This window comes from Temnothorax longispinosus, chromosome 10 (genome assembly GCF_030848805.1).
Source record: "Temnothorax longispinosus isolate EJ_2023e chromosome 10, Tlon_JGU_v1, whole genome shotgun sequence".
Lineage (NCBI taxonomy): Eukaryota > Metazoa > Arthropoda > Insecta > Hymenoptera > Formicidae > Temnothorax > Temnothorax longispinosus.
The window spans coordinates 1188101-1413626 of record NC_092367.1 but is presented as its reverse complement, the minus strand read 5'-3'; the positions used below and the strand labels follow the sequence as shown (position 1 = coordinate 1413626).

The following is a 225526-nucleotide window of genomic DNA, read 5'->3' as shown; positions in this document are numbered from 1 at the left end:
CTGCCATTTCCTGATTAGCGCTTCCGGTTTTTTGAAACATTTGACAGGTTGTTGTCATATTAATTAATAATATATAAAGTATTCAGCAATTATAAAATATTCTAACTTGAAATAAATACTACTGATATGTTTTAAATCTTAATAATACTATTTAAAATAAAGTGCAAGTACTGAAAATCTGTAGTTTACGTAACTAACCTACACTATAGATTTTCGGTATTGACATTGACAGTGAATATCGGAACGCAGCCTTATGCTAGGTCTACAATGCGAGTCGCAAAGTCGTGAGTCGCAAGAATTGACCAATCACAATCGAATTTGAGGAGAATAATCGACTGTGATTGGTCAATTCTTGCGACTCACGACTTTGCGACTCCCATTGTAGACCCAGCATTAGTATACAAACTGAAGTTTCAGCAATTTGAAAATTCCACGTATCAAGTTGGTCACGTGGTTTGATCGGAAAATGGCGTCTTCGAAACTTCCGGCCGATATTGGCTTAACTCTACCAGGTTTCTCTCTGACTCTACCTGACCAACCTGACCAACTCTATGCCAGTCTAGGCCGTACAGTAGCGCCACACATCCACTTTCAGGAATTGGAACTACTGAGTCACATCCACTTTTCAACTGTCAATCAATTTGGTTCATGTCCGTGCTATATATATCCATGCCATTGAACTATAATAATTTACTATAACCAGAGAGAAACCTGAGAGAGGCCATCCCGGCGTTTTTCGTCAATTTTTGTGTGCTTGATTTTCCGACGCGCCGCCTGAGAAAGTGCGCATCAACTATATCCAGCATCCCTTTAATGCTGTAGTCACACTAATGTCTCTGCAAAAACAAAACAAACGATTCTTATTAATTCGCATACATATATGATATTTATGATTACAACTAGAATATTTATACGGAAGAAAATAATTTACTTAGGTTTGGCTCTTTCCCAATTTCTTAATATATGATTAAGTACTAAGTTATCTCTTGCGTGTTTCGCAACATTGTAATGAAAAAATTTAATATTATCAATGCAATTTTCTCTTATAGTTCTAAAATAATATTCTTCATAATCTTCTGATTTCATGATGATGGAATTTATGTAAAAATGTTTAGAACAAGCCATGCAGGAGTTCTAAATTTTTTCGTTCGTTTCGGAATAGTATAGTTTCAATCATATACATTCGATGCACTTTTATTAAAACAGTTTTATCTGCTATCGATAAACTATTACAATATGCTATCGATAAACCATTTTTTCCACCCCGACGAGAATTGATGAAGTCTAGAGAGACAAGTTATAAAATTTAATTTAGAATCTTACACGTATATATTTTAAATATTTTTATAAAATACTCTATCAAGCATTGTAAGTAATATTAATGCATGGTTAATAAAGAACATTTAAGCGTAAATTACATGTCTGTGAAGTGCTGTCGTAGTTTATTCAAGGCTATTGTCTTGCAGCTAGAATCATTGAGAACGCATGCCCATTTTACAGCTTCTTGTCTTAAACATTCCATTAAATAACTGTCATTTCGATCTTCGTTATATTTTATTGTTTGAAGAAGCGGTTTCAATTGTCCGAGTATAATCGTCTAAATATTGTAAAATTATAAATATTTTTAATTAAGTTGTTAATTATGTCTGAAAAAGTCATGGAGCGTGCGAATATATACGCGTACTTAAGAATACTTTTTCAAAAAAATAGATGCAACATAATTAGAAAACTTTTAGATTTTTTTTTATTATTATATAGAGGATTTGTGCCCAAAACGACGTACTGTTTTTAAGACATTGTAATTTTATTTTGTAATACATAAAAATTATACGCATATAACGCGTTTAGATACACTTTAGGATAAAAATAGTTTGGTATTGTAATATTTAAAAACTTTTATAGCTTTGCATTAGTTTGGTAATAACATATAAACAATAAAAACTTGGCGCTTTTTTTCACTTTTTTTAAAAGGTAGTTTTATGGTGATAATACCGACAATATGAGGGTCTTTTACGTTTAAATTTTTGTTGAACAAAATTGTGAAAAAACGTAACAGAATTATAGCTGCATATATATCTAGCTAGGACTCTACATGTATCATCTCAGATAGCTAAACCTGCGCAGATACATTCTGAGCAGAGCCGAAATCATAGAAAATATAGATAGCTGTGGTATTGGTGTGGGATTCTAATCTTTGCTGCTGCATGCTGTATTTTGCTTACTGGGATATTTTATCGAATCAATTATGTCACAATTGTTATTTCATTACAAAGTATGTAATGTTTAGATGTAACAACTTTTTTGAGCAACATCTTTTACCTTGACATATTTACTTTCATCTGGAAATTGGAAGATGTGAGATATGCGTTCAAGAACTTTGATCATGGGATACCATACAACATATTTCGTCTCTCGCGATAAGTATCTTGTGAGTTCCCAAAATATAGAGGCATCAAGCTGTTTCGTCATGGTAAAATAAAACGCATCGTCGATGATTTGAGCACGATTAACAACATGAATATTCTTATAGTTTTCCGAATTGAGGTAACATGCAATTCTTCGCCAATTCTCAGCATCGTAGTTGACACGATAATATCCTGTTAGAAAATAAATTTATGTTATTGATTATTAAATCTTTTCCGGAAAAAAAGATAGAAGAAAAGTGCCATGTATGTACATAAAAATTGACCCCGTGTGACAAACGTGTTCGAAAAAAGAGGCCGTGTGACAACCGAGAGTTAATAACCTTGACATTGATATACTTGATTTGAGTTAAATTTTTTTCTTTATTGTTTTACTACATTTTGTTTATACGAAATAAATGCGAAGATACAAGAAAATAATCGTTTAATACTTACTAATTTGTTGCAAGTTCAATATTATCCAGTCATCTTTAGAAAGCATAGGCATAGGAATTTTATTTTTAAGAGTAACTATAACAGGTAAAGTGTAATAAAAATTGATGTACGACCGCATAGTAAATGTCAAGGGTATCCGCCATGTTTCGGATACATTTTTCATCCTTATGATAAAATAGCTTTCATTGTTATAATTACATGTTACATTTAGAACAGGATAATGATTTTGACTTATCCAAGGATACATTATCTCTGTTATGTTAATTTTTGGTACTATAAATCTTGATGCTTCATCATAAGCAGCCCAGAAATCACTCGGAGTAGCTAATCTAACAAAAATTTCGCAAAATTTAATCACGTTAATACAGTATATGTAATGCAATACATATTACATTAAAAAGTAAAATTTATTGCTAAATTTATTTCTGTATATGTTAGCAGCTTATGTCAGTATATATAATTTTAAGAAAGATAAGATAAGAAGTTACAGGAAAAAAGATAGAAAGAATTTATATGATACAATCTAATATAACTTGTTGAAGAATGAATTCTAAAAAAATATATACTTACTTAAAGATGTAAAGAGTAAAAAAATACGTGAGTCATTAATATATTGCATTAATATATTGAAATCATGATTAGATATTAATTAAAGAGAGAAAACTTATCAGAATATTTTGAAATAAGTTGAACATTGAAAAAAATAATAAAACTAAGAATTGATAAAGAGAAATAACAGCAAAAATAAAATGATAAAGAAATTAAGAGAAAATCATGAAATGTAAGTTAGTAAAAAACGTAAAAAAAGTAAAAAATAAGGGAAAAGAAATAAAAGCAAAAAAATCTTAAAATTATTATTAAGTAAAAATAGGAAATAGTATAATAGGAAGAACTAATCAAACAAATCATCAAAAATCATTAATATAAAACCAAGAAAGAAAATAAAAATTAGCTTGGGGTTGTGGACATGTCGAAAGAAAATAGAAAAAGAGATAAGTAAATCACATTTGAAGAGAAAAAAAATATATTAATACAAGTATGGGAGAAACTTGAAGACAATATATGGAGATAGAGCAAAAAGAACAGAAATATATACTCACTGTTTTTTTAAATATATTTCGATACCATTCCAAAACACTTGATCTGTGACTATATGTTGCAACATGCGCAATATAACAGGTGCTATGACAAATGACATTATAAAATAATTAGATATAGTTAACTAAAGGAGGAGGGTCCCTAAGGCCTGTTTTCGGCACCCCTTCAAAATTGGGCCAAAATGGCTGGAATCACTTCCTTATACCCTTGGAAGTAATATTTAGTCAATTCCAGCCTAAACGGAAGTATTTAGAGTGTATACTTCAAGTATACATGGTGCATCAGCGCGTCCGTATCAAGCATTTTTTTGGAAAACTAAGCGTTTTTGAGAAAAATGTTTCAGATAAAAGTTGTATGGTTTCAAGGGGAACATAAGATGGTGTCATTGGTTTGACCTTGGATAGTCATTTGAAGGTCACGTGAATGTTGATTTCAATATTTTATATAGAACCCCCTATTTTTACATATCTTTAATTGTAGCTTATTTCGAGAGCTTTCCAAAACACTCATAACTAAGTCATTTTTTATTAAGTACTTTGCGAGTTATGAGGCTTCTTACAGATAGATTTGTAGAAACGTTACTTAAGGAGATCCGAGATTGAAATCATATTATTCATTCTTGTTGATTCTCCACACGTGAACAGTAAAATGTAAACGTAATCTTCCTTTAAGAAGCCACGTAGAGTGGGGTGTTGGATTTACGTGAGTCCCCTTGCCTGTCACTTTTTGGGGTGCTAGATTAAAAAAGTGAGTCACCTTGCCTCTCACCTTTTGGGGTGCTTGATTAAGGTGAGTCCCCTTGCCTCTCACCTTTTGAGTGCTTGGTTAAGGTGAGTCTGATGAAATGACTATCCAAGGTCAAACCAATGACACCATCTTATGTCCTCCTTGAAACCATACAATTTTTATCTGAAACATTTTTCTCAATAACGCTTAGTTTTCCAAAAAATGCTTGATACGGGCGCGCTGATGCACCATGTATACTTGAAGTATACACTCTAAATACTTCCGTTTAGGCTGGAATTGACTAAATATTACTTCCAAGGGTATAAGGAAGTGATTCCAGCCATTTTGGCCCAATTTTGAAGGGGTGCCGAAAACAGGCCTTAGGGACCCTCCTCCTTTATATATACAGGATGTATCAGACCACCCGTCGCATCCGTCGCACCCAATTTTTTTGTAAACGATGAGAGGAAACTGGGGAGAAATACTATAGGCCCTATATCCTATTCGAAGAACGAATGAGGATACTTTCGTTTTAGTGGCTACTGCGCTCAACTTTAAAATTTTGAATGGAAATATATGTCGTGTAGAGTATCGTTGGATAGATCTTGAAAAAAAGAAACATCTTTTATTGGGACATAATCGCGATATCTCTAACCGTTGTGGAGAAACGACTGGAAAACTGAATGATGATGGTGTTGCAATAATAACGAAGTTTCATATCCCAATTAAAAAATATTACTTATATTAAACCTCACAAATGTGCTTTCCATCTTGATTTAAATAAAAACAGATTCTGTTTCTGATGTTATCTATAGCTTGAAGGACTTTTGCATCACGTTTAGCGATGGGCATGCTTCTCGAACAATCAAAGACAGAATCCGTTTTTGTTTAAATTAAGATGGAAGACATATTGAACATTTGTAAGGCTTAATAAAAGTAATATTTCTTGTTTTGGATATGAAACTTTATTATTATTCGATACCATCACCATATTCAGTTTTCCAGTTGTTTCTTCTCAATGGTTGGAGATGTCGTGATTATGTTCCAATAAAAGATGTTTTTTTTTAAGATCTATCCAACGATACACTACACGCCATATGTTTCCATTAAAAATCTAAATACAATAGAGTTGACCGTAGTAGTCACTACTCCCGATCAGTTCCGGAAAACGAAAATACCATTATTCGATTCCTCGGATAGAATATGAGGCTTAACATTTACGAGAAAATTGGGTGGGAACGGTGGTCTGGTACACCCTGTATAAATTTTTACCTCTTTAAATAATTTTGAGTTACAGGACCGATTAGGAGAAACAGTGAGTTCTAACAGTGATTCAATCTTCATGTTCCTTACAAATTCCGGTATCTAAAACATACACAGATTATTTTACTATTCAATATATCTATAAAATAATACTAATCTCATATAGAATATACACTTGCTGCTGCAGGTTTTTTAAGTTATTTTTACAAACTTATTTTGTCACGATAAATAGATTGTGCTGAGAATACACAAAAATATGTAAGCCTAATAAAATCAAAAGATAACATGTAAGTTGCAATAATGTAGATATTACCTTATCAAGTTGTTCCTTAGAATATATATGGTTTATAATATCAATTAATGCTATAGTTGTACTAATTTCTCTGTAAAAGTAAAACAAATGATTCTTAATTTGTATACATATACGATATGCTTTCATGATTACAACCAGAATATATTTATACGGAAGAAAATAATTTACGTGGGTTTTGCTCTCTCCCAATTTTCTAATATATGATCAAGTACTGAGTTATCTCTTGCATGTTTCGCAACATTGTAATGAAAAAATTTAATATTATCAATGCCATTTTCTTTTATAGTTTTGAAAATAGTTTCATTATAATCTTCTGATTTCATAATGAAATTTATGTAAAAATGTTTAGAACAAGCCAGGAATTCTAAACTTTTTCGTTCTCTTTGGAATAGAGTTTCATACATATACATCTGACACACACTTGTCAAAACAGCTTTATTCGCTATCGATAAACCATTACAATATGTCCATTTTTTCCACCCCGGCGAGATTCGAAATCTGAAAAGACAAGTTATAAAATTTAGTTTAGAGAATCTTACATGTTTATTTCAAATATTTTTATAAAATACTCTATCAAGCATTGTAAGTAATATAAATGCATGGTTAATAAAGAACATTTAAGCGTAAATTACACGAGATCTGTTAACTGCCGTTGCAGTTTATTCAAGGCCGTTGTCTTGCAGCTCGAATCATTGAGAACGCATGCCCATTTTACAGCTTCTTGCCTTAAACATTCCATTAAATAATCATCGTTTGATTCATCTGAGTATTCTATTGTTCCAAGGAGCGATTTTAATTGTTCGAGTATCATTGTCTAAACATTGTAAAATTATAAAAATTGTTTATTGAATTATTGATTTTCTCTGAGAACGTTATGTAACATGCGAATATATACGTGTTCTTAACCCTATAATACCACACTGTGTTAATTACATCTACCAATTGGGTGTAGCCATACGTCTACTAAACGGTAGCATGGGGAATCATAGAAAGAGAACAAAAGTTTATTTACTTTCTCAGTGATAAATGACCCATCGAATCGATAGACGTCGATGGGTCATTTATTGCTAGGTTTGTAGGAACATCGGACATTTTTAAAACAAACATGGTGTGCTACCCAGTGTGGTGTTCTAGGACAAAGAATACAATAAAAAAGATAGATTTAACATAATTAGAAAATTGTTTGATTTTTTATCATACAAAGTTTATCAAAAGTATGGAAATCCCTAAATAACTTTTGTAAAAATAAAAATATTGAAAAACGGTAAAATACGTGTTCAATACTTCAAAGAAGCTATCTTTTAGCATGAACGTCAATCATTTCTCGTCCCCGGGTGCGTGGGTGTGCTAGATGGGAGTTAAAAATTTTAAAGGCACTTAGGGCCAAGTGAGGGCATATTTGAAAGGTCTTTTAAAGACAAAATCCCACCAGTTTTAGTCGCTACGATACTCTCATTCAAAATGGCGGCCGTTTAAAGGCCGAAATTTTATGTAATTGGCGTTACCCAGGATCAACTGCATCAATATGATCCCATGTACTATTATCTTAGTCAAACGTTTAATTTTCATTTAGAGTGAAGAATAGAGCGAGGAAAGCCGTAACAGGATGTTCGTGTTAAATTATTATTTTTAACAGACAATTATTCTAATCATAGTAAACTGTGCGCCGACAAATCGTTAAACTTGAAACACAGTTTTTAGATGCTTAGCATCATAAATTAAATCGTAACGGGGAGAGGGTGAGAGGGGATTTTACTACTCCAACAAAAATTGTGTTTCAAGTCTGATGATTTGTCGGCGCGCAGTTTACTATGGTTGGAATAATTGTCTATTAAAAATAATAATTTAACACAAACATCCTGTTACGGCTTTCCTTGCCCTGTTCTTTACTCTGAATTTTAATCCATGGAGCAATTTGAAAATTGTTTAATTTTTAATTTATTAATTTGTGAACTGAAAAAATAAAACTTCTCGGCAGAGGCAGAGAGCGCACTACTCCGCCACTCCGAACGTTGTCACACTACCCACGTGTGCTCGTGTGCGAGAAAAGTACCGAACACCTCTGATATCTATCAAGCTAGCAAGACCTATCGGATTACTTGTTGATTATATAAAATTATTAATAGTGGTACAAATTAGTTTCCATTTTGTATTAATTTGTACCATTAATAATAGTTTTGTATATACTCCTTGCAATTTTCCATAAGGTTTGTGCAGGGTCCTATGCTACCAATCTGCATGCATGTTGCTAACATTTTATTTACTGGGATATTTCATTAAATCTTACGTCACAATTGTTATTTCATTACAAAGCATATAATGTTTAGATATAACAATTTTTTTGAGCAACATCTTTTACCTTGAAATATTCACTTTCATTTGGAAAAGGGAGGATGTAAGATATGCGTTCAAGAACTTTGATCATAGGATACCATGCCGCATATTCTGTCTCTTGCCCTAGGTAACTCGTAAGTTCCCAAAATATAGAGACATTGAGCTGGCTTGTCATGGTAAAATAAAACGCATCATCAATGATTTGAGCCCGGTTAAGAACATGAATATTTTTATAGTTTTTAGAATTTAGGTAACATGCAATTCTTCGCCAAATCTCAGTATCGTAGTTGACACGATAGTATCCTGTAATAATATAAATTAATATTATTGAACATTAAACCTTCTCCCGAAAAAAACAGGTAAAAGAAAGGTACCATTATCATCATGTACATAAGTTCAATAAAGTGTACATATTAGTTGAATTGTATATTACTTATAAAAAGTTGAAGGATAATAAGAAACATGATATGACTATTAAAATGTTCTAAGTTTAAAAATAGTGTAATTAGATACTTTAAAAGTATTATAAAAGCGTTTTGCTATGTAAAAATAGAATTAACATCATAAGAAAACACATCATAATTTTGAGTAAATATATTTAACGTGACAAAAATATTATAAACCTATCGTTTAAATCTATTTTTCCTAAAAAAGTACTAATCTAATTGCGGCAGCTGAAATAAAATTTATGTTTAATTACTATATGTTGACATTAAAATATTCTATTCAATAAAATATAATATATTCGTTCTGTGACATAAATATAAAGCCTAGAATCTTAAGAAACATATAAGCCAAATAATAAAAATCAAAGAAAATGATTGGTTACACGAAAAAAATATGTTATTAAAATAAAAAAATAATTAACACAAAGAACTTGAAACCTATAAATATATTTAAACAATAACAAATATTTATTTGATCTAATCTATACTTTAATTAATCATTATTCTGCTTTCGAAGTCACAATGTATTTATATTACATGCATTTCAAATTTAAATTTATATATTATAATATAACATATTTTTCATAAACTGGGTTTAAATTCAATAAGAAAGAATGGCATGTATAAACATATTTAATATATTGATAATATAATATTATCAATGCTACTATAGCAAATTGACTAGCTTTTGTTGCTAGATGTACCAAATTCTTACATTAACTTGCTATATCTAGCAAGTCAAGAAGTAAATGCAAAGATACAAGAAAATAATTATTTAATACTTACCACTTTGTTGCAAGTTTAATATTATCCAGTCATCTTTTAAAGGCACAGGTATATTAAGCTTATCTTTGAATGTAACTATAGAAGCAGGAGAAGTATCAAAATTGATTTTCGATTGCCTAGTATATGTCAAAGGTATTCTCCATGTCTCGGATGGATTTTTCAACCTTATGATAAAAGAGTTTTCATTCTTATCGCATGTTACATTTAGAATAGGATAATGACTTTGTGTTCTCCAAGGATATATTATCTGTGTTATGTTAATTTTTGATGATATAAGTGCTGATGTTTCATTATAAGCAGTTTGCACGGCAGCCCAGAAATCTTTCGAAGTAGCTGATCTAATAGAAATTTCGCAAAATTTAATCACACGTTGACACAGTATATTACAACACATATAGTTATTACAAACATATTACATAAAAAGTAAAATTTTTTGTTTATTTATTTCTGTATGTTGGCAGCTGATGACAATTTATATAATTCTAACTTGCAAAAAAATAAAAAGTTATAGAGAAAAAGATAGAACTAATTTACATGACACATACAATCTAATATAACTTGTTTAAGAATGAATTTTAAAAAAAATTTGCACTTACAAAGTAAAGGAAGTTTACTTGAGTTATTAACATATATTACATTAATATTGAAATCATGATTAGATATTAAGTAACGAAAAGAAAATTAACAGAATATTTTTGAAATAAGTTAAACATAAAAAAAAACAAAAAAATACATTAAGATAAATAATAGCAAATATTATATAATAATAAAAAAATTAGGAGAAAATATTGAAATGTAAGTTAGTAAAAAAACGTAAAAGAAGTAAAAAATAAGAGAGGGAACAAAATAAAAACAAAAAATTCTTAAATCTATTATTGAATAAAAATAGTAGGAAGTAGTATAATAGGAAGATTTAATCAAACAAATAATCAAAAATTGTCAACATAAAACCAAAACATGAACAAAAATAAAAATTAGCTCAGAGTTATGGACATGTGGAAAGAAAATAGAAAAAGAGATAATAACTCAGGTAGCAGAGTAATAACGTTCCTAACGTCAATAAAACGTCATTAGGATGTCTTTACAGTTCATCCTGATATCTGGGAAGTGAATCACATTCGACGAGAAATAAAAGTAATATATATTGAATGCAAAAAAGATACGTTTTTTGTTAATGGTACAGAAATAAATATAAATAAATACAAGTTTGAGGAAAACTTGAAGACAATATAGATATAGAGCAATAAGAACAGAAATATATACTCACTGTTTTTATAAATATTTTTCGATACCATTCCAAAACACTTGTTCGCCCACTATATGTAGCACCATGCGCAATATAGCAGGTGCTATAACAAATAACATTATAAAATAATTAGATGTAGTTAACTAAATTTATTAACAGCAATGAAAAATTTGTAAAAACCATTTATTTAAAAAAAAGTTAATTATGCAGTTTATTTGTACATTATACATCTTTTCCATTTTACTTTAAGAAATTAACACTTCCATATCTAATATAAGTAAATTGAAGATGGATTTGGTTACTATTTGGTTATAGTTTAAGAATTTTCTAAATTTTATTTAATTATATCATGTACTTTTTTATATTACCTTTAATATAATAGGAGAAAGAGAAAATTGAATTAATATCAGATATGTTGCCTGTGCGTTTCCACGGTGTAAGAGGTTTCATAATTCCTTGGCCGTCTAAATAGAGAGATTCTTGCAGAATTTGGACAACGAAGAAATCCGACATGCGAGAATTTGGAATAATCTAGAAACAAAAGCTTACATGACGATGAGAGTAATCATGGAATATTTAATTTGAGAGAATGCTTTAACTAGTAATATGCACCACTTGTACACTGTTACTGCAGTATTTTGATATTTTTCATTAAGCTTAAAAGTATGCTCAAACATTTTTAAAGTAAGTATTTTACAATTTTGTAGATAGCATTGAAAACACTTAGAACAAGGATTCTTGAAATCTCTCCCAGTATTATTTTAGGAGAGATTTCAGGAATCCTAGTTCTAAGTGTACACTCTATTTTTTAGTAAAATAGTATAAGAGATGTATGAGCAATTAACCTTATCAATGATTTTTGATGTAAAAAGAACTCCAGCAATACCCTCATTTAACCAGAAGTGGTTCCACCACGATGGACTTGTCTCAGAATTTAACAATTGTCGTGCTATTTTACGTCCGATTAAACACGCTATGTCCATTTTGCGGGCAATATTATCTTTTTCTTTATCATAAATAATATCTTCGTCTCTGAAAATTATTTGTAATTATCATATTATCTTGTTGCCTTATATATAATATTGCTTTTTTAATTTTATTACATCATAATTACTTTTATTCTGATATTATATAATCAGATTTAATGTAATTAAGAATGAATTGCTAAATAGGCGGTTATTTTATTTTAAGAGATATGAGGAAAAGTTGTGCTATATTTTTATTTAAAAATACAAATTTATTATTTACACAATTTATCAAAAAAATAGTCATTAGTCTGAATATGTAACTTTATAAAAAAATGTATTTAAAATCTTACATACAACTTTCCTTTGTTTATACTTTAAATAGTATGATTATGTTTGAGCCTACCACAATTCCTAGCGAAATGTTCGCAAGAAATATCAAATATTTTTAAAAATTTATTTACAACTTTTATCAAATATCTGTCATTGCTGTAAGATAATAGCATATATACGAAATTGTTAAAATAAATTGGCCAATTATTATACAAAAATAATCCTAACTATTAAAAATGTTTATTAAAAATCTTGTATTGTCACATATTTTTTTAAATAACCACAAACCATTTATCTATTGTGGCATGTATGTCATCGATGAATATCGACAGTACCTTCAACATTAAAAGTCTCGATATTTCACTGAGTCTTAGAATCAGCAGTCAGTCTTTTCTTTAAAATGTATACATAAGTGAATATAAAAGGACATTTTTAATAGACATGACTCCTTTTATATTCTAATTAATCAACTAAATAAAACAAATGTATATTTTGTACTAAAATTATGTTAGTAAATTTTTTTATCATTTTGGTTATAAAATAAATTTGATTTTTTTACACTAAAAGCCCTATTTTGTTGAATCAATTATATAACAATTTAGTTAATATAACAAAAAAGTTTGTTTTTGTAACATTAAACTTATTTCAAACAAACTTTTTGTTGTTGTATTAACTAAATTGTTACATAACTTAATTTTTTGTGGTGTTAATTAAATTTTGTGTTATATTAACTAAAAAATTTGTTTGCTCATATCCAAACAAGCGGTTTAGTTGATTCAACAAAATGGGGCTCTCAGTGTAGAAACAAAATTTATATGTTATGTGTCACTATATACATTATATATGTATAAATGTATTAATAACCAGTTTAACACAATAAAAATATACAAATTTTTAAATTATTTAGTTGTAAGGAGTAAAAATAATATTATATGTTATGGATGTTTAATTGTTGGTGAAAAATATCTAATCATATATTTACCTGTAAAATGTAAGTTCCCACTTTGTCGTCATGCCGTCATCTATCAAACCTGGAACCGCGACATGTTCTTGCATTGGAAACACCCTCCATTGTCTCCATTCGTCTTGGAAATAGCGCGTAATATTTGCAATGACGTGACGTGCGAATATTAAATCATTATGTATAAATAGTGGTCTGCTTCTCAAGATCGCATTCATTTCAAATCGTTGCCAGTCTCTCAAGTTCTCAAATATATTTGTATAAGGAAAATTGCACAACACTATAGCTACGAGATAAATGGGTATTGCAGGAGTTTCTTCAAAATATGTTTGTACAATGCCATCATTAACATCGACTTCTCTCGTATAACCAAGCGTATTAGATAAAGCCGTGTAATTTATATGGTGCTGTACAATAATTTTAAATCTAGCCTTTATTCTTGGCTCATCCCAACATGGAAACGTTCGTCTTATTCCAGTAGCCGAATTATGTGTTGTGACGAACCATCTATGAGTTTTAACAATGTTTTCAAAATAATAATAAATTATTAATATGTGTTATTAGTATATTAATATATGGCATAGGAGCAACGAAATACGATTATATGTTACAATAAAAAAATAATATTTTTTAATAATATTATTGTATGCATTTTTTATTATTAATTTATATCGATATATTATTCTATTAAAGAGTGTACTATACTATAATATATATCTAACAATGTTTTTATAGTATGTAATTTAATATAAAAAGATGACCTCACACTATAAACATCATGAAAATGGGCCTCGGCAAAAATGGCTGAATTTGAAATATGTAGTACTTTTTAGGTCACTGAATAAATATTTCCTCAGGCAAAATGTAAAAAAAATGGACAGTTTCGTCATTTCAATTCTTCAAATATATAAAATTGTAATTAATCCTTAACCAGCAAAAATATCACTTTTGGATCAATGCGGTTATCATTATATGGTTTGACCTCAGGCTTTTAAGGATTAATTACAATTTTATATATTTGAAGGATTGAGATAACGAAACTGTCCATTTTTTTCCATTTTGCCTTAGGAAATATTTATTCATTGACCCAAAAAGTACAACATATTTCAAATTTAGCCGTTTTTGTCGGAGTCTCATTTTCATGATGTTTAGTGCAGAGGCCTTTACGCATAAAATATATGTACGTAATACAAAATTTACGATTGCTTTTGAAATATTGAAGTTGTATATAAATATAATGATTAGCACATCTTACAACATCTGATATTTCTACGGTTTAAATTTGAAACTTGCTTACTTGTATCATCTAAATTCTAAATTAAAAATATGAACAAATATAAGCACTTGGATTAAGATAAAGGAAACTTTGTTGTTACCTATAATACATTAAATATGTGTACTCATTTGTTTATTTGTACCGTAAAAGCAAGTGTTACAAAAACTATACCTACTAAACAATATACTGTTAAAAACATGAAGGAATAAAGTCTGTACAATAATAATATAATTATGGATGGCAAGTCAATGAAAATGTCATAAGAAAAGTCAAATGCAAGATGTAATTTTCTGCAAAATGTCTAAATAATTCCGATTACATTTTTGCTCTATCTTTAACTGAAGTCATTAGAATTCTATAAATCTCTAAAATATTTCAAAGTGTTTTTCTCATGCATTCTTTATATCTAATAGCATATTTGTGAAATTTCTTATAATCGGTTAAAATAGTTAACATTTAGATATAAATAATTTAATTATTAATTTTTGTTTAATAATAAACATGTATGTTAACATGAACATGTTTATGTTATAGTTTTAAATCTACTCACTTTCTATCTCTTATTTCATTTATAAACGGAATCTTGAAGAAACCACCCATATCGGAGCCACTCATATCGGATATGATACCCATGTATTCCATATTCAGAGTATAATTACCAGGTGTTAGATCATAGTCAAAATAAATCACTATAACTTCCATTTCCTTCCAATATGAAATATTATTTGATACGATTTGATGATTTGAACGTGCGATATGCTTGGTCCTTTCACGCATATCAATATTTTCAATTGTTGTTGTCTTTGTAGTTATATTCAAACATATTGAGTGCAAATGTATCGTACGAGTTTGTTCGTAAATAATGATGCTGACGTTAGATTTGCCATGGAAGATATTCTTTTCAACGTCCACTTTTAACTTAATCTCATAATGCTTCGGTATTGTATTATTCGGCAAGCGGTAATAAATATCGGCGCAAACTTCAGTAATAAACATTTTTTTAGAAACAAAAGCCATAATAAACATTATATTAAATAGCAATTTTAATAATTCCATGACGATTTTCTAAACAAGTTCAGTGGTGTTTGTAGAAATGAGCCTAGGTTAGAAGAAAAAGAAACATGAAATTTAGTAAATATTTGTAAAGAGAGGAAAACATTATAACAATTTTGTATGTATGTTCCGTTACGTGTACGATTAAGTTTATGACGAGGTGTTTTTGAGATTTGTGCGGTTTAATGCTCATGCTTACTGTACTTTGTAATTATGTACTGTAATTTGTATTTTGATTAAGCGCGATAAATAACATCATGTACGTCAGTTTATTCTATATACATCGCTTTTTTCTGCCCCTCAGTTTAGTTCAAACGTTACACCTTTTAGACCCAGTTTCACCAACGTCGATTAATTGTAACCTTCGATTAAACTCACGTTTCGTCTCTTTCCAACTGTCCCCTTTAGAAAGAGACAAAGAGTGAGTTTAATCGTAGGTTTATACAGTTAATCGACGTTGATGAAACTGGGCCTTATTGTACAGATCTCGTAATATAATAAACTATCGTGATAAAATAAAGACTTATTCTGTGATTGTACAATTGAGATTGATTATTTTGTTTCCGCGACCCTCTCTTCGTTTTAACTCCAATAAGTGTGTATTACATTACAAGTATTTAATCTAGTTGAAAAAATAGATAATTTTTTTATCACGTATTTTGTGGTATACCTTAAGTACAATTCGTAATTTTTTAAATCGTGTTTGCTTTGTTGCTATCATTCGAGTAATCTTTAGAAAAAATCACAAGGTTTTCTAAATCTCAAAAATTTAGTACAAGAAGAAACAACATATTCATTTAATATACATATAACATCTCGCAAAATACCACGTTAATTATGATATGTTATTTTTTTTATTATTTTGCACAAATTTGTTATTAAGTTTGCTCGAATTACATGTAAGACAGTTCGTATATAACAGACTTTTATACCACTAATTGTAAGCCCGAGATTAAACTTTCTAATTTTGAAATGTGTTGTCCAATATATTAAATAGCAAACTAACTATAATCACTGAAATGCAACAAATTTGGCATCTTTGAATGGAATAAGTAAAATGTAATAAAGAAGAAGTAAATGTGACTCGTTTATGGAAAGACTGTAAAATTTAATTAAAATTCAATACAAATCTAACAATAAGATTAACACGTAAAATTTAAGCAAGGTCAGATAACATGATAAATATAATAATTTATTTTCAAGACCATTATTTTAAAATACTTAGGTATAGTTAGTAATTTATTACATAAGTATATTTTTATATTTTTTGTATTATAAGTATGATTGTACAAGTTTACCCTTTGATATATATATATATATATAATTCTAGAAAGATTTTAAAATGATTTGATACACACATACTCCAGAATTCACAAAGATATAGATAAAATTTGAAAATAACTGTGAGAAATACTTACCAGTTACAAATTGCCAGAAGTCTATCTACAGAATTGCGACCTTTCCGTCTCGAGAGATCACTAAGAACTGAGGATGATGTCAATAAACGTTATAATAAATACGTAGTCTCACAAGTCCTTCTAACGTCGTTAAAGTCATGTTATTATCCGATAAATTTGAATATCGTTATATTGTTACTAAGATTTATGTCTTCTACTTATATTTCTCTACAATTTAATATGCAATCTTGCAATGAAGTACTTTATATATTATCGACTCCTTATTTACATAAGATTACATTATCCTTACTTACAACATGGTTATTGAATATAAAATAAGTACTGTTTTAATCAAATTAATTTTTTAATTTCCTTATTATTGGTGAAGTTAATGGCAACTTGAAACTAAACTTTCGTGTGTTTATCGGAAATATAAAACTGTTTACAGTTGTGGAATGATTAAATTAATTTGAAATAAACCGTTTCTAAAAGAATAGAATATGAAATAATATGTATTTAAACATAGTATTTTTTTAAATAATTTGTATTAAACATTAATATTGTTTTTATTGGAAATACATTTATAAATGTGTATTAGTATGTACACACATACAAATATAATAATATTGAAATTATTTTAAAAAGAAAGCGCTAAGTATTTAAAACCAATTGTAATGTCATTAGAATCAAATAATTAACATTTTTTTTATTTTAACATCTTTATTTATATTTAACAATCTATTCACAATGTTATGAAATAATTTATACACACATGGATATAGTATATGGATATATTATAAATTTTATAAATTAAGCATATGTATAAATTACATTTAAATAGATATGTCGATTGTATCAGACATATCTGTATCAACGTTGTACGTCGTTTCAATCAGTAGCTTCGAAAAAGTGCATTAAAAACGCATCAAAAATGGAAAAGGACCGCGTATAGTTCCTTTTATTAGTTTTATAAAATTTTAATTATCTGAACTCTATATCATTGTCATCGATGAATCCGATGATAATGAAAAAACTATTACAATAAGAAAGATCTTTATTTATATTCAATTTTATTTATATTTTTATTTATATTCAAATTTAAGCAAGATCGGATAACAAGATAAATTTTTCAAGTCAATTTTTTCAAAATGTTTATAGGTATTGTCAGTTTTATTATAAATTGGTAATGGTTTAATAAGAAACTTTTATATTTTGCTTATTCAGCGTATTATAAGTACGGTTGTATGAGATTAATTCAAAATATATATAATCTTAGAAAGATTTTAAAATAATTTGATACACTCGGAACTTACTGGAAATAATGATACATCGCGGAAATAATGATACAGGTGAAATTTGAAATTAACTGTGATTAATGCTTACCAGTTACGAATTACCAGAAGTCTATCTACAATCTACAGAATCGCGATCTTTCCGTTTCGAGAGATTATTAAGAACTGAGAACGATGGTAATAAACGTTATAATAAATATGTAGTGTCACAAGTTCTAAAGTTGTTAAAGTCGTGTTATTATCCGATAAATATAAATATCGTTATATTAATTATTATTAAAGCTTACCACATATACAATTATATTTTTTAATAAATTAGTATACATATGTGTATAATAATATATATATTTAAATTATTTCATATAATACAGTGAATAGATTGTTTTATATAAATAAAGATGTTAAAATAAAAAATTCAAATTATTTGATTCTAAAATAGCATTTACAATTGGTTTCAAGTGGTACTTTGCGTTTAGATTCTACTTTTATACTCTATTACTTTTTTATTTTTGTAATAATCTTTTTATTATTATCTAATTCATCTTTTCTTTTTTATTAAAATTTTTTATTAGTTTATTTCTATAAAAGTCAAGGAGTGTATGAATACATGAATACGTGTACCTCAGAATATTTTTTCAAGAAAATAGACGCAACTTAAATTAGAAAATTTTTCGACTTTACTTTTGATTATTGTATATAGCTTATTTGACATATTGTATATGTATATATCTTATGCTTTTTTTATTTAAAAAAATTACTTTTAAAAAAAGATTATTATAAACGCCTGTTAAAGTAAAGTAAAATAAAATAAAATAAATTTATTAAAAAAATAACTAGAGTTTTTATCAAATTCCAACGTCTGAAAGGGTTTAGTAATAATAAAAGAGATTATTGTTGAATTTATAAAATTTACTATTTTATAATGATTGATATATTAATTGGACATAATTTAATGTAATATTATAAATTTATAAATTACGTATGGAACACATTTCGAATCGTATTTTTTCTTCAAGATTTTTTTATTGTATATATGTTATAGATACATATTTTACATGCTCTATATGAAGACAAAACTTAAATAAATTCTTTTTATTTGTATGCGCAATGCACATACAGATTACTTATTCATTTATGAAGTAAAAATAAAGTAAAATGAGTTATAAAGAAATTTCTCATACACCCAATACACAATAAATGATATTATATGAGATAAAAAATAGAAATCTTGCTTCATATATGACAAATAACTTATCTTTTTAAATATATTATTTGCCGAAGAAAATAAAATGAGTTAATAAAGCTATAAGTTGATAAAACCAAGCTCTTATTGCTAGTATTTAAAGAAATATAAACAATGATGTGTCAAACAAATCGACCTGTAATAAGGTCATCTTCGGTACGCTGACAATAAACGAACAGTATATAGTTTCGACAATAAGTCGTTATTCGAGTTATACATCGTTATACGAACGTAAGTCGGAATTTGTTGTGACATTGAATTATTCTTGTAGAAGCATTGTCAGCCGTTTTTCGGATAAATCGTTTGGTAAGTCTCGTGATGTGACACTTGGAATTGTGCCGTTAATCCCCAAGATTGCCGTGTTAAATTTAATTAATACCAAAAACTAAACGTCAGACATTCATGTAATTCCAAACAGAAGGAAGAAATTCATTTGTCTACGGATGTTCAAAGAGAGACTCATTTTCCTAATGTTTGCACTTGATTTTGCAACTTGCGTGGTATTACCTATAGAATAATTTTAAGGTTTAACTTTAATCTAAAAAGAATATTTTTATGTCTAACTATATTATTCTTTTGTATTACGTGTATAAGCTAGCGCTTCTATCATTAATCTATTTTCTCAATTATTCGAATTGATTTTTATATACGCATTAATAGAAAATCAATATTATACTTAAAAGCATTAATAAAGGTGTTTGCCTCAGCGTTCCTTAAATTTATAAAAAACAAAAGGTATGTATGTTTTACTTACTTAAAACATTCCATCAAATGAAAATTTCCTCGTCCTCAGAAAAATCGGCCAATATAAAACTTGCTGGCATATTTCTACAAATAACTTTTAATATCTGATTAGTTGTTATAATTAAAAAGATAACAAATCAAGTGTGGTCAAAAATATCGCAAATTAAAAATTATATTTATCTATGGACATTAATTTAATACAAAATATGCCGATCTTTTTGTTGATAGCTTTAAATCCTTTTAGAGTTGTAATTTATATAAAATAATAGCAAAATTTATTCAATGTTGTTATATGCAAGAAATATATTTCGATGTATAAAAAAGAAAAAGAAAAGACGTTATATGATTTTTTGAAATATTACTCTTTAAATCATATTTCAAGATAATAAAAAAAGCACATCTCGAAATGTATAATAAGAATAATTCTAATATCATTTACAATTACTTGTAAATAACAATGATAAGCTTAGTAGTACCGCGTCGTGATAATACGAGCTCGTTTAATAGTGAATATAGTCTGCACATATTTTATATTTGGCATTGCGGTACCGCTACTATACCGCTTGATATTCTTATTCAATATTTTTTAATTAATATTTTGTAATTCAGAAACTTCTCGGAAAAATAGTATAGTACAATTAATTCTTGCAAAAATATTTTTTCTTCTATAGATTCTTCGATTTCTTTTGTAAAAGGTCAATTTTGCTTCAGTTAGAATATTTTTCAGTATCGTTGTTGTACAGATATAACAAAATGCATCGTTATAGTCTTTTTATTTGAATTTCTTTCATATTTAGAAATAATATTTCCAGATCCATGGCTGCGGTGATCGACATGTCGACTAATAAATGTGTGGAAAAGCGATATAATAATATAAAAAAAAGAAGAAATGATAGTTGTCTGTACAGGGGCTTATTACTCACCAATAAGATGAAAGTTCTTTTAATAAGTACACCAACAGCTGATATGAGTGCTGCAATAATGGACGTTAATATGGGTAAACATATTATTTATACGAATACTTCATGTTTTCAGCAGATTTTATAAGAACTATCTTATACAATCACATTCTGTAATTATATTATAAATTAGAAAAATTAAGAAATATATAGAAAAATATAAGTGACTTTTATTTAGTCTATTTATTATATTTAATATCTTTTAGTTTAGTATATTAACTCTTATCTTTGTGACTTTTGGTTAATAACGTTGTATTTTTGCTATATAGTCTATAGTCTATATGAATTGAATGTTTTATGTAATTCTATATCTTCTTTTCTGAGTTGCTCTATACTGTAAATGTTAATATTATTTAATTTTTTTTTATACATTTGGTCATATTCTGTAATAACGCAAATAATCAAGAATTAATATATGTATCTATTAATGTATATCATCAAATACATTCCAAAGATTATATTCTCAACTGGCTTTTATCGATAAAAGCGCGCTTTTATTTCTGAAATGTTACAGTATAATGTAATGTAAACTATAATATCTCAGAAATAAAAGCGCACTTTTATCGATGAGAGACAGTTAAAATATGGGGGTTTATGTTATTAGAGATGAGCTGTATGTTACAGGCTGTATGTGCGATCCAGAAGATTTACCTGGATTAGCGCACCTTTGCGAGCATCTGTTATTCTTGGGAACGGAAAAATATTCTCATCAGGATGATTACTCTATGTATGTGATGGAAAAAGGCGGTACGTACACAGGAATAACACGCCCCGATCACACCATCTATTACTTTCATGTAATTCCCGAGAAATTGGAAGGCGCTTTAGATCGCCTTTCGCAGTTTTTCATAGCACCACTCTTTACTAAGATCAAGCGGGGAATAAATGATGTAAATAAAGAATACGTAAACCTTGCAATAAATGACAGCTGGCGACTTATTCAATTTGAGAAATCATCTGCGAGACCAGATCATCCGTATTCAAAATTCAACGCAGGCGATAAAGAGACATTAAACATAATACCGAAAGAAGAGGGCATTAACCTTAGAGATAGACTAAAAGAGTTTCATAAAAAGTACTATTCTGCAAATATTATGACGCTGTGTATTTATGGCAAAGGTATGGCAATAATTTACAAAGACTTGTTTATAATTAGAACATCTAATTTTTTTTATATTGTTATATCGGAAAGAATTTGAATTTTGGGATATAAACTGAATAATGATTAATGAAGTATTAGTAAATTAATAAATTAAAGTATAAAATACTTTAATTTATTAACTTACCTTTTATACTGTTAAATTTTTACGCATTTTTTTATTTTCAAAGAAGTCTTATTAATAATAGAAACCGGGGCTCATTGGCACAAGGGGCAAGTTGCCAATGTGTTCCGTTTATGTACTTACGGCGAATGAAACAATATTATCAAAAAGTTATCAAAATATTGGTCCTTATAAATTACTATCTAAAATTTTAATACTTTTTCAGATTCTCTTTAACCAGTATGTAATTATAATTATCAATATTTTTAAAAAAATCTGAGAAAAATGTTAAATATCTAATTGCAATTAAAGAAAAATATTCTATATATTTCTTGTGTTTTTGAACATTATATCTTTTGCTATAAACAGACATAATTTTTGTTGCATATTTATAATGTTTACTATAATATCAAAGTTATATCAACAAATAAATTTTTTGTTTAGAGAGTTTAGATGAACTCGAAAACATGGTAGTAAAATATTTTTGTGATATACAAAACAATGAAGTTGAAGTTCCTATATATCCTGAACATCCATTTGGAGATGAACATTTTGGCACTATATGGTACATTGTTCCCCTACAGCATATTAGAGAATTAGTCATTTCGTTTCCTTATCCTGACATTCAGCATTATTATCGGGCTTCGGTAATAAATATACTTTTCTCTTGATTTTGATACCTTATACGAATTTTACATCTTATTGTTAGTTTCATTTAAATATGATTATATATGTACATATATATATAATTATATTTAAAAAAAATTAACAATAAAATGTAAAACTCGTATAAAGTATATATATTATATGTATGTATATATTGTTATACACTCCGTGCTCCGTCCATTCTAAGAATCGCGCGCACTCGCAAACGCGTTCCGCGTATTTAAGAATAACCACTCATTTTTGTATAACGGAATATAACATTTATTCCGAACTCTCTCTACAATTCGAAAACACGTTCGCACGTCAAGAAAGCTGGGAGAGAAGAGAACTTTATCTGTCAACTAGTTGCCAAGCAACCCCGTTGCTACAGACGCCGCACGTCTTCTGCTAATCGCAGCTCGATTCAGAGCCAAAGCGACGAGGGCGTAACAATATATATATATATATATATATATATATATATATATATATACATAAAATTGTAATTATTATAACATATATAATTATGTCATATTTTATTTGACGCTCATATTTATTGCTTATTTGTTAACACAGACTGAGTATTACTTTTCTTATTTACTTGAATGTAAAGGAAAAGGGTCATTATGGTCGGCTTTATATGCCAGGAATTGGTGTACTCTCTTGAAAGCTCAAAAAACTTTACGTGGAAAATTCTGTGAGAATTTTAAAGTCATTTTCTATCTAACCGAAGAAGGTATTCGGCATACAGAAGATATTATTCAACTACTGTTTCAATATATTAATATGCTGAAGCTGAAAGGCCCAATTGAATGGATTTACGATGTAATTTTGATGAAATAAAATATAATCTTACGTGCCGGCGAATTGTAGGATCGCAATTTACCGAGCACTGTGTACTTTAATACTGTGTATTACATATGAAGTTACATGATTTTACACTTACAGGAATACAGAGATATTACAAATATGAATTTCCATTATAAGGAAGAGTCTTTGCTTAATAATTATGTGGCTTCTGCGGCCAGAGCGTTGCAGGAATATCCCATGGATGAAGTTTTGTGTGCGGAAATTGTTTGCACTGACCAGATTTGGCGACCAGATTTGATCGAGCAGGTAGTGGAATATTTGAAGCCGCAAAATATCAAAATTTACGTAATTGCAATAGAGTGCGAAATAATAGCGAATGAAAGAGAATATTGGTGCGGCGTTGAATATAAAAAGGTAAAGGTACCCAAAGAAACAATGAACATGTGGAATCACGCTGGCTATAGCCCGGATCTGACGTTGCCTTCTAAGAATGAATTTATAGCAACCACGCTTGATATTAAGCCACAAACTAATGTAATTAAAATTATTATTTTTTTCAATATTAATCCTTGACAATCACTTGATAATATTAAGCAAAATATTCCTAAAGTATAAACTTAACGTGTAATAGAATCTGTAAGTGTTAATGTAGCTTAAAACAAATTCTGTCTTCTTTACATATTTTTTATGTAATGTAATGGTTTATGTTTATGTAGTTTAATGTAATGGTCATGCAGTGTTTTTTGAATATATGTATATTTTTGCACTAACTTGAAAAGAATATACGTTAATCTTTTAGGACTAATATATACCTACATGAAACAAAGCCAAGAAACTGTGTTAAAAGTAGAAAGATGTGGTGCAAACATTTTTTGTTATAAGCGCTTGTTTTTACATATTGTCCAAATTGTCTTTTACTCATTATACATACTACCAATTTTAATCTTATTCTGTATTTGCATGTTATAATATAGGTAAATGTATATTAATAGATAAAATTTTATAGGTAGAAAGGTTTCCTATTCTTTTGGAGAATAGACCGTTTATAAAACTTTGGTATAAAAAGGACGATGAATTTCTTGTACCAAAAGCAATAATGTTATTTAAATTTTACAGGTATGGGATAAGCGTGATTGCAAAAGATAAAAGACTTCGTTGTTTTATACAATGCTGAAATATTTTTAAATAAAATTTTTAAAGTATTCTGGTAATTCATACAAATTAGACAATGAAATAATTTAATTTAATTTGTAACATACAATATGTGATTAGTACAATATATATATATATATATATATATATATATATATATATATATATAATTATATATATATAAAATAAATAATTAATTAATTATTTTTAAAACCACACATTATCATTAAAAAAATTAAACTATTTAAAATAAAATTTGTCATTATATACCTCTACGTATAAATATTGTTATTTAAAAACATCTTTAAAGATAATGATTCAACGTAGTGCTATAATCTTTTCTTTTGTAACAAAAGGAAAACATATTTTTTCATAAGTATATACAATATTTTTTGTCTTTGATTTATAGTCCGCTTACATGCATGGATCCCCTCAGTTTTAATTTGACTTATATATATGTTGAGCTACTTCTTAATTCTTATAATACATATACAGATGCTGCTAAATTGGCTGGTTTAGAATGGAAAATTACTAGTTATGATAGTGGTATAATAGTAAGTACATATATAATAACAGTAATATATTTTATATTATTTAAATTAGTTTGATTATTCGAATAAATCATTATTCATATTTATTTAAAGTTGGGAAAAATATATGTATGTACACAAAAAATATTATTAGACTACTAAGATCCAAGTTCGGACTGTAAATGGCTTATTTAATATGAATTGATTAAAATTATTATTCAATTTATTGTTATTAATATTAGTAACGCGTATGTAAACAATTGCTATTTTATATACATAAATGTTGGTTATACAAAAATTAGATGTTATTTTTTGTGTATAATTATCGTTATTTGTGCTCAATTTTGTTTCTATAAAATAATGTTTAAACAATGTTTAAATAATGTTTATCAAATATGAACACTTATTTCATGTTTCATGTTTTGTATAATGTCTTATAAAAATATTTTATAAAAAGGTAGTTATAAATTAAAAGATATAATTTCTCTTTTAGCTTTCTATACAAGGTTACAATGACAAACAATATGTGCTGTTAGAAAAAATTATTGACCAAATGTTAAATTGTAAGGTTGATCCGATAATGTTTAAAATTCTAAAGGACAATGTATGTATAATAAATGCATCAGTTTCATAAATTTAGTTAAATAGGATATTTATATATCATAGAACGGCTTACAGTATATCAGGTACTTGGCAAATTGGACTACTGGACGACCTTATTACGATACATTACATAATCTTAAGATCTTGTTGTCAGACAAAGCTTGGTATAAGGATACATTATTGGAATATACTGCTTGTAAGTGTAAACGAGAATTGATATTTCTTGTCAAAAATTATCTTCTTTTTTTTCTCAAAAATTGTTTTTAATCCTTTGCAGTATTAAAGCATATATTAATGACATATAATTAAAATTTCTGTAATAACATATAGATCTAAGTGTCGGTAGATTTCAACAGTTTGTAGCACAACTATTTAGTAAAGTGCACGTAGAGTGCTTAATACACGGCAACGTAACTGCAACAGAAGCTAAAAAAGCAGTGAACTTAATTGAGTCAAAGTTGAAAACTGCGGTGCCTAACATAGTACCTGTGTTCGAATGGCCCGTGCAGCGTGAAATTAAACTAGAAGATGGTAAGCGCATGACATAATCAAATTGTGCTTATAAAATTTGTAAAAATTAATATGTTTGCAGAATTTTTTTCAATTTATATTACAAAATTTATATTAAAATTGTAATATAAAGAATTTTATTGTTCCTTTTAATGGTCTTGTGTAGATATTATAATATCCTTAAGAAAGTAAAAATAAAAATATAAAAAGCGTAATTTATTGTAATTTATATGAGGAAAACAAATATATGTATTTGAAAATGTATGTATTAGAAAATTATTTGTTATTAATGTCATTTTATCTGCAATAACATTTGTTTCAGAAACTACTATTTAATTACTTTTTAATGAATCAATGTTGTTTATATGACGTAGTATGTAACAGTACTATACAATAATATATAATTACTCTAGGTTGTCACTTTCTATTTGAGGTAGAAAATAAGTTGAATAATATTTCTTGTACCACGGTGTACTACGCAACTGGTCTACAGTCAACGGAGTCAAATATGCTCTTAGAACTCTTGGCACAAATTATTGCAGAGCCTTGCTGCAATACATTTAAAACTCATACGTATATGTATAGAAACAAGAAAAAAGGAGATGGCCATATAGCATATAGCGGTATACATAAATTGCACTGGACGCAAGGTTTATATGTCATTGTACAAAATGACAAACATCCGCAATATGTCGAGAAACAAATTGATTCATTCGTGGATTCTATGTTGGTAAGATAATAAGAACTTATAATATATAATGTATGTTACTTGGATTAATAGATAAATATAATTAGAACTTATATATCTATTTCTAAAAAAGTCAAAGTTTATTGTTGTCGTTTTTTATTAGAACTTACATAATATAATATATGTTAACTGAATTAATAGATTAATTCAACTACATATTTTTTATTTAATTATGTCACACAATATTCTAGAATATTATATGATTAAATAAATATAACAATCCATTTATATAATGTAATAACATGAAGGTATTTATTAAAGTACCATTACTATCACTATAATTATATTTCAGGAATACATATCTACCATGTCAGCAGAAGAATTTGAGAAACACAAGAAAACTCTAGCTAAATTACGTTTGGAGAAACCTAAAACGTTAATTGCACGGAACGCTTTATATTGGAATGAGATAATGAGCCAACAATATAACTTCAATCGAGTAAATATTGAAGTAGCTTACTTAGAGACAATAACACAGCAGGAATTACTTAGTTTTTATAAGGTGACTGTTTTACTTTTAAATACAGAATATATATATATGTATATTTAGGGTGTCACAATTTAAAACAGGTTGAAAAACTCATAAAGGAGGAGGTTGATGAAAAATTGTGTCAGATGAAGGTTGTTGGATTTGAAGGGAACCAATAGATTAACTTATTAGATTATCCAGGACCCGTGTTGGGCCCAGTCAAATGTTTTAAATGGAAACTTCTATTTTTTATTATATTATTGTTTTGTACTAATTAATTTTATCAACTTTTGTCTGAAACATTTTTTTATTTGTCTAATAATTTTTGAGATACATAAGAAAAATTTGTTTATTTTTTTAATATTTACAATATTTATTTGTTAGTTTACAATATCTCGATAATTGTTTGTTGAAGGAAATGTAGTACAAAACTTTTTAACTTTATTTGGTCTCAAGAATCTGTTGCAATAGTTTCTCATTTTTTAGACACTTTTGTATCTCTTTAGAGTTTTTATGTAGTATAATAGAAGTATTTAAAGAAGTTGGGGTACTATTGCAACAGCATATTCTTGAGATGGCAAGGTACTGTAAGTTAAAATTTGAATAATTTCTTAAATCAAGTACCCGAATAAATGAGATGCATGTCTGCACATTCTACAAATAAGAATGGCATTGCCTCGAAATCTCAAGACTGAAAACTTGTGTACTATACTTTGAAGTCAAAAGAACACTGCTTAGAATGTGTTAAAAAAACTGATACAAAAAATAAATTTTGTTATGTTTACCAAGAATGCGGCGCGTAAATCGTTGTGCTTAATTGACTTGAAAAATTATTTAAACATCAACTTACAATATCTCGCTTAATATTAAACATATCCAAAAACTGTAGAGGACTTTTTGACTGAGTTTCTTACTTAGAATATGCAATTTTTCTCGATGATATACGTTAATCAAACACACTCTGTATACATACCTATATACAATACACATATGTAAATATTTAAATTCACTTAAGCTTAAATAAAAAGATTTTATCACGATAAAACAAATTGTTACTATGGAATATCGTTTTTTTATGACACTTAATTTTTTAGAAGAATGACTTTGATGGTTAAACAAATTTCATAATATATTTAATATGTAATATCTTCTAGGAAAATGTATACAACAAAACTCGAAGTAAAGTGTCAATACATATGGTATCCACGGCAATATCAACGAAAAAGAGTTCGCTTCATACTAGTGGAGTTAGTGCCAATTCGTCGACCAATAAAGACGTCAAGAAAATCAACGATATTGTGTTATTTAAAAAAAGTCAAAGTTTGTATTGTCAACTATTAAAACCGTTTTAAGAATGTTTTCCTCGAATGGACATCCGCTTTTTTAACAAGGGAAGGCTTAGGGGATCAATCATGTATCTTCTCCCCTAGGACGGAAACGTGAAAAGTGAAAAGTTTATCTCTTTTTATTCAATACCAATAGAAAGAGATAGTTACATGAAACTTTTTACTTTTCACGTTTCCGCTCTAGGGAAAAAGTTACATGATCGCTACCCAGAACTGAAGTTTCATATGTGCTTTGGCCCTTACAGACAAAACTACCGTCATATATAGCTGTACGCTATATTATGTGCTTTGGTCCTTACTCTGAATATTGATACTCCTATTTGGACGCAGACGGTCAATTGTTTTCGAAATATTTTATTAATAATTTAATGGCGTTTTTAGAGTAAAGTTTATTACGACACTCATATTTTAATATGTGTAATGTGGCTATGGTAACTGCCTTATAATTTATATAGGCTGGAGTTTAAATTCCACAATTAAATTATTTGTTTTTATACAATAATGTTTTATGATAAAAATAAATATTGTCAGTATAAAAAATTAATTATTTTAATATAAAAATTTATATTATATATAAATTATAATGTAAATAGTCATGATATAAAATGTCGTATAAATAAAATAATGAGACAGTTACCATATCCATACTACGCCACAAATACTGGTGAGTGTGTAATTGTTCTAATAAACTCTAAAGACTAAAGACTACTAAATTTATTATTAAAATATCTCGGTCATCTCGGAAACGGTTGACCGTCTGCACTCAAATAGGGGTATCATTACATTTGGGCGAATTTTCTGTCTAATCCTAATGTCTAATCTGTTTCATCAGAATCGGCGGAGTTCAGTTCTGAACTTTCCCTTTATAAGATATTAAAAAATTATAAGATACTAGTGAATTGAATAAACGCATTTGTTTATTTGCATAATTTGAGAAGAAACTTGACACATTTCTTTATTAATTTCTTTATAGAAATTAATAAATTACTTATTGGCGTAATTTATATTTGCAAAATTTGCAAATATTAGCAAAATAACCATTGAATTTATAGATCATGACGTTTGTACAATTTATTACAGAAAAAGAGTCTTATATTACTCAATTTTAATTATTATGCCATTAAAGTTTTATAAATATAGTATTCGCATAATTGACATATAAAAACTTTTTTCATGACATATGCACTTACGCATATACCTATGTATATATACACACGTGCGCGCATGTATATGCACAAATATTTTGTAAACAGTTCTGTACATTTTCCAAGTGTATCAATGTTTATGTCTTATGTATTTATTATTTTACACGATTATTTTAAATTATTTTAAATGTCTTTTAAGAAACAAAAGTAAGATAAATTAATTAAAAATAACTGTAGATTTTCGACCAAATTCCAACAACTGAAAGTTTAGCATTTATTATTGAAAATTATTTTTAGATATACACATAAGATTCGCTGATACATGATATACATGTAGACATAAATTGATCATATTTTAACGTAATACTGAAATTTATAAATAAATATATAACACGCATTTCTCAAATCGTATTTTTTCTTTCAAGATCCTTTTTCTCTAAATCTGAATCAGTGAATAGTACTGTGAATCAGTAAATAGTCACTGATATCAGTGTAAAGTATGCCACTGATTCAGGAAAAGCATACGTTACACTGATATCAGTGACTATTCACTGATTCAGATTTAGAAAGTTTATATTCTTTTTTAATAGGCAAATATTACATACTAAACATGTATATGTCGGTATATCTCGCATATATCTTCTTGCTTTTTTATTGCTATACAACAAATTTCTATATAGATAATTTATTTATCTGTATAAAGAAATAATAACGTATAAAGTATGTGAGATAACCACAATGATAAGTATAATAAACCTTTTACATTTAAGTCTCTCATTATCTTTGTTACAAATAGTATGTTTATTATATAATACTTATAGAAAAAGTCGGCATAAAATAAGTAAAAGTTAATTTTATTTAATATATATATATTGTGGTTTATAAAATTATTCTTATAACATGTCTCATTGTTTGAAAACTTGTGAAATAGCTTTCTTGTATTCTCACCGTTTCATCCCTATAATTAAATCTGGATTCCTTAAGTATGATGTAAAAACAGGCGACTGCTTTACTCTCAACGGTCGCCATCTCTTCGGCTTCAAAGAGAAGAGATGTTGCGATAACTCGGTCTATGAGATAAAATTGCATAGAAAAAAGGAAGTGTTAAATCAAGACTTATATTCTTGTATATAAGCAAGAATTTTGAAATGAGATATAAATTGTGTTAAACGAAGAAAACTTGTTTGAATGAAGATATTTATGTAGTTTAATCAAGAAAAAAAGTTGAAATTCTTATAAAAAGAATTATAGATTCTTGCTTAATACAAGAATACCTATATAAGTCTTAATTTAACACTTCTTCTCTTGTGTGTGTAATGAAATAAATTTAGCTCAAAATAAAATTCTATAACTTGTAAAAACTTACTTAAGGCTTTTGGAGGCATATTTCATATTTCTTTATTAGTTTCATTATACGAAAATTATAAAAGTATATGTAAATCTTTAAAGAATTTGCGCCGTGTGTGTCTTGTTCAATATCTTTTCTGAATTATATAATAGTTTTAAATATTCGACCTTTTCGAAAGTGGATAGTCCTCTATGAGCGAATACGGAGAAATCTTTGATAAGGACATTTTTAATTAAGTCAGGATCTCTTAAAATAAGAACAGGTGTCGTTCTAGCGAATATCCCAATTAATGGTTCGTCTTCGTACTCGTTATATATTTTCGTCAAATAATTGTCTGCGGATATCTTCGAAAATATAACATTTTTTGAAATTTCCAAATAATGGTATAGATTGTGGACCGCGGACGCCGCGTGATTTCCAAAAGTCGAAGTTCGACGTAAGGTAATAATAAAGAGTGAGCCCCGACGATCTTGATGTTTCTTCAAATACTGCGGACTGCGGAGTAGAAAAACGAAAGAAACAAGAGATTGTTTTTATTTTTTAAATATAAGCACGTGAAAGATCATCGACCTCGAGCAATGCACCTCATCGCTTACTAACAAGTAGTAAAGTAAGAATAAAAGCGAACACAGACACGTTAATGTTGTTTTAACGATTATCTAAGTGTACAATGCAGAAAAAAATAATTTAATGTACGTATACATAACATACCAACAACGCAGTGTAAAACTAAGCCGGTGTTCAGAAATTGAAAGGCTCGCTGTTAAAGAAGCGCACAATGCAGTAATTGTTCGGACGCTCGACTTGTAACGCGCACAATGTAGTACTTTGAGAGATATAAAATGAATAATAATTTTTCATTAGTGTAATTGGTGTCGATATTGTTTTACTCGTCATTCCAATGTTTCGGGGAAGAGAAAATACCGCGCCGGAGAGTCGAGAGATCGATTTCTCCATTTTACTTACTTTTCCATTCGAAACGACTCCAATTTCCGGCTTCTTCGTTTGACGATGATGTGCGGATGTGTAACATAGCGACTTCTTTCTACATACATGCGAGAATGAAATTTAAGAATTTGTTATTTTTCTTCTTTCTTTCTGAAATTGTCGATTCGATTGTTGGAACAAGTGATAAACGTGACGTACGTATTATACTGTCGTACTTGAATACACAGGGTGTCGCGGTCTTGAATGCAAATTGCATTCGCGATAATGCCACGTATCAGCTCGTAAATGTGTTTGCACTAGCGTTCGCAACAATGTGACCGTTAATACTAACCTGTCGCCATCCAAGTCGTGCCAAATTATAAGCGGAGAGAACGTGGACGAATGTAATAATTCGAAAACGTATACGTTATAGAACGTATTTTCCGTTTTTTCCGCACAAGAGCCTATCTTGCACGGCGCGCTATCGGAAAAACATTCCATACTTCATGGCTCTAGTGGACTCGAACCTGGTCCCACAGATTACGAGTCTGGAGCTCTACCACTAGACCACACTGCCGCCCTAGATTATATACCTAATATATTACAATTAAATTTAAACGACTTAATTGCTGTCTGACTGATGTCGCGATGAGAAATTACTATACGATGTCAGTAAGATAAGTACTATACATACATGTGTTGTAGTGGAAAAAGTGACTCTTATTATTACATCTCTTGACAAAGATTTTCTTAACCATTTTTTATATACGTATGTTTTATAAGAGAAAATGAGAGAGAGAGAGAGAGAAAGAAAGAGAGACAGAGAGAGAGAGAGAGAGAGAAAGAGAGACAGAGAGAGAGAGAGAGAGAGAGAGAAAGAAAGAGCTAGTTAAATTAATCTCGATTGATTTTAATTATTGTTAAGTAAACTCCATTTTTCGGTGTTATTATAAAATTGTCACGCAAGACTAAAGGTATTTCCGTTTTCTTACAAGGCTCGACTTTGTAGTTTCGTAATATCTTTATGAGTCCAAGTTTAGTCTGATAAACAGCGAAACGGGAACCTGAAATAAAAATTGATCATCGTGTAAACCAGATCACAATTAAAAATCTTTTCCGGTTGAAAATGGCGCAAAGAGAAATGAAGGGTGACATTTAAATTAATTTTACTGCACCAATGCAATTTCTTTGTCCGTCACCGAAAGGTAGATAAACCATCGGATGCCTGCTTCTCACAGCTTCCTCATTAAATCTTTCTGGATCGAAGACATCCGGTTCTGGATAAATGTTTGAATCTCGATGCATAGCGTATATAGGAATCCATATTATTTGGCCTTTCGGTATACTAACTTTGGTACCATTGAAAGTATAACTCGACATCGTTTTTCTCGCATAGAGAAACGCAGGTGGATACTTTCGTAAGACTTCTATATTGAAAATAGTTCAAACTATCTGTTTAAATGCATTTGTACGCAATAAAAAACTACAATTTATATAGTTTTATCAGCAATGAAATTATTATTATAATGCCGCTGCAAAGATCGATGTTGTCACGCGGTCCTTCATTTATTTAAATTTTCTTTTTGATACCTTTGAATACTTTATCCAAGTAATTCATTTCCTTGATGTTTGTATATGTTAAATTGCCAGCAAGTTTTATATATTCCTGATCAATTTCGTCACGCAACCTGTCCTGTATTTTCTGATTTAAAGCCAGCTCGTAAAACGCGTTAGCCATCGCTGTCGATGAGGTTTCAAAACCAGCAGCGAAAAACGCATATGCTTGAGAAACCATCAAACTGTCGGTCAAATCTAAAAGAATGTCTTTAGAAATATCTTTCAATTTCCTACTTTAAATGTTAAGAATTGCGACTAATTTAATTATTAGTAACTGAGATATAACCAATTGGACGTTGCTCCAATACGAAATTTTACACTTTGTCTCGCTATAATTACAGAATTATATTTTGGATGCAACTCTCGTATAGCTCTCCGTCTAACAAAATTTTCAAACAATAAACAGCAAAAAAAAAGCAAATAATATTTACCGATATCGCCCATTTTATCCGAATGTTTCTTCAATTCGCGTAGCGTGTCAATGAAATCTTTTCTAACAATATTATTCTTTTGTCTGTAGTCCATAGTCTCCAGGACAATGCGCATGAAGAATCTGGTGATCTCCGATTGCGGCAGGATGTAGCCATAGAGAACATCGAAGAGCCACGGCAAGTAGTCCTTGATGATGATTCGTACGCGATCGCAGAAGGGCTTATGGAACACATTTCTCCCTATCCTGCGAAATTCGCTGTCCTCGTTCGACATTGCGTCCATCTCGATGCCGAAGACGCACCTACCGATGACGTCGGTCGTGTATTTGGCCGTCATCTCGACACATTCTATAAACTCATTTTTGTTCACTAATTTTTCCACGTATTGGACGAGATGGTCAGAGCACTCTGATATTAACACGAACATCTCCTTTAGTTTACGGGATGTAAAAGCAGGCGTCAGCTTCGCTCTTAATGGTCGCCATCTTTTTGAATCCAGTTCGAAAAGATTTTGCGATAGCGGATCGCCCTGCATAACAAAAAGAAAAATGCAATTGAGTAAATTTAGCTCAAAATTAAATTCCACCGCATTACAAAAACTCGCTTAACCCTCAACATCCCAACGTCGAGACTCGATTTCGTTTCAACAGCTCCATGCTTACGGAAAAATTATACTACAAAACAACTACTGTAGTTACGAAAGAAGTACATGAAACAATAGCTTTTTCATAGCTTTTTCCATAAAGGCAGCGTCAAGTCAGATTTGTCATAAAGTTCTTATATACTTTACTCTGTATTTTTTAAATTAAAAGTATTTCATATGTGTGTGCTTATTATGATTTAATATTTATATTATATAAATATTTATTTTTGTCTCGTCATCGTTAAATATTTAACAAATTCGCATTTTTGGCATCCATGTGAAAGAAAATTGTTTCTTTTCCTGTAAAGGAAAACTTGGACTTCATCCAAGCGAAAGTTTCAAACAATATCATGCATTATTAAAATTTAAAATAAAATGTAATAAATTATTTTTTAACTATATTAATATTTATAATATATATGCAATATATTCTCTATCTCCTGTATATACATATATAAAAATTAAATTTAATAAAAAAGTATTTAAAATTTTTATTGCAGAATTCTTTGATTTTCTGGTACAAGTGGAGCAAAATGTTTTTGTCACGCAAGGGGTTAAGGGTAAGACTTCTTGAAGCAAATCTCACGATTTTCATCATTCAAAATGTATAAAGATGTATCAAAATTTTCACAAAAAGCACTTTGTTTAGATTTCTAATCAAACAACTTAAAGTATACGCACCCTGTCGTGAGAGACGAACCCTCTTTCGGAGAATATGGAGAAATCTTTGATAAGAATATCCTTGATTAAATCTGGATGTTTCACGATAAGTATGGGCGTCCTGCCATTGAATATCCCAACCAACGGTTCATCTTTGTAGTCGTTGTACAGTTTTTTCAAATAATCGTTGAAGGATATCTTTCCAAGTACAACGTTTTTGAAAGTGCCGAATCCTGGTATCGGTCGTGGACCAGGAACGCCGCGTGATTTCCAAAAGTCGAAAGTCGACGTGAAAAAATAATAAAGAGCGAAAATTACGGCGGCGATGCCGCACAAAATTTCGAAGGGTTCCATTGTCCTGCAAATGTCAATCAATTATCATGAATAATCTTTATTGAAGAAATAGAGAAATCAACCTATTAAATAAATAAATTACCATTTTAAAATGTTATAAAAGTTGATAAAATTCAAATAAAATGTATGCTTAACAACGTATAATGATGTTATATTAAATGTTTCAAACGTAAGGCTTATGAAGAATACACGTGAGATTCGATTAATGAAGATATGAGGCGGGATTCTGTAACTCCTTAACAGTTTCGATATCGTTGCGCAGCTCTTTTTACCATATAATACCTGCAACTATATCGAACCTGTCGCGAAGGAGTTACAGATCCGCTAATGATTTCATCGCTAAACAATAAAGGAAATAAAGTAATAAAAAAGTTTATCGAAGTTTAGCCTGTAATTTATATTATCTTTATCGGTTTTAAAGATTTATAAATTACTTAAGGAAAGTGAGAAATAACTGTCCAAATATTAATACACATTATACTCTCTCGATTGTTTTTATATTTTCACTTTAAGAAATAAATAATTTTCGTATCTAAAAAAACCAGTTATAAGTGTCACTTTTATTTTATCAACGAAAGAACTGTTCAAAATTCGCTATGCTATTGCCTTTTGTAACTTACGCTAATATATGTGCACAAATAGCTGAATAAAATTTAAAAAAATTAGATAACAATATGCTGAATAAATGAATTTTAATATTACATGTTGTGTAAGAATAGCAAACCACAAGCAAAACATATGACAAAGCAAATAATGTTTATGCGCAGAAGTACATAAAACAAAAGAGAAAATTAAATTAAAACTCATAATTTCATAGGAGTGCAAATTAAATAAAAATTGCAAGTAAAACAATATGTCTCATTCTTCGAAAATGTGTAAAATATCTTTCTTGCAGTATTCTCACCTTTTCGCGAATGGAAAGTCCTCCATCAACAAACATGGATAAGTCTTTGATAAGGACATCTCTAATTAAATTTGGATTTTTTACTAAAAGAAGCGATGTCTTCTTGTCGAATATTCCATATAACAGTTCGTCTTTGTCGTCATCGTATATATTCAATTCAATTTCAATTTTTATTTCTCTCCCCTTCCGGGATTGGAAAGGCGTTTTTTTCAGGAAAACGTTTCCAAAAACCTTTACAATTGTACATACAGTCATTAATCTCATACATTTTTACGTGGCGTTTTTCAGGGACGTACCCAACCCTTTACACATATACCCGTATATAACCCATTATTCACATACATTTATATGACGTTTTACAGAGACGTACTCAACCCTTTACATATTTTAATTATATTCAAAACCTGGCTTTTGGGCGATCTTACAACACTACTATTACCCTCCCTACCCCTTCCAGTGCCTTCCTTTCGGTCCCTCCCTCTAGTCTGCTTCGTCCTTGTCCGTGTCCATTATAAGTTTTTCCTCCATCTTCTCTTCAATCTCCGACCCTTTTTTCCTTTCCTTTCCTCTTGCGATATCTGTAAATAAAATTTATTAAATCATTTATTCTTTCTGTTTAGCCATCATTGTGTTCGCTTGCATTCTTCTCCTCTTTAAGTCCGCCATCCATTTCTCTTCTTCACCCTTGCTGCCCAGTATTCTTTTAATTCTTTCGCTGATTCTTTCCAATTCTTCTTCTTCCTCTCTTCTTGATGTGCACCATTCTAAAACATGCTCCCATGACTTTTCCTCCGCGCCACATATTCTGCAGCATGTTTTTTCCATTGGCTCCCAGTATCATCCACTTCTCATCTCATTTCCTAATCTGAATCTTGCTATCCTAATCATATACTTTTCTTTCCCTTTTCTCTCATCCAGGTATTCCGGCCTCCTGTTTTCTGCTACTACCTTGTACCATTTGTTGTACTTTGACTCTCTTATCCTTTCGTTTCTCTCTTGAATCTAAATGTCTTTGTCCCTTTTTGTTAAATCTTCAATGCTACTCCATCCCTCCCCTCTCTTCCTTTTTTATCTCCTCGACTGCATGTCCTCTTCTCTCATAGAAACTTCTTCTTTCCTCTTCCCATTTTGATTTTTCCTTCCTGACCTTCTTTCTTATTTCCTTCCAGCACTCTCTTGCAATCTCGTTTCTTTCTCCACTCTCCAATTTTTCTTCGTACTTCATCGCTTTTTTACCAGCATTTATTCTCATCGTGTTTCTCTTCCTCTTTCAGCATATATCCGGGCGTGCTCCAGGCCCAATGCCCACCTTATACATCTTTCATGCATTTTTTCTATTTTCTCTCTCTTTTTCCATCCCCATATCTCTGCTCCATACAACGCTATGCTTGCTACCAATGAATCGAATAGCTTTATCCTTCTTACCCAATCCCCTCCGAAATTCTTTTTCCTGTCCTCCAGACCTGTCTCATTGCCACCGCGGCTTTCCTTACTCTTTCGTTTATATACGCCTCCTGCCCTCCGTTTTTTTGGAATGTGTACCTAGGTAGCAGAATTTCTTCACCTCTTCTATTTCTTTTTCCTTCCATCTCCACTCTACTTTTCTCATTTTACCTCCTCCCTTCCTAAATCTCATTACCTTTGTTTTCTCTACGTTCACTTTTAGCTTCTTTCTGTCAAAGTATTTTTCCAATCTTTTCAGTATTCTCTTCATCTTCTCTTCATCCTCTGCTATAGCTACTATGTCATCCGCGTATGCTAATGTCCAGAATTTTATTTTCCCTACTACTACCCCTCCGTCTTGTCCCTTCCTCATTGTCTCCTCTATATCCGCCAGCAGAAGTATGAAGAGCATAGCGCTCAGTGGGCATTTTTGCCTAACTCCTTTGACCGTCCAGAAGCATGGTCCTTTTTCTCCCTTTACCCTCACTACGCATCTTGTCTCTTCGTATAGGCCTTCTATCCTTGTCCTCAGCTGTTCACTGATTCCTTCTCTTTTCATTACTTCCCATATTTTTTCTCTATCCACGGAGTCGAGTGCTGCTTTCAGGTCTATAAATGCTGCTACCAGCTTCCCTTTTTTCTTGCTCATAGCTCTTCCAATCACGTAGTTCAGTGCATATATATTTTCCATTGTTCCTTTCCTTTTTCTAAATCCTGTCTGTGTTTCTGGTAGTATCCCCTTTTCCTCTACCTGTTTCTCTAGCCTCTTAGCCAATATTGCTGCATATATTTTATAACTTGTGTTCATTAATGTTACCCCTCTGTAATCCTGTGCTTCTTTCCCTTCTTCTTTTTTTTTTACTATCGGTATTATTCCCTTTTTCCAATCTCCAGCTATTTCTCCTGTCCTCCATGCTGTATCGCATATCTCCTATATTTTTTCCTTCAATCTCTCGCCTCCATAAATCCATACCTCATTTAGCAGTCCATCTGTGCCTGCAGTTTTCTTCTCTTTCATTTCCTTGATTACTTCTTCCACTTACTCTCTTCTTATTCCCTCCTGCCCCTCTTTGCTCTCTACTCCTTTCTCTCCCTTCCTGTCTTTTTCACGCGGTTTTACCGTAACTCTCTCTAGTAACTCCATGAAGTGTTTGTTCCACTGCATCTCCGTTATTTCTTCGCATACTTCTTTTCTGCTTTTTCTTTCTCTATTTATAAATCTTCATACTTCTTTCTCATTGGTTCCTTCTCTCGCTTCTTTCATTATTCTCTCCTTTTTGGACTCTTTCTTTTCTTTTATTTTTTCCTTATATTTCTTTTTTTTTACTGTGTACTTCTTTTTATCTACCTCTCCTTTTCTCCATTTCACCAGATTCTCACGCGCTTCTCTCCTTAGCTTTGCACATTCCCTATCCTATCATCTGTTTTTATTCTTTGCTCTCTGGTCTTCTCTTATTTCTTTCCATTCTGCGGCCCGCTCTACCGCCTTCTTCATTCCTTCCATTATTTCCTTTATGTTCGTACCTTCTATCTTCTCCTATTCTTTTTTTGTAACTTTCTTTTCCTTTCTTTGACCAATTCATTATTTTTCTGACTCTTTTCTCTTTTTTTCCTCTCTCAATTGTTCCCTTTACCCTTATTGTTATAGGCTGATGATCCGAGTATATAGCCTCTCCAATATTTATTTCCTCTGCTTTCTCCCAAATTTCTTGGTTTCCAATTACATAGTCTATTACCGACTCGCCTCTCCCTCCTGTAAATGTAAACTCTCCGTCAGTGTTCAGTATTCCTAATCCCTCTTCCTCTATAAACTCCAGCAGCTTCCTTCCTTCCGCGTTCCTTCTTCTTCTCCAGTTCTTGCATTAAAATCGCTTCCTATTATTATTTGCTCCCCTAATCCTCCATCATTTGTATAATCCTTTATATACTTTATCTTCTTTTCAATATTGTTATTCACATATACCGTTACTTATTGGCGTAATAGCAAAATAAGCATTGAATTTATAGATTATGACGTTTGTACAATTTATTACAGAAAGAGAGTTTTATATTACTCAATTTTAATTATTATGCTATTAAAGTTTTGTAAATATAATATTCGGCATAATTGACATATAAAAACTTTTTTTATGACATACGCACTCACATATACCTATGTATATATACACACGTGCGCGCATGTATGTGCACAAATATTTTTAAAACAGTTCTGTACATTTTCCAAGTGTATCAATGTTTATGTCTTATGTATTTTTTATTTTACACGATTATTTTAAATGTCTTTTAAGTAACAAAAGTAAGATACATTAATTAAAAATAACTGTAGATTTTTTACCAAATTCCAACTGAAAGTTTAGCATTTATTATTGAAAATTATTTTTAGATATACACATGAGATTCGTTGATACATGATATACATGTAGACATAAATTGATCATATTTTAACGTAATACTGATAAATAAATATATAACACGCATTTCTCAAATTGTATTTTTTTTTTCAGAATCCTTTTATATATTTTTTTTAATAGGCAAATATTACATACTGTACATGTATATGTCGGTATATCTCGCATATATCTTCTTGCTTTTTTATTTCTATACAACAAATTTCTATATAGATAATTTATTTTTCTGTATAAAGAAATAATAACGTATAAATGGTAAGTATGCGAGATAACCACAGTGATAAGTATAATAAACCTTTCACATTTAAGTCTCACATTATCTTTGTTACAAATAGTATGTTTATTATATAATAGTTATAGAAAAAGTCGGCGTAAAATAAGTAAATATTAATTTTATTTGATATATATATTGTGGTTTATAAAATTATTCTTATAACATGTCTCATCGTTTGAAAACTTGTGAAATAGCTTTCTTGTATTCTCACCGTTTCACCCCTATAATTAAATCTGGATTCTTTTAAGTATGATGTAAAAACAGGGGACTGTTTTATTCTAAACGATCGCCATCTCTTCGGCTTCAAAGAAAAGAGGTGTTGCGACAACTCAATCTATGAGATAAAATTGCATAGAAAAAAGGAAGTGTTAAATCAAGACTTATATTCTTGTATATAAGCAAGAATTTTGAAATGAGATATAAATTGTGTTAAACGAAGAAAACTTGTTTAAATGAAGGTATTTATGTAGTTTAATCAAGAAAAAAAGTTGAAATTCTTATAAAAAGAATTATAGATTCTTGCTTAATACACGAATATCTATAAGTCTTAATTTAACACTTTTTCTCTTCTGTGTGTAATGAAATAAATTTTGCTCAAAATAAAATTCTATAACTTGTAAAAACTTGCTTAAGGCTTTTGGAGGCATATTTCATATTTCTTTATTAGTTTCGTTATACAAAAATTAGAAAAGTATATGTAAATCTTTAAAGAATTTGCGCCGTGTGTGTCTTGTTCAATATCTTTTCTGAAGTATATAATAGTTTTAAATATTCGATCTTTTCGAAAGTGGATAGTCCTCTATGAGCGAATACGGAGAAATCTTTGATAAGAACATTTTTAATTAAGTCAGAATCTCTTAAAATAAGAACAGGTGTCGTTCTAGCAAAATATCTCAATCAATGATTCGTCTTCGTACTCGTTATATATTTTCGTCAAATAATTGTCCGCGGATATCTTTGAAAATATAACATCTTTAAAAGGGTACCCCACGGTAAGATAGGCAAAATGCCACTGTCAATGAAACGGCAAAATGACTTTGGATCTGCATAAGTACACTAAAAAAAGAATTTTCTACGATTTTTCCGACTATCATCCCCCCTCCTTTTTCTAGTGGCACCAAAAAACCGCTTTTTTCAAAAATTATTTTTTTCTCTGGTTCCTTCATGTTAAAAATTTTGAAAAAATTTGAGAATATAGCTTATAAAAAGTACTTAGCACACAATTTTTTTGAGCTTTAGGCGCGTTAAATATCTAACCTAAAAAAATTAAATAAATATTTGAATCAATTTTTTTCTAATTTTTTTGATAGTTGCAGGTCTAATTACTCTAGAAAATTGTATATTTTAGTGTTCTACATGTATTAGAATTTTTTCAGATTTTTCGGAATGGTGGGCCGTACTCAAAAATACGAAAAACCCTATTTTTAGCCATTTTTGGGCCTTTTATGGTCCTCAAATGATTGATAGTGCCTTAACTGACTCTAAAATAAACATAATATATTACTTTTGGATATATGTTGTCAATATTTGATACATTCCGATACGTCTCATATGTTTTTGAGCATGAAATCAGTCATAACTCAACGAGAAAACCCTAATTTTTGTATAAAATATATATTTTAAGTGTGCCAGTACGCCGTCATTTTGAACAATTATGACTAATAAAAATATTTTTTTTATAGTTATATATGTGTACAATAAAGGGGTTTATGTTTTTTTAAATAAAGCTATTCATTTGCCCACAAAAAATTCCCAAACTTAGATATAACTTTAGGGTCTCAGGGGTGGCGTTACCCCTTAAGTAGCAAAGTAAGAATAAAAGCGAACACAGACACGTTAATGTTGTTTTGACGATTATCGAAGTGTACAATGCAGAAAAAAATAATTTTATGTACATATACTATACATAACACACAAACAACGCAATGTAAAACTGAGCCGCTGTTCGGAAATCGAGAGGCTCGCTGTTAAAGAAGCGCACAATGCAGTAATTTTTCGGAGGCTCGACTTGTAACACGCACAATGTAGTACTTGAGAGATATAAAGTGAATAATAATTTTTCATTAATGTAATCGGTGTCGATATTGTTTTACTTGTCATTCCGATTCGGGGAGGAGAAAATACTGCGCCGGAAAGTTGAGAGTTAATACTATAACTATATAACCTGTCGCCATCTAGGTCGTGCTAAATTATAAGCGGAGAGAACGTGGACGAATGTAATAATTCGAAAACGTGTAGAACGTATACATTTATACGTATAAAAATAAAGACAAATACGTAGTAGAAATTTTATAACAATCAGATGAAATAATAATTTTGATAATAAAATAAAAATTATTTACGAGGGCAAAATACTTTTTAATCAATCCAACGTCTTATAACAAATGTCCAAAAGAATGCTACATCTGAACTGTAAACTACTACATGAAAGTTTTGAAGTGCAGAAGAATAGTAAAAAAAATATTTGACATGCGAAAACACTTTTTATACTTACTTTGCATATTTCATTTTTGATATGTAATAGAATACTTACATAGAAAATACGGAAAAGATGAGTTTAAAGAGATTATATAATATATTACAATTAAATTTTTAAAGTTATTAATAGAGCCAAGTTCTTATACGATAAGAATGATGTTGAAAAAAGATGTAATAATAGTAAGTCTCTTTGGAATTTTGTTCAAGAGAAATTAAACAAGGGGAAATCTAAATCGAGTAGTATATGTAATCAAATTAAAACCGAGAGGAAAGTTATTGATGATCCTCTAGAACTTGCAAATACTTTCAACGATATTTTTTGTACTATAGGCACTAATCTAGCTGAAAACATATACATTCTAACATTCCTAACCGTCTCGACCTAAAAAAGGTTCCAATAATCAATTTTTCTTTATCCTACACTACAGCTGAAGAAATAACTAATGTCATAAACGGTCTAAAAAATAAAGCTGGTGGGGCTGATGGGGTTAGTGCTAAGGTTATTAAGTCGATTGTATGCGAAATTGCAGATCCACTACGGTATATATTTTAAATGTATGTATGAAAAATGGTGAATGGCCAGATAACTTAAAGTATGCCGTTGTTGTACCTATTTATAAAGCTGGGGAAAGGTGCAATGTGACTAAAGAATGTACAAGTTTTTCACTGACTCAAATATTCTCTCTGAGAAACAATTTGGGTTCATGAAAGGTAAAGGTACTAAAAATGCTCTTGCACTAATCTCAAATTATATATACAAAAAATTGAACGATGGTACATGCACAATTGCGACTTTCCTTGACTTGACAAAGGCTTTTGATACCGTGAATCACCAAATACTACTAGACAAACTGTACGACTACGGAATAAGAAGAAATTGTTACTCATTGTTGAAAAATTATTTAAATAATAGAAAACAAGCTGTAAAAATAAATGGAGTTTGCAGTGAAGATAGGTTAATAACTATTGGAGTTCCGCAAGGAACAATACTGGGGCTACTTCACTTCTCTTTATTACATTTCTACATATCGATTTGCTATCTTTATTACCAGGTAAATCAATTACTTCGTACGCGGACGATACGGTCGTTGTAACAACGGGTGAGTCCTGGAAAATGGCTAGGGGACGGATGTGTGAATATCTGGATATTGTCTTCCAATGGCTTTGCGTGAATCAGCTCTCTCTGAACATCAGCAAGACAGTGTTTATCACTTTTGGAATATATGCAGATAGTGTACCAAATGAGATTTCCATTAAAATTAATAATTAAAGAGTTAAGAGAGTTGTGTCTACCAGATACCTTGGAATCATAATAGATCAAGCTATGAAATGGGAATTGCACTTAAATTATATCACAAAGAAGACTAGATATTTACTGTTTGTCTTTGCAAAGTTATCCAGGCTGCTGTCCCAGGAGTCGCTGTTAATTATTTATCATGCACTCTTTAATAGTATTGCAACGTATGGGTGACCCCTCATTTTATCTCAGCCCGAAACATCTCAGCAAAAATATCTCGTCTATAATATCTCAGTCCAAAATGTCTCAGTCCAAAAATATCTCAGTCCAAAATGTCTCAGTCCAAAAATATCTCAGGCAATAATGTATCGAACAAAAATATCTCAATTAAAATAATATTGGTGGGATGAAACGTCTGCTGGATTTATTAACGTTCTAAATCGTCGATTTAAATGATGCGGGTACATGTTTCTAGTGTTGGCTTAATTGTTTGTGATTTATTAGTCACAAACCTACTGCCTCCACGCATACACTTTCCACGCGAAACGAGTTGCCACATGGGTTTACAACTTTCCACGCGTGGAAAGTCCATGCATGTACTTTGAAGGCACACTATGTGTTTAGTTTAATAAGAGTGGAGCCCCCCGCAGGGGGGCGGAACTTACTGCCTCCACGCATATACACTTTCCACGCGAGACGAGTTGTCACATGAGTTTACAACTGTCCTAATACTAATTAAATGTAATATTAATTTTTTATAATGATATTTTGTAATAAAAATTTGTAAGATGTAATTGATTATAATGATATTGTGTAATATTAATTGTATGATGTACCTTCGAAGTTAATTATTGTCAGAGATATTTTTGGACTGAGACATTTTGGACTGAGACATTTTTGGACTGAGATATTTTTGGACTGAGACATTTTGAACTGAGATATTTTTGGACTGAGACATTTTGAACTGAGATATTTTTTCCAAGACTTTTTTGTATGAGATCATTTAGGAGAGACATTTTGACTGGGAACCCAACGTATGGCATAATAGCGTGGGGAGGGGCGTATAATAACGTAATTAATAAATTAATGTCCCTGCAGAACCAAATTATAAAAATTGTAATGAAATCCAATACGAATAAAATGCCGCGAAACGTTAAATGTTCGTTCGCTGTCGAAGCCCTATGCCATTATTATAATTATCCCTATTCGCTTCAACCCCTTTTTCCGCTTTTTAATCCTCGCATCATAACTCACGAACGAAATGACGAAACGTTCGTGAGATGATGCGAGGATTAGAAACTCGTGGGGACACGAAAGGGCTGGTTGGAGCGAATAGGGTTATCATCAGCAAAATTTCGAATCCTCCGCTAGCAAAACTAGGGAAAAAGAATTGATGCTACCTAATGATCTATAAAACTACTAATTTTAAAAGCAGTTTTATAACTTTGTTGAAATTATTTAACCTATTGCCGATTGAACTAAAAAAAAAGCCTTAAGACTACGAAAGGTAATGTAAAGGTAAAACATAACTTATCTAATTGGATCAATGGTAACATCAATGCAGTTGCAAAAAACGCGAGCGAAAAAACACAATAGTGTGAATTTAATGTTATATTCTACTTTCTTTAATTTTGTTTTATTTTTGTTTTTTGTTTTGTTTTTCTTTTTTTTTGTTATGTTTCTTTAATTTTAATTATTAATTTATAAGAACCAGTCCTATGTACAGGCAATTTATTTGCCTCTTTAGGTGTTATTTGCGTATATAAAGTATTGTAAATAATATTTGCTGGTCAATAAATAAATAAATAAATAAATAAATTTGAACGATTTAATTACTGTCTGACTAATGTCGTGATGAGAAATTACTATACGATATCAGTAAAATAAGTACTATACATACATGTGTTGTAGTGGAAAAAGTGACTTTTATTATTACATTTCTTGACGGAGATTTTCTTAATCATTTTTTATATACGTATACTTTATAAGGGAGAAAGAGAGAGATAGAGAGAGAGAGAGAGAGAGAGAGAGAGAGAGAGAGAGAGAGAGAAAGAGCTTAAATTAATCTCGATTAATTTTAAGTATTCTCAAATATATTCCATCCTTTGGAGCTAATAAAAAATCTTTGTCATTGACCACATAAGGTACTTGCGTTTTCTCACAAGGCTCGACTTTGTAGTTTCGTAATATCTTTATGAGCCCAAGTTTAGTCTGATAAACAGCGAAACGGGAACCTGAAATAAAAATTGATCGTCGTGTAAACCAGATCACAATTAAAAATCTTTTCCGGTTGAAAATGGCGCAAAGAGAAATGAAGAGTGACATTTAAATTAATTTCACTGCACCAATGCAATTTCTTTGTCCGTCACCGAAGGGTAGATAAACCATCGGATGCCTGCTTTTCACAGCTTCCTCATTAAATCTTTCTGGATCGAAGACATCCGGTTCTGGATAAATGTTTGAATCTCGATGCATAGCGTGTATAGGAATCCATATTAATTGGCCTTTCGGTATACTAACTTTGGTACCATTGAAAGTATAACTCGACATCGTTATTCTCGGAAAGAAAAGCCCAGGTGGATACTTTCTCAAGACTTCTATATTAAAAATAGTTCAAACTATCTGTTTAAATTTGTACGCACTAAAGATGAACTGCAATTAGTTTCATCAGCGATGAAATTATTATTATAATGCCGCTGCAAAGATCGATGTTGTCACGCGGTCCGTCATTTATTTAAATTTTCTATTTGAACATACCTTTGAATATTTTATCCAAGTAATTCATTTCCTTGATGTTTGTATATGTTAAATTGCCAGCATGTTTTATATATTCCTGATCAATTTCGTCACGCAACCTGTCCTGTATTTTCTGATTTAAAGCCAGCTCGTAAAACGCGTTAGCCATCGCTGTCGATGAGGTTTCAAAACCAGCAGCAAAAAACGTGAATGCTTGAGAAACTATCAAACTGTCAGTCAAATCTAAAAAAATGTCTCTAGAAATATCTTTTAATTTCCTACCTCAAATGTTAAGAATTGCGACTAATTTAACTATTTAATAATTGAGATATAACCAATCGGACGTTGCTCCAATACAAACTTTAACACTTTGTTTCGCTATAATTACAGAATTATATTTTGGATGCAACTCTCGTATAACTCTCCGTCTAACAAAATTTTAAAACAATAAGCAGCAAATAATAATATTTACCGATATCGTCCATTTTGTCCGAATGTTTCTTCAATTCGCGCAGCGTATCAATAAAATCATTTCTAGTAATATTATTCGTTTCTCTGTAGTCCATAGTCTCCAGGACAATGCGCATGAAGAATTTGGTGACCTCCGATCGCGGCAGGATGTAGCCATAGAGGACGTCGAAGAGCCATGGCAAGTAGTTCTTCATGGCGAATCGTAGACGTTTCCAGAAGGACGCATGGAACACACTTCTTCCTATCCTGCGAAATTCGCTGTCCTCGTCCGACATTGCGTTCATCTCAATGCCGAAGACGCAGCTACCGATGACGTCGGTCGTGTATTTGGCCGTCATCTCGGCACATTCTATAGGCTCATTTTTGTTCACTAATTTTTCCACGTATTGGACAAGATGTTCAGAGCACTCTGATATTAACACAAACATCTCCTTTAGTTTACGGGATGTAAAAACAGGCGTCAGCTTCGCCCTTAATGGTCGCCATCTTTTCGAATCCAGTTCGAAAAGATTTTGCGACAGCGGTTCGGACTGTATAACAAAAAGAAAAATGCATTTGAGTAAATTTAGCTCAAAATTAAATTCCGCCAGATTACAGAAAGTCGCTTAACTCTCAAGACCTCAGCGTCGAGACTCGATATAATATTTCGTTTCAACAGCTCCATGCTTACGGAAAAATTATACTACAAAAGAACTACTGCAGTTACGAAAGAAGTACATGAAACAATAGTTTTTCCATAGCTTTTTCCATAAAGGCAGCGTCAAGCCAGATTCGTCATAAAGTTCTTATATACTTTAATCTGTATTTTTTAAATTAAAATTATTTTATATGTGTGTGCTTATTATGATTTAATATTTACATCATATAAATATTTATTTTTGTCTCGTTATCGTTAAATATATTTAACAAATTCGCATTTTTGGCATCCATGCGAAAGAAAATTGTTTCCTTTTTTGTAAAGGAAAACTTGGACTTTTCATCCAAGCAAATGTTTTAAACGATATCATTATACATTATTAAAATTTAAAATAAAATGTAATAAATTATTTTTTAATTATATTAATATTTATAATATATATGCAATATATTCTTTATCTCCTGTATATATAAAAAAAATTAAATTTAATAAAAAAAGTATTTAAAATCTTTAATGCAGAATTCTTTGATTTCCTGATACTGGTGGAGCAAAATGTTTTTGTCACGCAAAGGGTTAAGGGTAAGACTTCTTGAAGCAAATCTCACGATTTTCATCATTCAAAGTGTATAAAGATGTATCAAAATTTTCACAAAAAGCACTTTGTTTAGATTTCTAATAAAACAACTTAAAGTATTATGCGCACCTTGTCACGAGGGCGGTACCGTCTGTCGGGGAATATGGAGAAATCTTTGATAAGAATATTCTTAATTAAATCTGGATGTTTCACGATAAGTATGGGCCTCCTGCCAGCGAATATTCCAACTAACGGTTCGTCTTTGTAGTCGTTGTACAGTTTTTTTCATAAACCGCTAAAAAAGACAGCTCCCCGTTCCACAAGTTTGTACAAAGATTTATCGTGAGGACGCTGACCGAGTCATGATAGGGTCGCGAGCCACATATGGACACAGCCGGTATGTTGATTTCCCGGATACCCCCTCCATCGTTTTCCATATTATTTCGTTCACGCCCCGCCGAGTTGACATATCCACCGGCCAGACTTCATGAATATAACTCTTGACCCGTTTTCGGCGAACTTTTACTTACCTTTGGCGTGTTCAGATTATCCTCGAGTTTCCTTCTCCCAGCTACCCTATTTTCTCCCTTTTTCTCCCATTTTCATCCATTCGATATGACATTGCATCCCACTCGTTCCTTCGTCCTTCCCGAGCAACGTGTTCACCAATCAGACTTTATCACGCACTCCCGCTCACTTTTCTCTCCTTATGTGACCCAGAACCTCACGAGACCCTTAATTCACTTTCCTATCCCCTAATATAATTATACCCATCCATGCTTCCTATTCCCTGACGCCTGAATAGTCCCAGTGTGGCAGATCAAGGTTTGTTGTGATTAAGGGTCATAATTTTATTTTAACTTGCCTCCTTTCCTTTTATTTAGTACTATCCTGTAGCTAACCTGTCGCTTATCATTGCCGTATGTCTTCTTATCACCTACATTACCTCTGGTCTTCACAAATAATTTCTGACTAAGGATTTTCTTTTTTTTGAAATTTTAAGAATTTCTTTATAGTTTTTTTTTAAACAAATTCGTTTGATTTTAGAGATATTGTCGCACAGGTAATTTTTACCTGTTTACATATTGGAATATTGAGGCGAGGTAGTTATCTTCATAGTTATTTCGCAATGATGACTGCGTACAAGATTTTCGCATGTAACCGCTGTGACGTTCAGCTATTTTTGATCTAATCTACATATCATACCCGCGATACACCAGACGTGCAACACTTCCTTGGTCGTTATGTCAATGATCCGCGATGAAAGACAGTACTCGATACTTCGATGTACACATCCCGCTAGTGGAGAACCCATCCTATATTTATATTAAACAGGAAATCAGAGCTTCCAGATATAAGACACTTTCTGACCGACTTGGCTTGCCGACTTCTTTCTGGGTGCGCAAAACGATAGTGTCTAACGAAAATTTAAGGTTTCGTGTGTCCTCTGTTCCTCCCGGCGCCAACGTTTACTCTTTGGGTGAAAGTATAATTTTCGTACGCCTGGCCGGCTTTGAAAAACGGGACAGTCTTATATCGAGATCGCCGTTTTGGGTTTAGCGAGAGGTTAAGCGAGGTTTGGAGTAATTGGGTGGAACCAATTCATTTTGGGCGCTAAATTTTAGCATCGAGAGCGTTGGTGGTTTGTATTCTCCAGTCCGCCACCCGCTGTCCAGGACCCCCAAACATCTGGTGTCACGCCACGGATTCCCCGCGCACCCGATGGCGCCCCCATCCGGGCCTTTTTTCTTTCTTCCCCGCTTTACCCATCACCCTCATCGGTATTTTATTCACACTGCTTTTCGATTCCCCCCCCTTTCCCCGATTTTTTCGCCCCCTTCCCCCCCCCCAAACCTAACTGCCGCCTTAAATCTCTCTCTATTTTCCCGTCCCATCCCCTTCTTCTACTTCTTCTCTTCTTAATACTCCCTTCCCCCCTTTCCCTTTCGCATCCATCTCTCCTTTCCTCTTGTATCTCCCTTTTCCCCTCATGTACTGTGTGTGTACCCCTCCCTCTTACTCCCCCTTCCTTTTTTCACATGAAGACCCCCCCCTCAATAATTATCCTCTATTTCTTCCCGTGTATTCTCTGGACCCCCAAACCAAAAGTTATATGTGTGTTATCCTTTTTTATTTTTTTATAATCTACTCCAAACTGTCATCGAAACCTTGCTTCAACCAAGTCGCTATGCCGCATTGTCCCCCCTTTTCTGGAACTTACCGCTACTTTTAGTGGCACTCAACTAGCAGCTCAGTTTTTTCCCCCATTCGAAAATTTGAATAAACCAACTATGTTTCTAAAAGCCGTTGCTACCTCCTTTTTTTCCCTTTCCTTTTTCTTTTGGTAAAAAACTGTTCTCTCCCTTTAACATTTGCCCTGAATAAATGAATTTTCATATTAATGCTTGTGTAAAAACATATCCCAACCACCAGATATTTTTTTCCATTCCCCAGGGGACTTTTAATCACCACTATGACTAAAGCACCCAATTCCCCCCATGTTTTTCCCCATGCGCCAGAGGTAAACTCAAACAACAATTTATTACGACGCCCAAACCACGCCGCACCACCTATTCAGCTAACCACCAACGATTTTCCCACTACTTCTACTTCACTTTAGGTAGTGATTCAGCGTGACACTTTTTTCATATTCCTGTACATCTGTTTTTTTTTCCAACCTCTGCCTCCAGAACCTCTTTAACCTTAAAGTTACTAACCCTCAATGGTAACGACTAACCCAACACCCCCATATTTCTGTCTCATTCTTTGAAAAACATGTCCCCCCAAATAGTTTAGTCAGTATTATACATTCTTTCGCGACATACGAAAGTACCTCTATCAACCAAACATTTGCCGACTTGTCTTTGATAACCGGAATCCCTAATTAAACCTTTGGACTTTGTACATAACACCACAGAAGCGGGTCTTCTTGTCTTGTACCAATTTGTCCCAATTAACAAGTTTCTTTGGTTTCCGTCCTCGTATACTTTCTGTCCACGTAACTCACTCCGCAAGCATATTCTGCATCATACATTAACCTATTTTCAAATTCCCATACATACATTTAATCACTACCGAATCCTCGGTATTCACGCCTCACATGGCTGAGCAACGCCGCGTTTTACTCTTTTAAAGTTCAACGGTTGACGTCGATGACCAAATAACCTAACCACAGCGACGTTTACACTTTGTACGATTCTTACTTCGTTCCGACGGACTGCCCATAGCTCCTGGTAAGTCCATTTTTTCTGCCCGAAAGCTCCAAATCGCCATTACTCACCGACTATGCTTTCTTTCATTACTTAAACGAGTGAACGGCCCATACAACCCCATGCTTCTGTTGTACTAATCCATCTACTTAAGAAATCTCGGTACTTAATAATCTTATTTGATAAAATGAATTAGAAAATGGGTCTAGCTCGTAATGAAACGTGAAATAACCTTGTATTCTTAGTTTACATCAATTTTTTCTATGGCCCTTTTCATTTACCCCTCATCACTTTTTTGATCAGCACATCCTTGGTCTCGTCCCGCCCGCTTTGGACACTAATTACCTTCAACAAATGATTATTTAACCAACCATCTCGTGTGACAACAACACATATAACGTTATCTAATATAAATTCACCATTGGAATTTTTTGTTCAATAGGACCAATCCCACGACCTCCGGCGCTCTTCCTCACGCGTTGTTGCTAGTTGGCTAACAGACAAAGGCTACTACTTCCGCTGTTAACTTCATTACTTACAGTTTAATACCTGATTTATTACCCCTTACACCTTCCTTACCAACTTTTTATCCTGTGCTACTACCCTATATCTATACTATTCCTATTTCGATTCACATCGTACTGATATATACAAGTCTGCATAATCTTTTGTAAAATTTAATACATTAAATCGTTGTAGATCAATATTTTTGAACACCGACCCGGGCATATAAATGACTGTATCTCACGTACACCAACTCATTGCGAAAAATAAATATTCACGCTTTTTATCAAGATTACTTCTACAGGATGACTAAACTCAAAAAGTCTCGCCAAATATATCAGAGTAATATTAAAGACTTGTAAGTTTTAAATTTTTAAATTTTACAGACCAAGGAAGTCAACTGGTTCTTCGCCCGGAATAAAATATTACAAGGTAGATAATATTTGATCATGGACACTTCAAGTCAAAGTTCTTTATGTTAGCCCAGTCAGTGTGGTTATAATTATCTACCTTGTATTATTCCCACTGCGCGTAAGCAAAGTTTAATTCTTTATCTTTAAAATTAAATTTTAACCTTATTTAAATACTTAAATATACTCTGATATTATTGTGCAGACCTGCTTAGTTTGTCATATGCACTTAGATATATAATAGAATATTTATCAAACCGATTACGAGCACCACCCACCTCCACCACTGACTTCCGATCGTTGTGCGATCTTCTTTTATTCTACCCACATACCTTTTTTGACATTTTTTGGTATCATTGTACTTTTTTTATCTTTGGCCTCTTACAATTATACACAATAACTATACTCACTATCATATATTAATTTTACCTGCAACTATGTTCATAGGTAGGTCCGGACCACTGTTCATGTTGGCCGGCGTACCTTTATTTTCTGTTCCCATCACGGTATATTCCCAGACATTGTGTCGCAGTTTCCAGGAGATGTCTGGAAAAAACATCACTGTCTATCCGGACACGTTTTAGGGACCCAATTTTTGAACCTCTGAATCCACATATGTATAGCGCTTTCAATTCCCGGACGGCTACATTTCATAAAAACCGTAAACAGTCCTCGGAACATAACTCTAGACCATCCATAATATATATATATATATCACTCCTACCCACTATATCTATATACCCCTAGAAACAAGCTTGACAACATTTTTTCCAGCCTATAGAAATAATTAAATTACCTTATTGGCGAATTAGCCACACCACCAACAAGCATGACTTTATAGATTATGACTGTTTGTGTACAAGTTCTGTACAGAAAGAGCGTGTTAGATTACTCAATGTTATCTATTGCTATTAAGTCTTCGCTAAATATAGCACTTAACGCATAATGGACATATAAGGAACCCTTTTTTCATGACATAACGCCGCATTTCACATATATCCCCCCTATGTAATATACATACACGTGCGCGGCAGCGTATGTGCACCAAGTATTGTTAATACAGTTCCTGTATAGTTTCCAAGGGTATTAATGTTTATGTCTTATGTATTTCTTATTTTACACGATTATTTTAAAGAATATAATTATTTTAAATGTCTTTTAATTAACAAAAGTCAGAAACTCAATTACATTAAAAATAACTGAGATTTTCGAACCAAATGCCAACACCTGATCTTCTTTGCGAGTTTTTCAGTCCATTTATCTCTAGTATTGAAAACTTATTTTTAAGACTATATCACATACGTTGATACACTAGATAATGAGTTTTCTGTGACCTCAATGTCATAGCAGCATGTTCGACTGGGCCATATCCTGCACTAGTTTGTGTCGTATCAAGTCGGTCAACGCACTTCATCATCGCCTTGTATCCTTCGTTTGCTGCACGTTTTCTATGTCATACTCTGCCATTCGATATCACACATTTGCTTTACAATGTCTATTTAGTGTACATTTGATTTCTATACAACAAATTTTAGGACGCTATCACCAACTCGGTTAATTATGCTGCGTATGACATGAACTATATGCCATTTTCGCTAACCGGGCAATACTCCTGACCGTCACTGGTAGCAAATGTCAACCACGTTACACAGTCTTCGTCATTTGTCGTCAAGTTCGTATATTTTTATCAACAAATTTTTAGATATAGATATCTTTTCTATATTTTTCATCTTATCTCTGCTATAAAGAAATAATAATGTATAAATGGTAAGTATGCGAGATAACCACAGTGATAAGTATAACAAACTTTTTACATTTAAGTCTCTCATTATCTTTGTTACAAATAGTATGTTTATTATATACTAGTTAAATATAAATAATATTAATTATGTTAGATACACATTAAACGATGCGTAAAAGTAAAGTAAATAAAATATTGTACAAGGATATTTCACTATTGGTACCCCATTATGGAAGATTTTTATTAATTCTCGCGATGCAAAGTTCTCAGATATTAAACATATTTAATAAAACTTTTTTTATAATTAAATATATTTTAATTTCTTGTTTTTTTTTTTATTTGTAATTGCAAAGAATAAATTATAAATTATAATAAATCAAAAATAAATTTGTTTACATTTCTTGACAGAGATTTTCTTAATCATTTTTTATATACGTATATTTTATAAGAGAGAAAGAGAGAGAGAGAGAAAGAGAGAGAGAGAGAGAGAGAGAGAGAGAGAGAGAGCTTAAATTAATCTTGATTAACTTTAAGTATTCTCAAATATATTCCATCCTTTGGCGCTAATAACAAATCTTTGTCATTGACCGCATAAGGTATTTGCGTTTTCTCACAAGGCTCGACTTTGTAGTTTCGTAATATCTTTATGAGCCCAAGTTTAGTCTGATAAACAGCGAAACGGGAACCTGAAATAAAAATTGATCGTCGTGTAAACCAGATCACAATTAAAAATCTTTTGGAGTTGAAAATGGCGCAAAGAGAAATGAAGAGTGACATTTAAATTAATTTCACTGCACCAATGCAATTTCTTTGTCCGTCACCGAAGGGTAGATAAACCATCGGATGCCTGCTTCTCACAGCTTCCTCATTAAATCTTTCTGGATCGAAGACATCCGGTTCTGGATAAATGTTCGAATCTCGATGCATAGCGTGTATAGGAATCCATATTAATTGGCCTTTCGGTATACTAACATTGGTATCATTGAAAGTATAACTCGACATCGTTATTCTCGAAAAGATAAGCCCAGGTGGATACTTTCTTAAGACTTCTATATTAAAAATAGTTCAAACTATCTGTTTAAATTTGTACGCACTAAAGATGAACTGCAATTAGTTTCATCAGCGTAGAAAATTATTATTATAATGCCGCTGCAAAGATCGATTGTCACGCGCCCTTATAGAAATTTAATACTGTAAGTGATTTTTTGGCTAGTAATTAATCACTTAAAAGCACTATTAAAAGCACTGTTAATAGTGCTTTTAATAGTGCTTTTAAGTGATTAATCACTAGCCAAAAAATCACTTACAGTATTAAATTTCTATAAGGGCGGTCCTTCATTTATTTAAATTTTCTATTTAAACGACATACCTTTGAATATTTTATCCAAGTAATTCATTTCCTTGATGTTTGTATATGTTAAATTGCCAGCATGTTTTATATATTCCTGATCAATTTCGTCACGCAACCTGTCCTGTATTTTCTGATTTAAAGCCAGCTCGTAAAACGCGTTAGCCATCGCTGTCGATGAGGTTTCAAAACCAGCAGCGAAAAACGTGAATGCTTGAGAAACTATCAAACTGTCAGTCAAATCTAAAAAAATGTCTCTAGAAATATCTTTTAATTTCTTACTTTAAATGTTAAGAATTGCGACTAATTTAATTATTAGTAACTGAGATATAACCAATTGGACGTTGCTCCAATACGAAATTTTACACTTTGTCTCGCTATAATTACAGAATTATATTTTGGATACAACTCTCGTATAACTCTCCGTCTAACAAAATTTTCAAACAATAAACAGCAAATAATAATATTTACCGATATCGCCCATTTTATCCGAATGTTTCTTCAATTCGCGCAGCGTATCAATAAAATCATTTCTAGTAATATTATTCGTTTCTCTGTAGTCCATAGTCTCCAGGACAATGCGCATGAAGAATTTGGTGACCTCCGATCGCGGCAGGATGTAGCCATAGAGGACGTCGAAGAGCCATGGCAAGTAGTTCTTCATGGCGAATCGTAGGCGTTTCCAGAAGGACGCATGGAACACACTTCTTCCTATCCTGCGAAATTCACTGTCCTCGTTTGACATTGCGTTCATCTCAATGCCGAAGACGCAGCTACCGATGACGTCGGTCGTGTATTTGGCCGTCATTTCGACACATTCTATAGGCTCATTTTTGTTCACTAATTTTTCCACGTATTGGACAAGTTGGTCAGAGCACTCTGATATTAACACAAACATCTCTTTTAGTTTACGGGATGTAAAAACAGGCGTCAGCTTTGCCCTTAATGGTCGCCATCTTTTCGAATCCAGTTCGAAAAGATTTTGCGACAGCGGTTCGGACTGTATAACAAAAAGAAAAACGCATTTGAGTAAATTTAGCTCAAAATTAAATTCCACCAGATTACAAAAACTCGCTTAACCCTCAAGACCCCAACGTCGAGACTCGATATAATATTTCGTTTCAACAGCTCCATGCTTACGGAAAAATTATACTACAAAAGAACTACTGTGTAGGTGCGAAAGAAGTACATGAAACTATAGCTTTTCCATAGCTTTTTCCATAAAGGCAGCGTCAAGCCAGATTCGTCATAAAGTTCTTATATACTTTAATCTGTATTTTTTAAATTAAAAGTATTTCATATGTGTGTGCTTATTACGATTTAATATTTACATCATATAAATATTAATTTTTGTCTCGTTAGCGTTAAATATTTAATAAATTCGCATTTTTGGCATCCATGCGAAAGAAACTTGATACCTTTCCTGTAAAGGAAAACTTCGACTTTTCATCCAAGCAAATGTTTCAAACAATATCATACATTATTAAAATTTAAAATAAAATGTAATAAATTATTTTTTAACTATATTAATATTTATAATATATATGCAATATATTCTTTATCTCCTGTATATATAAAAAAAATTAAATTTAATAAAAAAGTATTTAAAATCTTTATTGCAGAATTCTTTGATTTTCTGGTACTGGTGGAGCAAAATGTTTTTGTCACGCTAAAGGTTAAGGGTAAGACTTCTTGAAGCAAATCTCATGATTTTCATCATTTAAAGTGTATAAAAATGTATCAAAATTTTCACAAAATGCACTTTGATAGATTTCTAATAAAACAACTTAAAGTTTGCGCACCCTGTCACGAGAGCAGTACCGTCTGTCGGGGAATATGGAGAAATCTTTGATAAGAACATCCTTAATTAAATCTGGATGTTTCACGATAAGTATGGGCGTCCTGCCAGCGAATATTCCAACCAACGGTTTATCTTTGTAGTCGTTGTACAGTTTTTTCATATAACCGCTCAAGGACACTTTTCCAAGTACAACGTTTTTGAAAGTGCCGAATCCTGGTATCGGTCGTGGATTAGGAACGCCGCGTGATTTCCAAAAGTCGAAAGTCGACGTGAAAAAATAATAAAGAGGGAAAATTACGGCGGCAATGCCGCACAAAATTTCAAAGAATTCCATCGCCCCGCAAATGTCAATCGATGATCATGAATAATCTTTATTGAAGAAATAGAGAAATCAACCTATTAAATAAATAAATTTCCATCTTGAAAAGTTATAAAGTTTGATAAGATTTAAATAAAATGTATGCTTAATAACGTATAATAATGTTATATTAAATGTTTCAAACGTAAGGCTTATGAAGAATACGCGAGATTCGATTAATGAAGATATGAGGCGGGATTCTGTAACTCCTTGACAGTTTCGATATCGTTACGCAGCTTTTTTTCCATATATAATACCTGCAACAATATTGAATTTGTCGCGAAGGAGTTACAGAATTCCGCTAATGATGTCATCGCTAAACAATAAAGGAAATAAAGTAATAAAAAAGTTTTTCGAAGTTTAGTCTGTAATTTATATTATATTTATCGCTTTTAAAGATTTATAACTTACTTAAGGAAAATGAAAAATAATGTCCAAATATCAATACACATTATACTCTCTCGATTGTTTTTATATTTTCACATTAAAAAAAAATAATTTTTGTATCTGAAAAACCAGTTATAAGTGACACTTTTATTTTATCAACGAAAGAACTGTTCAAAATTCGCTATGCTATTGACTTTTGTAACTTACACTATGTGCACAAACAGCTAGATAAAATTTAAAAAAATTAGATAACACTCGTACTTTGCATAAAAATAAATAAATTTTAATATTACATGTTGTGTAAAAATAGCAAACCACAAGCAAAACATATGACAAAGCAAATAATGTTTATGCGCATAAGTAAATAAAAACAAAAGAGAAAATTAAATTAAAACTTATAATTTCATAGGAGTGCCAAGCGGAATAATAAATTCAATGTCAAATTAAATAAAAATTGGAAGAAAAACAATATGTCTCATTCTTTGAAAACATGTAAAATAGCTTTCTTGCAGTATTCTCACTTTTTCGCGAATAGAAAGTCCTCTATCAACAAACATGGATAAGTCTTTGATAAGGACATCCCTAATTAAATTTGGATTTTTTACTAAAAGAAGCGGTGTCTTCTTGTCGAATATCCCAATTAACAGTTCGTCTTTGTCGTCATCGTATATTTCTGTCAAGTAATCACTCGCGGATATCTTCCTCAACATAATATTTTTAACATTACCGAATCTCGGTATTAGTCACAGGTCGCAAACGCCGCGTATCTTTTAAAAGTCAACGGTTGACGTGAGAAAAGAATAAACAGCGAGAATTACGACACATTCGTGATACTGCATAGTATTTGATAAGTTCCATTTTCTTGCGAACGTCAACCGATTATCACGAATGATCTTTATTAAAAGAGGAAGAAAACAATGTTCTGTTGTATAAATCTACTTAAGAAATTGTAATATATATTTGATAAAATTGAAAGAAAATGTGTATCTTTGATGAAATGTGAAATTAACTTTTACTTATTTTACGTCAATTTTTTCTATGGCTATATATATTTTTTGATAATAGCTGCCGTTTGGACATAATATACCTTTAAAAATAATTACTCTTGTTAAAAATAACTTAATTACATATAAATTCAATTGGCATTTTTTTAATATCACAATCACAGACGTGCGCTACGCGCGTGCTATTTGGCTAAAGCCAAATGTATATTATTAAAATATTATACAGTTGCTATTATACCATTAACCCCTTACATTTTTCCTTTATACATATATATATATATATATATATATATATATATATACACTGTTGAAAACAGAGGTCCTGTGTGTTAAAAAAAGTCCTTGTTAAAATTTTTGTGTAAAATAATCAACACGTACGTGTGTAGATTTAACATATGCCTGCTATGTTAATTGAATTTTACAAATTAAAAATGTAAAATAATTAATATAACTTAAAAAATATGTTAAAGTAACACAATTTGAACGTATCTATTAAATGTGTTAAAATTTACAGAAAAAGAATGTTGATTTTACTCTATAAAAGAAGTAGGAATAAAAATTTACAGAAATAGAGTGTTGATTTTATCTTACAATCTCAACTTCAACATAAAAGTTATGTTAATTGTACACATAATTAACTTCAAATTACGATCAGAATTACATTTTTTTTCTGTTGAAATATTTTAACATAATATCAGTGTTACCACTTAACACATCCATATTATGTTAAATTAACACAAAAATTTGAGTGGACCATTTTGGACATGTGATTTATGTTATATTTAACACAAATTTTCCAACAGTGTATATATAAATATAAATTAAAATTTAAAATTTAAAAGGTATTTTAAAGGTAGATAATATTCGACACTGACTTCAAGTCAAAAGTTTTTATTGCCAGTCAGTGTTGAATATTATCTACTTTGTTATTTATTTACTGGCAAAGAAAAGTTTACTTTCTTGTCTTTAAAATTTAAAATTTAAAACTTAAAATCTTTAAATATCCTCTGATATATGTGCAGACTTGTTTTTATCTGATTAGATATCTAATAGAAACAGATCAACCTATACAGGCCCACCACCACCTCCACCGATTCCGATCGACGATCTTCTTTTATTTACAATACTTTTTTTTTACATTTTTATTATTTATTTTATTTTTCTTACAATATATACAATATATATATATTATATACATTTATTTTACAATATATACAACATTATAAAAGAGTTACATTATAAAATAGAAAATATAATATACAATATTTCTTTTTGATATATAGTTACATATGCAACATTCGGTATGCGTACAATAACATAAAATTTTTACAATGTAAAGCATGTGATTATTATGTAACATTTCTTATTATTAATTATTGAATAATAATAATTTTAAAAAGTTGAGGTACTATTGCAACAGCATATTCTTGAGACCAAATATTGACGAGATATTGCAATTTGATGTTTAAATAATTTCTCAAATCAAGTACCTATAAATAATATAGGTACCTATAAAACGGCATTGCCTTGAAATCTCAAGACTGAAAACTTGTGTGCAACTTCAAAGCCAAAAGAACTACACTGTTTAAATTGTGTTAAAAAACTTTAATATAAAGAATAAATTTTGTTATATTTATATTATTTTGCTTATTGATGCAAACTTTACACAAATGCGTAGGGATGGAGCAAGTAAGGGAATCTGCTGTCTCGCTCTTAATCGAATTTATCAATCGCTCAGCGCGTAAACCATAGCGCTTAATTTGAGAAATTATTCAAACTTCAACTTACAATATCTTGCTTAATATTAAACATATCCAAAAACTGTAAAGGACTCTTCGACTGAGTTTTTTACATAGAATATATACGATTTTTTAATGACATATATCATTCAAATTCAAATTTAAATGAAAGGATTTTATCGTGATAAAACAAATGTTTAATATAAAATATCATTCTTTTATGACGCTTGATTTCTTAGAAGAATGACTTTGATGGTTAAAAAATTCATAATATATTTAATATGTAATATCTCATAGGAAAATGTATATAACAAAACTCGACGTAAAGTGTCAGTATATATGATATCCTCGGCAACATCAACGAAAAAGAGTTCTCTTCATACTAGTGGAGTAAGTGCCAATTTATCGACCAATAAAGACGTCAAGAAAATCGACGATATCATATCATTTAGAAGAAGTCAAAGTTTATATCCTCAATAATTAAACCGTTTTAAAAATATTTTCTTCGAATAGACATGCGCTTCTTTAACACGGGAAGACTCAGAACTGAACTTTATTGAACTCCGCCGATTTTGATGAAACTCTTGATAGGATTACAGAGAAAGGTTCCCCCGAATGTAATGGTACCCCTACTTGGGCGCAGACAGGCAATCGTTTTCGAGATATTTTATTACTAATTTAATGTTGACTTCAGAGTAGAGTTTATTAGAACACCTACATTTGAATATGTGTGACTATGGATATAATTTATAGACTGGAGTTTAAATCCCACAATTAATTACTTTTTTTATATAATAATGTTTTATGATAAAAATAAATATTATTGATATAAAAAAAAGGACAAAATGATGCTCGCGAGCGTTGTGAGCGGTAAGTGGAACGCAGCCTAAAGGGACTGAACGTTTAGTTCTAGATATGGCCGAGAGAGGTCTATCAGGTTAGAATATCTCTTGTAAGTAAAATTCGGTCTCTTGTGTATATAAGGAGTGTTATGACTTCAATTCGATACTCTGGTTTCCCTTCAATACACGAATAAATCTTTCGCCTTTTACTAAAGATTTCCGTGGAGGGGAACAATTGATGAGTCTATAATAATTTTTTTGGTACCCAGTGAAAACTGGGTCATAAATTAATTCAAAATTAAATTACCTAGAAAGATATATAGCTAATTCTATTATTATATACAAGCTATCTTAACCGTAAAGATTTAATAGAAGTTAAAAGAGTTAAGTAGTTAAAAGATATTAATAACAATGTAATAAAAATCTTTTGGACATTTTTATCCAAATTGGCATGACAAAAATGTGTTTTACTTGTAATATAAAATTATCACGTAACTCAAAATTTTTCAGTGGACCTAATGCACGATTTATTTAAAGGGATACGCAGATACGATTTGGCTAAAATTTTGAATAATTTTATTAATACAGAGAACTTTTTTACTTTAGATGTTTTAAACGAAAAAATTAAGTGTTTTAATCACGTTTCCGACTCTAATGTTCCTCACCTTTACAATCAGAATCAATTAAACACTTGAGTCAACTTTATATCACGCAAAGCATGTATGGATATGGAAAGACATATCGGCATAAATATGTAAAATTGTGCAAATTAGAAATTTGCACTTGGCTTCCTCATAGAGGAAGTGATGTCTTAAGATGCTAATACGGCCTTCTGATTGGCTGATGACCGAGAGTGTATCTCTTGTCACGAGTACCCCTCTATATTTGAGGTCCAATCCCTCAGATTGGGGGTTGGGGGCTAGGGCTAACAACCTGCCCGGTAAAAAAAAAAAATTAGAAACCAGAAGGGAGGCCTCGGATTTGATGAAGGTCGAACTTCAAGAGGCCATAGCTCAATCTTGAGCTGTAGAGCCATTGAAGAAAAAGAGAAATTCGATTAATTTCTCGAACCTATATACGGTTTGACCGTGATCATTTTAAACGTCTTTTAAGTAACAAAAGTAAGATAAATTAATTAAAAATAACTGTAGATTTTCGACCAAATTCCAACATCTAAAAGTTAAGCATTTATTATTGAAAATTATTTTTAGATATATAATACATAATATATATAATACATATATAAGATTCGCTGCTACATGATATACATAAGCATAATATACATAAGCATATTTTAACTTAGTATGAAATTTATAAATAAATATATAATACGCATTTCTCAAATCGTATTTTTTCTTTAGAATCTTTTCATATTTTTTTCTAGCAAATATTACATACTAGACATGTATGTAGATATATCACATATATCCTTGTTTTTTATTTCTATTCAACAAACAAACAGATTTATTTATCTATATAAAGAAATAATTAATCCTCTTCTAAAAAGGGCATGTCATCGATACTCGAATCTATCGAAATATCGTTGTCGCTTTACCGCAACGCGGATTGGTTTTCTTGTTGCGCTTAATTTATGACCGGCTGTCATGGCATATTTTGACAGTTAACAGTAACAGTGAAATATTAAAGTTAAATAGCGCGCGCTTGTAATATCTAGTATATATTAAAATATACACATATATTGGAAATACGTATATAAAATTATAGATAAAACTCTTTTACATTAGTACAATTATTATATTTTTTAAATATAGATAAATCGCTCAAAAATATCTGCTCCGATTAAACAGCCACCGTCGCCTCGATACCCCTCAATTACTGATTGTAGGAGTTAATTATTCGCCAGGCTAATGATCACTAATTGTTCACGATATACAACACTTGCGTTTCGAGATACAGCTACGCGACGTCGACCAGATACCACCGAGACAGAACGTAGAATACAGCCAGTTAAACCTGTGAAAGTGTTAGTGAAAGTTAATGAAAGCTATGACATACCTACATTGATCTCTTATCGTTCGTTGAAAGTTTTCGGTATTTTTGAACCGGCCGCGGCCGCGCGCGTCGTGCCCAGTGCCGCGTAGGAGGGGTAGGCCGTGACGTCACCGCGCGGGGCGCACCGGGCCAGAGGACGTTCCGTCCCTCGCATTCCTTTTTCGCAATTAAACGATGCCACGGCCGCACTATCGAGGTCCTCGATGCTATGCATAAATGCTAAATATGCTACGCAACGTCGTTTTTGTTTTCTGGAGCAGGTATTTTACTTGAGATATACGAAAAACGGCCCGCGAATCGCCGTACGTCTTTCTCTCGCGATCGCTGCTCCTTTATAACGACTTGAATTGAGAAAGGAAGAGCCGCGGAGGTGTCGATTGCTCGTCAACGCGTGTACTTTCCGTGTGGATTTACGCGTGTTTATTCGAGATACATTGCGCGAGTTTTCCCGGAGAAGATATTTCGCTCGAGATTACAAGAAACGGCCCGCAGATCGCCGCGCCGGCCGTATTTCTCTCACGATCGCCGCTTCTACGACGACGTGAACAAAAAAGAACTGTGAAAGTGTCGATTGCTTGTTAAAGTGTACGTGTAGTTTCCGTGTGGACTTATGCGATTTATTCAATCGAGATACATCTCATACGTCGCGCGAGTGATATCGAAGTTCAAATCGCGTCGGTGCTCTAACTTGCGTAGTACCGCGCACTCGCGCAGTACTGAATAACGGCGCCATGATTGTTCATTGGCGGAACGTCGCGGGCACGCAGTGAGAATGGGCAAAACGGTTCATCTCAGTGAGCGGTTCGGAGTCAGTTCACTCCCTAAAATGAGTCGGTTCTTTCGTACGGTTCATTTTACGGTTCTTTTTTCTTTATAAAAATCTTGGGTTTATTTATACATACATCATTTTATTTCGATTTTTTTATACAGGAAAAACTTATATTATTAATATTTGTCCAACCGTCGCACGTTAAGCAGATGGCTTGCGAATCAGCTAATCGACTAGTTATTTTAATTATAATTTCGTTGTGTATGGAAGACAATAGAGAATTGGACAATGTTTTGCGACTAGGCAAACTATAACTAGGGCACAAAAGGTTGACAAACTTCTTAAATTCTTTGTTTCTACTATTGAAAATGGCTGATACTCCTTGCACACCGTTCTTAATAATTGAATGTCAATTAATCTGCTTTTATTTAACGATACGGGTTTAATAATATCAACATATCTACTTATTGAACACTGTTGATTGACTAAGTTTGGAGTGTTTGGGCGTGAGGAAGTAGCAGGGCTAATCGGGGATGAAAATTCAGATCCATCTAATCTTGATTGTGAAGGTTCCTGAATGGGACTGTTACGATCAGATAACTTTAATTGAGAAATAGTCCGTACCTCAGAATCCTCAGACTCGATTTCAAGTGGATCATCAGGATTATCTCCAGATCTAATTAAAACTGAGGGAGATCGCGATCGACCGTCTGCTGAAGGTGAATCTTCCGCAAAAGTGGCACAGTTGAATGTTTACTTCTTAAATGCCTTTTGAGGTTCCCAGTGGATGATCCTCCAGGCATTTATATATCCTGATTGCAATACCGACATCGTCCTTTTTTATCTTTCTTATCTTTGGTAAAATGATACCAAATGTTGCTCGTACCTCGGGGCCAAGACATTTTAATCTAAAAATAATAATTACTAAATAATAAAAAACGTCATCGATCAACACATATTAGAAATCTGCCTAGAAACTTTCTGGGCAGAAAGAAGAAGAAGAACGAGCGACTGCTCACGATTGCTAGGCTAGCGGAGTATCGGCTAAACGCAGCCAATGATTGTCAAATTCTGATAACGTACGACGTTCGATTCTTCGATTGTTCGATATCTCTAGAATTTCTAGTTAGTAACATTTATCCTCCATGACCATAATGCTATATAATGGAGGGAGTTGGGAACTAGGAAATGAACCATGGTTCTTTTTTTACGAACCGTTTCTGAAACGTTCCTTGATGTGAACCGGTTCAATTGAACGGTTCACGAACCGCCTGCCCATCTCTTGCCGCAGCGGATCGAGCTCGCGCCACGCCGGCGCTCGTCACGACGATGTTTCACCGTCGATACCGTCAGGTTTGACAATCGTGTGGTGTAGACTTATGTGGCACTCGTGCGTCAGCGGCTCGCCGAAAAGTGAAATGCATATTTTGCGAGGAAATATAGCCGGCCGGTATCTGTCGCGCGTGGCACGACGCCGCGACGCCGTACTTTCGAGCGCCGCGGTGCCGCGGTTGTCTAACTCGAATCTTAATTCGTACGTATCTCCTCGTACGTGTAGTTATATTCGAGTTTTCGTGTGTGATATACAGTGAAAGAATGTTCGGATGAGATCGTCTCTCCCGTGACGCCCCGCGTCAATCCTTTTTCTCGGGAGACGAAACGGGTGGCGCGCGAAGTTGGCGCCGCGATTCTCCGAGACTTTCCCGCCTCCCGCCGTAACGTTCGTACCACTGTGTAACGTTGTCGACGTCGAGCGGATCGTGTCTCTCTTCCCGCGCGATCGTACGTGTCTCTCTCGCTCCGTTGTGATATGTATAGTAAAGCCCGCGTCGATTAACTCTGGGAGTACGTAAAGTGTCGCGCGTTATACTTCGGTAATTAGTAATTAGCCCGCGCGATCGTAATTAGCCTCTCTTTCGCGAGTGTTGCGTCGAACGTACGGTTGTGCTAGTGAGAAATAAGGGACCTGAGAGGAGGCGGCGGCCTGGGAGGCATCGGGCGACGGCGGAGCAACCCTGTATGGTGAATATTATTTATAATTTATATATTGCTCGTTAACTTCACTTCAGAATTATGTGTTTAATTTTCTTTTTTTGTTTATTTGTAAATCACCTGGTTGAACGATTCGTGCAAGTGCACCTGAATAATTTGTATAAATAATAAAAAGGGAAACTTTTGTTTGTGACTTTGTACGAAAGTTTACGGAAAAGATTTCTCCGCAAAAGTAATACTTAATCTTTTATTCCTGGTACTTACCTTTAAAAGATAAATAGCATATTCGTATATAATTCATGTAAAATTATTAAGTTTTTTTTTATATTAATTGTGTGTCAGTCGAGCGCTAATTTGGATTTTGTATTTGTGTGTTGCAATAGTAATGTAAAAAAATATGAAATTGAATAACGAATAAGATGTTCGATGCGCGTAACAATTATTTAATCGATTCGATTATTTATATGTTACAGAAAATATTCCACGCGAGAAGAAGTATCTTCGCATCGAGGGAACAGTAGCTGACATCTCGAGCAGCCTGAGAGGAGGTGGAGGCCTAGGAGAGGCATCAGGTGCCGGCGGAGCAACATGCGGTAAATATAATTTATTTATACATATACATATATTATATCTTATACGGATAGGTCATTTACTTTTCAACCGGATAGTTATTCAGAAAATAAAAGTTAGAGAAAAAGAGTTTTATTTTAGAAATTCTATAGAGGCTTATGTTCAATGGATAGAGTATTCTTAAGAAATTACAAGATTATTTCATTAAATTTGCTTAATAAACAATAATATAAAATTTAGTATTTAGTAATCATTTTTTGAAATATTGACTGCCTCTCTCTTTTGTTACCCTGCTTTAATTCGGATTTTACATTTGTTTGTTACAGAATAATCGTAGCGACATTGCAGAATAACTCCGCTATTGCCCATCGGTCGGTGAGTAATGATTAAAATTTTATGATTAATGTAACGAATTTATGACAATTACGTCAAATATATACCAGAGACGCTATGTCAAGTTATCACAATAAATTATTACATATATTACGTTTCATAGATTCGTTACCTTAAAATGGAGTGACTGGGTCAGATTAGGATTTAACATTATTTAATCCTGGATAAATCACATAAATTGATTTATCGTACATTTTGTCATTGTAAATTCCATCCCAAATATCTTTCAGGATTAAGTGTTACATAAATTGGTGCAAGAATGCAATATATACGCTTAGAGATGCTTTTAGTCTGCATATATCACGATTGAAGATAAAAAGTACCTTGCATTATTTTAATCATTTATTGTTATGTATATACAATCTATTTAATATATTTTTTATGTAATCTATTTAACAAAATTGTGTGTGTTCACGATCATTATTTAAAATTATTTGTTCCTATAACGCACCAATTTTAGCCTAAGCTTTCACAGTCTATTCATATGTATTGATGACTGGTTTTTATATTATACTATGCTAGTGCTAGTACTAGTTTTCATCATTATATGTAACTAGTAATCTATAAATAGTACACGAGATGATCACCAGTAATAAGTATAATTAAACCTTTTATATTTAAATCTCTCGTATCTTTATTACAAATAGTATGTTTGTTATGTACAAGTTAAATATAAATATTAATTATATTCGATATTATTTCGATTACATATTAAACGATGTATGTGTATAAAAGTAAAATAATGGATCGAATATATAATATAATACAAGAATATTCCACTATAAATATTAGTATCAAATTAAGGAAGATTGTTATTAATTTTCGCAATGCAAAGTATTATCTCATATTAAACATATTTAATAAAACTTTTTTCATTAGTAATTTTAAAGAATAAATTATTATAAATTATAATAAATTAAATAAATTTAATTCGTTTCTTTATCACAAATATCCAATTCTAGAAACTGAAAGAATATTATTTGCAATTGTATCAGATTGATGAAAATACACGCGCGCCTTCCTTTTTTCTTATTAATATAATTACTTTCTATTAAGAAAAGAAATAAAACATAAAATAAATTTTTGATTAGTTATTTAATTCTTGGATAAATGATTTTAAATAGGAAAATAATAATTACTTTACTTTATAGTATTTATATATTAGTTAATATTTTGTAATAATTATATAATAATAATTTATTTATCTAAACTTTCTCTTTGCTTGCGCTTCTTGTGATTTAAAACTTTCTACATTTTTTAATATGCTTTGTTTGTTTGTCGGTTGTTTATTTTTATTGCTGCAGAAGAAATAAGAGTTTAATATATTTAATTCCATTTTGGTTTGCATACCGACGAGATGTCGGTGGTTTGCATAAGCCCTACTTCCGCGCTCGCCACGTTAGATGTCGCCATCGTTACCAACGTCACCTGGATTTCAAACTTGTTCGCCGCGCGCCCGTCCGCCGCGACCGCCGCTAGAATCTTAAATGCAAATGATGCAATTTGCGCCATTCGCGGGCGGTTGTCTGAGTTGACAGTTCGCGTGTCCGTTTACGTTTGCCGTGTTACGCACCGCGATTCTTTCCGCGCCGTATCCTCGCACGATTTCTGCATCCTCGCGCAGATTCGATGAGAAGTCTCGAGTTTAAGGTATCCCCGTCCTTTCATCAGCTATGTCCAGGCGTAGATAGCTAATCCTAATTTCTAGAGAGGGTTATTAAGCGATACGCGCCGACGATAATGATCTCGATATATTGGAGCGTTAGGCTGCGTTCGCTTTAGACGCTTTCGTGCTGAAAGGATCACTCTATCTTTTTTCAACATGTAATGAGCAATAAACATAGACTGACGCTTTCAGCACGAAGCACCCAAAGCGAACGCAGCTTTAATAATGCATTTATTCACTAAACATTATTGTTCGCTGTTTTAGTTCCTCTTCCATCTACGATTGCTTCCATCTCCCATACTCTTCCATCTACGATTCCATGAACGATTCAACGATTTATACAAGGTGTCTTCCTGCGGTCGGTGAGTGCCCTCTCCTTCCCCTTCGTCTATTTGTTTATGTAGCACTTATAGCCGCTATTATGCATAAACATCATCATGCAGGATTATATAGAGTGCGATCCACTATACGCTTCAAATGTTTCAGAGCATTATTTTGTCCTTGTTTAACATTTGATAAACAACAAGGATGAAATGTTTCCAAGAAGCGTTTGGAGCACCAAGTGGATCGCACTCATAGTGATCATACACAGTCGTGCATATGCAAAAGCGAAATTTCGGCTCTTTTGTGCAATGTTGGATTTTCAAAAACTCCACGATAAATAATTAATTCGCATCTCATTAGATGATTGATACATTTGATACTGTATTCCTTAGATCCATGCGCGAATTTATATTAACCATAACTCCCATAATTCTCTCCATAACTTCCTCGTGAGAAATAAAGACCGATTTACGCGCGGATACTTACAATTTGTGTATTACAAAATTGTGAATCAAATTAAATATATTTCTAATTTAAAAACTGTGATATAAAATTATAAATTATTTTAATATATTTTTCTTTAACATACATTTATATATAGTATTATATGTATATTTAAATTTGTAGATATATGTAATATATGTATAATACATGATATAATATATATAAGCAAATGTAATATAAATAAAAGTGTAGAAATACACTTGCGCGCGCGCGAAGCGTACGATGGAGAAACGCTTCTCCGATTTGGACTGAAGAATGTCACGTTGAGGCAGACACGCAGTCCTCCCGCGATTTTTAATTCCTTACGTCGAAAAAGTCTAAGCGGTTTCTGCGATCCCTTTCGAACAATAAAAAACGCGTGTTATCCTTTCATCCTCGGGCGATATTTCGCTTGACTTTTCGTTAAATGCGAGATGGAAGATTCCATCTAAAGAGATTTACGAGTAAGAGTGATATTCATAAATAGATTTCATAAATAGGTTTTAGAAAGCTTAATTGCAAAAACCTCGAGGTATTTATATATTAGTTTAACATAAGATATGTTTTTATATTGTAGACTGTAGAGACATTAAATTATAGGAGACCATTTTTTGAGAATTGAGACTATTTTTTGAGATTGGAAGAGGGAGAATGAGATAAGAAGTGGAAATCGTACAGTATTATATTTTATATTCTCTAGATTATATTATAGTCACGTAGTAAAGAAAAGCGGCGGTATTCGCAGACAATCGCATAGTCCAAGCACGCATTTACGTTTCGACGCACACAATTGGTCTACCGTACTGAGTTCTTTGTGATTTTGCTGTTTTATTAATAACATAAAAAATACAAAGTTACAAACGCGCGGTTCGCAGCGCATGGATAGGCCACCCACGTGTGTTACATCACCTGCGTGAAGGTGTAAGAACAGAGCGCCCAATCTCTCTCTTTCTCTCTCTCTCTCTCTCTCTTTCTCTCTCTCTCTCTCTCTCTCTCTCTTTCTATATCGATTAAATATTAAATTAACGAACGTGGGGGAGGGGGGCGTACATCAATGCTCGATTAAATACAATAGAGATATTCTGTAATCGTGTAACATACAAATTGGGGCTACATTAACGATCTGTTTCGAGTCTGCGCGATCGCTCGTGTCCGTTAGAGTTCCTCTAGTAAGAGTTAGGACACCCCGGTCTGACTCCTGATTGGTTCTGCCATTAATGGGGAAGACGTTAGTGGGAGTGAGACAAAGCTATAAGTGGGAGTGAGACAAAGACCCATGAAAAGTACGAGTGGGGAGGCTGTCTCTGTCTCGATCGTTCGCATAATTCCCCATTAATGGCGGACGGTGTCCTAACTCTTACTAGAGGAACTCTAGTGTCCGTGTTTCGCGTGCTTTGGTATTTCTTATTCATTCATCATAATAAGCATATTAGTCATATAATTACGTTGCGTATAGTTTAATTGAAGAAATGAAAACTATGGAGAGGGGAGGGGGTGCAACCATCGGGGAATTCAGCTCGCCAAATTCGATCATCCACGCGTGATCCAACGAACCGAAAGCTCTCTCGCGCAGAACGGAAACAGGATCTCAGACTAGGCTCACGTCCGAGGTCTTCTTCTCAGCGTAAAATCTATGACACCCGAGGTATCGGTTATCGTATAAAATTATCATTAATTAACTTAGAGTTATCGCACCCTCTCATGTCAGATCTACGTGCACAATTTCGGTGGCTCGCCGCGCGATTTTATTCGGCGAGTTTCTTTTGCCGTCGAGATTCTTGCTCAATAGACAGTCACTCTTTTCTCCACGAAGATTATTATTAGAAGCACTTTATCTCGTCACTGATAATTTTCTAATGCAATCGTTAATTTATATATATCGTTCTATCCTATAGAGAAATCGTTTCAGTTAACATAAAATCTTATCTTCTTATCTTAACGACTCGAAATCTTACGATTGAATATCAACTTACTTATTCTCTCTCTCGCGATGGAGAGAACCGCTGCTGAACATCGAGCGCTATAAAATTATACCTCATCAATTAAACATCGAAATACTATATTACTGTCCCCGCGAGACGATCACCGGTACCGAAAAATCGACGACCGTTATCACTTCGTATCCTCGCCGATCGCGGCAAGAAAAAGAAAGGAAGCGACGACGATACATACGCGTGCCTAAATAACGACGTACATTTTTATACATATAACATACGCGTACATGTACATATAGCGAGTCTCTCTTTCTGACGAAGACATTTAAAAGAACATAGAAGAAAATGGCACCGTCGGTTTCTCGTGCGCTTCGTCGCGTGCTCTTCGTCTTCATTGGCACTAGAATCGCATTTTATCGCGATTGTCATTCTCGTTCATCTTCGCTATCCGTTGCCGTCTGCCGCGGCCCGTTTAGCTTCTGAATCGATGATTCAGATTCGTACGGTAGTTTGTCATCGCGTCGAAAGTGTCCCTCTTCCGCGGACACTTGCCTTGCCACTTCATGTACTCGCCGAACTCGCAGTTAGGCATTGCGCACTCGTTGTTCTGAATGCATCTGTAAGCCAAAAAAATTAGATATGACAGAGATTGGAGCTGGTCGGTCGAAACGTTCCTTTACATTTTTAAATAATCGTTCTACGAATATCGGAGTACTCTTATTCATGTGCAGAATTACATTATTAGTTTTTAGCTGAAAAATCAGTTTTTATTCGAGCGAAATTTTTGGAACAACGAGATTACTAAAGCAAACGTATTCGTTACAATGTGTAAATGTTTGACAAAGTACAGTTGAAGCTAAATTGGACTTGAAAGTCCCGCAAAGCGATTATACTGAAATTCTGCGGTACCTACGTAGGTATACAAACGGAGTTCGCATTATTTTGTCTTGCAAATGCCGCGGTGATTAGTATGTAGGTGCCACGATATTTTACCGTCGCACTTTTAAGCTCATGCACGCGTACTGAAATATTTTTCGGCATACGAAGTATGCAAAGTATCGCAAAATTGCAGGTAGACATATACTCACATTCTGTCCGCAAGGGAGAAGAATACCTTCCCACGTTTGGTCTTTATACAATTTTCGTTGTTCTCGTAGCAGTTACACTGGCAAATTCCTTCCGGGGTGATCCTCGGCGTGAATTCCGATGGGCAACGGCATCTGAAGTAAATTTCTTAAATAATTATTGGATTAACGAGTTCAATTTTCAGCAACAATTATAGGATAATGAGAAATTTTCTGAACCGTTTCTCTGTTTAAATGCTAAGCTATTACGTTAAAATACGAGTACAATATAAATGAATGGGTTTAAATAAAATAGTTTCGATATTTTATGTTCTATCGACAATAGTTGCGTATTGTTAAAGATGTTCTTTCGCGAACTTACGGTTTTCTCGTCGGCGGTTTTTTCATGTTTTGAGGGGGCGATGAAGACTGATAGTGCCGATAGACTCTCTGGTCCGCGGGTTTCTCGTTCGTCGTGTCGTACTCGGACCTCTCCTTGCATTCACATTCCGTGTGATTGTAGAACGATAGCTTCTCCACTACGCTGCCACCACCCACGCTCGTGGTCTGCAATAAAATCAGGAATAAACATTTATACGAGAATGTTAGAATGCGTGCGCGATACGCATAGCCAATGTCGATACATTATGCGCGAGAAAGTCGAAAAGCACGTTCGACAAGCTCGTCGGTAGATATTCTTCTATATACCGTTCTTCTACACCGTCATTTATTTATTCGTTAAATATTTACTTACGCCGCAGTGCGGTAAATGGTTACGCGGTGGCTTCGCGATGTAGCCATATATAATATTGTCGATTTAAATTCGCGCATGATACGCGTAAGCAACTTTGTAAATAATGTTACACGGTATACACAAGAAGCTAATCCAGCTTCCTCCTTTCCTTATAGCTATACACGGTATCGCGGAACTGTCGTCCTTCCTTTAGAGCTCTTTAAGCCATTTAAGGCTCTCCAGAAAACAACAACTATAGTTATGCGATATTCTACATCGCATTTTTCACAAACTTTTTAATGATATTTACGTGTCGAACAATCAACACGGATTGTAAATATGCAAGTGAACCTTTGGACATAACAGGCGAACATTCTAGTCACATTGCAACGCGACGGCGGGACTAATGAGAGCAACGAGGCTACAGACTGCATAACATTATGTTTAAAAACCCAGACTATCGACTCGTACACGCCCGACCCGGTTCTAATTGGGTTCAATTAACCCGGCTCACTTTTGTGTGCCCTCCGCCGTACAACAAACTAGCCGTTTTACCGACTGACACGCTGCCGGCGCAGAAGCTATCGTCGGGCCGCATTTAGCCAGCCTTTAATCGGCTCTAATTGCTCTGCATCACTGCTCGCACGTACCGATTTCCGCTCGCATCTGACGCGATTCGATCGGTCGTCGTCCCAATAATTGACATGGAATTGACGTTCGATATAAATAGGCGAACGCTCGGTATTACGTCGAACATCCGGCCAACAGTTCCACAGCATATATGTCAGTCTTCTTGACGACTAATTCCTTAGTCTCATTTAAAAATTTTATTCCTATCCTAAAATATTATATAGCCACGCTTTCTGGGACATCTTATAAATAAGAATTTAATAGACTTAATTTCACCATTGGACGTTCTTGACGGACATCTATTATCGTTTTTCTCACTACTTATATCTTCCATGGAAAAATAGATGAGATTGGTGATCGATTTTCTCCCCTCTCGTTAAAATGTGAGGCGAATTCGATCGAATCGTCGCGCCAGGAATAAGAATTCGGTTAATTGAAAGAGGTTAATTGAAAGTTAGAAAATCATCACCTGCGAGAGAAATTCTCTGCGACACGCGTCACATCGCAAATGAAGCACGTCGCGCTCGTAATTACACCACCATTTCCGTGCCAAACATTTGGCAACGGGTTGATTGATGCGCATCATGTGCAATAGAAAGCTTGCAATCCACCATGTATTACTCGAAGAAAAAACGATCGACTATGTACATTATATTACGCGTTTAAAAAAATCGCAATTCCTGTTTGCTGCGACACGCTGCAGAACGCAGAAGCGCGAGGGTGCATTAAAAATCCAACTTTTGCATTCGTATAGTGCCGCGCGTCGTTTCGTATTATGCGTATTACGCGACGTGCGAAGAATGCACGGTGTTTCTGCATCGGAGATAGCAGAGAGTCGCAAAACTGCAGGGAAAGTACCAACGATTTCGTTTCGTAGCTCAGAAGTACTTACGTTACCATGAAGGCAGTTCCTCGAACTTTTTATCTCGTATAGAGATACCTTCCGAGACGATCTCTCTTCTTGCGAATCACATGTGAGACTTAAAGTGAAACTAATAAAAAAATTTAATCTTGTTACGCGAGACTTCTTTATATAGGGCGTGCATTAACGGGCTAGCACAAAAATATTCCCGTTAAATGGGTCGCGGTACTCGATGGTAGGGTACTCAATCACCGAGATCGATGACAATGAGCGAAGCGGAACGACACGCTACGATTGTGTGTCCGGTTGACGGTGTCGGGCAATCAGTCACGGTTAAGATTCTATTTATTCGATTCCGCAGTCGCGCGTAATCACGACGTTGCGCGCCGCTCAATTAATGCCCTTTCGCTACGTGGGGTATAGCACGAGGGTATATACGATTGCGACAATCGTTTCTCGCGATGTCATTAAGAAGGCAGGATTGCGACAGCCGTTTCTCGCGGTGTCTTTCAAGGCGGCGCGGCGGAACAGGCCGGAGGCGATATAATCCTACTTATCAGCCACACATCGACGATTAATTATTACTTTTGTCGCACATCTTGAGTTCCATAAAAAAAATTCTATCACAAACAAAAGTCGAATTAGTCCGATTGAAAAGATCGACGCGCTTTCGATCGAGAGCAGTCTAAATAATGTATCATAAAGTCCTATGAAACGGGATGCGAATCTGTATTCGGCGACAAATTGCGCCGAAGAATCGCGTGGGACTCTTTTTTTCCTGTCTTGATAAAGTGTGCGGATCTCGCTGACCCTCTGTAATACGAGCTGCATCCACGGGGCGTTCTCCGTCTCTCTCCGAGACGAGCTCCGTCAAGTCGGTACACGAGGATTGAGATTCGCGATCGTCTCTGACGAATTGCCTGGCCGAGGGATCGTGGTCATAAATTTCATGTCCCACAGTGCCGTGGGACGTCCTGCGGGGAATGCACTCGCTCTTTCGGAATTGCTTGATATTATATTCTTACTGTTTGCTGCAATTGCACGAAAAACATTCTAGATTATTTCGTCAATATAGTTATCTTAAATAATATGAATTTGCTTCACGATTTCTCCTTAAATTTGCTCCTTCAAATATCGTGTTTTGATAACTGTGATATTATCAGAAAATTATTAACATTTATATTGCTATTTGTTCCTTAATCGGATCAAACGTTCATTGCGTGTTTCATGCTTCTCTCTTTGCGTGCACTCAACATCAATACTCGGACAGAATGCATCTCCTAAAGGGATGCATCTAGTCAGTAGAAAGGTAGTAGCGTGGCACGAGGTTCTCCATCGGTCTCGTGTTACAGAATTTTTGTCGGGAAGTGCGACGGCGTGGAATATAGCGTAGGTATGTTTATGGGGTGTGCAGCTAGTGCGCTTATACGACTCCACGCCCATAGTATAAAGTCAGCTTAAGGAGTTGTCGCCGATGGCGATTGTGCGCGTTTCGCGCAGCGTGAATAGTATTCGATCATTCCTCGCTTATGTTCGTTAAGCTCTGGAAGTGACACGGAGTAATTTGCAGCAACGAATCGCGACAAGATCGATGAAAATTACACGATATGTTGACAATATGATATTTATTATCGGCCGAGAATTATAAGACAACTTACAGGATGTTGCTGCGAAACATATTTTACTTTGCGTTTCTTAATACCATAGTCTTTCGCGCATACAGTTATGACGATCGCGCCATATAATTGTAGCATCGAGCGTAGGAAGCGGAACGTTCCGAGAGGCGGACGATTTCCATAATGCGCCACAGAGATGGGCAAGAGGGTGTTCTTCGAAGGCTCTCGCCGTGAGTCAGTACCGTGGATACACGGGAATTCCGGAATTTAATTTCCACGAGGATTATCCCTCTCGCGGGATCGGAGCAGCTGACCGGAGTCGCCTCATTAACATTCGCCGTATCTCGCTCCGGGCGTTCGTTCGTGAATGAAACACAGGAACCCGGCACGAAATCACGTGCACGCCGGTCTCGAGAGAGATCGGTGAACCGTGTCGAAGGCACGTCGTCTCTCAGACGAATATTCCGTATTCCATGCTCCGTTTTTTTTTACGTGTATCCAGCCATCGACGACCGCATTCGCAAAATTCTTCATCGATCCGTTTCGTTATTTAAGAAAAATAGTCCTGATTATTCCATGCATTATAAAATTTTATTTTATTTTATTTTTATTGTGACATGTACGTCATAATACTTTTTAAGTAATACTTTTATGTGGCAATCTCGAGATTAAATAATAAATCAAAAATTCTAATATAAAAATTTTAAAATGTCAATAGTTTTTGAATACAGAATTTGTGCGGACACACACACGTATCAATTTATTATTTATTTATTTGTTTGTTTTTATTAATTCACTATTAATTTTCAAACAATATTGATTTTTACTACTTATAGCAAATTTTGCTTTCTTTGATTTGTAGGTAATCAATTAATAAGCTATAACTTTTAAAGATTACATGCACATTATTTAATCCTTTTTTTTAAGTATTTATGTAAAAGTAGAATTCGTGAGAATTCCAATAATAAATAATAAATCCATTTGAAAAGAATTAATAAAATCTGACATTAAAGAGTTAGCAAATATAAATTTGAAGACCACAGTTTATTTTTATGATCGGAAAATGACAATTATATATTGCAAGTCATTGTTATTATTAATTTCGTTCAAATGTTTATGTCTTGAGAAGAATAAAATTGTACAATTTTAATGAATCAGGAAAAAACAAGTCCTCTACATATCTTATGCGCTGCGACAACTAAATTTTATTTTCTTGATTTATTAGAAAAGAATTAAGTTATAAAGAAAAGTTCTTACTTTCATAAACTTATAAAAGTTAGCCAGTTAGCGGAACCTTTTTTTTTTTTGACAACTTTTTAGCAACAAATGAGTAACAAAAAAATATTAATTAGAATTGGTTTTGCTCATTTTGTTCCGCTAACTTATAAGACGTCTTTTATAAAATCCCATAATCACATGTCTTTACGGATGTAAAAGTTCGTCACAAAATAGTAATAATATATTATTTTACATAATAATTTTTTCGATTGGAAGAAGATGAATTTCATTTTTTAACGAATAAACGTTAACTTTAGTAAGTTAGCTCATTATGATAGCCCATTTGTCAAAATTGACTTTAAATCCTAAGAACAACGCATATTCAGTTTAAAATACAGTTATAAAGCGTTATATATTCAAAATCGGTTGACACGTGGCCTTGGTGTTTACTTTTTACGACGTACGGCAAGGCATAGCTACGCGCTTTGTGTACGAAAGATCGCCGCACTATCGTAAAGCGTCGTCTACAATAGTAGCAGGAGTATGCAGTAAGACGTAACCAGTAAGCTACTGACCAACCACAGTCGATTATTCTTGAATTGTAAAAATCCCATTAGTCAATAACTTACTGCTTATGTCTTACTGTAGACTCCTGCTGCCATTGTAGACGACGCATAACAATGCTCGAGCAAGCAGGTAGTGGCGCGAGGCGCTCCGTATCGTTATCTTTCAAAACGCGATTATTCCCTGATGCGAATAATCAGTTCAGTCTGACTAATCACCTCCATAATTAATAATGAAGCATATCAAGGTGTATTGAAATAGATTATCTCGCGCGATTTATTCGTGATTTATTGAAAATATTATACCGAAGCGATAAGGACTTAGAGATTATGAATTCAATTGCGGTTTATGGGTAATAGTTATATGCCTTTGACAATTTGATTTGAATCATCTCGCGCCGTGCTTTGGAATTTTCGCTAGTTTTAAACCGTAATTTTCAAACCGAGGACATACAATATAAAAGACAATCGGGGGGCATAAAATACATGAATCTATATCAGTTCGAACAATTTAAATAACAGAAATCCGTAGTATATCGGGCGTTTATACGCGAATGTATTGCGAGATTTATTCGAATTTTCGAAATGCGTGTTACCAAATGTAATACTGAATCTAGATTGGGTATTTTGGAACAATCGATCGCGCGATCCATTAATTACATCGCATCACATATAGCATCAAAATAAAATTCAGCAATTGTATGTCGGTAATTTTGTCTATCGTTGTTCAAAATTTATTAGTTGCACTAATTTGCTAAACTTTGCAGATATTGTAGCTCGTATCAATTTTTTTTGCGTTTGCGTATTTTTCTCTATTGTCACGATAATACAGTGCGTAATAAAGTGTGTACGATGCGCAGTTAACGTGTGCAAAGTATCGCACAATCGTGATTTCATGAGTGTTGTGTATGTGTGTGTCAAAAACGAAGGAAACTGATAACGAGAGGAAGCGATGCTGGGAGGCATCGGGCAACGGCGGAGCAACCATGGGGTGAGTGAATTAATTTATTATCCTATTTGTTACTTGCATAATTAAATTATAATTATTTTATGCGCGTCTTAGTTATTTGTTGAAACATTAGGTGTTATAATTTAGATATATTTGTGTTTTACAGTTCAACGCAGGGTTTAGCGTAGTCCAACTTATTGTTAGTTCACCTCCGTCGTTGCGCATCGTTTCGGTGAGTGATGAATTACATATTTAACTAGGAGTAATGGATCTATGAAAATTGTATTGCATATATACATAAGAAATGCGTAAATGTATGTCTGAAGTTAACGTAAAATATAGAACAGAACGTAGAGTTCCATAAATTTATTACAATGGATAATGGGCGAGGAAAAAAAAAGATTAAAGTTATATTTAGTCCCAAAATATATATAATTATATGTCGATTATTATACATACAAAAATGCACATACGTACAAAGTTCATGAAATAGAGAGCTTATTATGTATCAATATACTAGCATATTTTAACGAGTACTCTACATACAGACAAGCTTTTCCGAAAACTCAATTAGAAACCATGAGAAGAGATAATATATTAATAATGTGATTTGAGCAATATTTTAATAAATGCATATTATAATTGATTGAGTTTCCAAATTTCATTACTTATTATTAGATAAATAGAGAAAAGAAGAAAAAATAGGGAGAGAGAGAGAGAGAGAAATAAAATAAAAATGTAATAAGTAAAATTCTGCTGTTTTTTTAATTATATAAAACTTTCTAAATTTCTTTCTGATGTTCGTATCTTATGGACGATGAAAATGTTTATTTATATTTTGTATATATTTATGTGAAGTAAAAATATTTTTACTTCACATAAAATCTATATTTTTTGATAGAGATTGGCGTAAGAGGTATTTGTTTATCTCTTTTCCACCTATTCCATCGATTAAAATCTCAATCACACGCATAGGCACGCGCGTTAAGATACGGGAAGACGCCTTCACAGGTATAATCTTCTTAGACCTTTCTAGACCTCGCTTTACTCGAGAGCGACCTTTTCGCGAATCGACGGTTTCATCAAATGTTAGGAGAGCCCGGCGCGCGAAAATTAGCGGGATAATCGCATCACGAGAGCAAAATAAACCGTGAACGTTATGCTTACATGCTACTTATGCCACTTTCCATACTATTTCGCAACGGATAATATTTTTCACGACTACTGCCTACAACGATATTACTTCATACGCTGTAAATCTTGCCGGGGAGAACGTTGACTCGAATCCCGTTAAGCACCGTTTGCTAGTCGAAGACTTGTGTCATTGTAATAGAAGTGTCTATCGAGCAGACGCCACATATCGTATGACTGTCCCATACACAAAGTTATCAGATGTCTCGAGTATCGCAATGGATTGTTACATTTTAAAAAGTGCAGACTAAACAACGTCGACAGACTTCTTCGCTTTAGTGCCCTGATATAGTATGTTATAAATGATATTAACTGGACATATTAATGTACACACGAAAACTTTTTTATACATACATTTAAGTAAAAAGATATATTTCAACGTTTTTTAAGTGAGCGTTTTACGATGACGATTTTTACGGATTTATTTTCGAATAATATTTAATGTTCGACATTACGGATGTGATTAATACACCGGTAGGTCGTGCAACGGTTTCGTACAAAACATCTGGCGGTTAAAATAAAATCCCCCTCCCCCCGAAAAACGTAATGAATCCTCGATTAATCGACTCGTTCGGGTAGGCAAACTGATTCGGCTGCCCCCCGGCAACAATAATTAATTCCCAGCAATCCCAGCGTCCGACGGTAATTAAAAGACGGGTCGCTTCGTCATCGCACCCACACGGTCGGCGTTGGGAAAAAGACGCGCGTGAGTACCCGGTATTACAATGTGGCTTTGTGCTGCTCACGCTTGCGCGTAATTAACATACAATATTCTCGGAGCAGGGAGGTCCGTTTCTCAGAGAGAGAGAGAATCAAGACGTTCACAGTTCTTAAAGATGGTTCGGGAACATTAATCCGTTAAAGTGCCATTACCGCACGTAAGTTTGTTCAAGAAAATACGAGCCGTTAGAGGAAATTGTTGCATAAGTCATATTATCCTTTTTAATTAGTAGATATCTGAAAAAACATTTGTGTCTGTTTCTCGAACGACGTATAAAAAAATCAAGCTAAACTCGAGTTAATTTGTGTAGTTTGTCCGCGGATGTGCTTCGTTAGCATAATTTTTATTAACGTACAGGAACTCAGAATGCAAATCGGTTTTCGCCCGCTAGTATAGGATTGCTGTTTCATGGGGCAGATGGGAGACGAAAGATACGGTGTATCCAATGTCCGTCAACCAGTCTCGATCTTTGATACATGGTGTCTCTGAGCGATATCATCTTACGTTGAGTCTCGTTCGCATTTATCAGCACTTTCTTCATCTCCGCCTTCTCTTTCGGAGCTCAAAGTTAGAAACTTCCTACAGATTTATATATCTCCCGATCTCGCATCGTTATTTTATTTGAAAAACTTTCCGATGCCTCCGCTTCAGCGGTGAAACGATGTTTATATTTTTTTTGTTTTATAATTTTTTTAATTTATAAAACGATATAAATTTTCTTTTGATATTGATTTCTATTTCTGCATTTGTCATAAAAAAATACACGTGTTCGAGTGCTTTGCGTATGCTGGATTTTCACGGGCACGCGCTCGGTAAGTGCTAGACCGATTTGCATGTGATTATTGGTGGGCGTTCCTACATCGACGATCGAGATCTTTATCGTGTTACTGTAACGCTGAGGTCCCCCTTCAGCGAGGAGATTACACGGAAATTAGCTATGGCGGCTATCGGAATAAGACCGCGCGTCGATTTCTAATTGCCACGTGGATGGAAAATCGAGTTTATACGCGATCGAGCATCGGGATAAGCTTCGACGTTCCCGTCTCCGATGCTAATGTCTATCGATAGAGATCGATATCTTACCCAATTACTTAAGTAAATCAAGCTCGCTCTGTAAATACGCATAATTTCGTCCGAGAGACGGCAAAAAAGCTCGACGTAATTAATTGCAATTGCGCTACGTGAAGGCACGGGGTATTTTTTTTTCAGAAATTTATCGCATCCCCGAACGTCTTCATTGACTTAAGCCGCACAGCGACGTGGGTCGTACGTAACTCCGGTAATTTCGGTGGTTCCGCGATAAGACCGTCGTAAATCAACAGGTGCGTCTGGGTCAGCGCGGTTCGCGTTCAACCTGTTCTGAACCAGATTTGCAGAGCCGCCGGCGAAACTGCGGAGATGCGGTGGCAGCTAAATGGCTCTCTGTCAATGAGAGCGGGTCCTCCCCGCGCCGTTAAGTACAGGTTTCTATCAAGTTCCGCGATGCCTATTCGTTTGATAAATGTCGTGCCGTGTTATCAGGGTGTCGGTAGATGTTATTGACCTTGTCGATCTTGCATTCCAAGCGTTGCGATTACAAGAATCAAATGCAATTTTCCTCTCAGAAGTATCGTGTCATTAAAATAATCTGCTTTTAATTGATATGTAATACGAATTGATGCGACAAATGTACGGTGTGCAACGTCACCGCGCTTGTGGTCATTCAAAGGATAGATTAAATGCTCTAAAATGCACGGCGATATCTGTCTCCACGTGAATATTTTTAACAAATATAGCATTCTTCGTTATCGCTAACGTTTACGTTACACGCTAACATCGTCGACCGCTTGGGTAACTTTTTTCCGATGATACGTTCGTTTGTGTGTTCGAAACAACAGTTCAGTCCCAATGGAAGTTCCTGGAATATTGATTAACGATACCAACTTCCCGCGTCTCGCGCCGGATAACGATCGGTCCGAGTCATGCCGGTTCTGTAGTTCTGCGGCGCGTATTAATTAACGTTATAAGGCCGACCGGTTTGCTCCTCCGTTGCCGGTGGCGTACGTGCTGTCGACACGTTAAGCAGGCGTGTGTGCTTTAGCAGCTTTTGAAAAATTTTTTATTTTATTTGGAAGAAAAAATAAAACGAAGGTATATATAAGAATCTATTAAGCTCCTTTAAATGCAATCTGAAGCATAAATGCGTAAGAGAGGCGAGAATATTTGTAGCGCGTTGGAATAAAATGACAAGAAATTGCATTTGGCACTCTGGATCCTGTTATACAGAATCCATCAATGCAGTTAAGATTTGTCTTCAAAAAGAGTCGTACATTTTCGAGAAGACTAATTTTCCATGTCGCTGCATCTGGAGCCGTAACGTTAAACGCATTCTTACGATCGCATAGGATAGGTAATCAGGCGTGAGCAATAATATGAAATCAGGTTGGCCGCTCGCTTGATTACCATAGCGCATTATAATGCAGCCGGTTAAATTCATCTCGGCGGCATGGCACGAGCGGCCGTGGAATGTCGTAAAGTTTCTCCGCCGTTGATCAGGATGCGTGCAACGCACGGCGAGAGGAAGCTAAGCGCGGGAGCATTTCACCCTTTTTGCTCTCGTGCCCGGCGCGGAATGTGCGGCCGGACGCGCATGATGCAGCGGCGATGCGATGCGATACACAACCGTGCGCACGTGTAACGTCAGCCGGCCGTCCGATAAAAAACGTGGAAATTAACGACGACCCCGCGCGCGTTCGCGTTTTACTCCGCGAGAGGGGTAGAGAGATTCCGGGGAGACGAGTCGCTCGATCTCTCGACCCCGATCGTCTATCGACGCTTCGCGACTTCAAAGTCGATCGGCGTGCTCGCCGCGTGAGGAACTGGTTGAAGAATCACGAGGGTCCGGTGAGAGGAAGTGAAAGAAGTAGATTAGATTCAATAAAAATCCAACACGTATAATATATTATAGTAGCATCCAGTTATTAATCTTGTGTTTCGCGGTTCACTCTGTACCACGGTTTAGAGCATGATATTAATTAAGTGAAATGATACGATATTTGGCCTGCAAGGCATTTCATGGAATGACTTAAGTATAGACACCATCGCACAGCTTCAGGTTAAAAAGGAACGCAAACGAGAAGATGGGAAGAAACGCAAGCATGTAACAGATAGCTCTGGGGAATTACCTTGCGATTACGTTTCGCAATTCCGTTCGATCGACCAACTTGTCTCCGAAATCGATAATGCCGACACGTGGAGTTGCGGATTTAAAAGTCAATCGACGTGTGTCGGCAGCGGAACCAGTTCTTGCGTTCGGCCGCAGATAAGATTCACAAAGATTGAAGGCGGAGAAACGGGGAGACGAAAGAGAGAACGGAACCGGCGAAGAAACAGCCTCCGATCGATGGTCCTCTTAGTGAATGGATCGGAATAAATCGGTGTTGCGCGTGTAGAGAGTGTGGCCGGCGATCGTTCGGCCGAGGGTCAACGAGATGAGAGATTAAGACCCGAAGAAGGAAGTTGTTTGAGTGTCGTTCCCTAACTGTTCCCTAACAGAGTCGCATAACTTATTCATCGGTAGCTTCGCTGTAATTTATGAGCGATTTAGCTTGTTCGGTCAGGGGTATACTACGATGTTTCGAATGTCATACAAATATCACGTAGAATTACTTTCGATGTCGAAAAGTGTCGGGGAATCTCTTCCGTGTGTCTCATCTGTGAGTCAAAGCGCCGGGAAAATTAAATACTGATGTAAATTCGACGCAGAGTGCATCGCCATGAGTGTCGTTCGACTTTACACATTAAAGCGTGGTCTATGGGCTGTTTGACAGCTAACTAATCTTGGCTTAGGTTTCCAATTTATGTCGCAAGGATTACTAACTTCCCTATTACGTTCATTTGCCTCGTTGTCTCTAGGATCTCGCTCGCTTGGCTTTGAAAACTAGTCTCGTATATTTAAATAATAATTATAATTTTTTATGTCTCCATTTACCGATGGTTAGCTCTTCAGGTTTATTTCACTTCCTCATTCTCTACAAGATTTTTTCCCCGGTCGCCGATCCGATATTCCATCGACGTAATGTTCCATCGGTATCATCTTTCACGATGGTATTGAAGTAGGCGTGCGTACACGGAGGCCGCGCATTAACTTTCGGCGGATTAGTAGCTATACGAGCGGGTTTTAAAGTAGCTGAATCGGGTGCCGCGCCGCGTACCGTCGATAAATCTACTTTAATACCAACGGACGGCGGATGAAGTCAGCTTAATATCATGGATCCACCTCCGAGATTACGATGAAAAGTTTACGAGCGTTTATCGTGCCTGAGGGTTACAGGTGATGGTTTACAGGTGAAACTCGGCGGGCCTGGGATCCCTTGCACGGGATCGATTTGGACGAGATTGATCACGGTTTCCGCGAATTTGCGCGGAACGATAAATCCGTTTTATATATGTATACATGAACGCCCACGATGCACCACGGCTGTTACTTTCTCACGAGTGTTTTTCACGTTTCGACTTAACCGATAGCATGCCGTCGGCACCGGCACGTTTGCACGGGAAAACGGTTTCGAGCTCTCTATTATCCGCGCGGCGGGACTTTTGCGTGTATTTATGCGACTGGGCCGCGATGCCCGGCAGGAATATACATTCGCACGAACGCGAGATAATTGGATCTCCCCCCTCCGATACGGTTCATTTATACGCCCGTCTAATTGCAAATGGTTCTATTAAGCGTGAGCATTTTAGAGCCATCGAGCAATGGGTACGTCTATGCATGGTGTAATCAATCTCAATTCCAGGCTAATAATCGATTATTAATTGCGCAATTTATTAATTTCATCATCCATTCATTTCAAGCAACCGAATACAACGTAAATCAATATGCTATTGCTCACGTTAATGCACACCGCGTATTGTAATTTTTTTATATGTTATATAGGTATAAATTTGTTATATATGTATAACATATAAATTTGTTATATGTTATAAAGTTAGACAAAATGTATGATTTGAATATAAAAATTGTTGACACGAGAACGATATTGTATTAAGACATAAATAAATTTAACTGTCTTTTTTAAGCAATTTTTTATGTAAGTGTACATTTTTCTCTATGTATTTACGCTGGTGGACGTAAAACATTTTGCGGATTTAAAGTAGAAACAAAATCAATTCGACTCATGGATTTAATTAGAGTCCTTGTTAAACTATATTTTCTCTCGTAAATCGTGTAACGACGTTGTAATTGGTAACCGAAAAGCCTAGAAAGAATAAGTTATGTGGTTTCACCGTGAAAGGTTCTTTCGGAAGTTCACGAAACGGACAAGATTCGCATGTCCAGAAATTATCGCTGAGTAGTCGCCGCTAAGTATCGAAAATAATCGCCGCGGGAAAGGAGAGGCTTAATTATCATGGTCCATACGAAAGTAAAAGATCGTGACGAGATGCACGAAGACCGTAAACAAGGATTAAGCGGAAAAAAATGGAGCTGAATTGCTCTTACAATTAGTGAAAGGTTAAAGCAACATTAATTGATCGGATATATGGCGATCGATAATCCGCTATAACGGAAACGACCCCCCGATCGTCTTTCGCTCGTAGATTTTTTCCCGACGTGGCGTCTTCTCCTCGGCGAAGACGAGCCTGTCGGGTCGAAGACTGTCCGTGCGAGATGGCCGCGCATCGTATCAAGGGGGATCTAATTACAGGGCCCTGCTTCCTGCAGTAATTAATCGGTACGACCCGGAAGATTTATGTTGAACTGCCGCGCTCGCCTCCGCGTTCGCTCGCCCGCTCAGCGAGGGCATGCTCGTCTTTCGTGTCTTGATTGCAGCATCTTTTAGAAAACGTAGTCCTTCTTGTACCTATGTTGTTTCCTCATGAACTATTTATTAATACCATAATCTCATTAAAATTCTCAAAATTTTAATTTCTATTATGAGCGAGTGGTGAACCTCTCGCGTTGTGAATCACGAGAAGAGCGGCGAACAATTTCGAGAGGTTGTAAGAATTTCAGAAAGAACCACTTACAAGTTTGGTTATAAATACCCTCTTCCAAGGACCTCTCTCGCGAACGCGGCAGACACGCGTGCATCCTCAAGAGTAGGTACTTCACTTAGAAAGTAGCCGACTCGATCTTCTTCGGTCGGCTAGTAACACGGTGTTAATATTAGCGGCGTCGGAATCCCGCCAGACGGGCCCGATCGTTTGAAATATGAGACGGGAACAATGAGTTTCCGGTCAACTTCGTACCTTGGACGAGCGACAATGGCCTCATTGTCTTGTATGGACTGCATAAAGATGCGCTCCTGCGTCAACCAACCCTTCGCATAATCTTGCACCGTTGTCGTGTTCGCGACAGGAATACTGTATTTATGGCTTACTTTATGGTTGTATCTAATTATTCCGTTCTCTAAAAGGAAGCTTACGATAAATTTATTCCCGCTGAATTAGTTAATTTGCTGAGAAATTTGCAACCGCGGCTTTAAAAGATGATATACCTATACATAAGTAAGTTTTTGTCAGATCCATAATCTTTAAAATTTATTTTTATTTTTAATAAAAATGTAACTATAATAGGAACAGACTAATAACACTTATAATTAAAAAAGAATTTCGCTAAATTGAATATCTATAGTGTTGATCTACAAATAATTTCTGTATAAGAATTATCAGGGATTGATTACACTCGATTATGCAATTGTAATGATATTGTAAATAATAGGAGTGCAATCGATGTTCTCGCGCGAGTATTCAGTATATTGTTAACCGATCGTCACGATCAATTGAACAAAGCGCTGTTAACACAGATACCCGTCACCTGCGAGTAAAAAGTGCACGTCCGCTCGTGGATAAACACGTCGCGCTATCAGTTCGTGTCATCGATCATTGCGTAACCGTCCGCGCGCATCACGATATTCATCCGCATTGTTAAACGTGGTGATCTATCACGCGTGCATCGTCCGGTTGCTGTGACCGACCGGCCGGATCGGCGAGCGGATCGTCTCTCTCGGCGTCGCCGCGCTCGTTAATCTTCGCGGTCCTGTCGCGAGGTGAGAAGTCGTATGGCCTTATATAGGAGGAGAGAGAAAGATCATGAGGATCACGATCGCGTGGCATGTTAAACGCGCCTGGACGATGAACGCATCGCGCGCGAATTTAACCGTGCCGCGTTTGTAACGCCACGAGTGCACGGCGATCGTAAAATGCGCTCGTAATCCGATCTAGCGCGTCTTGATCTGAATGTTAACGATTTAATATCTTTTGTGCGCTTTTACGCGGACGTGAGATATATCATCGCGACGCTTCGCTACGATATCCTCGAGACAACGTGGCATAAATTGCCAAATTTCCAAGTAATCTCGTAAACGCGTGTAGATGGACTATTTTAACGTTCCAGCATTGCCGTTAGGGTAAAAAAATAGACATAAACGAATCGTTTCCTGTTGCTTTGCTTCGTCTGCTTCGCTTCTGGAACGTCGCAAATAAAATCAAAAGAGGAACTTCATTTGCGTAAGGACGCGCTGTGGGAATTTAACCGACGTCTCGCGCCGTTACTTCGCGCCTGCATTTACGATGATGACACTCTCGTTAACCCTTCTCATGTAAGAGAATGAAGCGTGCAGCAGCGGGCTTCGTCCGCGATAATCAAAACATTCCGTAATAAACCGCGATAACGATCGGATATCCTAGAGATCCTCAGCTATAACTGCATTTCCAGCGCGCGTGCTGCATATTGCTCCATTCTTCAGTCGTCACTTCGCGGTCTTCTCGGCCGGCGCGGCGTCTTCGTCCGCCTCCAATTTCCGCAGCCGCGTGTTCCGCGGGCGGCGTAAAAAGACGCAGCCGCACGGGAGAGCGGAGATTAAACGTCCGATAACGTCGAGTTATTTCATGCTTAAGCCAGTCCTCAGGTACCGTTCACATGGAGGTTCGATGCTCGTCCTCGCAACCCTTACCTCTTACGAACGTCAATTAACGTTTGCTATAATTGAGGAGCAGTGCAACTCGCTCTTCTCTCTTTTTTATTTTAATTTTGAAAATTAGCAAAGCGTCGGCTTTGAAGATTTAAACTATGGTTAAAGTTAATGAAACCGTCACGATGTGAACGATACTTCAGACCGAGTTCTCGATCACCGCCATTTCGAGTTTCTCGAGGCTCAAGGGCTGAAGCGGAAGGGTTAAGCGTGGAAACTGGCGCGGTTGCAAAATATAGTTACACTATGCGCCCGTTACCGCATTTTTCATCGGTGGATCCTCGCGCTTGACGTCCCGTGGCGCGAAGATGTTTAACGTTGCCCTCGGGGCACGTCAGCTTTCAGGACCGCGCCGGATTGTCTATAGCTAGAGTATTCTAAAGGATGAGCGCGTGAAGCTTAGAATGCGACGTAACGTTAGACTGACTTCGCTTCCGATTCAGCGAACCGTCATCATATTGAGCGGTTGTATCTGCAGCACGAATTTCTATTTCCTGTATTACTTTACTCGAAGTAGTTTAAATGTATCAGAGATTTTCCTGATTCAATTTTTACGAGATGTGAGAATTTGCTTTGATTTTTATTTTGAAGTGATTTATGTTTTAATATCTAGTTTAAAGAATGTTTTACTACATATGCGTCAGAAAGTACGGATTAGCGAAATTGTCTTCATCGTTCCGCTCAGTAGCTTATATGATGATAAAACAAATCTAGGAGCACTATCTCATGCACGGAGCATGAAACAGACCGCTTACTAATTGCTCGATAACGAGTCCAGTTAACTTACTTCGAAATCCTATTCACGCTAATCGATGAGTCGTTCCGCAAATTCCAGTGATATCAGTGAATTGCTTTTAACGATCCGGGTCTCCATCGTGCTTAGAAAGTAAATCTAATTAATTTCACGTTGCCAGCACTTAATGGCCCCCTCCCCTTTTGCTTAATCGAGTCGAAGAATTTATGACATTGTTAAGCTCGGTACATCGGTGCGCTCGAAATTACCGCCGTGCTTTTGTCATGGAATTATCGAATCTCCATGCGACGAGACACGATAAAATGTAAAGGTAAGATAGCAACAAAAGGATACACGGATGATAAATCACATGCGATCGTGTATGCGCGCGAAACCGAGTGGCTTAATAAACGAGACAGGTGAGTGTGGTGACGCGCGCGCGAGTTAAGTGGCATAAGTGAAATTGAATGGACGTGAGAGGCGAAGAAAAGATGATTCAAGAAACCGAGGAGGTATATAATAATGATCGGCGATCAAGCCACATAATGAAAATAACATTTATTTCCTGCGAAGTTGTTAGGAGTGCGACAACGCGAGTCAGTTGATACTGATTTTGAAAATTGATGTAACATTGATAAATAGGCTAAATTGTATTGCTAAATAATTATATATAGCACGCTTGACGATTATTATATAGGGAATAGGTAAAAAGGTAAACAGTAATATATTATAAATATGGAGGGGTAAAAGCCATAGTGATGTCAAAATTTTTAAAATATTGACTCGTGTACATAGATGCAATTTATATATTGTATAGATTGCATCTATGCACATAAGTCAATATCTTAAAAAATTTGACTTACACCACTATGGCTTTTACCCCTCCATATATTATTTTGTTTGTCATTTAATTTATTTCAATGACAGCTCGTCACAAGTGGCTAAATGACGGATAATAAATCTCTACACGTTCGATTTTACTTTCTAATCATGATGTCGCCAAGTGTGTGCGCGCAGGAAAAATCTCACGTCGTAATTTCTCACGTGCCCTCGCAAGACAAACGATCCTGATCATTGTGAAATGTCGCGACCGACGTTACCTATCGGCTAGTCGTATTCCTGGTTCGCCAATGTGCAAGCGGCTGACCTCATTTCAGACCTCCATTTTTTCTTCGCAACAATGGATTGTGCGGGAAAAAAGTGCTGCCCTTCGTGGCTCATGAGTGAGCGGCGAGGAGGAGGCTCGGAGGTCGAATGGGCACGGCCCAATGTGCACGCGAAGGGAGATTATGGCAAAAGGGACTTGAAGGGGGCGTCGACATTTCTTCGCGGCGTTATTATTGCCCACGTGCGCTAACTGTACGCGCAATTGAATCTCTCTTTCGTCCTGGGTCCCGCTCGCTCGGTGACGACAGTGCTGAGCTCGCCCACAATCCGGATTGTCCCTCAGCACGGAACGATACATCAGGCTTGTTCGTTATTCGGCAGATAAATTGCCGAAGCTGAGTTATTGATGATGTTCGATAAGATACGTGCGATCCCTTGAAAATCGAAGAAGCGTTTTCCAACTCATCTCGGATTTAAGGCAGCATTCAGATCGTAAAAAAACATTTGAAATAATTATTTTAAATCTTTCATATATTTTAAAAAGTTAAAGTGCCAATTCATGTGACGCTGAAAATGAGCGTCAACAAGGTGAATGTGGTGGTTTCGCTTTTTAAAAGCCGTGCCGTATCCGTACCGTGCACGAAACAGAACATCAGACAAGGATACCTATTGTCTCCATCCTTGTCTAATGTTGTCTCCATCCTTGTCTGATGTTTCTGTTTCGTGCACGGTACGGATACGGCACGGCTGTGTCTGAATCAACCCTAATCGTCCCAATACAATCAAACATAAGACTTCGAAATACGTAAAATATTAATTATTTTCAAGTAATATCTTCAAGTAATAATATTTTATGGATACAATATATAAATAAAAGATATTATTTTTAAATATTTTGACTTGCTGAAAATGAGCGTCGAGCGTTAACGTGAAAAGGCACTTTTAGGGAATTTATTATGAAATAATTCACATATCTTCTTTACTTTATGGAAATTTTTTTGTAAAGGAAGAAATTTACTGGCTTTTTGCTAACATTTACGTTATCAAGTAGTGGTCAATACAAAGCGTGAGTTAAGCGTCAGTTTTCTATCTTATCAAGATAGGGACTAAGAACGTGAGCTATAATTTAAACTGGAATGTCCGGAAGCGCAACAGAGACCATCGCGATGATCGTGCTACCGATGATTCCATAATTCCGTTATCCTCGAACCCTCGTGACTCGTTCTTTCCCATTGGCAAAAGTTAACCGTGCACCGTGTGGAGGCTGCAGGAAAAAAATATAAATTCCGGGAAACCCGGATGCGCGCGCTTCAGAGAGACTCACGCACTTCTTGTCTTGTCACACACTGAAGTCCCGTCATACCTGTTTACATAGAAATTATGTACATCCTTTGATGGTAATCGAGATGACACTCATCATCGGCAAAAGTATATACGCATGTCAATCTAACATTTTCAAAAGATGATAAACTAAGAGTTTAAAATCGCAAACTGACGATAATCTTTTTTCTTCTCTTTGAAAAATACCCCGCTACCGCGGTATGCATGATTATTCTTGACATTTGCCGAAGTTAAACAAGACTATTCTCTTTTCCCGAGTCCGCGTAGTTCGAGAACCAAGTTTGAGCGCAGTAAAATGCAAAGCAGGCTGCACGTATGTGCGTACGTGTGTCTCGAGAGGATACTGTAAGTGTGGGGCAAAAGTGTGGGCGTTTCCAGCCATTATGTATCTGGCACCACGACAAGCTCGCGCGAGTTCCGAGGAATCGGTAGTGGAAAAAGGAAGAAGAGCCCCGTTGGATAAAGTCGGCGTAGGCGTTGGCCGGACCGACCAGTCGGCCGGATCACAGGTCATTGATTGCAAAATTTAGAACAATGTGGCCGTCGACAACCCCTCCATATTCCTTTGCCACACGACCTTCTCCGTTTTATGTTGCTTATTGTGACGTCGCTGAGGCGAGAGTATTCTTATACTATCGAATCTAATCGCTGTGACGTAACTAGAAAATGATGCCTTGTAATACGTTGCCACACCGATGTCCATGTAACGCTGATACTCCTGTTGACCCACCAATTAAATTGCGAAATTCGAGTTTTTCCATCATCGTAAACCATTTGCATAATTGCTGGGTGCTACGTACATACCGTTATGTTTACGTTATTGACACTTGACTGCGTGATTCACCATTTGCTTTACGCACCAAGTAACAATGACAACCTCTGCGGGTAGGGGGGATAAAGTACTATTAATTGACTGTAACAAGTCGTCACTGCCGTCTGGCAAGGTGTGAATCGCATTTCGCCTTCCTACGTGCCCATGTTAACGACCCTGAGAAAGATCTATCGAGGCGATCGGTTCCAATCGGTGATTCCATTGATCATCGTTTGATCGGAATAGGTTCGAGGTTAATTGAGCGAGCTTTCTATCAATCAGGTATGAGGACGATGATCCGGTGTAACGAACTACATTGTGTTTGTGAGTTAGATAACGTTGACAGTGCTTTTGTACGTTAGACACATATAGAAATTTCAAACTCGACGATAGCCGCGGCTGTTATCAGACGATACGCCAAAATGCAAACAATCGTGGACAATCGAAACGATCGAGCCCTGAATGATTCGTGACTCTCGTTTTGCATTCGAACTATTCGAAGTCCGGCGTTCGCGTCAACACGTATTATTCCTGATAGTATTTTGTTTAGTGTCACGACGCGCGGCTATTGTCCCTGTTCAGCAGCGTCACTCTTTTAAATTGCGCCACGCAGCTGGTAAACTTTCGCTGCTGATTTTAAACATTGTTCAACGTCGAGATAAGATAACCCGAATCCGATATTCCACCTCTTCATGCACAGTCGCATCTTCAGGGTCAATGAATCGTCCTCGAAAGTTAAAATGACATTCTGTCGCTATGCGTCTGTCGGCGATCTTATTTGCTATATAAAATATAAATTAAGACGTAAAATTTTTTTTGATAACGCTGTCTCCAAATCGACTCTCATATTGGCAAGCATTTTTTTTTATTATTTATGACAAAATTTTTTGTATAATTAAGTATAGTTAAGTAAATGAAATGAAATAAATTTAATTGGATTCAATTAAAAGGACTGTTCGCTCTTACTCGCTATTTCTCAAACGCAAACAATATCACCCATTTCCACAAATTGCGTGGGTGAAATAGCACAAGTATGCAAATATATTGGCGCCATATTCCATTCGTGGAACATCTATCATTTCAAAGTGGACTACATTCTTCGCTGGTATCTATGAGCATTAACCTGTCAAGCCGAACGTTACGCGAACGCGAGTGCTCCTTGATCCACTTTCTTGACGAACAAATTATCGCGAGCGATATCCTTCGTGACGAGTGTGATTAATCATTTGAAGCCAATTTTTAGCAACTCGAGATGATGCGCGTGTAATTAAGCCGCATTACATTATATCCTCTAATTAATTAACGTGGACATTAATTAGAGAAATAATTATGCAATGTCGATGCATAATTCAATGCACACATGTTTTTGTGAAATATTTTTTAGCACGGAAAACATTCATTATCATTGTCCAAATTTATGGAAAATTTTGAAGTCGTAATTTAAATTATTTTGACACAAATATTTTTTCAGCAGCTTACGTAATCGTTACGTCCCTCGTGTGTACAATTTCTTTTCGCATATGATCGATACACATAGAGACTTATATGAAAGAAAAGTTTCCGGATTCACGTCTCGATTCGCTCGAGAAATCGCCGCCAATAGAAATAAAAACAAAAAAATCCAAGAGGCGTGCACAGCAAGCAGATGCAGACATTATTATACGGTGACAACAAGTGAGTAATTTTATGGTAAACGTCGCTATAAATTAACTGATCTCTGCGCGTCGCTCATTTGCATAACGTTGTGTCTTGCGTGAGGCAAAGAATGACAACCGGTCATGTGCACAATGACATTTTGTTTTTTTATTTTTTTCCCGGAATTCTAATCCCTTTACGACAAAAAAACATTTCCCCACAAATTGGGAAAAATTATCTTAACGATGTTCTATCGTCGGAATCGATCTGACGTTCTCGTCAACGTGTTTCGCTCGATGACGATTATGTATTTTGCAATGCTACTGCAGATTTTTATCAGCCCGGTCGGTTGCGGCGACAGGTTCCCTTGAGACGAGCAATTTGTGGAAAAGGCCGGCTAATCGCGGAAGGGGCAATCATCATGCATTCGCGTAAAAGTTTGAGTAATGAACGGCGTTTCATCCTCAAAGAGCGAGCCCGATTTCGAAGAAGAACGAGAATGCAGGCGCGATATTTAAGGCGCAAGTATCATTACCACAATTGCGCTGTTGCAGTGCAGCTCGCTTACTTGTAATTTATATTTTTTCTGAAGAGCTCCTCGGGCAATCGATATTCATTGTTAAAAATTTCTTGTTGATGTCGTTACGGTTACCCATTGATTTATCGACCACTTTTCTTACAAAAACTCAGCATCATAATCGCAAATCAGCGGTCAATTTACTAATAGGAAATCCTTAACAGGAACATTAATTTGTCGGGCGGATCGACGTCGCGACGAAAAAAAATCAGGTCGGACAAAGGCGTACTAATGGCGAACGGAGGAGTAACGGTATAGTGACGATAGAAATTCATGAGGCGGACGTCGAACAAGAGCGAAATTAATATTGCGAGGGGATAAAAAGATAAACGAGATTTTTTAATTGGGCGGTGTTGAAAGAAGCTGCAGAGGGAGGGAAGAAAATACGAGAGAAGGTGTGCGTTTCGAGCGAGCGAACGCGAGAAAGGATTGCGAGCACGTGCACCGGGTTGGCCCGGCCCGGTCGGTCGGTTTCGCGTTAACACGACAGCAAAAGACCAATAAAGAAACGAGGAAGGCGGGCGCGGCCGTCCGAAACCCCGACTTCCGCGAGTCCATTAACATTCGGATCGTTCCCGATTAAAGAACGCCGATCGGCAGCGGTTCCAAGGGGCCGGCGTGCAATTAGCTGGAAACGAGAGTCTAATTGAAGAGCCCCGATATAAACTGCCCGACAACGATCTAATTAGCGTACCAACGCGGTGGTCGGTATCGCTCGATCGCACGGTCGAATTAGAGCTAATCCATCGAGGATTAGATTGAGCGGTCGTTGCGGCTTGTCAAGCACCTGCCGCAAGCCGTCGTCGCTATCGAATAATTGCCGGGTCAACGATTCAATCATCGCAATTTAATGCATATACGCGCGCGTCCTGCCTCTCGCGCGTGACACGGTAAATAATATACGGCTTGCTGCATTAGAAAAAAACTCGACAGCAGCGGGTTAAATACCCGAGAGTAGGACAGCGATCGTACATCGGTCGTCTTGAGTTGTGACACAGAAAAGTGAGGAAAGAGAAATAGAAGAGTTCCTCGTAGCGTAGTTTAAACATATAAATTTCCATCGATGAAATTATCCCGGGAATTTTATAAAAGGGAGATAGAGAAAGAAACTGTCAACGTGCCGGAAGTTTCGACAGTTTTTTACTTTTTCTATAGGACGGTAGTTGAGCCGGATAGATACAGTCATGTGGTAATACGACAGATAAATATGCAGACGTCGAAGCGAAGCGGAAGTACTCTTTCCAGGGAACATTGACGGGGTGTTTAGAATGCGAAAACCGCGTCGCGACCGCCTTTGCGAAAGTTCGCCAATGAAGAATGACGTAAGATAAAGAAACGTATATCGGTCTGGGTGACGCGGCGAAACGAAGCTACGACTTCCTCTTTCGCTCGAGGACGCGTTCGGTATGTTCGTAATGTTCGTATGCACACGGCGGCGCGCCGATGCACTTGCACGGAGCTTAAGATAGCGGTGCACGCGACATTACGTGAGTCGTCGGCACGAAAGTTTTGCCATTTGCAGTTTTCATCCGCGGCCTCGCGTCTGGTAAAACGACCTGTTGTCGCCGAGCTCCCGCGAGCTCAGATAAGTCTACATATAATCCGCGTTATATTGCGAGACATCTCTCAAACTGCTTTATCATCCAGTTACGTCGTTAAACGTAATCCATATCTTTTTGTGCGAATAAGTATTTCCGTTTATGTGTTTTCTTTTTCAAAGTACATAAAATATATCTGAAGATCTTTGGGAAATTATGACTTCTCAGATAGTTTGCCAATGTAACAAAGCAACTAACTATGTAATTACATTGTTAAATACACTGAGAAAAATTAATTTAAGTATTTTAATTAAATATGACATATTAAATCTAACATGGAAAATGATAATCAGTTGAATGCATTTAGTCAAGTTAACTTTTTTCTCAATTAAAGAATAGTTATTTGTGTAACAAGTGCTGTAAGATGAAAATTCCCGGGTGCGGTGACCGCAGTCGCCTTCGGCTCGTGCGTCAACTCCGCACCCGTGAATTTTCATCTTTATGCACGGCTTGCACACCCTATTTTATGTTGCAAGTGCGTGGAAAGTGGTCTATCACGCACGCGTAGCGTGCGTAATGGGCCACTTTCCATGCACGTGTTACATAATGATATTTAAACCAATACTTTGAGTTAAATAACATTTTGTTATTTTTAACTACCATGTGTGTCGAAATTTATTATTTTAACACAAAACTGGTTTAGTTAAATTAACATTGTTTTAGTTAAATTAACGATATATTGAATATAGGAGCAGTGACGACGTGGCGACCTATAGAAATGGTTTAAAAAATGGCTCAAATTAAGCATAATCTGACACTACGAATTTAATAGTGTATAATTAAGATTTTCTAGATTATCGAGAAATATGTTATTATAAAATTTCTCCACGAGTATTTTTTGCATTTTGATGCGCTTTGCGGCTCAATTTCATCATTATATATTATTATCGCTGTTGTACTTTGTTACCGCTTAATACATGCGCGTGCCGAGCTGAATATTGTGTTGCCGACATGAAGGAAAGAGACGTAAGGTCTCGGTGGTACACAGACCGGTAATGTAACCGTTCCAGTGGCAACTTAACTCGAGGAATAATCAAGCTTTAAAGAATGTACGCGGCGAGTTTAACGTAAGCGGAGGTTATCCAAGGTTAGTTCCCTTTATTGACCAGCGGTTAGTACGTTTGGCCAGCACGATGTTACGTGTAAGCGTAACTCGGTATACGTGAGCCTCGAGCTTGAGGGCCATTCCCCGACGCAAGGAAGCATCCAATATGTCTTGACATATCTGGTGTCCGTTTTATTGATTAATCTTGACGCGTTTTTCGTTTAATAGATCAAGGCTAATTTTAAATGACCGTTAACCAATAAATAGACTCGCTCGATTTGATGAATCAAGTATAAACTGACCTCATATACATACGATGTTGATAGGAAGAGAAAATTTACTTCGCTGAGCCGAGGATAATTTTAAACAATGTTGGTATGTATAACCGGTCCTAAAGCGATTGCAGCCGCGCGTTAGAGATCCCAATTTAACTCGCCCCGAGGAGCTTGTCCCGCTTCTAAATAGCTGATTTGTGGAACGGAGGTTCGCTGTCTTCGGTTCCCGTAAGATATGACACTCGAATTACAACGTGAATATTCTCCCTGAATTATGAATGCACACCGCACGAAGCTGCCGGGCGTGCCGCCTCTCTTGTTTCGAGCGTCGAAACGACGGCGCGAAATGAACGACGTGTACGTTTTAAAACGCGAAATTTATCGTTCTCCTATATTACTGATGCTTTCGCGTATTCTCTAGCGAGAGATGACGCCGCAAGAATACACGCGCGAATATTCGTTCCCCTTCATTGTATGCAGATCTGCGTCTAGAACTTTTTGCTAGATTGACCACGTGCCTTCTTTATGCGGATTCGCGACGCTTCAGAAAATTTCATGTGAATAGGTCTCGCAATAATCGAGATATTTTCGGTGGGCGTGAAGTAAAATGTTCTTCCCACGTCGTAACACAGTAAAAGTTCAACCTCCTGCATAATGTAGCGTGCTTAGTAATGGGATGCACGCCGAAGCGCCAAAGCGCAAAGTATAAGCGCGATCATGGATGGTACGTATATAAGTGAAATATTGTACGCAGGTTTAAACATATTTTCCGTCGCGATCATAATGCGGTCGTAATGCGACTTTAATGGGCTCTTAGAGTCAAGTTACATTTCTCATTGAACGGCATACGCAAGATTGCCAAGCGGCTCTGAAATTATATGAGGAAGATCGTATATGCCTCCTCCGCTTCGAGATATATATTCTGCAAGTACAAAAGGGGGGGGGGGTGCCGAGCCATCGTTCAAGTTCGAAGAACTTACTCGCGAGAGACAGAAAGGTTCTCGGTAGGAGTGGCCCGATCGATGAGGAACGATCAGTCGATCATTTGGAATTTTAAAACGTTTTTCAATGATCGTCGGCAAGATTTACTTCATCGGTACACCGTAACTCATGCAAATAATGTGTACTGGGCAGAGGTTACGCTGAAATGACCATTTAGCGCATTCTAGGATACTCGTATGACCGACTACTCGTAGGGCTCCATTCATTATGGTTTATTCATAAAACACTTCACGTGCACGCGCGCCTTTGAGAGAGCGACCATTACGACGATTTTACAGGCGCGTCTACCTTAGGAATCTCTTTGCAAGAGCCGTGCCATTTGCCATTTTACGTAACTTAATATATTCTCCTCTCTGTCTGAGCGAACGTATGAACGTTTCTTATTATATAAACGCGATTTTGTATATCGTTATACGTTCTGGAATGACTTATTTTTGATTCTGTAAAATATTTTACGCTCGCACGACATCACGAACGTTAAGTACACGACTGCTACACTCTCGGCTCGTGCCATTAACAATCGAATCGTAAAATGCAAATCGTAAACCGCACGTGCGTGATCCAGACGTGCGTGCTGAGAACCACTGTAAGGTAGGAATCTGACGGTAAATTACGAGCTACACGAGTACCTACGCAGGATGTCCAATCTGCGCAGGTGGTCGCCCGACGACGGTCGGACGTCCGCGAAAGGGATGTACGCGAGGGAATTACATGAGACAATCAGTCAATTTTTCTCTCGTTTCGATAACGAATCCTGAAGGGGCCGAGTAAAAAGCAGCCGATCTGTGTGTCAGTTGAGCTCGAACGTCTTTGCGCGAACTATTTAGTCACGATTTTGGCGATGTATAATAAAAGATCCACGACGCGGCGTACAGTTCAAATCTCTCTGTATACAATTAAACTAACAATTCACGCAAGATGCACCGATATGTAATATTTAATATAGTTGCTACTAAATTTTTGTCATGAGACGTTAAGATTCCAAGGAGTTTCTACTCTTGAGGAATCATCCGCAAATAAAAGTAACTGTAATATTTGTTTTGCTATCTTACAATTAGTTTTGTGTATTGTACTGTGAATCTGCGCGATCGAGCCGCGCAATTTCCCGCAAAAGCGCCTTGAAAAAGCGATAGACGCGCGGCGCCTCTGTAGTCATTAGGGTTAATTGATGGGTCGTTACCCAGCGATGTGATTTCCAATTGAGATTCTTCATCAACTGAGTTCTGGACATTGCGGTTGAATGACGTGTCTATAAAACGTATATTTTAAATTTTCTGTATTTATGTGAGGACATATTGAGTTGGGTACTCGGTTGGGTATATAGGAATGTTGAGCACAGACGATAAAAATAAATAATCTTCAATTTAAAGTAGTTATATAAAGATTATCAAAATCGTAAAGATGGTTAAAAATATTTCCATAATTATCTTACGTTGTACTATACACACGTTGATTTCTTTATAATTGTTATATTTTACAATATTTATGCAAGTCAAAGAAATTTATTTTTTTATTAGAATATTCTTTTATTATCTTTTTTTATACAAGAAGTATGTCTTTGGAATCTCGTGACATATTAAATTTTAAAATTGTGTACATTGTATCGAGTGCTTTTTAGCAGTTTTAGACTTTATCTGATAGAATGTAATTTATCTCGCTGCGTTCACTGAAGCTAATGTTTCTTCTCGGAAGAAATCTCATATCGTGATAAAGTGTAGATACCTACATCCTATATAACCTAAAGTATAGGTCTTGCAGGCTATATTCGTAATATTATTTAATTTTGAGCAAATAGGAAGCAAAGAGAATTAAAAAATGAATTTTTATCACAAATTTATTAATCAATAAAAAAATTTAATATAACATATTTGCAAAAGAGCTTTGGTTTGTGCGAAGACAAAAATAGACCATCACATGGATTTAAGTGACAACCTCGAGTTAATTTCTTGAGACTCACATTCCGAGCATTTTAACATCGATATAAACTTGTCAGTCAATGCCAATTACGGAGTACAATCTTGACCCTCGAACGGATGTTGAATATTGCCTGAAGGTTGCACGACGGTGATGATCGTCGTATGACGTCGTATAGTCAGCCACTATATTATCTACTCAAGTCAGAGGCGAGGAAGACGACTAGCGAGACGGTGATAGTCTTGCGTGAAACCTCTGCTATTTTATCACTTTCGCCATCAAAATAGTATTCTATAAATACTCATATCACATCTAAGTTAGGCATGAAAAGTACTTTTGAATGGTTAAATATATCATGATGTTTTGTACGCATCAGTTTACTGAGTTAACACGTGCTAAGTTAGTCTCTATCGCCACGGTTATCTCACTCCCGGCGGTACAACTATAGAGAGCGATCGTTTAGTTTTCATTGACTGGCGAATATCTGATGGGACCAGCGCCATCGCGTTCGTTCGCAATCTAAAAGACGGATCGGACGTTTCCTGCGGAGGAGAATGTACGTGTGGTGCACGCACGCACACGCGTGTGCGACGGCGACGTGCGCACGCACGTTCTCTAGGTACGTCTCGGTGCAAAAATAGAAATAACACGGTGCTTAGCATGAGAGAGCATGTCTGGCATGTACGAGGCGGGACTATCGATATCTGACAGCTGACCCTGCGGGGTCAGCGCGAGTAGGCGAGGCCGTACGGCCCCAACGGAAAAGGAAGTCGTGACTCGATTTCTTCTTTCTGCCATCTATCTTTTGCTCGCTTTCCGTCACACAACCTCCATCGAGATCGATCTTGTAAGTCTCTCACCTGACACGCACTATTTCAGAGCGGTTTAATAATAATCGCGGTAGACACGGATATTAAGAGATGACAGTAGTTTAAAAATTTGTTTTTAAGATAAAAAAATATTTAGTCGTATTTACATATTAGCTTATATTTATTATTAAAATTACGTATTAGGTACTAGGCTCACATGATTAAAACAGGTTTACATTAGTGAATAATATAACATGAGCAATTACAACGCCGGTGCTCAATCAAAGTCGCGATTATAGTTGTTACCGCGTGAAAGTATCTCAATAGTTCAATGCCATTGCGGATATCTTGGAAGGTTTTAATTATAATCATTATTCGGCAAATTGCGGTAAAAGGTTTCCGTGGAGCACTTTAATGGTCGCCGTTTTATTTTTCTGCTTCATACGAGACAGTTTTGTTCGAGATTGCGTTAATTGCGCAAACACTTAAATAGTTTTTCAAGTAATTTCACTGAGAGGCTTAGCGCGATAAGAGCGCGTATCCCGTCGGTGGACTGATATTTTCGCCGACACCTGTCAGAGCGAGACAGGCCACTCAGTCAAGTGTAATTCCGAGACAGGACCCACGTCGACGTGATGGTCCCATTAAAATGATGGGCATGTACGGACGGCTGACGCAACGTCCCATTCACCTTGCGCGGACCGGGTGCATCGTTAATCTTGCGTGGGGTCTCCTTCCCGGCTACTCAGAAATGTAACGAGGGTGGCCGGATAATTCTGGTGGCGACTCGAGAAAACCATTAAAAATGATAACCGCGTCTCTCCGCCGCTCCAGATTGGGATCTACCACATTCCGTGAGAATGTAACATCCGTCTTCTTCTTGTCTCTCTTCCCATCGCGACGCCTTACTGCCACGAATCTGCCCCGCGTCGTCTCCCGCGCTTCGGATCTCCAAATGAAAACGTCTTTTCACCGTGACAGAAAAAATGAAAAACATAATGGAACTTGCAATTATTTTCCACAGCTTTTTACGAGTTGAATTTTTCAATTTGTGAAATCCGATTGCGCATTTTCAATCTCGTGCCACAGCGTTCGATAATATCGTTCTCCAAGTCCCTTGTCTCACAGCTCACAGCTTGCGTGAAAATTAGATGTTCTCGCATATCTACAACGTACGCTTTAATTCTATGACAGTTAGGCGCGGTTCACGCCTCGGTGATGTATGCAACATATGATATGCATGACTCAAGTGTGTCAGTCACGATAGTTTCTTTGCGATGCTAAACACGGTGTCGCGGGCTCGCTTTCTCGATCTATCTGGAAAACGCACAGGTGACGATTCTCAGAATCTTGCTACAACGTGTCGTACAGTCATTTTATTACTACTTCTGTTTGTTTATTTCATTATTCGCGCGCGTCGCGCGGGCGCGTTCGATCAATCAGTCTCGGCTCGGTTTCGCGCTGTTGCGCGTGCATTTTCGACGACGCGACGCCACGCCATCCAGCAGCCGCCGGGAACGTGTAAGCACATTTATGAATACAAGAAGGATAAAACAATGGCGAAAGAGGCGTTTGTTCTCCTCTTGTTGCTCGCTCCGACAAGCGAGCGCGTTGCCATCGGCCAGCGGTATATAATTCTTGGCAAAGATTCGGCGCAGCCTTTTCCGTTGCAGCTGCCACCCTCGTCAAATTCCACCCGATATTATCTGTCCCTTTGTGCGGCGCTCGTAAGCACTCGTGGAAACCGTGAAACCTCTGTTTGCGCTTGTTACCGATGATAGTTTAACTGTCCTCATTGACATATGCATTAAAGCCCGAAAGTTCTAACGTTTGTGTTTGCACAGTTGAATATCAGGCTCGGAAATACGCTCTCCTGTGGTAATCCGGGATTACTAAAGATAGCTTCGGCCCGCTTTGCCTCTTTCTTTGATGCAGCAACATTTCAGAACACTCCGAGGAAAGGTCTCTATGAAAAGGCATCTATGCAGCACTTTGAGCCCTTTTGCGATAACTAATGGCACGGATGCATAAATAGGACCGGTGTCAGAAGATTCAGGTCATCTCAAATCCCTAAAAGCGCCTTTTAAGATGCATCCACTATTTCGTTTTGAATTATCCTACAATTCGTTAAGCAGGCGAACGTCATTACAGAACATAAATGAAATAAAAAAATAAAAATATATATTCTTTAATTTTCTTCAATTAGTATCCAAAACTGAAATCGTGTCAATTAAATTCTTTCCGATTTGTCAAGTTTATGAAAGAAACGACGTTGCTGTAATTGAATGAATATTCTAATAATGATAAAGAAGCAAACACCTTTCCTGAAATGCGATATTTCGTGTTGCGATCGTTTATGCATAAGTGACGTTAATTTACGCAAATCGCGGAAAACGAGGTAATCCTTCTAAAAACGTAATCGCCGAGGCAATATCCGCTAGATCCGGCCGATGTGCAATGAACTGCCGTGTTAAGTTCTATCTATGGATGTCTAATGCAGAATTCACACCTTTCACCGCGTTGAACCGCTTACGACGAGCTAGGATGAAGAGACGTCTTATCTGGTAGTACGTTATAATGAGAATCCAAAAATACCATTCCGTTCATCCGGTTCCGTATTTCCTTCGTATTTCGACATGATCTGTTTTTCTTTCTAATAGATCATTAAAGGAGAATCGTTACACGCTGCACGGTATGTAATTTTCTAGTAATTTATAACTTTACTAACCTGATTGCGCCACTCGTTCCCCGACCTCGTTTTTTTTTTTATATTTCTGCTCCTTTAGTGTTTGTCATACTCATATACCGCACGCAGGTGGAATTCGATGAAACGCCACGTTATATTCATGTATAATGTATCACCAGATACTTAATTTACTATTCGCGTTCGCATTTCTTCTGAAGCAGCGAGCAAAACGCTTGCAACCACGACACGACGATCGTTATACGCTCTGTCCCTTTTTCTGCCGAGCCGTTTTGCCGCAGCACGAGCGATTCCAGGAAAGCAGGCGTATTAGCGTGGGATTATCCTGACGGAAAGTGTATCCGGTTGCCCGAACTTTGGGGAAGCGCTTTTATCCTTGTGCAACGTTATTCGACCAGTCGCGAATTGCAAAGATTGTGCGAGCGCCGGTCGAGTGCTGGCGTTATTAAACGTCGTGAAATGCGAGGGGCCTTAGTTGCGCCGGGTTGCTTCTTTAATTTCGTGTGCGCCGACCATCACGTAGGTGCCCATTAACGACCATTCCGAAATTTTTTTTTCTTTACCAAAGGTAGAACGGAAGGAGGGTTCGGCGGAAGGGCAAGATTTCAATTCGAATAAAAGCCGGCCGACGTTTACGTTGCTGACGTTATAACTAGGACGTTTTCGTGAGACATGTAAATTTAACGCACTGAGAAATATATGAGTTTTATTAGCTTCTCGTTACGTTTACGATATCGTCATGCGCGACGAGAATGGAGACCATTAACGATTAGCTACTCTGCTTTCGGCATACTGGCCTCTCGCTCATAAAGACGGTCCTGTTGACGAGCCCATCATTCATCAAACGGATCTCCCTAAAGTACTTTAACGATCGACGGGCGTTAACCCAGTTGCCCAGAGCATGAGTGCGCGTACGCGCGACTTGATGATCCAGCGGGACTCCATAAATCAGAGGTATTTCGGTATCGCGGAAGTCACGGTATTTATATAACGTAGGTTCGCGTACACCTACGGCGTCGCACTTTGTGTCCGGGTGTCGGTGGATCAAGCGTGCACATGCCCGTCGCGATGCTAGCGACTGCACGTCGACTGCAGCGTCTGCGACGAATTTGATACCCGGCCAAGTGTGGCTCGGCTGGGAACTGACTCACTCGACGTGTCGAGTAGACCAAGTTAGAAGTACCTACCAGTATCGGACTGTCTAGAATCAAGCTCATCCGTCCAGAAGAGAGACTCGTACCACGGGGTACAAAGAGATGAAAAGTGCGCGAGGACGGGCGCAATTTAATCTCGCATCGACAGCTGGCTATTAAGAGAAGTTGCGCGATATAATAATAGAGGATAACTGGAGCGCGGCGTCGCGACGGCTGTTCTTTGAGTGACGTAAAGCGAGGGAGGGTGCCACGTCGTCACTCTCGTCAGTGGGACAAGAAACGGCCTCTTGTGAAATGTCTTGTCTCTAAACTTACGGTGTTTGATGCTGTTTAGTGGCATCACGGGGCTCGCAAGAAGTAAATAGGGTTGCCTCTCTAGCTCGAGAAAGGTTTCATATTACAAATTATAAGTTGATACACTGTTAAATATTAAAAGTGAAATTTAAACCGGTACCTTGAGTTAAATAGCAATAGCATTTTGTGATTTTTAACAATCATGTGTGTCGAAATTTATTATTTTAACACAAAACAGTATTATTTTAACTCCATTAGTTTAGTTAAGATGTTAAATTAACGATATATTGAGGAGGACCTATAGGAATGGTTAAAAATGACAAACTAAGTATAATTTGACACCACGAATTTAACGGTGTATCATAAACTTTATTAATATTTATTTAATATCTTAGCTGTACGTCACAAATATTCGATAAAATAAAATATTCCCTAATATCCGAAAACAACGTAGAAAAAAAAGTTCAAATCCGTATTTTATTCGTTATATTCTCCATAGATATCGGGTGTGTGTCGCGTTTTATAAACGCCAACACGTATTAATAAATATTAATGTTAGCGATGCTTCATACTATTAAACTGATCAAACCATTTAATTATTGGATCGCGTTACGGCATAAATATCAGCACGCTTTCTTATAACGTTCGCTTATACGTCTTAGAGAGATCGTTTATCGTACTCGATAAGTTATGGAAGATAACGACGAAGTTTGCAGTTTGTACGTGCTGTCAGGAGGCGTTCGGTATGTCTCGGATATTAATTCCTCTGATAACATTGGCAGAGACATACGCCCGAGAATTTATGGTGGACATATTGCCCTCTCGATGTCGCAACGGAATTGCGCGCATTCTATAATGCTTTATCGGTTCGCGGATAAAAGAAGGCGACATATCCCATTAAATTTATCTCATTCTCAGTTGTGACCCCTGGTTCCCGAACCTGTACATTTATCACAATCAATGCTCTCGATTGGCCGGTCGGCCGTCGAGTGTGGGTGCGTGGGACAACGTCGAGCGATCTGTAGCGAGATAAAGGATACGGAGGAAAGTACACGCGTCTACCGCTTAGTCGCATAATTAAACGTTTTCCCGTCTCTTGTAATATTCCAGACTAGATTGCTTGCGTTACTTGCCATACAAACGTGTGTCATTAGATATGATATCACTAAACATAATTGGTTTCAATTGTTCGCGTATGTACTCGTTCCTTTACTTTATAGGCATTAGCACAAATTATCGTAGCCAGTAGTATATACATGTTTCTTGAAAGAATGTGCGAATTGTACACGATCATGTAGTCACAAGCTGGTTACATAGTTTTATGACTCCATCAATTCTTCTCACGCGGCTTTGCCCGAGTAAGGACTAAAGTCCGTTGGTTTTTGCTCGATTAAGGACAAGGTGTTTGGCGTGCTTTTCTTCCTCCTTGTTCTTTCCTTCGAGACGACGTAAGCGCGACAGTCCTCTCTCGGCGTTCGCTCTTAATCCATTCCCGTTCGTGAGAGCGGATATATTCGTGCTTGTCGATTTCGCAACGTCCCACCCATAAATTTATCCCGTCGCCTCTTGTCACTCGTCGCGGCGCTCCTGCGTCCCTTGCAATTGCGACTTTTTTGCACACTCCGCCGCGAGGTCTGCGACCCTCGAGAGCAACAGACTGCCGCAGTTCCAGACATGCATCTTTACGAATGATGCGACGCGACTCCACTGAAAGTGTCGATTGATCGGCAGCGTAGATTGTTTGTGTTTTCCGAGAGACATGAGATATGCGAATATGATACAGAGACCAGAAGTTAGTCAGTAGAAAAGTACGATTGAATTAGATGCATTGAATTAGAAGCAGTTTTAACTCTTACTTATCTCTCTTCAGTTGAATTTTTTATTCAGCTAAATCACAGAGAAGCCCCTATCAATTTGATACTCCCAAAAAACACGTGATATGATTGCATCCTAATAAATGTTTCCTCGTTCTTAAACCGCTATCGTTTTTCACAACGATCGGCAAGAACTTATGCTAATGTTACGTGGCAAAACTGGTAACTGCGGCGAAATGCAAATTATACCCGCGGCGTTATTGCACCTCGGTATCGGCAATTACGTGCTCATTGGAATTTATATCGCACCGATTTTTGTTCTCAAACGAGAGTATCGTTACAAAAATTAGGCTCATCTTTAATAAAAGATATCCGATATTTCTGTAAAACAAGATTTGTCTGTTTTATTAATGCCGTTACGTTGGAGATATTTTCGGGATTTTGCAAAGTTCGACTCGGAACATATCGATTTATACTATTTTTATTTTTAATTGCAAAATCTAAAATCTTCAATGAAAATTGATAAGCCAAGATTTGTACAGCCAGACTAGTTTTTTCAGTTTCAGTTTTCTGCATTTATTTAAATTCATGAATTAAAATTCACGAAATCATGCGGCCAACTTTCGCTTTAACCGACCAACCCATGTAATTTCTCACGATCGTTTCACAGCTTAATTTTTACGAGGAGGAAATTAGTATGGGCTGTGGCGACTTAAAGACTTTAAACGTCTTCGAAGCAATGGTCGATGGCAATTGACCACAACCCCTCGTCGCCGTCCTCTCAGAACGTTATACGTGGCTATTGTTGCTTGACGGGTACGGGAGGTAACTAAAAGACGAGACTAATTGTCGACCGTAAAATGACGGTTGCACATCATTGCGTACGGAATTGATGAGCGAATAAAACTGTTGAGAATTTTTTCTTTAATCAACCGATAATAATTGCAACAGAAAATCTGTTTCTCCGAAGTAATTACATTAATCTTATTGATATATGCTTTTATATCATATTGTCGAAATAATTCAATATATATAGACAGATATGTTCAAGAATATCTACTACGTTCAAAGTGGAAAACTATCAAACTACTATGGAGTATTATCAAACGCGTTCGTATAAAGTTATATCTCTGCCCGATAAGATATAATCAAGAATTGATTTTTCTTCGTTCTGCTTTGTCCACAAATCTTTCTAGAATACAATCGTCCGCTGTCTTCCACTAGACACATGTCTCTTTTTTACGTGTCAAATATTTCTCGCACACAGATAAGAAACGATTAATATCCCACGGTGTGCTGCACTTGCTGTCGTTCGCTCTGCGGCCGATATAAATGGGACGCATTTATCACCCGGATTAATTGATTCATTAAGTTCAGTAGCAGAGGATTTGAATTCCATGCGGGGGTCATTGAAACGTTGATGCGTGGGATGAAGATTCGTAGTCGCGTGATTCCTATAATCGTCGTAAGACCGCCGATAATAATCGATAGAAACATGGTATTACGGAACGGATTCGTGCGTGGACCGTGAATTAGTCTCTTGTAACAACTTAATGCGGGAATAATGAGTGTGCGATATTAACATACTCACAAATCACCAGGTTCTAGAGAAAGTCAGAGGAATGGGGAAATCTCCTGCTCGCAATTAATCGAAAAGAGAGATCAAGGGTCAATATTCTCCCGTGCGCCGGAGTCTCTTATTCACTTTCGATTTTCTTTTACGTATATAAAAAAAAGACATTGGTCACCGATACGTATTTTATCGAGGTGTAGTACATTGACTTTAAGGGACGCTTTATACTCCGCGATGTTTTATCGTTCTTATCGCGCGGTAGTCAGGCGCGTGGGTTTTCATCGGAAGACATTCGGTTATTTCGTTAATTTTTAATGAAAACGTCATAAACCGTTAATTGCCTGCCTCCACCCCTCCTTCGATTCGTTCGACTTGGCAATCTCGAGGTGACTTATGGGACACTCAATACGCGCGCGGTTATGACATTATGTATTCATTACGCAGAGATAATAATACACCAATGGTGGGCTTCGAGCCGGCCAACTCTGCGACGAAAGCTTCGGCGAGTAATTAATCCGGCTTGGCTGGCGTCGCGGGCGTATAATGAGGGAGGAGCGGATTCGTTGTATTTGCTTTTAATTGCATATTTATGACCCGAATGCCTTACGGTCACTGTACCGCGAAATAGCGCTTGCGTATATGCGTTTTAAGAATAAATTCGCGGAAAAGTGATAAATTTGTTACACAATGTGAGGTGTAATCATCCAAAGATGATCGAACTTGTTAAACGGCATTTATGTTTCGGCGGCGTTTCTAATTGAAAAGGTGATGATTACTGATAATTACGCTTGCGTTTCACAAGGTATAAAGGTATACTTGAAAATCAATCGGTCTGCGTGCATCGCGAAATTTCTGCAACCCGGTGCAACCTGGAATTGGGTTAGGTCAAGCCGGCCGCGAAAATAATGGTGTGCATGCGGCGAGGTGAAAACCGATCGTGGGGGTCCTCCATAATCGCGCGCGATGAAACGGCGCTGCGCAAAGTATCGGGTTGCGAGACAAGCAGCGTGTTTAAATTCAACCTGTAAACGCGATCAGTTGCATAATCACGACTACCGTGGTTCGCCAAATGAAGGTCTAAAGCTGAGAATATCCTCGTCGCGGGCGGTGAAAAAAAAATTACGGAGAAATTCTGTTCTGCCAAATCATATTAATTCCCAATGGAAATCCGATCCCACGTAAGTAAAGACGATTCTCGCTACAAATCTCATTTGTTCATCACGAGATCGTTCATCCATCATCGGCGCAAGATCGTGCGATTGTGAGCGAACATTAAGCTTGGTGTATCGACGCTGATAATCACATACAGCATCACGACTGGAGACCTAATAATTTTCCGAGATATCGTTGCCGTGCATATAAACGCGCGCGTATAAGTATAGCTGTCCCGTTAAACTGACGGCGATGGACCACCAACCACGATGGCGCGTGTCATCCGTCAAATTACGATTGACTTAAGCGGCGTTCTTAAGCTGACGGCGCTCGAAAGTCGACGTATATTGACAACCCACGACCAGACACGCTACATTCGTATTCATTCGTTTCTTTGCGGTCTTAATTATGCCGTGACGGCACGTATAGTACCTATAAGAAATGTCGAAGGGGAAGAAACATGTTGCAATTCCCGCGTTATTATTAAGACGAGGTTTGCTTTTTTATAAGTGATTTAAATACTTTATAAGTTATAGTTTTAATATTTTACCGCTTTTATATGCGTAACGTTGCCGGCAGGAATCTTGAAAAAAATCTCGCTGTGATACGCGAATTATCATTGTTGTATAAATTATAGTTTTAACATTTTTATAAGTGATATAGACATTTTATTTATATATAGATAAGTTGTGGTTTTAATATTTCATTGCTTTTACGTTTATGTATGTAACGTTGCCGAAGCAAAGAGCTTTAAAAAAATCTCGCCGTATGATACGCGAATTATTATCTATCGTTATCGAGCGTCGAATTCGCGATCGTTTATTACGTCGCGGTTTACAGTTCAACTACGGTGTCTGATTGCGTATGTAGTAGCCAGATAAAGGCAAAAATAATTCAATTAGTCAACATACGTCGGGTCGCCCTGTAATGCCACTTGTTTTCCGTGACACTAATGCGTCCACTTAAAACCGGACCAATTACCACGATTATTTCTATGTAAAAGAACCATTTCGCGCAGGCATCCAATTCCAGACCAGCTATAACGCGTCTGCAGCCGCGTGCATAGTGGAGAAAGAAAAAAAGTAAACGATCGTTGTCGTTTATCGCGATGGAGCGTTTCGCGGGTTTCGCGCTTATAAAAGCTGTGTATAAAATATTGCCATGACCAAAGCTGAGAGGTAATTTACACGGATTTGCACGGTTCGATATCACGGTAACGATCCGTAAATCGTGTCCCGTATATTGTTGGCTCTTCTCTCGGTAGACATATCCCGATAATAAATTGTCCGCAATTCAGTTTACACGATTAATGGTACTTTCTCCCGCCGGATAACGTCTTCCTCCTTACGTCGATGCATCCATCTCGTTGCCCCGACGCGGCGAGGCACCGACGCGCCTCTTTCTACCGGCGATTTATCCGGCATGCGGCGGGAGCCCACATTTACGAGATCGTTTATCGTTCAATCGATTCGGTCCGCGCAGCTAACGGCCGCGCCGTTAATTCGCTTAATATGTTATCTTGGCAAATTATGCGTCGCGGTAGTTAATAATTATTGCGGCCTTGCATACCTGATACCTCCGACGCGTCCCGCGAAATTCCCCTGCATTGAGCGTGAAAGATACGCGGGGAATTTGTCATGCATCGACGAACAAGCTTGTATCAGCTCTTTGATGATATTTTCGTAGGAATTAGTTTTGATTATTTTTTTTTCTTAATTAAAAACTGATGATTTTTTATGAACTATTTTTATTACTTATTTAACTATTCGCGAGTTAAAATTTACATTTTATTTTGTCGAATCTAGATACGAAAATGAATATATTACAGCGAGAAAAAAGAAAAGCTGAAAAAAATGAATATTTTCATAAAAGAAATTACGTAACGGACTTACGTAGAAGGAAAGCTCGACGCGGTGAGAGTGCTTCGGCACACAAGTGAGCGCTTCCGATCTGCAGCATCCGGTGTCGTCCGAGCACCTGTGCAATATGGCGCAGTGTGGAATGTAGGTGGTCGATGGGCTCGGATAAACGTCACGAACCGGAATGACTCTCGCGCGTGGCCATTGGCAGCTGCCTTCCTTGTTGACTTTAATTGCGTGCTGAAGAGCCTCTCGGATTTCAGCACCTAGGGCAAACATTCGCCGGTAAAGTACAATATCCCGTGGGATCGTGGTAATCATGAGAATGACAGGCGTAACTAACCCGCTTTCGCAAATCCAATAAAAAAAAATGAGGTTTACGCTATAATCCTCATTCCCGGCGCGTAACAATTGTGTTTATCTCTTAGAAAGCCGGTAGCTACACCTACTCGCGCGGCAGTGATATTTGATTTGCGACATGTTTCCTCACGATTCTTTCGATCTTGCGACTTTCCGGGTCGTAAATCTTCGAATTTTGAAACTTTCAAACCTTTCCATTCTCATGACTTTAAGTTATTAACTTTCGTAAAAAGACTTAGAGATTGCGTTGAAGCGGCATTCTCTATGTTGTAACGAGCCACAAGTAATAACGTCTCTCTCCATATAACTCATTAATTACTGTCTCGATAAAACGGAAGGCGTGAGTGGATAAGTCATAGATTAGAGAAAAGCTCGTCTGATCGAAACGGATCTTCCGTTAAACGGATCTTACAACGGATCTTACAATCAGATTGACGAATCTGTTGCGCTCGCTCTCCGATAATATGTAAGTACGTGGAGAAGAGAAGCGAGAATTCGTGATCGAGATCAAGATGTCAGACGGCCAGTTCGATCCGCGAGCGCGGAGATGCATCTCCTGCATCAAGTGACATAAGTTATGAGAGCTTTCTATTGATTCAGCACAGAGATAGCTAATCGCTTTCTACGCGCGTTTCACGTGCTGTCGATAATTACGGCGACACCGACACTCCGCATAATTCGCTTGAGCGCTCCACGGAGAAACTACATTGTGGCAGGAAATCGGTAAATTCTAGCGCAAATAATAAAAGCGGAGAAATGTCAATAGTACGGAAAGAAATTCAGAGACCATATGTTGTCGCCACTTAAGGAAGCGAATGGCGATTCGCGCCGCTCTCCACATTCGCGAGATCGCAGGTCACGAGATCGATCACTAAGTGATCGCCGGGGAAAGAAAGTAGTTAGTGTCCACTCCGTTGCGTTTAACGTCGTCCGTGTCTGCAATTATTTTATTTCTAGGATTATTGCGGAATTAAGAAGCGGGATGACGAAGTGCGAGGTATATTTAGATAGAGCGAGATATAGTAACTCTGAATTACTGGACCGTCTGCGACGAAACGATTGTGCGTTGTGCGCGAACGACGGTGTTAATCGGATCAAGTTCGCCGGTCGGTCGCATGTTTTACGACTACCGCGGACGAGCCGAGGCGCCATGTCGTTGCTAATAAAAAATTATTGCGAATACCGACTGTTTATGCTCGGCGCCGACTTATTCCCCCATTAAAATGTCGGATGGCGGATTAATTTGTCGGTCGTTGCGGAATTGACCACGTGGAAGGTTGCGATATATATTGATACGCCAGCTCGCAATCACTTTGGAAAACTACAAAATCGTCGACGTTTCATAGCAGACAATGGAGAAGATACAAAAGGAAAGGGTGTGAATTGTTTTAGCAAGGAGATACCGATTCAGATATTACATATGTATATTAGATATTAGAAAGATATTTTTTTAGAGAAAATATACAAGCTAAATGACTGATTTGCTGGCTTGAACTACTTTCTCGAAGCGACGGCGACGTTCGTTTCGCGGCGCGCATGAGAAACCAGGCTAGATATGATTTCGGTGAAGATTTCGGAAGTGTACTTTCGCGGAATTTTTCGCCCGCCTAATCTCGAGGGGCGATCGCGATATGCTAATTTCCGACTGGAGGCGTTACTCTCGGCACGAGATCACATCGGCAGTGCTCACAATGGAGGCACGGCCATCAGGAATTCTGAAGTATGTGCTCTCACCTCGCGTACATCCCATATTCAAACGTATTCCGGAATGTATTATGAGAGAAAGGGATTAGCTTCGATCGTCTATTATTCTCTAATTTCTCGAGTTAAGCCGGGGAACGTCGCGTCGCGTCGCGATGATACACAATACCATGCATATTTATTATTGACGCAGGTAGAAAACTGCGGGATTCAAGCTTATCGATGATTTACTCTTCCTTTCTGTGGCCGATTCAGCTAGTTTTGTACGTTAAATTTATACTCTGACTCAACATGAAAGTATTTGATCAACTGGTGCCACGAAAGGCACAGTAGCATGTTTAACGAGTATATATCATGTCGTAAATATGCAGGATTATGCGAGTTAGCGGAATGTGATGTCATCAATGTGATATCATGACGCTACGCTTTCCACGAAAGCTTCACGCATTCTATGCATTTATTTTAACGTTCACATATGTACATCGTTCATAATTAATAATTCTTCATAATTAAAATTGTAAAATAATTAATAGCTTAACAAAATATGTGCCTCGACCGTTATTAACAACATAGTGACAGTTTACAACATGTCTTATTATAAGGAACATTTATACCATTTATATCGCTACTTTTACCTACCATTTTTGCGTGCTTCTGTAATTTTTAATTGCCGTTTTATTTGAAACTATACTGAAGATAGTCTGAATACGGACCGCGAAACGTGAACTTTAATTCATATTAAATACAGTGACATGAACACCTAATTGTGACTCTAAGCTCTTTAATTTTATTTTATTAATAGCTTAATATTAAAAATGAAAGAAATTTTATTTAGTATACATATAATAAAATTCCACAGATATCCGGATGGAAGACGGGAGAAGGTAAAGATCGTGCAAAAGAGATAAAGGATTTTGTCGAGCGAGTGGAGGCGGGATCGCTGTCGTTCGGTGAGTGATAATAAATCGATTTCAATCTACGGGGGCTAATGTATCAAGGCCCGACAATCCCGCGGCACGCACGCGCGCGCATTGATGCGTTACACGCGCGACGCGACGCGGGAGTTCACGCGGCTGCAAATTGCCGCAACCGCTACGGGCACGCGGTCGGGACACAATCGTCGTTATTAATTTACATATTAATAACCTGCGAACTCCATCGCACGTTTCTCGTAGAAATCCGTTCTCCACGACCGAGCGTTGTTGAGCGTCGGGATTCGATTCGAAAGGCGATCGCGCAATCGGATGTAATTAACGGCAAAAAGCAGTCGATAAATAAGGACTTGAGGAGACTGTATAGCCTCGCGATGTAATAGATTTATGAAGCGCGCGTAATGATAAGAAAACAGAATTAGGAGAAAAAAAAGAATTAGCATAGAAAATATATAGGAAATATTACAGCAGTGTACATTTGTCTTATTTTCTTCGACGTATGAAAATATTTATAGTGGCTGTTTTTATGATACATGTCGTCCGCTCGTTAATAAGAGAAGCCGATGAGAAGGAAGAGTCATCATATCCATCGGCTCTCTCTTTCTCTTGTCCTCTCGGATGTAGATGTGAATGGCACTTGTGCAATCGCATCGACGGAGAAGGTGCAATGCCTCGGGGCACAAATAGAGGCGTGCGCCTGGGAGTCGTATCGCAATATAATATAGCACGGGGCGCACGGGGCGAATTTATCTATTGCGTGTTGCGACGGGTAATTATAAAAACCATCGTTACACCAACTGGACGCTCGGCAGCGCGATATATTACGTTCCTATTACAATGTAACATTGTCAATCTTGAAATATACGCGCTGATACGTGCTCCCCTTCGCAAGTCGCGGATATATATATTGTCCCGATCACGATCGCGGTTACCAATTGATTTATGCCCGCCGCTTCGGTTTCATAATTGCGGCAGATCGCTGTTACATCGTGTATACGCCTGATTGCCGCGAACACGAACGTCCGCGTGCACATCCGTTCGCGATCCTGGTGGTAGCGCATTAGGTAGGTGGATAAGCGCGCTGCGGTTTTGCACAAACATTTGCGTATGACGCACGCATGCGCGATGAAAGATACATCGATAATTACCGCGGCATCTCCGACGTTACGAGAAATATTACTGTGTTATTAACGTTGATCGAACACCGCCACCAGGAAGGGACCACCCAGCGTGGTTTCAATAACGATTAATAACTATTTCGGGACGCGCGCGCGCGCATCTCTGACGGGCTAAAATTAAATTGAGTCAGGTCAGCGGGCGAAAATGCAGAACGACGTTACGCGCGCGCATTTGCATAAACCGATTACGAAGAATCGCGATCGCGATCGCTTACAAACTGCTCTTATACGCTTCACCGCCCGCACACATTTTTTTCGATAATAAAGATGTCGTAGGAAGAAAAACTTCGTGAGAGTCGTCGAGACGCACTCGACGGTATGAAGTGTACTCACTTTTTCCGTTTTTGTTAAACTGTTGGATGTTACTCCTGGTCTCTTTGACGCCCTCGCGAGTGCCGAGCGACTGCCACTTGTGCACGCTGTGAGCAGACATCGGCGGATAATCGTTTTTCGCTTGGTATCCGTTGTACTGAGCCGCGGTACCGCTGTCGTAGGCCCTCGGGTCCTTGTAATCGTAGTGCTGGTTGTTGAGTGACGTCTTCGGCCTCATCGTCGTCGTGGTCGTCGTAGTTGTGGTAGTAGTCGACGACGTGGTGAAGGTATCGACCTCGTCCTCCTCGCCATTGTCGTCATCGGTGTAATCCTGCGCACGTAATAATACATCGTGATTTAGAGAGACCTAAGTAGTATAAATTAATAATATTACATATAAATATATCATAATTATAGACATATAAGAAGCAAATTATAGATGAATATAATAAAGATAAAACAGAATACTTAATCGACGGTTGAAGGAATTCTTAGAAACGTAGAAAGCAAGTAACGTTAAACTTTGCATGTTCTTTTAGCCTTATTTTTTAAATTTATTTTTATTTTCTAAGTAACAAAATTGCTCTTTTCTTTTATGTTTTATACCCTGGTCAGTATAGGAGTGTAAATGATTCTAGCTGTTTTATAGGTATCTGAAACGCAAAAACGAAAAATTTTTCTTATTAAAAAAAAATGTGGCTATCGTCTGAACTAGAATAAACGTTATATTAGTGGTTATTTTTTTGTAAAATGCTAACAAAATTTTGAGGAACAACGATAATATTTTTAATAAAAATGCCGCCATTTTGTCCAGAATGGAAATATTGGTTTGGTTCTAGTTTAGACAATAGCTATACACTTCTTCTAAATAAGAACATTTATTTTCACATACCTAGAACAGCTAGATTCATTTACACTGTCCATATGCGTTTTTTCTTGCAAGTTTTTGTACTGACTAGAATATAACATAAGAAAGAAGAACGTTTTTGTTGCTTAAAAAAGAAAAATATATATTCTTAAAATAAGGCTAAAAGAACATGCAAAGTTTAGTGTTATTCTTTTTTTTTTCGTTTTTATATAAAAAATTCCTGAAAAATACCTTTTTTACGACCTTTCAATCAAACCAGAACATCGCCTTAACACATGGGTTTAAATTTTTTCCATTATTTCTTGTCGTTTACGGCGGATTGAAAGAGAAAGCGAGACGTCGTGAGATTGATATGAATCTAACGAGAAAAAAATGTTTTTTTTTATTTGGAGTAAGAGGGAGGCATCAACAATATATAAAAATTTACCCGCGAAATGATCTCCCTTTTGCTTATGGGTAGTCAACACGCCTTCGTGAATTTTCGGCAGATTTTCTCTCGGCTATAAGTTTAATAGTGCAACGTGCACTTAATAGTGTTTAGCGTGCACCTTCTCCTGCCTCATCTTGGCCGATCCGCGAGCTCAAAGAAAGCGGAGACCTACTTAATCGCCGTCTGCAACATCTGGAGATTCTGGAGTCTTTGATGTCGCGCCGCGTAGCAGAAACAATCCTCGCGAATGCGTGCGCTGAATCTAGGGAGTATTTTGTTCGGCGGGCTCCCGATTTCACGCACACGCCTTCCATTTTATCGGCGGATAATCGCCGTTCCAGAAATCTGAACGTGAACTACATCACGTTGATGAAATTAAAATTAAAAACTTAGAAAATAGAAGCAGAATCATATTTGCTGCTACGTAGGCTATGTGAAACTTGAAAAGTAATAAATTTTTCAATATTTATAATATATTTTTGTTTTCAACTTAACTATCTTAAATTTATCATTATTTTTTGAAGAGAGATAACTGAAGAAATGTTTCTTCACGTTATCAGATACCATTTATAAACGCTAAAGATTTAAATCTATTAATTTAATGTTGAAAAAAAAAGATAGAATGCTATTTTATCCAGTATTCCGCGATCGATCGACCATTTTAAATATTTTTGGATAGTGAGAAAATATACGAAGCGAGATGAGATCTCAACGTAAATGAATTAAGCTGTCTCTTGAAATGAATAGCTCGTACAAAACCCATTACTCGGTAACTGATGAATCGAATGTTACGCAAACGTTTACCGTGTTTATCGTGTTTCAATCGCGATCCGGCCGCTCCTATCGCTATCGATTGAGATGTCGACTTCTATAAAGGGATTTATTTCGCTAATAAAGAATCATTTCTGCGATCGTCGAAGGCGCCTTGCACCATGCTTGAGTTACTGAACCAACGGACAGTAGTTCAGGATTTTACAGACGCTCCTTTGTTCCTGGCAACCTTCGTGGGTTGTGCAACATGTGGCTCTAACGATGAAAGATTAACCGTTTCAAAATTTTCCGCAGGAATGACCGCACAGTCATTTGAGTTTAGCAAACCCACGTATCCACGGACCCGAACTCGATATACTCGTAGATATTTGTATACATTTACACAGGTTACACATATTATTGTGAACGATATAGCAAAAACATTTAGGAAAAAATGAAAAGAAGATATATAGTCTAGTTTAAGAAGAATAAGAAATAGAAACTAGGCCCATATATAATATTTGATAGATAGGATAGAGTAGCAAAAACTAAAAATTTTTTTTACTTACATCTCTTTGTTAAACATTGAATTCTGCAAAGTTGCACACGGCTTTCGATAGCTCTTACCCATAGCTACCTCTAGGCGCAAGATAGTTTTTCTGCGATGAAAACAATTATGGGCAGGCCGGTGGCCCGGTTGACAAATTTTGCCCCATATACATTTGTAGCACAATCATATGTACCGCATGTACGTGGGGGATATCAGTATTAATTAATTTTTAAAAACTCTTCAAGATGTAGTCATGAAAAATTAGTTACTACGTATTCCAGTTGAATGTCTTTATTATTTTAAATGAAGGTGGAATATGAAATCGTAATAATGGAAAAATTTATTCTTTTCATTGTCAGTTATTCAAAGCAGCCAGGTGATGGCGGGTTGTTTCAACTTGTGCCTTTTACGAGATGTCAGAATAAGAACTGCGTGGGGACTCGACGATTTACTATAAAAGATCTGCCATACGCTTTGATCTCGGCTCGCAGAAAGCGGATTAGACCGTCAATAAATTTAAGTAATATCAGGTATATATCGCGATGTGTGTGCCGCGCTATCGTTAACGATCCCGAAGGAATCAGGGTCGGCGAAAGGTCAGCCGGGTCTCCGGTTTAAAAATGGGCTCGCGGTTCCTCTGAATCTGGCTTCTAGATATGACTGGTGCCGCCTGCGAAAATCAGGTCTCTAATTTCTAAATCTCTCGTCAGAATATTTACCGTTCTCCACTTTGAAGGGATTTTTTGGTTTACATTTATAGTGTCTTTAGTCGTATCTATATGTTGAAATGTCCATTCATTTAATAGTTACTTAATACGAGTTTTATGCGTCTGAAATCATGCGTGATCATGCAGATGTACCTGAAAGCATTAATTTCCACGAGTGGAGAATCACTCAATTGCGATTATTCGTTACGACCGTTAAAGCACGCGAATCGTATTCACGGAGCGATAAAGATAACCTTGGCAGGATTTTAGAGGGATACACTTGTTACACGGTACGGAACATGCACGATCGCCCTCGATGATTCTCGGAATCGAGTGTCCGGGCTTTACGAGCGAGACGGGTCAAGGGTCGCCGCCGCATCTCTGATCGCCGCCGAGAGAATTCGTCTGTCCGCGTAAGCGTCCGCGAGTAACGAGGTTGTGAAAATTCCGTGATAAAAGCCCCTGGGGTCGTCGACATCGTTATTTATTCTATTTTCAGGCGTGCACTCAAGGATCTCACTCGTAACACGCTCGTGAACCGATAACCGATGGCTTAACTATTGTAAACTAGACCATCTGCGATAGCGGTAGGGAAATTTTTCCCATTTCACTACGCCGGCAAGTAATCGTTCCATTTACACGACGGATAATTGAATTACGCACATTCTTATCTGTCTCATATTCATGTTGTCATTCTACGAATTATTTGATAATGACGCATAATGACGCAATCTTTTCAGATTCGAGTGTTTATTAACCTTTTGTTCTCCAGTGCTATCTTGAATAATCTCACCAGTTTTCGAGTTCCATTACGTTATATGTATGTGTTTGCATATAATAAGTAAAATACAATTCTTTATAATTAATATTTCTTTACGTCGCAGCTACGCAAAGCTTGTTACAGACATTATCGTACGTTGTCGCTCTTATTGCAGTAAAAACGCAATAAGATTCGACGTGAATCACTGTTTACGCGGACGGGGCGATATTCCGGACTGAAAAAGCTTCGTCGCGTGTGTTCTAATAACGTTCTGAAAAGATGGAATTGAGTCTTCGACATATGTATGTTTGGGAGATTCTTACACTAACGATGTTTTCGACACCCTACTTTACGAGGCTACTCGTAAAGCATTGGATATGTATATAAGCTGGTATGTAAGAATTTTCACGCGGTCGTATTTTATGCATTCCGGTTTATGTATATAAACGAGAAAAATATAGCGGCATGAATCATTGGAAATTTATTGGAATTCAAATGAAACGTCCATCAGTTCACCATTCCTTCTATGTTTCACGCAAATAATACAGGAAAGTGGAGAGAGAGATATCTGTTAAAAGCGGTTAAAAGTGTGTTTGCAGCGTAGAAAAAATCTCAAATTGAGATTTAATTGCAAATAGCTAAATGTGTCAGGAGGAGCGCAGGTGTGACTCGTCTTGCGTATGTACCACGAAGTACTCGTAAACCCACGCAACTCGCACTTTGTTTTACGGCACTGTCCATTACGTTATTACATGTTAATTATTCGAATGCTGTGCATACGGCACACGATGGTGATCCAGGTAGCACGAAGTGCCTGCCACAATGTTTGCGTGACCGCGGGCTGGAGAGCGGGTTTACAAACATAAGTTGGCGGGTAAACGCTGGTGATAAAAAACCGATCGTACGGAGTGCGCGCTAGTAATTTCCAGCCAGTCCGTACGACGAATGCAGTTACAAATTAGATCGGGCAAGAAATGGCTGGAGGTGTAAAAGCCGAGGTTACCAACGGGGGACGGACGCAGTGAGAGAAGGCGGTTTCGGTCGCCCCTGAAAAATGCAGCTTGCGGCAACGTGCCGAGCATTAAGAAGTATCAGTGCAAATTCGGTGCACCTCCTGTTATTAAATATTGGGCTCGCCCCGTGCGGCTACGTGGGACCACCCAAAATTTCCATGGTGGTCCAACAGGGCTGGTTCGTTCCCTATAGTAATAACTTTCTTTATGGAAATGCGATTTAGAGAGGATTGCTTCGTTTCGTATTTCGGGTTTGCATAATTTATCCTCCGCTATTCAGCTAAAATCGATATGCATCATTTCTGCAAGAAAAATTTGCAAGCGGGAGATAGTTTTAACCGTAATATATTTATACAAATTTCTATAAATATATTTATATAACTATTATATATAATAATAATATATTTATATAAATATATTATTTCGACAAATTTCAGTCTTATATCAACGATAATGTAACATCGAATAATGTCATTATCGAATAATTACATTATGTTATGAATATAAATTTTGTGCGTGTAGCTTCTTAAAAACACAATTTGTGTTTATGTAAAAAAAATTTTATGGTTTTTTAAATATTATATAGGTATTACTTATATATAATACAGTCGCTTGTCCTAGTTTTTTTTTTTACAATTTTGTGTCTTACGATAATTAGGATAATGTTTCGTAGCCTCGAAGTAGGTTCGAATGCTCGTGTTTTTTTTCTTTCTGTAACACTTCTCTCCAAGAGTGTAACGTGCCTAGGGCGTTGTATCCGATTGAATTAATATTCGTGCATCAGATAGAACGCGCCGGAAGACAATGGAGCAAGACCCAAGGCAAATCGATCATGTTTCCGATAGTTGATCTCCGCGCTAAATAAATAAATGAACAAAACACGTTGGTACGGGCCACCCATCGAGCTAAAAGCGGTTACATAGATATATTGAATACGATTTTAAAGCCGGGAGATATTTTGTTTCGTCCGTATTGATAAAGTGTCCAATCTCGTCAGTTATTAGAGTCATAATTCAGAAACGGGACTGCGACAGATTATATTCGTTTATCAATATTTATACAGGATGTCCCGAAATTAAATGTTAAAACTTTGGAAGAATGTAGAGGATCGATAAACTAAGAAAATAAATCTTTTAGAGATTTGCTCGTTTTTGCTGCGTTTTGGAAAAAATCGCAAAAAAAACAGTTTTTATTTGTTCACTTATTTATTACTTATTCATGTTTATTCATGCTTTCACCTCTTTAATGAAAGTATTGTTCAAAATGTTGGCCTCTCGCAGCAATGCGAGCATTGCATTTAGCACTGACAGCTCGTACTGCAGCTACACTGTTCTTTGGTTTTTAATACCTATTTTATTTGGTTTTTTAATACTTATCTTAATACTTCTTTTAATACTTATGTAACTGGAACATTTCGATGTTAGAGAGAGAAAGAGGGAAAGAGGGAAAGAGAGAGAGAGAGAGAGAGAGAGAGAGAGAGAGAGAGAGACATGAAAATAGAAATTATAGATATTTTATATCCCGAATCTATTAACTATTACAAGATTAATCATTTTTTACATTTCTGTGCAACTATTCTTAAACGCGTCATGACGCGTTCGACGCGACGGAAATGCAGAACGAAGTGCGAGGATACGTTGACGTTGTGTGTTTGCCATACGAAATGCAGCCACGTCGTTCCGAGAAAGGAATCGAGTCGCTGCCAGGCTGTCTACTACCATGAATCGGTGACATTAGACGTGGAAGGCCATAGACGAATCATGATTCCCATTGCAATGGGTTAACGCTATTTCCAAGAACGACTGTACATCCACCGATTCAATTGACTTGAATGCCGATTACTTGAAATAGTAAGAGCGCTGATGTATCGTATTTTTTTTTATTATTATCAATATTTATAGAATTACATTATTAAAGACGATATTTTTTTAACCAATATTGCATGCGTTAATAAACTTTCGAGCTGCAAAATCGTAATCTCGATAATAGATTAGTTAAATAGATTTGTTATTTAACACAGTAATCAGTTTATAATTTATATCTTTTATAATTTAAAAGATTACGACTTTATACGTTTATTTACTCGTATTTGATAAAAAGAGAAATGAAAAAACAAACTAAGCTGATAATATCTGCTTCCGTAATTAATATTTAGCCTTTCACGTATGACATATTAATTGCCTATACATTTCTTGCTATCGGTATTGGTTTAAAAGTTCGTTCGAGCAATAATTTCTTGGCCTTTCCAAGCCGAACGATTTATTAGCGTTCTGACCGCTTTCCCTATCACACACGATATTTACGCCGTTTACATTGAAATGTGGCTTTATTTTTATTGGATATAAATTCAATTAAATAGCATTTGTGATCGATGATTAAACGATCAGAGCCAAAGTTCTAACTCGGCCGCAATATCATCGTTGTTGTCTCAACCCGGAGACTTTAAGAATATTTTTATTAAAGTACCAAAAATAAAGCTCTCTTTCTATCCCAGAAATTGGCAACGGCCCAAAGGGGACTCTCGAGATGAAAGTACTCGTCGAAAGAGTGCCTGTCCGTCTCGTAAGAGACGTGTTTCGTGGTCGAAACATTGTGAAATGAAGTTCCGGCTGAAGCGTTTTATAAATAACGTCATAGATATGTCGTAAAGCTCAGGCTAAAAATTTCTCGTGTCCAGATTGATCGCCTTTTCACGACAAAATATTGCTGTTACCTATCCGATATGCTTTTGTATACTTGATACGATATAACAAGTTAATTTTCAAAATTCAACTTTCTAATTCTACTGAAAAATATCACTATTAAACTGATATAACGCAGTGTGCTAGTATAACCGCGCTTGAAATAAACTCCAGGCTGAAATCGTTCAAGCGTCGATGGTGGCAGAAAATAATTCACTTTTTAGATACTCGCACAGCTTGACATCTTTGACCGTTGACTCCGTCGAAGCATCCATTACTCGTCCGACCGCCGTCGCATGTGTTGAAACATAAGTCTACGAGCTCGCTGGCTACTTATGTCAGGCTCCAATTCGTACGACATATGTAGACCCGATCATCATCCAAAGACAGTCTATCCCTGCAATGATGTGTGTAACCTTGAAGACGGAAACTTAGGCTCTGGTGAATAGCGAAAGAACTTCCCGCGCTGACGCATTAATAATATGCTCGCGTGTTTCTTGTTGAATTGATCGTCCGTCCAGTCGAGCGACGACAGGTTCACTTCATCCGTGAGATCTGGAGGATTACAGGAAGTCCACCAGATTTATAACAAGCTTCCCGTTAACGCCGCGCGATAACGTTATCAACCATTCCACGAACTGTTTACACCCCCATGACGTGATCTTGAAATTTGGGATAATGCGTGGCCTATGTAGAATCATAATGCGGTGGCTCTTGCGCCTGGCAGTTCACATAAATCGTATAGAGCTGACGGAAGAAGTTAACGTTGGATTCTATTCACATTCCGCTTAACCCGACAAAAATCATATATTTGATATTAAAACCCATATTAAATAAAAAATCCAAGAATATCGTGTGGAGAACGAGAGTGTATATATTGAGCCGAAGTAAAAGGGCTAAAGGGCGAAATGTGATACCCCAAAGAGAGCAGTCGGATGCGCTTGTCACTCAGATCTCTTTTACATTTCGAACAACATGTCACTGACTGCAAGCACATGCGACGCGCCCGTCACATGCCGACTTCGGCCGGCTATCGGAAAAAGGCGTGCTCCATTACCGATTTTATGAGGCGTTCACTGATTATTTAGGTCTGCCTTTTTCAGAACAGCGGGGCGTTTTGTTGAGAGAATTTGCAGACGCTCGTATCGTCGTTTGTGAGTCTGTAATACGTATACGCGATCGATTACAGCATCGTTGTTCGTTCGTGTATATACAGCACCGGGCATTTTTAGGACCGATGAATCAACGTGACCAGATTCTTTCCCGAGAGTGATCCCGGACTGCGCTCGCCCTTTCATGGGTGGTCCATGTCAGACCGCAGAATAACTTACCAGTACGTGACCAGTGAAACCGAGCACTTTCGATGATTCATTCAATGATCCTCGACGCCCGGCTGTCTCCGGCGACGCTTCAGCGGTTAATCGATTTACGACGACATAGAATGGTTTCAGTGTCAACGGAGTTAACGAGGACGTAACTCGCGGGCTACACGAACGGTATACTGCACCATAGATTCGGCGACTTGACTCGGCCCACAATTGAAGCGTTGGAAATAATTCAAAAGCTCGGTCGCGACTTTTAGAAACCTTTTGAGAAACGACGGTCCCTCGAGTTATTCGAAACTCGTGCGACAGGTCTTAAGGTCGTACACCCGGAGGAGGCATTTTTGTATGCGTCGTTGTCTCCGGCCAACATTCCCCGACCGACCAAGTGCGCTCATAGATCTTCTGCCCGATCCGAAATTCCGAGCGATTTTCATTTGCTTTTATTCGAATGCATAATAGTCTTTCATCCATGTTGTTTTTTTACCGCCATTTGTAGTGGTATATGAATGTGTTAATTCCTTAGCCTTGCATCTACAAAATATTTCCTTCGTGTTTTCTGCGTACGTAAATCCTAACGTATTTGAGATAATGGTTTAAATTATAACCGAGCGAGCACTATCGCGGGGACAGAGTTCCGCGTTTTATCCGTGCCGGCGCTGGATTAACGTGAATCAAGTAGCGTGGCCTTTGGCACCGCGCGTTCGCGCCAGTATCCAATGAGATCATCCAGAAGTTCCTCAACGCGTGTCGAGTTGTTGGCCGCTAAATAGGGAGAAGGTGCAACGCTTGTGTATGACATCATCTCGTATTCACGCCTAGGAGAGAACGCGGTACCGTGCACAGCGTTAGACACTCCTTAGAAAGTCTTTAAGGTAAACAAACACACTGTGAAATTTATTTATTCGCATTCGCTCAGACCACCGATAGAAACGATAAATCTCTCGTACCCTCGTTGCCAGCATCGGAATAATGATATCCGGGGAGAGACCGCGAAAGATTAACAATCTAGTTAAGCAAATTCAAAAATAATATTTCTATCTCGTGGAATAGCTTATAAAGTCATTCATCAAACGGAGATCATTCGTTTATTATTTCTCTTAGACTTTATTTTTACTTCTGGGAAACGCGCGCATCGACGCTGTAAGATACCCAACATTTCATAGGCGTAATCAGCTAGCGCATTGTTAGATATTATGTAAATTGCTTTGAAATATGATCTTAAAGGTATTGGAATATTATTTGCTATTCGTGCAATCTCTTGCACAAAAGCATAATAAAGCATAGCTAGCTTGGATATATAGCGTAAGATGCATAAGCTAGTATATTAGTCTTCCGCGTGTAAGTGCAATAATTTCTGTCATATTATGTATGATAACAATTGAAATGAACCGGTAACTACTTTATCAAACGGATTTAAATCGCTACCGTGCAACAAGTGAACCGTGCAAGCATATCGATAGCTTGACACTGCCTGTCGTCGTGTCGTAAGCGGTAACAATGGCGTCGATCGGCTATTCGTTCGTGTAGACGCTTAATTAATCGCTCGTTCGCATTCATGGGCGTGCACACGGTTCACAGCATTTGCCCACCGTAAAGATTTTTCTTTTTTTTTTTTTACGAAAGTCGCCGCTCGCTTCGAAAGCCGCGAAAGAATGGGAGAGGTCTTGCGAAATTTCTCGTAAGACAAATAGACGTCTTGGATGCTCGTTCGCATATTACGAAACAAATTCGCGACGTATTGTACTTTGTTGACATTACAGGGTGAATAAACTTAATTCTCGCGGATCTGTTATTCATGAATATTATTGTGGGTGTATACGTAATGCTGGAATGGCGTTGCCGAGGAACTGCATTCGGCTTTAGGCGTGGTACATCCCACACACGAGGGTATCAAACGCGTATACCGCTAACGACTCGCCTTGGGCACGGTAATTTCATCTTCCAGGTAAAATCCACCCTCTTGGTGGACCATTACCTACCACGCTAATTGGCTGATATAGGTTGAACGGGGTAATTGATACTACCTGGAACAACGGGTCAACCGAATGTTATTAGTATAACGACCTAACGGTTGTCCTCGCGGATATTGCATCGATCGCGCAGAGATAGCGCCGCGAGAAATTAATGACCGAAAGAATCGCGTGTGTTAAACGTGCCCCGTGCGTCAAAGCTTCAAAATTTACGGCGGGCGGTACATTTCGCGTCGGAGAACAATGAGACGAGGCGGGCTAGCCGATTTAATCGTTCTACTTCAAGCCTCGAAATATGCGGGGCCCGATCTCGCGTGCAGAAGCAAAAGCCAATCGTGCGCCCGGAGTGAGGAGGAGAAAGGGAGAGACGTCGAATGGACAACGGCCGGGTAATGTCGCGGTGGGATAAAAATAGTTGACCCGCATGAAAATGAGCACCGAGTGTCTTCATTTAACACACGCCGTGCATGTCGCAGACGGCGTCGCGACGGTAATCAGATCTGTTGTAACATTTTGGCGCGCAATTGTCGATGCGCGTGCTCCACACGTCATCCCGCGGATGAATATTAACATTGGACTCGGTCGTGTCGGGTGGAGCGGATCGCCTTGTATCGCGCGCGCGCGCGTTTCTCAATTAAGCCAAGAGCGGGCGAGTTATGCAAACTTACGTGCGACTCAATTTGCAGAATCTGAAGGATATGCAGACAATCGCGAATAGAAATTGCAGCATAAAATAGTAGATCTCGGAAAAACTTGCGATAGAAATCGGTATTATTCATATAAATACATGAATAATCATCTCGATTCAAAAATATATCGGCTCATTAAGAGATCAGCGAATAACGATGGCATTGCTTAGAACCGCCACTACTCTTGTCACGTTACGTGACGCACTTTATTGAATATTTATGTGGAGGATTCATGATTATACGCGAAACGCATCTGTGTCGCGAGTTAAAAAGCTCCGAATAGCCAGTGTATAATTGCACGATGCACGATGCTGCAAACGAAAAACATGGCGAACATCTTTCGGTACTGTCATGTAATATCGTTGTGATTAGTAATTCGAGCTACTGGATAGGTTATTTACGAACATCCTATCACGGAGGAGCAAGCAATTAGCGAGGTTTAATCGCGGTGTGCATCATCGCGATGTGCTATCACTTGACCTCGCGAACTCCCGACCTACAATAATCCGAGTTCTTTGCCACTCCTTTCTTCTTCTGAACCTTACATTGCAGTGGTTAACGGAGCCGAGTGCTCGAAATGAATACTAGAAATGAGTATGATAGAAATGATACGAAAGCGTAGTCAATGAGTAGACGTAGGTGTGCGGTAACTCATACGTCATAATTTATCGTGATACGTCATGCTTATTCAGATTATTTCTTCATTCAGATGAGAGAAAGGGCGAGAGCGGGAGAGAGAGGGACTTAACTCATATATCTAACATGAATTAGTCTCTCTTTGAAATACATTTTTTGCTACATCACTAAGTAATTTACATTTCTAAAGTCTTGTGTTCACGGTGCTAGAAATCGCCCCGAGATCTCGGACGGAGAAAAAATTGACCAATCACATTTAAACAATTCGGCCAATTGACCAATGCGATTGGTTAATTCTTCCTCCGTCCGAGATCTCGGGGCAATTTCTAACATCGTGGACACAAAACTTTAGAAATGTAAATTACTCAATAATGTAGCAAAAAAATGTATTCCATGGACACAAGGCTTAAGCATAGTTGTTAAGAGAACTAAAAATAAATGACGTACAAAATAAAATTGCATAATCATCAAATCTTAATTTTTTAATGATTTTATTAATTATCATTTGTTTTCCAAAGCGGGCTTATATAGAATTTCGCTTTGTTGACTGTTTTGGAGGGTCATGGGTAGTCTAAAACCAGATTTTCGGGATTCTAACCCTGGAGCGTTAGCCGCCATTTTGATTAGAAGGTTGATTTTGTAAATATCTCGCTTATTTTCAACTTTAGAGTGAAAGTAGTAATAACCAAACTTGTAGAAAATTTAATACTCTACAATTTTGGTCTTTATCTTTTTTCACCTAGGATCGATATTTTGGGTCTTAGACTCGAAAGTGGGGGGTGAAATTTTATTATTTTTTGAATTTACTTGGTATAATGAAAAACATCTTTTCCACATCACCACGGGGGTAGAGTTTATGGCGCGTTTATTCAAAAATTAAAAAAAAAATATAAAATTTCACCCCCTACTTTCGAGTCTAAGACCCAAAATATCGATCCTAGGTGAAAAATGATAAGGACCAAAATTGTAGAGTATTAAATTTTCTACAAGTTTGGTTATTACCAATTTCACTCTAAAGTTGAAAATAAGCGAGATATTTACAAAATCAACCTTCTAATCAAAATGGCGGCTAACGCTCCAGGGTTAGAATCCCGAAAATCCGGTTTTAGACTACCCATGACCCTCCAAAACAGTCAAAGAAAAAAAATCGCTTCCCGGAATTAATTCCATTTCAGCGGCTTTTTCGGGCTCTATTGACTGGGCTATTTGTACACTGTTAAATTCGTAGTGTCAAATATACTTAATTTGAATAATTTTTAACCATTCCTATAGGTCCACATCTCCTATTCAATATGTCGTTGATTTAACTAAACCAATAAAGTTAAAATAATATTGTTTTGTGTTAAAATAATAAATTTTGATATAAATACATGGTAGTTAAAAATAACAAAATGTTAATCAATGCAAGGTATTGGTTTAAATTTATTTAATATTTAACAGTGTACGATACTTTTTGTTTCAAACGCGTCCCGGTTGTACGCGCGTAAGAAAACGCGTTTCATCAAAAACCCCGTTAGACGCACGAGTCAAATATGCATCAGGCCCTCGACGTCATGGTGTACCTACAAGAGACGTGCCGCGTGTGGTTCCATTGTTAATAGATGACAGCATGTTACATTTTTTGCGTGTCGTTGTAAGACAATGTCAAGCGATGCATAGATAACACGCGGCACCGTTATCCACGCGATGTCCTCTTCGGTTGCCTTCCGCGCGCGCCTTTTACACTTGTGGACCAGTTTCCAGTCGGCGATACGTAAGTCATTAGCAAGCCACGTAAGAGCGCATTTAGACAGCTGAAATGTACTTTTGAGTTCCTTCGAATGTATTCGGGCTTTATTAGGGAAAATCCAATGCGCACTGCGATAAGAATACATTCTCAAATGATAACATCGCAAAACGTATTACTTAATCATGGCACCGCAGGAAGAAATGGATCAATATTTAAAAATTAAGTTTTCAGGGCACGCCAAAGATTTGTTATCTAAAGATAGTAAATTTTCAAGACATGCTTCCGTTTGATGCTACATTATTGGCTATGCGACCTCCTTGACGTTGATATCCGACGGTTGTCATTAGGTTATTACATTATTAGCCGTTGCGCGTTCTACGCGTTTTACATTTTATGTCACTAAACCAGTTTCGAATTAGCGGTTAAACCGGTGCTCGTTGCCCGGTGCTGGAAGATGTAATTTATTGACATTTATGTCATCCGTCGACGATTCAGGCGCACATAGGCAGACGCAAATCCCGGTAACCGTATGTAATCGATCACGGCCGATTTATCGATAAACAGCACCTTAATGCGTTAATGGCATTTATAGTCTTACTCGCACGACACTTACGTTATCGCGATCGCAGTGCCCTAGGAATGTGCCGATAGACCATTCGCTCCGCTTAATTGACTATTCAGGTGAGGATAACGCGATTTAACGTATTTGAATTTTTAATTGCTCGCATCGGTCACGTCTCGTATGCAATTCGCAGTTCTACGCGGCGCGGCGTTGCACACTTATCGCGTACACGAGTTTCGAGGTTATTTACGTTCCCTTTTGAAAATGTTTTCAAGTCCGAAGGATAACAGGGATCGGATACACCCGCACGCACGTGCGGTAAATTATTCATCCACAGTCGCGTAAATTATTCATCACGCTCGTTCACGTTGAACGCGCTTTCAGTGAAAGAGAGAAAAGCGCATTATTAACGGCCCGTTTGACTCAAACTTCTTATTAATATCCGACAAATGTGGAATTTATGCGTAACTTCTTCACGAAATGTTATATTGCTAGAGATATTAACTTTCTTTTCTATCTTTATAATCGCCTGTCGTCATTAAACGCGTAAAGAGAAGTGTCAATAAGGTCTCTGAAGTCTGCATCGCGACGGGAAGCGCGCAAGAACGGCAAATTAAGATAATTAGTCGACGGTAAGTCGCATTGTTACCGCGAAACCCGTACGCACGTTGCACGCGCACCTTTTCTGACGCGTGCTTTACAACGCTCGCGCGAAAGGCGAGAGCGCGCGCGCATAATTGCCGCTTTCTTCAATCATCGGCGACACTTACGAGCGCATTACGGACCACTTACGAGGCTTACGAGTAATGTCGCTGAGATATCCCCGCGGAAACAATCCCTCGAAATGTCAGGGGCGTTACGTCGCGCGTCGCCGCGTCGAGGCCAATTTGTTTCGCGCAATTTTACTTCTCTCCGCCTTTCTTACCGTTGGGTATAAAAATACCGAATATATAAATATATAAAACATTGAAAGAGAAGAGGCAAAGATTGATTTGTAGCCGTTTGCACACATCACGCGCTCGGCGTTCGCCGAGTCTTAAACTTCGCGACAATGGGTGGTCAGGTATTTTCAATTAACCGCGAGTCGCAAAGTTTCCACAGAATCGAGGGCGCAAAAGTTAGAGGAACGTTGCGCCACGGCGAGGTAAATCATCCATAACGATTCGGCGGTGTTTACGATATTACTAATGAGACTTTGCGTTGGGTACGCACGCAGGTTTCTTTCTTTCAGTTTTCTTTTTTTCTATTGCGTTAGAGAGTTTAACGTTATGAAATACTTCGGACATTAAGCTTTCTCGGAGAAAGCGCGGTCCATCGGTTTTCTTCATGGGGGAACCGGCAAAAACCAATCATCTTCGACCTTTACGCACTTCATGTCTCACGCTGTTCTTTATTTAATCGTCGTATTTAAATACGATAATTATTACGGACCCTTGTTCAAAGTGTAAGGAACAAGTTTTAGTTCTCACAGTTTCTATATCCAATACATCGTGCTTGACAGCACTTGGGGCTGATTTCCCGTGCCACGTTATACTCGGAGATCCGAAGATACTCTATACTGCCCACGAGCTTTCCGGTTATATTCAGAGGGGCACTTGACCACCGCTTTTGTGTAAACACCGTGACCGCTACCATCGCGCAAGACCTCGTTGAGCCACGGCCTTAACCCGATCCCGCCGACACAAACGGCCGATTTTCAACGGCGCGATTTCCCGTGACTAATCGCGAGCGTGAAACCGTGACGCAACAAAAGAGACGCTTTTAGAGACGTCGCTCGTTAAAACGTCACGATGACAAAACGCTCAGTCAAGGTCTCCTCCGATTGCATCTCCATCCAGACGACCGACAGACAGCGGCCTAATTAGTCCTTCGTCACTAATCGAGAGATGATGGCTTGAGAACGCGATAGGTCGTTCTGCGGTTGCGTCTCGATGGATCGACGAATAAAAGCGTGAAACTTAAGTGACGGAGTATCTTCGTTTTAGACCATGGGATTTTTAGATCGTGAAATAATTCCAACGTTGTTCACAGTATGTCGATGGGCATCGTCGTATAATTGTAAACATATGTAGGCGTCGCTATCTAAAGTGATATGAGAGGACAATGACGGACATGTCTTCTTTCAATACGCGGGAAAGGCTATTGAAGGCCCCAATCGTACAAGACGGCACGATGCACTCAACCTTCATTCGCGGACAGATTGGAAAGTGATTAGAGCGGCTCACGTGGCCACCTCGGAGGAGAAGTATTACAGTGGAGGAGGACAGTGGAGCCAGACGCAATTAGTCCTTTACCGCTAATGGAAACGCGTTTCCCGAAGCGTTTCCCATTCGGTGTGTCATCTTCGATGCACCGTTATCGGGGCGGCGCGAGAGACGCATCTCGATCATCTTCCCGACAAGAGCTGCTTCTTGCGAGAGACGATTGTGATGACAGTGCGCTGCGCCTACTCACGAGAGATCTCGCCGGCCGCCGGCCGCCGCCGCCGCCGGTCTCAGCCGAGCAAATAAACACAGGATACCTTCTTCGCCTGTGCGTGCGTGCGCGGATGTATAAGCGTCTCAAGGACCGGTTTCTAAAATGGGATACAACCCTTTCGCCGATCGGATATCATCTCACGGGCGGGGCGCGACTAATTCTCCATATATTTCTCCGATTTATCTCTAACTCCGCAATCGGAGAATCTACGAGGCGCGAAGTTCCACAGCTTGCCGCCGGCGAAACTCTGATTAACTTCGCTACGAGGGCCCGTTCTTCAGCAAACCGACAAATCGCCACGATTGCTTTAATGTCAACGAACTTCACCAGTCACCACCCACGCATAACGCTCTCTTTCTTTCTCTCTCTCTTCCACGTAGGCTCTGAAAGCTTTCTCGTCAAGAATTCGCATTCGTATATCACTAGATCGTTCGACATTATACCACGTGCCCCCCGGGCGCAACTATGCGGCTTATATACCACGAGAGAGGACGCGTAGCGACGACGCGACGCCGAAATAGCAGCGACTGAAGATGGACGGCTCTCGCACCGCGCCGGTGTCTAGCCGGCGAATGTTAGCAAACCGCGTTAGAGTCTGTGCGGTGAGCGGGTCGTTGCTCTTCTCTGGACAGGCGGAACAGAACTTATACCCGCAATTCTGTTTTAGAATGACCCGCCTGTGATAACTAAGACGTCCGTCGTGGTCACACGACGCGATCGTTGACGTCGTATTCGTTTATACGAAGCTTTATAGCTTCCAGCCGATGTTTCGACAATGTGGGATGACTTTGGTAGCTTGTTTTCACAGTAACTACAGTAACTCGCCTAAAGTAATGTAGATGTAGACAGTGGATGTAAAGATAACGGCAAAAGCGGAAGATCGCGGTCGCTGAATTTTCTATTTTAATTTTATTGCATGGTGTTCGTCCATAAATGCCAATCATAAATAACCGAGTCGATATTCGGAGTAGCATACCCGGTAGCGCGTATGCGAAAACACGAATTTTCATTCATGCAAATTAGGCATAGTCGAAAGTTTTATCTTAATGTACGCGATTAAGATTAGAGCGGTGTGTGCGGAACGAAGTTAAGTGCTATTTGGCATCAGTGCCAATTTGCAGATACGATGATAGATCACTTTATGTATATTTTTTACCGTCGTAATATAAATCACGATCATAATGGCGAATAGCGATTGAATCGTTCGCGCATATATGACTCGGCGAAATTCTATCAATGCTCTGTCGATTTTGAAATCAATTAAGAGAAGTACACAAATTCGCATTAACGCTCCGTTAATATTCACGCGGCAGTGCTCATTGCTGAGAGATACACGTCTGATAAATCGTTGTGAAATTATCACCGCGTATGAATGCTGACGCTGCCAATGAGAGACCTCGGTGTCGAAGTTATTATGTCATTTATAAATGTGGGAAAACCGACTCGGTAATGTTCACAGTTCACGACACAGCGAGATAAAATGTTGGTGATACACGGCGCTCTCTCGACGAGGGTACCATTTCGTTTAATTTACGCATTTCGATTGTGGTATTTCTAATGCAATTTTATTCCGTTTAATTTTACAGTACAACAAATCTCGCGATTGTTATCTCTTAGACCAACGGACCAAATCGCGACGAAAGAAATTTTGTTTTCGCTCGATAAAGTTATTAAAATGTCAAAGTTATAGCCGGTTAAAATGTCAAACTTAAAGAGCGATATTCGTAAAAAATTCCCTGACGCTCGCAAGAAGTTGCTGTGGGATTGGGTGCGGTAGCCTTTCGCCGAGAGCGAAGGAAAAAAAACAGCCGGGAAGCAAAACGGAACGATCGAGATTAGCGGGTCCATATTTCTCCGGCGGCGGGAGGCCGAGGCGTAATAATTAGTGGACACATCCTGGCCGTGGCACCGCGATAATTCCCATGCGCATTTGGCGACGGCTATAAATTGGACCGCATAGTTTCCTACTTTCTATACACGCAGTTTCACGCACGTGCAATCGACGGCCGCGCGCGGCCGTCGAGTATGCCGTCCTTTTTTCGATAGTACCGGTATATCGCTCCTTATATCGTTGATATCCCTGCCATTATTTAAATACTATATTATTACCGTCGTACGATTATAGCACTTCATTATGATAAGTACGAGTTTAACTATGCTGAAAAGATCGTGATCGCAAACCTTTTATCCAGCAAATGTTTTCATGGTGCTCGGAATCTCGGAAATATATTTTGACAACGTTTCAGCGATAGTCTTCGTTAACAGAATATTCCGTAATAACGCCGGTATCCCGAGATTACGAATTTATCCCGGCAATCGTACATTCGTTACGTCGTAGCTAATAGTCGTGCCGAAGGAAGGGTAAAAATGTAAATGCACTTGGATGATACGGATCATTTTGCGCCGTGCTAGACGCAATCGAATGGTAAGGTTCTTCCGAGAAGCGCGTAACGTTATATAGCAATGCACGCGCCACGGAGAGGTGCATTAAACGCACGTACGCACGTACGCGTGCACGCGTCTATGATAAACTCGGCTCAGTTCGGATCGTTTTCGCACGTGAAGCTTTTGCCAAGCTCCCGTTCGGGTCCGTTGACTTTTCCGCGAAAATCAGTGCACGTTTCCCAACAGTCACATTGCTCGCAGTGCAAATCCTGCTTAGACATTTTATCCAACGATAATATCCGAGTGTTTTGTACATTAATAGGTTATTTAATTAATAATTATGTTATTATTATATGGAGGAGTAAAAGCCATAGTGGTGTAAGTCAAATTTTTTAAGATATTGTCTCATGTGCATAGATGCAATTTATATATTGTATAGATTGCATCTATGCACACGAGTCAATATTTTAAGAAATTTGACTTATACCATTATGGTTTTTACCGCTCCATATTATTGTCGAATTGGTGCGACACTCTACACGGATTGAGGGAGGTTCCAGGTATTATTTTTTGCAATAAATTCTTTACAGAGATGTTAAATAAGAGAGGGAAGATGCTTATATATATAAGCATCAAAATTACATTAATTTAAAAGGACCAAAACTCATGGTTGTGACAATTATAATGAAAGCGAGTTGGGTCGATTAAAAAGTCTGTATACGTCGTTAATTATTTACTGCGGCACAGTAAATGTTACTTATTCGGTTATATTACTCGTCTGTTGTATTAAGTAATGAGAAATCCGATATACGTTATGCAAAAATTTGCGTTGTAACTAATAAATCGATGGTGCATGGTGATTAAAATATCAATTTATGATATGTTAATTATTGCGCTGAATCATTGCGTCAAGCGTATCAATTATCAATCTTTTAATCTTCGGGCAAATTTCAATTTTAATGACTTCAAATATACATAATTGAGGATAACATTATGAGAACGTAGATAATACTTGTTCAATTTTTCATACGATTCATCAAGTATTATTATGTCGTTATAAATATCCTCCGGTGACGTGTTAACATCATTTAAATTCAGAAGGAGATCAATCTTTTTAATTAACGTATCTCCGATCTTTACCATAATATATGTACCATAATATGACCGTACCGGATATTCTGCGACGTTTACGGTGTTCATGTCGATAAGGCTCTTCATTCATAAGCAAACAACGTATGATAATTATACAACGGATCGATAATGATCGTGGACGTAATTATTCTTAGCTAACATGATGCCGATGATTTTCGAGATGTTCAACGCATGTTTTAAACGACAGGTGAAATTAATTCTTTGCAAACGAGAATATATTGCAGGATATTGCGCATACACGATTTATCGTTACTGCGCGTACCTTAATCCGCAAATCTCCACCATGCAAAATCCCATTGACTCCTCTCGTTTTCTTATCACGTTCACAGAAGAATTATGATTATTGATTGAGTATAATCGTTATTTCGCCAAGTTAATATTATATTTACGACGGCATGGCAATGACTTCCTTGTATTACACATGATTGGACCTCAATCACTTTACCACACGATTATGTAACGAACCCAAAAATATTATCACGATGTAATTAACGTAGTGTTGTCCAACCAACAATCTGTTTCATGATGATTTAACAATTATAACGCTTATGATAAGATAATGCGCGAAATTGATGTTGTCACACAGAAAGAGGCAATGATTTAGAGAGCACTTATTATTCAGTCAGACATTTATAATTGCTACTGAAATTATAGATTGCAAGAATGTCGCGAAGGAATAACGGTTGGGAAACACTGTGCTCAGACATCGTGCGCGATGCTCGATCTATCATACACGCGGCGTGCTTGAATGTAACTGCGGTAAATCCGAGGTGACACGCGAACGCCTAGAAAACCAGCGTAGAATTATTACGACGATTATTATTTGCATAAGGCGGTCTCTGTAAACTCCGCGAGTCGGAGACAACTCGGGAATGTCGCGAATTATGCGTCATAAATTTGAGTGATCGTATTCTTGTTGTGCAACGGAACGCTTGAACAAATTGCGACGGAGCTACTTTGCTACTTGATATCAGTTGCTATCTTCATACCCAGGATACAGATGGATCATAAATGAATAATAAGAAACTAATTTTGGTAACTTATGAACTGTTACTCTTCGAAATCTATAATCAATTATAAAATTATTGAATTTTCTTCGCATTGAAATATCTTAATGATTAACTCGTAACGGGTTTCGTTATATCGTACGTGGCTAATATGTGAGTAATTATTGAAAATAATGCTTGCAATGTCGCTACAACAACGATAATAAGAAATGTAAAAAGCGGATACAGGCAGTTTTATGAATAAAAATGCGAAATATGCGGGGCAATATCGCGAGAATTGTTGCAAGATACTAGAAATATCAAGCGGTCCATTAGCAATCGACTTTTTGTCCGCTGTCGCTAATAATAATACTGCCACGAAGTGGTTCGCGAACGGAGCGAAATCTAACTATGTAAGTCGAGAAAATTAATTTCACGCCGCATTACGCCGCGCCGTAGAGGGCAGCGGGGAGGGGGGGCAGGAAAATATTGAATTTTGCTTGGCAGCTGTCGCATGATAAATATCGTGGAATACTATGCATTTCGCGTTTCTTGAAATAGCGCAGGGATAGTTTGTCAACGTTTCGCACCCTTCTGGAGAGAAAGGACAGAGCGATAGCCGCTCTATACAGCGACACTCGCAGCCGAGAATTAATTTCCATAGGGCGGGTCTACACAGAGTCTATTCCGTGAGACCGAGAGCATATTTATGGACGTAACGAGCGCGTGGGAAGAACAAGATGTCTCCGAAGATGAGCGTGCGCGGCTGATTGTCACGTAACGAGCAAATTTAAATCTTTACGAACTGCAGCGCGCGCTTAGGTGTATCGAGTTTCATGATTCTTCGCCTGCATTTTAATTGAGCGCAACAATGGCTCGGGACGAGTCTCGCGCGCGATCGTCTGCATCATTATTTCTTCGTGAGTCACAAACAGAAAGATCCACGAGGGCATCACGGATGATTCCGTGAGCCCTACGCACGAGATAACTGCATATTAAATGTTACTAACGTTCGCATCTTTACGGAGCATCTCTTTCGATTTCTTTTGACTGTCGGATGGATAAACGTCTTTTAGGAATAAGAAAAAGTGATATTATTTTAATGTAAAAAATTTATTAATATCGAAAATAGAAATTTAGTATATAAAATTAAATTGAAAAGTGATACTTTCTCTTTGGTAAATCGATTGTGTTAAAACACGAGCGTTTTAGACCCTTCATAAATTTTACATGTACATACATTTAATGTAATTAGTGTCGGACGAAGAAATCGATATTACATTTGTCAGACGGTAAAGTCAGACTAGAAAGTCATTAATTGCGATCAACAATGTTACTCGGAGAATGATTACGAGAGGGCGAATTAGCATTCTTAATCGCATTTGTCAGGCTAGTCTAAATAAAGTTGTTCTGCTTTTTTTGCACTTACGTCAGCCGTTGAATGCAAATCGTCTCGTGCAAAAAAAACATGCAAATCTCCGCACGTTGCTTTTCTGAGCAACATTTATAGCCAACTAATCTTCTCGTTACATTTTCCTCTTGGCGTCTCCCTAAGCCTTTACGTTACCGCGCGGGAATTCAATTCTTTTCGTTGCGAAAGCTCTGGAGGAGATTCGCGGCAACCTTCGATCGGCGCCGCCGCCGCCGCGAGTCTCCATATCGTATTTTACACGATCGTCGTGACCGGTCGATCGATCGGTCTCTCTCTCCTCGACGCGCGTTCAATTATCCTGGCGGAATGAAGCAGGACACAACGCGCGATCTACCGGTCTATTACGATCGTCGGAGTGACGCTGCGGAATTCCTCTAAATCGCGAACGATGCGAGGATTGTAGACCTGAGAAGCATTACAACGTGAATTGTGCGTAAAAACGGATAATTTAAATCAATTGTGAGAATTAAATGAAGCGTGCGAGTTGTTTCTTCTCATAATTCTTCTCATAAATTATCCATGCATCGATACTGATCGATGCTCGATCCCGGAAATCAAATTGATTGTTAAGTGCGAATTCTGTGTTGTTGCTGCAATGTGGGAGGATTTACATAAATTATCATAAAGAGTCCTCATTATGAGATCCTGAGATACGATGCGTGTCGTTCGTAGCAGAGAAATACAATTACCGTAGTGCGTATCAGGCGCCGATTGACGCCTACACGTAGCACGTCTTCCAGACAAATAGACAAATAGATACGCTTTTTGCATATAATATACCTTGCCGTTATTGTGTCTATCCTGTATTGCCTCATTGTGCTTGTATACTTAGCATTAAATTATTTCAATATCACCTGTCATGTATAATTTGATAAAACCGACAGTATTAAAGAATGTACAGAAATAAGTATAAACACAGAAATTATATTGTACTTAGTTCATCAACAATAATGACTGTGAAAGGCTGCATATAATTGTCCCGTATACAGGGACATTGCTACGAGCAAGATGCACGGATACTATTAATGGGGCGACTCATTACCTGTATAACAATTCCGCTCGATTTCTTGGTAACGGATAATTAGTTGATAGAACGAAAGAAACGAGCGTGACGAACCGTGGAGGCAAATAAGCCGTTGATTGTTGCAGAGTTATTAGGCCACTACTCTTTTCTCTCTCCACGGTGTAACGTGGAGAATCACGCGGTGGAGGTGCATAGTCGAGCGCTGTAAATATTGGTTGTACGTGAGAGCATATAGCGTACAAGTATCATAAAGTAGAGACGAGGGATACGTCGGGTAAACACACGCCGGAACATCTATGCAAACATGTCAGGGGGCCTACCGAGTAAAAGAAGCACGTGTTTTCTGGAACACCGTGCGCGCGAGTTGGAAAGTATCCGTGACGGCCGGGGACTTTATGCACTTGGCACGGCTCAGCCATTCGCATCCTGGCACTCGTGCCGACGACTTGCATCATGGTTTGCATCAGAGAAAGAGAAAAAGAAAACGAGAAAGAAAACCTAACGCGCGGACGCATATTCGAAATCATACGTTTCCCCAGCTGTGATTGTAGTCAAGAATGCAGTATATTTTTTTTGCACCAAAGTATTATACGAGAACGATCGTGTGTTCGTAGATCACTATCGCTCGTGCATTGCGCGTTACGAATACTTTTCGTATGCACTTTTAAGACACGAAGGAATTCGCGGATAGTCTTTGTACAGCAATAAATCGCCGCTGACGGCGTTATGATAAGTAGAACGTGTAAAAACGATTCGTGATATGTGGCCAGGTTGATTAAATGTTAATTAAGTCCACCGCGTGGCTCGGGCGTGACGTTAAAAAGCGAAGCGACGGCGACCTAACAAAAATTCCAACGCTCTTTGATGCGTTCGTGTGCATTAATTATTTATGTATCGTCGAGGCGTTTCGATAGTGATACGTTAATCAGGAGTTCCGATAAATCGCGCGATCAATCAATCCAACAGTCTTGCCGTTAACATTCACTTTGCGATGTAATGTTTGCAACGCGGCACGATAATTATCGATCATTTGCATCGGTTTTTAAGCTCGACTAATAGAATATTCAACAATTTTCTACTCGCGCTTAAGAATATAGTATAAGTAGTGTTAACATATGTTGATACCTAATGAGCTGTAAAGTAAATTAATCGAGTTATCAACGAATACCGCGTGACAACACATTGTACGTGTAAGACGTGGACGAATATACGTTGGATTTATGCCCGCGGGATATTTGCGTTACTGCTTATTTGACCATGCAAATTCCCTCCGCGGGACATATTAATTACTAGCCGCTGGAACGAAGCGTAGGCTTGTCGTGCAATCAACGGCTCGCGCTCGCACATTAAGTACGTATGTTAATTGATCGTGGATTCTCGTGAGCGCGCGCGGCGCGGCTGAAATAAATTTTTAAGGAAAATCCCGTTTCGCTCTCGCGTTAGAGAAAATTAGAGACAGTTGATTTACGCTATCAAAAGGGATCTCGAATTACACGCGAAATTATTTATTACCGATACATCATTCTCAATCGAGCGCTACGCTCGCAGCTACGCTCTCTAATCGGTAACGTTCATCGATACCGATCGACTGAGAATCGACGTGATTATTACAGATTGGTTGCATTAACGACAACAGGCATGGCTAATCAGGCGGGCGCGAGTCACAAATGCGAATTGCGGCGAAACGCGCCACTTCGTTTCGCCAGTCGCGCTAGATAAATTGGCTTATATATCGCGCTATCTGGGATAATTACCGGCGACGAGTCTGATGGTGAGCGAGCGGAATAAATCATACTTTATGACGCGGCGGCGCGTGTACACGTTTTCGCGCGGTGCGTATTATTAAACGCGCGGCGGGCATAAAACGTTCCTTTTTTTTCGCAACGGGCAACGCGCTGTAAATTAGGCGCTGGCAACGACTCTTTCACGCTGCGAACGACGTCGGCGATATTACCGTGGATTCCTCGCTGGTTGTAAGTATTGCACGGAAGCTACGAACGCGAAACCATGTTCCGTGCCGCTTCGACTCCGCGTTTTCGTATATTAGCTGCGTCACAATGGAATGGGTTTCTGCTTATCGATCGTATCTTTCCATCGAAATTTAAGATAAATGCCTTAGGCGATGATTTGCTGCTCTCGCTTGTACGGAATGAGCTTTTCGTCATTACGCAAGGAGAGATATTACACTGTTAAATATTAAAGGATGAAATTTACCCCTAGCTCGCCACATTCCGGTCCAATGGACCGCTGAACGTTATTCGGTTTTCTAGTTTTTACATAACATAATTTTCTAGTTTCCGGCTTATAATAAGTTCAGTTTAAACTCAAATCAATTTCTTGACCTGATTATCATAAATATCTTATTCAGGCTTTGTATTTCCAATTTCTACATTGCAAGCTTAAAAATATTAATTAGAATAAAAATGACAATGCAACAAAGTCGAGCGATCTCACGGACCGGAGTGTGGCGAATTAAGGATTCGAAAATAAGTGTGGCTAGCCAGGATTAAATCAATAAAAATAATAGTATTAGTTTAACTTCATTAGTTTAGTTAAATTAACAACATATTGAGTAGGAGCAGTGGCGACCTGTAGATTAAAAATAACTCAAATTGAGTATAACTTGACACTACGAATTTAACAGGATAAGCAAAAGTATTCGTAACTTAATATTATATTCCAGGATGGCACAATCGCCGTGTGAAAAAAAATCAACTAGATAATTGCAATGAGAGACGGATAATATTTCTGCAGCGTCGCGTCGGCATATAATTCCTTGATAGCGGTGCGCTGCGCGTCGAAACGATCTGAAAGCGACGTTGAAACCCGGTGACCATTAAAATATCGATAAGCGACGATAATTTAAATGCGTCTAGTCTTAACCGGCTTCTCTAAGTGGGTCCGCGCGCAGTAACGAGGGCCAATGAAAATGACTGTAGGTCCGTAAATTTTGGAAGGCACCCACGCGGGTGGATCAACTGGGAACGTTTTTCTGGGGTCATAACATCGCGAGATCAAAAGTGATCCGAGCAAATTGTGTGGACAGATCTTGGCAACGCTTGAAACGTTTCACTCTCACGGTTCTCCCAACTCGAACTTCGTCAATTCATGACAAAGCGGCGGGAGCATCAACCGCGGCGATTCGCTCGATGAGCTGTTCCCTACTTTTTTTGCGGTTGAATTATTAGTTCTAGGCATGTATAAAGTGACGCATTAATCAGTTCAGCTGCGCAGGATGCCTCGAGAGCGAATAACGATATTTCAGCTAAACATAACACGTCTCCGTAACAAGATCAAAGAAGGCCTCGATGGACCAACTCCGCCATACGAAGTGCATGTCGTTGACGTATGATATATAGACGAAATTGTAGAATTTAACGAACCTCGCGGGTCATAACCGTGCGCGAATAGTCGGTCTGCCTTATCGGGATAAATTAGACGGGCGATTTGAGCGATTAATTTTATGGTAACGGCCGAAACGAGCGTCTCTCACGGTCGTGCCGCGAACATAGAGCTTCTTTTATGACCCGGTGTATGCGGGAAGAGCTTTCGTGCCTCGAGTGCGTCTTTCTGGGCCACCCAAGATCGCTGTCGACTCGAGGATAAATCGGCCGCAGGATGCACAAAGACTCGCTCTGGCACTGATTAATAATATTTAATTCTATCAGCGCAGCGATTGAATTGGCATGTGTGGGGTAGGGAATTCATAGCGACGGCGCGTTGTATCAATGCGTTGGAGAATTAGTTTCGAGATCATTAGCTGCGCTTTGACACGATCATCATGTTACGTAACATTAATCGGTCAAGAGTGTGTAGGATTAATTTGTTTTATTGGCGCAACTATTATATCAGAGAGATACATGATGGGATGAAGATGGAGGCGTGTCACGTGTCACGATCGTTAACGTGCTTTAACTGAACATAGTAATTTCACACGCGATTGTTTTTACACGATCGGCATAAATTATGTAAGAAATCGCGGTTAATCGATTGCGTTTTATATAAGTGCAGCGCGGTATCGCAGGAATGTATTCTAATTGTATGCCTTAATGTAATGCGAGGCTCTTGATCCCCCTAGTTCAACAAATCGCGGTTATATGCGCGCCTCATTCATTCGGAGAATCTCGAGAATCGCGTGAAAACTTAATCGCTTGTAATTTCGCGCGACTATTATCGCAAGCTTTGTATTCCCGCCGCAGCAGGTATTCATATCGTATGGCGTCGAGACTGCACGTTATCTCGATCTTCGGTTACATTGTTCGATACGTCAACGTTGAGGAATCCTTCGCCAACGAGGAAAGTTAATTCTCCGTTCGCCGCCATATAAAAAGAAGATAAAACGGCGGAATGTATAGTGAAATATACTCGTGGCATAAGTAAATACACTCGAATGGCCGTAAAAACGAATCAGAAGTGAGTTTTACGACGTTTTACGACGTTTTACGTCGGGACGGGGCGTCTGGGGAAACTTAGCGGCGGCTTAATGAGTAATTATCGTCGCTCGTTCGCCGGACGGTGTTCATTAAGGGGCCGCGGCGATGTCCTTCTCCTCCTATCGCGAGAATCCTGCCGATTAACGATCGTCGCGCACACTCGCATCGCGACGTGACACCGATTACGCATATCGCGGATCTTGGCGCCAGAATTCTGCTCGTCAAACGCGCCGCGAGATACGCGATTTCGTAATCAACACCGTTGATTGTGTAACGAGCTACATTGTCATCTTTATGAATGACGATTAGGGATGAGCGCCGCCGCCGCAGCCTCGTTAGCATTCACTCACTAATTCGGCAATCAATTTCAATCAACGCTTCGTCAGACACGACGGTAGCATTGCACTTTTAACGTGCGGTATTTTTTCTTTTCCTCCAAATATATACTAATTTCCAGCGAGTTGAATTAATAAAAATTTGCAAATTATTAATGAGACGATCCGATCACGAAGCTATAGAAATAGATCATGTCGCGGATCAATAATTCGCCAAGTCACAACGACATTGTCGTATGAATATTGCATGGCACTCAGTTGATTAAATCTCCAATTCGGCAGGCGTTCCGTTAATAGAATGTACCAGCCGCGGGAGGGCCACGACAGAATTTCGTGAGTATTTGCCTTTTACGGTCGGGTGTTTTGTGAACGTTAACACACGCTATCCGCAGAACGTGTGCCGCCTCACGTGGCTCGCCCATTAAAACGTGAGCGCCATAAGAAATCGAGGCGCAGAAATTCGACGTACCTTTCGTTATTGCGAGCAGCGGGAATCGATCGTTTACGGCAGATTTCGATCCGAAATGGAAATTCGTACTCCCATTTGTATACCTAATCCGCGTAAGAAGCGGCGGGGCACGCCGAGCTCTCTCTCTCTCTCTCTCTCTCTCTCTGTGAGAGACGCGATCCCATCGCTTTATGCGTGAACAAACGTGTTCTTTCTTTCTTAGAAATCGTACTACCTGCTCTCTTTCCTCTTTTTCGTTTTCCGTACGAGCGCACCATCGATCGCGCTTTGTATTTTGATGCTGCGTCCGATGCGAAATCGTGTGGATGCACTATAGAACCGGCCGTTCCTCGTTTTCTTATTACCAAACTGGAAAGTCGTTAAAACGATTTATATTGACTACCACAACCTGACACGGAGTCTGAAAAGCGACGTTACATAACGCGACTTTGCGTTAATCTCCAATGATAATAAGATTTCCGAGAATCGATTGCGAGAATAATGTGATTCTACGATCGATTAATCGATAGCGAAAACGTTATTGTAGATTGCCATAAAAAACCGGGATAGTATCAAATACAAAAAAATGCAATAGAGCACCGCGTACGCGTTCATCGGAACTTAATGGGGTAGCGTAATGTCGATAACGCAAGCTTTATTAAAGCCCGAGAGGCACACGCGTCCGATTACTGGTAAGACAAACAGGATCCTCCGTTTTTCCCATCGGCGCGCGCTCGGATCCCGTATCAGGACTTTTTTATAATGGCTTCATCCCCGTGTGTGAGCATTAACTTAAATCGAAGGTGGTAACATGTTATTTGACCGATCGACGCCTTTCGAGCGACGACGGGCGAAATTGCCTTTCCTCTTCCCGTTTCTCTGAAGGGCCTAATGGAAATCGAGGTGTGGCACGGTGCGATTCGTGGGTACGTCCCCCTGCCCCCATCGACAGTGTAAACAGAATTAATACTCTGATGAGTATATTCTGATCGTTGGTCTCAGGAAAAATCTCTCACAGGTCTCACGCCCCATGACGCCCGAAATTGCGGTCGAAATTATTGATTACATTGTATATCGCGGCACTGCAATTGATAGACCTCACATCACGAGACACTCGATAATATTTATTAGGTCATTCTGTCAATTAATTTTCTCAGTAAAAAGCAATTTTATTGGCGCGATATGGGACGATGAAGGAATAGCGAGAACGATTCTTCTGTCACTCTTCGTTCGATAACGATAGTCGACGGAGATGTACGTCCGCGAGAAGTCACGGCTACTTAAATGCGTTAATTCCGACGGCTTTAAATTCCCCTTGGATGCAAACGACAGTGTCTCGTCTAGTTACGACGCCGGGGAAATATTTTTGGATTGCGATGCGACTCGCGTTCGTGGGGATGCGTAGCGTTTGGAAGTTCTCCAAAAGTGACGCGGGTTTGACCTAAAACTCAGCTTGAAAATTCGAGCGATATCTCTCGCTCGCCGCGTCTCGCATCCGGAATCGATAGTATCGTCCTGCGCGATGAATAACGATCGATATATCTCCAGGAACGAGCGAGGGGTGTAATTCGATCGAGACCGGTCGGTGACCTGGACGATTGCCAAAATATATCCGGCGAATTGCACCTGGTTGCAGAAGAACGAAACCTACCGCGTTCGGCACATTTGGAAAATCGCCAGGAGTTGTCTTTCGATAAAAATGTCGAAACAGATTTAGGATGAGGATGAGGATAAATATTTCTGACAATAACAATCGGGGACGTTTATGTCCCTCGGCGAGATAGGTATTAAGTTAAGTAGCAGAGATTAACTTTCTAATTAGTAGCTGGCGGGGTGAAAGTTACCGTGTGCGTTTTTCCCTAATTGTTGACCCTGAATTAACTCGAGAGACCTTTTGTTATTTCATTAAATAAGGTAACATTAAATAACATAACTTGTAATTACCGGCTGTCAGTCCTCAAAAGACACCATAAGATATTCTGGAAGGGCCTGTAGACGTTCTTGAATCTAAACCTTGAGATAATATGCCGAAAATAAACCCCACGCTTAAGTATTAAGGGCTTAAATGAACATCTCAGATTTTATTAACTGCGCTTGATCCTGGAGGGCGGCCAGAGATCGCCAGTGACGTAAATCCAGAACGGGTGCGTGTAACTTCAAATACGTCAGCGAGACAATTCTCATTGCGGATGTGGTTCCAGGAATTAATTAGTACGTATCCCGCAGAGTCGGTACGCGGACGAGTGTTCTGCGAGCCGAAATGAAGTGACTTGCCGAAACTCGTGAGTCACCGATCTTCATGTCTAATTCAGATTAATGCGCGCATGAAGCGCGAAGTGATATCGCGCGATTTTCACTGCTCCTCTGGCGATTTATCATATGTCATATGTGAACAAAGTTATATTTTTATAACATCCGTCTTGATTTGACTAATAATGACCATAAAGTAGGATAGAAACCGCGCGAGTATTAATATCGTCTCTAGCAATAGAAATATCGCACTGTAGAAAATTCTGCGAATTTTTCCGAAAACGCGTGTCGAGCCAAAATAATTGCTATTAATAACAACAATTTCGAATAATTAGCAATTTTTACCGAGTCTAAATGACGCCGGAGTGCGCGATACAAAATTCAGCGAGGATAATGCAACTTGTCAATTGCAGAAAAAAAGAAAAAGGAAACGCAAAAGGTCACATACTTTAATAAAATTTTCTAAAGTATTCGGGAATAAAAGCGCCTGGATCCGAGCCCGTTGTTTAGCAACAAAATACACGTCTATTCTTACGTCAGCAAAACGATTCGGGTTTGATAAATCACGACAACTAGACACAACAGCCGGAGTTTTCTGGCATTTCGATATGACAGATGTCGTCTTATATCAGGTCGTGTTCGCGTTAAATAAAGTCACGCTCTGATTTCGGCTTTTCCGTGTTTATTTCGTGTTCCAAACAAGAGAGAGAGAGACCCAGATCGCGAGACTTCATTGCGAAGATAGTTTTTATCAGCAACGGACTCTTCTTCATTTCACGCTTGATTATTCTTCTTGGGCGTTCTCCGAGCTTTGTATTGTGATTCCGCGACTTTCGTTGATAGATCGCTTTACAAGTGCTCAATGAAAGAGACTAATGACATGCCTCTACGCCGCGAATTGATGCAACGCGAGAGTGCCAGGCTTAAAATACGTCTCCGTACAAGTTCGGTCTTGAATAATCCTTCATGAATCGTATGCATTAACTGTTTCAGTCTTGAATCACTGCGTCGCGACGACGACAAATTATCGTCATCTTGGCGGGTCACCGGTTCGTGATTAATTTTAGAAACAAGTTTTAATAATAGTTACACCCTTTACGTTGCTTATTTTACTTTAATTATTCGTCGTCCAGCAACTCATGTTTTGCTCATTATCAAATTAGGGAAAGAAACATAGCATGATCAATTAAATGAGAGCTAATATAAGCTTACGGTGATTTATGTAAAACAAGTTGCCGCCGCAGGCAACATAGCAGTAACTTTCGTGTTTTTACTGTCAGAATAATGACGTCAGATGAGTAATTTAGTCGAGCTCGTATGACGAAATACTTAAATCTCGTCGCTATGAATAATTAATAAAACTATGTTTAACTTGTTTCTGTACCGCGGAGAAAGCCCAGCAGAAAGTAGACTCGACTATTAATGTCGTCAGAATTTTCCTTATACGCGGCGATTCGTCCCTCAAGTAGATGCATTTCTGCATAGATCAGCCTCGAAAGCAGTTCCGCGACATCGATGACGAATCATTATCTTGGCAGGTCAGTGGTTCGACGATCTTTGACGCCTGTTCACCGATGTCGGTCAACTTTTCGATGCTTGTTGTCGTTTATCGTCATCCGATGACTATGTTGTATTTTTAGAAATAATGAGTAACGTGCGCGATTAATGAGCGATGCGCAAGTACCGTGTCGCTGAGAAAGGCAAGTTGGTCTTAATTGCGCGCAAATTACTCATAAAAGATCACACGATTGATAACGCGAAGAATGCGAAATATCCAAGATGAAATCACGCAGGTTGCGTTAACTAAATGTTCAACTAAATCGCGGAAGATAAGAAACTGATCTCACCATCTCAACGGGGCATTCAACGAAACGCATTTAATGATTCATATGAAATTAAATGTATGATGTCGATTTACTGCACATTGTGATAATTCTTCGCTCATGTAACCAACATCGTGCCATCAGCGTATTTTACCCACCCACGAAAATAGCCCGGCATTTTACGATCGCCGAAAATGGAAGGCGGTTTTTGCGGCGCGGGAAGGGAGGGCTCATCCAGATGCTTTATAATTCATGCCTCGTTGCGTTACGTGTCGCCCGTAAATCCACACTCGTGTGGATTCCCTCTCGCCGGATCCTTCCTTCGCGGTGCGGATGCGATCTTTCGCGATGCGCCGCGCCGGCCGCATTTTATGCGTCGCGGTAACGAGCTTCCGCGGTGAGCTTTACGGCGGATTTATGAGCGCTCCTCGGCGCGGTCAGGTGGTAAAGTCGTTTCTTAATGCGCACACACCATCGGGCGAGGGTACGTTTCGGCGATGCGTACCTACTCGGGAGAGAGGAAAGAGAGAGAGCGCGCGCATTGCAGGCACGCGGCTGCGTGAAATCGAGACGAAGGAGGAGCTCTCTTCGCGGATGGAGCCGGTCTGAAAGCGCGCAGGGAACGGATGGATCGAAAAAAGGGAACACCGAAAGAGCTTCGCGTAAACAGCGCTTCCGCGAAGTCCATCGACTGTTTACCGAGGCGAGGCAGGAAGGTTGTTGAAACGTATCGCATCTCTCCCCCGAGATTGAGAGGCTGCTATGCATCTATAGAGCGCTCTCCGGATGTAACATGCGCCCCGGGGGTGAAATACGAGGATGACTCGCTTAGAAAAACTAACGGGGAATATGCCAATATTTAGTCTGTAATCATTGAGAATGTGATTATCTCTTTTTTATTGGTGTGTATACGAGGCGTTAATGGAGATTTTACGATGTATGTCGATTGAAATCTGAAAATATTTTCGAAACAGCCGTGTATTGAAACGATCTCAAATTCAAAGAATTATTTCTTTACTTTTGAATGTTTTATCGTAGTAGACAGCATCTATTTCGCGAGAAATGCATGAAAGATAAAACGTAAACGTAGAAGATTTGTTTGATAATGCACAGATAAATTGGACTCTCGATTCGAAGAATGGCATATTTGTGATATATTCTCGCGAACTTTAACTTCTAGCGCTCATCCATAAGTAGCACATGACAATAATCATAAAATTCCACACGACGATGGATTTTTCCGGTTTTGATAACGCTCGAACGTCATTTTTCCGAAGCTTCAACCAGAATCCTAAGAAGCGAACAAGATAGGGTTAACATGCATTTACTAGCATATTAGCGTCTAGGATAAGACCGATACTTTTGCGTTGCACAAGATGTTTTTCACTAAGAGGTAGGTCAATTGCGGATTAACCTAGTGTCGTTAGATAGACGTGCGAAACGATAAAGAAAACGCTGGATTAAGGCCTGAACGACGCATTCGCGTGCTATTAATAAGAAAGAACAATGGTAACAATGTCCATTACTTTTGCTTCCTATATTTGAAACAAACGTTATCTTCATTCCAATATATTACGACATTCCTTGGCGTTTGAAGGTGCATATTGCGAATAAGTATTGCTCCGAACTATTTATCTTCCGAAGATCTAACGTAATTAAATTTAACGCTAGTCGGTTCCGCACAAATCGCGAGCTGTGCGCCTTTTGAAGATGCTCAGTAAACCGGAACATGGGTAAAAAGATATACGAGAAAATTGAAGGTTTCTTTCAAGTCGCCGCCGTGCGAAGCATCGAATTATTCGCGTTTAATTTAATTTTACCGTGTACGCGAGCGTTAATTCAATGTTCTCCCGTCGTATATGGGTCATTGGGATTAATCATCGACTAAATATGCAAAGTCTAATTGTCGTCCGTCCCCACGTACGTCTCCCTTCCATATTGCATAGGGCAATAAAATTTGCGGTCGCTTAAACCGAAAACCTTCGGTAGCCCGATCGGCCGGTGGCGGTGGCGGTGGCGGTGGAGGATTCTCTTTGATCGTTCGGCATCGGTGCACCGTGAATTTACGACGGAAAACCACGGATGGACAACGTGCACGCGGTGGAATTGCTCAATTACCCCCGGCCGCGGTAATTCCGCTCCGGCCGGCATGCAGAAGTCGATGGAACGTGGCGAGTTTACCTTTGTAAATTGGCGCAAAAAAAGGTAAAGCACGATCGCGACGACAGCCACCGTGGACGTGCATCGTCGTTTTGCTCGTCGGGGCCGCCCGTCGCTGCGAGCTACCGCGAAATTAAGGTGCACGCATCGCGTTTCTCGTTTGACGCCGGAGCACATAAGGCATCAGAGCGATGAGGCTCGTTGCAGCCTCGTTGTCGAAACGTTCTTCTAAAGTAACGAATTAATCTCTTCCCGCTTATATTAATTACATGTGCTGTGGTATTATTGGTATTATAGATTTTTTTTCTTGGAATATACCGTGACGTATTCGTGAAATTGCTTGTACGATATTTCTGGGTTCGTATCGATACAACGATGCGAGCACTTTGCAAAATTATTTTGGATCTCTTTCCCCATGGAATTTCGCGTTCGGTAAACAAAATCTTCGAACTGTTATTGCATCGGTCTTCTGTTGACGATCAAGCTGTCAAGTGAAGTCTGGCAGACGATTGGCGCCTAGTGGGCGGCGATTTCCGAGGTCAGGTCTGCGAACGTTAATTTGAGAAGTTTTGACGCGAATGAAGCGAGAAGTTTTGCCGGACTGCTGATGCTGGTTCGCATTGCCAAGGTCAATCTAATCTTGGCTCTGTGTAGATGAAGGGAATCACCGACGTCGCGATTTACGCAGATACGCCGGTCATTAATAACGTTAAGCGTTCATAATAGAACGCATCTGAAGTTGTTCTCAGAAGCAGAGCACTTAAACAATCTTGAGGAGCCGCGAAATGAGTTTGGCAATGTGCACCGATGAGAAAATAATTAACATTGTAGCCCAGGGATTTGTAATTCACGGAATGTCTCATTAATTTGTTCTTAAATGAGAAATTTACATAAATTAAATCTCAATGTGTGATTAATTTAATAATTTAATTTAATTAATTTAATAACTAAATGTAAAAATAATTATTTAATACAGATTGTTGGATATTATTTATTACAAAACGTAATTTATTAAATATATCACTGACAAATTGTACTTTTATAAATGTAATATGAAATGACAAATTATAACGAGTAATGATAGATGTTCGTATAGGATATAGGACATTTACATATTAAACTAGACGTCGTCGCTCGCGAAGCAAAATGATTTTTGACGGGCGTGACAGTGCTACAGCTATAGCGGACAGGTGTCCGTTTTGTGCAATATGACGGTTGTCAAGATTCGAAATGATGTTCCAAGGCAAGCCGGCGCTGTCTTCGGCGCCGATGCTCCTCGTGAAAGTTAATCTCGAGTTCGGCAGCGCGGAACGAGCAATCTCGGATGATCTGGCCCACGTCCCGCGTGAATTACGTGAATGACGAGCAATTCTAATGCGCTATCCCGTCGATCTTATTATACGCTACGATGACAGACAGAGCGATCGATTCGTGATCTTCGGCTTACGCTCGCCGGGCACGCTGGCATTTTGCGTAATCCTAGCGTTGACAAAATTAGTTTTAATAGTAAACACGAACGAGCCAATATATAAATATGTCAGAAATAAATCTTTTCGCTGCCTTCGTCATCATATAGTAAATCATTGTCATAGCCCGTTATTTTCAGTATGACACTCTTCAGAGACGCGCTCGGTTTATCGAAACAAATTGCTGGCAAAAGGCACAGGACGTGTTGTATCCTATAATTCTACGGCTGTCCACCTTCGACCGACCATAATGAGAAAACAAATCGCGATTGTAAGCGAACTCTCGCAAATGATAGCACGGTAAATTAGCGGCGATTCACCAAGTATCTGATCTTGCGTTCGACGAGAATTACGATCGGGATCACCGTACGTATCCGGAAAGATGCGGAAGACGATCGTCGATTGCCCGAGATCGTCGATAGATCTGCAAGAGGGTTCTCCTCGGGTACAGTTATTACAGGACGGTCTCTCGCGCCACGTGCTCTTTCCTTGGGTGTTTCATGCGAATGTAGCAGCGCATTCGCGATCGAGGAAAAGCATCGAATAGATCGGGCTCACCGTGTGCGACCGTACGTGGCTCGCCAAGTCGAACCCTTGACTCGATCTTAATCTCCACCGTGGTAACGTCGATCCGGGGAGAACTCGACGGTAACTGACTTTACGGCTTCGAGCTCTCGCGACGGCATCGGATGCATACGAAAGCGCTCTTTCATTCGTTCCGCGATTTCTTGGAAACCGAATTGCATCCGCGCTTCGAAGTTGGTCTGTCTCCGATATCGTGACGCAATGACACTCGGTCGATTTATAACAATTCTCTGTACGCCGTTAAATAACACGGTTTTTTAACCCTCCGTCTGTATACGTTTTTTTTTGCACCTCGGAGTGGTCTGTCACGTTTGACACAATAATTTTTCCTTATCATAAAGTATTTTTAAAAAATCTAAAAAAATTACAAAATATCTGTCTACATTGTAATTAATAGACGATTTTGCAGTCATTAATAAGCATATCTTTTATTTAATATTTTCTAGCAGGCTTGCAAGTTTTACAGTTATAAGCAGATATTATTTTGACTCAGATGACGTAGACCTATATGTATACAGACGAAGGGTTGACATAATTCTTGTCGAGCAAGAATAATTTAATTTAATTTAATTTATAATTTAACTTATTGATAATAATCAATGAATGCAATTAATTACTGTAATTTTATGTTAAGTTGAACATTGTAGTAACGGATATATTTATGTATTAAAATTAAACATGAATTACGTGTGCCGGTGTTGCATGTCTGCGCGTGCCGGCGATTGTTAAATAATATCCTGTTATTGTCACGGTTGTGCAATCTCTTCGTTACGCCGTGATTAGCAACATAAGGAATTACGATAGTTTCTTCTGCTGTTTTACTCGCTTCAGTTGTCGAGAGAGACTTAAGAAATCAATTTTCTTCACACAATGACTGTTACTCACCGTATTGGTGACATCTGCCTGCATGGCCGAGTCGTCCTCGTTTCCAGCTTTGAGATCGTCTTCCTTTTCATTATCCGGGCTGTTCAGGTACTCGTCGTAATCCTGCTCAAGGCTTTTAGTCTTAGCCTGGGTATCGACGATCTTTCCCTCCTGCCGATCGTGGTCCTTGACCACCGAATCACCGACCGTGTTTTTCGAGGGCTTATGTCCAGTGGATTTGACGGTCGAGTTCTCCGCAGTTCGTTTATTTGCGAAATAATTGGACGTGGTACTAGCGGCATGAGGCGCGCCCGTGAAGAGATCCATCGGCCTAGAGACGTTTCTCGATTCGTGCTTGACATTCTTGTAGCCATCGCGCTTTACATGCTTATTCGTTTCGATATTCCGATAATCTCTCTTGACAGTAGTTTTCGGATCGTCGGACGTGAGCCTTCGGATGATATCGTCATAGGTTTTCAAGGGTGGCTTTGTCTCGCCTTTGTAAAAATCGTTATCGAATTCTTCCTCCTCGTTGTCCTCATTCCTTTCGTCCGCGATATCTTTCCAAATATCTTCTTCGTCCTCGTCTTTATCGTCCTCCTCGAGCCCACCGTGATCCTCGTAATCTTCGTCCTCCTCCGTCTTTCGGTCGTCCTTCGCGAAATGGTATTTCGAGTCCGAAGAGTTCGATCTTCTTTTCCAGTCGTCCGTCCATCTCGTCACGTCGACACGATCGACGACGTCCTCGTGATCTTCCAAGCGATGTCTTCTCGCGCCGTGATGACCGTTCATTCTGTTCCTCGAGTCTCTCCTGGAGGGCGGGTATCGCCTAGAATTCCTCCACCGTTCGTGGTGCTTATCTGCTTCGCCGTTTCCGTACCTGTGCGGCCTCTCGTAATCATAATCTTCCTCCGACGTGTCGTCGTCGAAGTCCGACGCGTCGCGATTGCGCGAATATGTGGGCCTGTGGTAGGTCCTGCCGGGTCTGTATCGGTGATTCTTCGTATTGTACCGCGATGAGATCCTGCGCTTGCCGTTGTTCTCGTCGTACCAGTCGCTTCCAGCGTGATACCCGCCGTTGTGATACCTAGACGGATAGCGCGGCTCGAACCGACTATGATAACTTTTCTGCGCGGATCGATGATGCGATCTGGGATGATCGTAATACGATCGCGCCTCGTAATCGTCCTCGTCGATCGGATCCTCGGAGTCCCCGTCGTACTCGTAGTCCACCTCCTGCCAGGATCTTCTGTCGAGCTCGTGGTGGCCCCTTCGATTCGAGGACTCATGCCTGTGCCTGTGTCGGTGTCTCGCCTCCGTCGTCGTCGCGTCCTCGCGCTGATGGTACCTGCATTCGACCACGAAGAGGCCGTAAGCCATCAGCAGGCCCAGCAACAGCAGCAGCCTCCTGTCGCGCGTCATTTCGTCTCTCTCTTTCTTTCTCTCTCTCTCTCTCCGCAGCGCCGTTTCTCTCAGATCACCTTACATCATCCCGGGCCACGTGACTGCAGCTTTCGCGCGGTCGCACCTGTCGATCACCTTTCGATATCTCGCCGGTCGCGTGTCCCTCAGCGGCGCATCAAGCCGGCTCGATTGCTGAGCAGCAGCAACAGCACTCGTGACGATCGGTATTACGTCGGGCATTCCATCGATCGGAATTGAAACGGGGGCGCCGCGCCCCGTCGAATTCTCGACGCTGATCAGTCGACAATTCAATTCCGGGAATCCCGTCAATTTTCCCTGACCACGGACTCGTTTCTATCTCTCTCTAAATTTAACCGCACGTCGCGGCGATGTCGCGGCCAGGTTGCACTGACCACGTGGTGACCGCGGAACTTGAAACGGCGGGGCAATCCCGAGCGTGACTCCTTTTGGCGCGGCTCCAGTGCAATCGGCGATCGCTGCGAAACGGTGCCCGTCACTGATTACTTATATCACCTGAACGTCACAGAAAATACCGGGATTCGTTCGCGAAGACGATTCGTGACAATGTCATCTCGCGCCGCTCCGCGTTCCACAAATTGCCAGTGGTCTCAAATAAAAATCCACCCTCTTAATCTTTTAAAAATTATTAAGTGTCCGTGTTTGAGTCCCGAGAGTCCACGATTCACCGGCTAATTCGATTCATTCACCACGCTTCAGACAATTCAACAACGTTTATTCTTCATTCATCAGATTATTATTTCAGGATATTTTTTTTTACAAGAGGATATCCCCTAAACGATATCCTTCGTACGTAATCATCCGATTCCGATGATTTCGGAAGTGCGATATCACGAGTCTCTTCCGTTCACCACCGGTTCCTTCGAGGGGGGTAGTTTGCTAGACCGGGGCACGGGCGTTTCGGTGGGACCCGGAGGAGGATACGACACGTTCACGCCGAATCGTATCGCGGACAGAATGTCGCGGACGACTGAGGCCAGTCGGAGCAGCCGCCGGCCTGCCTGAGAGATCGCGGAACGCACCGCGCATGCGTGCGAGCGATATTCGCCCCCACTGCCCCCTTCGTGCCGCATCGGCCGTGGTACCCCGTCGCCGTTGCCTCTTTCGCCCCTTCGTCCTTCGCCTTTACCTCCGCAAGAAACCTCCGTGCACGTTGTTTCACGGACTTCGCGATGATGCACCGTGAAACAATAGGCATCGGTATGGAAAGGGGCGAGAGGGGGCGAGACAAGTCCGCGGACGCGATGGGCCGCATCTCCGCCGGATGTGCTACAAAGGGGTACGAAAGAGATAAACCCTTTAAAAAGCCGTCGACTTCCGATTACTCAAAGGAACTGTTTTTTCTTGATAGAGGGGTGTAGGCGATTCAAGAATAAATCTCTTCGAAAATAGATTTTTTTTATTAACTGTGAGCAAACAGATACACTGAGATTTATTTGGTTATCCTATTTATTGTAAGACAGAATTATTATAAAGTACGACAGCTAAGAGGGCAACGATGCTCAGCCTTGTCACGCTTTGCCGAGCGAGGTTGGAGAACTGTGAACACAGGTGTGGTTCACGCATCAGAATGTAAATGGCATGTACAAATGGCGTAAGCGTAAGAGTTAACTGATATTTCGATCAAAGTGTATTTTTCGAATGTAGAGATCATTGTGTTTTGGTAGCGATACTTTATATGTCGCGTTGTTCGGAAAGCCTAGAAAAAATTGAAGGTGCAGATCAATGTGGCGAGACCTCGTGGTCCTTGGTGTCACGCGTTTGTCGAAACCGGTTTACAATTTATTTCGAATAGACACGACATTATCCGCATTAGACTCTTGTGGAGATTGCTTCATGTCCGCGATAAAAGGCATTAAATTGATTTAATATCGAATGAAGCCCGTGGTACACGTGTCGTTCTACTTGAATGTATCTTAATCGTGAGCGATTATGAAGCGGATTTATATAGAAATGATATTTATCCTCTAGTAGTAGACACTTTATTTAGGAAATACAAGCACTAATTGATTTTTAGTTCTTCATTAAACTACAGTAATGTTGAGATACGCACATCATCATATAGCTGCTATACAGCAAATTAAAACTTTTTTATGTTTACTTTGAATAATTTATTAACGCATAAAAGTTACAACATTAAATTAGAGAAAATAATAATATTTCCTCTAGTTACGTAAATCTAAGAATTGAAATAAATGTTTCGAGGAAGAAATAACAAGTTTAAATGACAAGAAGCAGAGATGTATCTTCCAGGAGGACATATGGTAAGGGTTTAAAGTTAATGGATGATCGAGGTTAAAAACGCGTTATCAGACCGCCATCCATCTTGCGCTTTTGCGCAAAAGTCATTTTTTTTTGCGGGCGATTATCCAACGGTCGCCAATGCTTTTAAGCCGAAGGGGGTATCAGCCGAACGACGCTAAGAAGAGCAATTTTAATCCCTCGCGGGAAATCTCCTACCTCCGATCTTCTTCGTTCGCGTCCACGGCACGCATAATGCGCGGAACGTACGTTTTTGTCGCGTCTCTCGATTTTACGATCGTCCGGGTCGAACGACAGTCGACCGCGACCGGCGGCGCGGCGGCTTGGCCTTTTCGCCGGGCGTCCCATTCACTTTTGCGCCGCCATTCAGAGATGGGATTCGGAGTAGAGCGACGATGCCGCGAAATCCGAGCCGAAAGGAGAGGAAGAGAGGATTTCGGTATCGATAAAAAGGGGAGTAGGGGAAGTCTCGCCGTGATACGCCGAGGGAAGGAGGAATTGAGAAGGAAGCTGCGAGGAGAGCGAATGCGAGAGGAAGGAAGACACCGATCGTTGATGCCGATCCTTGCAACCGGTACAACGAGGACTGGTTTTTCGTCGCGCACGGAGGTCGGCAGGTGCTTTTTGTCGCCCCTTTAAAGCCGCGGTGTGCTTACGGTGATAAATAAACACGGCGGCCCCCCTCCCCGTCACGGCTGTCACGTTGTGCCCCGTTCCCGATTCAATCGATCGATCTGTAGCTGTAGCGCGCGACCTGCTGTTCGCGAAGAAATGTCATGCCAACCGGACCTATATCGACCCGTGCCAGGAAGCTGGAAAAGGGGAACCAATCGTGCTCTCGCATCTCGAGTTTGAAGATCACGTCGGGTCTCTGTCAGGAAATCACCCAACTGATTGTTGCGCACGTGCGTTTTCACAATCCGCACGTTTTGCCGGACTCGCCAAGACATCGAGAGATGGGTGAAAGCAAGGCGGCATTTGAAATCAAGTCTCTTAAGTTTCCTTTTTTTTTCTCGAGAAATAACGCACGATGCACGATCGTTTACGGCGCATCGGCGAAAATTAGAATTTGCACTTTACATGCATTTACGTTGCTAAACGTCGGATTTCACGAAAGGATCGAAATTGCTCTTACGCTGCACGATCATTAAAATGTTTCGCGTCGGACTAATCTTCCTAAATGTCGGGAGTGTGAGTTGCGTAATATAGGTACGCGTTGACCGCGCGGCCAGGAGGCGGAAAAATTGATTTTACAACGCGGAATCTATCGGTCACGGCGAGCAGCGCGCGGACGCGGCGTTTAGCGCCGGCGACGGTGGATTTCTCTAATTATTTCGCTTTCACGCCCCGTCGGGCGCTCGCGTCCGCGTTAATTTGTACATCCACTTGTCGGGGTTCGCGAGGGGTGAACAAACGGGCGCTCGTTAACGCCGACTCGTTAAAACGACGATTAAATCGCATCCGTCCGGCGGGAATATGCGTGGAACGCGTGTAATCGCGCGCCGCGCAGATTAACGAGGTGAGAGGTCCGCTCTCGTTAAATGAATGGCGCTCTGGCAGGGTAAATTCCCTTTTTAAGAATCTCTCATACGCGTGCCATTTCGGAGGCACGTTTGCGCCGGCTTTCGCCGTGGACGCGTGGTGAGACGAATAACCGCCACGCCTGATCGTAAATTGTAACGATAACCTTACGTTTAACCATTTACTTTTTATCACAAACAAGTCTATCGTGACGTCTCGTGAGGCGTTTTCGTTACACACGATCCAGACGATACGCGTTTGCAGGCGCAACTTCGTTCCGGCGTACGCGAGGACCCACGTGATCGTTGAGATAAAGAACGTTCACAGGCAGCACGCACGGTCACGTGGAGTTCCATCAAGATTTTCGTGGACACGAAACGAGATTAGTCACGCGGATTGGAGCGCGCCTTTCGTGTCAGAAGAGAAACGGACGCGAGGTACCGATTTGTTCTACTTACGGAACGTAGCGTGGGCCCCCTTCGAATGCACGTATAGTTTTTTTTCATACGTCACTGACTTAAAGATTCATGTCGCCGCGTCTGTTATCTCGTTCCTTCTATTGATTTCTCGTGCACGAACATTTTTCACGTTTTCACAGCTGGCATTCGTGACTGGAAATAGCCGCGGATTGCTTAAAATTAAAGCATGACTAATGAATTGATTATGAATACTTGAAAATGTAATAGAATGAGTTAAAAGAGAATCGAGAACTCTTCGTTGCTTGCTATAAAAATTATGCGAAAAAGAGGCACATTGAAATCCACGTACTTTTTTCTTTCATCCAAAAGAGTGATTATAGTTATCTATTCAGAAATTTTATTATGTATTCATAAGTCACAGATGCTCGATCGTTCTTTATCATATCAATAATGATTATCAAGGCTACTGTACCATAATCGTGTGATATTTGCTTTCGTCGATTTTATGAAATCAACACGTCGCGTCGGAACATTAATCTTCCATCGGATTGTTTAAACATGAACATTCCGCGCGTTAACATGGATGAAATAATTTATAATGTCGCGAAATACATATAATCGCAAGAAATGAAATTCGCGGCAAATAAGCTTAGCAATAAAAAAAGCTGATCAGGGTCGCGACACATCGGTATTGTGAATTCACAAGCGATAGATAATTCCGCGCGACTTCTCTATCAGCGTATCGCACAGTTTATTTATACGTTTCTTCCGATTTCTCGCGCCTTTCGTCCAAGTTTATCCGGGTTATCAGTGGAGATTATGCTTTTGGGTCATTTTGCCACTTCCAGGAATGTCACTTTCCGTCCGCGATAGTTGGATTTCCATCTTTCGTTACACATGAGAAATGGTAGAAGACTTTCGGAAAACTTTCTTTATTTTTTACATGACACGTTTAGATTATTTTCGACGTTCTTAAAAGCACGATCGAAGGCAGATTGCCGCGCGAATGTGCCAAATAGATTTGCCGCAAGTACTTTCTTCGTTACAGAAATAAATCACGCTCAACACGCTAAAAGCAATCGGGAGGGAAGAGATGGGAAGGGACTGGGTTCGGGATTCTCGCTGCAAAGCAAAAAAAAAAAGAGAAAAAAGAGCACGGAACACCCGCCGTGGCCAGCAATCTCCGAGATGCGTCTGATGGTCGCCGCTCTCGCACACGTAGAAAATCCCATTTTGCACGGCGCACCTGCTGAGTGGCCACGCGAGATGGGGCGACGAAAAACGCGTGTCGGAGTCCGATTGTGATAACCGGAATAGCTTCTTCTGTAATCCCAAGGCCGCCGGCCACTTCGTCGCGCGACCTTTGACACCACGGGACACCTCCCGCGGTACTCCCGCGGGAGATACTCCTCTTCTTTCACCACGTTCACCTTGAAATACCAGCGGCTCGTATCCCCCGTGTGCGAGAGAAAGTGTCCGGCTCTGTCGTTCCATGAGGCTCGAGACGCGTTTCGGCGAGAGGAACGCGTTTCCGCCTCGGCGCGGCGTGTTTATCGAGTTGCAACGAAGGACCAACGCCTTCAACACCTTGATCTGTATGAACATCTAAGAATCTCGCGAACGTTCCGTCGTCTCATGACACAAGTTTCAGGAATTTACCATTCAATTAAAACCATTTTCCGCCGAGTAACGCGAGCGGAAGCGCTTGGAAGATAACTAGATGACAAACAGAGGAGAGCAAATATGTACCGCGTACCCTATTATGGCTTACACCCTGTGTCTTAAATGCAAACATCGCTCATGAGAACCTTTTAACCTCCGCCAACCTTTTTAGCCCCCTTGTAGTTAACGGGAACATTCCGCGCAGCCGGTATAGCTTATGAAGAAAGCGGGTCTTTGTAATAGTCTTTACAGCGTCATAAAAATGGAAACGACAAATAAAGGTTTAAAAAAAAAACGGTAGTTATCATGTATAAACAGAGCGCGGTCTACTCTAATATTCAATGTCACACAAATGCACATAAATCTACCGCGCTGCTAGGTAAAATCTAGACATCAGCATAAGAGAGAATGCCATTGTTACAGCGTACGATTATTCCTTCTGACAAATCTGTTAGATTACTTGTAGCGACTACGCGTCGGGTATTTGCATTCCATTTTCACAGGTAATTATATACGACAATGGCGCAAGCAGGCGCCTTAGTGAATTAGCAAACAATAGCTATTTTGTTCTACTAATTTGTTACACATAGAGCGACACGATCTTACAAGATTGCTATCTATTAATTTTTGTAGGCTTACCTCAGGCTTGAGGCTTTATATAATCTGATCTTTATTTATTGAAAAAAATATATTCTTTTGAGGTAATTCGGGATAAATGAATACGAGTGAATTTCCTCGATAATTTTGCGTAATTTTATTGACTCATTATCAAACGCAATGCGTTCTCGCATTGTATACTGCATTTTTTTAAATCCTTTGGCTTTAATATACGTAGCTTACATAGATATACTAATATAATTTGTTGCTGCACCTAAATCGGAGATATGTTAAACGCAGGTACAGGGTGGTGAACATTACGAAGGGACATTAAACACACGAGTGTGCGCACGCACGGCAAGTAGTACTCGATACGAAATCACGTACGGTGCGCTCCTTTTTCCATTTCGCTGTACTTTGTACTTTAATAAAAAATTTCGGGGCAATTTGTCAGAGACGCGCGTCCTTCATATCGGTTGCGTGTATGTGTGGTTGCTACGTTTATCAGTTGATTTTTATTTAACATACGTATAATATAATATTAAGAAACTTTTTAGACATTAATTAACAATAGGTAAAGCGTTACTGTGTTTATCAACGGTATTAAAGTTATTTATTCTCCATATAATTGAAACGCGTTTACCTACACATACGCAGGCGTTATTTTTTTTTTACGTTACTTACTGTGTCAGATATATTAAAAAAGAAAGTTTTATACAATCGGCTTGTGTTTTGTGTGTCGTTTGAACAATTTCTTTAAGTACAAATTGTATCGGCAAAAAACGGGCATATTATTCTTTCTCGGAATAGGGAATCTCGCGTGGAAAATATCTCGCTGCGAACATCGGATGTCGTGAGAGGTATACGTCTTAAGAAATGTAGCCGATGAATCGGACGAAGAACCGACTGAACAATCGCGATGGCGATCAAACGATATTCACGGCGTGCGATCGTTATCGGAGTTCGTCGTTCGCTCGTACTTTCGTTTCTTTATCGAGAGGCCCCCCTCCCCCGCCCCCGAAACGAAGGGCTCCCTTTTCTCGAATCTCACCGCAAGTCTACGTCTGCTACTCTATGTCTTCGACCTTACAGCATCCTCGACAGGACCAAGAGCGCCAGCGACGCGCCCAAATTCATCATCACCGCGGATGTCATCGCGGACGCGCCCGAGAGGTTGAGCTTGCTCCTCAAGTCCTTCGGCACGTCCACGTAGACCTTGTCGACTCCCACTTCTCTGATCAGTTTCGAAAGTTGCGCGGCGTCGACGGAATCGCCCTCCGACGACCAGATCGTCAGGGTCGCGTTAGCGAACGTTGTGTTCTTCAACAACGCGTTTATGCCATCGATATCGTTCGCCGCGAGGCCAGCTCGTACGGGATAAGTTACCGGCTGGGTGACACGATTCTCTTTGAGAGTATCGACCATCTTCTTCAGCTGCTCCGTGGTGTATCGACCCTCGGTGATGTTGAATTCCTTTCCGTACCTGAAATATTGACGGAATCGTTGAGATTCAATCCACACATCATGCGGCTAGGCGAAAATTTACATTAGCTTTTAGTTGTTAGTATAATAGATCGAATAAGGAGAATTGAATTCTCTTTGCACGTTGCTGTATTTGTAAAAAAAAGAATGTAAAAAACTAGAATCTTATGGATCATGAAAATAGTGATTTTTTTAGTTATTGAATCTAAAGATTTTCTCTTTATTATTTATCTGCCGAGCCCTCAGACGTTCTCGTTATAATATATTGACGTCTTTAATACGACATATTGAAAGCACGTATTTAATATTGACGTGCGTTCAATATGGTATTCCATTAACGCTAAGTTGAATTATCTCCTCTCTCTCAGGGACTTTATATTTATAACCCCTTTTGTTTATAAGAGATCTTGTGAGGGTCATAATATATATTTCTTTGCTTATACGGTTGATTAATTACAAGGTTGCATATTAGAAACTGCTGTTACTCTGTTCAGCGTGCATGCCGATAGTTGTTTACCTGGTAGTCCAACCGACGGAGAGAACAGCCTCCGGTATGGTATCGTTGGCTCCTTTCAGGAAATCTTTTGCATTAAGCGGAGCGGTGGTATTAGCGTTGACCGGTCCAGCAAGAATGTCCGCATTGAGGAAAACGGGGTACTTCAACTGGACAAACAAATATCTTTTTATTTATTACGCTTGCTTAATTACGTTCCAGATAATCGAGCGATGCATTTTTATGTGTATACGCACGGCTGGTCGCAACTTTGTTAGGATAGACTTGCTGCTCTCGAAAGCCTCATTGGACTTGAAGTCCAGCTTGATGCCCTTGCTGCCGTTTTTGTTGCTGATATTGAGAAACTCCTCGAGTGACAGATCGCTCTCCGTGGCCGGCGGATGCGCCATTATTGGGATTTCGGTAGAATTGGTAGTATTGTTCAGTTTGCCCATCACGACGTCGGCCTCCAGCATCATGACGTCCCCTTTAAAAAAGAAAGTCGGTTGTCTGCGGGTACGTGTGTGTGTGTCTCTGTGTGTGTGCGCGCGCGCGCGCGCGAGAGTGTGAGACAGCAGCCGTGGTTGAGACGACCGGTTGGGCGGGAGGGTTCCGGGTATGTGCATACACACGTGTGGCGAATATCGATCACGCCTAAAGAGGCTGGAGGACTGCCGGATCCACATATCCGCCAGCGTTTAACGCTCCAACGACTGAAAACTCTGGCTTTTCCAAGACCGAAGGCGAAGCGACAGGCTCACGTCGCTTCAGAGGACCGCTTGGCACCGAAGGGACGTTTTTGCTTTGCAAAATCGCGATGGTTTTTTTTTTTACCGGGTATTAAAGCGACGTCGCGCTTCGAGACAGATTTGCGGGAGATTATGAACAGAGTGATGAACGTTCTTCCGACATAGTAAAAAGATTCGCGGAAGATTTATTAGAGACGCGCGACGGCTCTAGCGATTTTGATACGATTTTTCATAATTGAGCGATGCGCTCGGCCGCGAAATTGAACAACGAGGATCGGACTTTCGTTTTTTGTGACCGTCAGCTGCGATTACCTTGACGTCTCATTGAAATTCAGCGGAGGCGCGGATGTTCTTTTCGAAAAAACTCGCGTCAGACGTGACTGCGTACAAATGACTTATCTATGAGGATCCAGTCGTGCACGGAGGTAGAAAATTTAAATTCGAGAGTTAGGATCTTCTTTTAAAAGTTTCGCACATTCGTTCGGGATCGTCATACGAAATGCGCGCGCATGTCAAAGGGGAAAAGTGGCTGTCGAAAAACGTGAGATTGATCTCGACGCGACTTATATTTTACACGGACTCGCGCTTCGTGAAAAGCCTCGTGAAAGAAAATCTCGGGGGATGCAGGATACAGACGCGCCGCCGCGCCGCGCGCGTGAAGCTCTTTCCCTCGCTGTCGATATTTCTGGATGTGCACTTTTCAAGGACATGCCGCTATTATTTAAAGCGCGCCGATGTAAAAATACGTGTCATCGTATGCGGGTTGTGCATACAAAGGCGTCGCACAATCGGACGATATTGATATATGGGAATATCCATGAAAGTGACAAACACAAAAAGCATCGAAGGCTAGAGCCGTGCGTATGTGACAGCGAAATGCCACGTAGTTCATTAACTAATAATACGTTGACGGTCGATGGCAGTCGCGAACTCGATCGCGGTAAATTAGCATTGCCATCGAAACGCGACATTTTCGCGGAGGTTACCTTCCGACAGGTACCTCGCGACATTACTCAATATTAAATATTTATCACGTTTGTAAATAGTTTCGTGGTTAGATAGATATCTAAATTGCTTCATATTGCAATTTCAGTTGCTATTCTTTCGTCAAATCTGCGAAAGCCTATCACTGCCCGGCGATCATTTAGAAAATCTTATCGTACAACTATTATCTTTTGCAATTTTATTGACGTAGATAGCGTTAATGCTAATATTAACCCTCGAGCGATAGCGCCTCGAAAGCAAATTTCCTTAATGTCTATGAAATTATTTCTTGGATGTCGATCTTTGTGTACATCGTTTTAATATGAAATTGCAACGTTGCTTCGTTCGAAATCTCCCAAGTCACGGATTTCGCCGGCAGAGCGGAAAATTGAATAAAAAAGCAACTAAAAGTAACGTATGTCACCCGCGGGTGTCCGCTCCGTGATTAATAATAGGTACACGGTTTACTCCCAATACGCAACGAACCGTGCTAGCCGTAATTTAGATATCGAGTTAAAACACAGCTTGATATTTGAAATTAACTTCGAAGCTAGTACTTTAGTGACATAATGTCTGCATTTCGTCTCAAATTAAAAACAATGACAAATCATTGTGACTTTGACCATGACACGGCTCGGATATAATGGACAAGATGTTCCGATTATCTCATTTACATTTTTATTATTTTGACGTACGATGTAGTTAGGGCACAACGTCAGGCGACGTATGACGTTTGTTGCGTACATGTTTGCTGATTTTCTACAATCTCTCACTTGAAAAGTATCAAATTATGTTCGAAACGTCGTGAGGTTCAATGAAGAGGAATTTTTGGCCAGTTGGGTCGCTTAATTTTCGATTGTCAAATTAAAAAAAAATTTTTTGACCCGCTTTTACCTAAAAACAATCCAAGGCATGTCTATTGAAACCACGAAAACTAGGAATATCTTAGGCAATACCGACGTCGCCGGCAACGCCGGCCGCCGGCGGTATTTGAACACGCGAGAATAACCAGAGCAGCGTCGTCTGTCTCCTCACTACTCCTCAGCTTTCGAGGGCAATAAACGAAGAACGAATAGAAGTCCGGGGTCGCGCATTGTCGATCGCACTGCCCCATCGACCTACCTGACGAGAGTGCCTTCTCCAATTCCGCCATACTGTTCACAGCGTGCGCCCAGACGATCTTCGTGAGATTGCCTTTGAGCTCGGGAAAGAACTCGCTCGGATAGCATACGCGCGAGCAGTTCTTGTTGCACATGGCAGCCTCTGGAACATAAAAAAACAACCCATTGATTGTTATTATCGGGACCGCGTTTCGCATTCGCGCGCAACACACGGACTTGACCTTCCTCATCTCGGTATATTCTCGAAACCGCCGCGACCCATGACCCAATACTCGATGTAGCTCGCTTCCATAATTGAGCGAGGACTCGAGAATTCCTCGCGCGACGCGGCAACCGTAGACGACCGAGAAGCTCCTCCTATTGTGACGTTCGATCGATATAATCACGTTCATTTGTCACGTTCATTACGAGCGGCTTCCACCCCTAACCGTCGTCGTCTTAGCGGCTAGCGGCGTTTCGCGAAACCGTCGCGATTAGTTGGGAACGAGCGACCGCGCGAATCCTGGGGTCATCTCGCCGGGCGAGAGATATACATTGCTCCTCGCAACGGCGTGGATATTTCTTTCGTTTCTTTTTTATTTTTTGTTGTTTGCGCTGATTTGCTCAGTGGCACAGATAGGTACCGATTGCACGTGGAGCAACGAGTACGTACACGGTCGGCGACCATACGTAGTCGGGATGAATTAATAACCGAGTTGCGTCGATTTACGTCGTCGCGCCTTCATGGAAAATTCCACGGCTCTCTTTCCCCAGTGGATTAGATCATTTCCGGTACATTCCGGGGGCCATGTGGCGAGCAAAGCGCACGTCGAGTGACCCCTCCGAACAGATTGCGATTGGCCTTCCCGCCCGAGCCCTTTTGATATCTTTTTTTTTTTATAAACGATCAACACAACCGACTTGCGTCATAGAGGTGAGGTCCGCTAAAAAACGATTGCTTTTTATTTTTTAATTTGGCAGAGAATCTCACAAAGAGGTAAGAGTACTTTCAAATATTTTCGTAACAAATTAAATTACTACCTTTTCTCAATATTTGGATTAAAAGTTTCTGCTTTCCCCGAGAGAAAGAGAAAGAGAGAGAGAGAGAGAAGAAAATGATAAAAGTTCTATAGACATGTTATGCTTATACAATGCGGGCGTGTCATTTAAAGTCTAATACCGATATCGACCGTAATAAGAAAGTTCCAACGGCTAATCAGCTTACAATCGGAAGGCAGTGTTTGTTCCTTGTCTATACCAGCAGCTTGTGAAGCGCGAAAACTTTGCGGGGAGCCTTTTTTCCCTGCGTAGCCCGCAGGTTAGCGTGATTAAATTACTATGCTCGTTAAGTTGCTCGGAATTTATTTTCTGCAAACCTCTCTGAAAGGAAAAAAGAAATCTCGCGAAAAATCGATAACTAGCCACGTAGCCGCGCCAATGATTCCAGCTGACTCGTTTCCGGTCCAGCGATCACGGGGTGAATCCGGACTCACACCGAGCAGATAGAGAGATGCTGTGCCAATTTTTTTTTTTTTTAAGCATTAATAGCAGTCTTTTGCCCGTACATTTCCATTGCACTTTGTTTTATGCCTAATAATCGTCGTTATTTGAACATACCCGTATAGGATTGCGTATATGTCTCTGTGTAGAAATTCTACATCTTTTTATGAAATTCACGCCGCGATGAGCAAGAGGGATATCGAAAACGATACGCATACAGAGACCCCATTATTGGAAAATATCCATCATTTGTGAGAGAGCGAGAAAGAATACGTTGCATAATTTGCTTATGGCTGGAAGAACTGTTGCAGGTAAGCGAATTGCATTTGTCGAGTAATGATACCGTAACAAAGTTAGCGGCCACTCCCGGTTTAATGTAATGACATTCGTACGGAGAGTTAACGTGTGCTTAGACATACGATACCAAGGGGATGACTCAGCAAATCATATTTCAACTAGTCACGCCATGTTACATTCATTTCGATCCTCGTCGCCTGATGGTGTTTCATTTAGAAAGAGCAAGTTTTTTTTCTGAATATCTGAAAGTTTTTTCTTAGACGTCTGACTCGCTCGAGAGAAACACATATACCGTTTATAGATACGCCCCTGCGCCCCTTTGTCCTCGCCAAAAATCTAAGCTCTTCGCCCTTCTGGCAGGCATATTGCCGCTACAATGTCTTCGAAACGGCCGTTTCCGGTCCGGCGATCCCGCACAGAGACCGCACTGTGCTCGAACCGGTCCGACCACGGGGGAAAATCTCAAGAGCGGGCCTTCTTTTTTTTCTTTTTTTGTTACGAGCGGTCGAGGTCCGCTCGTGCGACCGAACGCTATGAGATCGTGGCAATTGAGCTGATCCTCGACCGAGGCTCGGGCGAACTAATCGGCCGGACGATTAATCGTCTATCTTCTTTCGAGGTGTAACGTTTCCTAACAACGCGACACGTCATTGCACCGCGTTTTCCGTGAGCTTTATCGTCGCGTCTGGAAGTTTTCTTATATCAGAAGAGATATTACGCTACAGTCTACACGATAAAAATAAACGTGTTTCGAAACGCATGCATAGTGTGATGTATGTCAGATGCCAGAAATATCTCGGTACAATAGAAGTTTCCACAATTTTTAACATACTGTTGACCTACATTGATAATGTGCTCCTATCACTTTACAGATCTTCGAGTTTTTAAATTTAAAGTTCTACGAATCTTTGAAGTTATGATTCTTGAAACTTCTCTTTTTTAAAAACAATTTACTGATTTTTGGAAGTTTAATAATCTGAATTAAATTCTTTCAATAGGATTGGCTACGAAAAATGAGTATATAATATTACGATATGTATGAGTGTAGTTATTCGCAAATATTTTAGGTATATCATTTAATACAATTCATGAAATTTTCGCAAAATATAGTAGATACTCTTTTAAGTAGAATATTTTTAGAATTCCGTTTTCTCTTATTAATTATTATAATTTAAATTATCTTCGGCAGGCATTTTCATTTTTACAAACTACGTGCTTTTTAGTCTCGCATATTCACGTTTCCTCTCGTTCACTCTTCACGTATTCGGTTATACGTTTTTCCGCTCGGTCATTTGCACTAGATTCTTATTACATAATATTACAATTTAATGATTTATACGATTTTTGTAAAGCATAAATTAGAACATTAAATTTAATTTAAACCCAAAATTAGCATTCAAATTAGCATTAAATTCCACTTAAATCTATGAATATTTCATTTTTTGGAATGGCATAATCTGTTCTTTATCTTTTAACTTTATGGACACACGTCGAATGTGAAACTGTCAAGCTGTCAGATCAAGCTGCTTTGTTGCTTTCAACGAATAACCAATCATGGTATGCGATGCATAACGCCTTTAAGTAATACGCTCAAACTGATGCATCTTTATGTATTAGGCCATTAGGATATTAACGATATATCCGTTAATGTCTTCATCGATCCGTTGAAATGTTCAACTTGTTAAATAAAGGCATGACGTCGAGTGCGTAATGTACAACTTGGTGCAATAAAACAATCATGATAGTTTCGATAAGGCGGCAATAAAACTTTGTACAAGTGGAAATACCCATCATATGTTTGCAAAATAAAACAAATTGATTTAAATTGAAAATAGAAATTCTATTAATTTTGATGGATTGATTTTAACTTCGAGGCTAAGGCAACGAATAATATATTCACTCGAGTGATGGATATATGTATATTTACACTTAAAGAAATTAGAAAAAGAAAGGAAGAGAACGATATTGCATCAAGGAAATCAATCTTCCTGGAAAGTATCGTGCTCCGTTAATAAATGACATGATATAGCCGTATTCCCCCGTATGTACACGTTGGAAAATTACAGAAAATAAAATGTTTCCTTCCCGTCCCTGCGGAATTTTGTCTTGGCGATTTCCGATATTTCTCCAAACCGAGTATCGAGCCTTATCGTGCTCGCCTCGCCGGAGAATGTCAAACGTCGTGAACGATGTATCGGCCATCCTTCAGCTGCGCAACGATTCGAGCGGCGCTTTATCGCGGTAGCTGTATTTTCTTAGCTCGCATACACCGACGCGACGGGTATCGCGAGGATATGACGAAGAACGCAACGGGAATATCGAGTCGGTGCTTCCCAGCAGCCTCGCGAACAGGCGCCGCCATCTCAACGTGGCTTGCCTTTCGCGATACAAAAGAACTCGATGCCCCTCGTAGCCCTGCATACCTACATAAAAGCATCTTTCACGCGTCACCGCGCCCCGTAGAGTTTGCAAATAGCCGCGACTATAACCACCGATCTCTCTTCCGCTTCGGAACGCGTTTTCGATGGCTCGGATCGTCTCGCCGCGGCGCGCGCGCCGGCGAGGCGGATCCCGTGCGGGTTTCACGTTTCGCCTTAGTCAGCCCCGGCTGACAAAGCGTGACTTATGGCCGCGGAACTTAAGTCTCGATCAAGGTAAGGAAATCGACCGGTCGAGAACAGCAATCTGAAATTTTGAACGTAGATATCTTGATTGAACTTTGATATCTCGGATTTGCGTAACGGAATTTCGTGTCAGTCAAGTCCAGCTCTACACGGAGATGCAGATTAGGTCGCGGATTATCTGAAACTTTTTATGGGGATCAGAGAGTAACTTTTTCGATGTAACCGATACTTCTAGTCTTTATAAAAATTGAAAAAAGTATAGTCATATAGCTTTTTAACTTTTTTCTAAATTGTATTCTTCGAAAATCGATGTTTCTGAATTCTCGATTTTAAATAATTGTAGATGTATTGGCAGTAATTTATGGCTTGATACTCGATCATCTTCGAAGACGAGGAATAAAGTTTCAGGTGTTAAAGATCATTACAAACTGTAGCGATTACGAACTGTGGCGCGCACAAACTGCGCGAATCAAGGAATGATTTATGCGCGTCATGAGACCAAATGTAACATATTGATAGGCTGATGATAAACAAATAACGCGTACCGCACGACAAATAGCTTACGGGCCACCTGCCACACTTGTTTCGAGCTGTTTAAACTTAAACTCGCGCGTGTGTATATTTCATATATATTTTTAGATAAAGTGCGATGTATCATGTTTCTCTAAATTGATTATTTCAACGTTTATCGAGGTCTCGCGTAAATTTCTGTGCTGCCGTCAGAAGTGCCACTTCGGTATCAGCAGATGTTGACCACTCGCGCGCCAGTGGAATGGACCATTTTATGGATTTACGCAATACGGAACGTATTCAATACCGTTGCGGCGTAACAGGACCAATATTAATTTAACTTACAAACAGATCGCGATTGATTTCCGGAGGGTGTACTATACTCTATAATTCGTATACCACACGCGCGTTGTATTATATTATAATATCAATGTAACAGGACCAAGGCAGGAAGAGTTTATAAAGACCTCGGATTAATGCTTCAAATCAAGGTTTAATGGTTTAGGCCAAGAAACTTTCATTGTGGATTCCGTCGAGCGTAAAAGTTTGACGAAGTTTTGGAATTTGACCTCGGCTTACACGTGTAGGATATTGATATCATATTTGATACCAAATCTCACTAGAAACTCGAACAAACCGATTAATTATGGAGGATATGGTTACCCGGGCAAATTCACAGACGTCATACACGGCGTAATAATAAATTCGGGTGATTCTTTTTTAAATACCGATCGCGACTTGACGAAGATCGAGATAGGACGGATCATTTGATGAGAATTATCTTGGCCTACAAAAAAAAAGAGAGAAAACACTATTATCAGACAGATAGGTGTTCTCGTTTTATCGTTTTATGACGGACGTGCACTGTGCTTAAGCCGGTTGCATGATAGCGTATAAAAAATTTGTTCTATCTCTCTCTATGAAATTAGATCCTTTTTATTTAACGAAACCTAATAGACCATGTCGATTCTCACGCGACAATGATTTCGCTCCAATCTCAATCGTTTACGCTCGAACGTGGATCGCGATTCACATAATCGATTCACTAAGCGTTGCTGCGCTCCCGGCTCCCGTTGCCAAAGTCAACGACCGCATTTACAACGAAGCCGGTGAATTTCCAATCTACATCTCGGTCAAATTTACGCCGGCTCGGACACGCTCGCCAGATATCGGAGAAGTGCAAGTGTACCATTTACCCTAGCTACAGCATGCAACCGAACGATGAGCGCTCTGCTCCGCTTATCGCGGATAAACACGCTTCTATCAGCGCGTATTTTTTCCATCTCATATAAACTGTATGATTTCAAATAAGCTCTGCTCAGGTGATGATCAAACAGCGACGTCGCGATGGTGATTCATTGTCAGTTTTCTTCGCTCCAGATAAGAAGAACGAAATCCTATCTCCGCGATATCTCCGCATACATAAAGTATATCTCCTTTGTCGAAATGATAATAAAACCGGTGGACCAGGGTTGTAGATTACGACACGGTCATATGGCATTGAAATGCGATTCTGCTTTGTTTCGGAATATTCCTCGATAATTGGTTTGCGAGGAGTTCAAGCATTTAAACGTTTAAATCGCGAATACAGCTTCATAACTCGCTGCGTAATAACATCACGATCCAATGCCAACTTGTTGTGTCCTTTTTTCACCGTTTAGCACGTCTTGATATAATTATTTACGACGAGTCATTGTACTCCCTCCCACCCTCCAGTTCGTACAATCAATGACTAAAGTCCTGCTTCTCGTCGCTATTAGTAAACGTATTTTGCTGCTACAGCGAAATATAATATGCAAAATTGTTTAATGTTGTTATTTCTACGTTAATGTATATCTGAGTGTACGTCATGAAGGCTTGCGACATACATCATAATATTGCTCGCGAATTATTTATGTGCGACATTGTGACATTTACGTACAACAATTGCGCAGGAAACAAGCATCTTTTCGACATTTTGAAACGTGTACAATTCTCTTGAAATGTAAATTCGCCAAAAAATACAGGGTCGTTACTAGGCTCAGATAGACAACTAACTGCCGCCTGGCTGGTCACCCTGCCTACATAATCCATTTTCGTAATGAGAAACACTTACGTCACGAGAGTTTTAATTTTCCGTAAGCTAATTGTTTGCGCGTGTCACGCGGCTGTTTCCATCTTTATCGATAATAGCCTCGTAATAATAGCGAAAAGTATTCTCCTTTATCGGTTTTAAAGACGGACGTTCCTGAATTCTTACACAAATATTTACATCTTTCGTGAAATTATCACTGCGAAATTCGTGCATATACGATCGAAATTTCGACGAGAAGGAATTATGCTAGCCCTATTTTTATATTTTCCGCCCTGTGCGCTTACCACATAAACCGCGGTCGTAGACGGGAGCAAAGTTGCGCTAAAAACAGTTTATTTTCGTACTATTTTTGCACGGCATGTAAGTTACATGCCACCATCGCCATGGTCACGGCATTAATCTATTTTTGCGGACGCTTTATAAGCAACAGCCGTGCTAGCGTGGATACCAGGATCGTAGGATGCCTTTTGAGAGGTATACCAATTGCATTCCCTTCTAGCGACAGGTATTGATACAACAGAAAAATGCATTTGAAAAATATTTGCTCCCATTTGAATAGCAAACACGATCGCGTAATTGTTTCGCTGTAGGATCAGTTGCTCCACACTTTCGTATGTCGGAAACAAGAGAAAAGTACTTTCGTACGTTAAAAACGAAGGAGTTAGGAAAATGTGCGATAGGTCTTATGACCTACTTACGGAGAAGGAAGGAGGAAGGAAAGCCAAACCGACGGAAGGAAGCCAAACGTGCGACGCTCGTGTGTACGGTAAATATTGCCTCTGTGTGTGTATGTGTGTATCCCGAAATTAATTGTGCACCCGTCGCGTAATCGAGCGGCGGCGGCTAAAATTAAGGGCTAATTTAATGTAAGACGCTAAAGGCCTGGTCGAGCACGCGGACATATATATGTCGGCCGACGTGCGTCACCGTGAGATTATTATTAGCGATCGATTGAGGGACGGATCGAGATGAGGAGGATTTATTATGTGTCACCCGTTCCGACAAGCCGCGTCCTCCAAATCCTGGGGAACCACCCTTATCAGCTTGGAAGACGGCGATTGAGTTAATCCTTTGGGAAAGGTTGTTGTTGTTGCGTATCGGCGGAGGTGTGAGCGAAAGGCAACTTAATTGACTACAATCGGCGTTAACCGAAAGTTGCTCCGACCGCTCCGCATCTCAGACCTCGTTACCGTGCTCCGTGTATAAAGTCCCTTTCACGCCCTGCTCTCCTTTAATTGGGACATTGTATGCCGCGAATTGATTTAAATTGCGAAACTTTCTATTCTACCTACTTGACGGACTTGGCTTTCCATTAAAATTATTCATTTGCTCGCCGCGACGTCGAACGTGCCGGGACATTTGAATCGACGTGATCTATAAAAAGCCCCTCGATCGTGAAGTCATGATCCACTGAGCAACTCGCTCGTCCAGGTCGGCGACGGTCCATCGTCGATTTCATTGTCTCGTCGCGAATCAACTTTCCGAACCTCGTCCGATTTCCGTTCGCGGAATCGAATAGGGAATTCCGAACGCGAGACTAAGAAGTCGCTAAGCTCTCTCGGCCAAATTTCGAAGGCTCCATCCGATTTACGCTCGGCGCAAACTTTACTCACACGACTTAACCTTCGAAGAAGCTCCTGCTGAGCAGGAGATGGCGAGGAGAGGAGTGGCGCGACAAAAAAAGAAAATCGATACGTCTATTAGAGGAGCGTTTGGTTTTTCAATGCGCGTGAGGCGAGTGCGAGGCCACGGTTTTACGCGGTCGAGAAAGATACTCCAGATCTCTCGATTTCACGATCTGCTAAGTGTCAGGCTCGTAACCGTCGTGCCAGGATGCGGCTTTAAAATAGGATCGATACACGACGTCCGGTTTTGCGGAGCTCCATTTCGAACTGCCTGCAAACGACCCAAAGACCGTTTCTCGCATGGTGATTTATATTCTCGTGCCTGGAACGTAGCGGCTGTTATATGTTCGAACATCAGCGAACTGTCAACAAACTAGGTTTTGCGCCACGTATACCGTCCCTCGAGACCGAACGAGGAGTCTCTAATATTCTTATGCGGAGCAACGTTCACCTGAGTGATATATCTTATTAACGTGCGAGACGGTGTTTCTGTTTGGAATAACGAACAACACTGACTTAATTTAATAATATATCGTCGCGAGCTCTCTCGGTATTCTTAATAAAATAACAGGAATCTAAGTCGTTCATTAATAATTAATTGACTCCAGGAAACCATCTTTTCCTCGTAATAAAAGTAAACCGTTCAACTGCGTGCAACTCACTGTTAAATCGTAGTGTTACATTATCCTCAATTTGAGTCATTTTTAACTATTCCTGTAGGTCACCACTGCTCCATTGAAAAAAAAATGTCGTCAATTTAATTAAAACAATGTTAATTTAATTAGATCAATGGAGTTTAAATAATACTGTTTTGTGTTAAAATAATAAATTTCGACAACAAAATGTTATCTTAAGGCATTGATTGAAATTTCATCCTTTAATATTTAACAGTGTTCGACTAGCACAAATCCGTCTTTATATCAATTTATTTTTGGAGCACGATATGCGAGACATAATATTTACCCCGTTCGAATAATATCCTAAATATTTGTTCCAAACGTATAATAAAACGACTGCGTTACATCGAACTTACGGATCACCGCCAGCAGTACAATCGTCGCGATCGTGGTACTCGCCATGGTCCTTCGTCGTCGAAATCTCGATGGGGCGGCCGACAAAGGAAGGGACACCGGGCAGGCGTGAAAGAAAAGTAATGACGGTTTCAGAAAAACAGAGAGTGTGTGTGTGTGTGTGTGTGTGTGTGTGAGAGAGAGAGAGATACACAGCGCGGAACAACCCGGCTCTCCACCAGCTCTCGACTAGACACCCGGTCAACTCGGCAGCCTCGAAACGACTGACTGTCTCCACAGGAGCGGAGCGGAGCGGTCGGCCGATCGTCGAAATCCGGGCGCACGTAATGGCATGGCACGTACAGCCCGTCATATTTCGCGGCGCCGCAACGCCGCAGCCGCAACGCTGCCGCCGCGCCGCGCCGGTACACATGTGCTCTCGCCGCCACGTCTTCGGGGCGGGGGAGCTCCGTCTCAGAGCCTTCTCAGAGCTCAGAGCGTGAATTGCGAAACGCAGACGGAGACGACAATGCGGATCGACGACGACGGGGAGAGGGGGGGGGAGAAAGAAGGTAGAACGTGGGCGGAAGGGCGACGCGTGGATCGAATAGAAAATCGTTCCGAGACGCAAAGGGTTACCAGAGGATCCGTTTCATTGTCACGAACTCTTATCGCGGCCTCGACGCGGTCGGCGCGGGATTTCCGCGTGGGACGTTTTTGCGATGGATCGCCGTTGATGTTGTACTTGCGCAACCGGAAGGGGTGACGCGCCATTGCGGAAATATCGGGCCTCCAGATAGGTAGAGCGTAGACTGCTCGTCACACGGAGGGTTGCGAGCGGAATATTTGCATCCGGGGGTTGAAAGCGCTTTCTGTATGCATCGAAAGAAAAAAAGATCCGGTTTTTTTTCGGACACCCTTTCGCTGACATGCCGGTTGAACTGTACATTGACGGTAACGGCTTTATCCTGCCCCACATGAACGGGGTAGAAAATCACGCGAGTAACGTAGTACAAATATGCATGCTTGTACTGTATTGGACAATAGAAAAAAAAAGGTATCCAAAAGCTGTCAAAGAATCACCTGTATAATTGAAGGGTACAGAGGAAAAACGATCAAAGTCCACTTTTTGTCGAAATTAATCTGATCATACTATTTTGTGGTATTTTCAAAGAACTTTCATAATTCTTATCTGTTTGATCAAGAACAGTTACAATTCATTGGAAACAAGGCCGAGAGATAAAAGCTATCATAATCCACATGCTTGTGGGGAAAAACCATCAGAATCCAACCTAAATCCAATGTAAACATTAAGTAAACACTGCATTCTGATATTCATTATCTAATACTTTGTTCAATTGATATCCAAAGATATCTGATGTCTTGAAACTTGCGTTTTTCTCGAACCCTCAGAAATTACTCCGGATAGACTTGATCGTTTTTCTCCTGTATACCCTTCAATTCGGTTTTAACATTTTTTTTTTTATTAAGCGGTATCCATAATTAATGTAGAGAATCTAAGCCGATTTTTAATACTTTTTGAATTAAAAAAAAGACCTAAATTTGAGAAAGTTATAGCTTGCTAAAGTTTCTTTGATGACGGCAACTTCAAAAGGTATGACGTCATTTCTTATATGAAGTATGGCGTCACAGCACACTTTTGTGTACTATATTTTCTTCAGTTTTGAAGATATTGCAAAAATTCAAAAAGTTTACAAAGAAAGTATGCCATGATTTATCAGACCGCTTAATAAAAAATATTCATGTTAAAACCGAATTGCAATTTGTAAATTCTTTCCTGTAATACCTCACTGAAAAAATCATATTCTACATTATAGAATAATCCGATAAACTACAGAGTATTTCCCACTAAAATAAGCGCCAAGTACAATATCCTAAAGGTGAAAGGATTTCCCTCTAATAGGTAGTATAATGAAATATTCTAATGAATTAGAAAATACCAGATACCTCTAATATGAGTAAGTAGCTTAGTAATAGAATATATTCTAATAATATAGTATACATATATCCTTTAAATGTATTAAGAAAGGGTACCCTTCTAAGAGTTAAAATACAATGAAAGAAATAAGGAATTACACAGAAATTAGGAATAAAGACTTTAATAAGATAAGGATATTCCTTATTCTTATTTTATTTAAATCTTTATTCTTAATTCCTGTGTAGTTCCTTACTTCTTTCATTGTATTTAAGCTAAAAAGATGGAAAGAAAATACAAAATGCCAAAAGTAGACAAGTGGATTATGCAAACGTATTTTGTATAATTCTTATATACAAAATATCTGTCAAATAACATATAACTCTAGAAACGTTAAAATAAAAGATACATGAATCACTTATACAAATAATCTTACAACTACAATATATGTCTAAAAGTCACATAAGTGTTCCCATCAGACCCCACATGAGCAATATATTTTCATTTTCATCCCTGTCTTTTTGTTGATCTTTACTGGCTTCACACTGAGCCCTTGGTCTTGTTTCCAACAAGATTTTACGTCTAAAGGCATGCGTCACTGACCAATTCGCCAACAATTGAGGCCAAGAATCCCGGCTTTCATGTCTCAGACATGTGATAGCAGTCTTTATGGCAGGGTGATTGCTATTTAAAGGCAAAATTTAATTCAGCGCCTACTAATAATTTCTATAATTACGCTACAACTTTTTTAAAACACTATGAATTAATTCCTAAGATAAATAAAAAAATACTCAATAGTATTATAATTGTGGTCTAGTTTGATTCTAGAAATATGTGAATAAAAAGAAAACTTTACCTTCTAGCTTACCCGGGTTAATAATTAATCTTTGTCCTTTCCAGTGCCTCCGAGACACATTGCACTGAAGAAGAAGAAAGGTGGAGGGTTCCAGCGTCCTTCTTTTGGAGATTGTATTTAATATTTTTTATTTTATTAGGTAGTTTACCCTGGGGATTTTCCTATGCGTTGTGTCAGAAGGAATGTAATAAATAGCCTGCGAGATAAAAGAAATTTTCACTAAGATTGCAGTTGTTTAGATACATTGACAATAATATTTATAAACAACAGTAGTTTACTGGATCTTTAGAGGGAAAAAGAACACAGTCTCTTCTTCACAATTTCTGCATATTCAAACTGGGATGGTCTGCAATTCCACAAAGAGTAAACATTAACTTTTATGAGAACATATACTGGACCAGCTAACACAGATATTCCTCAAAAATCATTATTAGTACTTACACATAATTCACTTTCAACATCTCATGAACTACAGCATTTGTTATTGAAGATCGATCCCTCTCATTTAGCGTCCCTTTCAGCTTGTAATTATCCACCGCTGCCTCTGACTTTAGGTCATAAGTCTTTAAAAATGTTTCAAGATCCTGAAAACATAAACAATAATTAAAAACAGACAAAAATTAAAGATGTGCAAAGTAATTAAGAGAGAACATATACACCAATTCTTTCAAGTGAGCAAGGCCCTTAAAAGTAGCTAAACGTTTGCTTGGTTCATAATTTGACTTTAATCTGCTCCTTTTTTAACCAGATGTTGAGTATTCGCTCTCATTGTCAGTGTCAGATTGTGCTGATATTGAGCTCCCAGCTCTGGAATCTTTAAAACTCCCAGTTTCCGAACTTTTAGATATTGTCTCTTTTTTCTGAACGGCCTTAAAAACAGAATAACACAAGTTACAAAAATAAAAAACGAAAAGCTCCGTACCATCAACGTACTGAGCAATTTGACAAGTTACTTGGTTAGCTGATTTACCTATTATAAAAATAGTATTGACAATAGGAAAACATTAAAAAAGTCAGACTTGGTAGATTAGCATGGAACTCCTTAAAGTTGATAGTATTTTTCATAAAAGTTGTATCGTATCATGTATGTGTATCATGATTCATGATTATATTATATTATCAACAACAGAGATACATAGCTCATGCTGAGAGTGAGATATCACATGCTAGACGAATACTTGTTTTGGTATAGTTAGTAGTTCTTACCTGATCAGTTTCTTTACATGACTCGACTTGCAACACGGGAAATAAGTTTTCCTCCTCATTCACAAACTCACTATTTTGAATATTTAAAATAAATATCTCATCAATGTCTTTCAAAGTTAAGCTCTCTGTATTTGTATAACTCTCTTCAATCTATGACAGAAAATTTTTATTAATATGTACAAACATAGAAATAATAACATGTATTTGAAAGCTAATACTTCGTAAAATTAACACACACGACGCGTAAATATAAAATGTATATAGCTAAGAAAGCAAAGCAAAATGTTGTTTTAAACGTAACAATGGACGTTAAATAAGATCAGAATTTCTTTGTTTCTTTACAATATTGAAAGAAATACATTTATATTATTAACCATTAAAAAATACCAATAAATATCTTCTTTTAAAGCAAAATAGAATGGTCATCAAAATGACAACTACGCGTTAACTTTAATGTTCCTGATATCTAATGTTAGTTCTCTAGAGTTAACGAACACCTCATCGCCGATGATCTTGACCTTGTTATATATGTTATAAGAATGTTGATTAATGTTTACTTTGTTTTAATTACCGGTCTCATACCATTAAAACACGTACATTAATTAATATCCTTGCAACATATATAAATTAAGGTTAAGGCAAAGTATCCGTTAATATAAATAATTATCCACATGTATTCATGCATGATACTATAATATACCTTTGCTGATGCGGTATTCTTTTTTAGATTTAACAAGCTGTCTTCGAAGTCTGCCCGAAGGCCAACTTCTGGGATAAGTTCTCTAATCAAATTTTGCGTGAGAACTGTCAATCTCCGCATTGAATTTATTTTTTCGTCTACAGCAAATAATCAAACATGCAATACATTTCAACAAAAGCAGCAAAATACATAATATCCCGCTCAACAATGTAACTGTAATATAATAAAATGTGATACTTATGTGATACTCACACTTACATACTTTCACAAGAATTCCAATTCGTACTTACTCTCAAAACGGCTGATTAATTCACATAAATTATGCTGAAGCAGCTACTCTTTCACTTCTTCTATTTTTTAAGAACAGCACTAGGTTACGTATCAGATATCACCACCGTATACTACAGCGCGGAGCGCGAGCAATATACGAGCTTGCGTGAGCGCGAGTGTCATTTGACCCCGCATTAACCGATCACCGAAGTAGCATTTTAAAATATTTATTTTAGAAACTGTTCTTAACAGGAGACTTTTAAAGAAGAATATTCTAAATTTTTTAGAATATTCGATTAGAGGAAAGCTTTAGAGGGTTTTGTTCTAAAATCAAAAATATGATTTTTTTCGGTGTGATGTATAAAACACGTCCCGGAATACTCTTTAATCGCGTCGCGTAAAAGAGTCACGGTGCGGTCTCGCTTCGCGTGTACTTGGCGCGAGACACTACCGTGTCTCTTGATGTATGATAACATGACGCAATCTAAAGTATGATTATGTATCTATTTCATTTGTCGATTATTGTCAAAATAATTATTATTTCGACTGTTGCTATTATAAAGCTGTTACGATAACGTTACGATATGATTCGTAAATGAAATTTTTTTGTGGAGACTTAGAAAACACGAGAAATCGATGGAACAATAAAAGCAATCAATCGCCTCGTGATAAGAATGATGTTCTATCAACACCGCATTCAATTAATTCTGTGGTGCATTAAAGGCGACACCCTTACGCGACTTAATCGATTGAAACGGCTTTGATGGGGTTTCTGAAAGGACGGGACCGACAGTTTGCGCGTCATGAGCACAATGAAACGAGTTCACGTTTGTTATTGCCGTGTTGTTTTACGCCGTCCAGCTCGCCGTGGCCTGTGCCCGACATGTGTTCGGTACAGGATCCCCAAACGAACCATAAATGCAACGACGGGGGTCGTTCTCGTGGCTCCCCGTGCGGCTTGGTGGGGTGGTGAAACATCTGCCGAGGGCTCACGACCGAAGGGCCAGGGCGTTTTAAGCACCAATCTTTGTAAAACTTTTATAATGGAACTCACCGTTCTATTTTTTTTTTTTTTACGACAAGAAATTTCTTCCATACGTATTCTAGCTGAACGAAGGTGGAAGAGTAGTTGAAGAAAACGTTTAACATTTTTGCTCACGTAAATCGCGGATGAATAATTTACCTTTCCGAAAAGTCATCACGTTTTTATCGCGAAAGAAGACGGTTGAGTTTCTTGCTTGTGACTAAGAAAAGTGTATACTCATTTTCCTCGTTCTACTCGTTTATCACAATTGTTTTAATTATCCAAGTTGGTGAGTGTTCGTAGCATTTGTGCATAAAGGAGCGGTTTATAATCGAAAAGATGCCATTCTGTAAATTGCATTAAAAAAATGATAAAATCCTTGCAAATAAACGGAATTCAGGGAAATCATATAAGTTTATGAGCGTTATCTTTTCTAGGATTTAGGAATGACTATTTAAACATCGCATCTCAAGTTATCATCAAATTGTTATTCACAACATTATCTTGAATCATCTGGTATCACATGACAAGTTTATACAACACGTCAGACGTGTAATAATATTTTGTGAAAAAAAGAACTGATTATATATATCGTCTTGCCGTGCTGACAAGAACAAATTTACAGGGTGACGCTCCGAGTGTTTTACTGAATTCATGATTAATTGCTCCCTGATGTCCAGCACGCGATTCATAATTGAATAATTATATATTAAATGCTCCAATAACTCGCACGTGCGTATCTCTCGTTTCTAGGAAGAAGCTATAATAATTATTCGTGTTGTGTGTGGTTATGGTAACGAAAATAAAACCATGATTATGATGAGATAAAAGTCTAATCCTTTGACATACATACAACTTTAATTTAAATACAATTAATTAAATATTTAATCATATTTATGCATTTCCCGATCTCCACGGCCTACATTTAGCAATATTATTTATTTAAAATAGGTTCGTAATTAATTCAAGTGTCGGATATATTCTTCTCTTAAGGAGGCTCTTACCTCGATCATAAAACGACAGATCTTTATGAAATTAAATTATGTTGTAAAGTGAACCACAACGAACCGATGCCCAAAACTTTAGCATAGGTTGACGATAAAAATTTAAAAAATATCAGTATTGAAATTCGCATTTTTAACACAGGGCATATGGTAAACACTAAAATTTTTATCGGAAGTGATGTATTTTCTTGGCAAGTTTGCGAGCCAGGTAAACAAAAAACTAAGGAATTGTAGTTAAAAGAATAATCTTTCTAATGATAAGAAGAAAACTTGGTGTTGACGATGAGTTATAAAAGATATTGTAGTTTTAATATGACGTACGACAGGTTAGGCGAATGATCTTCCGAGTGTCAAAATCGCGCGAAGTTTCTAACCTCACTTGCACATGTCTTTTCTCTGCGCTGTATGGTAGCGGCATAATTATTCTCTCGCGCATTGACATTGCAACCTTTATTTTCGAGAATTTTCCTTTCATTTTCCCTCTCAGCATTCTCACGTTATATCTTTCTTTTGGCTCCATCTCTTCATCGCATCAATCGCTACAACGCTACACGGCTACACCTCACTTTAGCTGCAGACTGCTACAGACGACGTTGTAACACGCGCATGTTATTATTCTGCTCTTTAGCACTGACGTAGTCAACTGACTTATTGTATAAATTTTAATATTTACACTAATAGAACATATAACTTACTCTTACACTATGTAAAAATCATCATTTATTTTTTTATTTAATTTTCCGATAATTTTATAACCAATTATTAATGATAATTTTTCGGTTGCTACATTGATTAGAGCAGCCGGGTAAGAGCCTCCTTAACGAGATATCCGTTCGCAAGGAGGGTACAACCGTAATTAATTATTGTCCACGTATATGAATTGGCACGACGGGTCAGCGGTGTTAATGAGTTAATTTCACAAAACGAACGACACGCCATTTTTTTGCAGAAGGGCGACTTATTTATTTAGCTCTGGAATTGCGGCCCTTTTGTGCCTCTTAAAAAAAATGACGTTTCACTCCTTATATTAGAGAAACTCTTCCCTTTAGATCTCGTTGCCACGTAGGTAATGTTTGCTCGAAGTTCGTGCGAGCGACATAACGAGCCAGTATGCGTCATTGATTACACTCTTGCTTCATTTGATAGCGCACTCGTAACGGCGCAGTTAATATTGTATGCAGAAAGATTAAAGATATATGATATCCTGCATCTCTCGTTTATGCAATTTTATTTTTAGAATAGTCACGGATACGCTGCACGTTTCTTTATAATATTCGCGGCTGTCACTTTTAATTAGCTTGATGGACCGTTATTTCAATTACGAGAAACATTCAATTTTTTACTTAGAAAGTATCTCCGGCAGTATCGCCGCACTGCTTTAATCTTTCCGGCTGTCACGTCAAATTAGATTACGTTTGGAATTTTCCAGAATTCTTTCTCTGTAACAACGTTTGGAATGATCTCCCGCAGGTTATGAAAATGTTTGGTTTACGTAAAAAAAAAATGTCATTTGCGATACATATTTATGCATTTTCCGATCTCCACGGTCTACGTTTAACAATATTATTTATTTAAATTATGTTTATAACTAATCCAAGTGTCGGATATATCCACCTCTTAACAAGATAATCGTTTGCAAAGGATACAAACACAATTCATCATTGTCCATAGTGTATGCATTGGCACGACGGGTAAGCGGTAAGGATTGTTCTGTGAGGATTGTTAATCCTGCCGATGCGTGCACCTTGCGAACCTTTCAAGTCGTTATCTTCCGGCTAGGCTTTAGCGCCGTGATAAGGTACAGAGATACGGGTTCCGCGAGACAATAGCGAACGCTATTCTTTGTTACTCGCCGAGAGACCGAAACTTTTTCGCTTCGCCGTCTCCGGAGCAAGGAGACGAGCTCGCTGTACATCCGCTTTAAAAAGAACGTTCCGTGCTCGGTCGCGGCAGGCAGACGTGACAATTAGACGTTTCAATTTTCGTTCATACGCTAATCCCATCGCAGATTTCACTCGCCGGTGCGGAAAAACAAAGAGCACGGCAGAATTCGTTCCAGTGAGTTGATCAACGTGGAATTCTTATGATAGATAACGTTTGAAGAAACGCAATATAGAACGCGAGTTTTTTATTTCGATCCCCTTCCGTGCGGCGGAACGTTTTAACTCTTCGCTAATTAACGGGACACGCGTTACATTAAGTGTAGCATTGTTTCCAATTATGCAAATGATACGCTCTATAGCTATGCTGATAATACGTAGAGATAGTCGCGTAAGATAATGTTTCACCTCTTCGGACGTGTGAGTTATTTTCATTGCTTTATCACGGGCGGATGAGAAGCATTATAGGAATGATTAACGAGAGTCCATTTTGCGAAATAATATTCAAAAATGTTTTCGCTCCTCAATGATCCGCATATCATTTGGCATCGATATTTTCCGCATTGCGCGCACGATCTTGTTCGTCTTCTAAAACCTCTCTACCTCGCGCGCGCCTCTCGTATCATAACTCTTGACAGCGGTGTGCTCGCTTGGCGGCTCGTTTGCGTATTCAACATTCAAAGTCAACAATTGCGTATGCATCGCTTTAAATACGCGATTTCAGCTCGCCCGGGTTATACGCGCGTGCGATTCGCGCGCGCGGTAAGCCGGCTTAGCTGCCTCGCGAGATGAAGAAAAAAGAGAAAAGAGAAGAGAATATAATCTGCACGCCGCGAGTATTGCGATCTCCGCGCGTCGTGCCGCATACGTGTTCACCGCCGTCACTGCCTCTCCTTCATTCCGCTTTGTTTCACGCACGTGTGCGCATTTTGTCACGCATCGGGAATTGAATATTGACGAAAGATGTTTCCCTATTGTCCTTCGTCACACGCGTTTTTACGCGTGGAAAGCAAGTAGGAACGTTTATAACGCGAGTCTATATGTCCGTACTTATTTAGCACTTGCTTGAATTTCGTCTCAGGAACGTAAACAAGATGCACAGCGACTACCTGTGTATCTAAAAAAAAAAATCTAAATTAATCACTCTGTTAAAACTCGGCCTGGGTCTTTACAAACAATCTTGCTGTATATACCTTGCAATACGAACGAGTTATTTTAAAAAGGGGACAAAGGCGAAAGAGGTAAATCGATAATTAATCTTCTGCGAAGAATAAAACTCCCACGCCTCTCGCCGTTTCTATCTCTTAATAAAGCGATAGGCATAAGCGATTTTGTATAATTTATTTATCGAGAGATTGTATAATAACAGCAACATAAAATCTTGATTATTGAATTTTGCTAATAAGATTCGTCAATAGTTTATTGGGATATTAAATATAATTATATTTAAAGAGAATGTGAATTGTATTGAAATTAATTAAATAACAAATGTGTTGGTAAGTGAAATGTTTAAAAAAGCTTTTAAGAACAGCACGGTTACTGTTAATTAATTCGTGGATTATTGATAATTTTTAAAGATTTTTATAGAAACATGTGAATATATACGTTGTAGTACTCGTGCACCGGCCATTTAAAGCTCAGCCTTAAACGTTCTGTCTTATTCTAGTTTTGTATTCGGGATTTAAATATGAGATAATATTATTTGCAAGCGTATAATTAACAAAGTATTGAAAAGTACTGAAAAAAAGAGGAGAAATTAGAGGTTATATGCGCCAAGTAAAGATTATTTTAACAATCATAAACCATAATTTATATTGTGTTGTACATTTCGGCAGTCGCTCCGATGTGCGTGTCACCGCGCATAAATAAACTCAGCAACTTCTCTTTAGAGATGCGATTCCTTAAATAATTCATTCGCAGTCACGGGATTCGCGATGATCGATAGTAGGCATATGAGATAATGCTCCACAAGTTTTTTATCAACTCGACGTTTTACTTCTGGACTTGTTCTCGACACATTTAAGTTTTTCTTTCATAAATTCCTAAATTTACGCGATGACAATTAACGTAATCTTATTACTTGCGCACGATGCGATGCGGCAGATCCACCAGGTCGATCGGGATTATGCAACTAATTGTCGCAAGAGTTTAATGACGTTACGCGTAATGGCGTACAAGTGCATGACAAACAAATCTCGTATCTTTGATAAATTTTATACATGTAATACTCCGGTACAGTTTTTTATTTATGCATATTTAATTGTTGATGATAAATGTGGGTTCCGCAATTAAAAATGTCCAAAACTAATAAAAATACGCTATCGTACGTCTGTAATGCAGCAATTTACGTTAACAGTTGATGATCGTGGCCGACGTGGACAGAGAGTCTCTAGATGTGAATCCAACCGTTACCTAAGAATGATAAAACATTTAGGAAATCGAGAGCACGATCACTGACGAGCGCGCGTTGATGATGAAAATATAAAAGGAAGAGACTTAAATAAGTCCAAGAAAGTTGCTGAGTTTACGTGATAACAAATACCAACCGTGTTTTTTTAATTTACACTGTTAAATTTGTAGTACGAAATTATACTCAATTTTTAGTCTTTTTTAACCATTCCTGTAGGTCACCATTGCTCCTACTCAATATGTAGGAGAGGGCGAAGTCGTCATTTTTTCCAGTGCCGATTTTTAACGACAAAATAAATAACTTTAGTGAAATGTGGTGTATCGTTGTAAAGAGCTTTGAACTCTTGGCTATAGAAAAGCAAAAATTAAATGTCAAAATTGCCGGGACGGAGTCGTCATTCCATTCTCGGACTGGATTTTAAATAAAAATACATAATTTTGATTATGAACAATGATAGGCTACATTTAATTTATTATTTTTTAATAGAAAAATAGAAACATTTCTTAAATAATTAAAAATACGACGGCGGAAAATAATTACAAGAAAATCAATTGCCTTCTTCGTCATCAGTATCACTTAAACAGTTGACAGTTGATGCACGTAAAAGCAGAGTCTGACGAGCGCACGCACTTGTTGTGTGCCCTACGCTTGCACGAAATGCATTGTTTCTCGTCATCTCTGTTTTCTGTCGTCTCTGAGCACACGCAGCATATATTATCCAAGTCCTCGTCGCAATCCGACCATTTCTCTGACTTCGATTCTTCTGATTCTTGCTCACCGCTCGTCGAAGGCTGCGGTTCTGATTGCACTGCATTTTTTGGGGGCCGGCCTCTCTTCCTCGTAGCAGGTTTCTCATTTTCTTTTTGCCTCGACTCCGCCTGCTCAGTCGCCAATTCCCTCATTTGAGACGAGTCAGTAAGGACGACGCTCGTTCTTCGTTCTTCATGAGTCGACTGTCTCGGAGCGGCTTCAGGAATACTTTCAAGCGTCGTTGCGCTCAAGTTCTCCAACAATGTATCATCATAATGAGTCATGGATAAAGCCGTGGGATCGATGTCTTCGTTCTGATCGGCTGCGTCCGGGTCGGCTGCGTTGAGGACCTTTTCGGGATCAACGAAAGTAAAAGGGTACTCCCTATCCGTAACGCTGTTCGTCAAAAATTCGTATTCCTGGAAAATGTCCGGGTTGAATGGAGAAATTCCAGTGCATTCAAACCCGGACACAATATTTTGATACGTTACGGCAAGTGGTAGTGCCTTAGCCACAATTCCGGGGATGTCGTACATCGTCATTGTCCTACCAGGATTCGACGTCATCCAGTTATCGCACTGGGCGTTTACACATTTCTTTAACGGGTCGTAGACGGTGCGTTTCAGCGGTTGCAGCTTATGCGAACAATGCGGCGGTGATGACAGGACAATGATTCCATTCGCTTTACAATAGTCGAGACCAGCGATGGACAAATGTGATACGTAATTGTCGAGTATCAGTAAAACTGGAGCGTCGACGGAGGCACGCACATGGGACTGGAAGAACTGTAAGAATTTTACAAAATGCTCCGCGTTCATCCAGCCACTTGGATTCGCTTCACCTGTGCAGCCTGGTGGTCCGCCGTTAAGGAAATATTCCTTGAAATGTTTACGAGGAAAAATAAAAAAAGGAGGTAGAAATTGCCCAATCGCTGACACCGCCATCGTCAAAGTTACGAGGTTCCCTCGTTCCGCAGAAGTCACTCGCTCGATTTGTTTCACTCGGCCGATGATTCTGTTCGGTGTCTGAACGGTTGTTATTCCCGTCTCATCCATATTCCATATGCAGTGAATTGGGAAACGATATTTATCCAGCACAGATTTTAGCAGCGCAAAGAACCTTTCTTGACTTGTCCGACTGAAACTGGTGTCACGTGCTAAACTCGTCGCTTCCGGTTTACGTATAGATAATGTTCGATGTCGTTTGAGAAAGTTAGTTAACCAATCTTCACCGGCCATGCGAGCGGCTTCCCACGATGCTGGTACCTTCAGATTTAATTTTTTAGCGAAATCAAAGGCTAAACCGCGGATTTCCTTCGTAGATAGCCCAAAGTGCATCTCGTTGCAATACGCTAAGTATTCCACCAAAGTGCTTTCACTTTTAGAGTCCATAATCTGCATTTGAAATTAAGACGTTGCATAAATATGAATTTCGCCGAGCAGAGTGCATGCGTTTAAAAATTAATTTACATTATTTACCGATAAGCCTCCGTGATGTGATACGGCCACGTCATCGAAGTGTGCTATTGCACCATTATTCTTCTTCAGCCAGTCGGCCAAGGTAGATCTCGCGATTCCGAATTGTTTTGCGGCTACTATAATCTTACAATTATCTTTTTTCACCGCTACAATAGCCTTCTTGAGTTGCTCTTTGTCGACGGGAGTCGTTTTGCGACGGTATGTGCGTACCATTTTCCTGCAATTGAAAAGAAAACAACGCATTTGCAACGGAAAATAGAGTGAAACCACCGGGGTAAAGTGGTCACAGCGACGAGTCTGCCCCGGTGACTTGGTGACGACTTTGCGCCGGACACAGATTTCAAGTTTGGTCGCTCATGAAATATTAGAAATCAACGAAAATGAAAAAAACCTCACTGGATTCGTGTTCAGCATGCGTTCCTCTTTAGAATCACTTACCTCGAGATTTGGAGAGAAAATAATAAATAATAATATTCGAGAGAAAAAAATATCACTTTTAACCTCCGTTAGGAAAACACGTTTACCTTGTAGAATAGCCTTAATGAAAATATTGAAAATCACAACATGGCACATAACCTCAGTAAACTCCGTTCAACCGTTGGTCACGTGGACATCATAAAGTAGCGTTTACAATATTAATGGCGAGTTCAGACAACGTACAGATTTCGAGACAACTGTAGCAGAGAGAAAAATGAGAGGCGCAATGACATTCGTATGTATTTGACCGAAAATGAATGTCCGGGAAAGAATCTACCATATAAAATCGTTTGTATTTCGTATGAAGACTTTTGAAGTGCAATTGAAAAGGTTTGTGAATCATTCGTTTAATTGTAATTAATTAATTATTTTTACACCATGCATTTAGCCGAAATAGATAAATTAATAAAAGTTTTTATACGGAATCGTTTGTATTTCGTATGAAGAGTTATGAAGTGTGATTAAAAAGGTTTGTGAGTCACCCAGATAATTTTAATTAAATATTTATAAACTCGGTAATTAGCCGAAATATAGATTTTTAGTTATTCATGTTAAAAGAAGAAGGCGCTAGTGTTCCCGAAGGTCCGTCTGCAATCAGAATTCAGAATGAATATAAACCCCCTTGCACAATAGGCGATAGCGATAGCGATCATGATGTAAATATAATACATCATGATAGCGATAGCGACAACGACAAGGTTGCCGACAAAGCTATACCTTTGTCGGCAACCTTGTCGTTGTCGCTATCGCTATCGCTATCGCCTATTGTGCAAGGGGTTTAAACGTTTTAAAAATTATTTTATAGTGAAATAAATAAATATACAGACTAATAAGCCTGTAATTATAAACGATAGTTGCTAATTAAGTTTGTGACTCATAATTCCGTCTTGCAGAGGACCGAGGACCTCCGTAACGAGGTAACATCAAAGATGTACCAGCTATGCAGGGTGAAGAGGTTATCTCAAACGCCCTGCCACAGCCCAATTGAGCGACTCAAATGTCATTACCGCTGAGAAGTACTTCTTGCCATTTGAATCAGTATGTCAGAGCTAGTCACTACGGATTGTGGTGACACAGCACTGGACTGCCTGCAGAAGTCGCATATAGCCATCTCACTGGCAATGTGCCTGATTCAACGGAGCTTAACAAGCTGCTGATTGTGCGCATTGTCGAGACAATCTGCGGTTGCTTCACCGGTCCACAGATCAATAAGGGTGTGCAGCTGCAGATTATTAAAGCTCTGCTGACTGTAATGACAAGCCAGCATGTGGAGGTACACGAGAGTAAGGTACTGTTATTAAACAATTCGTACTGTTTACAACGTTTACTTGGCATTGCGCAACCTGGTGAATCAAACAACAGCCCGTGCGACTCTCACGCAGATGATTAACGTGATCTTCGCGCGAATGGAGACTCAGGCGGAGGAAGAGATCGTGAGACTTGATGGGGAACATCAGCAGGAGGGTTCTGTCATAGCAAACGGCGAAACTGAAGCCGAGGTTAGTCCAAAGAATGCTCCTAGTAATGATAACATTGATTCTCAAACAATTGTCAAGAGTATTCTTGATGATGTGGTAAAATCCGTGGTGCCATTGGAAGAGGAAGTCAGTTTGGAGAACGGCAGTCTGGAGGACAACGGTGACGAGGCAGCCGCTGAGAATGACAACATGATAACTGCAAAATTCACCCATGTGCTGCAAAATGATGCAGTCCTGGTGTTTCGCGCTCTCTGCAAGCTTTCTATGAAACCGCTGCCGGACGACACTCCCGATCCAATATCGCACGAGCTCCGTTCCAAAATCTTGTCGCTTCAGTTACTTCTGGGAATCTTGCAGAATGCCGGTCCAATATTGCGCTCTAACGAGATGTTTGTTATCGTCATTAAACAGTACTTGTGTGTCGCGCTGTCGAAGAATGGCGTGTCTTTGGTGCCGGAAGTGTTCGAGCTGTCGTTAGCGCTGTTCCTGGCGCTGCTCGCCCGTTTCAAGATGCACCTCAAGATGCAGATTGAGGTGTTCTTCAAGGAGATCTTTATGAACATCCTCGAGACCTGTAGCAGCTCTTTTGAGCACAAGTGGATGGTCATACATGCGCTTACGAGGATCTGTGCGGATGCCCAGAGCGTCATCGACATCTACGTTAACTACGATTGCGATCTCTCAGCAGCGAATCTCTTCGAGAAGCTCGTCAATGATCTCTCTAAGATTGCTCAAGGTCGTCAAGCTCTGGAGCTAGGTGCATCGCCAAATCAGGTGCGTCATAAGAAAGAGGATGACAGGATAAATGTATTATTTGGAACAGAGAATGTTCTTCGAAACAAGCAATATAAAGTTTGTTTGTAATATTAGTGTCTTGCTCTTTCAGGAGAAATCCATGCGCATCCGTGGTCTCGAGTGCCTCGTGTCTATTCTGAAATGCATGGTGGAGTGGAGTCGGGATCTTTACGTGAATCCCAGCGTGCCAGCGGATCAGCAACCATTGTCACATCCACCGGATACGACGCCGGAGATCCCGCTACCGCGTTACGGCAGCGCTGGCAGCCTCTCGTCGGCCAACTCCAGTCTCCAGTCTGACTGGCAACAAAGAGGTGCCGGACTCGCCGGAGCAGTATGAAGTACAGAAACAACAAAAGGAGGTATGGGAGGCCGGTATCGAGATCTTTAGTCGGAAGCCCGGCAAGGGTGTGCAGTACTTGCAGGAGCAAGGACTGCTCGGTACTTCGCCGGAGGACGTGGCCAGGTGGCTGCACCTGGACGAGCGGCTCGACAAAACCGCCATTGGAGACTTTCTGGGCGACCATAATCATAACCAGGTGACGAGGAGAAAACAATTGAAATTAATAGACTCTACTAATTATAGACATAAATAGCGACCATGGTTGATCAACTCTAAATCATGTTATGATTATTGCGCGATAATTATGTTAATTAATTAAGATAATGACTAATTTTGTTATACCGTTTGCACAGGTAATGTACCATTACATCGATCAGATGAACTTTGCCGAACGCGATCTAGTAACCGCACTCAAGTATTTCCTGGAGGGCTTTCGGCTGCCCGGCGAGGCACAGAAGATCGACCGACTAATCGAAAAGTTTGCCAGTCGCTATTGCGAGTGTAACCCTAACAACGGCCTCTTCACGAACGCGGATACAGCCTACGTTCTCGGCTTCTCAATTATAATGCTGTCCACCGATTTGCGCTCGCCGCAGATTAAGAACAAAATGACCAAAGAACGATACATCAAGTATGTATAGCAATTTTTAAAGTTTATTATAATTAAAAAATTATGTTTTACATACATATAATTATTAATATTGAGAAAATTTTATTGTATTTAAGTTTATCTTTGTTAGTATATTTTTATTAATTTTTTTAAATTATATTTTATTATTATTAATATTATGTAATAATTACCAATAGGATTTACGATGAAATCGCTGGCAACGAGATTAAGATGAAGTCGAACCCTAATAATAGCCGGCTCGCCGGCAAACAGCTGATATCTAGTGAAAAGAAACGACGATTGTTATGGAACATGGAAATGGAAGTAATTTCTACGGCGGCGAAGAATTTGATGGAATCTGTCAGTCATGTTCAGGCATCATTCACTACGGCGAAGCATCTGGAACACATGCAGCCGATGTTCAAAATGGTCTGGACGCCATTCCTCGCGGCGTTCAGCGTCGGACTTCAAGACTGCGACGATTCAGAGATCGCGTCGCTCTGCTTGGACGGTATCAGGTGAGAAGAAATCGGAGAAACGAAGGAAAATAGATTTATACGGCTGTGCCTTTCGTGCTTTATATTATTTATATGTTATATACATTTTAGATGTGCCATTCGTATCGCCTGCATCTTTCATATGAGCCTCGAGCGCGATGCCTATGTACAAGCTTTGGCAAGATTCACCTTGTTGACGGCTAATTCACCAATTACGGAAATGAAGGTGAAGAAAATCGATACCATCAAGACTCTCATCACAGTAGCTCACACCGATGGCAACTATCTAGGCAGGTCGTGGCTCGATGTCGTCAAATGCATCTCCCAGTTAGAATTGGCGCAGCTGATAGGTACTGGAGTACGGCCACAATTGCTGGACTCACCGTCAAAACCGCACTTTCTCTCGCCATTGGCGAATTTCGGTAATCTCGCACACTCTGCCAGTTCGCACCAGACCAACAATCTCAACTTGAGCTCGTTGGACCCCAGCGTGAAGGAGTCCATCGGTGAAATTAAAATTCCATAGATACACACGTTTAGAAATCGGTGTACAATCAATATATGAAGATGTAATGTGTGATCCTAATAGAGGGCATACAGTACGTGCCGTATGTGAGAGCTTTCAACCAGCAAAAGATGCTGAATTCAAGGTGATAGCTCACATGATGCCGGATTTACTAAATGTCGATTAATTTACCAAATAATTACTACGTTTACGCGTTATTATGTAACATTAGCAGAGACTGAATCAGATTATACGTAAAATGTGGCTTTATCTTTATTTGTAACTCTATTGTACAATTTCACAGGACATCGAAAAAAAAGAAACGTTTAAATATTCTTTATGTCACACGTGCATGGAAAGTGGCCTATTACGCACGCTACACGCACGTGATAGGCCACTTTCCACGCACTTGCAACATAAAATAGGGTATGCAAGCCGTGCTGGAAGATGAAAATTCCCGGGTGCGGTGACCGCACTCGCCTTCGGCTCGTGCGTCAACTCCGCACCCGTGAATTTTCATCTTCCAGCACTTGTTGCACAAATAACTAATAATTCATGTGTAAACAATAAAGAACTTATAGAGATTGATAACCATTAGCAGGATAAACTGTGTTGGCGTACTCTTTCTACATGCGTACCTTCCCCAAGAGCCGAGACTCGAACTAGATCCGTGAAAAATATCGCCACTTTCGTTGAGTTTTTGTACAGTTTTACTCTAGGAATATCACGAGAGAAAGAAAGATTTTTATCTGAATTGATCGACATAAAGAGAGAGCATATAGTAAAGAAGCTAGCTTTCGAGAATTTAAACGCATAATACTTTGTTATACTATGAGCAAATTAGTTTACGTCACTCTGTCCAAGCTTTAATATTAAATTACTAATAATATATCGATATCGGTAGTATAATAATAATACATTTAAAAGCGCTCAATTTAAAAGTAGGTCCTCTGCAAGATGGAATTATATGAGTCACAAACTTAATTAGCAACTATCGCTTATAATTACAGGCTTATTGGTCTGTATATTTATTTATTTCACTGTAAAATAATGTTTAAAACGTTTATATTAATTCTGATTGCAGACGGACCTTCGGAAACACTAGCGCCTTCTTCTTTTAATATGAATAACTAAAAATCTATATTTCGGCTAATTACCGAGTTTATAAATATTTAATTAAAATTATCTGGGTGACTCACAAACCTTTTTAATCACACTTCATAACTCTTCATACGAAATACAAACGATTCCGTATAAAAACTTTTATTAATTTATCTATTTCGGCTAAATGCATGGTGTAAAAATAATTAATTAATTACAATTAAACGAATGACTCACAAACCTTTTCAATTGCACTTCAAAAGTCTTCATACGAAATACAAACGATTTCATATGGTAGATTCTTTCCCGGACATTCATTTCCGGTCAAATACATACGAATGATTTTACCTACAGACTTTGCCTCTGGTGCGAATCCGGACTAATTTTGCAGCGATGCCAGATTTCAGCATGCAGTGATGTCAGATGCTCGACGCTCGGTCAGCTGCCCGCGAGCTGGCGAGAATCGTGCTAGGCTTCTTGTTAAAATCTCGGCGCTCGCGTTCGCGCGCGCACGCCCACCTATTTATTGATTTTATATATATATATATATATATATATATATATATATAAATGATATCAATTAATAAAATACCAATACGGGAATGATGGAATATTATAATAATAGTTTTTCGATTGCCATTCGAGTTCATACGCTGCGTTGGACCTGTCGTAATTCATTTACCGTGCGCAACAAGCAAACGAAAACGTCGAACCGGAAGTTCCCGGAAGATCCATTCAGGAACGTATAGAGAGAACGTAAGGTTTCTGCGCTTTTCTCCTTCCCCGATACGGCTCCTCGGTTATTTGTTGCGAGAAAAAGGGAGGACACGACGAAACCGGTGGTGGCGAGGGGAGAGAGAAGAAACGTTTGAGACTAATGGAGAAGGTTCGAAAGCAGCGGGAAAATAAGCAGCCAGGATGCTCGCGGCGAGATGCTTTTGCATTGAAATGTCCGAAGCTCCGCGCGCGCTCACGTTTTCCTTCTATTTTTGCTTTTTTTTGTGAGAAGCTCGAGAAAAATGGACACTGAAGAGATACGAAGCGGCGTTCTACAAAACGCCTTTCAACGGCGAAAAACTTTTCGCGCAAGCGCCTCCATCGTCGCCGATAATTATCGCACCGATCGCGCGTTTATCGATTTCGACGGCGCGGATTGACGCTCCGATAAATCCGTCCCTCCCGCGATTGATTTGGAGAACGATGCTGTGCCTTCTGTCATCCGGCATAATCGCCACGCCGCCGCGCGCCGCGACGCCGGCCGTCTCGCGTTGACGCGTAAGCTCTTCGCGCGAGAGAGTGTTGCATTATGCAGGAAAAACGTTAAGCAACGAAAAGGAAACGCTCGTAGCGCGCGGGAGATAAACCGCGGCCGGAAAATCGGATATTCCCTTTCCTGTCTCGTTTGCCCAATGCGAGACGTTCCGGGACTGACGTTGAGGGATGCGAAAGCTTTGATAACGGCTCTGGGAATATCTTCCCGATGCTAAATATTCAAGACGCGTGAACGCCGCACAATCGCGCGGCGCGGAATTAATTTCGAAGCTTCTGAATTTACGTTTGACGTTTTCCGCCGGCTGAAGAAATTCTGCCGGCGGACGAAAAGGGAAACCTTGTAGCGTCTGATAAGCCGTAGATGGAAAATCGCGCGAGGTCCTCCCGCGCCGTCCCCACTGTGTTTCCCCCTCGCAAAAAAAATTCGCCAGCGGACTGACGTTAACGGATGTAAGAGCCATCCAGTGGACGGGCCACGGCTGCGAAATTGTTGGCCGTTTTGTAGAATTAGCTTCATGGCTTTTACTTCCCGTCAGGGATGCCACTCCTTTGTTTTGCTTTGTTTCGCGCGATATTGCATCGCTGCGAAAAAAACTCCGACGTAATAGGCATCAGGTATCATCCATTTTCAGATCGCAAATGCTCGCGGATCCATTGAGACGATAAAAATGATGCATATTTTAAGCTGATACCAATAAAATTTAACGAAGACATCAATGGATCAAACATTGGATTCTTTCTTTAATTTACAATAATAATAAGCAAAACTCGATCGTTTACGATATACAATAAATTAGAGAGAAAAATGCCATTTACGATCCAGACTGGACAGTTGGGGAAAAAAGTATATAATATTCACTACGCCCTTTGTTCCTCCTTGCCAAGCCTCGAGTCGAGTTGGCAAATCGACGATGCGCTACGTCATATTTATAAATATTTATTTAATCATATTTACAATTTTTATATTTATAACTTTTAAATATGCAAATATATATTATATTTATTTATTTTGTATATATACATATACATAAAAGATATATGTTTTGCGCTGTTATATTTGAATATTGAAGTAAATACGGAACGCATCTCTTTATTTTATTTTAAAAATTTATTGAAGCAAAAACATTTTAGTAAACGGTTTATACAAATTATTTATGCAAATTGTTTGTTATTATCTAATATTTTTTGATAGTAGGGGAGACCGGGACTAAACCGCCAACGGGGTTGAACCGCCAAATCAAATATCTCGGAACCTCGGAACAACGGAGTTTCGGCAGGTTACCTTCCGTGTTATGATTTTTACGAGGGCAAACATGTTTTCGTGGTGAAAAGTACAATTTTCTGCGCGTGGAAATTTTGTAATATCTGCAATAATATTTGCTCTCCAAATCTCGAGGTACGTGATTTGAAATGCATGCTGATTATAAAGAGTAATGCATGCTGAACACGAATCCAATGTAGGTGTCTAATGATAGAGAGAAAGAGAGAGAGAGAGAGAGGGGGGGAGGGAGAGAGAGAGAGGGAGAGAGAGAGAGAGAGAGAGAGAGAGAGAGAGAGAGAGAGAGAGAGAGAGAGAGAGAGAGAGAGAGAGAGAGAGAGATTGATTGATTATTTTTATTTTCTAATAAAATAGAAGCAATTTTAAACGTAGCGTCAGCAAATATTTCTTCAGTAGCGCACGTTTTGCATAAAGTCCGAATAAAAGCTCGATCAAATATTATCGAATACAAAACGGTCACGGATACAAAATTATTAATTAGTTAATTTTGTATCCGTGACGCTTGAAAAGGCGTTTTCAACACGCAATATAATTCCGAACTCTCGTACTCGTAAGTACGTGCGTTTGGCGTTAATTTAATTGCATTTAGTATTTGCGACGGGTCTTACGTTGACTCACTTTTACGTTATATATTATTCGCGTTGCATTTTTTACATTGTAATCATATTGACCCACTTACGGTACATAACTTGCATTGTACTTTTGCATTGATTCATTCTCGTGATATTCGTATGGTTTTTATTACGTTACTTTACTTGCGCTCCATTATTCATGTTATCTATCATGCGTCAATTTACTGGCGTTACACATATTACGTGCATTAATTAGCTCGGATTGTAATATCTGCTTTATTCTGACCGCATCAGATTTCTTACATTACTATACCTGCATTACCGTTATGTCCGGGGCTTTATCGGTATTACACTACTAATATTGTTATATTTGAGTGGCGATACGCATATTATATCTTTCAGTAATTCACTCGGATTATACTATTAGCTTTCTTTCTTTATGAATTTACTAGCAAAACACTATTCGCATTATTTCTTTCATTTACTCACTTGTGTTATATTACTCGCTCTATATCTTTCATTGACTTATCTGCTTTACTTATATTACTTGTATTCCACCTTACATTTCTTTACTAGCGTCATATTATTCACATGACTTTTCTCAGATCGCAGTACCTGTTGTCACTTTGTGCGACATATTTATTGCGATATCATACTTGCTTACCGTAACTTGCGGCATTTATTTTATATTATATTATTGCCTTTATTTTTAGGATTAATTTTAATACTTGCATTCTATAACCTATTTCTTTATTGAGTCTCATTGCATTGTATTTTAATTTATTTTATCCTGAAACTATTTCAGGCTGTTCTTCTGCGATACAAACCTGGAAGGTGAACTGAGCGTTGTGTGCCTTTCTCCGTATTATTCTGATTTTGTCAACTGTATGCAACGTAGCATAAAATGAGCGACGACAAATTTATTATTAAAACATTAAAAGAATGGGGCCTGGAAAAGTGGACATCAAAATTTTTGGGTATGTTAACTTCAAAATTATTATTATTTAATTTATTAATATAATTATTATAATTATTAATATAATAATTAATATAATTATTAATATAATTTTTATATACTTTGAACTTTAAACCTTTAAACCAAAAAGAAGCCAAATCTCATGAAATATCGGAACAAAATGAAAACGCAATACTAATAGAAATAGATGATTCCGTGGCTTATGAATCAAAGGATCTCGATATTAAAAATGTGTTTTCCTTAGTAAGATTTTTTAAAATTTCAACTTTTTTTTAAACTTTAGTAAAACGTAGCATAATTTGAAAGTATAAAACTTTTCATGAATACTTATTTGATTTTGTATTATATAAAAAAAAAAAAATTTTTATACAGTTTTTTTTATTCTTATAAATCAATACATCATTTAGACATCTTTTTAGAATTATAAAAAAATTTTGGAACAATCTATAGATGGAAGAATTATTATTGCTAATTACAAAAAAGAAATAAAACTTAACAGACAATTGTCTGGAAAACAAGTTTGGAACTTGTTGACGTAATTGTAACGAAATTAATGTGTTCGTTCTATAGTAACAAACAAGGGTAAGATAATATTTTATAAATATTGTAATTTAGTTAATTTGATAAAGAAAAATAATTTATACATTTATAAATAAACTAGGATATCTCTAAAAAACAAACATTTTGAGTTTATTGCAACTCAAATTGTATAAATATTTTTTACTGAAAATAGCAGTATCTATTACGTTCCGCCTAAAACTGAAGGGCCTCAACAAAAAATTTCTAAAGGAAAATTAGTGGATTCTTATAGAAATAAACTGAGACAATGTCGAAAATGTGGATTAATAAATAAGAAAAGAAAGAGATCTCAGGACTATGAAGAAATAGAAGAAATAAAAGAAGATGCAGAGTCTATTTTTCAGGGTACATACATAATTCATATCACATACGTGCATACACGTACCCTTACACCCACACACACACACACACATACAAACTATATATTAGGGTACATCTCTAGATCACCACCTAAAATAACTCGATAAATGACTCGATAACTCGATAGTGACTCCAAAAAACGTGACAAAGTATGCAAATACATTTAAATTACGGATATGTGTGAGTAGTTCGAATCTTTTTAAAAGAGATGATAAAATTTTGGATATATTATTTTAGGATGCTCTTAAAGAGAAAGTGTATGTGTGTATGTATATGGGACACAACGACCCGCGCGCGCGTGGTCGTTGACTCTCAATTCTGTGATGTGCTGATATCGGAAGCGTGAGGAGGATTACTCGATCGCGGTGCCGCGGTTTCTGATGCTGTGCCATTTACATTTTAAAATTCTTACGTAGGTCTTGCGGAAATCCGTGTTGCATAAACCGTACAACGCTGGGTTCACAGTACTGTTGATGTAGCAAAAATAATAACTGAAATCCCATAGTTTCTGCGGTATTTGAAATGAACAGGCGGAGATGGACTTGACAAGCACCAAAACATTATAGGGGGTCCATGTCAAAACAAACGCACCAACGATAGCCGTCAGGATTTTCACGGTTTTCGTATCGGGCCTGCCACTCGACTCGCTTCGCTGTCTTCTGCTCTCCTCCAGTTCTAAACCCTCGTCGCTAGAAGGAAAAATGACGATAAGCATGTCAGATCGCATCTAAAAAAAATCGCAAAAAAATCCGGACCTATTAATAAATTTAGTGCTATTTATGTGCTAATTTGTTGCTCTAGTCCGGATTTTGTTGCTCAAACCGTTTAGCAGGAAATCGCGATCAAAATGGGTGGGGCCAGCTTGTCGTCAAGCTAGCCCCCCCATAATAAAAAACCTATGTAGTGCTCAAATGAAAAAAAAAAAAAAAATACACCAGAATTTGTTGCTTTTTTGTTGCTCTAAGATAGCGTGAAAACATTTCTGAAATATAACGTTGTTTAAGAGTGCAATGCTGTCTGTTAAGTATATAGAGTTCGGATATACGCCGTATTTTCTAAAAAAACGTTATATTTCAGAAATATTTTCACGCTATCTTAGAGCAACAAAAAAGCAACAAATTCTGGTGTATTTGTTTTTTGGATTTGAGCACTCTATATAGGTTTTTTTATTATGGGAGGGGGGCTAGCTTGACGACAAGCTGGCCCCACCCATTTCGTTCGCGATTTCCTGCTAAACGGTTTGAGCAACAAATTAGCACATAAATAGCACTAAATTTATTAATTGGTCCGGATTTTTTTTGCGATGGTGGGGGGACTAATTTGATAGAGGTGAAGGGCTGATCTTCTAAACGGGACAATGTGTTACCATCTTTCTTGTGCAAGGGTTGCAATTGCGATTTTTTTTGTGATGTGCTGACAAGTTCGAAAAGAGAAACAATTGAAAGCGTTAGTTATACCTTGAGTTGATGCGTTTGCTCGCAGCTGGTGTGCCTTCTTGTAAATTTAGTTGTGTTTTTTTATGTTTCTCCGTCTCCCTCCAGATCCGAAAGTTCAAGTAGCTCATTATAGCAACAGGAATGTAAAATGCTGCGATGGCCGTGCCGAAGGTGATGTAGTGGTTCGTCTCGATGAATTGAATGTAGCATGCATTATTCGGCACGATCCTTGTACCCTCGATGTACGGCCACGCGTAGATCCATGGTGGCCAAAGAAGCAGCGATATACCCCAAGCCGATCCTGGAACAATTAATATCGCCTCGATTATTTTTCAACGAATATTAATTTAAATTTATTATACTATATTGAAGTATATTAGAATACCGTAATTTATTATAAGCGCAATATAAATTATTTTATCAGGATATTTATTTGAACTTTGTAAGAGAGAATTGGAGCAGTTTTAAATCACAAATAAAAAACAAAATCTTCAAAGAGACAATTTCGACGAAAGTCAAAGTTTCTCGAGTCTCGACAAAGTTCTCCGAGAATTCCCTGACTTCTCCAATAATTAGGTACTCACCGATCATGATGGCTGCTTTTTTTTTGGTTTTATTGGCCCGATAAGCCAACGGGCGCGTGACGGAGACGTATCGGTCCATACTTATTATAAGTATATGTAGGACCGATGCGTTGCTGAGGACATAATCTGTCGATAGCCACGTGTCGCACACCCGCGGCCCGAGTGGCCAATAACCGAGCACCTTGTACAGCGTAAAGACGGGCATGGAGATTAGGCCGACCGCGAAGTCGGCTATCGCTAGGCTGAAGACGAAATAATTGGAGAACTTCTGCAGTTTCTTGTCAATCCTAATTGCTATCATGCAAATAAGATTTGCGATAGCCGTGATGAGACAGAGGAAGGTGGCGATCACTACTATCAATGTACGCTCCCATCCCGTATATGGGATAGGCTGACGGTCACAGTCGAAACCGTTGGTAGAGACGTTGTAGCTGTCATTGCCGGGTAACTCCATCGTCAGAGTAACGTTCATGTCTGACGAATTATCTCTTGTTCTCTCCCTTTCTCTCTCTTTTTCTCTCTTTATTTCTCTCTCTCTCTCTCTCTCTCTCTCTCTCTCTCTCCCTAGTCCTTAGCGTCTTGTACAGCAGATTTGAATTTAGATGTAACAGGACTCAGCGAGATACTAGGGCACAAAGCGAAACCTTATCTTTGCCTTTATGTCGAACTGAATTCTATAAAAGGTCATTTGACAGGCTGAGAGTAAAAATGACCTATCTGCAAAGTCCGAGCAAAAGTGAGTTAGAAATGTTTCCGCGCAAATACAAATTGCTTGAGGTTCCGGGCAAAAACGAATCACAGAATAGCTCCGAGCAAAAACGACTCAAATACATAAGTCGTTTTTGCCCGCGAAGAAAACTAGTCATTTTTGCCTGCACAGAAAACTCGACTCGTTTTTGCCCGCGCAAAAAAATTAACTCGATTTTGCCCGCGCAGAAAACGACGCGTTTTTGCCTATGATGAAAAGCAACCTGATTTTTGCCTGCTTTGAGAAATGAACTCGGTTCCCGTCTGCGTGGAAAAATAAATTCAATATTAGGTACTCGAATTTTTTGTGTTTTTTAAACATTTATATCCAAATTCCGAAGCAGAACTGTGACAAAACGCGCAATACAATCACGCACGCATGTTACTGAGTCGCCCGCTTTCTGCACACATGTATGGACAGGTACACACAGAAAAGTATCACTCTACAGCCAAGAAAAGCAATTATTTATTTTATTATATTTATTTTAAGTAATAGGTTTCTTCAATAGAGAATATTATCTTAATAATAGCTTTAAGATATACTTAGCACAAATCTTAGAAAAGCTCATAATTTTGTGCTCAAAACAAGAATTCATTCTTCTTTCAAGAATATTATATACTTCTCTTCAGTAGACTGTATATAGTAAGTAATCCGAATTCTTGTATTAATTAAATATTCTTATTTGAAGTACTAAACTTGCTAATATCTAGAATATGTTTTGAGTAAATGTGAGGCTTGCGATGACTTTATGGTAGATTTGCGGATATATGAACTTATCAAATATTTAGAACAAGTAATATTTACTTGCGGATAGTATATACTTTTCTGTGTGTATGTTTACATACGACGACACGTGATTTCTTTGTTTTCACCGGTTTTCATCCCATTTTCGTGTGAAAACTCGAGCAGCAAAGACGTAACGTTTCATACCAAGGCATTTTTCAGTGTTTTAACATTTAACAGTGTAACGTGATTTCATTTTTCAAAAAAGTGATAATGGAAAAAGGTTTGTACGACTTGAAATCTCAATTATTGTAATGATAAAAATGGTCAAAGTGTGTATAAATGAAATTTGTGATGACAATATTACTTCACATTCCAGACAAGCATAATGATGAGAGCAGTCCCGAATCGACAGATTCAGAAAAAGAGAATAACACAAGCTCTGAAGAAGATTTGGAAGGTACAATTTTTAATCTATTATAAGCAAAGGTGTGCACGTGCACTTGTATAGAATCAAAATTCGATTTAATATTATTTGGGTGACAGTATACACATTTATATTAAGTTTACATATTTTTTTGCTATGCCATTGAAAATATTCCTAACATTTTATATGATTGTTAATTACATATTTGAGTTAAACTATGTGAAAATTGTGATTTCTCGTGATTGTGTTACGTATTGCGTGCATAGCCTTATTTTATCATTTATTTCGACGCATATGCTCTTAACATATGCTTCAGAATTCGAGCTACAAGGAAACAAAAATTCACGGAAGCGTAAGAAGCAACCACACATGCATAAAAAATTCATTGCAAAAGAAAATGTGGAACGTGGCCGAGAACATACCACCAAAAAAGGGAAAATTATTCCAGGAAAAAGATTCATTCCGCAAAGTATTTGCAAATGTAAAACTTACTGCTCAACAAAAATTGATATTGCTCGCCAACAAGAAATATTTTCGACTTACTATGAACAATTAAACAAAAGTCAAAAAACATTGCTGATCCGTGCATCGATTAAGAAGACACCAACTACATCTAAAAGAAATCCCTTTTTGCCGATTATTCCAAGAAAGAGTAGAGAATTCAATTACAAATATTTCTTAACAGACAGCAATGGCATTGAACAAAAAGTATGTAGATCATTCATGCTGGGATGCTACCAGATCACTGCATCTTCAATGAATCGAGCAGTAAAATCGGCACAGTCGAATCCCAGCGCATCAGAAAAAAGAGGAAAAGGTCCCTCAGCGAATCGGACTAGCGAGACACTTAAACAGGGTGTTCGGAATTTTATCAACCGATTTCCAAAGTATGAATCACATTATGGTAGATCAGATTAGGAGAAAAAATACTCAAATTCAAATTTAAATTTGGCAATAATGTACAGAATGTACAAAGACGACTGTGAAGTCACAAACGCAGACTTTGTATCCGAGCATATGTTTCGAGACATTTTCAACTATTAATTTAATTTGAGTCTTAAAAAACGACACACGGACACATGTAAAACCTGCGATACGATAAAAGTGAACTTAAACAACAAAGATCTGCCGAACGAAGAAAGAGTAAAATTCGAAAATATGCAAGAAGAACACGACGATTTGAGGAAAAAAATTCACGCAGAGTTCAAACGCGACGTTGAAAATGCAGATGAAGATACGATCGTTCTAACGTTCGATTTGCAGAAAGTACTGGAAACACCGTCAGTGACAACTGATGGTATCGCATTCTACAAGCGCCAACTTGCTACTTACAATCTATGTATTGTTAATAAGATTTCAAATCAAGGTACGTGTGTATTTTAGCATGTATAATGAAATCCAATTGTGTTATTGTATGGAGAAAAATTCTGACCTCGGATTCGGAATGAGCGGGTCTTTTTACCCCTGTACGTTCCGCCCACCGCGAAATCTCGCTTACTTCATCCATTTTTTATCAATTTTGTGTTCATTTATTGCAAAAATAGAAATTTTCGAATTTTTCAATTATGACCTCGGATCGGATTCAGCGAGTCCTTGTATCCTTTTAATCAAGTACAATAAAAAAAACACATTTGGATTTTCATAAATATTATTGACTAAAGGAGCAAAGTTAATAATAATTTCCCCTGTCATTTCAGCATACATGTACATGTGGTCCGAAGATGTTGCTGCTGGGGGAGGGCAAGAAATGGCGTCTTGCTTGCGAAAGCATTTCCAAAACCACGTTCCGGAAAATGTAAAGCACGTCATCCTGTACTCGGATTCATGCGGAGGCCAGAATCGGAACATAAAAATTACGCTTCTCTTAAAACATTATTTGGCAAACAGCTTAATTAATTTAATTGAGGAGAAGTTCTTACTGTCTGGTCACAGCTATAATAGCTGCGACCGAAATTTCGGATTAATAGAAAAGGAACGCAAACGGCACGAAACTGTCAACACCCCGGACCACTGGATTGACATTATTAAGAATACCAAAAAAAAGCAACCATTTTTTGAAGTTAAAAAAATGCAATCGACTGATTTTTTTTCATTACAGGATTTACAAAAGCTTATTGTAAATCGAAAACAAGACGTAGATCACAACAAAATAAATTGGATGAAAATTAGACCGATCAAACTCGACCGAGAGCAGCCGTTTCATATATTTATGACATTTGATGACGAGATACTGCGCGATGTTGACATTGGCAAGAAGATTTCGTTTTTGTATCCCAATGGAAGACCAATTACGAAACAGAAGTACAACGATTTGATGCAGCTTATCCAATTTATCGATCCAAAATACAAAGCTTTTTATCAAACACTGAGGGTAGAAAATTTGTCTAAAGATTTTGACTTAGCGAGCGGTGATAGTGACGCAGAGTGAAACCTTAGCTTCAAGTAAAATTATGGACCTGAATGAATGTAGTGAGATTATAGAAATGTACCGAAAAGACATATGTAAAAGTTAAAATAATGTTTAAAATACATGTTTATTTTTTATGTTTATTAAAAATATAATGATAAAAAAATACTGCCAATTTTCTAATTTATCCTACCCAACATTTGGTTCAAAATCATAAATAAACAATAATTTACCTGTACTTTTAATCCAAATTCATCGTCTTAATTTGGAAAAAATTATGCAAATTGTAGTTCTAAAAGCATTTTTGAATTATTTCTTTTTTTTGAATTTGGATATAAATGTTTAAAAAACACAAAAAATCCGAGTAATATTGAATTTATTTTTCCACGCGGACGGGAACCGAGTTCATTTCTCAAAGCAGGCAAAAATCAGGTTGCTTTTCATCATAGGCAAAAACGCGTCGTTTTCTGCGCGGGCAAAATCGAGTTAATTTTTCTGCGCGGGCAAAAACGAGTCGAGTTTTCTGTGCAGGCAAAAATGACTCTAGTTTTCTTCGCGGGCAAAAACGACTTATGTATTTGAGTCGTTTTTGCTCGGAGCTATTCTGTGATTCGTTTTTGCCCGGAACCTCAAGCAATTCGTTTTTGCGCGGAAACATTTCTAACTCACTTTTGCTCGGACCTTGCAGAGTGTGTGTGAAGCTAGCGTCTCATTTTGCGGAAACTCACAAATTATTGAGAGTTCTGACTTCCTTTTCAATAGTTCTAGAGTTCCTGCTAGTTTAAACAAATAGTTCTGGCTTTTAAAGCCAAAAAACGCGTCAGTACAAACTGAGACGCTAGGTTCACGCAGCGTCTCACTTTGTCCTACTCAAGTTCTACTACTGTATCTCATCAGATTTTGCGAGATCTATAGTTCTATAACAGTTCTATAAAGAGTTCTGCCATATAAAAGCAAAAAAATTAATTATAAGGTATTAAAAAAAATTACAATGTAACGAGTATACCGAGTTGAGACGCCGCCAGTTGAAATCTCGGAGTTCCGATTTATGTAAAATATTTTTCGAGTAGTTCTGAGCATATTGAAGCATTTCTTAAAGAGTTCCGAGCGTTAGAATATTTGTGTTATATTTTAAAAAATTAATATTAACCGAAAAGTAATCATGACGGAAAACGATGAAACGCTAAGCGAAATCTCGGCGTTTCGATTTATATAAAATATTTTTCGAGTAGTTCTGAACATATAGAAGCATTTTCCAAAGAGTTCCGGGCATTGGCATTGTTGTATAATTTGTAAAAAAATTAATAACACTCGAAAGTCAGGAATTTATCGAAAATAGGTGAGACGCTGGCCGTATTTCGACAGTTCTGCGAGTTTTATTATAATTTTCGTACAGTTCTGAACGTGTTCTAACGTTTTCTAAAGAGTTCTGTCGATAAACATTATTTAATCATTTTTTTAATAATTTTTATCGCCCGAGAAAGACGCATTTACGGGTATATGGGTGAGACGCTGTAGAAAATCTCGGAGTTCTGGCTTATATAAAATATTTTTCGTATAGTTCTGAACATATAAAAGCAATTTCTAAAGAGTTCCGGGCGTCGGCAATGTTGTAAAATTTTTAAATAAATTAATAACGCTCGAAAGTCAGGAATTTATCGAAAATAGGTGAGACGCTGGCTGTATTTCGACAGTTCTGCGAGTTTTATTATAATTTTCGTACAGTTCTGAACGTGTTCGCCAGAACTCTTTTGAAAACGTTAGAACACGTTCAGAATTGTACGAAAATTATAATAAAACTTGCAGAACTGTCGAAATACGGCCAACGTCTCACCTATTTTCGATAAATTCCTGACTTTCGAGCGTTATTAATTTATTTAAAAATTTTACAACATTGCCGACGCCGGGAACTTTTTAGAAATTGCTTTTATATGTTCAGAACTATACGAAAAATATTTTATATAAGCCAGAACTCCGAGATTTCCTACAGCGTCTCACTCATATACCCGTAAATGCGTCTTTCTCGGGCAATAAAAATTATTTAAAAAATGATTAAATAATGTTTATCGCCAGAACTCTTTTGAAAACGTTAGAACACGTTCAGAACTGTACGAAAATTATAATAAAACTTGCAGAACTGTCGAAATACGGCCAGCGTCTCACCTATTTTCGATAAATTCCTGTCTTTCGAGCGTTATTAATTTATTTAAAAATTTTACAACATTCCCGACGCCCGGAACTCTTTAGAAATTGCTTTTATATGTTCAGAACTATACGAAAAATTATTTATATAAGCCAGAACTCCGAGATTTCTTACAGCGTCTCACCCATATACCCGTAAATGCGTCTTTCTCGGGCGATAAAAATTATTTAAAAAATGATTAAATAATGTTTATCGCCAGAACTCTTTTGAAAACGTTAGAACACGTTCAGAACTGTACGAAAATTATAATAAAACTTGCAGAACTGTCGAAATACGGCCAGCGTCTCACCTATTTTCGATAAATTCCTGTCTTTCGAGCGTTATTAATTTATTTAAAAATTTTACAACATTCCCGACGCCCGGAACTCTTTAGAAATTGCTTTTATATGTTCAGAACTATACGAAAAATTATTTATATAAGCCAGAACTCCGAGATTTCTTACAGCGTCTCACCCATATACCCGTAAATGCGTCTTTCTCGGGCGATAAAAATTATTAAAAAAATGATTAAATAATGTTTATCGCCAGAACTCTTTTGAAAACGTTAGAACACGTTCAGAACTGTACGAAAATTATAATAAAACTTGCAGAACTGTCGAAATACGGCCAGCGTCTCACCTATTTTCGATAAATTCCTGACTTGTGAGTTTCCGCAAAATGAGACGCTAGCTTCACACACACCCTTGCAGATAGGTCATTTTTACTCTCAGCCTGTCATTTAGATATCACTCGGCCAAACTTTGGAATAGTCTTCCGTGTAATATACGTAATTCTGAGACGCTGGGTGTTTTCAAGAGAGCGCTATATGACTATCTGTTAAAAGCGAAACCATGAGTCCTTACGTACACACTCACACACGCGCGTACACAGGCACTGTTTTTCCGATTCTAAATTACCTTGTGGTGTGTTTATAGTACAGTTACTTGTTCGCGCGGGCGATCGCGCGTCCTCTGATTCTCTCGCAAACTGATCTGGAGTTGTAACTCGGGAGCTGATTCTCGGCCGCGTACCCCGCCTCACCCTCTTTACTATGAGCGCGGCAGGTACGCTGATAGCCTGCGTTCGCCCACGCGGCCGTACGTGCGCGCGCTTCCGGTACGGAAGCACGACTCCTCGTCGCTGTGGACCCCGGAATAACGGTACCACTTTCACCGACGCTACCGTCATGATCTCTTCTTTTCTTCTCTTCCTCCTCCTCCTCGCCCTCGCCCTCGTCCTCGTCTAGTAGGAGAGCCGGCTGCACACAAAACCCTCCCTCATCGAACATACGGCTGAATTTTATTCGAATCGATAGCTCTTTTAGTGGTTAACCCTGTGCTGAGTTTTATATCCCCTGAAACTTGACCAAAGTGTTAAAAAAAGGGCCATTTTTGGTATGATTTTTTGAGATAAAACCCCCTTAAAGAACATACGGCTGAAACTTGTGCCAATCGATTCAGGATGTCAAGCACTTTGATAAAAAAATATGCTGCCACCCCTCACCTTGACAGGAACCATGACAGTAACCCTTAAACGTGACATATTTTCGTACCGTACCTCCCTCACAGAACATACGATTTTTTTTTTGAAATGTAGGTCGAACATTCCTGAACATAAAAAAAACAATGCTGCCATCGCTGGTTCCTGTCAAGGTGGGGGGTGGCAGCATATTTTTTTATCAAAGTGCTTGACATCCTGAATCGATTGGCACACGTTTTAGCCGTATGTTCTTTAAGGAGGTTTTATCTCAAAAAATCATACCGGAAGTGCCCCCATTTTTAACACTTCGGTCAAGTTTCAGGGCATATAAAACCCGGCACAGGGTTAACCACTAAAAAAGCTATCAATTCGAATAAAATTCAGCCGTATGTTTGATGAGGGAAGGTTTTGTGCAGCCGGCTCTTGAACTAGTCCTCGTCTTCGTCGTCGTCGTCGTCGTCCTCCTGGTACTTGTTTTCCTCCTGGTACTCGTCTAGAATCACAATTCGATCGCGTTCCTCGCGTTCTCGTCTCGTCGTCGAAAACGACGGTACGACGGCGCTCCAATTACTGACGTATTTCACTTGCCGGCTTGTCCGCTTAAACGCGCGCCGCTTCGCCGCGGCGCGCCGGCCTAAGGTGGTTGGCCCATCAGAGCATGTCAAAGAAAGAAATCTGAATTAAAAATATGTTATAAAAAAAACCTAAATACACTTAAATTTGCAATTTTGAGAAGATCTGACGTCTAGTTTTTGAGATATTGAATCTCAAAGTTTTTTTACGGGAAATTGTACCGGAAACATACATTTTTCGAGGATTTCACTCACTATCTGTAAAGAAAAAAGTTCAAAAAACTGAAAATAATATTGTTTAATTCTTTTAGCACTTGTTAAGTATAAAACAAAACGACGTTGACGTGTAATAAGTCCGAAAATTCAATCAAAACTTCATGAATTGTCGCGTTTCTTGTCGGCCTTTCGATCAACTGCACGCGACGTGAACATGTAGCAACGCCGCGCCGTGTAGTGTTTTCTTTCCACAGCATTATTCTTTTGCAAGCAAATCTCCCGTTATCGAAATTGTTTGTTACTTTCTATTATTTTTCAACATAAACACAATACATAACCTCACTCAAACACATGGCACTGGCATAATAGCTGTCTATACAGCGAAGAGATGCAATGTCGCGACATTTCTCTTGTACGAATGTCAACTGAAGTCAAATCCTGAGCTGTTTACATTTATCAGTAGATAAATCGATACATAATCGAATGAAAAGTTACATTATAAAACCAGTAATTATACAAGTGTCAAGTCTAGAATATATGCATAAAAAGGGTTTTTCATAAAAAAAAGATTTAGACCTTATATCGACTCATACGGTACTAGCCGAACCACCTTCCGCCTGTGCAACGGTGCATCCAAAAAAGCCGTCTCGCGAAGCCAGTTAATTTGTACAATTAACTGACGTTTGTAGCACAGGCGGATGAAATATAGAAGACGGCAAATAAAGTGCATTTGCATATTAATAAATAACTTTCAGTTTCTCCTAGCGTTTCCACGATCAAAGGTTCTCATATTGAATCGTGAACGAAAAGAAGGACTCGAAGACTTTAAAGAGTCTGTTCTCGATTTGATTAATTTCGTTTGACTTTCGCAAGAATTAGGACGTCAGCAAAAAGCTTTACGTACGATCGGAAGGCCTGTTGCGAATTAAGCCCCGGAGATGAGAATCAGTAAGCAAAGTTTATCCTTAACTTAATTTCGGGTGGATTTTGCTGTAATAAAACGTCTGGCTTAAACTTTGAAGTTTAACGACGCCGTCTAACGAGGCATTGAATTGTTCATTCCTCTATAGGTAGCCTCATTTCATTATACGTCGAACGTATGCATATACATATGAAAAAACTCCGTGAATCGGAGCTTAATAATTTCTTAATAATAACGTTTTTAACATCCAAATACAATATTTCCCTTCATTTTATGGACAAATCCCTTTTATATCGCTCGCACGATGCACTCAATAAGAGAGTCGCGATATTTCGCAACATAGTCTAAATCTAAAATGTATTCAAAATTTAAACAAAGGGCTTGCAAACTAGCGAGATATTTGTGCTGTTATAATATAATAATTCTCTGACTCTCGCATTTGACATTATATAGACCGACCACAGCATATATAATATCATATATTCCTCGACACGCGTTTCTACTATTCAAGGTATTAAGAATAACTTTAAATTGTATTACGTGTAATTTCAACATTTATAAATTGAGTATCGGACATTCGGCATCGGTCCTATCCAACCCCTGACCGTAATTTGTTGGACAATAGAGACACGGATCGATCGCACGTGTAGATCCTGCGACGTGTAGAACGCGAAAACACCCCCCTTCGCCGGCAGAGAGAGAGAGAGAGAGAGAGAGAGAGAGAGAGAGAGAGAGAGAGAGAGAGAGAGAGAGAGAGAGTAGAAAACTCAACTCCAAAGTTTGTACAGGTATTTCTGAATCACCCCGTATACGACACGAGTTCATAAGGGGTAGGAAGGAAGAATAACTCCCGTATCGACCGTTCCTGACCTAATGGCCTAGTGACCTCTAAAACAAACTTGTTGCTCATGTGTCCATCTCTTTTTATACACAGAAGATAGAAAGAGATAGTTACATGAAACTTTTCACTTTTCACTTTTCATGTTTTTTAAACGTCCTAAAAGATGAAACTTGCTCTCAGCCAAGTTCTAATAATGTGCAAGTAGTGCGATGGACAAATATATGATGTAGGTACGGTTATCTTTAAATATATAGTTTGCATCATTCAGATGCTTTACTGCTTCTAATGTCTCATCATCGTACTGTGCTTGAAATTTTTTGTAAATGTCCGCCGGTTTCACGCCTTAATTCATTCACAAGAAACATAATGATTCGCTATTCCATATATATACGCAGGTTTAGTTGTGAGATCCCGCGACTCGTTATTATACTTTCATAGTACTTTATGATTCCAAAATTATTTATGACTGTGTGTGTGTGTGTGTGTGTGTGTGTGTGTGTGTGTGTGTGTGTGTGTGTGTGTGTGAGGGGGGGAGAGGATGAAAGGAAGTGTGGATAGAGTGAAGAGTGAGAAAAACGAAAAGAGTAAATTGCCTAAAGAGTAAAAGCGGAAAAAGTGAATTGTAAAGAATTGTAAACTAAAAACTGTATCTAAATTGTAAAAAAGAAAAATTTAGAATAGGTGAAAACGTTTTTAGCGAGGAAATGCGAGAGAGAGAGAGAGAGAGAGAGAGAGAGAGAGAGAGAGAGAGAGAGAGAGAGAGAGAGAGAGAGAGAGAGAGAGAGAGAGAGAGAGAGAGAGAGAGAGAGAGAGGAGAGAGAGAGAGAGAGAGAGAGAGAGAGAGAGAGAGAGAGAGAGAGAGAGAGAGAGAGAGAGAGAGAGAGCATAAAGAAGAAAGACGCGGAGAAAGGAGAGCGAGCGGTAGGTTAAGCGGCGAGAAGTATCAGGTGAAAAGAGAAAGAGAAATATAATAGAGGGATAGATAGGATAAAAGGTAATCCTCGCTCGCGCGTCCCGGTGGGCAGCTCGCCTCTCCGCCTATCCTCCTCTCCTTCTCCCCGCCCTCTATCGTCTGGACGGTGTTGGCGGCTACCCCGAGCTCCCTCGACGATCTTCTCGCGGTGACACGCGCCATATCGATCCCTGCTATGAGGAATCGGGTGCCATTATAATTAAGAAAAAGAAAAAGAAGACTGTCATATTCGACATAAAGAATCGCGCTTAACACGATCGGACTTAACACTTCACGAGAGTTACATCCGCTTTTGAACTATAATACCGGAACTCATGAATCGTGCGTGTTCAAACCTAAAACTATTGTACACAATCTTATAAAGACATTTATATTGAAAACTCCGTCAATCGAGACTTATGGCATTTTTTTTTTCTTTCGGAATTTTGCGTGACGCTCATCCTCGTTCCCCTTGTCATGTTGTTTTAAACAACACATCATTTTTGTTAATAATATAAATATAATATTACTTAACGACACTAAATTTGCAAAAATTATCGTGCATAATTATTTTTATACATCTTAAAATATTAGATATAAAAATTTTTAGTCAGAGAATGCACCCAATTTCCATCCTTCTGAATTTTTTTCTATTTTATGTAAACGGTGTATATGAGTCGTGTAGAGATGCACGATTTTTGCTTGATACAAATCTTCTCTTATAAAGTAATGAATATTTTAACCTTAGCTAGCCACACTTATTTTCGAGAAAGGATGGACAGCATTAATGTCAAATAATTTCATACACGTGGAAAGCAAGGGGACGTACAGTATTGATTATTCCGGATGATTATTCGGAATGTTTGAGCGAATGTTTGATGAATGAGAGCCTGAACATGAATTTTTAATAGCCATTATGTTGATTGCTTTTCTCTTCTTCTTCTTCGAAAAAGAATCATGACAGTGTTTTTTGGCCGTAGGTAGGTTCCTAAAACTTCCAGGTTAAAACCTTTTTTTTAAGGGCGGATTGGATGGCTATTAAAAGTTTCATAAAAGTTGAACTAGCTTTCGAAATGTATAAACGACTCGATCGAATGCATCAAAGGTATCTTATTTCCAGATCGTATTACGTATCGCATTTTTTTACACTATTAAATAAACGTGATACGTCAATGTGGAAATAAAATTCTTTGTGGTAGTATCTAATTCCCTGCAGCTACAAAATCAAATTTAACTTTTATTAAACTTCAGCTAATCTAACGCAACCCAAATAACATTCCGCGAACGCACCCCAAATAATAAGAAAAATTAATAAAAAAAACAAATAAAACATAAATCTTAAGCAATATGCGAAGTAGAAGGATGGGAAGAGAGAGAAGAGAGAAAAAGCCGATTATTTGTCGGCTTAAAACACAGCTTTCATTAGAACAGTAAAATTCCCTCTCTTTACTTAAATCAATAATCGATTTGATGCTAAATGAACTTTGATGCTAATAAGCATCATCATTGTATTTAAATTACTATAAAGAATTTGGACCGTAAATGACATTTCTTCACGGAGAAAATTTTATATTAAATTTTACTATGCTGTCGCACCACTAGCTGCGGATCATCAAGACGCACAAGTTTAAATACTATAGTCTTATAGTAAAATTACTATGTCCATAGCATTTAATGCTACGATCATAGCATTCAATAATTATAGCATTAAATGCTATGATCGTAGCACTAAATGCTATGGACATAGTAATTTTACTATAAGACTATTAGGCCAGTCATTATAGACAATCAATTCACTTTAATTACAAAAGTTTTCAAATTTTGATGTAATATTGGGTGAGTTGAAATAACTATAAATCTCATTTTGCAACCATCCCCGAGGTCCGGAACATGCTAAACATTGCAAAAAACGTTAATTTATTATAACTTTGCAAAAAAAATTGCAAAAGTCTTGCAAACTTAAAGCAATGTCTATTGTAATATTTTCCGCAATGTATTAGATTTGCAACCTATTTCGAGGCGCGCAACATTGAAATTTTTTATAAAATAACGTATTTAGTCAAATAAGTTGTAATAATTTGCGTAACTATTAGAGGGTTGCAAATTTATGTTTGGATAAGGGAAGACATTTGAAGCACTCCGTAAAATTTGCAAAACTTTTGCAATTTTTTCACGCTTGTAAAAAGTGCAAAATAATAATTGTTGCTAATTTTTCACTGTTGCGGACCTTGTCCGAGGTTGCAAACTTAACAGCTTGTGACGAAAAATAATCTCAACGTTTGCAACCAATTTGCAAAATTTTTGCAATTTTTTTGACAAAATTACGACCAAATAAACAATTGTTCCATCATTGATTAAAAAAATATATATTGCGTGCAACATAGAAGGTTGCAAATTGGCACAACTGTTCGGGGCAATTGTAAAAGTTATTCTATCGATTTGCAGCACTTTTGCAATTTTTTTCGCAAAGTTATAATAAATTAACATTTTTTTGCAATATATTTAACATGTTCCGGACCTCGGGAATGGTTGCAAAGTGAGATTTATTGTTATTTCAACTCACCCAATATTCCATCAAAATTTGAAAACTTTTGTAATTAAAGTTAAATTTTCGAATTTTAGTGTCTTTACTGACTGGCCTATATAGCATTTAAACTTGTGCGTCTTGAGGGTCCGCAGCTAGTGCGACACCATAGTAATATTTACTATAAAATTTTCTCCGTGTTCGAAATTACTTTGTATATCATAACGGTCTTGTTTCTCTTAATTAAAGGATTACTGAATCAGATATCGATAGTTTCATTTCGTTTATACGATATCTTCGTGGAGGTCAATGTCCTCCCTCGGGATCTTACTATATGGGAAAAAAGCTGCGCAACTGTCGTTATGAGCACATAACAACGCATAACGAGTTACAGAATCGCACTACTGGGCAATCTGACGCGTATTCGCTTCGAATGCACGCGTTAGAATTATTTATTATATTGCAAACAAAATTTCGTGCCACGCGTACGTTAAAATAATATACAATGCTACATCGTTTATACAACGTGCGTGCGCATATTTAATTTAATTTATTGCAATGCTAGCACTCCTGGGGTAACCAGGCTGAATGTATTTCTGCTTGCTTTGGAAAAATATTCATTCGAGAGACTCTTAGAAGGCGAGCTCTCGAATTTGAACCGACAAAAAGTTTATAGATACGGGGGCGCAATAAACGTGTTTATTCAAATAAAAGTGTTATTTCGAGAAAACTATCTACATCTAGTTAAGAAACAAGATCGATTTTAATTACTTAGATGGAGATATTTTTCTATCGGTTGAAGCGATCAATACGCACGCGAAGATTTCTTCGGAGAATCGACTTCATTAATAGGAGAATGCGTCCTCGTGCTATATCGATTGTCATCACTCTTGGAATATTATGTGTACATCAGCGAGTATCGCTATTAAATTAACTTTTCCGATCGCGTGGGAAGATCGCTACTTTAGAATACATTCTCCGGGTGCATGACTTCAATATGTCGGTCAATTCGGGAAAATTTCCCGAGATAAAATTACTGTCGCGTATGGAAGATCAAAGGAGATTTCGTGGCGTAGAAAATGGGTTTGCATGCGCGAAGCGCGCAGTAAAAATTCGCGGTGATTCTCCTCGTAAATGCCACGATTTCATATTCTTCGCGTGCCTTTGGGTATGAAAATAAACTTATTTTCTTATTTTATTTTACCTTGTTGCAATTAGCCTAGGGGTTCAGAGTGTTCAGACAACCGTAACAAATCTTGAGCTTTATAAAATTTTTATTTTTTTACTTAATTATAAAATGTGAAGAGATTTTATCTATACTATAATGTAAGCAAAGAATGCATTTACCTTATGAAAGAGGAAAAGTTTATATATAAACGAGCAAATCGAAGACATCGACTCAAATAAGCAAAATGTTACGGCGTGAACGTAACATATATTTCTTTGATCTGACAACCTGCGGACGGAATAATCATCGGCCCCCCGTAATCAACTATAGCTATAGCAACCCCCTAACTCACTCCAGATGACATATATAGAGGGGAGATTCCCCATCAGCTGTCACAACGGATCAATTCGTTTACTGAAGCAAGGGATGAAGAACATAACAATATAACAATGACTTTTTTATGTTCTCCCTTTACTTTAGAAAACAAACCATTGTCCGCCATATAGGACGGTGTTTACAACGTGTCTGTTCGCTGTTGAAAATTCAACGAAATTTCTTTATTCTGGCTTCGATAGGTACATCAAAATCATTTCCCATCTCCGAATGTTAGATAAGAATGATTCAATCTCGAAATTCAACTTTTGCTATCACCTTGGTGTTTTACACTGATTTAGAATTATACTCTCATTCAATATTGCGTTATCTTAATTCAAGAATATATGAAAATTATCATATTAAATTTCAAAATAATTAAATTTAAGTTTACTCTCTACTCTCTTTAATCGGTCTATAATTTGTCAGAATTCAGAATTCAGAATAAAATTCTATTTATAATTTTATAAACTATATAAGTATATGATATATTTAACACACACGCATATTTAATTCTTCCAATATTTTCTTCTATTACACATAATACAGCATATCAGAATTCTATTCTACAATTTCATGTAAATTATAGATCGTCTAAAGTGAATTTAAAATGAAAAATATCTAAAGAGATAGAATAAACATATGTATAAAATTATAGACAAAATCCTGAAATCTGACGCTAATTGTAGTTCGTTTGTAATAACTTTCATACAATATGTATACATACTGAAGAAATTGAAAGACAAAAGAATAAAGGTGTATAAAATCGTCTTTCAAAATTAATTTTGAATATGTTTATACAAATATGTATATACGTATAATTCCTTTTTTCATATGCTCGTTAAAAATGGTAACTTTTCGCAACGTTTATATATAATATTACAAACAATGCATCAGAATTCTAAATGTCAAAAGACGAGAAATTTAATCTGCATCGAGGAGTATCGTTCGATGAACGCGTAATTGTTCTGAATTGCAGCCTGTAAATTTAGCGCAGCGATAGTAACGTAAAATATCGCGCTCGTTAATATCAAAATGATTATCGCGCTGCAAAAGCGACGATACGCGCGAATTAGCGGCAACCTTTTAATCGTTTCCTCTATTTTTGTAATTTTAAATAAATTCTTTCCCAAAATAATTCCATTTTAAACCTCGGAAAATTATCTACTATCCTTTTGCAACATAGATGACACGCTGTTAACAAGAAAATTTAATTTATCTCTTTTTTTTTTCTCTTGTTGCCGACGTCTTAATTTCTTGTTATAAAGATTGACAGCAGAAAAACGGAAGATTCTGCCTTAAAAGCAAAATGAGCACCAAAACGCGACGAGAGACACTTGCTGTGATATTTCGAATCTCTGTGAAGCGAAGGATTTTCAAGACATCCGTCAAAGAAAGAAGATATTAATTTTTCTATCACGCAATAATGTTGTATAATAATGAAAAAAAGACTATTAATAATGATTATAAAACTTTTTACATAATAATAAAATATAATGTCCAAAACACATTTGCATCTATATGTTATTTTTGTAGAATATATTTACGTGGGTGGATAAGCGTGGAGTTTCGTAGAAAAAATTTTAAAAATGATAAACACGTCTAAAGATTTTAATTTGCCATCGAATATTTGCCGTATAAACATGTTTACCTTGCGACATTATCATTAAGATTTTTCTAAAAATAAAAATGCACGAACGCACGGACGAGCAAACATCTCATATTTTCCAACCAGAAACCCTCGAAGCGCAACAAGTAGGGTAAACTCGGGTAAGATGGCCATACAGGAAAGATGGCCAACCCATGTTTATTCGATGTTTCATGGCGAGCTAGATTGAAAAAACATAGGTTGGCCATCTTTCCTGTATGGCCATCTCACCCGAGTTTATTGACTTATCGATTGTAGCTTCCCAATATAGAATTTACATGCTCGACTGGATTGTGAAAAGCAAGTCGCATAAGAAATAGACAGGAGTGCAAATAAAACTCCACCCTCCCGCCTTTCCGCTATTCCAACTCAAACATTTCATTTGCCAATTTAAATCTATCGTAGAAACTTGCCTTTTCTACTGTAAATGCGTCTTTATGTGACAGTCAACGGAATTTGATAATATTCTGAGTTATGGTGTAATTTCTAGCGCGACATAAGCGTTTTTGATGGTAAAAAGTAATTTTTCTGATTTCTCGAAAATTTCTACTTTTTCATCGAGCTTTACTCTTGCGAATCTACAGATAAGTGATTTTGATAGGAAATTTGATGCTTTATACAAATCTGATAATAATCGTTTTTTGCATGCATATTTTCAAATTTTTCATGTTTTTGGAGTGACAAAAGTGAAAAACGACGTCCGAGTTGACACTACGCCGTTTTGTCGGCTCCCAATAACAAACGTGACAAACCCGATACCCGTGACCCAATAACTCATGACAAACGTGTATGCACGTCGGATCGCGAATTTACCTGCATTAATTGTTTTTTAGACATGAGTTTAGATGAAGATAATTGTGAAAGTTCAACAATTTTTGTTCTCATTATTTCCAATAATTGATACTTTAGTCCGAATTTTTGTACTTTCTAAATACACGACATTGCATTTTTATTTTCAGACGGTAAAAAAATAAGTTTTATATGAAATTGTGTCGATCAGGCAAAGTGTCGAAATTGCACTGGCATTTTTCTATTTGAAAATTTGTCTTTGTGAATATATATTTAAAGAACGCTGATCGCCGAGAGGGGCTGCGAGACTATATACATATATATATAGTCGTCAGCGCGTATAGACGAGAATCGATAATCGGGTGTCGCGACCTCCCCGCGCCGCGCCGCAGTCTCCACGAGAGGCTGTGACTGTGTCAAAAACCCAAGGTCAATGGATCAATGAGTCAAAAACCCAAGAGAGAGTGAAACAGCTAATCGGCTGTCGGCGCGATCTCGGAGTTAGCAGAGTCCGCTTTTCCCAGCAAGGGGAGTTAACTAATTGTCAGTCCTTTTAGAGAAACTTCTTTACGGCTTGCTTTACGACTTTTTTTACGGCTTTTTGACCTGGCCGTGCGCCTGGCAGATTGCAGTATTCCTACTCGCGTCGCAATAACTCATGTTCCTGTAAATCGACGTATTATCGTCTTCTATCTACTGTGACCGGACGGAGGTTAAATCATGCATACGGCTCGGAATGACTTTAATTCAGATTCAATTTTAAATCGGTCGCCACTCGGTTTTAACTTTCGTCTACCGAGAAAGATAGGATATTTATGATTATTGACCCTTTCGATGACTTCGCTAATTCCTCTTTTCTTCTGGTTCCCCTCCGGAGAATTAGACTGGATCACCGCTGGACTTCGCCGTTTCTCGGACCGTCTTGGGACTGCCGCTGTGCACCGCCTGTTCAGTTGCTTCGGCCTCGCACATAGGGATTATTTATATTTGCCTTAAAATTTGTGTGTATCTCCGTCGGGCACACGTGTGTATTCCGACGATATACACATACGAGCAGCGTTAAAGATGTATGTCGCTATATGTAAGTATAATTTTGTTTTCTTGATTAACCCAAGGAGAAATTACCCTTCGAATTGACGTCTATAGACGTCAAATTACTTCAAATTTGCCGTCTATAGACGTCAAATTACTTCAATTTTGACGTCTATAGACGTCGATTAGATGGGTATAATTTCTCCCTGGGTAAACAGTGTAGAGCTAATCTCAGAAATTATTCATAAACAATATGGTATCATTGGGACAGAAAAAGCGTAAAAATCGCAATTTTGTCCCATTTTTGTACTTGATATTGTTTAAATAAATTATTAAAAAATTGAAAAAAATATACATAAACAGAAAATCTTAAAAAACCGTAATTGCAATTCTCGATGTCATAGAAGTGTACCATCAAAATTTCATTCATTTTTATCGTACATGAGCAGAGATACATATTATGATATTTACATGGAAAGTATATCTATAATTCTATATATGTACAATTTCTGTAACTTTTAAAGCAAATATCTCAGAAACGGGTCGGACAATCAATCGCAAATTTAACACAGGTTTTTGGGATATATAAGTGCACAATCTCTGTAAATTTCAGTTTTATCCCTTTTATTTTCACATAAGCGACATACATATTTAAATTTCGGACTGCAGCGCGTATTTTTGTGGCGTTTCGTTATCGCGGACGTGTCGAAGTCGATTATCGGTGTCGATTTTCTCGCGCATTACGGACTCCTAGTGGATTTACGGAAGGAACGAGAATT

At 38.0% G+C, this 225526-nt stretch overlaps 9 protein-coding genes, 1 long non-coding RNA gene, 1 other non-coding gene and 1 pseudogene across 23 annotated transcripts; 4 read left to right on the top strand and 8 right to left on the bottom strand.

Annotated features, from left to right (window-relative positions):
- Positions 1-6331: 6331 nt before the first annotated feature.
- LOC139820251 (aminopeptidase N-like) lies at positions 6332-15247 on the bottom strand. The gene is made up of 10 exons (XM_071790391.1): positions 15156-15247; positions 13351-13836; positions 11916-12102; positions 11439-11601; positions 11100-11173; positions 11028-11041; positions 9825-10162; positions 8618-8895; positions 6891-7072; positions 6332-6756 (listed from the first exon to the last, which is right to left on the bottom strand). The coding sequence occupies exons 1-10, from the start codon at positions 15245-15247 to the stop codon at positions 6423-6425; spliced, it is 2148 nt and encodes a 715-aa protein (XP_071646492.1). The 3' UTR covers positions 6332-6422.
- A 5903-nt stretch (positions 15248-21150) lies between these two features.
- Positions 21151-30927, top strand: LOC139820402 (insulin-degrading enzyme-like). Its single transcript, XM_071790634.1, has 13 exons — positions 21151-21331; positions 21918-22412; positions 23000-23202; positions 23777-24025; positions 24149-24544; positions 25017-25126; positions 25572-25716; positions 26186-26296; positions 26371-26491; positions 26626-26826; positions 27219-27535; positions 27846-28055; positions 29177-30927. The coding sequence occupies exons 1-13, from the start codon at positions 21151-21153 to the stop codon at positions 29372-29374; spliced, it is 2937 nt and encodes a 978-aa protein (XP_071646735.1). The 3' UTR covers positions 29375-30927.
- A 2213-nt stretch (positions 30928-33140) lies between these two features.
- On the bottom strand, positions 33141-37077 carry LOC139820403 (probable cytochrome P450 6a14). Of its 5 annotated transcripts, none has more exons than XM_071790635.1 (6): positions 36928-37077; positions 36161-36497; positions 34837-35365; positions 34379-34612; positions 33964-34215; positions 33141-33852 (listed from the first exon to the last, which is right to left on the bottom strand). In XM_071790635.1, exons 2-6 carry the CDS (start codon positions 36491-36493, stop codon positions 33683-33685), a joined length of 1518 nt encoding a protein of 505 aa, XP_071646736.1. In that variant the 5' UTR covers positions 36494-36497; positions 36928-37077; the 3' UTR covers positions 33141-33682. The 5 variants fall into 5 exon arrangements, with proteins under 5 accessions (XP_071646736.1, XP_071646741.1, XP_071646737.1 ...); XM_071790640.1 differs by having other exon boundaries at positions 34379-34600; positions 36928-37076; XM_071790636.1 differs by having other exon boundaries at positions 36161-36555; positions 36928-37074.
- A 10065-nt stretch (positions 37078-47142) lies between these two features.
- On the bottom strand, positions 47143-49950 carry LOC139820569 (probable cytochrome P450 6a13). 2 transcript variants are annotated; one of them, XM_071790933.1, is made up of 5 exons: positions 49785-49950; positions 48446-48974; positions 47995-48216; positions 47583-47834; positions 47143-47471 (listed from the first exon to the last, which is right to left on the bottom strand). In XM_071790933.1, exons 2-5 carry the CDS (start codon positions 48870-48872, stop codon positions 47299-47301), a joined length of 1074 nt encoding a protein of 357 aa, XP_071647034.1. In that variant the 5' UTR covers positions 48873-48974; positions 49785-49950; the 3' UTR covers positions 47143-47298. The 2 variants fall into 2 exon arrangements, with proteins under 2 accessions (XP_071647034.1, XP_071647035.1); XM_071790934.1 differs by having other exon boundaries at positions 47341-47471; positions 47561-47834.
- A 6023-nt stretch (positions 49951-55973) lies between these two features.
- On the bottom strand, positions 55974-59588 carry LOC139820535 (probable cytochrome P450 6a14). Of its 5 annotated transcripts, none has more exons than XM_071790901.1 (6): positions 59438-59588; positions 58670-59064; positions 57339-57867; positions 56889-57122; positions 56317-56568; positions 55974-56205 (listed from the first exon to the last, which is right to left on the bottom strand). In XM_071790901.1, the coding sequence occupies exons 2-6, from the start codon at positions 59000-59002 to the stop codon at positions 56033-56035; spliced, it is 1521 nt and encodes a 506-aa protein (XP_071647002.1). In that variant the 5' UTR covers positions 59003-59064; positions 59438-59588; the 3' UTR covers positions 55974-56032. The 5 variants fall into 5 exon arrangements, with proteins under 5 accessions (XP_071647002.1, XP_071647004.1, XP_071647003.1 ...); XM_071790903.1 differs by having other exon boundaries at positions 56889-57110; XM_071790902.1 differs by having other exon boundaries at positions 58670-59037.
- Positions 59589-63161: 3573 nt separating this feature from the next.
- Positions 63162-63280, top strand: LOC139821234 (U5 spliceosomal RNA). The gene has a single exon (XR_011734216.1). It is a non-coding gene; the product is annotated as a U5 spliceosomal RNA (small nuclear RNA).
- A 7993-nt stretch (positions 63281-71273) lies between these two features.
- LOC139820085 (uncharacterized) lies at positions 71274-159425 on the bottom strand. Its single transcript, XM_071790052.1, has 6 exons — positions 157037-159425; positions 118546-118855; positions 114075-114307; positions 74589-74773; positions 74231-74362; positions 71274-73759 (listed from the first exon to the last, which is right to left on the bottom strand). Exons 1-6 carry the CDS (start codon positions 158435-158437, stop codon positions 73615-73617), a joined length of 2406 nt encoding a protein of 801 aa, XP_071646153.1. The 5' UTR covers positions 158438-159425; the 3' UTR covers positions 71274-73614.
- On the top strand, positions 107288-202777 carry LOC139820086 (uncharacterized). Its single transcript, XR_011733899.1, has 3 exons — positions 107288-107706; positions 116962-117052; positions 202616-202777. It is a non-coding gene; the product is annotated as an uncharacterized lncRNA (long non-coding RNA).
- Positions 165053-190396, bottom strand: LOC139821154 (protein FAM151B). Of its 2 annotated transcripts, none has more exons than XM_071791987.1 (5): positions 190324-190396; positions 169750-169890; positions 167152-167381; positions 166919-167064; positions 165053-166402 (listed from the first exon to the last, which is right to left on the bottom strand). In XM_071791987.1, the coding sequence occupies exons 2-5, from the start codon at positions 169880-169882 to the stop codon at positions 166006-166008; spliced, it is 906 nt and encodes a 301-aa protein (XP_071648088.1). In that variant the 5' UTR covers positions 169883-169890; positions 190324-190396; the 3' UTR covers positions 165053-166005. The 2 variants fall into 2 exon arrangements, with proteins under 2 accessions (XP_071648088.1, XP_071648086.1); XM_071791985.1 differs by lacking the exon at positions 190324-190396 and adding an exon at positions 179391-179717.
- On the bottom strand, positions 191117-193628 carry LOC139821153 (uncharacterized). 3 transcript variants are annotated; one of them, XM_071791984.1, is made up of 3 exons: positions 193406-193628; positions 192882-193098; positions 191117-192797 (listed from the first exon to the last, which is right to left on the bottom strand). In XM_071791984.1, exons 2-3 carry the CDS (start codon positions 193092-193094, stop codon positions 191226-191228), a joined length of 1785 nt encoding a protein of 594 aa, XP_071648085.1. In that variant the 5' UTR covers positions 193095-193098; positions 193406-193628; the 3' UTR covers positions 191117-191225. The 3 variants fall into 3 exon arrangements, with proteins under 3 accessions (XP_071648085.1, XP_071648084.1, XP_071648083.1); XM_071791983.1 differs by having other exon boundaries at positions 193320-193627; XM_071791982.1 differs by having other exon boundaries at positions 192882-193626.
- LOC139821152 (brefeldin A-inhibited guanine nucleotide-exchange protein 1-like) lies at positions 194060-198183 on the top strand (annotated as a pseudogene).
- A 1300-nt stretch (positions 202778-204077) lies between the features above and the next one.
- On the bottom strand, positions 204078-206217 carry LOC139820250 (muscarinic acetylcholine receptor DM1-like). The gene is made up of 3 exons (XM_071790389.1): positions 205746-206217; positions 205183-205462; positions 204078-204414 (listed from the first exon to the last, which is right to left on the bottom strand). The coding sequence occupies exons 1-3, from the start codon at positions 206215-206217 to the stop codon at positions 204078-204080; spliced, it is 1089 nt and encodes a 362-aa protein (XP_071646490.1).
- Positions 206218-225526: the final 19309 nt, after the last annotated feature.

Coding starts and splice junctions, on each gene's coding strand:
- LOC139820251 (XM_071790391.1), bottom strand. CDS start 15,247: ATGGAATACATGGGTATCATATCCGATATGAGTGGCTCCGATATGGGT. Junction 12,103..13,350: donor TGGGAACTTACATTTTACAG/GTAAATATATGA, acceptor AATAATTTTCAG/AGACGAAGATATTATTTATG. Junction 6,757..6,890: donor CGGCAGTTAACAGATCTCGT/GTAATTTACGCT, acceptor TTGTCTTTTCAG/ATTTCGAATCTCGCCGGGGT.
- LOC139820402 (XM_071790634.1), top strand. CDS start 21,151: ATGGCTGCGGTGATCGACATGTCGACTAATAAATGTGTGGAAAAGCGA. Junction 24,545..25,016: donor ATATTAAGCCACAAACTAAT/GTAATTAAAATT, acceptor AAAATTTTATAG/GTAGAAAGGTTTCCTATTCT. Junction 27,536..27,845: donor CATTCGTGGATTCTATGTTG/GTAAGATAATAA, acceptor ATTATATTTCAG/GAATACATATCTACCATGTC.
- LOC139820403 (XM_071790635.1), bottom strand. CDS start 36,493: ATGGAACCCTTCGAAATTTTGTGCGGCATCGCCGCCGTAATTTTCGCT. Junction 35,366..36,160: donor GGTTCGTCTCTCACGACAGG/GTGCGTATACTT, acceptor TTTGTTATGCAG/GGCGATCCGCTATCGCAAAA. Junction 33,853..33,963: donor CGGACAAAGAAATTGCATTG/GTGCAGTAAAAT, acceptor TTTTTATTTCAG/GTTCCCGTTTCGCTGTTTAT.
- LOC139820569 (XM_071790933.1), bottom strand. CDS start 48,872: ATGTTTGTGTTAATATCAGAGTGCTCTGAACATCTTGTCCAATACGTG. Junction 48,217..48,445: donor GGACAAAATGGACGATATCG/GTAAATATTATT, acceptor ACATTTTTTTAG/ATTTGACTGACAGTTTGATA. Junction 47,835..47,994: donor CTTGGATAAAATATTCAAAG/GTATGTTCAAAT, acceptor TTTTTAATATAG/AAGTCTTGAGAAAGTATCCA.
- LOC139820535 (XM_071790901.1), bottom strand. CDS start 59,002: ATGGAATTCTTTGAAATTTTGTGCGGCATTGCCGCCGTAATTTTCCCT. Junction 57,868..58,669: donor GGTACTGCTCTCGTGACAGG/GTGCGCAAACTT, acceptor TTTGTTATACAG/TCCGAACCGCTGTCGCAAAA. Junction 56,206..56,316: donor CGGACAAAGAAATTGCATTG/GTGCAGTGAAAT, acceptor TTTTTATTTCAG/GTTCCCGTTTCGCTGTTTAT.
- LOC139820085 (XM_071790052.1), bottom strand. CDS start 158,437: ATGACGCGCGACAGGAGGCTGCTGCTGTTGCTGGGCCTGCTGATGGCT. Junction 118,856..157,036: donor AGGCAGATGTCACCAATACG/GTGAGTAACAGT, acceptor TTACGTGCGCAG/GATTACACCGATGACGACAA. Junction 114,308..118,545: donor GTTTAACAAAAACGGAAAAA/GTGAGTACACTT, acceptor TGTTTGCCCTAG/GTGCTGAAATCCGAGAGGCT.
- LOC139821154 (XM_071791985.1), bottom strand. CDS start 179,436: ATGGCGAGTACCACGATCGCGACGATTGTACTGCTGGCGGTGATCC. Junction 167,065..167,151: donor TAACAAAGTTGCGACCAGCC/GTGCGTATACAC, acceptor TTGTTTGTCCAG/TTGAAGTACCCCGTTTTCCT. Junction 166,403..166,918: donor TCCGTCGGTTGGACTACCAG/GTAAACAACTAT, acceptor TCAATATTTCAG/GTACGGAAAGGAATTCAACA.
- LOC139821153 (XM_071791982.1), bottom strand. CDS start 193,124: ATGCGTTGTTTTCTTTTCAATTGCAGGAAAATGGTACGCACATACCGT. Junction 192,798..192,881: donor CACATCACGGAGGCTTATCG/GTAAATAATGTA, acceptor TTTCAAATGCAG/ATTATGGACTCTAAAAGTGA.
- LOC139820250 (XM_071790389.1), bottom strand. CDS start 206,217: ATGAACGTTACTCTGACGATGGAGTTACCCGGCAATGACAGCTACAAC. Junction 205,463..205,745: donor AAAAGCAGCCATCATGATCG/GTGAGTACCTAA, acceptor TAATTGTTCCAG/GATCGGCTTGGGGTATATCG. Junction 204,415..205,182: donor AGCAAACGCATCAACTCAAG/GTATAACTAACG, acceptor TTTTCCTTCTAG/CGACGAGGGTTTAGAACTGG.